Here is a 211,062-nt window from a genome sequence, read left to right as displayed (position 1 = left end):
TCAAAATTAGTCTTTAAAAAGCCACAGAAGTGATTTCACCTTAGAAATATTGCATTTCACAATATAGCGCCATAGTTATTTTTGCTTTTCTACAGTTCAGTCGGGCTTACTTCATAGAATCATAAAATTGTAAGAGTTGGGAGGAACCACGAATGTCATCTATTCCAACCCCCTGCCATAAAAGAATATTTTGCCCAATGTGGGGCTCGAACCCGCAACCCTGAGATGAAGAGTCTCATGCTCTACCAAGGTAGCTGCTGCTGCTGACGCTCAGTTTATTTATCTGTAGGCATTTATATCCAACTCTTCACCAGGCAGCACCCCCCACCCCACCCCGTGGCTTACATTCAGCATAATACAATTAAACCAGGCAATACAGAGGTTGGAAACCTGGGGGTGGGCAAATTTGCAAACTGGAGAAACAGCTGGGAACATCATGCATGCACCACACTGCACTCATCATCATTTTAATTGTATGCCGCCTTTCCACAGTTAAAACAATGCTCAAGGCGGCTTACAATATGAAAAGATCTACATAGTTACAAAAATAACAAAGCAGTCATAAAAATAAATAAAACACATCAAAACTACATAACCAAACATAACAATTTCCACATAAAGATACAAAAAATAATATCAATAACAGCAAAACTCCCAACAAAACTTTCCCCAAAATACCCCTTGCTGGGCAGCAGTAGCAGCAGCAGTTCTTATGAAGCCTGTTAGGCCCCGCCCTAAGCCAGGTAGAGAGGGGCAGGAATGGGGCCCTCAGGCTCCCAGCAGATAAGACCTCCCTCTCACACATTCATCCCCCATTCCCAGCAGTGTTGAGCCTCGAAAGCAATGTTTTCTCTTTGCCCCACAAGCCTCATTCTTGGAGAGTGCAGCTGGGGAGGCAAGAGTTAACCCCCACCTCCTACCTGTTAGCTCTAGGAATTGGAGGTCCACATTAGCCATTGAGAAAAATAGGATGATGGACTAGATGGGCCTTTGGCCTGATCCAGGAGGCTCCTCTTAAGTTCTTAGGAAGGTCATCTCTGTCCTGCAGCCATTAGGCCTGGCCGCACTGGAGCCAAGAGGAGTCTTCTTCGAAGCCCAGTTGCAATGAGGGTGTTTTCAGCAGGCAGGGTGTGGTCATCGCTGGGGAGGGGGTAATCCCTCCCAAACTCTCTCTCCTCTGTGGTAACTGTACTTGAAAGCAGCTTTCTATACAGGGGTCTTATGTGGTGTGTGTGTTAACTCTCCCCAGTTTTAAACACAACCCTGTACTGCAATTAGATAGGGAGGGGAGCTTTCTCTTTGTTAAGAAATGGGGAGAGGATCCCACAGTCACCAGGGAAGGTCTCTGTGGGTGCCATGTTGACAACCCATGATGTAAGATATAATGTGTGTTGATGAGACATCAAAATGGACTCAAGGACAAGGGAAGGCATTTCACACTGGGGGGTGGGGGCATGACACAGAAAAGACCTTCTCTTGCGCTGCCATCTCACAAGTTTCACAGAGTGGCTAGCAGCACCTTGCCTGCAGAATGTAACACCTGGGCAGGTCTACACATGAGGAAGTGCTCCTTCAGATATCTGAGGCCCACAAGGTTTGGGGGCTTGCGTGTCAACAGAAGCATCTTGAATGAATGTACAATTTTGTTTGTATAACGCAGCAATGCCTTAATGCTCCCCCTTTCATTTTTAACAAGTTTACCGTTACAGGTCCCATCAGATATGAAGTCCTATTATTATTATGATCATCCCCATTTTACAGATGTACAGCTGTGGCATGATACAGCAGTGTGCCCAGCGTTGCACAAGGATTTGGCAGCTGAGGTACGAAACCGCATCCATATTGTGCAAGTACCCAGAAAGTTTGCTCAGTATTTTTCCTCCCAGTGGAAGAGGAGTAGGCCAGCATGGCATTAAGGGGATTTAAAATGGAACAAGGCATGGCAAGATCGGGTTTCAGATATGCTTGAAAAATGTCCATCATATTTAGCCACATTTAATTAAGAGAATCTGCAGAAAGCTGGGGTTAGGTCTGTAAATATCCCAGTCCCAAACATGCATTCCTATCATTCGGCAGTCGTCTTCCTCCTCTTTCCACTTTGGGAAGCTGTTTATGTTGAAAGGGAAGGTTGGCTCCTTCCCAGCCCATCATGTGTATCCACTTGGTTCTCCTTGCAGTGAGCTCACAAGGCTGAATTTGGCACATCTCTTTAATCCTTCTGGTGGAGGCTGATGTCACCAATAAGGGCTTCTTTTTCTGATTTCACTGCAGCACCCGACCATAAGGGACGCGGAGCGCAGAGGAAGAGGAGGCCACGTATTGCCAAATACCTGGAAGGAAAGCAAACTAGCTAGCAAGAGAGATGCTGGAAACAGAGCTTCATAACACAAATCATAGGCGTTGCAAATGTTCCCCTTTATGCAGGTTTCCAAGGAAGAAAAACAACCCTCTTCAAGGATCACACTTCAGGATAAGAAGGCTGGAGTGAGCTTTGTTTTCCTTCTCTGAAACTGCTGCTCTTGTGTGCTGCTGTTGTCGTTTTTTGCTTGCTCATGGTATCGATTGGCATTTCCAGGACAGGGAAGGAAACTGGTCAGTGCACGAAATGGTATCGGCTCAGGAAGGGGTCAAAGATCTGTTAGGAACAGACCCTCTTCAGTATTTCTGACTTGGAGAAAGCAGAAAGAGTACTTCCAAAAATCCCACTTTGACCCTGAGATGCTGCAAAGGGGCACATGGACAGTGGAATTCTGTGACTCCTTGGATCCACATCCTTCTGCAAGCATTTGCTCCTCTGCAAACAGACCCTGGAATCCACAGCTGACAATGATGTGGAAAGGAGGCTCCAGCAGCATAGTTTTTGCAGGGTTCACTATATTTAGCTCTGCCTCCTGCAAAGTGCTGCCTGCACACTTTGGCCCCAAAAGCGATATCCCATACAAACCCCTTGTGGTAAAAAGCAGCTCTTGTTTTCAGACATTTTCACAGAGCACAGAACTCTGCTGGGAGCAAACCACAGCGGCTGATGCAGCTTACTGCAAGACACCCTTCTCACTCCCTCTGGTTTCACATGCAAAATTGCTGTGATAAATGTTTTTAAAACATCCACCCATCCACCCCTAAGTGAGGGAAACTGCAGAGTCCTTGTGCCTTTCCTATGCAGGAAGTTCTTCAACAAGGAGCACCGTCCCATAGCTGTCAACTTACAGATTTGAAAATAAGGGACCAGCAGCCAAAATAAGGGACCTGCAGCCTCACCTGTTCCAGGCACTCCAGTCTTCCTGTCCTCCTGCAATCTGCTCAAACTCATGCTGGTAGCTTCGAGAACACTGTCCAACCAACTTTGTAACCAGAGGTTCAACTGAATAGAATCTGAATCACATGCACCACAAGGCCTATGCAGCCTCAACTTAAGATGGCTCCCCAGCCTGGCTTTGCACTGCAAAGTTTGCAGCAGCACGTGCAACAAAATGGTGTCCAGCATTCAAAAACCTGCTCAGCTTGCATTAACTAGCCACACACAAGGCATGCAAGCTCCACCCCCCCAGTCGTTCTTAGACTTCTTATTGGGTGAGCAACACAGCCAAGCAACACAGTTGGAGCCTCCCTCCTCCCTGGCCAGCAGGGAGGGAGGGAGAGGAGCTGCTTCCTTTGAAATTTAAGGGACATCATTTAAGGGACATTTAAGGGACATCCATCAATAAGGGACAGCAGCGGGACATGGCGCTGGAATAAGGGACTGTCCCTTCAAATAAGGGACACTTGACAGCTATGCACCGTCCTCCCCCACCCTCTGTGATTTCCAATACAGTGGACACTTGGGTTGCGAACGTGATCTGTGCGGGATGCATGTTCACAACCCACAGCGGCACATCTGTGCATGCGCGGGTTGTGCTTCTGCGCATGCACAAAGCGCGATTTAGCACTTCTGCTCATGCGCAACCGCCGTAACCCGTTCCGGTACTTCTGGGTTTCGGCAGTCCGTAACCCAAAAAAACGCAACCTGAAGGGTCTGTAACCTGAGGTATGACTGTAATTGTTAACACCCTCATTGATTTCTTAGGTTCAAAGTAGAATTCTAGAGTCACAGAATTAGAAAGGACCTCAAAGATCGCCTAGCTCCAGGGTGGAGTGACCTTTTCTCAGCCAGGGGCCACATTTCCTTCTGCGCAACCTTCCAAGGGCCAGGTGACAGTGGCAGGTGGAGCCAGAGGGCGGATGTATGGATTTTACCTCTGTACAGCTTCCTCAACCTCGGCCCTCCAGAAGTTTTTGGCTTACAACTCCCATGATCCCTAGCTAGCAGGACCAGTGGTCAGGGATGATGGGAACTGTAGTCTCAAAGCATCTGGAGGGCCAAGTTTGAGGAAGCCTGTTCTACACAAACTCAAACGCCCGCTCTGTCCTCCATCTAGTCAAGGAAGAGGCATTGTCAGAATTCAAAGACACATTCCAGCAAAAGCCCCCAGGTTGTGAATCAGGACCAGTTAGTGGCCTGGGGAAAAGTGCCGAGATTCCCTACCCCTGATGTGGCCCATCTCTGTGTTCACTCCTGAATAAGGCCAGTGGTCTATCTAGTCCAGCACCCCATGGCAAAAGGAAATCCTTCTTAACGCTTACTTGAAATCTCCTTTCTTGTAATTCTAACTTGATTGGTTGTAGCCTGACCCTCTGGAGCAACAGGAAACAAATTTGCTCTGTCATCTATGTGTGAACCCTACAAATATTTGACTATGGTTATCATATTGCCTCTTCATCGTGTTTTCTCCAAGCTGTCAAACACATCCAACTCCTTTGACCTTTACTTGAGATCCTACAAGGAAAGTTACTTTAACAATGCAGGCACTGCTTTAAATCAGAGAAAATGAAACTCCTCCTCTGATTTGTGTTTGAATTTTGTCCATCTACATCATGCATCTAAAAGTTGATCACCTAAACTACCCCCATATGCTAATGATGATAAAAATAATAACATTGGAAATAAACACCAGGAAAGCAAAGGATTTATTTTGAGCAAGAAAACTGCTAGCCTTTATGGTTTTAAGGAATTTTGACCCCAACAACTGTACCAAACTAATTCAATTACTGATGGCTCACACAACTCCTAAGTGTAATGTGTTTATATATATATATATATATATATATATATATATGGAAACGCTTTTTTAAAGGGATCAAAGGGATCTGTGGCGGTGAGTATCTTTTTCCTTCTGTGAATTCCATGCCACCTACCGGGGGAAAAAAATCTTAAAACTTGCAAGTTTCCACCGCAGACAGAGTGCTCTGCAGCCTTTGAATGTTACCTTTCCCTGGAAGCCTCAGTAACCATGCATAGCACAGATTAAATCAAGGCGAGTACAAAGCTCCGGGCTGTATCGTTTCCTGGGGGCGGGGTGGGGGGGAAGAGAGAGAGGAGAAAGGAACATTACTCCGAAAACGCAGATATATTCGCTTTCTAAAGATCCATAATACAGATCACTCAGGGGCTCTGCTCACGTTAAGACGACTCTGCCCCCTTTTAAACAAATATACACCTTTGAACAATATCACCGAACTTTAATGGGCGTGTGCGCGCTTGTAGTTTATATTAACTCTGGGTTTGAGTTTTCCTTCTTCCACTGTTTTTTCCCCAGGACACTGACCTACCCTTTAATTGTTTGGTGATAGGCATGTAAGGGGGAGGGGCGTTACTTGTTTATTGGAACAGCACAGTTTAAAAAAAAAAAATCAACCCTGGCGAACAGTTTCTAGTCCCCCCTAAGGATGTATCCAAACAGGCAGCCAATCAGCGCTTACACAGCTTTTTCAGCTCGTCTTTTTTAAAGGGACAGTAGCAAACGGGTTATATCATATTTAAAGCGAAAGGCACCGACATTTGCGGGGTGGGGGGAAGCTGGAAAAAGCTCTCCCTCCCAGTTTCTCAGGAGGTTCTAACTTTAGGCTTCAGGAGAGAAACGGACCGCAAATGTGGGTCTTTAGCTGTTAACAGGGATGGGGAGATGGTGGGGAGTTATTGTTTGAAGGATACAAGGCGCCTTTTCCTGAATCATACATAGCCCCCAGGCATCTCTGAGGTTTTTCTTCGGGGGTACGGGTATCATTTTAAAACCCGTGTTTTAAAGATCTCCTAAACGGTGCCCCCTCTCCAAAACTTCCTCAAACCTCCACCCAATTCTCTGTGTCTAACCCCGCCTTAAAAAAATTAATCTGGGGAGGTGTCGCTCCCTCCGTTTTGAGGCATTTTGAATAGGTCCTTATGTTAGGGCCATCCTGGTGTAAGATAACATTTTTTAAAAAGCGGTTTTAGTTTGGTTTCTGCAAAGGTGGGCAAGACCAAGACACGACACCCCCTTCTCTGCAAAATAGCCTGGAGCGGACCAAAGGAGCTGGGCGGGATGGTGGGTGGAAGAGATGGGGAACCGGAGGAGTATGCAAAGGTGGTCCAACCACGCCGCTCCTGTTCCTTTTTACTAGGACTGGGAGTTAAGTCCCGTTGAGCTCCGTACGGCTTACTTGCTAATAAAGGTGTTTAGAAGCGGGGTATAAAAGGTGAATGAATGAATGGACCATGGCCATCAGGAGGCCCCGTTTTTAAGATTCCACTGGCGAAGCCGAGATCCCACTGCAAACCACAGATTCGCGCTTCCTTGGGAGTAAGCCCCACTGAGCAAGGTGGGAGTTACTTCTGAGTAAGTAGCACGCCTTGAGATGGAGGGTGAGATGAGCCTCTCACTTTGCGCACTTCTGCGCTGCGATCCAGTCCCAACCGAGGAACACACACACACACACACACAAATGTACTCGGGAGCTGAAGGGGCTTGAGGATCGCAGCTTCAGCCTGGGCAGCTCTAGCGGCCGCAATATGAAAGGTAATGGAGGCGGGAGGTCGGGAGGCAGAGGAAGGCGGAGAAACTGGAGCGGCCGAGAGCAAAGAGGATGGAGGGAGAAGCAAAGGGCAGGAGGAGGGCTAGGATAGGGATCGAGCGAGGCAGGTGCAGCCACGGGCGCAAAATGGGGCGCCGAGGGGGCTGCTGGCTGTGCGGCGCGGAATCGTGCTGTAGCGGGTGCAAACCGCACGCGGGGAGGCTGGGGCGAGGAGTGAGAGCAGGGCGGCGCATGTGGGAAAGGTGAATGGTGCGAGCGAGACAGCGGGAGGGCGTCTGGTGGGGAGGCTGGGATTAGGGGAGGGTACCTGGGTCGAGGAGGGAGCCGGGTAAGGAAGGCAGCTCAGCCCCTCGGCAGCGGCAGGAGGAGGAGGAGGCGGAGCCGCGGAGGCCCTCCTCCCAGCCAAGGGGACCCTTTAGGAAGCAGCCGGCGCGCGGTTCTCTCCGCCTCGTCCTGCCCGGCAGCATCTCCCCCGGTGCCACCTTAAACTCGCCGTTCGGGGGCGGAGCAACCCTTCCCCCCGCAGGCCGCCGATTGGCCGGGGAATGTATCCATTGTGGAACGTTGACGCCCGCCGCGTTCCATCCCTAGTGTAGCCACGTTCGGTTGAGCCGGGGGCAGCCGCGGTGGCGGCAGCAGCAGCAACAGCAGCAGGAGCAGCTGAGGAAGGAGCCGGAGCCGCGGAGAGGGGCAGGGCGATGGGGTCGAGGCCGGGGCTGGGGCTTTGACAGCTGAAACCGGGGCGATCGGCGCGGCGCCAGCGGCGGAGCCTGGGCGAGCCACAGCTGAGAGAAGGCGCGAGGCTTGGGAGACCGAACGGCAGCGGAGAGATCCAGGCGGCGGCGGCGGCAGCTTCGGTTTCGCCTCTTTCTTGCTGCGGACCATGTTCGCCAAAGGCAAAGGCTCGGCGGTGCCCTCGGATGGGCAGGCTCGGGAAAAGTAAGCGCCCAGGCACCGGGAGCAGCCGCGCATGGTTTCCTCCGACAGGCGTTCTCACCGTCCCTTCATTGTCTTCGGGGAGCTCGGGCATCTGGAGGGGACGGGCATGGAGGCTGCGATCCAGGGGTGGAAGCCGGGTGGTCGTGGCGGGGAAAGGATCTCTCCCTACCGCGGTCCCGCGGCTTCGTGGTGGAAGGGAGAGCGGAGGGTGGCGGATCGGAAAGCACGATGGAGGAACGCATGCACCGCGTCCTTTTGTCTGAAGTGTCTGTCCGTCTGTGCAAGTGGAAGGGGTGAAGGGCTTTGTCCAGGGGATGAGCGATGGGTAGGCTTCCCCTTGGCCCTCCCACTTCGCTTCTAGAGTTTGCAAGTTTGGGCAAATCGGGGGGTTGGGTAGAAGAGGATTTTGGGGTGCGGGACCCCTCTTAGACCCAGCTGGCCTTCCCCCAAATCTGTCCAGGCACTAGTGGAGAAAGACCTCAACCCCCCCCCCTCCCCACACCTCGCTTTGGGTTCCTGGAAGCTTTAATGAATGGCTGGGGGATGCTGCTGGCTGCCTTGCAAATGGGGCATGTGCCTTCAGAAGTTGCATTTTGTTTCCTGCCCTGAGCTAGTATCAACTTATCTCTGAGGTGGGATGGGGGCTGCGCGGGGCGGGAAGGAGAGCGCTCCTTGCTCTCTGCTCTGGAGGCAGGAAGGAAGTGATATTTCTTCACTGCCCTGCTTTAAACCTGGGTTCATCCCCACTGAAGTGAGAGGCAGCTCAGCGTGGAAGTGGGACAATCCTATAAAGTCTTGTTCGGCAGAGTGGCCGCTTGCTCCTTCTCTACCACTTTTTCTTTTCTTCCGTCCTTTTACAGGTTAGCTTTGTATGTGTATGAATACTTGCTGCATGTAGGAGCACAGAAATCAGCACAGACCTTTTTATCAGAGGTGAGTGGCTCTGTTTACTTTTGACCCTCTTCCCTCACCCCTTGTTTTAGATGGCCTTTGTTTTCAGAAGCAGGCACTGTAGCCTCCATTTTGAATTTTTTATCACCTTTTGCCATTTATTGCTAGTTGGGCCTCAGAGGCTGTTTGGGGAAAGGGGAGGTGAAGTGGGGGCTGGGGGCAGAGGAAGCATCTTTTTCTCCCAGTATCTAACCTCTTTGCACCCTTTGCTGTTTACAGATCCGATGGGAAAAAAACATCACACTAGGAGAACCTCCTGGGTTTTTACATTCGTGGTGGTGGTAAGTGGGCTGCTGCTTTCTCTTCCCCAAAATAGAAACTCCTATGCTTAACTGACTGTAAGTGGGAAAGAATGTCCCAGGCAAAAGTTTTGGAGTGTGTTCCTGCGTTGAGAAATAGACATAGTTGAACTGTGAGCTCCTCTCTTCATCCTAGTTGGGATTTAGGTCAGCAAGTGTTGGAGAAAAAGGTACTGAAGAAAGTCTTGATCAGTTGTAACTGTTTCCAAGTCATACAAAATAGATGTTGCTTGAGCTTCCCTTTATCATTAATCAAGGCATAAGGGGGGGGGTCTAGCTCTAGCCTTTACTTCCTTACGTATGGTGATTCAGAGTGCAGTCATAGGACAGTTATGTGTTGCTGTTTGTAAGAAAATATATGGAGTACTTCTGCAAGTTACACCTATTGCTCTGTTTCTTCCCCCACCCTTGTTATGATGCTAAGGTGTAAATGTGTGACAGGATAGATCAGGCGCTGAATTTTTTTATAAATGTATTTGCCTTCTCCTGAAACGTTTCCTTGGGAAGAGCTTTATTAGTCTTGCTGATAGATTTCTAGTTTTACTTTAAAAGTTTCAAAGAAACACTGGCACTTTCCCCTATGTTCTGCACAGAGTTACTGATCAATGCTACTTGCTATGAGGTTGTCTCTCCCTTGTGAATTTATGTCAGAGACGCAGATAGTCCAGTGGGCAGCTTCAACTTGACTGGAGCAGTTGTGCAATTGGTAGTTTGATGCTGGGTGATAGAAACATTTCTTACAACCCGGTTCCGAAGGGCAATTCTTGACAGTAAACCCCATTGATACCATTTGCATGTGATGAAGTTACTATGTGTCTGGGCAATTTGCTAGTAATGCAGAACAGGACGCTTTCAACATGACCGTATGTGAGACAGGCTTGACACCCAAAGATGGAGAGCTGAGGGACACATGTTGCTTAGGTAAGCGGTGCAGTTTTTGGATTAGGCTTGTGGGTTGGTTTGTAGTTTATCTGAGTAGAAGAGGTTGAGGTAGCGCATGGAGTTGAAGGCTGCTTGCTTCTGAACTTGTAGAGCAGGAGAGCTAAAAGGTTTTTTATTTCTCTTTCTAGTGTGTAGTTAGCAGAAGCATTTTTTTTTTGTCAGAACATTCTCCGTCAGCTGGCCCAGGTTAATGCTGTTTGGATTGTTTCCCAGTCTGTTACAGTGCTTGGGGTTTGTGCATAGTGTCAGGCTATGCAGTCAGTACTGGTCAGAAAAAGTTGAGAAGAAAAATATGTTAGCACCTGGAGTCTTTGATACTTGAAAAACAGCCACCGTGCAGGAGCACTTTGGATATTTTCTGACACCCCACATTATTTACCTGAATGCCTGGGGAGACTGAAATTGTTCATTTTTTTAAAGGTTTTTATTAAAATATTTTTATGGACAACAACATAACATCTGTTTTCAGTTCATAGAGTCCTTTCTACATGTTAGTTACATTCGATGTGAGACATTGTTGTCAATATGCATTGTGAGGTTATGGGGGAGAGGGGAGAGAAAGAAAAAGAAAAAGGGGTGTTTATTTTTTTATTCTATTCCACTCTTCCTCTAAAGAGCTCAAGGTAGTGTATGTGCTTGTCCCATTTCCCCCAGGTGTTTCTCACAAGGACCCAGTGAGGCAGGTTAGGCTGAGAGCCAGTGAGTGGCCCAAGGTCACCCAGTGAGCTTTATGATGGTAGTGGAGATTTTAAACCTGGGTCTCCTCATGACACTCTGCCCACTACACTACACAGCACTAGATTAGTCAGCAATTGTATAAGTGACTGCAGCTAACATGGGGAGGACAGTGAGTTTTATTATCTAAGGGGCTTCCATTATGGCGGTGCTTATATATGTGCAACATCCAAGACAGAAGATGAAATCAATGTTGTATTGACAGTATGGCATTTAATGTCAAACTGAAACAGCTCTAATGGATTGCACTCTGGTTTGGAATATGGCTTCATATGTAGAGAGAGATGTGTTCGGGTTTAATGGACCAACACAACAGCTGGAATTGGACGCATTCGGTTCTAGCGAGAGGACGATTAAAAGTGCTGTTGAATGTGCAGTAAGTGTGTAAGAGGTCCAAAAGTAAAAGTTCAGCCTGAGCATAGAGGGGAAACAGCAGGATGGGCTAGCCCCGGCAAGATGAGCAAAAGCGAATGGTTGCGGAAAGAAATCTCTTGAAACAAAAGAGCGAGTCTAAATATAGGGAGCTTGAATGCCCCAAAGTTAGGAACACAGGTAGTTGTCTTATAGTGAGTCGGACCATTGGCCCATCTCTTCCAGTGTTCCAGAGTCACTAACTGTGATCTCCAAGTTTTTGGAGGGGGCATTCCTAGTCCTAATTAGAGGTGGCAGGAATTGAATCCAGAACATTCCTCGAGCAAAGCAGATGCCACGGCCCTTCCCCAAGTTCAGCTTGTCTTTGGACACTTTCATGGGAATCTACACATTAATAACATTTGCTTCCCCAAATGCACATCTTGCCTGCCTAGTTGGATGTTGCTGGAGGTGGAAGTCTCAAGTGGAACAAAGGTGATAAAGTGAATGCTTCTCGGCAAAAGATAGATGCTCCTCGCTGCTGAACTGTTGACATGGCCAGACTTCATACCAAACACTGTATGGGGGTGTTGTATATTGTGCAGGTTCATAGTCATTGTCTCTTCTCTTTCTCTCTCTTTCCTTTGCCCTACAGTGTATTTTGGGACCTTTACTGTGCAGCTCCGGAAAGGCGAGATACTTGCGAACACTCGAGTGAAGCAAAAGCCTTTCATGATTATGTGAGTAACTTAATTTTTAATCCTTTTGACTAGAAACTCATGGGAATACGGCACACCGGAGCAAATGGGGAGAAAAGGGTGTTGCCACTGCTGCCATTCTGACTTGGTTGAATAATATTTTATAAAGTCACAGCTATGTGAATCTAGTTCAGATACTTATCTTGAGTACTTTAAGGTGGTGCATATTGATCTAGTTACATCGCCATGCATCTTCCTAGTGGCACGCAGGATAAGCAGGGTGAAGGAGAGATGCAGTGGCGATATTTATCATGTTGAAATCTCATTTGCAAACTTTCTGACATAAGTGAGTGGCTGTATTTGAATGTGGAATGCTCTTTCTCCAGGAGAAGAATGTCTCTTAAAGCTCATCGGGGCCTGTTTGTATTTATGAATCTGTCGTAAGGTTGCTGTGCAGGGCAGTCCTGTGCGTGTTTACCTGGAAGTAAGCCCCACTTACTCCCAGGTAAGTGGGCCTAGAACTGTAGCCTTTGAGAACCAATAGACTCGGTTCAAAATATCAATGCAAAGGTTTTCCCCTTAAGACTGCAATGCAGACTTCATGATTTCTTTAATTTTGAATTTTTGTATGGGCTGCAGGTACAAAATTGACTGTAAGAGGAAGGGTGAGGTATTGTATGCAGGGTTTGAATCGAGGTGGAGAATCTTGCATTTTTGTTTTCTGATGTGATATTGATTACCCCCAAATAAATAGCAGGTGTCTGCGATACGAGCATCTGGAGTTTGCTTTGTTACGGTGGAAGGGGTGGGGGGTGGGAAATGTTGTGAGAGTAACTATAGAGCTACAAGCCCCACGGAGGATAATGTTAGGAGCTGTTTCTAGTGACCCTATCCTGTTAGAGGGGACATTGCCCCAAGCTAACTGCTCTGGATAAACTTTGACTTGTCAGCTTTTACCTGTGATGGCAGAGCATGGATTCCCAGGAGGATGTAGATTTTGATAGTTCATAAAAGGAAAGGCATCTTGTCCTTTTTCTTTTGCAACACACAGACTGAAGGATTTGTAAGGAGATGAGTTTCAGTGGGGAAAAAGCAAGCTGCCGAATGTTGTCCACGTTTCCATTGAGCTGAGCCTCAAAATAATATGCAGGGTGAGAAGCTGTGGTCTGTGGGGAAAGTGAGTCGGAAGTGAGCAGCCTGGTTAAAAAGTATTTACTTGGAAAGAGACCCCATTGGTTTTAATCAAATTCTCACATGATTTGTAAGTTAAGATCATTAGGGGAGCTGCTCCCTCCATAGCCTTCTGCCTGTCAGTTAACAGCTATAGTGTTGCCTGAATTATATGGTTCCTTCTCAGACCAGCTCCCTGGGAAAAAGGGTTCACTAACACAGGGAAGAGGGGGATAATTCATCCCTTGCTTATCTCTCTGGATGTTGCTGGAGCAGGGTGAGACATGACAAAAGAAATATGGTTTCAGAGTTGTTGTTCTGGTAACATATGAACTGGGTCCCTCGTTTCTGTTCTGAGGATCACAAACTCCAGGACAATAGCTCTTCTTGATGATATCTAAAGCAGCTTTTAGTAAAAGGTTTGAGAGCTTACTTGTAGGCAGATTTCCTAGGCTAGAAGAAAACTTCGAAAATGTTCATTGCTCTGTGTTTATCATGGACATTTTTCTTCTGCAGAATCAACTTTTGAAAGGAGAGTTTCCTATTAAATCCACAACCTACATTTTTAATTTTATCTCCTCCTGATGCAGCCGTACCAGGAATATAGAACTATGTTTCCCAGAAAATTGGCAGATGGCCGGGCATTGATCTGGTTTTGTGTATTCGATTTGACCAAGTCCCCAAAGAGATCCTTTTGCCTAATGATGAACAATCTTTAGAAGATGTTTTTCTGACTTGTTGATGGAAAGCACTTGCTTTTGCGTGAAGAAGAGTAGGCTGTGACAGCATGAATTAGCAGGAAACTGTCTGTCTTGAAAGAAAAAAGCAAGGGAGAGGGCCACAAAAAACTTTAGCCCTAGTCTGTGGTTTGTTTCATTGCAGCTCTGTGCCCTGATTTGTAGCCTTCCCATAGAAAAGCAGTTGTACTTAAAGGGGAAGAAAATAATCTGACATTTTTATTTATTTATTGACCTGGTTTGTTTTCGACAAATGTTCTCTCCCCAAACAGTTTGCACCAATAAAAATTAAAAATAATGAGGAACAGGCTCTTACAAACTAAAGAGACAGGATACATAAGGGAAGGAGAGTGGAGAAGAAAAAAGATAGACGAGGAAGATCAGCTGGACCATTCCAGAGGATAGCTGTGAGCTGTGAGCAGGTGGATGCATCTACCTAGTTGTGGCCAGGCTGATCTTCCCTTGATGCTCTCACTCTTAGCCCTCTGGCTGGTAGCAGAAGCCAGATGGTTTCTCCTCAAATACTCTGGGATAGCTCAGTTGGTAGAGCAGGGTTGTGGGTTCAAGCCCCGCATTTGGCAAAAGACTCCTGCACTGCAGGGGTTGGACTGGACGACCCTCGTGGTCCCTTCCAAGTCTATGATTCTATGAACAGTCCTAGGCAGCAGAGCATTTCTGGCAGAAGAGGGCTGGGAAGCAAACTCCCTGCGCCTGCTTCTTCTCAGACCAATGGTTGAAGCCTGGCCCTGGTGTTCTTCTGGGGAGGGCGGAAGAGGGTGCAAACTCTCTGCTTTCTTGTACAGTCCGTGGGCAACTAGACTGCAATTTAGGGACATAGTTGGAGAGTAGAAACTCAGCCCCAGCAACTCAGATCCCAGTGGAAGTAATTTCCTCCTCCTTGAATCAAAGTTAAGCCCTCTTAAGAGTAGTGAGAAATAAATGCCATTCACCTGAGTGGAAAGAAGTACTCTTCTGCCATAAGGAATATGGCTCAGTTGGGGGCAAAAACCCGACTTTGCCCCTAACCCTGGGTCTGTTTTGCTTCCATCGTAACAGTGTGCCCAGAAGCAGAAGTTTAATTTGCTTTTGTAGCAGAAACTTAAGAGGCCACGTTGTGCTATGGGGAGGAGCCCCATATCCCTGCAGTTTGGTGGATGGGAAAGGAGTTTGCCCCTACTTGCTCCTCATTGGTAGCTCTCAAATAGGACTGTCACTATGAAAACTGAGGCAGAGCACACAGCATCCCAGTTAGAGGTGGCCTCGCCAAATTGCTTAGTGTGTGGCAACTTCGCCACAAGACACTGTTTAGATTTAGGACTGCAAGTGTCAAGCCTGTTTCTGATTATTCTTGAAGTGTGTCTGTATTGTTTTGAGCCTCACTTCTAAAGGAATAGAACTTCCACTGACACCAGTGGGGACTTAAGCATGCGGGTGGATACATTCAGAATTAGGATCTTCGTCGCGACACGTAGTGACTAATCCGTTGCTGGATTTGCCATTTTGGATTGCTGGCTCTTTCTTTACTTCTTCTCATGTCTCTTTTTTGGTTGGGAAGTTGCTTCTGAGTTAAGGTTGTCCCCTATGAAATGTGGCTTAACATAGTTTTCTAATGATGTTGGAATGCCCTCTGTAGGTCTTGGATGCAAAGTATAAGGTGTGGAGGGATACTGCTTGCATCCAAGATACAGTACTGCTACATTAGCAGCAGCCTTATAATAGTGTCTGAGGATTTACGGTATTTAGAGAAATTAATCTTTTTTAGCTGGGTAATAATTCTAATAATAGGCATGAGTGCATTAGATGATTCGCATAAACTTCTTTAATACATGTTGCTTTAAGCTTACAGCAAATAGACGCAATCCTGATTGTTTTGTTTTGTTTCGAAAAATCTTAGTGTAATACAGTTTCGTAACACTCCTGAGTAGTACTTTACCTTTTTAGTTTTATGTATTATGAAGACCAAAAAGATGTTCTGTTCCTCCCCCCCCCAGCTCCCCCCTTCTTTTCATTATACTCATTATTTGTAAAGGGCTGTTGGTTTTAAAGTAGTTGACTAATCTGTATTGTCATGACCATGTTGCTTTTAATCATAGATGTATCCAGCTTATAAACGTGGTCGTTCCCCCCCCCCCCCGAAATCTGTAGCTCACTTCCTATAATGAACTTAGCAAGCCATCATGGATGAGATATTGGAGCGTGTTGTGGAGACGAAAAGGACAATTTCTCATGTATGGGAGGGGCTCAAAGAGGATTCATTGGACTGAGTCTATTAAAGAACATTGAACTAGTTTCTCCCTTTTCCTAATCTTCTAAATTACTGCCCCTGCGCAGAACATCTGGCGCTGAAGTTGGACCAAGCATCAAACATGGAAGGGTCTTGCCTGAGAAATCTTGCTGATCAGTTTGCTTGTTGGTCTTGTTATATGTAGCCAGGATGTGTTCCCACTTTCTTCTTCTAAGCCTCTGCCTCCATGTAACATAGTTTAAACGACAAGCCTTCTTAACAGCTAATGAATGAACGGTGACTCATTCAGAAAGGCTCCCAACCAGACTACAGGATAGTTGGCTGCATGATTTGGATTGACACACTATGGAGGTTTTAATGGAGACTCCAAGAAGAACATGCAGGATTGTGAGAACATGTTAATAGCTACTGCTGTTTACGTTCTAAAAAAGATTTTCACTCGGGGGGCCTGTGCAAATCATGATCAGAATGGACAGATGACTAATGTGGTTGATGGAGTAAAAATAAACTGCTATTCTAGGTTGTCGGTATGATTGGTAAAAATTCTCTTACGCTCTTGATGGCTTTTATACATATATATATATAGATGTGCATGACTTGGATGCACGTATTTTGTGGATTCCTTTATTCTCTGCACCAGTAGAGACTCTGTACTGAGGTTGATCTTTCGTCTTGTGTCACAGGCCTGAAAGCAAAAATATTATCTTAAAATTTGGGAGAGTGCCTAACCTATTGTGTATAAAAGACAGTATTCTGTGCTTGGAGAAATGCATTTAAAAGCCTGGCATCATTTCCTTTGCATGCTTCTTTCCCATTGTTTATGGTTGAGGTGTGGCTACTTGGACGTATAAGAAGCAAATCTCTCCAGATCAGTAGGCTTGGCGAATACATGCTTCAGAGAATGGGAGACCATGCTTCATTAGCAGCCTGTATAACAGCACTTCCATGCTGTGTAACTTCCATTTCATTTCCCAATATAACTATATGATAATAGAAGCAGCAGGAGCAACAAGCAATTTCCCCAAAGAACATTTTTAATATTAAAAACAGCAAAAAGTGTTCGTTCTTCTTGGTTTTTCTGTGTCTTAATCGATTCATAAGAGTTCTGAGACGGTTGACCTGTACTGACTTCGAAAGGAATTCTTGAGATTGGGACACTGTGTGCTGAATTCTTGCTAGCAGCAATGTAGAATGGTACTATGTAGATCCTGTACCAAGGGGATGGGTGAATATTCCTTATGCTTTGGAGACTGCACAAATGCTCCTCTTCCACATTTCCCTGTGAGCTGAACACCAAGGTATTTATTTTTCCTGCAAATCACAAAATTTGCTCACCACAGGGGAACCTGGGACCAATTTTGGGGCAGAAAGCAATTAATGCTGTGAAGATAGGACAATGGCAAGATAGGGATGAGGAAAGGGGGCTATATCTTGTCCGCTTTGTGCCATTGTTCCACTTCTGGAAGAGAAAGTCCCAGGAAAACTTGTATTTCTCGGCTGACTTTGCAGAATTACGCTAATTTATGTTTTTGGTTGCAACATATTTTTGCAGAAGCATGCATTAAAGTCACTCGTTAAAACTTGAGCTAATTTGAAGCTGTGTAAACTGGTACAAAGTTGACTTTAAAACAGAAAACAGCTTATTAATTTTATACACTTGGTTACATTTCTCCCCAAGTCTTGGGGTAGAGTAGAAATTTGATAAAACTGTGGTGCTTTTAATGTGGTGGTTCAGTGGTTTGAAATTTGAAAAAAAAGAAAAAAGAAATGTCTAGGGGGAAGGAGAGAAGAGAAATTCAAAATGTGCTTCCAATTTCAGTGTTTCTGTGCGTTTCCAAACGAAAATGTTATACTCTCTCTAGAGGTTTACTGCTGTTGGCACGCTTGCCTTTATCTTGCTTCTAGGCAAAGCCCCTCCGTAGGCGCACTCATATTACATTGTGGCGGTGTTGCCAGACACTCTTGTTGCAGGTTTTATTGTGCATCTTCTGAGCTGGTGAGCTACAAAGGGATTGTACAGCATGACAGGGAATTTCAACCACCGCGTTATCTTGGAATTGGCCGATTGATGATTGCAGTTCAGCGTTTCAACACTGTGAAAGCCAATACAATTTGAGTTAGCTGTGATGACTGCCAGTTTAAATACCGCAGTGAATTTCTGTCAAATAGCTAATACACAGAATGGGGAATTGCAGAAAACTTGATCACTAGAACCAATTTAGTCGATTTTGGCCTCCAGCTACAGAAAATGAACTTAAATCTAGTTGACTGTCGCTACATACTTTTTGTGGCATTATTCTGTTTGCACATGCTCCTCTGAGTGTAACTTCAAGGGAGAGTGCAAAAATTCAGAAACTGTTTTCAACACAATTCCCCCCCCCCCCCAGTTTTTAAAGTTGTAAACCAGCTGCTCCCTTGGTGATATTAGTCCTTTGGAACCACTCCCTAAAAACTTTAACATAATATTTTCAAAATTAAATATTTTAAGAATTACATTTTTAAAAGTTTTATACAGGGCATATTTTGGTCCAGCAGCATATGCTGTCTATCTGTTTGCTCTAGCAGAAACAACTCCTCTCTTAAAAAAATTCTAGACTTCTTTTCTCTCTCTTCTTTAAATACCTGCTAACTGTGTGTTGTGTCAAACAGTTAATTATAATCTAAATAATTCTTTGCTTCATTTATGCAAAAGCAGTAGGTGTAACATAAATATTTTTTTCTACATGACTTAACCTTAATTGCTGGGAGAATGTGACAAGAATCCATTTCTTCAAAGAGGTCCTTCTCCCTCGTGATGTGAAGCCCATGTTCATTTTCAGATTCTCACAGCAGCCACAACTGTGGAGATCTGTTCCATTAGAAAGTGGCTTGGCAATCCTGACAACTAACAGGTATTCATTTCTTTTACCAAGAGCAGAAGGGTTTCTACATACAGTATATTCTGCTTTGCTGGAGCATAATCTTACTTCAACATACCTGTATTATTTCTCATCGTTGTCAGTCTCCTCATGGTCCACTAAATAGCTCTTACATTACTTTTTAAACTGAGATTTGCACCCTTCTCCATGGCTTGACGCATGAGCTAGTTTTTTGAAAGATAAAACATTTGGTGCATAACTGAGGATGTTGGCTTGGGACTCCAAAGCCAAAGAAGTGCCTGTGTCTTAAGCTCTTTTCTCCACCCGCCTCTGCCTTGTGATGTTGGTTACACGTTCACAACAGAGAGAGCCTTCTTGGTGGTGGCTCCTGCTTTTGGATTGCCTTCACAACAGGACCATGACAGATGCTGCTATAATCAATCTGGCGAAATGTCTGAACTTCTATGTTTGCGTTACATTAGTCTACATTACATTAGTCTACTCTGGTTAATTTGGTTGCCTTTACTTGTTTCATGATGACGGTTGATTGTTTTATTTATTTTATTGTGTTTTATGACATGTTTGGTTTTATTCATGCCTATTGTATACAGTAAGTCTGCAGATTATGTGGGGGTTACATTCCAGCAATCGTTCCTAAAGCCAAAGTCACACATACTGAAAACACATTGGGTTCAATGGCAGCTGGGATTGCCAAAATCTTTTTTCCCAGGTACCCGCCTCCTTTCTGCCTCTTTTTTTTTTTGCCAAGTGCATAAAGCTGTATGCACAAATTAAGTGTGTGTAAGTTTCAGGCTTACTGTACAGTGGTACCTCGGGTTAAGTACTTAATTCGTTCCGGAGGTCCGTACTTAACCTGAAACTGTTCTTAACCTGAAGCACCACGTTAGCTAATGGGGCCTCCTGCTGCCACCGTGCCGCCAGAGCACAATTTCTGTTCTTGTCCTGAAGCAAAGTTCTTAACCTGAAGCACTATTTCTGGGTTAGCGGAGTCTGTAACCTGAAGTGTATGTAACCTGAAGCGTATGTAACCTGAGGTACCACTGTACTGCCTTTGTATCTGCAAGGATGAAGCGCAATCTAGAAAGGCTTTACATAAAATCTAGACTCTTTTGACATCTGATTCTAAGTGCTGGTACATATGATGGTGTCTGGAACTAGTAGATGCTCCAGTTGTCACTTCTTCTTTCTAAGCAATCCAGAAGTCTTCACCCAAGGTAGCATTTTTGTCTGGGAAAACACGATTCTCTCTCCAGCTAGTGATGCCCTTGCTAGCTGTTTGCAGTGTATTGAGGCTGTGTTAATGTTTATGCACTCGGATAAAGCCTGTGGCATTGATAAACTCTCACTTCTCCTTCCTTAATTTTTTAAAAACATGGTAGCTGAACATGGGAGTGCCTTCCTTTGACATGTGTCTTAATAAAAACCAACCTAGCAACAACTCCTGCACCAAACCTCCTTGCACTGCTATGCACAATGTCTTACGTTTTATTTTTTGTGCAATATGAAAGGCTACTGTCAAATTATGCTCTTGCATTTTCCTTTAAGTTAAACAAAAGGGTTAAGGCATATGATGAGAAGACATTGTAACCTTCAGGTTTCTAGATCTCCTCAACCCTTTAGGTTTTGCAGTCGGTTGCTGTGAACGAGCTTTGCTGTGTACTATATTTTGGCTAGTGCTCGCTGTATTCACAATGGGTTCATCAAGGCAGCATAGGAAGGAAGGTTTTGAAGAATGGTGCTTGAACATATCACTAAGGAAACTTTAACAATGGAATTTTGTAAGATGAGTATTTGAATGTGGAGCTCACCACTTCTTGTGGGGCATTTCCCCTTAAAACCCATTATTGCAAGTGCAGGGCACCTTTTTGGCTCCATGGGTCAGATCTTTATTTGGATCAGCCTCACAGGCCAAATTTGACAGGTGTGGGGAGTCACCCATGTGCCATTCAACTGACATCACAACAAGATCAGGTGCCAGGTGCTTTGAAATCCCCAAGTCAGGACTTCAAAGCACCTTGCATGCTGCTGCTGAAACAAAGGTAGTTCTCCCTTCATATTAGCAGGTGATTTCATGCAAACCCTTTCTGAGTCAGGAAGGTATCTTCATGGAAACCCCTGCTTAAAAGTATTGGCACTCTTTTGGAAGTGCGCTCTTCCACCAAGCCTTCGGAAGGCCACTCCCCATATTGTTCTTCTCCAGGGAGAATAATTTCTACATCAGAAAAAGTAACCCGTGAGGCGACACTTGTGCCCATTTGAAATTACTGACAAATAATTCTAAAAAGAAAACTGAACAGTGAGCATGAAATAAATAAGTAAATGAATACAGAGCTGCTGTTTATTATTCATAACGGAAGCCATTTGGTTAAATTAACAGGTCACAGGTTTATAACAAGCCAAAATAAGTACTTACAGAGCTTTATTATGGATGCCTTTGATCTTATGTTGGCATCTTTGGAATTTAAGTAAGGGCTGGGTAAATTCAAAGAGGAATAGATCGTGTAACGTGTTCCTTCACATGGCTGGAAGAGGTGGGTTGCTCCCAAATTTATCAATATGTGAGTGAAATAAACATCTGTTTGCATGGTGGGACTTCACCTTTGTCTCCTCTTCACACTTTACAACTTTCAAAATCTCCAACAAGTTGGGAGGACCCTCTGGAGCAGATTTTGGGGTCATATGAGTGACTGCTGATGTGAGGAGGTGGAGCCCTGTTGCAGGAGCTGAAACTGGGTCCAGCAGTCTTGGATTCCACCATATGTGCAGAATATTTCCAAGGCACTGATACTGGGAACTCAGAAAAAAACAGGTAAGGAAGAGCCCACTTAACCTGAAAACAGCCCTGTGAATTCTTAGAAGCTTTGGAAGCGTCTGAGGTTGCCTACTAAGAATATATGGATCTATTTGCAATGTTTAGTTTGCCCTCATCCTATTCAGATGTTTTTCCCCCTCACTTGATGCTGGGAGTAGGCTCCAGTTTTGCATTCTGCCTCTTCCTTATGCTTCCTCTGTTCACCGGATCACTGGGAGAAGCAATTTATTAGAACCAAAAGCAAAGACTGAACACACATTTCTGTGCATGTTTTTCTCAGAGATCACCCTTCATTTCAATGGAACATGTTTACACAATAAGCCTTTTAAGGGACTGGGAACTGGTGGCTCACCAGGCGTTGTTGAACTCCAGTCCCATCAGCCCCAGCTGGCATGGCTAGTGGTCAGGGATGATGGGAGGTGGAGTGTAAGAACATCTGGAGGGCTACAGCTTCCCTATCGCTACCAGAGGATACGTGGAGATATTTTTCAAGAGAGGACTGTTTTTCAGCTTAAGGTGCCTAAGGCTGTATATACAACATACATTTTAAGCACATTACTTTCCCAAAGAATCCTAGGATCTGTAGCTAGTTAAGGGTGCTGGGAATTGTACCTGTGTGAGGGGTAAGCCATCGTTCCCAGGATTCTTTAGGGCAAGCCTTGTGGTTTTAAATGTATGCTGCGTGCACAGACTTAAGTTCTCATTGTGTTTTATTTTTTTCTTCAGAAAAACGTCCTAAACATAAAAGCAACTGCACAGTAAGACATACTACCAAAGAATGGAGCTATATACACACTGGCAGTTATTAAGCTATGACAGAAGTCTCTTCCAGGGGCAATATAGGCTGTCAACCCCACAGTAGCACTGGGTGTTGGATCTTATTAGTTAGAATACCAGCCTTTCCCCCCCCCCTTCTAGCATATTAGGTTCCTGAATTATTTGCTTTTACACTTCATTCTTATACAAATAGCGCGGGAGGTATTCATGCTCTCCATCCTTTGTATCCATTTGAAGCCCTACTCCTATGACAAGTTCAAGGGGTTTGTCCTGATGTACAAAGCCTTATGCAACTTGCATACAGGGCATAAGAAGCTGCTTATACAGACCGTTGGTCCATCCACCTCAGTATTGTCTACACTGACTGGCAGGGGCTCTCCATGGTTTCAGACATTTTATCAGGAGGTCCATTCCTCACAGTGTAGGAATTGGGCCTTCAAGTGTGACAGTATCTCCCCTGGGGAATTCCATCCCACGTCTCCATGGGGTGTCTTCTTCTCAATAATCTTTATGCATATTGAAGACCTTCCTTTTTCCAACAAGTTTTTTAAGTGAAGATTTTCATCCCAGTCCTTTTTGGTGCCACACCTGAAATTGTTTTTGTGCATGGTTGTTGTTGTTTTAATTGTTGATGAGTTTATTGTGAAATTGCTTTGGGATCTTTAATGGGAAGCCATTCATAAATGAAGTAAACAGGAAAACATCAGGGAAAATATTGAGTGTTTGTGTTGGCTGTTCTTACTGGTGGAATGCAGGAGGTACAACTTGACCTGAAAGGGTAGATAGATCCTTCTGCTGTAGAAGCTCTCTTGGGCTGCTTCAAACACTTCTTTTGGCAGGGGTAATTCTTGTGTAATAGAAAGCTATTTGGTATTTCAGTGGATTCCTCAATAGGCCCGTGAAATCTAAATGGCGTGATAGGCTTTTCCTAATCTAGAGTCATGGGAGCAGCTGCATTTGCAAATATATCTGAACTGGCTCATAGTCAGAGGCGGAATTCCCATCTTATCCCTGAGTGGGTCTATTCCACTCAAGGGATTATGGGGCTTGGACCAACTTCCTGCTACAGTTCTTCTTGCTGTGTCCCTGAAGTAAATGTATTTGAAAACAGAGGCAATGGAAGGAGGGTAGTTGAGTGACCATAGATCAATGTTAAAGCTGAAAGGGAGGAGCTGTAGCTTAGCAGCATTGAGCACTTGGTTTGCCAGCATCAAGTCTTTGGCATCTCAAGTTAGAAGGATCTCTGCTGGCATGCTTGGAGAGCCCAAGGCCTTGAAACACTGCTGCCAGTCAAAGTAGGCCAGCTTTCCTCAACCTGGAGCCCTCCCAGGTGTTGCTGAACTCTCAACTTCCATTAGCACCATCAGTATAGGCAGTGATCAGGGATGATGGGAGTTATAGTCCCAACAACACCCAGAAAGCATCGCGTTGTGAAAGGCCAACAGACATATATTGGTCTACAGAGATGTACTGTATGGGCTGAGTCAGTACAAGAGAGCTGCATATGAATTCTTGAAGTGGTGCATTGTCAGGCTTCCTGTAAATTTACCCAAGGGGGGAGGAGCTGGCTGTATGCAGTTAATCCCAAAGGGGAACATGGGTCAGTGCTTGTCCCTTGGGTTGCAGAGGGCAAGTGCATTTTTGTGCTGTACCTTAAAACCTGACAATGAGAGAAAACCAAAGCTATCTGTTTCCTAGGAAGGAATTGTAGGAAAAACCAGTACTTTTTTTTTTAGCCAGAGTGCAGAACTGGCACCTCTCAGGTGGATGCTATTGTGAGTCAGGAGTTTCCCTGCCCACTTCTTGCCTTTAGGTACTTATGAGAAGCCCAGAATTTCAAATCAAAACAAAAGCTGACCAGTGGGTGCAAGTCTACACTTTTTTTTTTTTTTTACATCTATGACTCCTCCTAGCTCCTAGCCACTACTAGCTATAATTGGTGGGGCCAATTCGTATTTCTTCAATCCGCATTGTGTGTAGTGGCAGCTGGCTTTAACCTTTCCAGCCAGGCCTCTACTATTGCATGTGTGTGCATTTGCGCAAGGGCCATTCCGAGCTGCCCTACCCACCCACCTGAATCTAAGAAAACGAGGGAGGTGGGGCACATTTATTTGACCTTCACCAGAACTACGGGCGAGACCCCTAATCAGCTAGGGAGGCAGCTTGCTGTAGTTTTTAGCACCTCGGTAGACCGGCTGGCTGTTGTCAAACCCGCATCTGTTCAGGGCTGTCCTGAGTCGCCTTGCTTCGTGGTGAGTTCCAGCACCTATTTTTCTTGAAAAAAGCACCGGGAAAAACCTTCCTCCAAAATACCCTTTCAGTTTTGCTCACTTTTGCTATTTGAAATAATAGGTTTAGCAAATGAGCATTAAGCAGTGTCCCTCCAATATCTGCTTTGGAAGGTCTCGCAGCCCCACATAGCAGATTTGAGGGTGCTCAGATACACTCAGTGGGGGGTTACAGCCCATCACAAGCTCCATTGCTCAGGAGGAAACTATGGTCTTCATTGTGGAAGTCTCACCTTTTTTTTTGGGGGGGGGAACCCTCTTGTAATCCACTTATTCCAAGACAAGCACTTAAGTGCGTTTGATTTTGTCCTTAAGAATGAACTTCTGATGACTCTATTTTCATTAATAATGATCCATGGCTGATAAACCAGTGGCAAGATAATGACTTTACTATGTAAAAATAAAAATGCATCATTAAAGCACACTCATTCATCTACATTCTTGGTATAAGGTTGGGCTGCTTTAAAATCTTTGATTGTCGCTTTAGACTAGAGGCAAGTACCTATTTGTCGTTTGAGTGAACTAATGTCCCTAAAGTAGGAGTTATTCTGGCATTCTGCAGTTGCATAGGAGCTACAAGAATGGATGGCTGTTCAAAAGCAGTTCTTCCTTTTTTTAAGTTGATATTGACAAAACCCAGGAAGCATTAAACCAGAGGTCATGGCAAAACGCTTACGCTGTAGTCTCTGTGATTGGGGAGCCTAAATATTTATCCTGGTCTGTCCCTAATGAAAACAAATTGTCAACAGTTGTTCAGTAACTGACTAAATTAAAATCTGTAATTAGTCAATTAGATTAAAGAGTTGGCACAACCTGATTGTATCATGCTGGTTAGGTTATTAAGAGAAAGGGTGTGATTTTTAATTACTGCATGCTAATTTTGACAGTTTCAAATGGAAACAGACGTTCCCCCCCCACTACCCCCACCCCACGATGTGCTGCGTTTTTGTGAAATAAGGCAACAAAATGTAGTTTACTCTCAACAAAAGACCTGAAGTTTCTTCTCTCTAAATTCAGTGAGAGCTGAATTTCAGCTGGGAAGACCCTTGGATAAGGAATGCAGAGTGGGGTTATTAAATTCTGCAATTACTATTTTTTAAAAAAGTCTATTGATAAATAGGGTATTTTTGCTGTAAGTGTGAGGGCTGATACATCTGTTTTTGCAGAGTTGGGATGTTTTTGTATTTGTCTTAAGGAAGTCTGGGCTGTAGACTTTGCAGATTGAAACCCGCAGTAACTGCTGAACTTGTTTGGGGGCAGAAGAAGCATTGTTCTGGTGGGGATAGAGAGATGTGGAAAAGTCGGGTGTCTGTGTATTGGAAGCTGTGTTTACGATAGATCCATACACAGCTTGCAATCTTGTGGGTGTTGCAAAGAGCACTTCCTGACACAATGACTAGAACTCTGGTCGACAGAGGTCTGCCTTGGCCGTTCCCTCTTTTCCCCTTTCTTTGTACTCTTTTGCTTGCTGAAATCACTTGTAATCTGCTCTTGGCATGGGCCGCTTGTTAAAGAGGGCTCCCCCCCCCCAGGCTAACGGATGTGTAGCTCTGAGATGCTAGTGACACAGAAGTGAGTCATCCCCCCTCCCAGTTCTTATTCCTCTTTACCTCCCCCCCCCCCACTCCTTATTGTGCAGGCTTTGATCACCATTAGAAAAGGGAGTGAAGGTGGTATTTATTTATTTATTTTTGGGGGGGCAGTGTTGGGAAACAGAGCCTTTTGCTGCAAGTGTAAAAGGCTCTTTATTTTTCTGCAAGATATGCTGCTCGTCTGCTTCTCTCCATGCCCCCGACATATGACTGCAAGCAAAATCTGGTGTCTGGGCTGCATGGGTTGTGGATTGGCCTCCCGGGTGCACTGAGTGTGTTGGGGGTGGGGTGGGGGTTGGTGCCTTTGTGCTGTGATCCCCCCCCCCTTCTTCCTCAGAAAGAATAAAGGAGGGGGGGGGAGAGAGAGAAGTTTTGTCTTTGAAGGGGTGTGTATGTGTCTTTAAGGGGCTGACAGATTTGTAGCTCTGAGTAAATACAAACCTTGTAAACCTTCCTTCATTTCCTTTCTGTGGTCCTTTCTGAGGAACAAAGAAACTCAAAGCAGTTCACATACAAAAGCTAGGGGAGACTTCTCCCTCCACTGAGGAGCAGTCATAACAAGGGCTCCTACCCCAACAGCAAAGAGAGGAGAGATTTTTGTTAATAGGGAGAAGAATTCAGGAGAAATGGTTCTTTGCAGAAGCAGGCAATTAATGAATTTTGCTAGGCTGGTGCAACATGTGTGACTCTGAGTAGGGCTTTCCTGTTCTGTTGATCATTTCCTTCCTTACCTTGGAAGCTTGGATTTTATCCTACCTTTTTGTAAAGTACTTTATGTGTCTCATTTAAAAGCAGTCTCTTTTGATCTCCAGATAACAACGGTTTATTCAGTTTTAGGAAAACTTGATATTTAAGTCCGCCTGCTTGCACTTCAGTAATGGCTGCTTTAGAGGGATGAAATGTAGTATTTGGGCAGATCAAACTTCAAATTATCTAAGACTGTGCTTTGTTTACAGGAGTTTTCTGGGGTGGTGGGGTCTGCAACATGCTCTGTCGGTGGCATCGTTTATCTTGGGTGGAGAGGGTGCAGCATTCAAATAGTCAGAAAATCTTGGCTTCATCCAAGGGGGTCATCTGGAAAGGAAATATTGACATTTGCAAATATTAAGGCATTGGTTGCAGAGATCTCTAGAACAATTTGGTTATACTTGGGGCCCACTGAGATGAACAAAGAAGATTAGATATTGACTAATTAAGGCCCATTGAGTCACACAACTTAGTTTGGATCCCATCCATTGACACTTAAAACTTTGAACTTTTGCAGCAGAAGTCAAGTTGTATATGTTGCAACTCACGGATGCAACAAGTAGTTGCTCATCTTCTTGGGGGACGTGGTAGTGGAGGAGGGAATATGACAACGTTAATATAATACACTAAGAAGCACCTTCTAAAACTGAGAAAAAATTGCAAAACATACAAAAGTTTAAATACTAAAATAGTTGGTTTATAAAATTAAAACTTTTAAAAAGATTATTAAAATTTTGTGGTCTACGAAGCTCCATGCCCAGCTGCCTGACCTACCATCATCATACTAAAATAGATTAAAATTACCTCAACTTTCTAAGCATTTGGGTAGGCTTATCTAAAGAATGCTTTTAGCAGACATTGAAAAGAGTAAAGGGAAAGGTGTCATCTTGATCTCAACAGGCAAGGAGTTCCAAAGTGCAGGTGCTGCCATACTAAACTATTGAGTTATTACAAACGTGGAACCGGTATTAAGTGGCACCTGTAGTAGTGGAAATACTTGGAAAAATATTATCGAGATTGAGATTGCTAGATCTTTCATCAGAAATCTTAGAGGACCCGTATGGGTCTTTAGGGCTTAAAGATCCATTTACTTAAATATGCATATGAATAAAACCAAGCATTTTGAAACGCCAACTTTTTTTTAAGATGAAGTCTGCATGTGTCACTGAAGACACCATTTTAGGAAATGCATTCCCTCTTTTTACTGTCAGAAACAAAGAAATAAAAAACAATGGTGCTTGTAACCTGTGATGTTTGTATTTGTTTTCAAACTAATTAAAAAAACACTACACACTTAGCTGAGGATACCATCTTAATTGACCAGAGATTGCGCATGTATTAATAATTAACCAATTAATTGGCTAAACATTGCAGACCTATAGATCGCATGTGAAATATCATTTTATAGAAAGAAAATGAGAGTGGAAGATAAAGAAAGACAACCTCCTCCTGGAAGTTAAGTGGAGTGGTGAGGCACTACTGTCCACACGTGAGGTTTTGTGACTGAGTTTTCTAGGTCAGATTATCACATGTTGAGGGGCCAAGGGAATGAGCTGCAACATTTAAATGCAAACTCATTAAGTTTGTTTTTTAAGGGACAGATGGTACAATAACCAGTAGCTTTAGCTGTTGCCATTTGCAGCAAATGGTCTCCAAATTCTTGTCATGTATAAGCAGATAGCTTTGGTAAACACACACAGTGGACATGGGGCAGTCTTTTGCTGTTGTTGCGTTAGCCGAATATCTGAAAGGAAACGGTATTAGAACCTGAAATTATTCACAGGAGGGTTTGGCTCCTGTCTTGGCTGCTTATGAAATAAGTTTTGGTTTGTTTACTTACTGACTCAGTATACAGTTTCTGAAAAGAGATAGCAAATTTGAAGCCAGCCATGCTCCTTTCCCATGAGTCAGCAAGTGTGTCATAGCTGCCATGGTTGGGGTAAGATTCAGATAACATCTGCTGCTGCTGGCTGGCTCCTTTTATCAGAGCTGGCTGCAAAACCTGCTCCTCAGGTTTTGAGTAAACAGACAACAAACACATGAATGTTGCAACCAGACAGCATTTTGAGGACCTGGAGCTGGCTTTCTAATTGGGTTGAAACCACCATCATGCCAGTGGCAGAATGCACCAAGAGAAACACCCAGGCCTTAATAAATATATTTTAATTGGGGGTGGGGGTGGGAAATGGTAGAGATTACAAATAGCCTTTGTCTAACAAGGCCTCTTTTCTGGAATTTGGGTGGCCAGGTGTCACAGCAGATCCAGAACCGAGGATGGGGGTGGAAAGAGAGAAATGTTGTCTGTGTGTGGCTTTCTCTCTCTCTCCCTCCTGTTTCAACCGGGAAACACAAAAGACGAATGTGCTGGCAATGTGCTGGCGAACTCGGAGATGCGCTGTCTCTTTAAGCTGAAATGGCTGTTGGTTTACTGCTAACTGTGGGGGAGGGGAGATGCGTTATACCCTGGTGACTTGATGATAGGGAGGTCCGTGGCAAGCTCTCAGCTTAAGCCCTGACACAGCAGGCTGGGAGGAGCAAGGAGGAGAAGTAGCCGCTGCCTTGACAATTCAGCACACTTTGCAGCTAGCTAGAGGCGGCCTCGGCTCTTTGTTGGCGGCGGCGGCGGCGGAAGAGCTCGGGTTTCTCCCTTGACCAAGAAAGTGAAAAGATTTGGGCTGCAGTTCACTGGGGAGGGAGAGATCAACCCTGTAGGAAACAAGCCTTTCGGGTTGCAAACAGGTCCCCGAATGCCCCTGCTGAAGGCAGCGAAAGCAGTTTTATTTCTGGGGTTTAGGGGCGAGGGTAAGCCCCCCCCCCCAATCCATTATGTCCTGTGCCTTCCTCCTCTTGCAGATGGGGCTGAGTGGGTTTTAGAGAGATCTGGGGGGGGGGGTGCTGGTCAGTGCACGCTGAGCCTGGCTCTCTTGAGGGTGCTTTTCAGCAGCCATGCAATCGTAGGTGACAAGCAGTTGACCGGAAGCGTTCTGTATCCATGGGATTGTATGCAGGCAAGTGAGCTGGATGGTGGAAGATGGATGGAGGGCTCGGTCTCCCATCTGCACCCAGGGCTGACACTGGGCAGGGTAGGGGAGTTTCATCCTCTGCTTCTTCCCAGTACAGTGGTACCTCAGGTTAAGTACTTAATTTGTTCCGGAGGTCCGTTCTTAACCTGAAACTGTTCTTAACCTGAAGCACCACTTTAGCTAATGGACTGGTAGCCTTCTGGGGAGATAGGGCAAGTTTTGAGTTTCCTTGGTGGCTTGTCAGCAAAATGGCAATAGCAAAGCTTCACGGGAGTGCTTGTGGAGTTGACTATAGATATACAGTAAGTCAGTGTAGCAATTAGAGTGTCAGACCCTGACTGCGAGACCTCGAGTTCGAAATGCCATGGAGTTCATCTGGGTGACTTTGCACTCTCAGCCTAACCTACCTCCCAGGGTTGTTACGAGGATGAGATAGGTGTGAAGGAGAAACCATGCACATTTCCTTGAGCTCATTAGAGGAAAGGCAGGATATGAATGAATGAAGATAGAAAGAAAACAAAGATATTTTTAGTTTTCCATATAGTATTACTAAATGACTTCTAGATACAGGGCAACCAAGGAATAGGAATATACGGTATATATTTGTTCAATATTTTTGTTGTCTTATATTAAGCCCCCAAGGGGGCAAATAGAATGCTTAGCAGGGGAGTTCATATGTGCTCCTGAGCATTTGCCACTAAATAGCTGCAACCAGTATTCAGGTAGCTGGGGTAAGGTACCCTTATGGTCAGAATGCTTGGTGTCCGAACAAATGCTTATTTTAGAAATTTATGGTGAGGGACAGCTTTGGCACCTGTGTCTTGGGCAGTTGCTGGGCCCTTTCACACCATAGGACCTCACTACTGATGCGTGCCCTGCTCCCCATCAATTCTCAGAGCGTTTTAATAATCCATCCCTCTTCGCGCATAACTCCTGAGGAACTGTAGCTCTGTGAGGGAGGGAGGGGTCTCCTAACTACTCTCATCAGACAGTGTTAGAAACTGAGATATGCAAGCTAGGAACTTAAACTTAGGTTATGGAGTGTCTGGGCGTGCTTTTTTATAACAAGAATACAAAGCTGCAAATGAATGAATGCAGCTAAAATCTTAGGTTCATTTTTCACATGGTCCTAGTCCTCATCTTAAGACTGCAAAAAAACAAAGCCATACTTCCCTTGCCCACCCCCCTAATATTCATATGAAGGTCACTTCTCCAGTTCTTAGAGAGAAGCTGGAAGCGGGGAGGCAGAAAAAGGCCCTCCTTTCCTTCCAGCAGTGGCAGTTTTAATCTGAAATCTTGGGTGCAGTCCTGCGCTCAGAGCTCAGAAACTGCTCACACTAATGAAATTGCCTGTCACAAAGTGCACCTAGAATAATGGGAGTTTCGAACGCTGCTCTCAGAATAATAATAATAATAATAATAATAATAATAATAATAATAATATTTATACCCCGCCCATGTGGCTGGGTTTCCCCACTCTTAACAAACTATGGTTCCCAGGATTTTTGAGGGGAGAAGCCATGACTGTTTCAAGTGGAAATGAGCACTAAACTTGTGGTAGATTTCCAGAAGTTACTTTTATGTTGTCTGAAATAGCACATAAAATATGGAAATCATCAGGTAAGGAAACACTGGAAAATGGAATAAAGTGTTGTCTGAATGCAGCCTATGTCTACAGAACCAGGCCTACAACTAGGTGGAGTGAGGCTGCCACCTCAGGCAGCAAGTCCTTGGCTTTAACCCCCAAGCCACCCCTCTATTTCCACCTCTGTTGGAGGAGAGGCCATATATAATCTGCCCTAAAGAGCAGCAGAGGGTGGATGCTGTTCCATTGCCAGTGTTGAAATTGGGTTCAGCTGCTTCTGTGGGTGGAATGGGGAGGCGCCATTTTGCCCTTTGCCTCAGGCAAGCAAACTGTCCATGCGTTTTACACCACATAACTTTTTTCACTTATCACCCTTGCTTTGAGCCTGTGATCTGTTGTCCCCCTTCTGTTCTGGTTAATGTTCTAGTTGGGGGGGGGATGAAGGTTTGGGGTTTAATCTCTGATTTGGAACGGAATAGGGAGGGTAACTGATAGGGAAAGGAAGGTTTTGTACAGAGGCACTAAGCCCTCTTTGGATCTGTAGGACTGGCTGCCTTCGTTACTCTTTGTAATTCATGGAAATTGCCATGAAAAGACAGATGGTTTTTAAAAGTTGACTTCTGTCAGTGCTTTATCTGTTGGGGCTCCGTCTCCCTTCTGGAGAGCAGCCTCAGCTGGTTATAGGCAGCGGTGATGGAAGCCGTAGCGGTACAAATTGAGGTTATTGACACTATAAGTCTTCACTCTTTTTATATCTCTAGATTTTCTTTTTGGCATATTGATGATTCAGTCCAGACACAGGTTACAGAATCTACATCCGTATACTGTTTGCTCTGAGGCAAAATGCCCAAGTGAGCAATGGGGTTTGTCAAACTGCTTGGTGTGTGTTTTTTTTTAATTTTTTCCTGAAGAGATACAATGCACAGTTGGTATGTTCAGCATGCAAATAGTTGTAATATGGTTTGGAAGGTAACTGTTTGGGGCATAAGGATTAGACTATAGAATCATAGGTCTTGTAGCTGGCAACATTTTTCTTGAACACGTTTTGAAAATCTTTGATGCATCGTTTATATAATGAAAGTTTGAAACTTTGCCATGACCATATTTTTGGAGGTACTTTGAAACCTCAGTCTCTGGTTTAGTTTAAAAATATGAATATTTAAATCTAGCTCCTCCCCCCCCCAGTGAAAAGGCTTCATTATTTGACAATGGTTTAATTCACTGATGTGTATGTGGTGTTTGGCACGTTATTTATGAACATAAATAGGGTTGTTTAGTTTACTTGAAAAAAACAAAACTAAACTAAAACTTCTGTTACACCTGCATAGGAGACTTGAGTAAGTTGTAAAAAAGCTAATTTGGCAGTCCTCGAGGAAGTAAGAGGCAAAACCATCCTGTGCGGAGGTGTTACGAATATGCTTTGTCAGTGTAAGTCTGGCTTTTAAAAAAAAATATTCAGTGTTTTAAAAGTTTATTTTTTTAAGAAAAAGACTCCAAGATTCTGAACGTAAAATCCATTTTAGTGTGTGGATGTACACGTATGAGAGTTGGTGGAATGTACTTTGTGTGCCTTATGCTTTGCTTGAACCCTTCTCTGTGTCACTGGCCACCTCTTCCATTCCAAAAGAGAGAGAGAGAGCTCCATTTTGCACATGGTTTGATGGTACTGTTGGCGGCGACCGGCCATGGAGCATTTTTAATTTTAAGTGTGAGTGTGGCAATAAATCTATGCCTGCTATGCTTGTTAAAATAACCGCCTTGGCTTTAAAAGTAGTATGAGGATGGGTATGAAGGTTGAAGGGAAGTGCTGATGAGAATAGTGCAAGTGTGTGTATGTGTGTGTGCACTCTCTCTCTCTCTCTCTCTCTCTCTCTCTCTCTCTCTCTCTGGGGTGTGTTTGCAGCAGCAGAATCAGTTTTTTTTTTTGTTTTTTTGTGGCATGGAGGGTTGCCTAGGCCTGAACAATAGAGAGGTAGCTGCAGCTTGGGGAGTGGAGGACCTAGAGCAGATGTAGAGCAGCCAGGCTAGAATGTGGAAGGAGGTGGGGGAGGGCTTATTTGCATAACTGATTGTTGCCCTGGGGATTAAGCAGGGGGAAGGGAGGCAGTGGGAGTACAAAGAAAAACACAGAAGATGAAGAATATTTCTCTCTCTTCCCTCTCTCTCTCTTTCTCGCTCTCTCTCTCTCCCGCTCCCCCATTTCCCTTTACAAGTGCTCTGTCAGTTCTCCTCTTGGGTGCTGGCTGTTGCCCACGCAGCTCACTCATGCCATCCTGCTGACATACACTTCTGCTGGGTGCATCACCAGGGTTGTATTCCATTCTTTTTCTTTCTCTCTTCCCCCCTTCTTTCCTCGCAAGAGAGGCAGGAGGGAGGTGTACGATGGAGAGGTGGAGGCCCATCATTGCCAAGGGATGGGTGTGTTTTTTTTATTAAAAAAAAACACAGCTCCTGATGCCTGCTGTAAAGGCAATGACTCGGCAGCCTGTAATGTTAAGATAAAGTCCAAAGGAAGACCTCTGGCTGTGTCATGAGCGAACTCTCTGTGCACCCTGCAATATTTGATCTTGTGCATTGAAAATTAGCTAGGCTTTTTTCTGTCGACTCTCTTTCTTGCTTTTCACTTTTCTTGCTGTGCCTCTTTTTAATTGTGCGCGTGCATGTGTTTTTGTAAAATTGTTTGCATTTTGGTTGAATGTAGACGTTTCTAATTTATAAAGAGTTACTGCTTTCTGCCCTCACGCCTTGGAGCAAAGTATATATATCTTTAAACTACCACTGTCTTGCCTGCTATGCTTGTATGTGAATCCTGCCTCACGGGGGTGCAAAAGCAAGCTCTATCATCCGGCTCCTTAAAAAAAAAAACTTAAATAAAGTCAAGCTGTCAACACAGCGCAATGTGGATGAACAGTGTTGCTTAACTTTGCTCGCACCCTGGTGTGTGACTTCTGTATTTATTCTAAAAGATGCTTCTGAACTGTAGCTTAGTTGCACAGCAATTCATGGGGAAGTTGCAACCAATTGAACTTTGATGCTGGCGTTTTCTATTTATTTGCCTATCGGGCACAGGTGTTAAAAGTAAGAAACTTCCAGGTTTTCTGCTAGCAATTGTGCAAAAGGCCTAATAGGCTTCAGGCTATATATAGATAGCATATTGTTGGATTCTTATGAAAACGCCGAGCTCCATTTGCTGTGGGGTCTGCTGGCATGCATTTTGGGAGGGGGGTGTAATTATTTTTACACAGTCCAGTATGTAAGGGACTAGCATTGTAAATAGCCTATTCTTGGTACTTTGGCAGTTGGTAGGGCTGCTGTTGGAAATCAGGCCTGTGTCTCCCCATATGTTTTCCTGCCCCATAAGCAGCAGGCACTCAAGTAGAGTGTCAGTGGAGAAACTTGAAGCAACACAGGACATGGGCACAAGGAGACTGGATTAGTGTGCTGCGTTTCCCAACTACAGCCCTGCTTCTGCTGGAACATCTTGTCCAGGGGAAGTTTTTCAGCCTGGGGGCCACAATCTTTTTGAGCAGCGTTCTGGGGTCCACATGCCTGTGGTGGCTGGGGCCAGAGCTGAAAAGCGAGCCATGTAACAGTTGTGACTTTGGTGCAGTAGGCTACGCACCTGCCATACAAAGGCCAAAGGTTTCTGCACGCTGTATCTTCTCATTCTGCATTCAGACAAGCAAAAGGCTTAGTCACAGTTCAAGAGCACATTCCATCTAGACAAAAGCAGCTGAGGAGAGAGTATGCAGCATAGCTGGTGTCACATGGAGCAGGCTCTTGATTAGCAGAAACCAGACCAGCTCAGGGGAACCAGGCCTATTGAGCACAGCAACTCTTCTCAAGAGGTCTTGCCCCTATGAGGCAGCTGCAGAAAATGAAGGTCCCCTTTGACAATTCATCGTCATCCCACCACCACTCCCTGGGCTCTGATCCTTCATCCCTTGGGGGTTCCCCAGCTGGTGCCTTCCACATTCCTTTGTGTCCAGTCAGTCCATGACATCTGGTTGTGCGTGTTGGCCAGGAGGGGACTGGAGGAGCCATATTTGGCCACTGCTCCTGAGGTTCCCCAGGAACCTCAGCCACTGCTGAAATAGCTTCACCTTAACATATATTGTGGTCCTTCCAGACCCTTCTCGAATGGTAGGATCTCCATTGGTCACACAACCCTGGAGCTCTCTTAATAAGAGTGATTGTTTCTGAGAATGGCGCCCTCTGTATTAACCTGTTCATATGCTGCTGCATTTTATCCTGACTTTGTGAAGGTCTGAAAAGCTGCTGTGAACAATTCCATATAAGTGCCCTGTTGCTCACCCCATGCACCTCTGTACGAGTTGTGCTGAACTAATGCATTGTAGACCACTTTCATCTGAATGAAAAGCAGTTCAGAAATCTTGAATGATAAGCATAGTGTCCCTTCATGATCCTAAGCTGCATGCACATGGACTATTATTTGTTCAAACTGGGTTTCTGACTTCTGGAATGTATACAAAATGACTGCAGGAGGCCACCTGCAATGACATTTAGCACCTCTTGTAATCACATGGAAATATTCTTCCAGTTAATGAGCCAGATCCTGCATCCTCCTTGCCTGGTATCTTCTCAACCTTTCCTGGTATGTTCCTCAGTTTCAACCAGTCATGACTCCCCTACTTTTTTGTTTTTGTTTTATTAGGATTACATTCAAACACATAATGCTTTTGCTTGATGTTGCTGTCTTGAGCTATGGGAGCCAAACATGGTTAGTCTTGAGTGGAACTCATGGGAATGGGCTTATATAAATTACCTGGTGAACTTTGTTGGCAGAAGAATGAAGTAAAAATATTTAAAATAAATGTGTTGTTTGCAGTGAATATACCTGAGATTTTCTCAACAAACTACACAGTAGCCAGGAATGACATATATCTCCCTGGAGGAGCCCAGTTAACTGAATGGAAAAAAGTTGTGGGGAAAGGCCGAGAAGAATAGAGGGGGTTCATCTTATGTCCTTGCAGATTTCTATTTGCATGTTTGTCATTTGCGCTATGTACCCAGTTGAGTAGAACAGGAAAAACGCTTATTTTTCATAAAAGTTTTTCAAGTGGTTTGTCTGTTTCTATTGTTTCTTTATCTAAACAACAACCCTAAGTCCTTGGTGCCACTTTATCTGTGTCCCAGGCTTGATGTTTCCTTGCTGGTGGAAGCATTAGGTGGGCATCAGCAGAAAACCAGGTTTACTAAGATAGACAGATACTGATGCTGCTTATATGTATGCAAATAAACAAACTGTCCGGTGAAAGTTTGTTTCTTGAGTTCCTTGACCATATGGTAGGTAGAATACAAACAGCTTGCTTGCAGAGTAAGTGTGTCTCTGTAAGTGGGATTTTGAATATTGGTATGTTGTAGATTTTAATCCAGGGTTTTGGAAGCCTTTTTACCCCTAGGGCCACAGGGATAGTGGCCAAAATCTGCAGGTTGCTCACCTGTCCCATTAATCCCTTTCTCAGAGTTCAGGAATGATCAGCTGATAAAACTTTCAAGATTTCTATCAGGGACCTCATTGAATGCAGTGGTTTCTTGTTACCCGATTATGCTGTGGTGGACCTGGAGGTTGTTGGTCTTGCCTTAGGGAGTTGGCCAAACTTGTGAGTCAAGACACAGGATGAGTACCTGACCTATAGCGGTTCATACCAATGCTGAGAGAGAGAGGAGGAAATGGATGGTTGACGGGTTAGATAGGAAGCAAGGATAGGTAAGAGTAAAATTGTCTTCCATTTTTCATGTTGAGGTTATGAGGTTCATGTTGTGTCCTGGACCCAGATATGTTTAGGACTGCTGTTCCAGGCCATGATCACACTGACTTTCTGTTTTAGACTAGGTAAACATTTCACATGCCATTTCTGCCATAGTCTCCTACCTCTTCTGTTGACAGCTTTCCTTGTTGACAGCTTGCATGCTAAGGCGCATGTCTGCACCACGGGCACCATGGAGGAGGTTTCTCTGATTTTCTTTTTACTGCTATGGCTTCCTTTTATTTGGCTCCAGAGAGTGTGTTATGCTCTAGGGAGAACCTCTAAGTGTTGCAGTATAGAGTTGTATAGAGGGATCCTTGCCAATGGAAGAAAGGTCCCTCTTTTCATCTTGGAATTTTAAGTAGGCCTGTTCTGAGACCACATGTGTATTTAGCAGAGCATGTGGAAAAACAAGGCCCTGGAAAAGAGGCTTCAATGCCACCCCCCAAGTTCTCCTGTTTGCAAATGCTATATGAGTAATAACCCAATTCCATGAGAATTGATGGAGGCACCGCTTGAAGCATCTGTTCAGGCTTGACCAAGATTCTTTAGCTCTTCTGCTGTTGCCAGCTTTCTGTCAAACATGCTATCTTTGGGGTCAATTCATACTTCACATCTTTGCATGTGCACATGGGATATTATAAGGTATAGCATACAGTACTTAAAATATGTTTTCGGTCTTTTTGTAGAGAGGATTCATCAGTGACATTTTAGATTTATTGGGGACCTACTTGTTTGGTTCCAAACCACATATTGAAATTGAAGCTCTCGTTGATGTTAATGCTACAGTGTCTGAATCCTGCTTTTGGTAGCTTAGTGTCCTGACTGCTGATGCCCTCAAACTTCTCTGGTTGTCTCAGTGTGCCAGTTGGGTGGCACTGCCAGATGATGGGCGCATAGCTGGTTCACAGTAGGTTAAGCTGCAATAAAGCCCCATAATCTGGTTTACTGTCATCGACACTTGCCAAACCAATCTTGTAATTACAGCAGAGTTGTTGCAAAGTACTTTCTGTAGTACAGGAAGGGCCTTACAATAGCACCATCTCTGGAAGAAAACCAAGTCTTCAATTTACAGATCTAAAAGTCTGACCACAAGAAATGACTATATTATTACCTTCCTGGGTCTTCAGAAACCTCTAACCCTGGATGGATTTGAAGTCCTTTTCTTCAGCCATAGCTGAAATCATGCCACCTTGAGGATTCCCCTTCTGAGACTTGCAGCAGGTAGTAAGTTGGTGATGTGTATCTCCTTCGCAGTATGCCGATATGGATTGTTGCTTAATTAGTGACACTGACAACAACCTCATTAGAGAGAAAGATACCCAATGCACTACCTAGGAAAGAACAAACTGCCATCCCTGTATACTTCTCCTGTATCAATTGCACATAGTGTGGGTTTTAAAACAGAGTGAACCGATGCAGATGCAATAATGCCAGACTTTGGTCACACATATATATATATAGTGCTTTTTTTTCTTTTAAAAATGTTTAGGGGTACTCTCATTTTCCTACTCCTATTGAAATACTGCCCCTCAATGAGGCCAAGCTTAGATTCACGAAATGTTTAGGGGTATGTGTACCCATCCGTTCCCTACCCCCTGAAAAAAAGCACTGCATATATGTGTAGGGATAGCAACCTCATCTTCCATGATTTAAGTTTTAGGATTTAGTATCTTTGTCCATTGCCTTTTGCAAAACATCTCAAACTGACTCTCAGGATATCTCTCTCCCTCCTTCCCTTCCCTTCCCTTCCATTCCCTTCCCTTCCATTCACTTCCCTTCCCCTCTCTCTTTGGCTTTGTCCACCATTGTGTGGTATGGTAGCCCTGGTGTCAACTATGCTTAATGTAATTTGGATTTAACTTTAATGTAGGTCTGCAAACCACCCTCAAACTCCGATTTTAATTTCAAAGCATGGTTTAGAGCTATGTCTGTGCTGGGCCAATGTGTCTATACTAGAAATACCTGTTTGTGCTGCAGTGATGTTGAGAAACTGTTCTCTATATAGCAAGAGGTAGAGCTGTCTAATGCAGAAGAGTCATATATGTGTGTGTGTGTGTGTGCATGCACGCGCTTAGGAAATTATATATTTAGAAAAGTAGAAGATGGGAAGCAGATTTGAATGCAAATGGTACTGAGTGAACAGTGGCATTAGCAACTGGGACAGCTTGAACAACTGGACACGATGATGTGAAGACATAGGATTGCTCAGCTTCTTTCTTTTAAAAATCGTTTTTATGGAAAGATTTTCATAGATAACAAAGGATTTGCCATGATATTTTATGCTGCCCTAAAATGCATCAGGTTGAAGTGTGTTTTAGAATTTTAAACAATAAATAAATACCTGTGGAGCTGAATTTTCAATACTTTACTTTTAGTATTTTCCCTTCCCATCCCCATGACTTTCTGGATTAGAATAATTTGTTCATTTGTTTATTAAATTTGTTACTAAATTTGTATATCAAAGATCACAGGGCAGTTGACAATGGAAAAATACAAAATGAGAAGACAAAATACATAATAAAACAGAAACAAGTCAATACCCCCCCAAACTCTTACTCTCTTTTAAGGGGAACCTAATGTTTTTGGAAAAAGAAGAATGGACTTCTTGCTTTCTGTTATTACTCCCTAATTTATTGCAGTCCATTTTTTTTAAAGCCAGAGTGTGCACCCAATAACATATTTTTACATAATACAGGAAATGAGTTCTATGCAGCCGCTCCCATGAACTGAAGATCCATGTGAATTTATAACTTGAAGCCATAGTCTTGTAGGGAAGGTGGCACTGTGAACCAGAAGCTGCCTTCCTTTCTGAAATTTGGTCCTATGTAGAGGTGGAACTGCAAGGAGCCATTGTGAGGAGAGGCAGCCAGGTGGTGGGAAAAGTGTCCCAACAGGAAATTAGCTAGTTAACTTATGCTAGACTCACCTGGCCTCTAGACTTGACGATCACTTAGTTTCAGTGTAATAATAGCACTTCCCAGAGGCTCAGTGTGGTTAAACAAGGCAGCAGTGCACATCTTTGTTCATTTGTACAAGGTGTAATGGAGCGGATATTGATGGTGTCGAAGGCTACTTTCACATGGCTGAGATGAGCCCAATACAGGTGTCCCTGCTATGTTAATAGATATGTGTTGGTGGCTGCTTCTGGTCCTCTCCTGTTAATTGTTTTCCCATTTTGTGCTCCTTTTAAAAAAAACTGCATGACATAAGAAACAAGGAGATTCTTACATCAACATGGAATGAATTATACCTGAAAGTAATACTACTTAAAAAAAAACCACAATTGTCTTGATTAAGAAGTTTCTACCTTGGTTCTTCCATCTGCTTTTCTCTTCCCACCTCCACCCACAAATTTTAAACAGGAGTTGAATCCGGCAACCAAGCATAAATCACACTCATAGCATTCTAGCATCCTACCCATCTGGCTTTGACGATCACAAGGTGTAGCAAAGTGTTTTTTTCATCCCAGATCCTCAACTGTGACTGAGTCACCTCTTTGAATTAGGTGAAGCCTTCCAGCACATGATAAAGCAGGCCTAAAATAGGCTTTGTTTGCCGGTTTCTTTCTGTCCCCCTGTTTCTCTGCAGTGGAAGATCCAGTTGGGACTCTTCAGAGGAAGTTGCCGGAAGTCTTGGTTCTGCTGTGTGATCCTTGAACAAGAATAGTTTATCCTCCCCACCCACCCCAAACGCTCCTTCTTTGTGACACGATCACCCTTTTAATTTTGTGTAGGAAACAAAGCACTAGACCAGGTTTTTGCCACATAATTCTAAACTCTAATAGAATACGTCTGCTCATAAGGTACATTTGGAGATAATGGGAGGAACTTCTAAAAAGAGCCTTGTGCTGCTTCCAGCATGATAATGGTTTGGAATATGTGAGCCACAGTGGAAATTTGTCCTCTAAATTGTGTCTGGTAGAAGTCTTGAGTATATGTACAATGAGACCTATTGTTATGCACTGGATGATATTGAATTATATTTGTTCTTTATTCTTGGAAGATGCAAAACAACAACAACAGCAACTTTTGTCTTTTCTCTTGGTATACTGTACAGTATATGCAAACAATTCTTTGTTACTCTGATGAAAATCATGACTTTTAATCAGTGCTTTTTTCTAAAAAAGAAGTTTAGGGCTACTCTCATTTTCCTACTCCCATTGAAATACTGCCCCTCAATGAGGCCAAACTTAGATTTACAAAATGTTTAGGGATAGGCGTCCCCCCAGAAAAAAGCACTGCTCGTAATAATTCTGTATGTGACTGTCCCTCATATGTACATGTGTTTTATTTCTTTTTAGCTAATGTTCATTTTAAAAATCTTTCAAATATTCTTTGATACCGTTTTTAAACTGGTTTTTCCCCTGGCGATTTAAATTTTATATGTATGTAAACTGCTAAGAAAAAACAGTTTACATACATATTCTTACAATAAAGCAGCATATGAATTTGTTTAAATAAATAAAACAAAAAAAAAATCGTCTGCTGAAAAGAGAGCTGGCCTTAGACATTTTTGTGTTTCACATGGGAAATAATGTGCACGCATTTATACTTGTGTACACATACTCTCTTTTAAAAATAAGACCAATGCGATGACCAGAGGTAGGAAGGTTGTGCCCTGTGGAGTCTGCCACACAGAACACCTCATCTTGTTCCAAGGTTAGGGCACCTCCAGCTATAAACCTAAATATGCTCTTGCACTGAGAAGTCACAAGCTCTGTTCTCTGCAGAAATATTTTCTTAACCACAATTGTACATGTGATCTTTCAGTCTGCAGGTGATTACCTAATCTATACTATGAAGGGGAAGTTCTCTAGGTTCCCCCTTTGGTATCTAATTAGAGGTCCCAATTACCTACCTGTCTAGCTGAAGAGTATGGCCTACTTTGAATAGTTTGCATTTTAATCTGCCTTTTCAAACAAATGTTGTGATCAGACAGGTGCTTGATTCCATTGTGAAATCAATTAATGCCACATACGTATTTGCAACATTGCTGCTCCATTTTTCTTTGCACATTGGGGCTGAATTTGCCACGGGCTTCAGAAGAATATCTCAGGTATCTCAGAATATCTCAGAATATCTACATGCTGCTTCCTAGACCCACAGTGTAGATGAGGTGTTGCTGCTGTAGTAGCTTTGCTGCATGTTGATATTTCTGAGGAGCGAAAGGCAACTAAAGCTAGTTTTTTAAATAGATGTGTTGATGCAGGTTGATATGTTCGGAAGCATTTTTTTGACCATCATTATTAAAATAAATTGCTGTACTGTAATTGATCTAGAACATTTGGTATTGGCAAACGTCTGGAGCCTGTGCTCTGTCTGTGTTCCTAGTATTGTTCATCGCTGGATGTTTTCTTCAGAGTATTTTGGGACTCGGACTTATGAGCTGCGTTGCAAAACCTTTTGCTGGAGCCAGGTTGGTGTTGTGGCATGTCCAACAGCATGTCTGTCCTTACCTGCAGCTATCAAGGAGTTTTTCAATATTACTTATATAAGGCTCCGAACTTTCGATTGCTTCACTGTACTGCACAATGGATTCTCTGTCAACGTGCCAGCTAATTAATTTTAACTTTTAATGTTGCTTCATCTCGGCATGCAGTTGGCGCTGTCCATTTTTAATATTTGTGTGTTTCTTAGCTTCCATTCTCTCTGAAGTAATGGACTGCATGTTCCTCCTCCTTCTCCCACCTCCTTTGGCAACTTGTTACACAAGCCAAATCCCTGTCCATTCTTGGAAGTTTGTTTTATTTTTCTTTCAAAAGGGAGATTCGCTAAAAGTAACTGACAACTGCGGCACAGCCTGGGTTTTTTTTCTTTTTTCTTTTCTTTACCCCAAAGCATTCAGGGTAAGCGAGTATTTTGGCTGCAATATGGAGAAAAGAGGAGGTGAAGCGTGCACTTAGCATCATCTGATGAAAATAACAGGCTATCGCTCCTCAGTTTGCTGCTTTGCGCTGTACGTGCCTTGCAGAGAATGATCAGGGAGGTGAAAACCATATTGTTTGGCTCTTCAGTGCAAACGTGCTCATTCATCATTCTTGTGAGAAACACACAATATGATGTAAATGCAATTTTAGTCTTGGTTTTTTGGTGGAAGGGCCACGGAACATTTATTAACAGTTCTGAAAATTGAAGTATTTTGTCATCTTCTCTTCTGCTGTGCAGTATTTCACATGTGTTTGGGAAGAATAAGGACCTATAGAAATATTTCTACCTAATCTTATCACCTGGTTTGTTTTTAAAGTACCATGGTTTTCATCTTGGCATAATGGAGTTTTCAAAATTTCTAGGGTCAGGGACAATGCTGAACAGCTTTTCTATTATTTGGGGTATTGCAGCTTTGTGCTAGCGGGTGTCGATATGCATTTGTAAACTTGGCAATATAACATTTGCACTTTCCCCTACACTTAATAAATCCACACTTGATTGGAGAGGGTTCATTGAAGAGGCTCTTCATGTATGTAGGAGATTAGGAATATAGGGCAAACAGAGGCGGTATGCTATGTAAAGGCACACTGACACAACGAATACACTGGCAGTAACAATCTGCTTTGCTGGATGAACTTCAGTAAGTCCAAGGCAAGTGTTAGACTCATGCACATGCAACACCCCCCACCTCACTCCCCTCCCCCCAAAAAAATTATAGCAGGAAGGAGGACAACAGCAGCTTTCCCTTTCCTAGGAAAGAGGAATATTAGTATATTACAAACTCCGGTAAATTTCAAAACAAACAATCTACAAAGCATGAATTATGAAGCAGGATTGTTCAGCTAACCAGAGTTCATGGTGTGGCAGGATTCCTGGTTTGTGCAAAACAACAACAACAACTTTTTCCCCAGACACTCTGGGCAGCTTCCAACAAAAGATTAAAAATAAATTAAAACATCAGTCATTAAAAACTTTCCTAAACAAGTCAACATTACTTGAAAATGAAACTATTTTTTTTGCAGTGGTCCTCTTTGGGCTTGCTGCAGCTCATCATACTATACAAGAGTTTTGTACTAGTGATCCTGGTTTGGTCCTTACTGATTAGCACAATTTTTCACATACTATCAGTTAGATGTTTATTTACTATCTGACTTTGCTCCTCTTTTCTCAATGAGACCTCCTCCAATGAGTTGTGTGATCATTCCGTCGTTTCATAGCCTGTCTCTTATGTACTCAGTGTAGTAGTTCTGCTTAATATCTTCATTTTATGTAATGCTACAACACTTCTGTGAGGTAAGGAATGTACTGGTGCTGTCACGCCAAAAATGTTGTATCAAAGAGCAGAGACGGCAGTAGAACTTGTATTCAAAGTTGTAAAATAAATCTGCCTCAAAGCAAGCCAAGCCAAAACATTCTGAGCCCATGGTACCTGCCTACCAAATCCATTTGGAGATGTGAAAAGTAGCAATAGAGGAACATTGAAGCATTCTTCCCAGTTTCACTGATGTATGTTTGGAAACAGAGAAAACTTCTCTTTATAACCAGGGCATCACTTAACCTTTACAGCATTAACTTACCCTATCATCCTATGTCCTTGATCACAAGCATACTCTTAAACCTATAATCTACGCGCCAAGTTTGCCCAACAAGGACATGGAGAGAGTGATTCTCTGTATTATTTTTTTTTAATAATATTTATTAAAGATTTTCAAATATAACAAAAAAAAAAGAAAAACATCCAAATTTAAGGCCTTATTTTCAATATCATCTTTCCAGGACTTGCCCCTCCCCACCCCCTCTTATATTCCAGTTCTTTCAAATAGATTCAGCAAATTCTTACCCCAAATTTTAAAATTATTATCATTAACCCAATTTAAAAAATATTTTCCCATCCCCTAAAATCGACCTGTTCCCTTCCACGAGTTCCCCTCTTTAATATAAGATACAGATTAACATAAAAATTTTTTTAAAAAAGAATAAAATATAATTTAACACCCTTTGGATTCCAAATTTCCCTCCCCCCTTTCCCGGTTGCGTTCCCAATGTCCATCAATATCTACTGTCTCCTGGAGCTCCCACAACTAAGCCATAATCCTTCACCAGTCCGCTTTGCCGTCTTTTTAATAGTCTTTACCGTCTTTTAATCATCTTTAATTTCAAATGTCCAATCTTGGAAGGGGTCTATCTTCCAACTTTGTCCAGTTCTTGTTGTTCTTGTTGTTCTCTCTTCTCCTCTTTTTTTTTTTCCCCCCTGCTCTCCTGCACAAATGTTCTAATTCCAAAAAGCTTGTAATTCCTCTACAGAGGCTTTGTTATTCAGGAACAAAACATTACGTCAAGTCCCTTCCATTCTTCAATAGATAAATCTATTGTCTCCTTTAGTGTGTAGACCTCTGTAGACAAAATAGTGTTCAATTTCTGCAGTTTCCCAGGAGATAAAAAGTCCGATTCAAATTCCATGCCAGCGATACTTGTAATAACCCACAGCTCCTCTAGAGGGATTATAATAACTCAGTTTCATTCCCGATCTCACCCACCAGTCAAAGTAACTTATTATTCCTTGTTTTAAACAGTTTACATCCAATTTATAACAAATGTAACCAGCAAAGTCCTCGTAACAAAGTTCTCTTTTTGTTCTTCAGTTTTGGCAGCTCCTTTGACAGCTGTCAAAACCTCTATTTCTCCTCTCCAGGCGCTCTCACGGATCGCTCCCGGGGTTTCCGGGGGGGGGGGGTTGTATTTTAATTCACATTCCACTCCTCCTCCAGCCCAGCTTATAATTTTCCATCGCGAAATTAATAACTTTATCAAAAAAAAAGGTTGCACTCGATCTTAGTTGTCAGGTCCTTTGCTTTAGCTCCTCTACAACAGGGGGGAGGTTGACTTCCTTTTTATACCTCCCCCGCTCGCTCCGAATTTAAGAAAAAATTTATTCCCCTTTTTAATCCAAGTTCCAATTACTCACGGGTTATTCTTTTAAGTCCAGATTTTCAATGGAAGAAGTCAGTGCTCTCCGCCAAATGGCATGCGGCTTCGCTCGGCAGGGGAAGCGGAGGACTCACAGCACCACCACCCCCGTCACCCGCTCCGCAGCCTTTAAAAAGGCTCCTTCGCGTGGTCGGGGGGGGCGCAAACGGTGCCCGCCGAGTCACCATGCCCATGGGTTTCAGCGCCCATGGTTTTTGAGGGTCCCCGCGTCGCCGGCGCGGTAGAACCCAGCCCCTGCCGAGCAGACTCCCTCCGGAGCTCGGAGGGAGCCCGCCATTCGGTGATGGCGCCAACCCGGAAGTCCGAGAGTGATTCTCTGTAGTTGCTCCTTGGATATAGAACACCCCTTGTCTCTGAATGCTGAAGCTATAATAATATTCAGGTTCAATGGTTATCACTTGATTAAAAGGTGGTTGAGTAAGAATCTCGAATTACCATATTTTTTGCTCTATAAGACTCACTTTTTCCCTCCTAAAAAGTAAGGGGAAATGTGTGTGCGTCTTGTGGAGCGAATGCAGGCTGCGCAACTATCCCAGAAGCCAGAACAGCGAGAGGGATTGCTGCTTTCACTGCGCAGCGATCCCTCTTGCTGTTCTGGCTTCTGAGATTCAGAATATTTTTTTTCTTGTTTTCCTCCTCCAAAAACTAGGTGCGTCTTGTGGTCTGGTGCATCTTATAGAGCGAAAAATACGGTACTGACAGTGTTAGTATTTGATGTTTTAGTTATATATGGTGCCATTATAGGGCTGGTTTTCAATTATAATAATTAAATAAAAAAACTAAATTGAGGGGGCTCGTCTATTTATTATTTTTATTATTCAGTAAAATAGTTTGTGCCTTTCACTAGTTTAAAATTAAGATGCATGTTCCCACTGGCAACCAAGATTCAGATCTAAACAATTTTTCATTCTTGGTGGGTTTTCTTAAGTCTTACTTCCCTCCTTTCCTTAGGACAGCCTTATTCTTAAGACAGCCAAATGCTGTATTGCTAACTGCTTTTGAAACTCATCTCTGATTCAGAAGTGGCTTGCTATGCGAGGAACCCCAGTCCCAAACTTCCTTGGTCAGTAAATTTCATGCAGAGTTCTTTGGATTCTGTCTACAATAGTTATGCCACATATCCAATCCATTTAAAAACCCTAAATCCATGCCAGCACATTAATTCATTTTTTAAACGTGGTGGAGGTAAATACCCATCTCTGAATGCTCTGCATGCTACTCTAAAACCCTCAGGAATGTATCCATTGAGAACTGGCAAATGGCTACCATTGGACTATAGACAGGCTGGGATTACTGCTTTATACCAACATTAACAGCTTTTTAAAGTCACTGCCAAGAATAAACGTAAGTTTTAAAAATTGAGAACATGTTGGTTTTTTCTGTGTAATACTGATTGGTCCAGGAACAATGACTTTTGTCAAATAATCCCTCTCATTGGTTTAGGTTGGAAGTAGCTGGCAGGTCAAAGGGATACAGAATTGATGCCTTTTGTGTTTTAATCAGGTTACAAGGGGAAGCTATTACAGATAATGAATTTTGCCTGTCCACATGGTTGTAATACAAGAACCTAAATGTCTGTCAATGTAGTGAAGGTCAGTCTTCTTTATTTCTGGTTGTAAATTTTGCCAGTTACAGATGTTTAGTGTTGATATACATAGCTAATCAAGTTCCAAAGCCAGTTGGCAGGGTTCAAAAACGAGGGTCTCTGTTTGAAGGAAGAGCGAGAATAACTATAAAACCATCTTCTAGGTAAACGATATATGTAATTACTAGCAACTAATGGAATAAGAGCGGAAGGGTCTCTTTCAGAAAGCATGTATTGGTAAAAAGGCACAACAGCATTGCATCCGCATCCAACTTTGTCTATGGTGTTGATTTTGCCAGGGAACTTTTGGCAGATTTCCCTCAAAATTTATGTGCATTGGGGATGGAGATATATTGCTGAGGGAAAGAATGGGAAATTAAGCCGTAAGTGTTTCTTTTCTTGTGTCTAAACGTCTTGCCTTTTAAAACTACCCTTGCGGAAACATGGAATATTTACCTCCCCCCAAAATTCCCTGTGCTCTCATGTGTGCTTATGAGAGAGAGAGAGAGAGAGAGAGAGAGAGAGAGAGAGAGAAATGAGTAGTTCCATTTTCAGGATCTTAGACCTTTCCAAGTGGGCCCCCTCCACTGCTGTTCCAGTTACTATGGGCAGTTCTACACGTCACAAGGTAAATGTTTGGTCTGTACAGGTGTTAACAGTGGTGTTTCCTGGAGCAAACACAGAGTGTAGATGACATAAATGCATCTGGGAATCGTTATGATCATGACATGTTCACATTTGCATGTTCACATTTGCTGGTACAGTATATGCAGAGCAAACACATTTGTCTCTTAAATATGGAGCTTATTTTGCACCACAGGCACAAGTTGTTTCTGTATCCTGAGATGTATTAAATGGTAAGAATTTTCATTCGTACCTCAGGACAATCTGTCTCCTGTGCAGTCTCTTTTTCTATAGTAATAAACTGATGGGAGCTGCTTCTTTTTCATGTCTATAATCATTTCCTATTTGCCTTGCTGATTTCTAACCTGTGTGTTTTCCGCTTATTTACAGCTAGAGGACATAATAAACTTTTCAGTGATATGAGAGAATGGTGCAGGAGAGGAGGTTGGTTGCAAAAGTTGAAGCTTGCTCTGAAGTGAAATTGTCTAGCGAACAATGGAGTAATGATGAAAGCAATTTAAAGAAAAGGGATCCTTAATTGACACAAATAATGGATTCACTGTATACCCTGGAATGTACAATCTGTTCCACTCACTCATGGTTATAGTTTGAATGGGAATCTTATTGACCACCCCTGTAAATTTACTTGTCCTTGGGGCAGAATCTGGCTAACATCTTAACACTCCTGCCTTCTAAATCCCCAGTGATGTCGAGCAATGGAACCTCTTCATCATGAACATCACTTGTTGACTAGGTACCTTTGGGTCCTTTCTGCTTTAACCTTTTGCCCCAAAGGGCCACATTTGATGATGGGGTGTGGGTAGGATAAAGGGGCATGGCAAGAGTCCGTGGTGGGTGGAAACCGGGCTGACCATTCTTTCCCTCTCATAGAAAGGAAAGGCTTAATTTTCACAGGAATGACAAGAATGTGGCGCCGTCTCTGCCCATGAGCTGTCACCCCCATCACAGTTGCATGCTTCCCCAACAGTTGTCTGGCAAGCTGAGGGAGCATGATTCATACAAAGGTGATGGTGTGCAGAGGTGCATCCTTCCCCCCTGTGCATCCTTCCCCCTTGTAAATGGATGCCTGACAATCACGCGTGCCAGGTAGACCATCAAGTAGATGCTCTGCCCAATGGACTCTGTGGGCAGGAGCAGGAAATGGTCTGTTAGATGAGTGCAAGATCAAAATTTGTCAGGCAAGAGTGGCAGAACAGATTGGTGGGGAGGGTAATCTCCCAGTGGTGGTGAAATCAATAGCAGGTGACCATTTGGCAGCAAAATACCTGCTGGGGGACATTAAAGGGGGCTGAATAGAAGATGCAGGACTGTATGTTGGCTGCAAGTCCACCTACATGTGAATTTACAACAATACTGGCATTCCTGTCTTGTGTGCTTTTTTGGCACTTTGCTCATTGACTGCTTAGTCCTTGCTGAAACAAAACAAAATACAAATTGGTGGCAAGATAGTTCAGAATCTATGGATGGAATTGCCTGATATTTACGATTCCAGAACTCTCAATTTTGTTTAGTGTAGTCTGTGGAATTTGAAGTGTATTGGAGGTTTTGTGTGTGTGCAGAATTCACAGGGGCCTACTTGGAACTGAAGAGTATGCATGTCTTGCCAAGGCACTAACATGCCTAGGAGAAAGGGTAGCTTGGCTGCCTTTTTGCTTTTTCAATGAAAGCACTGCACCGTAGGCTTGTTCACTAAAGCAACTGTGCATCCTTCATATGCTGCTGATTGCATTGGGTTTCCTTTTGGCCCCAAAACTGGCTTGTGTGTGAAAACACCAGAGCTGTACGCAAAAGAAAGATGACTGGATCTGATCGAGTGGTTTTAAAAATCACCACTTGCACGTAATGATTAGATGCTTTCAAACCTTTGATGAAAATCCTCTTAGTGACGGAGGGAGCAGGAGGAAGGCCAAAAGTGAGCCTGGTTTGCACATCAAACTAAGCCCTGCTTTGGCTTTGCACGAAAAAGCAAATATGCAGACTGTCAGACAGGAGGTTGTGGCCACTTTGCTCCTCTGGTCATACTACCACTCTACTGAGCTAAGTCATCCAAACCCAGGCATGTGGTTTAGCTCTCTCCAGACGAATCACGCTATGTAACCAAGGCATCCGAGAGAGCTAAACCCACAAGCCTCAGTTCAGATGACATACTAAGCCAAATTGTGGCTTGGCTCAGCTCAGCAGGAGAGTGACCATGGAGGAAGGAAGCAGCAGCAATCTACTTCTCCCCAGGAATTCATGTATTTGAGCTAGGCTATAGTTTGTCTGAACTTGATGTGTGAACCAGAGGAAAGTGGGGGGGGGGGACATTGTGGTGATGTGTGTGTTCTTGTTCTCAGGTGTCCTGTTTCTATTGAGAGGGATTGTGGCATAGGAAACACCAGTCTTCACAATGAAAAGCTTCCAGGGTCGCAGTCCCTAGGAAGATGGCATTGGAGCTATGAATCCTGGGTTCAAGTCCATCTCAGCCACAGAGTCATGTTGCTTTGGATAAGTCACCAGCTCAGCTCAAGCTTCTGTACAATTGGAGCAAAGATTTCAGGGGCCTACCTTTTTATGAAGCTGTTATAAAGCCCTCTAAATAAAATGTAGTAGGAGTATTAAACTCTCCAGAATATTTCTTGTAAGCAAACAACCTGCATGTTTATGAAAATATTTCACTTTGATAAGCTGGTACTTCCAGGGATGAAACAACCAGCATATGTGTCCCCTACATTTCTTTTACAGTGTGGGAGACAGCATCTATTGACCATAGCAAGGGAACTGTATATCCTGCCAGAATGGGCCAGGGCTCCGTTATTGATTGCTTTACTCATGGGAGCCTGGATGTTTGGTTACTGCTGCACAGCTTTAAGGCTTATTTAATGCATGTGCAGCCTAAGCCAAGGCAAGTTTACTTGGACATAGCCCCGTTGAACTCGGTTACTAGCAAGGAAGCATGCATAGGATTGCAGCCTTAATGTACAATTATAATTGGAACAGTCTGTCTTGTTTAAAGATTTCAGTTTTCCCCACTTTTTGGGGGAAGGAGAGAGTATAACCAGGGAACAATGTGGCATTTGAAATACTTTCTAGACAGTTGCTTAAAGTTGCAGGATAAATTTATTTGGAAATGGAACTGCCTATTCTTTCAAAATATCTCAAGTCAGGCAATTGCATGGTTAATTTTAGCAGTGTATTTTGTCTTACGTGTGGCTGCTGGTTGAAGACCCTCCCCCTCCCCACCTGCCTTGTGTATGTGGCCCCTCTCAAGCCCTTTCTAAAGAGATTTTACTCTGGGAATACAAGAGTATTAAATTGCCTTGTCTGCAGACCAAATGCTGTTCAAACACCAGTGTCAAATTAGCACATGAAGTTGGGGATAGAAGGCCGTTATCTCTCCTGTCCTGTATCCTCTCCTTTCCCCACCCCAAAAAATGTGTAACTTTATTCAATATTAAGTGGATTTTTCTTACTGAGTACTAAAGGATCTTGCAATAGGAGAGTTGCCTTGTTAAAATCTGCCGGGCAATTTCTCGAAACATTCCGTATCTGTATCCCTTACATAATACAGTTTGGCAGATGACCAAGTTCAGGTTAAGTGTGCAGTTCAGTGATAAAATTCTAGAAAACACAGGCTGCAGTCGCAGATCCCCCACACCACTTCTTTTGAAAGCTTGATTCCAGTATCTCCTCCCCGCCCCTGTTCTATCACGCATTCTTTTTATTATTTTACTTAATAATGATAGAAATCCCTTCATAATTCTCCGCGTAGTACTGCCACATTGTTTGCTAGCCAAAGAGATATTATCTAAGGAACCTCTAGTTCAAGAAGCTTTCTGCAACGTGGGAAAAGAAGACGGATGCAGATTCCATTCCAAACTTTGGAATTCTGCTGTCTGGATTTTATTCTCTCTTTCCATCTTGGAAACCTGAGGTGCTTCTGCATGGCAGCTTCTTGTGGTCTCAATGCAACACATGCATGCAGGATTTTGTTCTCATCAAAATTCTGTCCCATATCCCCTCCTCCCAAAATTTAATCTAGATTTACTGGGTTGTATTCAGTGTAGGAAAACACTCTCCCGCTCTCCTCTACACTGCACACCCCCTAAGCCTGTTATGGAAGCTTCATCAACCCTCCAGAGCAAATTTGGGAATGGTGGGAGGAAGACAGTGGGCAAGCCCCATTGTGCTAGCGCTAATCCTTTCACTAGTGCTAATACTTGGGGAATGTCGTTTGTTGCTCCTGCAGGTTTTTTAAACTTGCTGGATTTTTCATGGAAAGTACAAGTCTACGTTAAATGGGAAAATAATATGGGACAGCATTTTGATGAGGCCAACGTCTTGCGGATGCTGCACAAAAGTTGCATGTGTAAGCAGCACTAATAAACTGCAACATGGAAGCATCCCTGGTGTCAACCCAGGAGCTCCTCAGAGTGACTGGGAGAACAGATTCTCATCAATTACATATTATCACACATTGATGACTATCATTAGTTCAGACTTTTCTGAATATTGCTGCTTATTGGCTTGGCTGCACCTAGCATAAGCACCAAGATTGCAGGAGTGGTAAATGCAAGAAAAGAAGGGGGGGGGGAGAGAGAGACAAGGTATTGTGTTCAGGCAGGAAGGAATCCTGTGCAGGCATCTCAGAAAAGGTTCCACTGCACAGAGGTCAATGCGCCATCAACTGCCGCTGTTTGGTAACTGCCAGGAGTCAGCAGAATGATTTCAAGAAACGTCAAATGAGCAGTTCTGCTGTTGCACACCACCCAAACCCTACCAGAATCCATTTCTTCTGTAGGAAGAAGCAATGTTTGTTGATCTGTTTCAGCCAAAGGCATTCATCCACGTTTGTGGACACACCATACAGTTAAAGCACATAGCTTACCCTCAAGGGTATTTGGAACTGCAGTTTCTTTAGGTACTGAGAATTGCAGATCTGTGTATAGCTCTGTACAGTTCTCAGTGTTCCAGTGTGCTTTAAATGTGTGGTTCTTGCACAACCAAGTCCCCCAGTGGTATTCCAGTATTGGGTCCAACAGTACAGATGGGGTTTGTTTGTTTGTGTGTGTGTGTGTGTGTGTGTGTGTGTGTGTGTGTGTCTTAGTCTTAATATTTAGATACTGCTGATTAGAATGTCTACCTCAAACTACCTGGGGAAATATCAACCCAAGACGTTTCATGCATCCGCTTCATAGTGATGCGTATGAGATCTGCTTGCCCTTTATATTTATTGACCACTGACCTTGCGCTGAAAATCTATGCTGGAAAATGAGGTTCCAAAGCAACTTAGGAACAGCAAGAATAGGAGAGTGGGAACAAGCACAGCTTATCTGACCCCTGGTGCTAATTTTACTTTCTCCTTCTACCCACATCCTCTTCTGCTGGCATTCAGGATATAGGCCAAGGATGCCTTTCACTTGCACTGTTTCCATGTTGGCGTTTTCTTTCTTGAGGTGTGAGAAGTTGCCTCAGCATTTTAAAATTGGCTGTTGTGAAGTAGGAATTCTTATTCATCCTTGCTCCTTGCTTTTTCAGTTCTGCTTTTATTCCTGACTGTCCATTCTTCAGTGCTGCTTAAGCACAAAGAAATCTATACACTTTGAGACCAAGGTAGTTTAAGAACCCCTTCTATGAAATCCTCCTTCCCTATGTGCCTTAAAAAACATGTGATGAAGCTCTGCCTAGACTTGACCCTGCCTCTTGAGGGAAGGCAGGTGTCCACAAGAAATGGGGATGTTTCATTGGTTACGACTATTCAGGTAGGACTTTCCCAATTCCAGTATTGAAATTTCTTCTTTCTAGATAGTTGGTTTTACTTCTTTAACTTTTTGGTGGTTCAATTGTAATTTGTTGGGCAGCTGCTTGAGAGCTCTGGCACTATAATATAACATGTTAAGCTTCTGAATTGGTAATTTGAGAACAAACATCGGGGGGGGGGGCGCAGAATAATCCCACATGTAGTTGTCGTGGTTTGGTACCCGGCAGAAAGGATCCATGTCTGGGACACAAGTCACGCTGCTTCATTATTGGTCTTAGCAAGCAATTTCTCTTAAATCCTTAAGATGCACTGTTCGTGGAGGCTGTTGTGGTACCATCACCGATCCCCAACTGCTCGTTTTTGAGCATGGAAGCCGCAGGGTTTTGTGGTGGTTTTGATTTTAATAATTTGCATTGCCTGATCATGCTTTCACAAATGGTCAACCTTTTGGATGCTGAGCAGCTCTTTGCCACACATAAGAGTAACTCGCCTTGAGTTTGGAGTGTGCTGCCTTGCGTGACCCTTTATGAAGATATTTGGAGACAGAAAGAGAAGGGGGTGGGGTGGGGTGTCACTTGGCAGTGGGTCCCTTTTAGGCAACTGGAAGGTGTTAGTGTACCGCTGACCATCTGTCCCCCTCAGCATAGCTTTTCTCTGCCTTCTGTTTACCACAGAGGGGCTTACCCATGCTCTGTAATATGCAGACACGAAATTCTGACCGCAAGGAATAATAACATCCCATTTTTTGCTTTGTTCCTATTTCATATTCACAGCAGACTCTTCTCTCTCCTTACCCCCCAGCCTGTTCCCCCCCCCCAATATTGGCAGGTGCATGTAAAAGTTTGTTGGCTGTATATTTCTTTTATCCGTCAGTAATTTTCTGTTAAATTCTAGGAAAGCAGCCAGAGAGTTTTAGATCCAATGCAGAAGGATGGTCTCTCCCCCCCCCCCCCATTTTGTTAAGCAGACAATAAATCCAACTTTCTCCGAGCTGCATTATTATTAGCATTACCTTCCTGAGATAGTTAAAGGGTTAAAATTATGGGGAAGTTCAGCTAGCACTTGCAAGATATGGTTGCCTTAGCAACAGGCCTTCTAATCTGGTAGGTGACCTGAGAGACTGTGGAAGATGCAGGGGTTGGTTTGGCATTTCATTATTTCATGAGGGCTGCAGCTCTCCAGCTGGCTCATTTCTGAACATAAAGCTGCTGTTCTTGCCACTAGAATTACTGGCATTCCAAAACAAAATCTTCCAAAGAGAGGGAAAAACCTGTTTTGGATTTCACAGACCAATGTGGAGAAAGTCCAGCTAGGCTTGTGGCTCAAGCCACTATCCTTTTTTGCAAACCAGATTCCTCTCACCCCCTCCTCCCCACCTCTAGAAAGGTGTGAATTTCTCAGTTTCTGCCAAAGATTCTTCCTTATTATCACAGAGTGACAGCCTGGAGAAGGAAGGGAGGTTTTATTCCTTGTTGCCATTTTATTTATTTTTTGGTTGCTCTTAAATGAAATGTTAACAGTCAAAATGCCAAACAGTTTGCTTGATGGTGCCAGTCATTTACGCTTGTATGCATGGTTCTTCTGAGCTGATGGTCATTCCTTTGAGTTGATAGGGACAGCGCTTGGGCGGATAAGGGTATGTACATTTCGATCACGACCTTCAATGATAAGTATTTATCCCATCAGGTTGTCGGATATAAGAAATAGGTAAAAGGTAAAGGGACCATTAGGTCCAGTTGCAGACGACTCTGGGGTTGCGGCGCTCATCTCGCTTTACTGGCCGAGGGAGCCGGCATACAGCTTCCAGGTCGTGTGGCCAGCATGACTAAGCCGCTTCTGGCGAACCAGAGCAGCGCACAGAAACGCTGTTTACCTTCCCGCCCAAGTGGTACCTATTTATCTACTTGCACTTTGACGTGCTTTCAAACTGCTAGGTTGGCAGGAGCAGGGACCAAGCAACGGGAGCTCACCCCGTCACGGGGATTCGAACCACCGACCTTCTGATCTGCAAGCCCTAGGCTCTGTGGTTTAACCTACAGCACCACCCGCATCCCTATAATAGAAATAGGAGAGCCACATAAATTTCTTTGGGAGTGCAATTGAGAAAGAAGGAAAGAGGAACCTGGTTCATTTAGAGGGCGTTCACACGAAATGGCCATCCCCTCTCCATAGTGAACAATGGAGTGAGAAGGACCATGTGGATTGGCCCAGCCACTGAAATGCCACGTGCTGCTCATGCATGTCGTGGAAGCACCTGCTTGCCCATCTGTGCATCCTACCGGTGTTCAAAAGGGTTGTCCTTGCTTATAAAGGGAGAGAACTCCTTCTGGTGGGGAGGAACACTCATTGGGCTAGAGTCCCTCCTTACATGGAGGAGTTTTCCCTGCATACTGTCAGGGCTGGAGTCAGATGTTGGTCAGGACAGAGAAGCAGAGTCAGTTGTCAGTGAAGTTGTTGCATACAACTCAGCAGCACTTGCCCCTATAGAATAGTTGCCAGGGCTGAAGGTCCCTGCCTTCCACCCTTTCTAAGGCTCCTCCTGTCCTGGATGTTTCCCAAGCAGTCGCAAACTGTGTCTGCCCACCTATGACCCCTGCCTGCTCTCCTCATTATCCTGTCCGCTTCAGCCTCAGAGTTTGAACTATTCCTCCTCACAGGTTCCTCCTGCTCACTAAACCCTGTTGTCCCTTCAGTATCCAGCACCTCCTGCCAATCTTCCCGCTCTCCTCAGCATCCCACCATCAAACCCTGGGCTCTGGGATTCCCTTTGGGGGTTCCCAACTGTTGCCTTGCACTATTCTTCTTCGTCCATTCCTGGACACATACATCGGTACCCAAGGAGAACCCCTTCCCACACCATCAAAGCACATGGAAGGCATTCCTACCAAGTGTGCTGATGGTGACACACATCAACAGTGGAGGATGAGCTAAGCTGCATTTCTTGGCCACCACTGGAGGTGTGTGCTTGTGTGTGTGTGTGTGTGAGAGAGAGAGAGAGAGGGGGGGGGGTGAATCGTGTCTATTGCTTTCTCTCAAAATGGGATTTGGTGAACTCCCAAATGGTTAAGCCATTTCCACTAGAAAGGAGGAGACATTCGGTATGTGGACATTGTTGGAACTCAGTGCAGTGAAGTGTTTCAATGCAGAAACCTAGATCTCATGTTGATAGTCAGAGTATCCTTTGGGACTGGGGAAATAATTTTCTCATTGGACAGATTGGCTGGCAAACACGACGTGTCCATCTCTTTTAGTCCCCTTCCTATCCAGCTTAGAGGAGTGGCATTTATCAACTTTCAAAGGGTTATTTAATATGTTGGTGTGATCTCTTGGCAATTAAATTCCCCTGGTGCAGCCTTCCCCAAGCTGGCGCCCTCCAGATATTGTTGGGACTCTCAACTCCCATCAGCCTCGGCCAGCATGGCCAATGGTCGGGGATGATGGGAGTTGCAGTCCCAACAGTACCTGAAGGACACCAGTTTGGGAAAGGTGGTCTTATTGTATGTATTTGCTGTCAAGCTCCTTTAAACAGGATTCTACTGGGGAAGGGGCAGTTCAAAATCAGGCTGTAGAGTTGCCCCCAATATTATGTCAGATATTTTTCTTATACACATATTCCTCCTATGAACTATTCTTCCACGGACCAAAAATCTTGGAATTGGCCCTTCATGCAAGCTATAGTGATCGTGCTGCTATTCAGTTTCTCCCAAATGGTATTCAAGTAACCCTGGAATGGCTCTGGTCCCTTGATGGCTGCTTGTGTGGAGAAACGGAAAGGCACTTCTGATTTTTCAGCTGCTTCAAGTAGCTGTGAATTTCTGGTGACAGGGTTGGTCCTTAAATGAGTAAGTAGATAGAATTCGCCTTAAAGTATTCTTCCCATACATCAAGCACTTTCTCATTTTCTACATAGGTTGTGCCTTTTGGTAGTTGCTCCTAACTTCTACAAGGCTGCTGTTGAGGATTCTTATATGAAGAATATCTCCAGTGCTGCTTTGTCAAGTTTGCTTGTTGTGAGGATAAGAATCAATATTCATACTAATGTGCCTATAGGTTTATTACACCCGATCCTTAATTTAATTTCCTCCAGGCCAGCTTTGAGGGTTCCCACTTTGGGATTTACTACTACTACTACTACTACTACTACTATATTATTTATACCCCGCCCAGCTGGCTGGGTTTCCCCAGCCACTCTGGTCGGCTTCCAACTGAATATTAAAAACAATACAGCATCACACTTAAGCTGCTCGCACTTTCTTGCTTTGTGCACCTTGCAAAGGTAAGTTACATAATTCTAAAGCTTGCACTTGTAGCATTCAGAATATTGACTGACTCTGAAAGGTGTTTCCTCATTTGTTCTATGTTTTCCAAATCAGATATTTTAAGTAGAGCTGCAACATTTTGTTGTGTAGATTATTTCAGTTGACTTAAAGTTAATCCTATTGGACATGATATAGTAGTAGTAGTAGTAGTAATAATAATAATAATACTGTTTTTAAAAATAAGTATTTTAAAAATCTGCAAGTACCTTTGCAAAAGATGCAACCTTTTCCAGTGGTAGGCCATTGGGTGCCTTACATGCATTCTCATGTGGTGGAGAAGGAGACTGGGGCAGCTCATAACAGTCAGTTGGTGGAGAAGGAGACTGGGGCAGCTCAGAACAGTCTGAAGGGGTCTTGGCCCCTTAGAGTTGGTGCCTGTTATCTTCCTTCTCTTGTGCAGGAGGAACTCCTCTTCTAAGATGCTTACTAACAAACACTTGTTCACCACCTAGAAACAAAAATCATGCTTACTGATTCCAAAATGCCATATGCAGATTTATGCAAATGTAATTGTTTGGCTAATTGAGCAACTAACACTCCTACAGTTAATCAATTAACATTCTTTAGTTAATTTTTAGCTTTGCACCAGAATTGCATGTGTCTTTGCTGGTGCCCAGTTAGCCCCTGGTTGTTGTTTTTAATGACTTGGTTTTGACCTATAAATCTCTGGATGGCGGCTCCTTGGCTCCTGGAGATAGTGAGGGACAGGGTTTTCGCAGTCAGAAGAGCTTGAGCTTTTAGTCCTAAAGTTTAATTGAGAGCTGTTACTGGCAAGGGTCTGGGGCAGTAAGTTCTGGGAATCGTCTTGAGCTTGGCAGAGCCTGGCCTTGCGGCTCCTCAAAGCAGACTGAAAGCCGCCAGCCAGCTCTGGAGTCCAAGAAGTTTAATTCTGTATCTGTTTGGGTTTGAATGGAGACAATGGCTTCCTAACCCACTAAAGGGGGTTAATTAACACAACCACCCAAGCTACTGCCGTTGCGAATGGTCACTCTGTTAATTTTGCATACATTTAGGCTTCAATTGAATTTTAGCTACTCCTTGATATTTCATGACTATTTGACTCTACAATTCTCCCTCCATTACTCGTATAATATATAATATATAATATAATATAATATATATATACATATAATATATACGCACTAACAGAGGACACTTTGTGCATTGGATGAAGTGGACGAGCTCACAAAAGCTTGTGCCTCAGTAAGTCTTTAAGGTTCCACAAGACTGTTTTAATGCAACATGCTAACACGATAATCCCTCTGTATTCTGAAATGTGTAAATCTTTCAAATTAAGCATATCTGCATATTTTCTTATTGGGAGTAGTTCTCTCTTTGCATGGGTAGGCATGAGGACGAAAATCCCCCCCCCCCCCATTTGCCATTGCCCCTGCGTTTAAAGTTACACCTGCAGGTTTAAGGGACATAAATGTAACGACAGCTAAAATTTGCAGGATATTGATTTGTATCCCTAAATATTTTTTGCACAAGTGTGTTTCAGTCACTTAATGTGTGATTTATGTTGAAGTTTTAGTAATCTATACAGTGGTACCTCGGGTTACATACACTTCAGGTTACAGACTCTGCTAACCCAGAAATAGTGCTTCAGGTTAAGAACTTTGCTTCAGGATAAGAACAGAAATCGTGCTCCGGAGGTGTGGTGGCAGCAGGAGGCCCCATTAGCTAAAGTGGTGTTTCAGGTTAAGAACAGTTTCAGGTTAAGAATGGACCTCCGGAACGAATTAAGTACTTAACCCGCAGTACCACTGTAGAGTTATTCTGGATTTGAAACAAGTTGGAACTTTGAATGTGCAGAATGTTTGTGAAATTTAGAGTGTTTTTAGCAGGGTATGGCAGCTAGATGGATATCAATAAGCAATATTTTGCCTTATAGTTGTGTGCAAACCCAGGTTTGTGGTGTTTATCACTTCAAACAAACCATGAGCTGTAAGCCAAGAACAAACCTTGGTTGCAGCTTGTAGTTTGTTTGGAGTGAGCTTGTAGCGCTAAGCCCAAACATGGCTTAGCCCCTAATAGCACAGTAGTAACAGGATCAGGGGGAGGAGAGAAACAGCAACAATTTTAACTCAGTGCACCAGTACATTGGTTGGTTCATGTTTTGCGTTTTGCAGGCCTTTGATTATGAAGTTTCTGGTACATTTTTCAGATTGAAGTTAGCCTGTCCACTAAACTTCTGCTAGGCTTTTCAGTGATGTGGGTAAGGGTTTTAGAGAAGCTGCAGTAAATCTAGGCACAATTATATTGCAGCCCAGTGCCAAACAGCTTGTGATGCAAAAATCTGTAATCTTGACTCAAGAAAAAAGAATAAATCTCTATAGAGGAAAAACTTGCATCACCAAGTTTTGTTTCGTTGGAGGTCACAGCTGAAATTTACAGCTAGTCCTGAAATGTTACCCATTTCAGTACCAATGAATATGATGTCAGCAAAAGCCACTGGCTGAAATGCTGCAGTGGGACAAACTGCAGCAGTGAGACCTGTAGCCAAACTGCAGCAAGGTGGACAATTGCAGTGTGTGTGTTATTTAAAGTGCCAATGTGCCAAATCATGTTGCAGCTGTACATGCATGAAAATAAGCAGACCAATCCTTCTCTCCCTACATGTTGTAATAGTAGTAGTAGTTATTATTATTATTGTTATTATTATTATTAATTGCAGTTACCATCTCCATATCACATTGCTCACTTTTATTTTGATTCACTTAGCCCCTCCCCCAAAAGTCATATCTTCTGATTAGTAGCAATATGTCCTTAAGGGGTCTGCTTTTAAAAGTTTCTATTTGAAGGCTGAGAAGTACCAGATAGTACCTGTTGTCTATCCTAGTATGACCCTGTCTGCCCTACTAAGGCTGAAATAATAACTCAACTTACGTTAAGGTTACCTGATGTCCCTGTTTCCCGGGGACAGTCCCCAGATTTACAAATCAGTCCCCTGACAAAATCCATCTATTTAGTAGGAAGTTGAAAAGTGTCCCCAGATTCATTGAAAAAGATCTGGTAACCTTAACTTACGGTACGTGGGAGTAGGTCCTATTAAATTCAGTAGGACTGATTTCTGACTAGACGCGGTTAGAATTGTTCTCTGTGTGTAATGTCATTGGCTCAAAGGTTTCTTGCTAGTTGACCAATGCAAACAGACATTCCATATCTTTAAAAGTATCTTGCTGGAAAGTTTGGATCAGGGTTCCCCCTCACCCCAGGATATTATTAGTGTTCAACGGTTATGATGTGTTCTTCTCAGTAACAGAAGGAAACCCATCTTAGATAACCCACATGCCAATTATTTCCTGGTCGGAATGAAGTTGTTAACCCCCCCCCCCCAATTGTCTACCAGTTTCCCACATGGAGCCCAAATTTGGTTCTTCAGTCCCTTTTGAACCTTTAGCCCAGTTTTCTATGATGATGCTGCTGCTGCTGCTGCTTCTCCATAGTCCTGAATTCAGCAAGATTTTTCTTTGTCCCTGTGGACATTGGAGAGTGTTTTAGCCATAATAAAATTGTGGTTTGCCTTGTCCCATTTAACTAACCTTTTCACATGTCTCAGGAGCTTTCCCTATTTAATGTTTGCCCAGATCCAAAGCACACCCAAGTAAAGGGTTTGGTGTCCTTTGAATATTTGGAAGACTCATAAACATTCATTGGGCATACCAATGAGTTTTGAAGTCTTATTTGTATTTCTCTGGCATAAACTCTTGCAAAGAATTGAAGTCTGCCCTGGTTAAATGGCCAATAGCTGATATACGGTAACTGAAGCATCAGGGAACCATGTCCATAGAGTTTATGGTCCAGACTCTTATGAGAGCAGTCTCTTTTGGGGGGCATCTCTAGGACATCAGCCCAGACAACAGTCAGCACCAAGCACTGCTAGGTGGAAACTTAGGTTTCTACGGACACAGTCTTTTAGTTATGGTTTGAAGTACCTTCCTGCCAATTTTTAATCCTGATGGTGGAGGTTCTCCATCCCAGACCTGCCTTGTGTCTAGTTTTTTGCTTTAGTATGTAAACTTCAGTCATCAGCTCTCAGCTTCCTTGGAAGAAAGGCAGGAAACAAACAATAAATAAATTGGAGGCGGTTGTTGTTGTTTTGTTTCTGCCTCCTGGCATCCCAGAGAAGAGAATTTTTTTAAGGGTTTTGCAAAATGAGCAACAGCACTTATATTTTACAAACAACATGAATAAGCAACAAAGGAAAATAAATAGTGTTCCATCCTTCAAACATGGAAAGCCACTGCTGAAATGTCTATGTTGTTCTGAGAAGAGGATTTCTCAGTACTTTTAGGATTCTTCCTCGTTTCAGATTAGAGCAAATCTACTTTTCTCTTTAAAATCTCATGTCGGCCAAGAAATCACTCAGGTGATCTTAAGCCATTCTCTCTCAGCTTTTCACCTGCAGTATAGGGATAATAATACTGATCTACTTTGGAGGGAATGATTCAGCTGATCTACAACTGAATGCTTAAAGCACTTTACAGTGTATTCAAAGTACTATATAAATATTAAGAATTGTTACAAGAGTAGACTCATGCACAAATTTCATTTTGCGTTTTATTTCAAACAATAATAATTAAACTCTTCTTTCCCTTCAAGTGGTTTTTTAGTTTATTGGCTTGGGCACTACAGAAGCATAACAGTAAGCATACTGTAAGGGTTGGTATTACCCCACCCAAAAAATAATAATTCTCAGCCACTGCAAATGGCTTTGCTAATAAAAAGACATGTATAAACTTTAAAGAACTTGACTTGAGCTCATACTCACCACAACATTCACTAATAATGTGAAGCAGGGAAGCTGAAGTGGAAAATCCTCTTTCTGTGCCCTGCAATCCCCAGGTCAAATAGTTCATGACCTAATTATTTTTCCAAATTGCGCATATAGCATGATTTGCTTGCTTTGGGCTATGTCATTGACCTACTCATATGTGTTCATTGGTTTTGCTGTTTGCGGCATCATAAGTAATATGTGTTATTTTGAGTAATGGGTTAAATGAGGAGTTGAAACATGGAGTTGAGTGCAGCATAGTAACTCATCAACAGGGTAGGTTAGACTCAGAAATGTCTAGTTGTCCAAGAACAACGATGAAGTTTAGAAGCTGCACAGGGATTACAAACTCCCCGTTCAAACCCAATACTTTAACCTAGTAGCAATGCATATGGTAAATGTGCCATTGTTAAAGTCAACAGTGTGAAGTCGTACCATACACCTAAGTTCTATTCTGCCTTTGGTCCACTGAGTCAGGGAGCAGAGAGCTGTTACAGTGCTGGAGAGGCAATGGGAGTGCAGTCCTCAGCATCCCTGTTTCTGAAGAAGCCTCCTTTTACATCAATGGAGTCTCTAAGGCATGAGTATTCACTCTGCCTTCCATCTTATTGTATGCTATTTCCCACTAAGCAGGCAAGTGTACAATGCACAAGTCCACTGCTAGTAGGATCAGTCACCCTCAAATTCATATTCTTCCTGCTTCCTACAGGCCATTTTCGCTCCCAGTGTTATCTGTTACATAAAGCCTTGAAAGGATTAAAATTTTATGAGTAAACCCTGTTTTATCATGCGAGCACATACAGCCTAGTTAAAAACAAAATTATCGGAGCACAGAACAGAAATAAAGCACATTCCTGTTACACTGGGTTTGTTCCTGCAAAACTAATTTCTGCCCCAGTATAAAATACGTAATCAATAGTCAGTATAAATTGAGTATGCTATATAAAGCTAGGCAAAGTAAGTGAATATTGCCGAAAGCGTGCATGGCTGAGCCATAATAGTACCTATTTTTACAAGACAAGTGTCACTGGTACAACACCCTATATAAGCTATATACCATATGGTGTTGTGCAGTGAGACTTCTCTTTTGAAACTAGGGACCAATATTTTATCAGGTCCTTGTGGATGGAGTGGGGAGTGTGAATATGCTTCTGTCATTTAGATTCGCGAGTTGGTGTGCCTTTCAGTCTTAGCTTCAAAATTTGTGCTTCCTTGTTGCTAAAAAGCTCACTTGTAAAATGTCAGAAGATCTTCCTCCCAAATACTAATTTTAAGAATCTCAAGCAGTATATACTAGCAAAGGTTGTATCATGTACCAAAGGAAAATATAAGGTATTCTGCTAGCCAAAGAAGTTATTCTGAGGGGTATGTTCTAACAGCAAGCACACACAGAAGATAGGAACTCAGCTTACAAACTAGGTGCCGTTCGAGTGTTTGTGCAGATTTAAATACGTTTATTGGTGCATATCACTGACGTTCCATGCATGTTACCTTGACATCTGCTGCCATTAAAACAATTTATTTCCCACAACTCTGGAAAATTTTAACTTGATGAAAGTAGAACTTCACCCTATACACTAGCAGAAAAGCTCACGAGTTAGTTGGGGGAAATGGGAGAAAGAATACCTTTCAAATTCTGCACTAGCTGAGCCTTGTTAGTAGAAAAGATTAAAAATGAAAAGTATTGCTACTGTTCCTGGGGCCCTGTAAACATCTGCTGTGTTCTGCAAATGAACAGATTGATTGCTGACTTCACCTGGCTAGCCGAGTCTCTTGGTAAAGACTGAGTCAGACTCATTATTATGCTTTCATGCATTGACGTAAAGAACCTCTGAGTTATGAATGGGGTGGGACCAAGCCCATTGGCTAGGGCCAGGCTGCAAGACAACAATGAGGCGACCATATGCAACGCTCCAAGCCCATTTGAATTCTCAGTCACTCTGTGGGTGGGTGTTTCCCAAATATATGCAGTGCTTTTAACTCACAGTTTTATTATGCTGAGGCGAGTGACACTTGGATTTACAAAGAGCTGTATTCAGTCCTTTTGCGGAAGCATCTGTGTTGAACCCTACAGTTTCAGCTAATGTCCCATTCCTATAAAAATATTTCAGGGAGGTGAAATCAACTGTTTAGGTAGGGCTGAAGAAAACAGCAATGCCAGCAGCTGACCATTCGGAAACCCTAAGCACATGTCACAAAGAAGCTCCACTTAAAAAAATTGGTAACCACAATGGACTGGGTCAGACAATAATGGACCTCATCTCACTAAGTCATACTCCGAGTATGACTATTGCTGCATTCAAACATGGGGTGTATTAAATTTAATTCACACCACTGGGTGTGGTATGGCACAAGGACCCAACATCATTGGGGATGTTGCTACTCCCTCACCCTTTGGGGGCATGGGTGCTTCTGTTCTCCCATGATTCACTGCTTGGAATGCCAAAATGCTGCCCAAAATTTCATTATTTGAACAAAGCTCCTGCAATATTAGGGGTTCCTAGCCCCCCCCCCCCGAAGCAGTTCACATAAGTGAGTACTAAGCTTTCACTAGATTTTGCCAGATTTCCAGACCTAGTGTTTTTTTGTTGTATGAAAGACCACATAGAACAAACATTAACAGGTAAGGAAACATTGGGGAAAGGAAATAAAGTGTTGTCTGAATGCAGCCTAACATAGGTCCAGTGTTAGTGGATCTCCCCAAGAGTATGATTTACTTGGATTTCAGCATTGCTTATTAAGCTGAGAATGAGTGTCATCTTCCCATTGAGTTACAAGTTTTGGTGCTTCTATCAGAGCTTGTGGAAGCCACAATTTCCATCTGCATCTTAACAGGAAACTGATTTTATTTCCTGGTAAGTAAGCCGTATTAAACCACACTTTTCTTGTTTGGATATAAATAATATGGGTAGCAATATGATTTTGCTGTATCAGTCTGTTTCAAAACCAACAAATTTATTATGACATATGCTTCTATGGCTGAGTAATCCAGCAAATAGTGGACTACATTTTGTCATCCATGAAAACTTGTGTCCTAATAAAAATTAGTCCTCAAGGTGCCACAGTATTATTTGTCATATAAATAGTATTAGTAATATTATTAGTGTCCTCCATTCAAAAAAGATGCCTGGTTATCGGAAGGTTTTCTTGAAGAATAATGTGCATTGGCCTAAAACCCGTGGAGCTTGTTTGTATGTTTGTGCTGTGTAAGGAATATGAGTTTTGGGTAATCAGTCCTCTGTATGGTTTTTGTATGAAATACTTAACACTGCATTTGCCTGAAGTGCAGAGAGTTAATACGAGGATCATGTGTGAAAAGAGCTCAGTAGATGCATCTTTGTGAAGGGAATAGGATTTATGATGGAGATGGAGAACCTGTTGACAGACTGTCCAGATCAAATGCATGACAAACATGGTGAAGAAAGAACCCTTTGTTCTCAGCGTCCTGCATTTTTTACCGAATACAGTTCAGAACACAACCTGCTTACTGAAGCAGACATTGAAGCTATAGAGCATGTGCTTGTGTGTGTGCGCGCGCACACACACACACACACACACACACAGTGATCACTGTTCTTCCTGGTGAAAGTTACCTGGAAAAAAGAATTAACTACAGCATTTGGTGGCTGGGGGCAGGGAGAGAAGAAATTAAATCTTGTATGCCCTCCTTTTTAAATATCTCTGTTCTAAGTAATGCTTATTTACCAGGTGTCTTTTAACTGGCTGTAACAGTTCAGATGGGTCAAATAACGCTGAGCTGTCAGTGTGAGAAGTTAGGTGTTGCATATCAGGCTCAGAGTGCTACTCGGTGACATGCTTTGTCTCTGGCTATTTGCAGGAGTGGCAGTAATTCAGGACAAATGCCCTCCTGGGACTCCATCTGAGACCACCAAGCTTGTTTTCCCAGCAACCTCTGTCCCTGAAAGGGGAAAAGGTAGAGCATTGTTAAGCCACAGCAATCCATAGCCCTCTAGGTACTTGCTAATTTCAGTGTTTGTGTTCTGGCTGTCAGGACCAGAAGCACAACAGTAAGTTGATTTGTTTTATTCCCAGTTATTGGAAAAGATGAATGGTAGCATGTCACCGAAACAAGGGAGGATCGTGATGTTAGATATTATCTGCTAGGGAAGCTGAGGGAGAATTGAACAAAAATGAACTTGGCACATCTGAACGCCACAGGACGTTTTCTTGTGCTACGGAATAAGGTTCCAAAGGACTGAAATGAACCACCATAAAATCAACAGAATGCAGCAGTGTGCCAGACATCAAAGCAGCTACATACAGTTTTAGCACATCTTGCCCTAGGTTCCATTAAGTTGTTAATGTACCAGCCCTACCTACCTTGATTGACTGCAGGTAGATGTTGCTCAAGGCCCTTTTCACACACCACATTCACCTATTTTAAGGCCTGTGCAGGGATAGGAGAGTGCAGAGAAGATGGGCTAAAGATGTGCTGCTTTGGGTGGGGTCATATCTGAATCTGCGCCAAGCAGTGTTAGAAACTCAGATATATCAGCTAGGCACCAAATGACGCCCTTTTACAGTTGCCAAAATGGAATGCCTCACTGCCATTTTGGGGCCAGACTACTCGAAAGTCATATTTTTAAATACGACTTTTTGGTTCCTGAAATGCTTTTTGAATGCGGAGATAAAATATAATGGATAGAATTCTACAGGATGTGTTGCTAGTGTGTGAAAACAGTCCAGATCCAAGCATCCCCAGGCAAGTGGCTGATAAAGTAAAGGTAAAGGGACCCCTGACCATTAGGTCCAGTCGTGGCCGACTCTGGGGTTGCAGCGCTCATCTCGCTTTATTGGTTCAGCTTTCGGGTCATGTGGCCAGCATGACTAAGCTGCTTCTGGTGAACCAGAGCAGCGCACGGAAACGCCATTTACCTTCCCGCTGGAGCAGTACCTATTTATCTACTTGCGCTTTGATGTGCTTTTGAACTGCTAGGTTGGCAGGAGCAGGGACCGAGCAATGGGAGCTCACCTCCTCATGGGGATTCGAACAGCGACCTTCTGATCAGCAAGTCCTAGGTTCTGTGGTTTAACCCACAGCGCCACCCGCGTCCCTAAGTGGCTGATAGCTGGATGCATAATATTCCTGGCACCTGATGAATTTTGAATGCTGGTGGCAAGTGAACCTGAAAGAGGCATGTTTGGGAGCATTGTGCTTAGACATGTCTCAGATCCTCCTTCTGGTGTTACAAAGGGGTCTATCTGAGTTTTTGACCAGTGTTATATTTTGAAAACCACAAATCGAGAGGAGCTACCCGAAAAACATTAGTAGGGAATTGCCGCATGGGAAATGGTTTCATTACTGAATGCAGCAAACGCTTGGCAAGATGAAGCACAGTGAATGGGCAGTTGTCCTGAAGCGGACTCTTAATAAGGATCTTCAAATTACTTTTTGTAGAAGCTACGGTTCATCTTCTCTAACAGAGCGGTATTGTGGCATATGAAAAGCCTTGCTTTTTGATGACCAGACTTGGGAGGTTGCTCCAGAAGAATGCTGAAAGTCTGCTAGCTGAGGTTATGCACATTCTCTGCATGTATATTAAGTGGTGGGTTCTTACAGATATAACAGAAAGGGTCCGGAGCACCTTTGCAAGGCAATCAGCCAACTTTCCGGATGCCTGAAAGCACACTTCATGCCATTGCCACCCAGTCTACTGACAGGCGTTGTGCTGCATTCGTCTTTTCCCTATTAAAAATGGGCATATTGTGCCAAAAACAGGAACTTTTTCCATACAATTAAGTCTGGGAGTGCGGCTGTCAAAAGATTGCCTGGAAGGTTCTTCCCCTGTGAGGTTATAGTCCCCCACATTCTGTGATTTCCACCATAAAAAGCTATATTTTGTGAGATAGATGGCATGATCTCAGCCATAGAATTGTACAGTTGGAAGGGACCCCAAGGAATCCTGCGCACAGCCATCCCTGGGTGGGCTTGAACCACCAACCTTCCGGTTAACAACCAGTCACATTGACCCACTAAGCCACAGAGAGCATCCATCTCCATGTGGAATCTGAGACTCCAGTTTAGTAGGATATAGCTTTCCATTTAGAACCAGGGCCTCCACTGTAAAGAAGCCACATTATACAGAAGCTGGAAAAGAAGAAGCATTTCTTGCTGTTTTTGTCTGTAGTTCTGTGTTAATGTGTTGTGTGAATTGTGGCTCTCATGACACTGCAACATAGACAGTACAGAAAATGAAGAGGAGCAACACCCCCCCTCCTTCCCCATTTATATGTTATACACAGACATAAGTCGCATGATGGAGGACTTGGATATTGATAAACACTATTTATGTGACTGAATTCCCCCCTCACTTCAAATTAATAAACTTTCTACCAGTTGTATATGAGTACTCAATTGCCCTTAGATCTGTCCTGTATTTGAGTTTCAGTTTATTCTCCTGGAATTGAGAGGTAGGTGTTAATATGGAGACTAGCTGGCTAGATTTTTGGCAACCCAGAGAGCAACTCTGAGGCACTGAGGTTGTCTTGTCTGTATGCTACCTTTTTACAGTCTTTTTTCTATGTCCCCTTCAAAACCTGAGTTAACCTGGTGAACTACAAGCCTCTTGAGTTCCATATACTTCAATAAAAGCCTGATATCCCAAGAGTTAAAAGCAGCATGTGCAAAATTGCTTTCTGATTTATTATGAGCTGGTAGATCATACCGTTTAGCTAATCATAAGGACTAACGTGATGCTCCCTCCCATGAAGAGATTCTGATTTCTGACCCAGTGGCAGCTGACGCTTGCAGTCCTGCAGGCAGCAAACTCCACCAGGCTCTGGCCGGATACAGTTAATGGCCACTTTGCTCATGAGATGTGGTCCAGCTTTGTGCTGCAAAGTACATGTAGGCATTTTTGTATTGCCCCTTTGACACTTGAAGGAGTTCACCCGGTTTCAGTTGCAAAAGGGGAGTATTAATCCATGTGAGACATAACGCTAGCCAATCCGGTGTACCTGCTTAATAGGAACTAGCAAAATCCCAAGGAAGTTACTGCTTTAACAATTTATCCAATGGACTTATTACAGGTGCTCAACTGTACTTGATTCACCCTCCGTGTAGCTCCTCTAAAAATAAATAAATCAGAAACTATCTTCAAGCAGCTTTGTCAAATGGAATTCAATTGTATCTGGGATATAGTAGACTGTTGCTTTAGAAGAGCAAATGGCAACACTTTTGAAACATGAACAGAAAGATGAAGATCACTTTTTCAATTAGGGTGTAATTGAAAATATATAAGGAAGCTTAAGTGCAACTTGAACCGCCTTTATTGGAGTTTAGCCAAGACGGATGGAGAGCGCTGCGCGTGCACACGCACACACACACACATAGCCACAAAAGTGAAGCAATAAAAGAGTAAGAACATAGATTCTCTCTCCCAGCAGAGATTTGTCACCATACAATCTTAACATCATCACATAGCTTACTGCTTCTGAACTTGGTGCCTATTTGCATGTTTTTGTATCAATTGCAGTTTCAGATTAAGACTACCTGTCAAAACCTCAGGAAAAAGGATATAGGATTGTAATTCTATCAAGTGTCGAAGCTGAAGCAGGCGTCCAGTTTTACTCATTTACCAATGAGGATTTTGCTTGTTCATTGAAGAGGGGTGTGTGTGTGTGTGTGTGTGTGTGTGTGTGTGTGTGTGTGTGTGTCTGTGTCGAAAGCCTCTTCACAGGGCACATGCAAATATTTCAAACTACTCCAATGGGTTCAAAATGTTTCACATGCATTATCTAGTTGCAATCCTTACAACAACCTTGCAAGGTAAAAAACTAATTATTCTCCATATTGTACATGATGTAGGCGTGGGAACTCGTGCTGAGAAAGTAGCTTGCCTGGTATGTTCATGGTAGAGATGTGATTGAACCAGACACTTCTTGATTCATAGAATCGTAGAGTTGGAAGGGACCACGAGGGTCAACTAGTCCAATCCCCAGTTCAGGAATCTTTTGCCCAACGAGGGGCTTGAACCTGACCTGAAATCAAGAGTCTCATGCTCTTTTCCATTTGTCTCCTGCAGGAGGAGCAAGAGCAGCAGCAGCTCTGCACCATCCGTTTGGGTGCAACCTGCTTTTCGGTGCTATCTGGTTAGAGAGAGCATGTGTTGTGTGCAGGGCCCTGTGCACAGCAGCCTCGACTTTGTGGGTTGCCAGATTGTTCTTCTAACTGTGCTGCTCAAGATTTAAACGAGAGGGTTTGTGCAAGGACTTGTTGACAGGCATTCTCCCTGCAGCAAAGGGGCGCCGGGTGCAGTGTTTAAGCCCGTCCGTACCTTCTCAGCTCCTTTCGACAGCCGAACAGCTTCCAGACTGTAAAGCCTTCTCAATCATCATGGAGCTGGGCGATATTTCGAGCAGAGGGTGACCTGGAGGTGAAAGTCTCAGTATCCCATTACCAATCCCATGAGCCGCCCGACCACCCATTCTAATAAGGTCTAATACACTTGAGAGTCAAATTGCTGCAGACAGAGCTGGAGCAGTTTTGCTTTCTGAAAACCTCTGAATCATACCTAGAATAATTATGCATCCAAAATTGACCGTTCTTCTTCAGAGCATTTTTTTTTTTACATATAGCCTTGAGGCAGCGAACATATGTGGAATGTAAATCTGAGCTAGTCTTTAGTAGTAGTGAAAGTAGTACAGTTTTTCCACTACATGCTCTTTCATACAGATTATTTAATGGTTTCAGCGCAGGCAGCTTCTGAGCCAAAAGGATGATTTCCCTTTTTTGCAAAGGGGAAGCTGGCCTATAAAAGGCCAAATGTATCAGAACAAAGTTAACACGGAAAAGTGTCATCCCTGAGTTGGCAGACCATGGGCCTCCCTGAGGACTGAATTTGGCTGGAAGCCTGTACACATTTACCCGGGAGTAAGTCACATTGAACTCGGCCCGAATTAATTCTTAGTCAACATGTACAGGCTGTACTGTTATTCCTGCTTTGATAAAACCGCCTTTTCAGTAGCAGGTGAAGTGACTCCCCTTGTCTTTCAACTGGCCATCTTTCCCCTTTAAACACTTAATTGCTATCTACAGGGGAGGCAGAGAAATTGCACTTCTGTTGTAATGAAGGCATCCAAGAGGACAGAATTAATGTAGGGTGTTGAACCTTAAACCCCTCGCATTTGCTAACAAGCAGGCTTCCCTATAGCCTTGCCTGTGTTTATGTGTAACGTGTGTTCAGAGGTTAAAAGGAGTTTGTTCTATGGCTAATGTCAGGGGAAAGATTACCTCTCATTCCTGTAGTCTTATCTTTAAAGGGGAGCTTCTCCATGCAGTTCTAGAAGTAGGCTTATCCAGAAAACAAGGTTGAAGGCTTTCTAGGAATCTCATTAAGGCAAGAGACTTTAATTGATCCCTAAACAATATCCTAGTGTTTGAGCACGAGAACAAAAGGCCCTCTTTGCGCGTTAAAGTGAAATTAATACCACCATGTTGCAGTAGCATGAAGCTAATGACTGTATATGTATTTGCATCCATGGTTGGATCCTGGTGTGATGTTTCTTCACCCAATCACCCACACTGTAAAATGCTTAACTGGAAGGAACTTTCCTGTCAATTGAATTAATCTTCTGCTCCAGGATACTCAACACGCCTACTGTGAAAGGGCATTTGCAAGGCCCAAGGGATTGTGCTTTTTCCTCTCTCCTCAATTGAAGATGCGGAAATTAAAATGTGTTACTAGAGGCTTGGCCTTGGGTATGCCCATCAAGAGGAAGATGCAGACAAGGAGGAGGCTCTCCTGCTCACAACGTCAAATGGATTATCTCTCTGCAGGAAAATGGGGGCAGCAGTGGCAAACGATGTTGAAAGGGTGAATATGTATCTTGGTGTAAAAACACATTCAGCAAACACAGTTGCCAAAAACAGCACAGAATCTAAACAAATGCCCATTGGGGCTCTTTATAAAAAAAGATCAATTACTGTAGGCATGGATGTGGTACATGCTCATAATGTAGATAACAGGAGAAGTGGTAACTAGGATTCAGGTGAGAGGTTCTCTGGTATACGGTGTCCACAGTATCAAGCTCAAAGCAAAGGCTTGCTGTTATGTGGGGCGTACTTTGTAAGCTGTCAGTGGAAGTATGGCTATAAAACCGTCAGCTAACATAGGTAAGTTTAAACAGACTTGCATTTGCAGCTTTTTTGAGGTGAGGCGAGTAGTATGATTGACCACTTTTCTGTTGTACAGAAAGCTCACCTGGTGCCAGGTGTTGTTCTTTTACTCTCCCAATATAACCAGTCGAAGGCTAATTGTAAGCCTTCATACATTTGTGCTGAGTGGTCACAGATACTGACGGGACCCTTTTCGGAACGTTGCCTAGGAAGATGGGTAAAAGCTGTCACCTCCAATTACACAGTACTTCCCTACTAGGTGTCAGTGGTTTGAAATTCTTGTCAACTGACCACAGGTGCCATTTGGGGGGGAAATAATACTCTGCGGAACCAGGCACAGCATTTCCAGGCCTTCGGGAATGGGTCTGGGAAGGAGAAATGATGACAAGACCCAAGCATGTGATCAAAATGGCCACAATGATTACAGATGTCAGTAGGCTTTGGCGTAGCCATTGAATGTGTATTCTGAATCGGCCAGCCCATTTGCTGGGTGGTTATTCCTTCAGGGTTGATCCTGGGTTTCTTTGTCTGTCAGGAGAGAGAGAGAGAGAGCGACCACACCACCTTGCTCTGTGTCACTATACAGAAATGCTCCTGGCTCATTTTTTAAATGAACCATTCTTTTAAACGATTCCTTTGTTCATTTGCATGCTGCTATTTGTTTCTAAATTATATTTAATAATGCAAGCTCCTCCAGTGTAACTTGCTTTGACATCTTGAAGTGTGATGAAGGGATTGGAGGGGCTGGATGAAGAACTGGTAGACTAGGTTCAAATTTCTATTCTCCGCTGAAGCTCACTACGTGATCTTAGGCCAGTCACCATCTGTCAGCCTAACCAACCCCTCTCAGTGCTGTTGTGAGCATACAAGGGAGAAGAGAATCATATCTACAGTCCTAACCTTTTTGGAGGAAAAGGTGGGATTAAAATGTAATGAATAAATATAAATCTGATTTAGCACTTTATTTAAATTTGTTATTGGTGATTTAGGGCAGTATTCAACTAACATGTTCCATCAATGCAAGGATTTCTGCTTATGCAGCTTCGACCCCTCACGCCCCACACATACCCCCACCCAGTCCACATCCTAGAACAGATTTAGGGGTTGTGCAGGGGGGAGGGGGGGAGAATGTCCCGTGGTGCAAGCAGAAATCTCTTTGCTGAAGGATCATTTGTGTAGCACTACATTGTATAAAACCCATTAAGGGAAAACTGGCTTTCCTGAATAATGAAACATAACTTCTTTATTTCTATCAGGGTCTGGAACAAGGAGCCCAGTTTAGGGAACATAAATATATGATAAATCCAGGGTCAGGCACCAAGGGGTGAAAAACAGGAACCTGGTCCTTCTGTCAGGGTGCTGTGATGGGTGCACAGTTCCCATCTCTTTACAGCCACTCAATCTGAAGGGCTTTTCCACACAGCTGGCACTTTTAAGAAGTTGCACAATAAATTCATGCTTTTCTCATCAGCTGAGCACAATCTGGGCCTAAGGTTGTTCTTCTGCTCCAGAAATATTGCAGCTTGGGCAGCATTTAACCGCAGTTGTCATCTGGGAAAAGGTGATATTTATCATGCTCACTACTGTTACTAGCAATAACATTGACAGAGTATTTCTAAAGAGAACAAGCGAGGTGACTCTGTGGTGTTCTACATGTTTTGAAAAATGTGCATGTGATCAGAGAGCCCTGAGAGCCAGCCTGGATGGCCAGAGTTTGGCCATTGAGACCAAGCCTCAGGCTAATGAACTTCCTTCTGCCTCTGATATTTGCACATTCTGATTCCTTGTGAACTTTCAGGTTCCCAGCAAGCCATAGTTTTGCCTGTTTGGGATTTAACAGTAAATTGTAGTGTGTCGTGAACAAGAGAAACTTTGGGGGGGTGGGGAATTGAAGCACATGAGAGAGGGCAGAGGGAGGACATGAGTCTGAGGCTCTAGATTCAGTTACGTACGAACCAAGCTATAATCACTGAAAAACACCAGACATCTTTTAAAAAGGGAGTTCACCATTTTGCATCATCATATTTATATACTGCTTAATATGCAAAGTCCTGTAATGGTAGTAGGGGTTACTTGTGCGTAAGCTGCCTTCAGTTTGAGTTAGATTGCCTGGTTCACCATTCCTTGGCTGACAGCTCACACTCCGTGGCCGGTCAGTCGCTTGCAGAATCCGTCAGTGGGCGTTTCTTGAACCTTTTCCAGCATAAGAGCTGTTTGACGCCAAGTCTCCTCCTACTTTCCCTGCGCGGAACTCCTCTGCGCAAGTAAGGGGAAGGCAGAGACGTGTCAGCACTCTCCCCACTAGTCTCTGGTGAAGGGTCTCGGAGCCCTGTCTCCAAATCCTCCATCTCATTCTCTTCTCTACTGGTGTTATGCTGAATTCCTTCCCCCCTGCTTGTCCCCTCTCCTGCATCCCTTTGGAGCCCTGCCTCCACCTCTAGCTCTGATGTCAGTTCCCTGACAAGTCCCTAAGCAGTTTACATAAAACACGGAAAGATAAGGAAAATAAAAATGTGAATGGTATAAGAAAAATGGTCTTCTGTTGAAAGGTCGGTTTCATAATTTTAATTCTGGAAGCTGTGTGTTGCTTTGTCTTACATGGGAACACACTTCTTGACATGTGGAATAGCTCAGTTGGAAGAGCATGAGACTCTTAATCTCAGTTGTAGGTTCAAGTCCCATGTTGGGCAAGTTTCCTGCATTGGGTTGGACTAGATGACCCTTGCGGTCCCTTCCAACTCTATGATTGTATGTTTTATCTCCCCACACACACATACAGGGAAAAAGGCTCTTCTCTCCCTCAAAGACAGTACAGTGGTACCTCGGGTTAAGTACTTAATTCGTTCCGGAGGTCCGTTCTTAACCTGAAACTGTTCTTAACCTGAAGCACCACTTTAGCTAATGGGGCATCCCACTGCCACCGTGCTGCCAGAGCACGATTTCTGTTCTTATCCTGAAGCAAAGTTCTTAACCTGAAGCACTATTTCTGGGTTAGCGGAGTCTGTAACGTGAAGCGTATGTAACCTGAGGTACCACTGTATCAGTGTGTGTTAACTTTTGCTCTCTGCAACCTTGAAAGCCAGAAACTTGTTATGTCTTGGAACCATAAACAGGGGTTCTGGGGAGTCAAAGGGAGTCTATTGTAGGCTAATCTTAACAATTACAGGCAAGCAGATTGCTAGATACCAGAGGACCTCATTGGCCTTAATTTGCCCTTTTTAATGAGACTTTGGTATGTTGACCTCATTTTGTTTCTGTCATATAACTGTTCTGCCATTTGACAGCAGATTGGGCAAGATAAGAATATGTAAGCAGCCTCCCTGTTCTGATGACAGTTTTCTGAGACTTTGCACTTCCCTTTATACCGTTGTGTGCTGTGAGCTTGCTTTTCTTTAGTAGTTTTTAGAGCACTGTTTTTCTGTTTTTCTGTTTTCTGTTTTTTGGGACGCAGGTGGCGCTGTGGGTTAAAGCCTCAGCGCCTAGGACTTGCCGATCGAAAGGTCGGTGGTTCAAATCCCTGCGGCGGGGTGCGCTCCCGCTGCTCGGTCCCAGCGCCTGCCAACCTAGCAGTTCGAAAGCACCTCCGGGTGCAAGTAGATAAATAGGGACCGCTTACCAGCGGGAAGGTAAACGGCGTTTCCGTGTGCGGCTCTGGCTCTGGCTCTGGCTCTGGCCAGAGCAGCGATGTCACGCTGGCCACGTGACCCGGAAGTGTCTGCGGACAGCGCTGGCCCCTGGCCTCTTAAGTGAGATGGGCGCACAACCCCAGAGTCTGTCAAGACTGGCCCGTACGGGCAGGTGTACCTTTACCTTTACCTTTACTTTTTCTGTTTATCCTCACTCATAGTGCATTGGTGTGTTGCCTGCATGTTGCAGTTAGGACAGGTAATGAAACTAACAAAAATGTGCCAAAGTTACAAGTATAAGGTGTATTTGCATGCAGGCCACAAGGTACTGGCTTAATGCTTATATTGATAATAGTTTAGTATTTACGGTTGTTTGTGTGTGTGTGTGTGTGTGTGTGTGAGAGAGAGAGAGAGAGAGAGAGAGAGAGAGAGAGAGAGAGAGCGCACTTTGGGGTTTCTAGGAACAAACATTCATTCTGCAGTATACAGACTCCAGTTTTTCTAGCTCTTTTGAACTGCTCTCTATGTGAAGTCCTAGCTGCAACTCTTTGAGTTCTGACTCAATGCACATGCCAGAGATGTGTGCATAGAATCATAGAATTGTAGAGTTGGAAGGGACTCCAAGGGTCATCTAGTCCAGCCCCCCGCAATGCAGGAATCTAAACACAAAGACCCCCATCCAATTTAAAACAATACAGGACCCTGCTTAGCTTTGCAAATGTGCTAGCAGTTTCATTGCTGCACCACTAGGAGCGCTTCCCTGTGCCCAAGCTTCCTTCATAGTTCCCAGCATAATGTCCCACCATGGCAGACAGACTCAAGCTGTGGGAGATACGAGTGGGGTGGTTGGGGCAAGGGGTTTAAATGCATAATTAGTTTTATTTTAAAATAGCAGATTAAGAGGACTTGAGCATTTACCTATGTGCTTAAGCCTCATTGATTTCAATAGGGTTTGGGCAGGTCTGACTTCATTTTGATTGTATTCACAAATCAGACATGGCAGCGTAGAAGCAAGCAAATTGTGTCATGGGCACCATTCAGGGAAAAATCAACTTGACAGCATGCTAATATTTTCAGTTGTATCCCCTGCTTAGGCTTACTCTGAGTAGACTCGTTGGAATGAATCAACCTGAGTTAGCCATGTCCATTGAATTCAATAAGTCTACTCTGAGTAGTACTAGCATAGGTTACAACCTTTTGGGCGGAATTTCAGAGTAATGAGCACAAGCGTTACTGCTCTCTTCCCCCGTATGCTGCTCTGGGGGGGGGGGGGGTTCTCCTGACCAAGATATCCAGAGTCTCTTTTGGGGTATGTGGAGGAGCAGAAGTGATTGCGCAGGGCTTCCGCTCAGGGTTCGAAATCCCCCAGGTGCCAAGCGCATCTCGCTACTGGCACAGGTCCAATTGCGACTACATGGAGGTTCTGGGCCTCAAGTTGGTGACTGATATCTCCATCGAGATAACTGACTCACTCTCAGCCCTCCATCATCTCATCGAGGGAAGTTAGTGCAGGGCTGAATATATTTGACTGTGTTTCAGCCTCTCCATAGGCCACCCAAATGGAACTGAAAAATCAGTTTGAAAAGCTCTGTTATAGTTAATTAGTTAATACCTATAATTAACTATAGTCCATAGTTAATACCTTTTCCATTTCCACTGTGTGTGTGTGTTTCTCCTCCTTGCATACTGGGACAAGTGACTTGTTGTAAGAGTAAGCTACAGTGAAGCAGTGTAGTTGGAAGTCATAGAATCGTAGAATTGGCATGTTGGAACGGGACCCCTATGGTCATCTAGTCCAACCCCCTGGCAAATAGACATCCTGTTGTGGCAACCATAGCCCAGGGCTCCTTGGCTGAATCCGACCATACGTTTTCTACTTATTGATTCAATTTCTATCACACACACTCCTCCCAAAAGAGCCCAGGCACAGCACCATGGAGATGGCAGAGGTGAGATTTGAACTAGGGCTTCCTGAGTCATAGCTAGTCTCAAAGCCGTCACACTGCAACAGTTCTTAGTAAGTCCAAAGCGGAAGTTCAAAGTATCCAGAGTGGGGTGCGCAGGCCTTCAAGGTGGCTTAGTTGTGGCTGACTGTCAGGATGAAATAGCTGTCAATCCTGCTCAAACCTGTCACCTCTTTCCCTGGGGACAGACTCAGCACAGGATTACTGGTACTTAAAAATTCATGGAAAAACGGTTCTTATCACAACGTCATAATTGTTATGACTCAGAGGAGCAGAATTGCCATTCTGTCCTGCCTATTTTTCTTACTTTTTATTGCATACAGAGTTCTTAGCAGCAGCTGCAGAATCATTTTTTTTTGGGGGGGGGGGGGGAAAGCGCGCGTGCGCGCGCGCGCGCACACACACACACACACACACAGACACGGCAGTTCTTTATTTATGCTAACTGCTGCATTTGACTTGGAAAATGGTGTCCCACCGGGTCCTGTGGTCAGCATATTATTGCTTGATTGATGGCTGTCGAACTGGCAGTTCTGGGCAGATTGCAGTGGGTGGAGGAGAACAGATGCTCATTGACTTTAGGGGCTTAGTGTCACCCAAGTCTCAAGACCACATCTGGGGGAGGGGGGAGCAGATGGGAGTACTCTGTTGACACCAGCTATTCTTCTCTGCCTTTTTTGCCCAAAAAGAACCCCAGCACCCCCCCTCCAAGATGCATAATGTCGCCTTTTGTGATGCTTTAAAAGTGGAATGCTGTAGCCCAGAGAAAATGAAGGTGACGCCCACCCACACCCCACTTGACACAAGCTTAGCTTGAACATCATTGTGTTCAGCAGTCGTTAAGGCAGTCACTTTATGAAAAACCATTAGTACAGATCTCTAAGGGATATCGGTCTCCAAAAAGCATGACTGCATTGGTTTCAGTGATTATGACTGGGGTTCCAGAATTCGAGGTGGGAAAATATACAATACCAGGTTCAGCTGTTACAGAGAACCAAATGTTGTCATTGGAATGCTCATTCAAATTAGATAAATACCCAGAATCTGTTTTGCGTTGAGGTGGGTTTCTTCCCCTGCCATTTTGTTGTCGTCACCATGATAAAGGGCAGGATCAGAGAGCATTTTCAATTAATGGAACCTGGATGGCGAAAGGTGTTGGCACTGATTTGTTACACATAGCACCTAAGGCCCTGATCTTCCAACAGGTTGGGTCGGGACCATGGGATGGGTTGTGGCTGAATCACAGCTGGTTGAGGCAAACGCTGCCACCGCCATTTTGTTTTATGAGGCAGAACTTCCTTTGCTCTTTTGTAAGATAAAAACAGAGCATGCACTGCTTTGCCACCTCCATTTGGCATGGAGGGGAAAGGGAGGGTGAGGTAGAGCAGCACACACTTGGAAGGAGTGGAGAGCATGAAGTAGTGACTGCTTTTTAGCTAAAAAGGAGCTCTTGCCATAAGTGATCCTCTAATGCACATGGTTGCTTTCACTTTTCCTTTGCCCTTCACCCAACATAAGCTTTGGCTGTAGGCTAGCGCATGGCACTCTGTACTTGCCCAGAGATCCCCGGATCCCTGTCCTTGGTTCCGAGTCACGAGGGGAGAGAGGTGGAGGCACTTGTGCCATGGCCCTTCCACTGTTTCTCCTTGATAAGCATGATGTTATAGGGAAAGATGGGAAGAGATACATATCAGGGAGTGGGAAGAGGGAAGTCAAGCTATTGTGGGAGCTTTGGAATCCCCTTCCTCACTGGTTACTGAAGGCCAGCTGTGTGTCCCGATCGTGTCTCTTGCCTGATGCCAAGAGCCTTCCTTTGTATCGGTCCCCCGAAACAAGGTGAGTGAGAAAGCCTCTGTGGTGCAGGAGGCCCAAGGCCAAACCTGTCCCATCTTTTGACAGGTTGAAATCTACTGAACAAAGTGGTGTGCTTAGTGTCCAAGTTCCTTTCTCTGACAATTTCTGTTCTCATCCTGAAGCAAAGTTCTTAACCCAAGGTACTATTTCTGGGTATGTAACCTGACACGTCTGTAACCCAAGGCATCTCTAACCTGAGGTACCACTGTACTCATATGGGGATATGGTTCACTGGTAACAAGAAACCATGATTGTCACTGAGTTGTGACAGTACTCAGACTCACAGTCTCCCTGTTCTTCTCTTTCACATACCAAAGGAGGTGATTGGACATACCGGCTTCCTGCTCTTAAACTATAGTTCCCCATGGCATCTAAACATACTGTGGTTAGTTTAAACCAGGTGTTGTCAACCTGGTCCCTACCACCCACTAGTGGCCGTTTCAGGATTCTAGGTGGGCGGTAGGGGGTTCTATGGCACAAGCTGAATCCTCCTTCCATCAAGAACTGGTGGGTGGTAAGGAAATTTTGCCATCAAGAAAGAAGCATTAGGGGCGGTAGGTATAAAAAGGTTGACTACCCCTGGTTTAAACTATAGCTAGTGAGAACCAGGATAAAACTGGTTTCAGGTGTTCATTCATTCTGAAATGGTCATAGTTTCTAAGTTTGGAAGTCATGGGAAACCGATTAGTTTTAAAACATGAAGCAGATTCTTCTGATCTTGTGCTCTGTTGAGAGGAAGTTTGAGGTTGGTTGTAACTCAATTTACATAGCAGGAAGCCATCATTTCCCATTAGGCCTGGACTAAGCTATTCTCATCTATAATAAGCAAGCGTTCAACGGCTGAGACTTTCCCTGCATATTCTTCAATCCAAGCATTTTCCTTCTTGTATAGTGCTGCTGGGAAAGATTGTGTGTTCTGGGTTCTGTACATGCAAATTCAAAGATTGATCTTCTGTGTCACAGTTTTGATTGCCATGCAAAGGTTCTTGTTATTCTCATTTTACAGCATTGAGGTAATACCTTCTAAAATGACCACAGCACCCCTTCCCAAATTCTTGCATTTATAGCATAAATCATACGTCCTTCATATATATGAGTTTTTGATAGCACAGGGATTGCCAATTGTATTCAGCATGCTCACATGTTTGTTCTGGCTATTGTGGGCCACTGTAGTTTCTTGGCTGCCTGCACCTGTATACTCACTGGTTGTATTTTGTAAACAAGTTGATAGTTTCATGCTTGCCTCTGTGTTCCGTGCTAGGATGTTGATGTACACTTCTGCGATATAGTTAGTAAATAGCTTGGTAGTTATGGCACTTTGAATTTATATATCGTCTTCCGGGGAACGATGTTACTGTCTTTCTCATATAGAGCCAGTGCAGATGTAATACCACATTGTTCCATCTTTAAGACGCCCCCATGTATGAGACGCCCCCTATTTTTGTGGACTCCAATTTAAGAAAAAATTGTGTATTTTACTATCTGTGTATAAGACGGCCCCCAGATTTTTGACATTTTTTTAAAGGGAAAAAACCTAGTCTTATACACGGAAAAATACGGTACTCCTGATCTCTTAATTGTGCTTAAATCATCCGGAGCAGATGGAAGGATAGTTGGTGATCAGCAGCTCCTGATTTCCCTGTTCTTCCCTTTTTTAGACTCTGCATCCAGGCAGAGTATAGCATTCTAGTAAATAGCCAAAAATGCTGCAAGCCAGGCTTTTGTTTGCTTTGTATTAAATCATCTATTCACCAGCTAGTATTTGATTTAGTACAACAGTGCAGGAAGTATTCATTTCTATATTATTCAATGAACAGCAATTTTCTACTAGTACATTCCCTTGGTACTTTTTACCCAGCCATGCATACATCTGTTGCTTCAGTCTTCCCCTTCTCAACTTTTCTTTTCTTTTCCTGTAATAGACCAATGAAAGTTGTTCTCGCTCTGCGTGTGTGTTTGTGTGTGTTCTTTTTCCCCCTTAGTCAACATTTTTGTTATATAATATTTTCCACTATGTACTAGGGGCTTGACTTTCAATCCCAGTTATATCCTGGGTTTACAAGTAAGGCCCTAATTAATCATGGAAGACTCCTGCACACAAGAGACCTTTTTAGCATCCTGTCCGATATCCCATTTTGTTAGTTTGGGGAACTGAATTTTCACTGCTATTCTTAGGGATGTGAATCATTATTGTCTATAGTTTGAAACAGTGCAGTCATCATATGAGTCAGCATTTTCTGCAAGCTGACTCCTTCAGTTATCACAAACGCCTCTATTGCATGTACATCAGTGGCCATGAAACTTGTGCTACTTTAGGATAGGTGAACAGCAACATTTTTATCTCATGGGCCTTTTTGCTGGCACGAAAATGTCAGTTGATAAAGGTGACCTCGAGCTAAGTCGCTGATGCTTTTAATACTTGGGGCAATTGCAGCCATCACCCACGCCTGTTATAATAGCCTGGGCAAAAATGTTTAGCACTAAGCAGCCCAAATACTGCTTTTACTGTACACAGATTCAGTTTTAGGAGTTTCTTCCATAAGTGGTCATCAAGTGCCAGGGCTTGCCCCTCTAATGCTGACCCAGAGAGAGAGAGGTGGGGAAGCACTTCTCTTTTCTCCTTAGGACTGAATTATAGTTGTTTACCAGTCTAGGAGAAAGCAAAGGCACGGTCTAAGGCAGGGATGGAGTGAGAACCTGTGTTCTGTTAGATGTTGTTGGACTTCAGCTCCCATTAGTCCCAGCCAATATGGCCAGTTGTCAGGAATTATGGGAGTTGGAGTCCAGCAACCAAGGATAGCTCAGATTCTTTTTCTCAGGATTGTGGTCTTGAGCCCCACATTGGGCAAAATATCCCCTGCATTGGTGGGGGTTGGATTATATGACCCTTGTTGTCCCTTCCAACTCTACAGTTCTTTGATTCTATGAAGATATGGAGAGCCGTAGGTTCTTCACCACTGCTCTAAGGGACACTGTTGGAGTGTGGGCTAAATTTGTGTACTACTCCTGGAAATCCCAGAATTTCCCTCCCCCCAGATTGCAGCCCATTGATTTTGTCACCCGCAAGACACATAAGAAGATACTGAGAACCAAGCCACTCATGTGTAGCTGCCCCCTCTTATGTTTCCAGGTCAGTGTGTGGCAGACTGTTAGAGAGAGGAGCACAAGGTCTTCAGAACTGGATCTTAGAGAGATGTGGAGTGTGCTTTTGTAGAAGTTTCAAAATCAAAACCCCCCTCCCCACCTTGTCTGTCTAGCCTTTTCATATTTGGGGCTAAGTGATAAAATTTGGCACAGTTTCAGATCATCCATCATAGAAATCGCCATCAAGAAACTGCCTCATTTAGTAGATTTACTGACATATTGGAGACATTAGTTCTTAGGAGCTGGAGGTGCTAAATCACAGCAAATCCATGGACTTCATCATCTGCTCAATGCAGAACTTTTCAAACTATGAAGCAGGATATATGACTGCTACATTAACGTTGTATCATTAATCAGTCCTTAAAAACTGGAGTTTCCCCAAAGGACTGGGAGAGAGAGCTCAGGTGCTTTCACTCTATAAATCTGACGTGCCCAGCAGCTGTGGACCTGAACCCTTCCATCCCTATAGTATGCAAAATTATGGGACCATGGCATGATGAATAGTCTGGTTCTGAAGCTATTAGTTTCACTGGGGCTGTCTATGTATAAACAGGAGTTATAGAAACTTGTGCATTACAGTTGTTCTGCATTATCTTATATTCTCATATAGACTGTTTTTGGAATTTTGGGGAGTGGGTGAAACTACGTTTCTAGTCCTCATGGGTTGCAAAGAAAAGGGTTTTTTTTAAAATCCAGTTTATTTCTTCTCATGTTCCTCTGCCTCTTCCTGTTTTCTCTTTTCCACTGACACTCCATCCTGTGCATGTTGTGACATTAGAAGTACATAGATTAGCTTTATAAGGGGTCACCAATATGGTGCCTGTGGACACAGTGGCATCCTTTGAGGTCTCTCCCTGGTGCCCATGAAGCCTCTGAACTCCTACTCAGCCCGCTCATGGGGTAGTGATGGCTACCTTTTTCTAAGAGTGGTGCTCTTTCTCACTTCCTTTAGTAGCTCTAGGTCCCTTTCAGGGCTTGGATTAACTTCAGTGGAAATGACCGGAGGGAGACGTACCCATTTCACTCGTTCAAAAATCCGAATGTTATATTTAAATATCAAGATCAGCTTCAAACACAGAACCTTTCCTCCTAAAGATCATGTATGTCGTTGACTTAAAAGTTGACTTTCTACTCTTCCTCCCTGCCCCACACCCACTGGTGGACTTTCCTGGTCCTCTAAACCAGTTTTTCCCAACCTTTGGCCTCTAGCTGTTTTTGGACTACAACTCCCATCATCCCTAGCTAGCAAGACCCAGTGGTCAGGGATGATGGGAATTGTAGTCCATAAACAGCTGGAGACCAAAGGTTGGGAAACACTGCTCTAAACAGTAGTTCATTGTTAATACAGTAAGAGCTTGGGTCCGATTTTGCTCACAGCTTAGAGTGGAGATTGTGATGAAGGAGGGGTGTTGATTGCTGCCTGCTTGAGCCTGCAAACATAAGATTTCATATATTGCTTACATATGTCAACACTGCATTTATGTACAAACCATCATGTTTGTTGCATATATGTACATGGGAAACCACAGTCCCTCCATAGTCCCCATGAGTAATGCCTCATGGGGTAGGAAGCAAGAACAGCCTCCTCTGTCACCATTACTCTCTACAAGACCCCCATGGGTGCACTTGAGCCCTTGCTGTTTTTGCTTGTAGTCTGTATAACATTTCTGAGCTCCCCACTCGCTGCCCTCCTTACTTGAAAATCTAAATGTGTCCACGAACCCGAACCTTGAGTTGGGAGCAATTGCTGCAGGAGCCCCATGCTCTTTAGGTGGACTCCCCATGCACCTAAGAACCCTGGTTTTCCAGGCTTCTAAAACACATGGGAATCTTACACTAATATAGCAGGTTGACTGCTGCAGACAGCCGGCCTCAACTCACAGGCAGTGGCATGGGGTGAGTGTGCCCACCCCTGCTTCTTCCTCTTCTGTGCAATGTTAATCATGCAGAGAGGGCTCATGTGCACATGTTAATAGACATTTTAACACGTATCACAGTCTGCTGTTTTTTTCTACATGGAAATAACCACACGTGAAATGGTCTTTTCAGGAATTGACTGGTGAACCTGCCACCTGCTCTTTGCAGATGCTAATTAGTTGTATCATATTCTGTACAGAACCTGCTGGTGGCTTTTGCCCAAGCAAGATAAACTTTTACATGTACTCTGTGATAGAATCTCTCTGTGTCTCTCTGCTCCAAAGACTCCAGTCCTGCGGAGGGCATCTGGATAGTGTTCTGTCATATCGCCATCGGTGCACTTCAAGGCAAAATATCAAGGCTGTTCAACGAAGGAAAGCATATTAGACACGTCTAGCGAGAATATTCTGCTCTTAGCATTGAACTCTGCTTCACCCAAATTTTAATGTCGCAAATGTTGAGCCCCCCAAGTCGTCATGGGTATGATGTTGCTTTCACTATTACAATTCTTAATAGCTGATTTTTAAATGTGCCTTTCCATTGAAACCTGTTCTCTGAAATCGACAAAAGTGCTGTCACCCCCACCCACTGTTTCCACTGATGCACCACAAAACAGTAGCTGCAGTGCATCCAGAAATGTATTACTGCAGCACATCTGAAATACATGAACTGATCTGTTAAAGATAATGTAATCTCAGACTCTGTGATAGTCTTAACCTTATGCTTGACCTCTGCACTTGGTTTGTTTTCAGCTGAACTGTTCACTTCTCACTAAAGGGCTATCTGACCTGTCATCTGCTGCATGGAAATAATAAATAGAAGAAAATATTTTTGGGGGAAGCAGCTAGGAGTTGGGTCTTAAGAAAATTCCTCGCAGATCCAAATGCTACTCTGCATTTTTTAGGACAGAAACTTGGTTTTAGGCAATGAAGTTTTAAAAGTTACGCAGAACTTTAGCATTCATTTTGTACTTTCCAGGTGTCTTGGTAGAAACACATAATATATTGCATATTGTTCTCCCAGGCCAGCGAGGTAATAAAAAAAATGATTCATATACAGGCAATCTCTCTAATACAGATATGTAAAAAAACCTCTCCTCCTTCCCTACTGCTTACCCAGTAAATTAATTTGGTTGTCCATTCCCCTTGCTGTGCAGCTAACTATAATGCGTGGCTCCTCCAAACCTTCTGACCTCAGTAGCAATTCAAAGTGCACAAATATTTACATACAGCAGAGAAGACCACTGTTGTGTGGTTAAACTCATTTTACCATGAAAGCTTGCTTGCGCTCTCTAGATCTATAGTATATCATGATGAATACAGCATACTGTGACAGTTTTGACTGAAGAAGAACCTAAAAGCTGAATAGCCGGGATATTTTTTGCTGCTCCCTTTTGGTGTCTGGCAACTTTCTATTTCTAAAGTTGTTCATTTCATCTCTTGCTCATTATTTCTGCACCTCAACAGCTGATCACAGACCTGTTCAGCATTATATCCCAGGGAGAACACTCAACCAGCTATGAGTCTTGGACATGAGTTTGTTCTTTCTACTCATCTGGCAGGGGGAGTTGAGCTGCAAACTGGGCTGAATTACACTTGAATGTGCCATCTCATGGGATGCCCAGTCAAAAACCTGAAACTACTTTCTTCTCCTGTTAATGGAGACGATTGTTCATGTATCCAAGATACATACTGGGCTGAGAGTCTTCCGTGAACTTGCTTCCCTACTGGTTTGTGTATTTCTTCTTAATATTATGAGAATGTGCACCGGTCTTGTTCAAGGCAGTAGTCCTAGAAGCACAACCTGATTTAGCATCTGGGGTGTAGTACAGTGGTACCTCGGGTTACAGACAATTCAGGTTACAGACTCCGCTAACCCAGAAATATTACCTCGGGTTAAGAACTTTGCTTCAGGATAAGAACAGAAATCGTGCTTGGGCTGCGCAGCAGCAGCAGGAGGCCCCATTAGCTAAAGTGGTGCTTCAGGTTAAGAACAGTTTCAGGTTAAGAACAGACCTCCAGAACGAATTATCAGTAGCATTGATTTATGCAAAAATGTCCTTTTGCTGTATACTCACAGGGTAGATTGACACAATCAAATTCTGGCTTAAGAAGCAATATCTGCATATCCTGCTTTATTAAGTCAAGAACTGATCCTACGAGCCTTGTTTTCTCCGTGCTGTGTGTGCTTTTGCACCTGGAAGTGGCAGTTATTCCTGGTGCAATGGTGCTGACCCTCAGAAGATTTCTCTTAATTAGTGATTTGGTGTGTGTGTGTGTGTGTGGCGATAATTGCATCTTCTTTCCTTAACTATGGTTTATAGGGTTGCAATGTTACGCTGTGATCTTAAAGTTCACTTAAAATCCCTTCTGCGAGTATCTAAGACTTCCTTCCAAATAAAAAAAGTATAAACGGTTGCAGTATTATAATTAAAGATGGCTTTGCATTTACTTTCCTGCATAGAAGTATAAATGTTAAGACAGTGGTAGGTTTTCCACCAGCCCTTTGCAGTTCAAAGAGGTCAGCTCGGATTAATTAATAGCAAAAAATTGATAAAGGAAAACAAACACATGCTAAAGTAAAGTTGTCCTGATAGCATGACTGGTATGGTGCAGAAAAGGCTAAGAGAGTGAACCAAGGAATGTCTATTCATATTTCCCCTTGGCCCTACTCTGCCAACACTGTTTGCCAATGAATCACCCACAGAGGTCTTATCTGGTACCTACAGGATTCCTCCCTCCCTCTGAAATTAATCTTAAAAGAAGCATCTTGTTGTATCCAGTAGTGTAAGTTTTGCTCTCTCTGTGTGTGGTGCCCATGACTGTTCCTCCAATATGCATATGTGCCCATGGCTTGGCCACTCTTGTACTACAACGTGGGTATTATAATACTGATTCACTTTGCAGGGTTGTTGCAAGGATCACTTATATGCATTTGATGCGCTAAATAAATACCTATTATTACTGCTATTGTAGATAGGTAGATGGTTTATGAGATGTATATTTACGTTATGGCAAGTCCATCAAAGAAATGCAGTTCCATTTAAGACCTAGATCAGATTAGGTAAAGCTAGCTGTAGCATGGTGCTGATAACACCAAGGTTGCAGGTTCGATCCCTCTACGGAACAGCTGCATTGTGGTGGGTTGGGCTAGATGATCTTCAGAGTGCTTTCCATCTCTATGATTTTATGATTCTGTGATATTTCTTGAATGAGGGTGTTGGTGGACTGGGAACTGAAACTATTAGATTAGATGAGGCATGGCCAAACTTGGCCCTCCAGATGTTTTGGGACTACAATTCCCATCATCCCTGACCACTGGTCCTGTTAGCTAGGGATGATGGAAGTTGTATTCCCAAAACAGCTGGAGGGCCAAGTGTGGCCATGCCTGGACTAGATAGTGGCATCAGGGTGGAAAGGCCCTGGGATCCTATCACAACTAGGGATGCTTCTTGTGTCCTGGTGCCGAAAATTGTTTTGGCTACTGTTAGGAGTTTATTGATGATCCACCATTGCAGCCAAATCTGCAAAGGAAGAGAAAACGTTTGAAAAAGCAGCATCAATGTTGTAACTGATTGTTCACTAGCCGTAAGAATGTGAAGGCAACTTGTGTGTTTTTTTAAATAAACTTTTACTTTTTAATAAATTAGTTTTCAAGAGAAGCACCCAAAGTGAGGGTGTGATTGATTTCAAAATGAACAAGTTTCCTAAGTACTAAAACTCAGACCAGTTTTCCACGTACTAGCACGCCCTCCTATACTGAATGGCTTGGAGACATCCATGTCATACTTAAATCCAAAAGTGATAAATTTATGATAGGGAAACCTCCACCTCTATACAGAAAGTAAATCCAATAATAATTTCATGTGCTTAAATTATTTGCTCAGATCATAGCTCTCTACTTAGTAGTGACACACTGCAGACTTGTTTATCCTGCGGAAAAACTTTGAAGCTGGGTAGACTCACGCTTGATCCCTTGCCAACTTATGCTTTGCAGAACAGTTTTGTTGAAGCTAGTAGTTTAGTTCATGCAAAGCTTATCTTGATCTCCAGGAATATTGTTTAGGAAGAAACAATGAACCAACTAAATCAGCCATATAATTTGAAAGGAAATTTGCCAGCTTGTTTTCTGCTCTTAACTTCTTCACCACCTTTTTTCCTTGCTAGTAACTCATTTACTGATTCTTGAATGTAAGATGAGAGATTTCTACATAAATGCCTGCACATGCTTTTGCTTACACTCTCTTTTTCTAGCATTAAAGGGCCAATAGGCCTTTTATCCTCTCTCCAAAAGAGGACTTGTGCAGCTTCTTATCGTGGCATTGTATGCCAAATATAACAGTACCATTGTGCCATTAGACTCTTCGGCTGGGACATTGGTTGGGGTTTTTTGTTGCTGTTGTTGATATTAATTTGTTGTATCTTTATAATTACGATTATAAAGATAAAGACATTATTATTGATGTGGAAATTGTTTAATTTGGTTGTGTACTTTTTGATGTGTTTTATTTATTGCTTATGACTACTTTCGTTATATTTGTAATTATGCAAGTCTTTTCATGTCATAGGCCAACTTGAGCATGGTTTTAACCATGGAAATGTGTCATACAAATATTATTAGTTAATAAATTAATTTATTAAATTTGTATACCACCCTTCATCCAGAGATCTCAGGGCGGTCCACAACATAAAATTACAATATAAAAACCACAAAATACATAGTAAAAGATAAGAGCAACAACAAACCAATAATACACTCTCCCACGACGCATTTAGAAGGGCATCAGATGTCAGTCAACCAAAGGCTTGAGTGAAGAGGAACATTTTTTTTGCCTGGCATCTAAAGGTGTATAATAAAGGTGCCAGCCAAAGCTCCCTGGGGAGAACATTCCACAAATGGTGGAGCCATTGCAGAAAAGGCCTGTTCCCATGTCACCCTCTGGCCTCTCATGGAGGCACATGAAGAAGGGCCCCAGGGTCCAGGTAGGTTCATATGGAGAGTGATGGTCCTTAGGTATTGTTGACCTAAGCAGTTTAAGGCTTTATGAAATGATGGCGATTATGATCATGACAGGTACAGGTTGTCGCTTGAGAGTTTGCACAGTGACAGTAGTCACATGCCACAGCAAGTGTCAGATCGGGCAAAAATCACAGTAGCCCTTCAGTTGCATGTAACCTGAATATAAGCAAGTTAGGAGGTGATGGCAGGTAAGATTTTAGTTGCCTATAGTCCAAATAGCTACCATATTGGTAGCCTGTTACTCAAAAGTGGCTCTGATTGATTGAATTATTTGTATTCATAGAAGTTTTGACAAAAGAGGCGACCTGATTACTGAAAGGTTGCTAACGTAGGGCTGACTACATTTTTCAAATAATAAAAGATTCAAAACTGGGTGTTTTGGAAACACGATTTCTGCTTTTTTTTCTTTTTTGGAGTAATATAATAATTTATTATTTATACCCCGCCCATCTGGCTGGGTTTCCCCAGCCACTCTGGGCGGCTTCCAACTGAATATTAAAAACAGTACAGCATATACGAGTACAAACAAGTACAATGGTACCTCGGGTTACATACACTTTAGGTTACATACACTTCAGGTTACAGACTCCGCTAACCCAGAAATATTACCTCGGGTTAAGAACTTTGCTTCAGGATGAGAACAGAAATTGTGCAGCGGTGGCACGGTGGCAGCAGGAGGCCCCATTAGCTAAAGTGGTGCTTCAGGTTAAGAACAGTTTCAGGTTAAGAACAGACCTCCAGAACGAATTATGTACTTAACCCGAGGTACCACTGTAGTTGTCAAAAATTTTCCCAAACATATTTTAAGATGAAGAAACTCATAGCAAGTGTTATTTCTTTACATTTTTTGTAAATTGCTTCCAAAGAAGTGAGTGATATACATGGTTTGTGGGATTTTCTAGTTTCTATTTTGTGGTGGCAGTGGGGCTTGGTTTGTTCGGTGGTTGTCTTAAAGTACAATCTGCAGCAATTCCTTTTGGGGGGCTTAAATGATCATTAACAAATCCAGACAAGGCTGTTGTGGTAAAGGCAATACAAAAGCTGCAGCCTGAGGGAAGATTGAAGGGCTCTTCTCTGCAATAAGAGAGTCTTTAGAATTCACACTGCCCCTTTTGTAAAGCTTAGCAGGGTGCTGTACTAATAAAAAGCCCCTGGCTTCTGATGTCACTTCCTTTTGCTGTGTGAAAAACTTTTTCCCATGATGGGAGATGCTGGCTTTGCAGTTGCATGTAGGCTTTCTGCTGAAATTTCCTTCTGCTCAGGTTCGTACCATCCCCCCCCCCCCTCTAAAGACTTACTTTGATTTGAATTAAAAACCAAACATACATAAAAGGACTTTTCTCAGAACACATTCAGGTCCAGTTTTTTGAGCAATCTATACAAATGGTGTTGAAACACGTGAAAGGGGGGTGTTTTATTGGGGATCCAGTTGCCCCTTTCCTTTGGCTTCACATCTTCTGAAGAAGCAAGGTTGATGAAGGGATGTATATACTCCTTTTCTTTTCTAGGTAGTAGTTGCTGTTGCGGTAAAGGTAAAGGGACCCCTGACCATAGGTCCAGTCGTGACCGACTCTGGGGTTGCAGTGCTCATCTTGCTCTATAGGCCGAGGGAGCCGGCGCTTGTCCGCAGACAGCTTCCGGGTCATGTGGCCAGCATGACTAAGCCGCTTCTGGCAAACCAGAGCAGCACACGGAAACACCGTTTACCTTCCCGCCGGAGTGGTACTTATTTATCTACTTGCACTTTGACGTGCTTTCGAACTGCGAGGTTGGCAGGAGCAGGGACCGAACAACGGGAGCTCACCCCATCACGGGGATTCGAACTGCCGACCTTCTGATCGGCAAGCCCTAGGCTCTGTGGTTTAATCCACAGCGCCACCCGCATCCCTTGCTGTTGCGGTACTTGTCTTATTTGGGGGGAATATGTGTTTTGATAATTTACATCCTTGAAAGATGTGGCCTCTTCTCCTGTGGCCTCTGTATGATTGCCAGATGTTGTAGGACAATTCTGCCCTATTTTAATCCGAGTTTCTGAGAGCTATCCCGATACCATTTACATTCTTCCTTGGTTCATTTCCTTAATTAAGAAGGCCCCAGACCTTGGTGAAGTGCGAGGCGCTGTCAGTGGAAAGTGCTTGAGTTGTATTATTTATCCCCGCCCCCCACAATTTGTATACTGCTTCATCACGGTCATAGCTAAGCACTGTACAAAAGACCCAATATGATAAGACTGAAAATGACTAAAAACAATAAAATCAGAATTCAGTGAAAAAGCCTCCTGGAATATTTTTTAAAAAGTCTTCTTATCCAACAAATTGGGCCAACAATTAAAAATGCATTGCTCCTTATACATCTGAGCAGCGAGGAACCATTAACATTGACTTCCCCAAAGACCTCTGTGATCGAGCAGGGGATCAGTCGGTCCCTGACTTTGGTAACTTACCCATTTACCTGTCACACTCGTTTGATTTCTCTTCATCACAAATCAGGACTGATAATCCTGAGAATTGGTCTTTTTGGGATTTCAGAGATGCCGTCGTCCTCTTGCGTTGCTTGTTGCTTGCCATCATCTTTGGGCCATAAATGGAACATTCCCACTGAACATACAGCTTCATATTCAGGGTCTCTCTGTCCTTCTTAAGGTCATCCAGAATGCTAGGCTAGGGGTATCTCATATTCCTTGTGTGGTGAACTTTCCTGATTCTCTGACATGGTGGGCAGAAGACATTATAGTGGGCAGAAGGGGCAGAGGTACCTCTTAACGTTCCACAAACACTGGCTTCCAAAAAGGTACTTCTAGCATAACCAGATAAATATAATACAAAACCACCTTTTTAGATGAACATATCTGGGTATACTAGTTATCCTTCCCACCTAGATTTAGGTATTGGATGCTGACTGCAGATCACCATATCTACTAGGCAACATATCTTTGTAGTTTAGCTTTATGACCAACATCAGAAGCTGGTAATAGGAACATGGAATTAAAAATTAGCAGTTGAATGTTTCCTGCCCAGGCAAGCCTTATACCAAACTCTCCTCCTAGCTGAAAGTATTTTGTTTATGACACCCCTAAATTGAAAATGAGGAAAATCTATTAATGCTAACCAATCCCTCTCCTCTTCCCTCAGTTGTTGTTGTTGCTATTTCAGTTTGCTGCTGCTGTGTTTGTTTTGGTATAAACTAAAACCAGATCTCAATGAAATATTAAAAAAAAAAATCTCATTCAGTCTCGTTCAGTCAGCTTCTGAGGCGACCACTAATGACCTGAGGTGACTCTGCTTTTGTTTTTCAAGTATTTAAAATTGTAAACAGCCTTAGGTGCCTTGGCAGAAAGGTGGCATATAAATGCAATTAAACAGCAAAAATAATTTTGACTTGATCTGTTTGGCAGCTTTTGGAAGGCAACGACCAGTTTTGTATGTGTGTGATTCTTCAGGCGGCATCTAAATATGATTGTTTGTGGGAGCTTACAGGATTTGGAAGAGTTTTGTTCCCTGTTTGTTTAATTCATCCTATTTCATCCACCTCTAAATGTGCTATACTGTGTGGAATTGTGATAACATCACTTAGACTTTTGCTTGCTTGAAATATCCAGGTGTCACTTTCTACAACAAACAACAAAATTGTAGTCCTTGTGGTCATGATAAAAAGTTCTGAAAAGGTTCGCGCCGCTGGTTGCAATGATCTTTAAAAGAAATAATTTGGACATGATTAATTGCACATACATCAAGGAAAAAGGGGAGTAAATACTGCTGACAGAAGAGATCTCTGATAACAAGACAACAATAAAATACGAGAAGAACGTCAAGATACGGTAATGACTGAGGGGGGAGGGGGGAAAAAACCTGCCTCTACCTTTTTATGTGATTTAACAAGAATCCCCCTCCCCTAATGAGTCAGAAATTAAGGACTTAAGCTGTGGATTTAAGGCTGTGTGGAGATAAACTTTCGATCCAAAGCAATGTTTCAAGATGAAGCTGGAAAGCTAAGAGTTTTGGAGTGACGCAGTCAGGAAAAAATGCCGTTCGCCATTTTGTGAGGCATTGTGGGAGCTCTTGGGTCTGGGAGGAGAAAGAGAGAAATAGAGTTGTTTACATATCGTGAATCAACTCCTCGGTGGGACTTAAGAGCAACAAATGCCAAAATTTACGATGGATAAAGTGATGTTATCTACGAAGGAGATATATGGAAACCATCTGGACTTAGTGAAGGAACGGGAAATCCACACAGGATTATTACACTTGCTATCGGCTTAAGGAGACTAACAGAAGAGATCGTAAAGGAAAAAGAGAAACTATACGAACAAGATATGATGTGGCAACACCAAGATAAGACTGGATAGAATTATGAACTTTGTTTGGACTGATTGGGACTGATTTGGACATTAACGCAGTAATAAGAAGATGATCTGAATTCCCCTTTGGATCTTGAAGTATGGGTTCCCCCAACAAAATTTAAAAATTTGGCTTTGTAATTCGGAATTTATATGATGTGATTTAATTTGATGTGATTGGCCAGTTAATAAAAATTATTAAAAAAAAAAAAAGTTCTGAAAAGGTACGCTTAAGAAGTTATGTCACTTTAAAAGTTCAGAACGTGGGGGAGGGGAAGCAAGACTGGGCATTGATGGGAAGTGATATTGTGCAGCTTTCTTGGTCATGGCTCCTTGCGCTTGTCTCTCATAAGAAAAGTCTTCCCTTTGCCTTTGACCTCTTACATCCAGCCAGCCACCCTGCACCTTAGCGAAACCAACCTTAGCACTGCAAATCCTCCCTGGCAATGTAAAGTAAATGTACAGTGGTACCTCGGGTTAAGAACTTCATTCGTTCTGGAGGTCTGTTCTTAATCTGAAACTGTTCTTAACCTGAAGCACCACTTTAGCTAATGGGGCCTCCTGCTGCTGCTACACCGCCGCTGTACGATTTCTGTTCTCATCCTGAAACAAAGTTCTTAACCTGAGGTACTATTTCTGGGTTAGCGGAGTCTGTAACCTGAAGCATTTGTAACCTGAAGTGTCTGTAACCCGAGGTACCACTGTACTCATGTGTTAGAATTTTTGCCAGTTCATGCTATTTCTTTCATCACACAGGTAAATCGTTGGTTGCATGTGTGATGCTTATTGAGTTTGATATTGAAATCTCCCCTTGAATGACTGCCACACACCCTTGTAGTACTACAGATTGCTTGCTAGGGTGAGAACTTAGCAGAAACAGTAGTGGAAGCCTTGAGTTACAAGATGCCTTTTGAAAAAGGAAACAAGATGTCCTTGGCTAGTACAAGCTGGAGGGGAAAATGTAATTGTTTGTCCTTGGAAGCCTTATATTGCGTGTGTGTTGCATAGATGAATCTGTACAGACTTCCCCTCTCCATTGTAACCATAAATTTGACATAATTCATCCTATTTTTCTTCCAAGTGTGCAGACTCCCTATCCTCCTTGAGTCCGCTGAAGAGTTAATCCAGCTTGTGAATTGTACTGCTCTATTTCATCTGTCTTATTGTGAAAGCACCTATATCCTCCTACCAGTTGTCTGAAATCTGCCCATCCTCCATGCCAAATTAGTTTCTTGCTTTCACCAGGCATGAAGAAAGCATCCAGTTTATTGCAGATAGCACTGAATTACATGGTAGCTTACATCAGATTTACCCCCGTGGCCCTTTGCTCTGGTTGACCTACTTCAAAAGGTCTTGAGCTCTTGGAGACTGGCACTTCAGTTTCTGCCTAGAAATCAAGCTGGGCTGCTGAAGCAGGAATGTTTTTTTCTTAGGAGAATGAGTCAAATTGTGCCTGTTCTCTTTCCCCATGTGGTGGTTTAAGACTGCACATTTTATGTAGGAAGTGTGCAGAGGTGATGTTACAACTATGCCTAATCTGAAGTGCCCTCTGTTTTTGTTTTCTCTGATCTGGATAACAAACAACTTTATATAAACAACTAAACCTGGACAAGATGTTATGATTCATAGCGCTCTTTCCTGTGGCCCCAGGGCATCCTGGGAAACCTGTGGCCCTCCAAATGTTGTTGGACTCCAACCCCCATCAACCTGTGGCCACGCTGGCTGGAACTGATGGAGTCCAACATCTGGAGGAGTACTGGTTTCCAATCTCAGCCCTAGTGGGTTTCCATGTTACAGCATTTGTAGTTGTGCATCAGGTCCTTCATCTGAAATATTATGATGCTTGGCAGGCTGTGTAGTGAAACGTGAGGCTATGGCAGATGTGCCGAAACCGAACCACTCCCTAGATCAGTGGCAGGCAGACTTCAGGCTTATGGGATGTACTTTGGTTGGGTTTTGTTTGTTTGTTTGTTTGTTTACCAGAATCCCAAAATCACCAGCTCGAGTCAGGTGCTTTAGTGGCTTGTGGTGAGATAGGAACATATTCCTATAATTAAGGAACAGGATGTCTTTGAGCAGAAATTTGTTTTCATAGGTTAAATGAGCTCACAGTCCTGTCACCCAAAAACCCACTCCTGGTATTACTCCTAAACTTTCTTCAGCAGCCTAAATTAGCAGGAGAGGGGTGGCTTTTGTTGTTGCCGCTTAAACAGTTGAGAGAGTTCTTGCTGACCTACTGCAGATCACTCCAGATCTACCAGTAGATCCTGAGCTACCTACTGCCCACCCCTGCCCTAGAGCAATCCTCAAATATTTTGAAGTGGGACCCACCCATACACTTACTGAACCTTATGGGACTCACTTGTAAACTAACTTGACCTTTGGGTCTTCCCTTCCCCTTCTACCACAGAAAAGTCAAGATTATCATACGAGTAGTTAACACAATATTCTTGTTTTCCATGTTTAATGTTAATCTAGCTGTGTGCACGTGCAGATGTACAAATAGATATACAGCTGGAGGAGGCATAAATGACGTGGACTTCTCATCCCCAAGTGTATGTCTGCTCCCCACCATATTGCAGTGGTCACTCTGAATTGTACATACACACAGCTCTTTCTGGGAATTAAGGACAAGATAAACTTTTGTTCCAAAATACACCCATGTATTTGATTCCACCTCAGTCTTTCCATATAGTTGTTGTTGTTTAGTCGTGTCTGACTCTTTGTGGCCTCATGGACCAAAGCGCGCCAGGCACTCCTGTCTTTCCATATAGTACATAAGAGTCTGCTGGATCAGGCCAGTGGCCCATCTAGTCCAGCATCCTGTTCTCACAGGTGCCTGTGGGAAACTTGTAAGCAGGATTCGAGCCTGAAAACACTCTCTCATCCGGTGAGTTTTCAGTAACTGGTGTTCAGAAGCATGGCAGCCTCTGACCATTGGAGACGGACTACAATCATCATGGCTAGTAGCCATTGATAAAGTTAACCAGAAGACTTTACATATAGGAGCAGCCCAGTCCTTTGACACTTTGTGCTGTTCTGACTGGTGCTCTTCTAGACTATTTCGCCTTTGGCAAAGAGCACCCCGCTCCCGTCATACCTGTTCGGAGCAGCTTTCCGTTCTCCTCTTGGAACTGCCAGGTTCGAATGCTGCATTCTGGAGTGCTTTGTGCCAGCTGCTGCTGCAGCGCTTATAAGGTACTGCCTAAGGCAGAGCTAAATATTCTGGGGGCATAGTTGAGATCTCAGTGGTTCAAGCTCCATATGGCTCAAAGGGATTAGTCAAGACTGGTCTCAGGGATTAACTGGGAGGGGGGAGGGGAGCGGGCATGTGGAAGGAGGGGAAAGTTGCTGAGACATTAGAGAGATTTAGAAATCTTGCTTTAGGAGCCACATTGAAGCAAATCTGGTAGAAGAGCCATACATGGCAGGAAAGGAAATCTCTGGAGGTGAAAGGGAAGCAAACTACAGCACAGCGCCTTGTGCTAAGCTGTGTCCCAAGTGAACATTTCTGCCAGGAAATACTTGCACAATTGTTTCTTACTTAATTACAGAATATGAAAAAAAAAGAGTTAGGCACACTGATAGGAATGATATCCAGCACTAGTGTAGCCCATTGCAAATGCTTCTCTTCTAATGCCTTTCTAAACATTGTCATTTTTTTGCCTGGTGTACTGTTTTCCAAATTCCTGATACATGGGGCACAATGTTATTTTCTGGATTAAAATTGGAGGCATGCTACTCGATTTGACTAAAAATGAATGTGTGCATGTGTGGGTGCATACATGCACGTGTACACACACACACACACACACACACACCCCACCACCACCACCACCACCACCAACAACAACAACAACAATAGACAGGCATTATCCTTTCAACTAAGGGATAGCCAATTCATTTTACCTTCTGGGGTCATCCAGTTCCTTTCACCAGTTAGTCGGGACTCTGGATGGGACCATACTTCATGGGCAGCAGTGATGCTTAAGGGATTTTCCCCATACCTCTGACCTCTAGGCCAAATTGCTTGCAAAAATAAAAATCCTGATGCATGTTACTCCCTCCCACAGAATATTATCATTGCTCCATATGTTGTGAGTGGGAAGGAAATGGTTGGTGGACAGGCCCTACCTGCTCTGAGGGATATAGAGTGTTGAGAACATCTAAGACCCCTGACTTATATAAACCCCTGTTTATATTTCCATGGCACACCTTGGGAAAATAACTGTGCCAGTGACTTTGTGAGGGGTTCCTGTTCCACTATTTCCCACCTATCCTTTCCTTGTATTTTGAGGGGCTTCTCAATTTTCAACCAAACATAAACCCATTTCATAATCTTGCTCAGTTTTTGTTCTTATTTCTGTAAGATTTCTTTCTTCATTCTCTCTTTTACTGAAAAGAGAGTCACTGAAATAGTAGAGTCACTGAGAGCTTTCTAGGAATGAAACCGATAATAAAAGTGCACTCCCTTGGTGATTATGAAACTCGCAAATTCTTTCACTCTTAATTTGTGAAGATTACAATATTTGTGAAGAACCAAGATGATCTTGGTTTCAAGAAGCTTTCCTTCCTCTTTTAGGAAGCTATTCAAACTCACCTCTTAAATGAATGTAAATCCCCCTTTGCTCTTTAAATTAAAGAAGAAGAAGAGAAAGTTTCATAATATCTCATTGTCTCCAAAGATCCTCTCAGATCTCTGCACAGCAGTGGGCCTTTTCTGAAACGTACAACCACAAAACCCCATGCACCACTTCTAAGGCAGTAGGACCTTTTAAAGTGTGTGGTGTGAAGAACTAAGGCACAGGACCACCAAAGAAAGAGCTCAATCTGCCATTCTGAAAGAGATTCCTTTACCCTTAGTTCACTTGCAGCACTTCTAAAACAAGTTCTTTTGTTGTTTGCCCTTTCTTGCCCGGTCCTGACTAGTCCCACAAATGACCATCTGGTACACCTCATGACTTAACCTTAGCACTGACTCAAAGGATTTGTACCACGTCCTGGATAGAAATAGAAAATACTGGCCTTTGGTGGGTGAAGGATTTGATCGTACTGCAGTCATGCTGCCCTTATAGGACAGTTCTGCTGTGTGTCACAGCCAGTCCTGCTTATAACTCTTCCTCCTCAGTCATGTTCTCCTTACAGATATAAAGCAAGGATGCAGCATCAAGTTGTGTCAAAGCTTTCTACTCATTTTGTAGTCTGAAAGCAAGTGAAGTCAGGAGTTCATGAAGTCATTCAGTTAAGCACTCAGCACCCCAGTTAACTGTCAAGAACCACATTGCCACAGCCATAGAAGCTGACTTTGCAGTGAGGTATGGATTTACATCCCTTGGTCTTTTTGTGCACATAGTGCTGTATCCTAGTGGACTTTGAAAAATGTGGAGTATTGCTGGTCTAAGAAAGAAACGAGCAAATATAGAGATGTTCTTTCCTTTCCAAAAGAGCAGAATATGGAATGCATAGGTGAGTTTTTGAAGGAGGTTCATTCCTTGGATTCAGAATATCATGCCCTGTAAAGCTCTTTCTTGGTGCCTAAGTAGTTGCAAGAAGAACTGAATGTTGTTGCAATGTGATGGAGCACTAACAAAAGATTTTCATAAGTTTCTGCTGTTTTGCATGGTTTGTTTGTAAACACTGCTGACATACATACAAGGATCCTGGGAAGTTCTTCTAAATATTTTTTTGTCTCCACCTCTAATATGAGGTGGGCAACCCCAGATCTCAGCCTGTGACTTCCGAGTTAAAATGTGACGGACCCCATGTGGAGGCTGCCAGAAAACACATCTGTGTAAGAGAACTTGGTGTGTTGCTTGTGACATTTGTGTGGTGCTCCGTGAATGTTAGATGGACAAGTACTGAAACTTGTCACTGTAATATCTATCTACGCAATAAACAGTTTGCAATATGGTGGCCACTTGTACATCATCAAAAAAGGACAAAATACTATACAGTACATATTTGCATAAAATTTGCTTATGCTGATTCATGTGTATAGATGCAGATTTAGAAATAATTACTATAAATACAATGCATCTTGCCATATTGGGAAAGACTTATGACCAGGTGACCTGTGCAACTTCAAGGTGTCTCCTTCCCCTTCTTACAATTTTGATCCTTAAAACAGACTTGGAATGGACAGCCTTTCATATAGAGGGCTATCCCCTGTAAAGTGGGATATTTATGATGACCTTAGCTTACCAATATTTATGGGTACTACAGAGGGGAGAAGAATTGCCACAAAATGGCCTCCTATCGTACTGACGGATTATATTCAGTCAGCTTACACTCACTATCTGGTATTACCTTTGACTTCTGCGTGCTGCCAGCTACTACCATATTTTAGTGGCCTTGATGTGGGAACTTTAAAAGTTTGAATTGGCCCTTAGACTGTCAAGAGAGGTTTTCAGCCAATGAGAGAGCTTTATCATTCATTTGGCTTTTCTGTAAGCTTCATCTAGAACTTGCATTGATAGACACAGTCTTCCGAATACTCTTCATTTATTTTAAGTGTTGCCACACCAGATGAGGAGGAGAAAAAGACACACGTTGTGACCACCATTTTTCGGGGGGCTGAGAGAACTTTTAAAGAAAGGAAGAATAATAGGAAACAGCTGAGAGCTGCCAGCAGTTAATGCAGTGGCCATGTTGACCCTTTTCACCTCAATTTAAGGCCTTTCCCTCTTGTTGGTGTATTTAATACTTATCAGCTGTGTTTTGTAGACTATATTACAAAACCACTTGCTAAAAATGGTAATTTTGCGTTAGCTTGACACACGTTTTTGTTCGAGGACAGGGAGATCCCCCCTCCTCTTAAAGAAGGGGTAGCGGGGAGAGAGCTTTTGTAGAAAATGTACTCTTCACAGATCAGTAGGCAAGCCAATTATGGGTCTTTCTGAAAGCATGCTCACCAGTGTGCCTGAGAGGGGATTTATTTAAACATGGAGAGGCTGGAGGGGGAAGGGGGCGGATTGGGGGAGACGTGTTACTGCTTCTCTAGGTATACAATGCCTATTTGAATATCTGTGAAAGGTTACAGCAGCGTTTGAGAAAAGGGTTTTTATATTATTGCGTGAAGATGGTGGCCATGTAGCTGTCAGCTTTTTGTCTAAATGAAATGGGCATCTTGTCAGGGGCAGGCAGATGGTGCTCACCTGCTCTTGGGCGAGCTCTCCAGCAGTCACCATATAACAGACAGCTGCTAGCAGTAAAATAGGCTTAAGCAAATGTGATATTTTGGCATTCAAGTGCAATAAGAATGAGTGAAAGTCTTTAGTATATGTATTCCCCTTCATCCCCCCCCTTTTTTTTTTAATTCGGGAAACAGTATATAAAGTACTCACCCCTTGGCAGAATATTTCATGTTTTCTATTTTTTTGGTATACTTACAGAATAGGGACCCCCCAATTATATATTTTTCTCTTCATTTTTATGTACCCCACCCTTCCAGAACCTAGCTGACCAAGATTTCCTCCCCTCATCCAGCCACCAAGGAATCACACCTAACTGAAAAGTCAGAGGAAATAGCTGGCTAAATACAAAGACAGCAAAAGATATCACTGAAGCTTACTTTTCTAAACCTAATTCATATTTTTCATCTCCCGCCCTTCTCAGCTTTTCCCAAAAGAATTCCCCTTTCAGGATGATAGGGTTTATTTTTAATGCTGACAATTCCTCATGCTGCAGCTTCTGTAGTGCCTTTCCTAGTTTCCACTCAGCATGTCTCTCACACCCCTTCTTCTACCCTGAGGACATAGAACACAGCATAATTTATCAAAGCAACTTGGGGCATTCCATTATGTGACAATTTTAGAAGTTTAGGTGAGCAAATAGGACATTTTTCTATTGAGCTCCCCTTATGTGATATGGGTCATACTGGAGTGAGCTCATCCAAAGTTTTGGATAATCAAGAGTTCATAGGAAGGGGTGTGTGAGAGAGGCATCTATCTGCCTGAAAGACACCAAATGTCAGCCCCCTGCCTAATTTCAAAGAAGTGAATGGAGGATACAACCAGCCCAGCCCTTGCCAAGCAATAAGCAAAAACAACAGACACTCCATAATACTTCTCTCACAAAGGACAGTGGAACAGCAGCAGAAGTTACTGAGTACTGGTCACTACAATCAGAAATTGTTTGTCTCTCTCTCTCTCTCTCTCTCTCTGTGTGTGTGTGTGTGTGAGAGAGAGAGAGAGAGAGAGAGAGAGAGAGATGCACACTTATATATGTATATATGTACGGGTATTGAGAGGGGATATTGTAAACAAAAGGGGCAAATGACCATAAAATGCAAGAGGTACAGTCTTTGGCAAAGCTTAAATATGTACAAGGTAAGTATAGTAACCATTAACAGCAGCAGCAGCAGCAACAACAACAATTTATTATTTATACCCCGCCCATCTGGCTGGGTTTCCCAGTGCCAATTATTGGTGAATGGCTATACTGTGTTTATTTTGTATATATTTAAACAAGACATAAGAATTGTCATCTGCTGCATTTCACAACCATTTAGCCCAAATATTTACATTTTTCTTTCTATATACATGTGTGCGTACAATATGCACTTATCAACTGAAGAAAACACGCCATTCATCCAGTCAAGTGAATATTATATTGCTAGTTTGCTCCTGCAAAACTGCAAATGCTTTTATGCCTTTTAATGACTAGCATGGTCAACCTTTAATAGCTGAATTGTGACTGAAGGATATGCTGAGACAGTAATGCTTGGCTCGGGGTTTGGGACGGGTACAGATTCTTCACAGCCTCTGTGCAGTCCTGCAAATGCAAATTCAAGCTGCGAATTGGAATCTTTTGGGGGGCGGGTGAAGGCATATTCAATGCATCCTTCTTGATTTTAAGACCTTCAGTTGGGGCCACTTTGCGTTGCTTTTAAAGCCTTGTATTGTATGTATTCTCCATAAGGGAATCAGCCTCCCTTATTCTATGGTTGCTTCCCAAAGCCCAGTTGAGTGTATTGCCCATTTGTGTTTAACTTGGTGTTTTGTTGGCTGTTTTGTTGTTTTCTTTTCTTCAGAGGAGTGGTATTTTTACACACCCACCCCTTATTTATATTGTTTCGAATTTCGGGGGGGGGGGAGTGATTTGAAGAGCTTCATCATCTAGTTTCCTCTTATGATGCCTTTTATCTTTAAACATAAAGAGAGATGAAATGCATGTGTGTGTCCAGACGGGAGGTATACTGATCAGCCATGTGGCAGAGTGACCCTTGGTAATTGCAACATGGTGGTTATAGCACATGAAGTGAGAAGTGTTGCAGCGAGTAAACACCCATCTGCTTTAATACTCACAACTTTGCAGAAACTCTGGCAATTTACCTCTCCCAACAGCTTTGTTGCCTCGCTTTTTTCTTTTGTTTTAAAAACTCTGAAGATTGAGCTGTAAGCTTTTTCTTTAAAGCGTGTGTAAGTAACAGAAGATACAGGCCCAGAGGGAGCCAGTACAGCAGTAAAATGAGGCATAATTTCTCTCTTGGAGTAGCATGGGAGTGAAGCTATAGAGTAGGGTGTGAAGAAATATTGATGGTGTCAATTGTCATGCCAATAAAACCAAACAATATCGCCTGATACATTAATGGTAGATTAATTGTTCTAAAGCCATTGCAGAATCTAATGAAAGTTTTATATATTTATTTTATATAACTTTTTTGGCAGGTGGAGCCTTTAAATGGCTAGTATTGATTGTTGGATCAGAGCCTAGTGTTTGCTGCTGGTGGAATTACTAGACGAAAATTTATAGTTAATTAATACCTGTGTATGTACATCATTTTTAAGCCTGCTAATTGCATGTGCCTCTGGTGAAAACCTTTTTGAGTCCTTCTGGCAGTGTTGGGAGCTCATAAACTTTTTTAAATTGTTTAGATTGGAGATGGATGTTGTACTGGTGGGTTGGCATGGCTGAAAACTGTAACCCATGCCTTGCAAGCTAGATCGGCAGAGTGATGTTTCTGCTCATTTGCAATTGTCCAAGGTTTGGAAGCAAAAGTAAGCCTCCTAGATGGTTCTGGTACCGGGTGGGTGCGGTTTCCTTGGGAATGTAGCCTTTGGGTGCTTCTAGATGGGTGGTGCAGGCCTTGGGCCCTTTTTGCCTCAGCCAGAGAAAGAGGGCAGAGTGCATCTCGCTCCTTCACCTGTGCCTACAAAGAGTTCCCTTTCCCCTGATCTCCCTGTTCTTCTGTCTTTTTACCTTTCAAGCCGCACCAACTTCCTGCCTCTGTTGCTTTGCTTGTGAGTAGGCCCTTACTCCCAAGCAGGCAATAATTTATGAGGAGGCCTCTCTCTGGTTGAATGGGATTGGCCCTGTGGAATAGCAGACTTCCCAAAGGGCTGTCTTCCGCCACTCAGCCTTGTACCTTCCCATGCCACCCCTATATCTCGGGGATTTGAGCAAGGAGTGGGTGCTCCTGGAAGCCCAAGTGGGATGGCTTTGTGAAAAAATAAATTTGTACTTGCCGCTCTTGCCCTATAGCACTGCCTTGTGCTTCCTTTCTACAGAGATTCTGTTGTCTCTGCTTCTGGACAACTTCATCATCTCCAAGTATAGTTCTTTAATAGTTATTATTCCACCAACACTGCTGGAGAATTTGAAAATATACCTGTTTGGCTTGCGTAGTACTGATGGCCCTGGAAAGTGGATGGTTGCTGGCATATACTGTACTGAAATTTGAAGTCTTTAAAACTGCAGTGTTTGGCCTTAGAGGCATCGTGACATGGCAGAAATGCTCAAATACAAGGCACTAAATGCTGAGTATACTCTTTCTGTGCTTTAGGAAAAAGATGCTTTGAAGCTGACATGCTGTCGTATGTCATGCCACCCATCTCCCAAGTAGTTTATGTGGCTTGATTACTGACATACTATTAAATCCCTTTGTTGACATAACACAAAATGAGCGCACTTGTTTTCCTCTGCCAAATGTATACATCTTGCGTTCTTACGCTTGGGAGCATTATCCATCCATGGAGGGTAGGGGTGGAGGGGGAAGGAAACAATCAGCTGCTGAATAGCTTGAATGATCTCTAAAAACACTTCTCTACCACCAGTTTTTATGACAAATAGATAAAGATGCTAAAAGTTGTAAGGGGAGCTAAGCAGCTTAACTGAGTTGAATTTTCTAGTCAGCTGGCTAGCATTATGAATGACTGAAGATGGCAATATGAAGCTGTTGCTCATACTCCCTTTTTAGCATACTACTAGTTTGAAAGAACACCCTGGTCAGTATGAAAGCAAACTTTAGAAAGTTAGAAAAACTATCTTTGGCGAGAGTATTCTGTCTTGCCATGTTTTTGGGGTGCATGCCTGCATGACCTGGTTTTTGGTATGATATGTCGTGAACGTACAGGCGGTACAGTCAGCATCTAATTCTTTGTCATGATCCTGAATAATATTCCACTTTCAGCTTTCATGCGGGTGAGGGAGAGGACAGCTGAAGACAAACGCCACAGGGGATGCTGCTAAAGACCTGTTATGTTTCTTATTCCAGAACACGACAGCTCTGTTGAATAGAGCACATCAAAATTTAAATTCCATAGAATGCAAGTTGCAGCAAATTTCTTTGTAATGTTTTCGATTTTGATGTGCTAACATGACTTAACAAGCAAGTGGTTTCCTCAAAGCTTTCAAACACTGCAGGGCTACAATGCCTTAAATTTCTCTCCCGTGTGTGTGTGTGTGTGTGTGTGTGTGTGTGTGTGTGTGTGTGTACACATGCGTGCAGGCTTCCTTTTTTCTTTTCCTGTTGTTTTACACTTGTTCATGTTCATTCCCCCTTTTAATTTGGTTGCTGTGAAGTTTTACAACCCTGCCAAGCTATTTCCTTGGGATATATTTAGACAAAGCAAGATCAGCAGAGAGTCTCAGTATGTTTGTACAAGGATGTTTGTAAATGTTAGCAAGTAACCACTGCCAGGCTTTTGAACGTGTATGTCCATGAGATACCACCAAGAGCCATTGACAAAACTGTGAATGACTGGAGAGGTTTCCTAATGGTGAAGAGGGAAGCCTGTGTGTGTGTTTTTGTGTGTGAGTGTGTGAAAACTGAAGCTGTCCTGGTGTAGCTGCCTTGTCAGATTACTCTTTACAAGAGAAACAGGAAAATAGGCCTTGTATTAGCATGAAGTACTATGAAATTGTTAGCTTTTTAAAAATGTATTGGTTAGTGTATTTGTAACAGAATAAAATCAGAGCTCTAACTGACCTGAGGGACAAGCCTTTGACTTGTCTCTGGAATGGCTGCTTAGGTCTGTGACTGTCAGGGAAGGAAACTTGTAAATCTGATAAATCATTAGAAAATTCAAGATGGAATTTATATTCGTCAGTAATCTTCCCCCTCAGTAAAACCTTCTTAACCCTTCCCTCATAAGCCCCTGCAGGAAAGTTCCAGATCAGGAAGACACACACACACACACACAAATTTACAGTGTTGGTACTGAAAAATCCACACTGCTTTTATTATTTATTCATTTATTAAATTTATCAGTCGCTTTTCTGCCACGGCAACTCAAAGCCCCTACAATGTTTTCATAGACTCATCTACTCCAACCCCCTGCAGTTCAGGAATCTTTCTCCCAACATGGGGCTCAAATTTAGGAACATGAGATTAAGAGTCTCATGCTCTACCAACTGAGCTATTTTATACCGGTAAACCACATCAACTACAGGCATATTACAGTATCTTTAAGCAAAAAAGAGTGGGGCTGTAGCAACAGTCTCCCACCCACAATAATGGACACACACACACACACACACACACACACACACCCCCCTGAGGTACTAGAAAATAAACACACATCTCTTTTTTCTAAGCATTAGATCAGTGTTTCTAAAAGTTACTGTGTGCTCAAAAGAACCACTAAGATAAATATTTTGCTGGTAACAAAGGCACCGTTGTTTATAATCATGTTCAACATTTAACAATGTTTTGACCTGGAACATAGGGGTGGGTGGGTGGGTGGGTGAGTGAGTGAGTAAATGAATGAATGTTATATATAAAATTTATCTGTGTAGATGGTTCAGGTACCCCTGCCCACCCATACTTGAATTGTACAGAAGGCATAACATGAAAGAAACTGTTCCAACTGTAACTATGAAACTTTTAACTTTTATCAGAGCACTCATTTTGTTGTATGATGTGGTGGCGGCACCAGGAGACCTACCATCATCCAAGACGCAAAATTGATCACTTGCAATTGCCTTGTGTTACCTTGACTGCTAACATGTGATGCTTGTTTTGGAGATGCCTGTTTTGGGTACCAAATCTGTCCCATGCATGTAATGCTGGACCTTATAGCTCAGCATAGAGAGACTTTGCCATAATTCTATAAACTTCCCAATGTATAATTCTATACACTTCTATACATATCATTATACTGGTGCTGTGGGTGGAACTTTTGTGACAAAAAGTTGTATTTTTTTCTTGGAGTTTTATGTCTGGAGAGGCCTGTAGTTCTGGCTGAGCAGATGTCTCTCACTGCTGAAATTTGGTCCAAACCCCTGTCCTTTCAAGTGCTGTTCATATCTGATGCCTTGATTTGGGAACAATTCTTCTAACCTGGAATAGTCTTTCCGAAGGTATAATTTTGAACAAATGAAGGTGCCTTATACTGAGTGAGATAACCAGCTCATGTAGCCTAATAATGTCAGCTCTAAGCAGTAATATCTATTGCGAGTGGCAAACTGCTTTCCAAGCCCTGCTACCTGAGATTCATTTAAATAGGGACAACAGGAATCGAACCTGGAACCACTCTAAATGCTGCGCACGTATGCTACCCCTGAATTATGGCTTCTTATACAAGTGCGTCGTTCGTATTTGTAAATTTAGATGCAGTTTTGAATGAAAACACCCTTCATGCGCTTGGCTTCTTAAAGGCTTTGGCAAAACCAATTTTGGTCATCTAGTTCCTCCTACAAGAGTAAATTTCAGCAAGTAGTAGATAGAGCAGTATGATTAATTAGACTGCTAGAACATTTAGGACTTGCATTTCAAATAGCTGTTCTTCATGTTTCCAGTGTGTTTCAGAAAGAGAGGATTAAGCTGTGTGTGTCAACAGTTGGCAGGGGAAGGGAGACTTACGTGTAACTTATGTGCGCACTATTCATAATTTATTGTAACACATGCTTTTAGATGTTAGTTGGAAAGAGTGTAGCAGTCTATTTTAATTATTATAGTTACAGGCTATTAGCACCACATCTAAGAGTAAAGCAGTATTGCCGTTAATGTGGAAATTATTCCAAAGTACCTGATATTTCATTCACAGTGTATCCCAGTCTGTCTTAAAGGAGTTCTGAATACTCTGTGCAATTTTTGTCTGGGGGGGGGGGGACCCAACCATTTATTTATATACAAGATCCTTCAACTGCGTGCTCATGAATGCCCTTGAAGTTTGGCCACAAAGGCCTGTTGGAGACATAATGGCTCGGGTTTAGACATTGTGGCCCGTGGTTGGGAACTTGCTTTGTGTTTGCACATTTCTTCCTTCCTGTCTTTTTTCACTTCTGAATCCATACAATATGATTCCATGGTTTTCATTTCTTGTTTGGAGCCCAATCATGGTTTGTGGGTAACTAGAGTTTGCCTTGCAAACTATGGTTACAGCAAAGCAGGAAGTACAGAAAAAGAGGAGGAGGGACTGGGAACAGAGCACATTCCTGACAGCAAAACTGGACCAATGTTTCTGGACTTCTAACCACAGTTTAAGCAATTGGGAACTTGTTGTGAGGCTCTCCTGAACTCTCTTCATGTTCTCTCAACTCTTTCATGACACCCATATTTTCAGCATTAACCACGGTGAAGCATGACATCTGTAATAAGGTGATCATTAACAAGCATTGCCTTTTTATCCCAGAATTTACAAACCAGCTTCAAACCGAACTTCTAAATTCTAGTTAAAGCTAACCATGGTTGACATTAATGTTTGTGCAGATACAATGTAATGCTCTGGTTAATGCTGAAAATGGGAGAGTGGAACATCCCTAACTTGAACCATGGTTAGAAGATCAGGAGATATAAAAGTTTACCAGGCATTAAGAGTGTAGTGATAGGGCAACTTTTCAGATCATCTTTGGGCCTGGTGCCTGAGATCATTAGCAACAGGTCTATGACTTCTACAACTAACCTACGTATTTGACCCTTAGAAATAAAATTGTATTTTAAAAATTAGATTAAAACCTCCATTTGTGGGTACAGCAAGCAGTTGGCAACAGCTTTTACTCAATTGCTGTCCTTACTGGGAGCCACAAAAGACCTAGAAATTGAAAAGTAGCAGGGATGTACTCTTGCTTTTGACTGTTTAAACGATGGTTATGCATAACTGCTGCTATATTGCAGATACATACATACATACATACATACATACATATATATATAGAGAGAGAGAGAGAGAGAATTGTTTATATGCAACAGCATAAGTACTCATTAGGCTTTTCAAGGAGTGAATGTTGCAAAAAAAGTGTTGGCAATTTCACAAACGCAGCCCAGGCAGAAGTACGCTGGAACTATTAACCCAACAGGGCAGTGAGATGAATTTTGAAATAAAAACAAACAAACCCATCTCCTGCTTAGATCTGTATGAAATGGCCAAGATAGTGCTTTACTCTAAAGTTAATCGGGTTAGCATGAGGTGTGGTAGTGTTCTATTATTAAATTTAAAACCTCACTATATAAGATGAAGGCAGCTTTAATGAGATGAAAAGGCTTAACAGGAGTCCACTTAAATTCAGTCTTACCTGTTTGTGCAGTCTGTTTAAACCCTGACCCGTAGTGTTGTCGTTTCTTTTACGCTTTTGTAGTCTAGACTCTGGGGAAGAAAACTGGGCAGAGATATTTTATCAATCTGACCCAGCCATCTCTGCTGGGGATGGGCAGTAGTAGTGGGTACCCCCAGGATATGTTTATTGGACAAAAGTACCCTTTGGTATTTTTGAAGAGCCAATTAGATATTAGTCATTGCTGAGACAAATTTATGCTGATGAATCAAAACACCCTTATCAGATATTTTGGACACTGTTGTCCTTCTCCGTGCTTACCTCTACTGTACTATTGTAGGTTACTTTTAAATGTTCCATTTGACTTTTTTAACTATTATACCACACTGGCTCTTTGCAGTAGCATCTAGTTTTTGCCTGGCATGTTATTTAATAGACTGCTCTTCTTCCGTATTATTTGACAATAAGGTCAGTGCTGAGCTTCCTTTGGAACATTAAAATCTGTCCCGGACATGAGGCACATGGCGGTGGGGTGGGGTGAGACAAAAGCCTACCAAACTTTGCTTGTCCAACCGGTCTGTGAGGTTGAGCAGAGAGACCCCAAGGGCCAAGAATTATGCTTGTGATTCAACTGGGAATATATACCCATACTTTATGAGGTTAACTTCAATTTTCAGCACAGTGACCCATTAAGCTGCTTTGCTTTGTGCCACTTGTAACGGGGGAAAGAAGCAGTGGGGATGGCAGTTTGTGATTATCCTGACAGGGGAATTGAATGAAAGGGACGTGAGTGCTGAAATAAGCACTATTTGCCCCTTACTGTTCAAATAGGAGATTGAACGAAAGACCCTTGAGCGGAGCATTTTGAGCTAAAGGTGCAAATTCACAGACTGTCTTATCTAAACTGCTAAGGTACTTACTCTGGAAGCTTGTCAGCATGTACAAAATAGTAGGAGGTTAAACAGTCAAGAGGCATGCTACCGCTTACACCTTCCTAGTTGTGTCAAGTCTTCTCTGGTGCGCATCAGCGAGTTGCGTTCCCTTTCGGCCAACATTTCATTCATAAAATGCATTGCTGTTGTCATTGCTATTTGTCTCTTAGTTTGGGACCAAAGTGCCCATAATACTGCGGGCCAAGGTAAAGGTAAAGGGACCCCTGACCATTAGGTCCAGTCGTGACTGACTCTGGGTTTGCGGTGCTCATCTCGCTTTACTGGCCGAGGGAGCCGGCGTACAGCTTCCAGGTCATGTGGCCAGCATGACTAAGCTGCTTCTGGCGAACCAGAGCAGCGCACGGAAACACCGTTTACCTTCCCACCTATTTATCTACTTGCACTTTGACGTGCTTTCGAACTGCTAGGTTGGCAGGAGCAGGGACTGAGCAACGGGAGCTTACCCCGTTGCAGGGATTTGAGCTGCCGACATTTTGATTGGCAAGTCTTAGGCTCTGTGGTTTAACCTACAGCTCCACCCCCCAATAAAACATACTACCAAAAATGATCTTAAGGTAACCGAGCCCTGGCCCCCACATCCCACCCATGCAGCAATCTCCTGCAGATACAAATTCTGATATCCAGACTGCTGTGTACCACAGAGAGATGGCAGAACTGGCACATGCAGAGGAGTATGTTTGCAGATGTATAAGCCACTTCACAACCAACAGCTACTGAAACGGTGTACAATAAAGGTGCACTTGCTACAGCTTTCATCAGGAGTGTTGCTTGTTTTTCTCCTGGTCTTGCCTCTTTCTGTACCTGTGGGTACTAAAAGAAAGACTGCAAAGCGCTATTGTTTTTAAGAAGGCAAGAAGAACATACCTTTAAAGAAGAGTGGAAAACATTTATTGAATATACGGAAAATAATTGTATGCAGCTGAAAATGCTGGCAGCACTAAGATAAATTCAACAGAGTAAACTTTTTTTGATGGATGTAAAAATGGAAAACTGATTTGAATGTTTATAGTAAAATATGCAGGGATGTATGATATGTAAAACGAACCATGGAAGGAGAAGAATGGAAGTCATTGGATATTTTAAAGTTTGTAAAATGTTTATTTGGAAATGGAAAATGGAAAATTTAATTTAAAAATTCATTTTTAAAAAAGAGAGAAAGTACTATTGTTTTATTTAAGGGCTACTTAGCAGGTCCTGCCAAATGCACACAGATTTATTGCATGACAGGGTTTGCCTTAAATGGGTGGACCAAGCCCAGATGCCTCCTCATTTCCATCGCAGCCTGTTTCTCAAAGAGACTTGGATCTGATGCTTGAAAGAGATGCAGAATCGTTTTTCACACTGTGAGATGAGAAGAAATGCCAGTCGATGTTGAGGGCGAAGAGAGGAGGTACAGGGAAATTTCCTTTGGCCAGGTTAAGGATTTGAGCTATAGGGTATCCATTATCAATTGCGTGCTTTCCCCTCAAACCGATTTAAATGGGCTGCCTTAAGGGTTGATACCTAATGTAGCTGTCTGCATTTCTTCACTCACAAATATTGTGACTGACAGCAGACAACCCCAGCTGCAGGGCGGAGGTCAAGGGTTAAATGAGCGTAGAGACTGAGCTGCTCTCCCCTGCCCCAACCAAGAAAATATTCCAGAACAGAACCGAAGCTGAAGAAAGCTCTCACATTGCTGCTTCGAATACATTGACTAATCTACAGCTTTTGTTTTCAGTCACATTCTCTTGGAAGCATGTTTGGGGAGGGGGGTGTTTGCATGAGTAAAACAAGTTCTTAGTATCACATTTGTGGTTCTAGACTTGAATTCAGACCTGTTGGTAATAAGAGGCTTCATAGGTAAGGAGAACCTTGTGTGCCCTCTGTTAATACCTGATTCAGTTAATGTGGTTCAGGTTGCTTTTAAGACACAGCAGAAACCGTTCAGGTTGTGCTAGGTACAGGTCTGTAAATGCTTACCTTTCAATAAACAGATCACTGACCTGGGGAGCTGGCCTAAAAGGTCACAATTGGCAAATGTAGAGTTACATGTCTGGTACCTTAAAAAAAATATCAAGCAGTTTCAGGTATCTTAAAACTGTTAGGCCTAGGTAGCCTCTGTTTAGTCTTCTCAGACTGCTTTACTGATGGCTTAGAGTTACCACTATTACCTAGAAGTATTATGTAGCTCAATAAAAAGATGCATGTAGTGAATTTACTAAACAACTTGTTTCATTAAGTGGCTTATTGCCTGGCAAAATACTGCTGTTGCTTGTTTCAGACTGGACAAGAGGTAATGAAACTGAAGACTCCAGTAAATTATCAAAATAACAAGCAGGCATCTTTCAGTGACTCTTTTTTAAATAGAGGGACAGTTAATCAATCTGCTACTAGAAGCCTTTAATCCTGTAAATATATCTGGGATAGTTTTTGCCAAACAGACCAATTATTTACTTATTAATGCTGCTCAGAAATGTAAGACAGCTGAAGCCATTATTTGTGGGTTGATTAAATGTGACTTGGTACCATAGGATTACAACTAGCATTGCCAGGTACTGTAGACCCAAACCTTGACTGGATTTTCTGCCTTTTACATTTCATAGTAACAAAGATGGCATGAAATTTAAACTGCACAGATTAACCCTGAGCATGTGAAAGTTTAATTACAGTGCTTCAGTAAATTGAATCAATCCTTGTACCTTTTGGGAAAGTAGCACAATAATGAACTCCACTTTACAGGTGGATAGAGGTGAAGTGATATGACAAAGGTTTTGTCACATGCTGCAGAACCAGAAATGAAATTTTCTGTATTTCTACCAGTACCAGTGATAGGCTTTGCATTGTGCAAGTATTCTCTTCTGCTTTATTAATGGATGCTGTATTCGTTGTTGGATGGCATGAAAAGCCTTCCTTTAAAAAAACTTCCTTATTGACTGCCAATTTTTTCTTTTAACCATTATGTTGTAGGTTGAGGCACATTTCCCAAACAGTAATATTGTTGTTATAAGGGCTATATTTTTGTCTTTAGCCTCTGTAGCCTGGGACCACGGATGTAAAATTATTGGGCCATGGATTTAACCCTGCTGTACACTTTTTGGTGGTTAGTTGTCGGGTGGGCTATCCTACTTTGTCTAAAGTAATTGTTACTGTCCATAAGCGCTCTGACCATGCTCCTGTACACTGCATTTCCTTTTTGAAAAGCAAGTGTAGAAACCATGTCACTGCAGTGCATAACTCTGTTTGCCTGGTCCTATTTGTTACTTTCAGTCATATAATCCAAATGCTGAATATATTTTTCTTAACTCAAGCTAACCCAGAAGAGTAAACACAGTTCAGATAACTGTCGGGTTTCTTCCTGCTTTCCTGCGTATCACTGACTCCAATCATTGCACCTAGGCTAAGTTTATTGAAGGCACCAGGGAGGTTCCACATGTGTAGCCAAGAGCAGAATGTGGCTTGAACAACCTTTCTTCCTGGAGGTGATACATAAGGAGGCACAGGAATTGGATCTGATCTCAGGTTGAGCAAAGCAGCTGGTTAGGAGATAAAACTCTCCCCGCCCCCCAAACCGTAAGCTGAGCACATTTTCTTAAAGAAAGCACTGGCATTCCAACACAAGCTCTTCCGTGCTATAGTTTTAAAAAGTCTGTGTTCACAGTATGACTGTATAATTCTTGCTTGGTCCCTAAGAACTTATAAAATATGGTTAGGCTGACATATGAAAAGGATGATATTTAAATACCGATCATTTTCACAGATGGAGCTTAAAGCTTTATGCATCGGATTAGACCTCTTTTTTGACCTTTTGGTGGCTTTTGATACCATTGACCACTGTTTCCTTCTGGTGTGGCTCAGGGAGGTGGGGGTTGGGGACACTGTATTGCAGTGGGTCTGCTCCTGCCCCCAGAGTAATATCCAGAAAGTAGTTATGGGAGGGGGCACTGTTCAATGCAAAGGGCGCTTTCCTATGGTGTCATGCAGAGTTCCATCTTGTACCCCATGCTATTGACATCTATATGTTGAGAGCTGCCATCAGGAGTCTTTGAGTGCAGGGTCACAAATATGTGGATGACACCCATCTCAATCAGAAGAGGTGGTTGAGGTGCTAGACAGGTGTTTGGAGGCAGAGATAGGCTTGATGTCAGCCAACAAATTGAAACTGAATCCTGGAAAGACTGAAGTTTTATATGTTAAGGTCCAGGAGGTGGGAAGACAGCCTGTTCTGAATGTAGTTAGGGGGTACTCCTGGATCTAACATTGTTACTTGAGGCACCTCTTATTCCAGCCAGATTGGAATAATAACAACAACAACAACAACAACAACAACAACAACAACAACAACAACAATGGTGATGATCATGTAGGGCCCCAAACTGCTTCAGGCAAAAATGTCTAAGTTGATTCTGCTCACAGCATGTATAAAAATATTGCTTTCTCATGGACTGGTACACATTATAGTTAGATTAGGAAGTTACTTTCTGCTCATATTTTTATAAATTATACAATGGATGAAGGAAATTTGGGGTTTTTTTACCTGCTTCTCAGCATAATTAAGGATACAAGTTCGTGGTAATCCTGTGGATACCCACCTCTTATTTGTTACATTTTCAGTTCTTTCTGCAGCAGTATTGTTCTTTGTAGGGCTAACACAGCCACAAGGCCATCTTACTGCTTTCTTGTTACGCTGCTGAGAGGCTTGAAGAAAAGCTCTTTTTATTTTGCCTGCTGGCTTAATATATTGTATTGTGCTTAGGTTGTAAGATCTTTGCAGTCCCATTTTGTTTGTCTGTATAACACCTAGCACAACACTGCAGTTTAATTATTCGGTCTATGTATTAGCACTCTTCACTAAAAAAGGTTGGTGTCCAATTTAAAAACAAATGCAATTAAACAATGAAAAAAAATCACTGAGACCTCATCAAAACCCAGGAAAGCTATAAAAAATATGCTTGAAGTCCCCTCCAAATAAAATCGTCTTTAGCACCAAAAATACATAAACGTTGCTCCAGGCAACGTTTCTGGTGCCATGGCCAAGATGACACACCCACTTAAGTAACCACTCACCTAAATTTCGGGTGGTTGTGTGTGGAGATTGGGGGGGTCTTACCTGAAGAAAAAAATTGAGTTAAACCAAGTCATCTGAAAGCAATTGGAACTAATTATGGCTGCCAGAATCTGTATCCCAGGAACTCTCTAAAACAGTGATGGCCAAACTTGGCCCTCCAGCTGTTTTGGGACTACAATTCCCATCATCCCTGACCACTGGTCCTGTTAGCTAGGGATGATGGGAGTTGTAGTCCCAAAACTGTTGGAGGCTGAGTATGGCCATCACATCTCTAAAAGAAGGTGCCTCTATAAACAACCATGGATAGGAAGTCTCTGCCAAGACTTGGAGCGTCCAGTCAGTGTAGGGTCCCAGCCAGCTCTGCAGAAAGCAAAGGAGAGCAAATGGACCACAGCAACAAAATGCCAGAAGGAAAGGGCCAGAGACTTGTAAACTTGGTGTATCATTTTCTCCTTCCACAAACGTGTTTAGTTGTGCCTTTTGATAGTAGTGGGATCTTCTGATAGTAGAATTGCTAGCAAAATATGAGCCAGCGGTGCAGCAGGCTAATATTAGTGTGATTTTTCTACACACTATTAATTGAGGGGGGAAAACTATATTAAGAAAATTTCAGGGTGAGGTGGGGGGGAGGCAGCTCGCTATCTGGCCTCTGACGAGTCACTATTCCTAACATACCTTACAAAGTTGTTACAAGGATTAAATTAAACGTGCCATTGTAAAGCAACCCAAACTCTAGAAATGATAGATAAGCTGCAGGTGAACAATTTCTAGAGAACTGAGCTTTCAGTTTTCATATGAGCCATCCAAATCCTCCCTTCTATTCAAGTGAGGCAGGGACAGAGCTTATATTCAGTCAGTGGTTCTGTATGTCAGAGCTCCTCCTCCTCTTCCTTGGATTAAAATCACAGAACTATTAGCTTGCAGCTGAAATGCAGGGCACCGAAATCCTCCCATTTCATAATAGTTTAAAGGCTAGATGGGCCTTGTTTAATTCCCTCCCCTGCCCTCCCCCAAGCCTGGCTGGTTTCCAGAGAGTAGGGCTTCTGTGTAAGCACAGGCAAATTGTTTTCATAGCTAATCTGGAGTTGGAGAGTGAACTGCTGTTTGTCTTCCATGGAGCAGGCCCCAGTCTGCCTATGTGTAAATCACACCAGGAGTGAGGTGCAAGATAAAAGAACAGAATAACCATTCCTGTGGAGATTACATCACTGCCTTCTGGTGGAATGACACACTCCAGATACTCTACCAAAACATTGTCAGGACTGGGTGAGGATGGTTGTGTTGTACCTCCGGAAGTTTTTAAGAGAATGTTTAGCAGTGAGGGCACCTCCGTCTCTGCACCACACACACACACACACACACAGCCTTTTAAGCAGCCAACATTTAATTCAAACCAGAGAGCCATAGAAATTCCTGGTTTGTGGAGGTTATTACAAATGGCAGGCTGGGGGAAGTATAATTTGTGTTTCACTTGTATGGCTCTTGACTAATTATTTCTGAGGCCTGCGGAAGAATCAAGTGGTAGAGTCCTAAGCTGGTACGAGTGGACTGTACCACTTCAGACTGCAGGTGCCGAAAGCTGCTCTGAGTGCATATTAGAAAAACAAACAAACAAACAAATCCCAGCAAGTCGACAAAGGCAGGGCTAGACTAAATCCCTTCTGTATGATGTGCTAGGTTTTTTTCTTTTTGCTTGTAGGAAAGCGTGTTTTTAATGCAGTGGAGTGTTCAAAAGTAGTATTGCCCCACCTGCAGCCTGAAGTGGTACTGTCCATAGCACCGCCTCAAAGTAACACCTTGTTTTGCCACGTGTAAACTACGCCTGAGTGTAAGCAGTATGTGGTTTGAGAAATCCAATGGTGGTTGTTTGAACTGGAGTCTAGCGTCAGTGTTGCAGCCTCACATGGAAACCTCTGAAAAGCCCCCCCCCCTTGCAGGAGCACCCTGTGCAATAAATTTAATGTTGAAAACTTTTAAGTTGTGGGTTGACATAGCAGACGACACAGCGATTTCTCCAAGTAGCTCTTTATTTTGTAAGCTGGAATAGAACTGACTGCAAACAGCTCAGCCGGCCTGCTTTTATAGGCAGCCGGCTGTCAACATGGTAGCAACAACAGCCCAGCGTTTCCCGCCTAAAATAACTGACGTGGACCTGAGTGAAAACTATCTACAGACCTGAGTGAAAACTATATACAGTATCCCCCTGCTGGCCCAGGGTGAAACTTCACTACATAACAAAAACCTTGCTGTGTTTCTTCCATTCTAATTACATGCAGTGTCTTAAGCCACTGCTGTCATAGACCTGGGCTGACATGCAAGTGCTCTGTTTTGTGCTTTGACTCTCTGATCTTACTTTATTTAAATGGATTTTACTGTTGTTTTGAAACTTACTCATAACCCCACCTGTCTATAGCTGGTGTGTAGTAGTTTAGGAGGCTGAACTATGAACTGGGGAATTCCTCATTTTAAATCTTGCTTCATTAAAGGCCTTTAGGCAAGTGACTTCCTCTCAGCCCCTTCTCCATGCCCACCCCCCTCCAAAATCTGCAGTGTGGGGATTATAATACTGACCAACCTTACAGGCTTGTTACAAAGATTAATGAAAAGCACTTTCAATGCTCTTTAAAACAGTCGTCTTCAACCTTTTCATACCCAGCACCCACCTTTAACCCAAACATGCATTTGGGGACCCATTTCGTCATCTTTTACCAGATATTTGCATGGCAGCAGTGCTCCTGTTGTGACCCACCTCAGATCAATCCATGACCCCACTTGTGGGTCCCGACCCACCAGTTGAAGACCAATGCTCTAAAATGTTATGCAAATTGCTGTTGCTTTTAGTCTTTAATGAACAAAAATAAATAAAAAGAGGCTGCAGTGCAGCCCTTGGGGTAGAATGAATTGTCCATTTGTGTAAAGCTGTATATGAATCTCCTAAATTAAAAGGTTGGATGAGACCTCAGCCCTCATCTAGTCCAACCTCTTGCCAATGCAGGAAACCTACTACTACAAAATCCCTGGCTGGTGGCAACACTCAACCTCTGCTTGAAAACCTTTAACTTTCCAAGACGGTTTTTTCCACTGTTGTACAACTCATGCCATCACAAAGTTCTTCCTAATGTTCAGTCTAAATTCCTTTTCTTGTAATTTGAACCCTTTGGCTCTGGTCCTACCCTGCAGAGCAACATACAATTAATTTGGTCCATCTATCTGACAGCCCTTCAGATATCTGACGATGACTGTTACATCTCTTCTCCAAGTTAAACATACCCATCCACTTTTCCTCAAATGACATGATCTTCCTTGTCACCATCTTTATCACTTTCTTCTGTCTGCGGTCCATTTTGTCCATACCCATCTTAAACTTTGCAGCCCAGAACTGGAAGTATGACCAAAGCAGAATAGAGTCCAATGTCCAATACTTTGGACATTACTCTAGACATTCTACTTCTGGTGACACAACCTAGAATTATATTCTAATCTTTCTACTCAGATGAAAAACTTTATATTAATCCCTGTTTAAGAATCATTTTGTTAATTTTGGGCCAGTTTTTCATCTTGCTGTGATCATCTTGGATCCAGATTCTGTTTCTGAAAGTATTAGTTGCTAAATTGGGTGTTGTCTGCAGAGCTTCATGAGCATCTCCTCCACTTCTTTGTCCAAGTTGATTATAAATACCTTCACTAGATCAAAATCAGCACAAGATTCCTACTATAACTATCTTATAGGTTGAGGGCACACACAAAAAAGCTGTGTAATGGGTTCATAGTCTGGACTCTGCATCTAATTACAAAGGCTTCAGATTTACTAGTGTCAGAATGCAGATGGAGTTGTGTTTTGTGTTTCTCAGCCAGAGAATGCCCAGGTTGCCCTGACTGGGTCTTGAATTAAGAGGAGCCCTGCTCTTAATAAATGAGGCTCTTTAGTCTGCTGCATGTAACCACTGTCTGCAGTCTTCATGATGAATTGGTCAGCTGTGAAAGCACCACAGAAATGGAATCATTTTTTTCTTTTCTTTTTTAGTATGCATGTCTGAAACCTGGTTTTGTGGTCCTTTCACATCAAACCATCTTCAGCTGTTGTGGAATCCTTTTGACTTTGTTTCCAGCTTTGGATCGTTTAACAGAAGAAAATGATCACTTGTTTGGAGGGCTGCGGGCTCTCGTGACAGCTCACAATGCCTTTTGCATGCAGCTGAAGGTTAGAGTTGGGTAGTTGAGTAGATTCCATCATGTTGGAGTCAAACAGTGGCTCATCTTTCCTCTCCCCTACTTAACTCCCTTTGCCCCCATAACTTTTTAAAAAATCTCTGTGTGGGATTCCTACAGATTATTTAAGCATCCAGTTCCTCGCTGTGTTGTTTTGTTCAATTTCTTTTGCATTCTGACCTACATCATTCTTTATTTGCAAAGCTATACTTGCAGGCAGCAGTAATAAATCAATTAATGACTCTGATGAATCATTTAATGGCTGACAAAATAACACTAAAGCCAACAGCTTGGATCTCTGTAGCAGTACCAGAAGACGCTGGTTGACTCAGGGCTGGGAGACGAAACAGCGACTGTTAGCTCAATTAGCACAATTAGTGTGCGATTTAAAGGCTTAGACGGCATCTGCTGGAGTGTACCGAGCCGGTGTGTTGACTGCATGTCTAAGTTTGGAAGCAGAACTCATCCATCCAGATTTTCATCATTTTCTGTGCTGGTTCATTTTAAAAATATAATTAATGAATGTCAGAAACTGCCCCATAATTTACTTTGCATTTACAGCTGAGTAGAAATTCTGAACCTTGTCTCCCATCCTGCAGAAATCTGTCAGACCTCCCACAAATGCAGATGTTAAGTTCTGCCCCAAAGTAATGATGTTTCCCAGAAGTCTTGTAACTCCACCAGGTGCACCAAATGGCTCAAGCAGTTGCAATCGCTGCTGAACATTTTTCGGGGCACAGTGTTTTTAATAATGAGATCATTTATTGGGCACAGTTAACCCTCTTTACAGGAGCTTTGCCTCTCCCCCACCCCCCATTTTAAAAATCATATTCTGTTACAAAAATATTCATATTATATCACAGTTGTATGAATTTTGGGGCCTGACATTTGGCAGACCATGTGGCATGGTAGTACTCAGCCTGTTTAGGCCTTTACTCTAGAGAGAAGTATCCTCAAGGGTCTTGCACTGTCTTCTTATGAGCCAAATTGTTAGAATAATGCCTGGATATCCCTGCTACAGGCATGTTGAGCATTTAGGGTGCAAAGAGAGAAGTCATCAACACAAATTCTCTCCAGCCTGTGAAGTGCAGGATGGCTTGGTGGTGCAAGTTCATTGAGAGAATTGGCAAACAACTTTCAAAGTAACAAGTTCAGTAACATCTCATGCAATCTCATAATGATGAAGCAGCTCAAAAGACTTGCTAAGCTTACTGCAACTGTTTACCTGCTGGTCCCCATCACAACCTGTGATTTGCATACAGTAATACTATAGCCAGACCTGATGTCTACTCCCAGTTAAGAAATTGTTTTATATAAGGAGAGAAAAATGTGTGGAAAGGATACAAGTTGGCTGCTAGTTTACTACCGTTATAAAATATAACATGTATACGGTATAACTCTTCCAACCCATTATTGTGTCACTCTGTTCTTGGCATCACTTCTCTTACATGTGACCCAACTCCCTTCCTTCCAAGCTTTAAACAAGGACTCCACTAGATTGGCAAAGAAAAAGTAATTTATACGTGTTGTACATTGTGCCACCAGGTGCTGCTGTGGAGTCCTGTTTTTCTCTACCTGTTTTCCCTGCTTAAATTTGCAACTCATTTGACTGAAACGTTTCTTTTATGTGTCTAGATCCAGCTCAAAACTTACTGGCTTGAACTTTTTTTCATCCCGTTGCTCTCATCCCTCCGCCTTTGTTCACTACATTCTGCATAATTTATTTAATAAAATACTTACATTGCTATTTCACTTTTCTGACCTCAGATCACTTAACTAGTTAACTTTTTGTTACCTGTTCTCTGTTTCTAGGATTTTCTCTTCCTTGGCCATTTATCACCATTCTCCACCTTTGCAGCCTCTAGTATGAAGGGTGTCAGACAAAAGTCAAGAATTGCCTAATCAGGTTCTTTTTTTATTCTGGCCCTATTTCTAAGGAGTCTTTTCAATCCTGTCCCTCCCATACAGCATCCTGGTTGCTGTGTGAACCTTACGAAGGGAAATTGTCCAGGTGACCAGTGTAATGGAGCATGACTTCCTTCCCTCAAGTTATCTTATGACATTAGTGATAAATAGTTTTTTTCAGAAACATGCCACAATCCCAAATCTTAGTGCAGCACCTACATAGGAATCATCCTCCCAGGATCTATTGCTGGTGTGTTTTAATTTATTTATTAAATTTATATACTGCCTTTTGTCAGAAAACCACAGGGCGGTTTGCAACAGGCAATATATGTCAGTGGATATTATCTGTCCAATACAAAAATTAACACAGTTACATAAATGTGGTTATAATACGTGTGTGTGTGTGTGTGTGTGTGTGTGAGAGAGAGAGAGAGAGAGAGAGAGAGAGAGAGAGAGAGAGAGAGAGATTCTCACAACATAAATTAAAAAGGTAAAGGTACCCCTGCCCGTACGGGCCAGTCTTGACAGATCTGGGGTTGTGCGCCCATCTCACTTAAGAGGCCAGGGGCCAGCGCTGTCCGGAGACACTTCCGGGTCACGTGGCCAGCGTGACATCGCTGCTCTGGCCAGAGCCAGAGCCAGAGCCGCACACGGAAACGCCGTTTACCTTCCCGCTGGTAAGCGGTCCCTATTTATCTACTTGCACCCGGAGGTGCTTTCGAACTGCTAGGTTGGCAGGCGCTGGGACCGAGCAGCGGGAGCGCACCCCGCCGCAGGGATTCGAACCGCCAACCTTTCGATCGGCAAGCCCTAGGCGCTGAGGCTTTAACCCACAGCGCCACCTGCGTCCCTATACAACATAAATTACTACCTACTTATCTCTGGTACAACTGTGAAACAGTGTACATATCTAGCAGCAAAAGCCTGGAAATAAGGGAGGGGAAAATAAGCAGCAAGGTGTCTAAAATACAAAAGCAGCGCACAAGAGCGCTATACAAAAGTAGCTCTTACTCCCCTCCCCCACAGAATATGACAGACACTTCCAGCTTTCACCTGGGAACTTTCAATTTCTCTCCCAGTGGGAGATCCTTCACTTACGCCCTCTGTTGGCCACTTTCAAGTGAGTGTAGTCTTGGCCCTCGGCTACATGCAGGAGTGATAATCCCTTGTGGTGTCTTCCCTTCAAAGTGACTCTCACCGGCATTGGTTGCCTGCAGCATGCCTGGCTTCTCTCTCCTTATCCAGAAAAGCACTCTCAGGGTGGGTAGGATCCAGTTTGTCTGCTTCGATGCAGCCACCGCCGCCAATTAACACTGTCCTGTGCACCCAGTTGCTGGTGAGTTTTATGCAGGAGAGAAGCCTAATCCAGGGTAAATGGATGATTTCTTCAAGTAACACGGAACGGGAAAGTTCAGTGATCTTGTGAAGACCCATCCTTGCCATGTTAGATGTAACACCACCTAATGTGGTTGGTACCCAGTGATACGAGTTTCTCCCTCACTTGCTGCCTTGGCCTTCCTGACACCTTCCATCCAGAGCCCATAGATTTGGAGGTTTGCTCTTGCTCTTGTAGATGAATTGCCATTTGGAGGGTGGGGGTACGGGGGGGGGGCAGAGGGAGGGAGAGAGAATGCCATACTCCAGCCTTCTGAATAATGCATCGGGTTGATGCGATTCTTGCTTTTGCATTCTGTTCAGGACACTGTGGGCCCTTTAATTATTAAGTCCCAACCAAGTGTCCTCACACTGCGTATTGAATTGACATGCGTGTATCTTGGAAAAATAACTCCCACGATTTGATGGGAGGTATGCCTGTGCTAGCAGAAGAGGTTTTCATTGTACCCTGCATTCCAACTGGCAGCTGTGCAGGGCATTCCAGGCCAGCCAGGAAATGTAACAGATGCCTTGCTGCGTCTGCAATATGTCCAAGCCGAGAGGTTGTGCACACCACACAAAGGGACCATGATACCTGCCGGTTCGTTTTCCGTGGCTTGGCTGCATATCCGGGGTGCTTTTCATGCCATTGTAGATGAAGAACATTAACTGTAGATCTATACATTTGACTTCTTCTTCTTTTTCTTTGCCCAGCAGCACGTTGAATACTATATTCTTTGCTAGTTTACACTGGCAAACTTTGCATTATAAATAGCAGTGCTAAATACAGTGTGCAGGATTCTGTCCCCCACCCCCAATGTTTAGATGGTTTGTAGAACTCTAGAGTCTCTGAACTGCATTATTCTAAGCTGTTTTGGGGATCTATTTAACTCTGGGAGGCTCACCAGCAAGGGATTATAGTATGCTGGAAATCTCCTGAAACAATAAAATATTGGCTGGCAGCTTTATTGCGATGCCTGCTGTCTTTGGAAGAGCAGCACTTTGTGTGATAGAGAGCTTTTATTAAAAAAATGTAATTGAGTATACTGCAGTTTGGAGCTGGATCCTGGACATACTTTCATTAAGACCATTCATTCACTTTACAGAGAAGTTACACTATGTTTAGTGGCCTTAGAATAAAATTTCTGCTTGCTCTTTTAAAATGGCCTACAAAGGAATGAGAGATTATGCTTGTTTCCCTGTCTTTCCAACTTTATGATGTAAAAAGAGTGCCTGCTTTATTATTTTACTGTCCCCCTATTGGTTTACAACCTTTTTTCCCTACCCTCCCCTTTTCTTAAAACACATACAAATGTACACACTTGGGATGATAATTTTTCTTGGCCATTAATTTAGTCTAGGAGTTTTTACATGCATCCCTACCCCACCAGAAGATTAGTTCTGCCAGGTGTTTCTGAAATCACCATTGATTTTTAAAACCCTTTCCCTTCTTGATCAGTATTCCTGTACTTTGTGCTTCTGATATTCCACTAGATTATTCACTATCCATTAGCATTCCAAAGCCAGTAATACTTGAATTTATAATAAAGCTTTAAAAAACATATTTTTTCCTCTACTCCATCTCCCATCCCCAGCTGAAAGAACCTCCTCTATACCTGGTAAGGAAGAAGGAAAAAGGTGTACAGGAAATATATAGAAAGTCTTGCAGATTTCCTTTAAATCAAGCTTACAGTTAATGGTTCAAAAGTGTCTTGTGTACAACTTGTCAGCAGATTTGATCAGTGCTTTGGGAGGAAAAATACTTTTGGGGACAGCAGAGATGGTTGTATTGGATTAGTATAGAAAGTGTATATGGACTCAGCTACACAGCTGCAAATAAAACGTTTTAAGTGTGTTGTAAAGTGCAGTATACAAATGTGGCACTAGATGGCGACAGTGAGTTATGACAAATTCAATGTGTTTTTAAAAACTTTTTTTAAAAAGCATTTTCACAACATTTTTAATGTGTATGTAGATTCCTCCTATCTTAGTATGGTGATTAGAATTTTACTATTTGTAATACAAGGGCACCTATTCGGATCCCATTGTGCCACAATAAAGGCATTCCTTCTTTTCCTAGTAGCTTTTGGTGTGGAACTGAAAATGGAAAGGACAAACTTTTCTGACACTTTGCTGCTACTCCATCCTGGCAGGATGAGGCAAAGGAGCTGCAAATGACCCTATTGAAAGGTTTTTTTGTTTTAAGATTTTAAATAATGGATTTTTAAAAACAAATTTAAAAACACAAGAAAAAATGAATAACGACACAGTTGGAGAGATGAACCTGGACAAGCAAAAACGAGGATTCAATATTTCAAATAGTGCATAATTATTTGGTAAATATTAGTCAAGCTAAATTCAGGAGTGACCTCCATGCATTTGTTATACATGGATACCAGGGGTCAATACTACTGATTTAAACCATTCTTGGAAAATCTTACTTGGTGTGCCAGTTTGCCCAAGATGAGATGTTCCCATATCTTTCTGTACCAAAATTTAACAGTGAGTAGTTTTTGACTTTTGCAGTATATAGCTATTTCTACTTTGGCAACTGTCAAAAGGTGATGCGTAGTTGATTGCGTACTGCTTCTGCTTGGGTCCCTGGGAGGATATCCTATAATGTTTCTCCAGGGTCCTATGATTTTCCAGCAAAGGTGTCTGCAACACCAAACACGTTTTATCCAAAAATCTAAACAGCCAAACATGACCACCATGTATTTGTGGTTTGTCATAGCTCAGCCAGCATTAGTTAGATATTAAACTGAAATGTTTGCACTACCTGGACAGGACTTTCAGTATACAAACACATAAATGGTAAATGTGTGCACTTTAATGAATGTCAAATGTTATTTTTATTGACAAAAATACTGCACCTGTTGGACCTGGAATAACCTATACCAATACACCTTGAATCCCAGAATTTTGGGCATAAGTTGTTGAAGAGAAAGAAAATGGCTATGCTTAATTATGTCTATAAAGCAGAATATGTCTCTTTCTAAGGAATAAAGACCTTCTGTCAATTACTTAGGGTGGTCAACAAATGCTGTAAGGAGAGGCTTTCTTCCAGACAAATGTGTCGAGTGTGTAAGAATTACTGATGTGGTACACATGTATAAGGACCATAGTAAAAAATGGAATCCCATACATTTTAATGCTTTTTGCATTCAGCCTTTCCATTTCTCCTACCCAGTGGAAGTCTGAACCATGTGATATATTGGAACTTTGGATCTCCTCCTGAGCTAAATTATTTTTCCTCTTGTGTGTATGTAAAAATCTCCCCCCACCCTAGTACAGAGACAGACAGACAGACAGACAGACACAGACAGATACAGATATGGCCGATTAATTTCTGCCTGAAAGTCAGTAATGGTGCATTTTGAGGGAAGGATTCTTTATCCTCCTTTAGAGCAAAAAACTGGCAAACACCCAAGTTTGCACAATCATGGTTTAGCATATGAAGCTGAGCTGCAGCTGCCTGAGGAGGACGGGGAGTGCACAAGCCTGTGGCTCACTGTTGCTTTTCCTCATAATGCTAAACCATTGTTTAATGCTTTGTGCAAGCACAAGAGTCGTGAGCTAGTTAAGGGTGCACAAATATGTGGTGTTTTTAACTCCATAGATTAAAAGCTGAAGCTGATTGGTGGCTTAGAAATGGCAAATAGGTTCTTATTTCCATAGTTATGCTGCTGTTGATTATGTAAAAACTACATTCTGTGCCTTCAACTACACTAGCTTTCGTTTCATGCCTTTTCCTTTATGCCTCAAATATCGTCTTGCTACTTGGCATCCTTTTCACTTTCAAAAATAGAAAGCGAAAGAGTCAGTGCTAACAGTTGTGCTGACCATATACACAATACGGGCGATGGGTGATGATTCATCTTTGGTATAGACTTCGCTTTGTTTAGTAAAAGTGTGGGGGGGGGACAAGCAAAACCAAACTTTTGCCATTGCATTTGCTTCAACTAGGAAGCTGCTAGGTTTGTTCTGTACAAAATTACTTGGTTCGGTTAGTATAATTCCAGATATGATTAAGAAATTATATTGGGGTCTATTAATGGGCAAGCCTTTCCCCCCAAATCCCATATAAACCTCATAAAATAGTGCCAAAGATCAAATGAGGACAATCTGGGGAATTGAAGTAAAGGTCAGAATTTGTGGGAGGAGAAGGAAACTTGAGTGCCAGAGTGTGGTGAAGTGGCTAGAATGTTGGCTTTGGATGTGGGAAACTCGGATTCATATTCCCTGCTCAGCTATGAAGCTTTCTGGGTGGCCTTGGGCATACCTCAGAACCTACCTTGTAGGTTCAGCCTGCTCTGTGCTGCTTTGGGAGGAAGGAAGAGGTACGAAGTTAACAATTAGATGGCACCCATAGCTTGACACTGGAGAGACCACCATAAAGTACTGGTCCCACATAATATGGGATATAGTTTTACTGGAAAAATGGACTTGCAAACTAAGTGTTTTGAAAGGCCAGAATAAGATAGATAAATTTATTTCTGTTTGGTATGATTTTGTGGTTTATACAAATATTAAATAACATGGGCAGTGCCCATTGCCAGCGTACAAATGGATCTGGTTGATTTAAACCTTATTTATTCTCTCCCCCCAATATTATTATCATTGCGAATATTTATTAACAGTTTGATTTTATATATTGATCACCTGCCAATATACATATCTGGAAAACAATTTATGTTATTTTGATTTGTATTTATTCTAAATCTGGTTTGTTTATTTTTAAAATTGTGCTTCTGAATGGGAATACTTGCTGTTTGCATTGTTAAACTGTACAATGAAAGCATATCTTAAATCTCCAATAAAAATTAATTAATAAAAACCCAACACATAACACTTTTTTTTTTTTTTTGCTTTGCTTGAAATATTCACTACAAAATCTCATGTTTTATGAAGCAGAAATGAACATTTCCAGCTTCTGATACATTTAGATGAGATTGCGAATTGTGGTGGTTAGTATATTTTTCCAGAGCAGGAAATGTCTGCAGGGGCTTTTACTCACATTTGCTTGAACATGAGCACATGAGAACATCAGCACAGGAGAGGCTAGGAACTGAGTAGACAGGACCGCCCACACTGGGACAGTGCGGATGGGACTTTCATATGTGCCCCAGTCCACAGATACACGTTCACATGTTCAAGCAGACGTCTAGACACTTCTCATGATGTTGGCAACTGGCATTTATATTCATGAAGTTATTTAATTATAACAAGAACGAGTGGGGTGGCTGATAACTCATTATTTATTGGATGAATAACCATGTCTTACACTGAATAAGACCCCAGATGTTGTAACAGAGGCATCAGATTGTGCTTGTGCACACCCATAGCTGGGCCTTCGCTCAAAACATAGGAGTTTGCCATCTCCTTTGACTGTGGGGTATGCCTTGGGAATTTCAGTATGGTGGCTTAGCTTTGAAACCTGCTGCAGTTACTGCCATTAACAGTGCCTTAAAAGTGTTTTTTTGCACAAGTTTGCTTGATGACGGAACCAGACTCCCAATTGCACATTAATCTGAATGGCAGCCATTGGCATTCTATTAGTCTTAATGGCACATTCTTACAATGCGAAGTGTTTGATTTCCTTTGGGTAAGCTTGATGATGATGGTATTGGTTATTGGTTATGTGCTAATTGATGGAGCCGTGAGATGTGTGTTGACTTCCTTTTCAGCTGACCTGAAATCAGGGCTATTTATCTATACGTATTTTTTTTGTTTTGTTTTGTACAGAGTGCAGCTGCAGCACCAAGTCCAGTACTTGGAAACATTCCTCCAAATGATGGAATGCCAGGGGGACCCATTCCTCCAGGTTTCTTTCAGGTAAGAATTGGCTCTCCTGACTTTTGTTGCTGTTTGCTGCATGCATGAGCATGAGTGGATTCTTAAGTAGTTTACAGATGCATCATAGTCTCAGAGACACTTTTTAAACAAAACTGCCAGAAGTACCCAATTAGCTGTAATATTCTGCTTGGTTTCCCTTAACCTTTGTTTTTGCAGTTTGTATGTGTTAGCTTTCTCTGGTCTGGAAAGCAAGATTCATTTTGTGTTTTGTTTTTTTACAATTCAGTATTTTCCAAATCTTCTTTAAAAAAAATTATTTATTTGTTGGTCATGGTCATGACAAGCTTGTGTGTAATTCAAAACATTCAGGATTTGGATTCTTCTTCTTTTCCTTCTGGTTAACCACTTGATTTTTTCCAACTGCCATCACTGAAATCTTTTAACAAAACCAGCTTAAGCTCTCGCCACAGGCAGAAACCCATCCAGCCTGTCATGGCAATGAGAGAGAAAGCCAGTATCTCAATATCTGCCTGTTGGAGTTGAGTTCATTTCCCCTTGAAATTTCCCTTCTTTTAGCAAAGTTTACCTTTAGCCTTATGTGATTTCCAAGTAATAGTTTTGTGAGCAACACGTAAGGTGAAGGACATTTATGGTTGAAACAAGGGAACTGGGTTTAACGGTGGTTTTCAAGCAATCAGGGTTTTTAACAGGTTTTTAATTCTTCAAAATGCCTCCTCTCTGTGTTATGTTATGGCTGGGCTAATTGTGCTTCCTTCAAGGGCCATGTTGGATACATTGGGAGCTGCAGGATGCAGTTAATATAAGCCACACATTGATGGTGGTGGTGGTGGTTTTGTGTTGTTTTGTTGTTACACATAGGCACAGGATTTCCAGCACTTACATGATCTAAGTTTGCAACTGCTAATCCCCAATATTTGTAAACTTCTGGCAACTCATTAAAAATATTTTTAAAGCAATAGAATTCATAAGATCTAATAAGTAGCAAGTTTAGTTTGTTGCCATTTTATTTCTTGTAACCTGGTATATTGTGACTAGTATGTATTACATTTTAATCTCTGTAACCATCAAGGATAGCTACTTTCTTAAATTCATGAACACTGGGATACCTCATCCTAATGAGTGGCAATGGTCAATTAAAAAGGGACACGTGAATATTAAGCCATAGGTTTAATTGATTACCAGTGTCATTGGTAGTTATGTTCATTTTAGTATTTCAGAGCTATATATCAGCAAGAATCTTTTCTAAAAAGTTATGAATATTGGTTGTAGTCTGGAAGTATGTTTTACCTTATTTGAGTTACTGGCTGTGTGCAAGAAAAAAAGTATTGAGCGATGAATATTTTTATCAAAGTTATATGGTCTGGATTACGATGCTAAAACTACTAATTCTGTGGATGGGGCTTGTTAGCCTGCTGTATTAATTTTTTTAAAAAATGAATAATATATTTGTAGGACATGTGTGTACTTGGAAAAAGAGAATCTCTTGGTTCTGAGATACTAAAAGAGGCTTAAGCGAGTTTTTTATATTGGTGGAAATAAGTGAAAGAAGATGTGAGAAGGGAACATCTGCCAGCAATTCAAGTTTCGTATGCCTTGGGTACAACATACGTAGATTTTTATTTCAGTCTGTTTGATAGAAAGAATCCTCTTTTGTCAATGTTTTTCAGAGGATTTTTGTTTGTTTGGGGGCAAGTATTCCAAACTTAACAGTTCAACAAGCTGACACTGTGCTGAACCTTTAAGCAGTAAATCAATTAGATGGTACAGTACTGGCCATTTTGATTTGGGATATATATAAATTCACTAAAGGTATTTATAATCTGCCCCTTTGTCTGAATGTGCTGGGGCAGAGATACATAGTACAAATAAAAAAAATCAGCAATAAGATTTAGAAAGTATAAAATGAAATTCAGAGTTCAACCAGACACACTTTTGAGCCTGCTTTCATCTGTGCAGAGATGATGACATGATTTCAGCACCGTGGAAGTCCTCTGCAGACACACAGAAGCCCATGGGCACCACGTTGGGGACCCTGTATTAACCTATAGTTAAAGTAAACTATAGTTTAATGTAAATGAGCAGTGTGCTGGTACATGCTGCTGAGATCACAGGTGCTTAATTCCTCCTTCTCCTCCTCTGCTGCTGCTGCTGTGCTGACCCAAAATGTGACTCATTGTGAACCCAGACTTGTGAATTGTTTCTCTCCAAACAAACATACAGGAAGTGATAAGCCAAGAGCAAACCTTGGTTTAACATGACATGCACACCAGCCAATGTGGTCCTTTCCAGGTTACTAAGGATATTGCTTGAACTTCTGTATTTGTAACTAAGGCAGGACAAAAGAGCAACTGCTCAGCTGACAATGCCTGCTCTTGTGTCTGGCCTGAGGTCAAGCGGGTCTGCAGACCAGTGACGGAGAATACAGCTAGAACCATCTATGTTTCCCTTTGCAGTTTCTTTGCGGGGGGGGTGGGGATCACAAAGAAAACCCATTTTTTAAATAAAAGGAAGTCAGAAGCTGCACCCTTTGGCTTCAAAACATTTGCAAATCAAAATGCCCAAGAGACAGAAATATAACAAACAATTCAACTTTTTATCAGCTTTTGTTTAGTTTTCCAAATTCACAAACGGAGGGTTTCAGTATATGACGGAGCCTCCCCAGCCCTGGAGTGTTGGTAGTGAAGGCTGCTTCTCTCCTTTCTTTTTGACCCCAGCTAGAAAAGGCAGGTGAACGCAGTGGGACGCAGGTGGCGCTGTGGGTTAAAGCCTCAGCGCCTAGGGCTTGCCGATCGAAAGGTCAGCGGTTCGAATCCCTGCGGCGGGGTGCGCTCCCGCTGCTCGGTCCCAGCGCCTGCCAACCTAGCAGTTCGAAAGCACCTCCGGGTGCAAGTAGATAAATAGGGACCGCTTACCAGCGGGAAGGTAAACGGCGTTTCCGTGTGCGGCTCTGGCTCGCCAGAGCAGCGATGTCACGCTAGCCACGTGACCCGGAAGTGTCTCCGGACAGCGCTGGCCCCTGGCCTCTTAAGTGAGATGGGCGCACAACCCCAGAGTCTGTCAAGACTGGCCCGTACGGGCAGGGGTACCTTTACCTTTACCTTTAGAAAAGGCAGGTGAACGGGCTGGTAGTGAAGGAGAAGGGAGTGTAACAGCCACCAAGTACTGGCCACTTTCTTGCCCCCCTCCCCATTTCCCCAGAAGAACAGGGCAGGCTGCTAGATGGCCAACTGCTCCGCTTCCTCCCTGCAATAGCGGTCACTTCAGGGTTTTGTCAGCCATCAGCCGTGGACTGCTTGCCAGCCCATAGGCGCTAGCAAATGCCCCACAGTGCCAGCTGCTGGTACTGGGCCTTCCTTAGCAACCAGTCCGCACCTCCTCCAGAAATAAGGCAGGCTTTGCAGCAGTTAAAAGATGGGCATGTGTTGTCTTTTACATTATGGTGTAAGATGCACTGAAGGGTCCAGACTCTTATCTAGTTGCCTAACCCTGCTCTGGAGAGAGTGGCGAGGATTGGAAAATGAGAGTCTATATGTGCTTTGAGTTTTCTAGCAGTGCTCAGTTACCTTATGTGTTCTTTCAGGCTCTTTGTGTACGGTTACTGCTGTACACTTGGTGGCCGTGTATTTTCCTGCTGATTTTTGAACTCTGTGTGTAGCATTTTGAAAAATCTCTCTGATGAAATGGAAAGTTGAACATAAATCAATGTCTGTTGCTGTTTTAGCTATGCATCAGCAGTTAGTGAGGGATGCACCATAACAAAGCACTATCAAGTTTGTGTTCCTACACTGCCCCCTAATGCATTGAGACCTTGGGAGCCAGCCGATGATGGTGTTCCTCAGCACTTTTGCATTTTATTGAGCTTTGACTTTCTGCATTTTCCCATGCTATCTAGCTACATTTGTTTACTAGTTTATAATCCTGTTGGTAAAGCAGAAACGAAATTAATGTGGGGGGAAAGGTAAGATTAAGAGCTGAATTGCATAAGCCTGATCCCCTACATGAATACAGATCACGCCCCTGCCGGAAATGACATTCAGGGAGGTACATGCAGTTACACATGATGTGGGCACAGTTGTTAGTCACCCTGGGAACCTGCCAGAAATTGGTGCTTCCTGCCACGTGTATACACACTGAAATGGAACAAGTGTGTATCATACCTGAATGAAATTCACATGATTTCTTCTATGGAAATGATATTCAGCTTGGACATTAATTCTAAGTGTGTGTTCTTGCTTGTAACTTTCAAGCGGCCCGTCTTTAGAAATCAAGTTTCACATAGGTTGTTTTCTGGTGACTGGCTTGATCTAGTTTAAGGAACTGATGTGCAGAGAATAATTTTGTTTGGGGGCTGTAAACACTGTATGATTATTTCAATTTTGTTTCTGCTACTTTAGCCTTTTGGGGTCTGATGGACTCACCTCACCATAGAATGAAATGCCAGTCCTTGCTATTTAACACTTGAAAATTTGTTGCAGTATCTTAACAGGAGAGAAACAAGAAAACGCAGCTGAAATTGAAAATATTGTTGGGCTATACGCTTCCAGCCTCTCCTATGTAAACACTCTTGGAAGTGCTGTTGACAAACACATCTTCACCATTTTCATTTGGCAGGATTTCCTTTCTTACCACAGTGGCTGTAGATAATTCCCTGCTTAACAATTCTGACTTGAAGGAGGGATGGGCTGGCTGTTTTCCCAAACTTACAATGGAACACAAAAGCCTTCCATTCTAGGCTTTGGGGTCTTTCAGACCCAGTGGGGGGGGGGAGTCCTCTTTATTTACCAAGATGTCACACATTCGCACCAGTTTTTAAATCTTTCCTTGGGAGTTGCCACAAAGGGTGTTCAGCAGCCTTGCAAATAAATTCTCAGGTGATATCCCAGAATGTAGCAGGGTCACAAAAGGGGGGGGGGACAGGACTGTTGTAGTACTTTGGTTCACTTATTCATGGCTGCTTAGAATACTGAAAATGGTGGGGAGCAGGGACAGCCCTTTGGTATTATGAGGGGTGTCGCCGTTGCCTTTACTTGCATGTTTTCATGAGCTACTACTATGGAGATTCTCCATGCATTTAGGAGTGAACCTCAGAAGGTTGTGGCTGCCTGCATGAAGTGTCGCCATACAGATGCAGTTTTTTAATTAGCCCTGGCTTACTTGGATTGCTGCTGACAACAAATGTTGAATTAGAGCCCAATCGGAGACATCTGCACAGCATTGGGAGTTAGGAAAACCACCCCTCTGGCCTGAAAGCAGGTTGCTCTGGGAAGGCAGTGTGGCTTGAAATATGAGCCTTTTTGATTATTGGCTTTGGAAGCATCGCTTTCTGAGGTTTCAGAACACTTCTAATGGGTGTTTTGTGAGGAGGCGATGGATGTGAACACTACTTTGGAGTCATTAAACCATTTCTTATGAAATAAGCTGTATGTTTAGCAGTACCTGAATAAAACCAGTCAGCTAATGTGAATCAGTAGACATCATGACATTGTTTATTCATAATAGTAGTTACCATGTTTTTTCTCAATCTGCCACATAAAATAATAATAATAATGCTTATCATCAATGGCATGTGCTTCACATGCAGAAAGTCCCAAGTTGAAACCTCAGCATCTTCAGGTACGGCCGGGAATGTTGACCACCTGAAATTCAGGTGCACTGCTGCCACTCAGTGTAGTAGGCAGTAGTGACCAAATGCACCAATGGCCTGACAGTGTAAAACAGGTTTCTTTGTTTGAATGCTGGGCCCTTACAATAACATATCAGGATATTGTATAAACTTGTACTATTTAAGTAAAATTAATACAGTTGAGATAGACAGACAGACAGACAGACAGACAGATATGGATACACACACACACACACACACACACACACACACTCACTCACACTCCATAACTTTAGATGCTTATTATTGCAAGACTCCTTTAAACATGTGTATTGACTTTCAAGTGGCTTCTAAAAAAATAAATAAACAATTTACCTAGATTAAAATGTTTTCCCATCGTTAATCAGCTGCAGAAGTATTTTCCACCTTCAACCTAATTCCTGTTTATAGGGAAATGTGAAATTATAAATCTTTCCGGTGTCCTCTTGACAATGCACTTGCTTCTGAATAGAATAGCTTCTAAAGTCAAGTCCCAGTTGTGCTTAAGAAATCCAGCAGAAGGGATCTGCTTGGGGCTCACACATACCACTTTCAGCAGGTGATCTGCTAGTAAAATAGTTTCATACAAGCACCTGTTCTAACCCAGCTTCTTGCTACCTTTGAAGTACCCTTCTCAATCTATCTGTTCTTGGGTTTTTTCAAAGTGCCCTTTCTGTGCCTTTTTCTATAATAACACTTAGGAATACTGTGCATTTCAAAATACTGCTCATTTCATTTCCTTAGCTTAATCATCTTTACAGCACCCTGTAAAAAAAGGTAAAGGTAAAGGACCCCTGACAGTTAAGTCCAGTCACAGACGACTCTGGGGTTGTGGTGCTCATCTCTCTTTACAGGCTGAGGGAGCCGGCGTTTGTCCGCAGACAGTTTTTCCGGGTCATGTGACTAGCATGACTAAGCCGCTTCTGGCGCAACAGAACACCGAAACCAAAGCAGCACACCAAAATGCTATTTACCTTCCCGCTGGGGTGGTTCCTATTTATCTACTTGCACTTTGACGTGCTTTCGAACTGCTAGGTTGGCAGGAGCTGGGACCAAACAACGGGAGCTCACCCCATCGTGGGGATTTGAACCGCCGACCTTCTGATCGGCAAGCCCAAGAGGCTCAGTGTAAACCACAGCGCCACCCATGTCCTCAGCAGCCTGTATGGAAGGGCAATAAATACTATGAATGAAAAGGTTGGTGGTTATGCTTTGTGTTCATTCATCTTCTAGGACAGCGTGCTGTAGCAAGACCCCTGATTTCCTATCCTGTCATGTGACTGTTATTTTGAAAGTTAGCTTTATTAAATAAAAGTTTGTCTGCCACCTTGAAAGATGTTTGTGACAAGGTGCCTGAGACTTGCAAAGCTTCTCATTATCTCCTAGATTCTTAAAGTGAGCAGATGGAGGCAAAATAACTCCCGACGCCATTACTTTGTATCACCTTCTTTCCTCCAAAATTAGGAATCTTCACTAGACAGCCTGAGGTGGAAAAACAACTTTGCTCCGAGAAGGAGAACAAAGTCATGAGGTCCCAACAAGAAATTGTAATGATTCAGTCCTGTCATTTGTTGGCTTGCCTGTTGAAGATTTAGATGCAACTCATCAATTGGTTTCCCAAACTTTTAAAGCGGAATGTTGATTTTGTTAAGAGCTTTTCTTCTTGATCTAGAGCAGACTTCCCCAACCTCGTGCCCGTCAGGGATTTTGGACTACCAACTCCCATCAGTTGCAGTCAGCATGGCAAATGGTTAGAGATTATAGGAGTTGTAGTGAAAAATATCTTGAGGGCACCGGGTTGAGAAGGCTGGTCTAGTTCCATGGCACAAAGTCTGGTGTCATTCCGAATATCTACTGTGGACACCCCACACTCAGCCAACAGATAGTCCTGTCCCATCATTTTGGTATCACTGTGTTGGTCTGAGCTAAAGGAAACACCATGCAGGTAGAATATCTTGAGTTCTTAAGAATAAGGTTGTAATTGATTCAAGTAAGCAAAATTTATGCTTTTTAGCAGCAGAGCAACCTTATTTTATAGAATCCCTCTCCCAGCATGGACAACCTTGTAGCTTTGATCAACATGTTGGGATTTCCCTTATTCTTATGGGTATCTATTATTAGCTGAGTGGTAATTAAGGTATGATCAGCTGAATTCCATTAATGCCTTCTGTTTGCTGCTGGTTCCTCTTTAAGATCTAAACCTGGAGGCAGAGGCACGACAAACCACAGACTTCTATATTTTCCTTCTTAGTTGCCTGTCATTTTAGGACTCTAAAATGTGTTTGCATTCCTGGTGTCGTGTATGTGGTTTGAGAGCAAAACATTAATCCTTGGGAAAGCAAGGGCCTGGTGCTTTTTAATATTCATCTCACCTACTGCTAATGTTGTCATGATTAACTGTGGAGTTCTTAAGTAGGGGGGAGATGATGCTATCTTCTGGTATAGAAAATACCTCTTTAATCTTAGTTGTGTTTCCTACTAAAGTACAGAAGTCTCTTGAATGCAACCCTGTATGCTTTTATGAAGGATTCTAGAATTTCTCCAATAAAGTATTAGTAGTATAATTTTCCATTAGCATCTGAAAATTACATCAGATTAAAATTTGAATGCATTTTCTCCTTCTGGAATGTGTAGCACACAACAACAACAACAACAAATAATAATGGAGCATATTCCTCTTGCAAAGTTTATGTTGTTAATTCCTCATTGGGCCCATGCAACGGGGTGAGGATTGCTGCATGTTGGTGTTCTCACAATCTTCTTCGGCTGTGCTTGAAAAATTATGGAAAGCCCACCATTTCCCCCTAAAACATGATCTATTGTGGCAAAATTGCACCTGAAATATATAAATGTAGCCACATGTGTGATTGTGACCTGTATATTCACTTTCCCGATAATGGCAACTATTTTTAATAGCTTTGTGTTGAGCTGCATAATAGGGGGGAAACTTTAATTTAGTTAAGTGACAATAACAAATAATACACAGATCTATGGTATTTGTTAAAGGGATGCTCATGTGTTTTTCTTTATATCCCCTCTAATTAAGGTTACTAAAACCATCCAGGTTGAAAGAAAAAAAATCTAGAAAAAATATTAGTAGCTAAATGATATATGACCAAATAACACTTGGGTGTGGGGGGGTGTTAAAAAATAAATGTAATCCAAACTCCTCCCTTTGGTGGCTATGCCACTACTGAGTATCTTAGCACTAATGGTATTAGACATATGCATTGCCAGATCCTCATTAGATTAACCATTTCCTATCAGTATTATTCCTTGAAGAAAATAAAATGCTATTGTTTCCCTGTTTAGCTATTTGGCTACACTATGGTCACACACACCAGAGCAGCTGAGAAGAAGGTACATATGGCAGGGCTGGAATTCAGTTATTTTTCAGAAAGATGCAGCCATTTTGCCATGAGCACCAAACATTTGAAATCAAAAGAATATGAAATGTGGAGCTATTTAAAATATGGCGAATTGGTCACTTGCGTTCAGAGTGCAAACCGCTTTCCCTTTTATTTGGAGATAACCTCCAATAACACATTGTTAACACATTGTTGACCTAAGAATATCATTGGGTTGTACAGTTGGACGCCATTGTGATCAGTGTTACCCAGTGGATTCTGTCACAAATCTCTGTGGCTCCTGCTTTCCGCACAATTATTATGGTAGTGTGGCTGGATTTCACACTTTGTGAAATGATAGAATCATACAATAGAATTGTAGAGTTGGAAGTTGACCCAGAGGGTCATCTAGTCCAGCCCCCTGCAATACAAGTATCTCAACTTGCTAAGCTTGATAAATTATTTGAAAATAGAAAGCAACAAAAGAAATAATGAAGTCAAAGCTATTTTCATAGCGAGGTAAACATAAAGCTTGGCTTAAAGCAATATATACTCCGGATTGTATTCAAAACTTTGGGTGGTGCTGGGATATTCCTCTTATTTTATTTTAAATTTTAGGATTACCTCCTCACCCACTTGCTTCTCAGCACAGCTCCTATAGTGGCTTTCAAAAGAAATAAAACATGAATTAAAAGCACATAAAATTCATAAAAACACTGCAACAGTAAAAACTTAATGAAAATAAGCAGCAGAGAGTAATAAAACCATTTCTGGTTCAAGAACAACCTAATCAGGAGGGAAAGGCCTGCTTTTGGTTTCTCCAGTTAACAAAAAAGTGCAACAATCTACTCTTGATTCTTCCTTGTTGGCCTAAATATAATCCAGTTTCTTCTAAATTGCCTGATTGTAGTGTTGTTTTGCTGTGTTACAATTTTATTTTGTGTAATTTTACTAGTCAACAAATTATTTTACTTTCTTTAACTAATTAAACTAATTTTCCTTCATCTGTTATTCTTCTTGATCTTCCTCCTCCGTTGCTATTCTTCATTGAACGGTATGTTCTTCATTGAACGGTATCCTTGTTTTTGCAGTCCTTATCTTCTCTTGTTTTCATCTTTGTGTACTAATTCCACTAGAACCTGTGGCTCTCCAGATGTTGCACTCCAACTCTAATGCCAGCCTAGGCAACAACCATGAATGGTGGGAGTTATAATGATATAGGTTCTCCATCTCTGAGTTAATAGTTCTTTTTCTTCACCTCCCACCTCACCAACCAATATATGAGGATACCTCAAATTTCTGGTTTTTTAGGCCGGGAGGCTGGGATTCACCTAGGAATTGTAGTCCCAAAACATCTGGAGGGCCGAGTTTGGGGGTGCCTGAAACCAGTCCCATCAGTAGAAGCCCTGTGTACAGACTTCTGCTTGCACAACAGGGCTTTCTCCTTCTCCTTCCTCCTTCATGCCCCCTAAATTGGCTCAGGCAGGGGTCAGGAGAACCCCAGAACAGAGCAAAGGGGAAATATTTAGTCTTTTTGCCTTAATTATCAGGTCTGTCGTGACAGTATCCCAAATAATAATAACAGAGTCGAAGAGGTGTCACCTGTTGCACAAGACAGTAGTATCAGCAAGGTCAGGGAAACAGAAATAGGTTTTTTTATTTTAAAAAAGCCTACTAATTATTATTTTATTATTTATTAAATTTATATACTACCCTTCATCTGAAAATCTCAGGGGTGGTTCACAGTATAAAGGAAGGGAAGCCCCAGAATAGCCCATTGAGAATTCTGTCTGCCCAGTGGCCACAGAATGCTGACTGGTGGTGGTAGTGGAATGGAGTGCCCTGAGAAAGGGTATGGCTGGCTGGCTAAAACACTGCAACATTTATGCTGCACATTCCACTCATTCTTTTCTATCTCTGATCTGTTGTCATTTCTTATTAATCTTTTGCTGCTTCCTCATAGCCGTCTGCTCATTGTTTGAAGTCAGACTCTTCTCTTGTTCCTTTGTTTGGTGTTAGCACCTCTTGTTTTGCCACAAGGTGCAGAACTTGCCATTTAATTTTGTCCTTTAATTCCCCTTTTCCTTGTTTGCTTATTTATCATTAAAAATATTTGTGTTTCACGAACTCATATAGAAAACATCTAAGCAGTGTACAGCAAATATAATAAGAAATAAAGGAGAGCAGAAACTTTCATAAAGAACTGGCCAGTCACATAACAAACATTCATCCAACTGAAAAGGCCTTCGAAATGTAACTCAGAATAACAAGCATGGATTTCCACCAGCAGCACAGTCCACATTGCTGGCCCAGCCACACTCAGTGCCCCTTTTCCTCTAGATGCCAAGTGGGCCTTGTTCACACAGGGGACAGATAACAGGATTCCTCCGGCAATGCTGCCACCGAAGGGCTCAGGCATGATTGTTTGGCCTCCGTCTGTCTCAGGCAGTCTTTAAGGTATCCTGGTCCATCCTTTTGTTGATTTTACTTGTACCTCGGTGGGTTCTCTAATTTGGTCCTGGTTGGATTATCTATCATTTTACTCTTTTTGGCTGTGATACTGTACAGCTTGCATTGAATAAAAGTGGCATTGACTTCTGAATAAATATACAGAGGGTTAGACAAAGGGATGCGAGTGGCACTGTGGGTTAAACCACAGAGCTTAGGACTTGCCGATTGGAAGGTCGGCGGTTCGAATCCCCACGACGGGGTGAGCTCCCGTTGCTCAGTCCCTGCTCCTGCCAACCTAGCAGTTCAAAAGCACGTCAAAGTGCAAGTAGATAAATAGGTACTGCTCTGGCAAGAAGGTAAATGGCGTTTCCGTGCGCTGCTCTGGTTTGCCAGAAGCGGCTTAGTCATGCTGGTCACATGACCCGGAATCTGTATGCTGGCTCCCTCGGCCAGTAAAGCGAGATGAGGACCGCAGCCCCAGAGTCGGCCACAACTGGACCTAATGGTCAGGGGTCCCTTTACCTTTATGCTACAAATATACATAGATATATTAAACTTCTTGTTTGCACTCTGTCACCCCTTTTATTTTTATGCATGTAAATATGATCATAATTCTTTGCTTTTCTCTCTTCTTCACACGGAGTTCCTGTTCACAAGAATCTGTTGCTTCATATGAATTCATTCTATCTCCTGCTTATCTTTGATATCTCTATATACTCCGCTTTAGTCTTTGCATTCTTCCGTTTTTGTTGTTGTTGCTTGTTAAACCCTGTATCTGTTTCTAAGTTTCGTATCTTTATGCTCTGTACTTTTATTGCTTCTTATCAATGGAACTCTTTACCTAGCTGATATTCATTTAATTGGACCTCTTCCTCCTTCTTTAAAAGAGCTTCATTTATTTTAGGTAGCCTATGGTTGCAACTATACTTAAAACGATAGACTAATGATTATGATTTTAGGTCTTTTTAAAACATATTAATATTAGACATGGTGTTGGGTGGGGAAGGGGACAGGTTGTGTACGCAGCATTGAGTTTAAACTCTGCTCCTCCTGTATCATTTTCCAGATTCAAATTGCACTCCCTGAAGCTGTTACTTGCTCTACAGGGGACTTTGTGGTACCTACATGGTTCATCTCTTTGGGGGGGAAGGCTTCAGGGAAGCATGGTGGCTTCATTGGGGGAATATCATGAGGAAGCACAGTTAACACTCCCACCCTCTCAACACAGTCCTAATCAAATCTGGAGGGTCCCACAATTGCTAGGTCCTTTTTAAACAAACAAACAAACAAACAAACAAACAAACAAACAAACAAACAAACAAGGACATCCTTGTTTATCTTGATCACAGATCTCCATGTTGAGCTGCACCCTGCATTTAATTGTGTTTGGCTTCCTTCCCTGTGTTTCCTTGTTCTGTTGTTGTCTAATTTAGATTATGAACCCATTGAGTAGGACTGTTGCTTTATGGGTTTTGTGCAGCACCCCATTTTTAGGCACTTCACAACTAATAATACTTACTATAAGAAGAGTCATCTTCTTCTTTCTTCTGAAAGGTGACCAAGAAGAGAAAGATTCCCTAGGCAGGGCCTGCCTAAATGCTGGAAGCCTTACCCAGAAGTCTCTGCTCCTAGATGACATCTCTTTTATCTGCCGGATGGCAGAACCTCCATGGAAGTGCCAGGGTCATGGGGTTGGATATATAGGAACCCTAAGTTTCTGAAGTTCCCAAGTGGCCAAGCTGTTGCTTTTTGGAGTGTTGCTTTTAAGAACATGCGATTTTTTAGAAAAACTAAAACTTTCAATAATTACAAGAGAGGCTGCATAACTGAGCTGTCTTTGTGTACAGTATTTGTAAAGTAACTTTTAAAAAAATATCTGAGGTCTACATTTCAGTGTTCTAACCCCAAGTAAAAGCAGAACAGAAAGTGCTTGCTAACCATTTAAAATCAGTATTGAACAGTTTGGTATCTTGTGCTCTCCGCATCTAATCATCTGGGACTGGCAGGATTTATAACTCCACTAATGCATAACAGTGGCTTGGTGGGGGGAAAGTTAAGTTTCTTTTCTTTCTTTTTTTAATACCCCTCTGCTTTTTTCAAAGTTTAGTGAATGGTGGTTTTTACAAGGAAGCACAAAATGCATTGAAATTATCTCGAAGTGCTCTGTTAAGATTTGTTCATTCTCTCAGCTTCATGAAAGCCGAAACCCAGTATTTAAACAACCACATTGCATATAAATACACCATCATTTTTGAGAAAGTAAAAAGTTCTATAGAAATGCGTATTTTAAAATTTCTGTTTGGTCCCATCCCATGTAGTACAGTAAGTTCTGAGCTAGTTAATGAGGGTGACTCAATCCAAGGCCACCTCCTACATTACTGAAAGTTTACGATCACTTATTACACCTTGTGAGCCCAGCAGCCTATCTTCTTATGAGCTTAGGATTGCTGCTGAACTGTGGAGATAATTTCTTTGGTTAGCGCCAATGAAGTCAATGCATGACAAGAACAATTTCTGCGAATAGAACAAAACTTCTCATTCTCCCCCACAACCGATGTGCCCCCCTCATCTCCCCCCAATCTGCTCTGGAGAGTTGGGGAAACCACAGAGCAGATTGGAGGGTGATGGGGGAGGTGGCGGGACAAAGCTCTACTCACACAGCGGCTTTGTGGAATACAACCCCTCTCCCCATCCCTGTGGAAAATTGCGAATACGGGGGGGGGGGGTATTACTATTACTCCCAGTATGAACAGGCTATTTCCTTTCCTATGATACCCCTTTACTCCTCCCATCACAACACGACCAGACAAACCAGGAAGACTTCAGTTACAGATAGGTAGCCGTGTTGGTCTGCCATAGTCAAAACAAAATAAAAAAATTCCTTCCAGTAGCACCTTAAAGACCAACTAAGTTAGTTCTTGGTATGAGCTTTCGTGTGCATGCACACTTCTTCAGATACACTGAAACAGAAGTCACCAGACCCTTCTATATAGTGAGAAGGTGGGGAGGGGTATAACTCAGAAGGGTGGTGGGATTGGGTGATTGGCAGATAGCTGTGATGAGCCTGTTGACGACTCTTAACGACTGCAATAGGTCTTACAGGAAAAAGCAAGGGGTGAGAAGGTGAAAAATGGCTTTGTCATGTATAATGAGATAAGAATCCAATGTCTTTGTTCAGACCAGGTCTCTCCATGGTTTTAAGTTTGGTAATAAGTTGCAATTCAGCAGCTTCTCTTTCCAGTCTATTTCTGAAATTCCTTTGTAATAGAACAGCTACTTTGAGATCTTGTATAGAAGACTTCAGCTGAACATAGTTTCTTCTTTTTGTACCAACTGAGAAACTATGCTTACTAGCTTGGGAGCAAGCCAGGATATTAAGACCGCTTTAAATCATGGTTTAACATCCTGTCTTGTATTAAAGCTTGTAACCATAGTTTCCAAGTTTGTTGGTTTTTTTTAACATAATATTTATTGAGGTTTCAAGTAAGACATATAAACAAAAAAACAGAAAACCCCCACAAAACAAGTATACTTTCAGTCCTTATTTTCTTATACCTTATTTTCCATGACTTCCCCTCGCCTCCCCGTCTTGTATTCCAATTCCAAATGTTAATTCAACAAGTTCTTACCATAGTTTCCAAGTTTGAATGGAATGGGAAACTCTGGTTAATAATAGACTTCCTGGTTTAATCAGATCTCACATAAAGGGAGGGCCTATTTGGCTGCATGTGAGGCAGGGGGAGCTTCTTCGTTAACTGATTGCGCCATGATAAAACCATCCAAAGTAGCTCATTGCATGACAGTGCACAGTTGCTTGTTCTTCTCTCACCATTCCTTTAGTGGTTAGGGGATTGGACCAGGACCTGAGAGACCACGGCTCAAATCCTCACTCATGAATCTCACTGGGTGACCCCGAACCGGGGATGGCCTCTCAGCCTAACCTACCTCACAGAGTTGTTGTGAGAATTAAATGGGAAGGTGGAGAACCATGTATGCTACCTTGAGGTCCTTAGGGTGGGAAATAAATGCAGTGAGTGAGTGAGTGAGTGAGTGAGTGAGTGAGTGAGTGAGTGAATATTCCAGTGTCTTTAAGTGTGCATTTTATGTCAGGACAAATTAAGTGCACCAAATAAAACATAGTGGGGGGGGGGGGAAGCGGGCCAGAAATGTGTATATGCATGTTGTATCTGTCATGAAGAATGGCTAGAAAGTGTTTGTAGCAATTGTGCAACTATATTCCCCACAGAAATCACAACTGCAAGAAACTGTGCTTGAAGAATTGCATTTTGCCAGGTACATAATATTGTGGCTGAAACGCTTGGAATATATAATATCTCTTCAAGCAAAGTGCATTTGTGAAGGATCACATACACCTTGTGCAGAACAAACATGAAACTAATTCATAGTTTGCTGTGCCTCCAACATTTCTCTGATGAAAATAGGGACGTTCCATTCCATTAATTTTACTAGTTCTACCCCACACATCTTACTGGGTTGCCCCAGCTACTCTGGACAGCTTCCAACATGTATAAAAACATAATAAAACATTAAACATTTTTTTTAAAAAAAGCTTCCCTATACATGATTGCCTTCAGGTGGCTCAGGGGTCAGATAATTCCATACCCTCCGACATTTCTCCAATAAAAATAGGGAGATCCTAAGGAAAAGGGGGATATACTGGAATCAAATCAGAAACTGGGGTGGCTTCTCTAAATCAGGGATGTCCCTGGAAAATAGGGACACTTGGAGGGTGTGCAATGATCTGATTATATGCAAAGGACCTGGGATACTTTGGCTGCATGTGTCTCCTTCCCAAAGATTCCAGTTTGGCTTCCCTTGGCTCTTTGTATTCTGTATCTTTAAAACCAGCATTAGCAGGCAGTTCATTTCAGTCCTTGATTTATAACTGAGTGTATGTAAGGGGGGAGGGGAAAGAGAGAGCACTCCAGCATTCACTCTCTGCTGAATTGCAGTTCTCCATGGTCCTACAACATCTGCAAATATTTACAGAGATAACAATATCCAGAGGTCTGGCTTTTTTTGCTTAAGAAAAGGTAGAAGGTGGGGGTCGTTTGGTGATGGGGCACCAGAAGAGAGGGGGTTGTAAGACCGCAGTTTTTTATATCCAAGCAAGGCAGTTTTAGTGGCCCCAGGGTAGCAGACAGGAAGTAGCAAATGTTTTCAGATCCTTGTTGTTGCCGTTTCTCGGCCAGCCCCAAGCCACCAGCTCCTCCCACTGCTGCATAACAAGTTGAAAGAAAGAGCATGCAGCACTTTTGCAGAGATGCTTGCCTTCACTGTAGATCTGCAGTTATATTATCCAGAGATACCTGTCATGAGCATTACTCTTGCAAGCTAATGTGGCCATGAGGATTCAATTTACTGCTGTGTGTCATTTGCCAACAAAATGCTTCGCAAAGTCTTGAATTTCCTGGGAGTGTCATACAATTTCTCGCATTTCCCCCCCTAAATTGCAGCATGCACTCAGCTGTTGTTCCAGCACACCCCTGTCTTCCAGTACACACACACACACACACACACACACACACACACACAAAATGCATCTTGGAAGTGGATTAAATTAACCACTGGGATTCCCTGCCCAAACCATTATTTTTTGATCTCCTGTGGGGAAAAGTGTGTGTTTAAAGTGGGCGTTATCATATAAAGGACCATGGGTGTCTTGATGCTTAGATGAATGCCCTTCCAACGCCAGTCGCTTTCGTTTAAAGAATTAGGGAAAGCTCTGCTGCTGTGAATTGCAATAACCTACTTGCTAATCAGTTTTGTTTAAAAGCAGAAATTGATTTTCGACCCCTTTTTAATTAAAACTGGTAATTTGAGTGGAATCACTCTAATGTCTCTCCAGGAGGCACAGGAGAACATTTTCTGAGTCTAAAGAAAGGGTCTTCATGCTTGAGATGATACACTTGAGTGTGGGCATGCTTGAATCTCTTTGCAACTTCCTGGATATGGGCAGAGGGACATTCTGGAAATGAGGTGTCCCTTACCTGGGATCTTGGAGGCAAGAAGTAGAAAATGACTTACTTGGAGGAGGGGACCCACTGCTCTTAGCCTCTTCCTGCCTAGAGCTACTAGGCAATTCTTGGCAGCAATTTTTACTTAGCTCTGCATCGGCATACATCTTACCTTAGCTAATTTTCTTCATTTTGTTTTTAGCTTCTTGGTTCTTCCTCTGTCTCTTAGCTACTCTCCCTTGGTTTTTTCGTCAAGTAGCAGGAAGTAGTTGTCTCAATGTGGCTTCTGGGCCTGAGATGTTGGCTTAGGGAGAGGGGCACTTTCTCCTGGAACTGCAGAAATTGCTCAGTGTAGGTCCAACTCCTCTCTCCTGGAAGAAACATGATGTGAAGGTCCATCTCATCCATAGGTGCCATGGGAACTGCATGGTTAGCCATTGCTTCACCATCACATGGCAGCAGGAATGGAGGAGCCTCACTGCCATTTTGCTTCCATCTTCCCAACAGAATGCAGATTCTGAAGCTGCAATGGAATTCCCACATGGGGACCAAAACCACTAGCAATTTCTCACACTGTATTCTCTCCTAAAAATACATTGCTGATGACGACGGAGGTATACCTAAATTTGACACCCTTGTGGCTGCCTTCTCTTCTGTGGAAAAACTAATAACTGAAGAAAGGAATTGGCTCTAAGAGCTTTGAAGCTAAAGTTATAACCCTCTAGGTTTCAAAAGTTGTTTTCGTCTTTTGCTCAAACAGCATTGCTGGGTGCCAGCCTTTTCCTCCAGAGGTTTTCAGCTACAGCTCCCATTGGCCCCAAGCAGCATGGCCAAAAGCCAAGGATGATGGTCCAACAACATCAGGGGAGCACCAAGGTGGTAGAGTCCTTTCCGACTCTACAATTCTCTGATTGTATTATTCATAGGTGGTTAGGAGAGGGCATGGCCCAAGATAGATGTGAGAACATGTTTGAAAGCTTATATGCAGAAAACCAAGGCGTCAAGGTCTGGAACTCTTTTTGTTTCCTATAAGTTGGGATCCTTTGAGGTCAGAGTTTTGAAGGCTTTCTTAATACATTAATACTTAATGTATTAAGTATTCCTTAATACTTCCTCTTATGTATTAGGGAACGTACACATTAGTGGCTTAAAATGCAGCAAGGTCATTTCCCCCCTGCTGTGTTTCAAGTCGCATTTGCTGCTACTCTACACACTTGTGAGGGGGTGGAGATATCTTCATCCAGTAGGCATTATAAGATTTTGTTCCCTGCGACTGCAAACCCCTGTCATCTACACATGTGCAACAGCTGCCTGAACTGTGCATACTTCAGTGTAACTTCAGCCTGCGTTTTCAAATTGGATAGAAGCTGGTTCGAGGGGAAACGCATCAAACAACAGTCTTTCTCAACAAACTACAGAATTGTGGCCACCATCATGTGAACTCTGCTTCAGACACCAGTGGAGCGCACAGAGTAAATGACAATGTGTGCTTAGCCTTTGTTTGGCCTGTGGGTCAACAGGGTCATAGAATCGTGGAGTTGGAAGGGACCCTGAGGGTCACCTAGTCCAAGCCCCTGCAATGCAGGAATATCAGCTAGATCATACATGACAGGTGATCATCCAACCTCTGCTTAAAAGCCTCCAAAGGTAGAGGATCCACCACCTCCCAAGGGAGACCGTTCCATGGTCATCTATAAAATGTTGCTTCCTGGACCCCAGCTTTTGTATACCACTTCCGAGATGTGCCTCTATCCTTACCCAGATGATAATATTATGCATGAATCTTGTTTCTGGATAAGAGCAGACGGACATTACATCCCCCCGCCTTTTCTGGTTTCCAACTGGTTTGGGTTTCTAAGAAATATCGCTTATTCTTTAACTAATTGATTGCCTGTTTTTATGTTCTTTGTATACTGTCTTAGTTTCATGAGGGTGGGGTACAAATAATAAATTGTTGTTGTTGTTGTTGTTGTTGTTGTTGTTGTTGTTGTTATGTTTGGCTCTGTTTTGTTGGTTCCCTAGTTTCAAATTCCAGTTCTAAGCTTTCGTTGTATCAGTCCTGAGAAGGAGGGAGCTCCGTTCTGTGTTTCCAGTTCCCAGGCTTCTTAGAAAGACAATGTACCTCTTTCAGAATGCCACTGTTCTCAGATTGTAAGGTCTGTGGGAACAGAGGCTGCCTCCTCATTCTTCTTATGCAACTCTCTAAAGTGCTATGTATAATGATGGTGCTCCAGAAAGGAGATACACCACGAAAGGCAAAATCTCCTTTTTGCTTTGACTCAAGGGGTTGTGGGGTTTTTCGGGGAGGGTGGTGTGCTGCTGATAATGCCAAGATTGCAGGTTCAGTCCCCGTATGGGACAATTGCATATTCCTCCATTGCAGGACTGGATGATCCTTAGCTTCCCTTCCAACTCTGCAATTCTATGATTCTGTAAGGGTAAGTATATGGGTGTGCTAGTTGTTCCTATGTTAATCAACCCATGTTTTTAAAAGCAGCACAAGAATCCATCTAATCCTGCATCCTCTTCTCAGTAGTGCCAGAGATGGAGAATATGTAGCCTTCTACAAGTTGTGTTCCAGTCTGAGCCAGTAGTCCAACAACATAATGGGCCACAGGTTCCCCATCCTTGCAGTTGTGGTTAGGCAGGTGCCTTTGAAAATGCACAGGCAGAGCTTGATGGTGAGCTTTTTTGTCCCCAGCCCCTAAAACCTGTTCATGAGGAAGCCTAGTCTATCTAGGGCTAGTAAAACTGACCTCTGTGAGGAACACTTTAAAAAGCATTTTTGCTACTGGTCTTCCTTGCACCCTGTGGAAAAACAGTTCTAAGTTTAGATAAAGATCAGTAGTTTTATATTGTGCCGTTGGTGCACAAAGGGGGTTCATAACTGAGGCAGGGATGTTTGGGTTCTGTTTTGGATCTTTTCACTTGACAATTTTAAGAAACTGGGCATAACGTGGACTTCTTGACCGACCTGTTAAGGTGCTCTGCCATTCACTACTCCTATGCATGTGATAATTGGCAGAGGCTTGCCACTGTCCTTGAGGCTAATGCCAAATAGTGTGAAATAGTGAGTCGCTGTGTGGGAAAAGTCCCTAGCTACATTAGACTCCTTTCCCTTGTCTCTAATGAATGAGATTATCCTCCTCCCCACTGCCCTCCAGAAAAAGTCACATAATACTTGCCAACTTTGACGTTCAACTACCGTTCCATTGCCTGTTCCCAGTATTATGGGATCCTCCCTAATATGCTTCACCATCTGCTATGAGATTCAATATTTTGAATATTTAAAAAAGTATTCTGCAGATTTCATCCATTGGTTATTTGTACCATTTCCAAGTAATTGATGGGACGCAGGTGGCGCTGTGGGTTAAAGCCTCAGCGCCTAGGACTTGCCGATCGAAAGGTCGGCGGTTCGAATCCCTGCAGCGGGGTGCGCTCCCGCTGCTCGGTCCCAGCGCCTGCCAACCTAGCAGTTCGAAAGCACCCCCGGGTGCAAGTAGATAAATAGGGACCGCTTACCAGCGGGAAGGTAAACGGCGTTTCCGTGTGAGGCTCTGGCTTGCCAGAGCAGCGATGTCACGCTGGCCACGTGACCCGGAAGTGTCTCCGGACAGCGCTGGCCCCTGGCCTCTTAAGTGAGATGGGCGCACAACCCCAGAGTCTGTCAAGACTGGCCCGTACGGGCAGGGGTACCTTTACCTTTTAAAAACCACACATCTTATCCAAGCTCCAGATCTCCTGCAATTTTTCAACCAGCTGATCTTACAGTGGTGTCTGGTTGCTTTTTTCTTTTTAAGACATGTGGGTCTGCCTTAACCGTTCTGTAGCTTACTGACATAAAGAAAGACAGTGGTTTTGCCAGGGTTTTTTCCTCTTTTGCAGAATTTTTATTAGGCTTGCTCTGTTTATCCGTGGTATTCTTCTGGGGTCCTCATGTGGCACTTGTGGACATGGTTGTTATTCTCAAATCCCCTCCAAGGCCACCAAACACCCCCAAAATTTAAAGAAATTGCATTTGGTTTGGTTAGTTAGCAGCTTTTAAAGAAGGGTCTGGGGCTTGGGGTTTTTTTGTGGGGAGGTTATAGGGTTTCTCTGCATGTTGCTTGTGGACGGAGTTCTGAGCAGCACCAGTGTCTTCTGTAAAATGGATGTTTTTATTAGATTTCCAATTGTGCCTCCAAGCCCAAAATGTTTGCGATTTCTGTTATAATCGTCCTTTTCTTTAGCTAATTTGGAAATACCGGTGCATAAAAATGTACAGTGGCCAAACTGGCAAAGTGCAACTTCTCAACCATTTTCTAAATTACATTTTGCTACAAATGGAGTTTGGTTGCCATACATACTTCTGCAATTGCAAAAGAAACCTCTCAATGTGGATGCTTATTAGTAGCATAGACATCAAGTAATGGGACACCTAGGGGTGGTTCAGCTATAAATGGCTCTCTTAAACTGTGGTAAAGAAATAGAGAACAGGCCATGAAATCACTTTGTCCCTTGCCTTACCTTCCCTCCTGTCTAAAACAAATTTGTCCTACCCACCTTGATCATAGTTTTAAGCATTACTTTGGTATCAATATTACATGGTGATTGGGGCTGTCCTCTTAACAAGGATTTAAAAAGTGCATAATCCTGTGACTTACTCCTGGTCAAGAAAGGTTTTTCATTATGTCTGCAGGCATTAATGCAGAAATAACACATCTGTGTTACTACTCTATAGAATCAATATGTCATTCCATGATGGAAGAAAGGCAGGATAAATATAAGGAAATAAATACTTCATTTTGTATTGGCCATGTTCATTAACGGAGACTATTGGGCACTTCAGCAATGGTAAATCTGTGATGTCTACTTAATTGATGAAGGTTGGCACTGGCTTCTTAAAATCCTGAGGTTCATCTCTCAACATTTATTATGTGGAGAGGCAGGATTCCTGATTTAGGCAAGGTTATTTTAGATTTATGTTTTAGCCTTTAATTATTTCAATATAGGAGAACCACAAAATAATTTGCTCATAAGTTCAAGTAAGGAGAGGTTGATAACTGAAGGCTAAGAAGCTTCTACATTATAGCAGTATGGCAAGTGCTGGCTCTGTAAGATCAGAGGTGAAGGTTTTGAAAGGGATTATTGGCGTAAGTTTCCTATGGAACTTTTATTCTTGTGTTTGGTGAATACCTATGAGAATGTAAATCCTGTAGGTCACTACTTGCTGTTCTGTAGTTGCAATGAAGTAGTGGGAACAGCATTAAGTATTCTTAACTTCCTTGAGATGTTTCCCTGCCCCCCAGTCCTATGAACATTTTATCTTAAAAACCAATTTACTTGATTGTTGCCATTAATGAATGTATGTGAAGTAGTTGAATAGTTGGGTAGTCGCTCTGAGGTTTCCAAAAACGGTTCTTATTTGGAACTGCTGGATTTCCTTTAGTACTTGGCTAATGATACAGTTGGGAAAGATAATGGTTTTGTAGTTTTCTTTTCACTACCCTTTTCAATTAACAGCAGATTATTTCTGCTTGCAAACTACAGTGTGTCAGAAAAAGAAGTTATCTCTTTAGGTGACATGGGTGAAGCAAAGGACTACAATCTTTTAGGTTATGTCTTTAGTAGAAAATATTCCATGTTCTCACACTTCTTATAGGGGAAACTAGCATGGGGTAATGGATAGCATTGGACTTCAACCAAAGAGATTCATTTTGCAGTGAGCCTTGCACCAGACTCCTCTCCTCTGAATGTACTTTGCCCTGAGCTCAGTGTAAGAAAGGTGGGATTAAGACAGGGGTAGGCAACCTAAGTCCCATGGGCCGGATGCGGCCCAATCGCCTTCTCAATCGCCTTCAAATATGATGTTAAGAGACCTAAAATAAGAGTTTCTTTTTGAGGTTACCATTGACATGTTTGATAGAAATGTGGGAGTCATGAAGCAAGGCATTTCAGAGGTACATGTTAATATATCTGGGACAAGGAGCAATTGTTATGCATTTGAATGAATCCAACCCAGGTTCTAGGCTACGTTCTGTTATGTTGCTGTTGCGTATAAGCCCAGTGCTGACTTTTCCTCTTCTAAAAGATGCTTCCCATCCTCCTCTACCATGAAAGTCATACCCAAGCTTCATAAGGATTCTGCAGACATGAAGACCTTGACATTGTTCTTCCAGAGAGAGTGGAAATGTTAAGCTCTAGGACTCATATGCAGCTACTGCTTTGAGGCGATCAGAGAGGGCTTAGGCAATCTCAACGGCTGAAAGCAAGCTACCATTGATAGCAGCAACAGTTGCCTACCCATTGCCATTTCGTTGGGTTGGGTTGGGCTTCACCTCACACAGAGAATTACTCAGTAGAAGTTTTATTTAAAGTGGGAGTTTCTTTGGTCTAGAGAAGATAAAGTGTTTACATGAAGGTAGCACATTTGCAGACAGAGGTTACAGAGTGCTCTGATCAAAGCATCTCAAAGGCATCCACATAGCAGCCGACTTTTTCTGTTCCAATTTAAATTGTGCAATCTTTATGTGTTTACCATCCCAGAGACCATTTTCAGTTGACTTTAAAATAATTGTATTACTTGCAGTATGCTCCTGACAACTCCTTCCTTTAATTGTGTGTAATTGATAAAGTTGTTTTTGATTTTCTGGAACCTAAAAGAGGCACAAGGACTTTATGTGGTTTTGTGAAGGGGTCAAAGCACATGATAAGCTAGTGCTGAGAACAAATTCTCCTTCCTGCACAGTGATTGCGTCTTAAAAGTTGATTTTGTTAGGTACAAACGCTTCCCATGCATTTCAAAATATGTACCTCGGGTTACATACGCTTCAGGTTACTCCACTACCCCAGAAATAGTACCTCGAGTTAAGAACTTTGCTTCAGGATGAGAACAGAAATTGTGCTCCGGCGGCGCAGCAGCAGCAGGAGGCCCCCATTAGCTAAAGTGGTGCTTCAGGTTAAGAACAGTTTCAGGTTAAGTACAGACCTCCGGAACAAATTAAGTACTTAACCCAAGGTACCACTGTACTTGACAGCGGGGGTCTAATTTTGTGCTTTTAAGTATTTGAAATGGGGGAAAGCTACATTTGAAACATCATACCGAACACTATATTCATGTATTTTGTTTATAGATATCAGCACTAGAGAAAAAAATAACCTGTGAGAAGCAACCCTTAATTCTCAGTTAAAGGAGTTAATGAGCAAATATTAGCACCCTATGTACAATGGATCTTATTAATGCAAAGGAAAATCAGTTTCTACGATCCCGTAAACATAACCTGGAGGATCAGCAGAGTGTCTGCTTCTGTTTAGAGCTCTGTTTGCATCTTTCCGTGTTAACTCTTTAACAATTTCTCCCCCTCTTTTATTTACATTGCACTCAAGTTTCCCTGGTACAAAAGATTTGCAGGTGCAAATATGTCCTGCCTTCATTAACTTCCCCTCCCCTTTTAAATTTATGTGATTTCAATTTTCCTTCCCTGTACTGTTAATTAGGGGATCCTCTAATCAGTACCATTATCACAGTGGTATTCATGTTTAGGAAAGCTGCTAAACAAATGCTTGCAAAATTGCTAAATGGCTAATTAATGTCTGTTAATTAAGAAAATTGCTCATGGTAACAAACCGTGCCATTGCTGGCAGCAGCTAGAAGGCGAACACTTGTTGAAATTACTAACATGGCAGGTATAGAACATCTGTTCCTCTGCTTTTCCTGAAGTGTGTAGCTGATTCTCATAATGTACTTACAAGTCTTGTTTGCTTTCCAGACCAATTACAATTTTGTGTTTGTTTGAGAGAGAAAAAATTACACAGGGAACATGTGTACATCATAGTGCGAATTTGGTTATTCATGTTCAAGAACACACTTTTTTTGAAATAAACTTCTTGTTTTCCGGGATTCCAGGAATGGAGGGAATTAAAATGATGTTTAATCCTACAGCCCTGCATTGCAGGGTTGAAACTATACAAATGAATCTTTTTCTTCTCAGGCGCATATAAGGCCCCCCCCCCCAGGTAAAATCATATCTGCATGCAAGATTAATCATTGCCTCAATAGATAGTTAATCTTGGTGAAGGACCACAGTTCTGGTCTCAAAAATGTGACACTATAGTCTTGTGTGTAGAAATGATAAGTTATTGCTTCTGCTACAAACTTCCTAGAACTGGAAGTCTAGGTAAAGCATGGAAACGTGTTATTAAGCATTTTTATTTTTATTATTATCATCATCATAAACCTTCTTGTTAACTTTCTCTTGTTCTAAATTCTTAACCCAAGTGGAAAATGAAAACACAGAAAAGTACTATTGCTAATCTAATAGGAATATATTGTGGGTGAGCTAGTTTTGTATGTGTTCTTCAAGCACGTTCTCCAGATGCATTTAATAGTGCAGGCTTGTGGAAGACTGAAACAGTACAGTGCAGTACACCTGGGGGGGGGGGCTTTTTGTTCAGCTTGCATAAGTTGTATTGCCCAGACCCATATCATGATCCATACAGCCAACGCAGATTTGCATTTTGTTGTTGTTGTTTGTTTACCCAAATCTGCTGAATTACATAATTTGAATAAAGCGTGCCTGAACGCGGGCAGATGCCAGGGCACAGTTGGCGGACATGTTGCATTTCTGCGGTGCCATGTGTGCAATTTCCAGTGTGAGACTAGACGAGGCAGGTTTCCCCCCACCCCCACTCCCACTCCAGATATTTTGGAGACTTTTTTTGTGTTAATTGAGATCACAGTTTGCATTTATTAAGGTTCGGCAATGAAAATGTTTGCTCGCAGGTTATGTGCCGCCACACATTGCACCTATTTTAGTCTGTCCGCACAGCAATAAAATTCCAGCACCGAGCAGCAATTCCTGTGTTGGACTCACTAGCGATCCCATCACAAATGGCAGAGGGCACAAGCTGTGTCGCTCACTCAGAATTAACAGCTCATTTGATGTGCTTTGACAGTTATTGGTTCTTTGCCCGCATTCTCCCCCCCCCCACCCCCCCAATTTCTATTTCTTTTTCTTTTGGAAGTTTGCGATGTTCAGAAACAAAATATTCATTCCCTGTGAAGATTCGCCAGCTTCTCCTGTTAAGCCAGCTCTTTTCCTGCACATTCATGTGCCTGACCTATAACCACCTTCTGCTATCTAACCTCACAGGGACCGCCTGGCTCTCAGCCCTCGCCACACGCACAGCCTCCACCTCACAACCCCAACAGCATGATGGGACCCCACAGTCAGGTAAAGACATCGCAGGGCACTGCTGTGATATGTGTGTTCTGTGTGAACTCTCAAAGCATGTGGGAGCCACACCCTTCCGCTAACTTAACCAGCGAGCAGCTCCAGGGTAGTTTGCGGAGCGTTGTGAATTTACATCCACTCAAGATCCCGGGACCCCAAAATCGTTTTCATTCCACCTCATCTCACCTCTGCTAGGAAGTCTGTTCCTCTTGGCTGCATTTGTTCCATTGACATCAGTTTACAAAGTAGCTTTCAATTTTCAGACATGCTAATTTACATACAAATATCATTTTTTTTAATCCTCCACCCCCCCAACCCTGAACAGCATTAAGACAATCATTGTACGGTTTAAGTGCTTGTTTTCACTACTTGTCATTGAAATGTTTTAAACTCTTCTCTTCCGCAAACCGCACTTTCATTTACCAATCTGTTTAAAAAGTATCTTAATATTCACTTGGTACTTTCATTTGTGCTAATTTTAATTCTTGTCAAAAATTATTAAACCATCCTAACCTTAAACAAATAAATACAGTAAAGCACTTGAGATTCTAAATATTTGAGACTTGAGATTCTAAATATTTCTTATCAGCAGGGTTTTGGGGGTTTTGTTTTGTTTTTTAAAAAAATGCTTCTGTGTGTATATGTGTCAAGTTTAATTACAAGTTGAATAGAATGCAGTATATTAAATCTTTCATTCATTTGGCCTGGAATTCACCTCAGAAATGTTCTGCTAATCAAATGCTTGGTTTGGGGAGTTTGTGTGTACGTGTGTAGAATAAGGGAAATATAATCAATTTTGGTATTTTAAAGAGCAGTTGTGAAGGAAGTGGTTATAATGTTTACTTCCACTTTTGAGCGTTCATTGCCACTGAACTAATTTTATATGCTTACAGCCTTTTATGTCACCAAGATACGCAGGAGGCCCCCGGCCCCCAATCAGAATGGGAAATCAGGTATTGTATTTCTTCAGTATTTGCAGCTAAAACACGATTGAGGCTTAAGAGGTTTATTCTTTCATTCATGTACTTTTAAACACTGGGGTTGCAATGAGTTACCACACACAGACACACACACACCATTTCTTAAAGGGGTAATTGTAAAGCTCTCAGGTGATCTTTTGCCCACAAGATAATAAATGCATATATGTAGTAAATAGTGGGAGCTTGAGGGCAGAAGGATGTCCTGTCTGTAGCCAGCTTGTCGTTTGTAAGTGGAGTTCATGCAAACCAGATTGTAAGATGTGCACAGAAGATTTACCGACTCTAAAAAAAAATTTTTTTTTAAATCTGCCATCCTATTGAGTGTCATTCTTTCCCGGGCTTTCTTGACCAATGATCACATTAAATTCCTTTTTGAAATTGCTGCAGGAGGCTAGAACATAACAAGAACTCTGTTGGATTAGACCAAAGGCTTATCTAGTTTCAGCATCCTGTTTCCCACAGCAGCCAACTAGAGATGCCTCTTGGGGAAACCCACAAGGAGGACATGAGGGCAGAAACTCTCCCTCCTGCTGCGGTTTCCCAGCAACTAGAATTCAGAGGCATTGTGCCTCCGTTCCTGGAGGTAGCATAAAGCCATCATGACTAGGTAGCCCTTGAAAGCTTTGTCCTCCATATACACTAACCACCTGCACATTTCCAAAACAATAACAACAACAATATTAAGGAATCTTGTATGCAATTTAAATTCCTTTTTATAACTCTGTGCAGGATTTTTAAAAATTATATACCGTATTTTTCGCTCTATAAGACGCACCAGACCACAAGACGCACTTAGTTTTTGGAGGAGAAAAACAAGGAAAAAAATAATCTGAATCCCAGAAGCCAGAACAGCAAGAGAGATCGCTGCACAGCGAAAGCAGCAATCCTTCTTGCTGTTCTGGCTCCTGGGATAGCTGTGCAGCCTGCGTTCGCTCCGTAACACACACACACATTTTCCCTTACTTTTTAGGAGGGAAAAAGTGAGTCTTATAGAGCAAAAAATACGGTATATAATTGTGGTTTACGTGTTGTTGTTTTTTAAAAAATGTACATCCAGTGCCATCACACTCACTTACAGCTTTGTAAGTGGACTTGCCAAAACTGGATCAGAGAGTTACCATGTTCTTGGCTATGTTGGATCTCACCTATCTTCAGTTGCAGAGGTTCTCTGTCCATTTTGTTTGAACTGTGCATAGCTCCTTAAGGGACCCATAAAGCTATGCAGGAGTTTCACGGCACCTTTTATGCATCACATATTTCTAAGTTTTGTATCAATATATCCATTTTGGAATACCAGTTCTCTGTCTAAGTTACAGCCAACAACTTCTATTAAGTAGAGATGTTAAGAGGGATCTGGACTATTTTTTTAAAAAAATATTTTTTAAAGAAAATGTCCAAATCGCAAACTTGCTTATAGCTAGAGAGAGAGAGACGATATCTGTATTTTCTCTCCAGTTTTATCAAAATATGGAAGGCACATTATGAAGTTGAAAGGATTTGTTGCCCAAGAAAAAAGGAATCTTACCATTTCTACAAAACGCGTTGACGTATTTTAAATACAAATGGCATCATCACAATCTGTTCACTTCTGTTAAGTAAGGAAGGAAGGGGAAACGCTATCACCCTTGTTGATGAAATGTCATCTGTGTTGGCAAACAGATAACTTTCTTTAACGCAGTGCATTTCCCAAATGTATACCTTAAAATTGCACTGGCATCAGTAGCATTTCATTCAAGGACCTTCACTGTGAGACTCAGGCTGCATATGGATGACAGCTTTTTAAAAAATGAAGATATATGATAGATTCATGAGGGATATGCACACGTGGGCATCTGCAGGGAGGATAAGGAGAGTATCAACCCCCCAACCCACCCACCTGATAAGCCATCTTCCCTGGATTCCAAGTTTTCATTACAAAAAGAAGTGGAGGGGAAGCAAGTCTTCAGCCCTTGTTGAACCTGAAATATGAGGCAAAATATGCAGGTGCTACTCTGCTCATTTGTTTTTTGTTTTTTTTTAAATAGCCTGTTCCTCTTTCTGTATCTTTAGCCAATGAATGAAGGCTTAGCAATGACTGATGTTTAGGAAAGCAGATCTAGCCAATTTGGGAAGAGAGAAATGGTATATTTAAGAAACTTTCTGGCTCATTTTAAAGCTTTTAGGTTTTTCTCCAATGAGGAAGTCATTGTTGTCGAATGCGGGGGGGGGGGGAGAGAGTCAGGTACCTAGGCGTTTAGTGTAGCTGAGACTGGAGTAAAGGTACCCCAAACCAAAAGGTAGCAGCAAAGAAGTTCATGATCTTTCTAACTTGGGTCTTATTTCGCGCCCCCCCCCCCAAAAAAGTGACACACCCTGAATTTGTAAACCGTGGACCCAGCTATTCAGCTGCAAATGTGTTGTGAAGTACAATACACTAGACACTAGATGGCAACTGTGAGCTATAGCAAATTCAATGTATTTTTCAAAAGGATTAAAAAAAAAAGCAACATTTTCAGAACATTTTAAAAATGCATGCAGATACTACCCTGATCACAACTTACCCCGCCAGTGCAGGTAAACTCCATCACTTTTATAGCTATATATGTTTATTTATAAAAATTTAAATACAACTTTTCACTTCCAAAGTGGTCCCATAGCAGTTTACAGTGAAAATAAATATAAATCTAGTGATAAAACAAAGCAGTTCACACATTAAAACCTGCAGCAGTGCAGGCTATACTGTACTAAAATTCCAGAGCAGATTCAACCAAGCTCTCCAAAAACCTGGGAGGGCAGTTGTTTATGTCAAAGAAGGCCCTGAATGGCATGGCTTCTAAGTGATGGTGCCATTACTGATAAGGCCCTACCCTGTATCCCCACACTGTGAACAAGAAGGAGCCCCCTGAGACAATCCAAGAGCTCAGGCTGGGTGGTGTGGGTAGAAGTGCTCCATAAGATATCTACGTCCCCATCCATTCAGGGGCTTTTTAAGTTAGCTAGTCTCCAGTGTATGCATTTTCAATATGCTTGTGGAATATATAGGTGCTTGTGAAGGATGGTTATATTTAGCAGGTAACTGGAGGGGGGTATTTGCAAAACACCCACGAACTAGATAAACACAGATGAACTTAAGGACCAAAAGAGTTGCCACAGTCAGTTAGCCCACCCAAACACCTGGAGCTATTTTGGGTTAGCCACCCAAACACCTGGAGCTATTTTACTCTGGCTTTATGGCATGAGAAGCATGATTTTTGAAAGCGCCCATGAACTATAGAAAAGGAGGCTTGTTTTCTGAAGAAGGCCAGGAGTGGACAAAATTACAAATTGTGTCAGTAAACCCATTTGGCCAAGGTAACGCGAAGGTGAAAGGCATTTCTAGAAGACTGTCAACAACTGGGAGGAAAGGACTACTTAATCCTTCCTTCTGATTCTCCCCTAGAAATCCCCTTTTTTTCAATGGGCTGGTAGACAAGCGGGTTATAGCATTCAACTATGCACACTTGAGACTCTAGGAACTGATGATAGATGAACTGGGATAAATGAGAGATATCACTTACCCATTCAGGGAATGAAGCCGAGGCCATTCTCCACCTACATGTGTATTGTGAAAATGATGTCCCATATGTTACATTTTTCTCATACAAATAAATGGTACTTTTAAAAATGCTGCTTTTTTTCATCCCACTCCCTCTGCCATACCTACCTTTCACTGTTGGCTTAGGGGAAAGTTGGCCAAGAATAACTGGAATGGGGGGAAAGTTTTCCTGTTTGCTTTTGAAGGAGGATTTCTAGGGAAGATCAAGCCTATCCTCGAATCAACCAGGTTTCCTCTGCAGACATCCACACAATGGCAATATGAGACAAACACAGGGCTTACAGCATAAGGGGGCTGTTCTGCCCTCACCCTCGTCGGTAAATTGACCCATTTCCTTGAAGTCTAATGCTTTTGGGTATAGATATAAAAGCAGCTGAGCCAAAAGGGCCTTCAGCCTATGACTGGTTTTTCTAATTGCAGCAGCAAATGTAGCAAAGCAATATTGATAATTGTACTGTGTATCTCCCAAGTATTTGATTTCCTCAAATCTGTTTCCTTTCCCCCATAGCCTCCAGGGGGTGTTCCTGGTACACAGCCCTTGCTGCCCAACTCAATGGACCCCACACGACAACAAGGTAAATGTGATTCGGCTTGTCTGCAAGTGTTCTTTCCCCTTGGCCTATCCTTTCACCAAGTGCATTACTCTCCAGTAATAAAGTAACATCTTCCTGTCTCTCTTCCCTCGCTAGGGCATCCCAACATGGGAGGGCCGATGCAAAGGATGAATCCTCCACGAGGAATGGGGCCCATGGGTCCAGGTCCACAGGTAAAACCTGGGCAGAGCATTTCCTACCCTGTCCAGTGCCAAACAATAGCTTTGCTACTTTATGAAGTTAGCGAGCAAAACATCATAAAAGCAGCCTCTGGGAGCTTGAAGAGCTAGGAGCACTTCCATTCCTCCCAAACCTTTTCTTCCTCACCATTAGCGATAATGCATTTTACATTAGTGTGTTTACATGTGTCTAGATGGGGGGTGGGGTGGGGGGAATCCCACCTTCCAACATCTAGTTATGGCTTCAGAAGTGAACATCCTCATATCACGTACTTCATGTGCTCACCTGCTCCCACCTTCCATCTTTGCTCTTTTCATCCAAATGGGCAAACTCCGGTTTAATTGGACTCTGGTCAGGAAAGAATCTTACAACTTGAGATGCTAACCCTTATGTGGGGTTGGGGTTTTGTGGGTACAATGCTGAATTTATTTCACTTAATTGTTTTTTTGAATAATAAAATTTGCTGCAGTCTATTCTGCGCTTTATAGCACCGGCAGACACCCTATCGGTTATGCAGGTTGACCCAAAAGGTGCTTGCTTTTTCTTTTCTTTTCTTTTTTGCTGCACAGCAAAGTGTACTTGATGTCCATACTTCGCATTTACTACATACTGCAGGAGGAATGATGGAGGGAAGAGGAGGGCTGACAAGTTACTTCTCAGATGCATGCCATGGGCCAATCATGGCCCGTATCTGCTTTTATACAGTTCTGGTTCAGTCTTGGATCCCAGCATTGCTACCTCCAGTGGTAGCATCTCCTCAGCAGAACTCCACTCGGGGAAAGCTCCCGCCAGTGGACGTTGTGGGAGGTGGCATTCGCCTACTCACCCCTTCCTTCTGCAGCCCCTTGCATCTCCCTAAAATTGACTCTGGAGGGTTGAAGGCTCTCTGGAACAGGGGGAAAGGGTTGTGGGGAGGGAGAGAACACAGCAAAAAGCTCCTTCCCCACTTCCTCTTCTGGATCAAGCACCTTGTGAGGACGGAAGGAACAATTTGGGAAGGCTACTTTTGAATCCAAACCTCAATGTTTGACCCTTAAGGATCTGGACAACTTCATAGGCTGCCTAGATACCTAATTCTGTTGTAATACGTCTGTTTTGTGGGTTCTGTTGGGACTCTCTGAGCCAACGGATCAGTGTAAGAAACTTCCAAGGGGACAGATGGAGTCAGATGGTAAAGAGAGAGAGATCCAAGGTCCTCTCTCCAGTCTCTCGGCTGGTCCACTTTTTGTGCCTTGGTTGGATCAGGTTATTGAGGTGCATGATGTATATTTATTTGTTATAAATAAGTGTTGACAGATGGTACTGAGGAATGTGCATCTCTTCTTTCACAGGCTTGCCGCTTCCCTGTGGACCTTCCTTTGCAATCCTGCTCTCTCCTTGCTCTCTTAGCATGCTTCTTCCTGAAACCTGACAAGCTCAGATACCTCTCTTTGCTTTCTCATATTAAACTTTAGGGACATTCAGGCCAGATTTTCCTTGACTTGGAGTAGTTACAGATGATCATTTAACTCGTGGTCTCTTAAAGCATTGTTCATGTAACCATATGGTCATTAGTAATACTCAGCTGCACAATGAGGCTTTTCTGTAGTGTCCAATCCAATAGATTGAGGCACCTGTATCACATGGTTTGATACTAGAGATGACCAGCTTGCCACATGTGCACTTCAGAAAACAGTTGCAGGGGAACCATAACCAGTAGCCACATTTTAGTGAGGTCCCTTGCACTTTCTGAAACTTCTTTTGGGATTAGCTATCTGTGCAGTGGCTCAGTTCAGACAGCCTTCCAAGCCATGATTATGGTTCAGTGTTTGAAGGATCAGCATAGAAAACCGACTACAGATTCGATACCAGCACACCATGAGTCCCTCACTAAAACTGATACTAAGAAAATGTCAGCATACCAAGGGATGTATTAACAGGGCCTAGTACACGTCAGAAAAGCGGCTTGCTTCCTTCCCTTCCATCTCCCCTGTCATTTTTACTAATACTATCAGGTTTGTCAATTTCAGCAACTGTGAAATCGTAATCATTTAAAGTGTTGAACCTCCACTTTAAAAGGGGAGGACATGCATAAAATGTTTCCTTGGGTTTCCTTGCAAATCGCTTTCATCCAGTAATACCCTGTGAAGTTCTTTGGATCTGCAGCTGCAGCAAAAGTGTTGACCCTTACAAACACCATTCCTAGGTAGCCACCTGTGATAAGTCAGCCCAGCACTTAAGGTTCTGCTGCTATTACCAGATTAACCTCAGGGTCAGCAAGTGTAAGGAGAAGGCTTTAAGTCAGACCATCTGTTTTCAGGCTAGGACTGGCAATAGCTGAGCAGGAGGCATAGGCAAGTGCAGAAGGAGGGCTTAGACTTGGAGAAAGTGGGCAGAATAATAGTTGCCTGCTATTAGGAACAACTTTACTCGAAGGGTCTTGATAACTCTGTGACAGCATCGTTGCAAAGAAAACAATTGGAATAGGTGCAGTATGAGCCCACGTTTCAATCTTCTGCATCTAATTTACACAAATTAATCCTGTTTATCATAACACATCAGCCTTCATCTACCCAGGAACTTCAAGTTGTTGTCCATTCGCCCCAGCCAGCATGACCAATGATCAGGAATGGGTGAAGTTGTAGCCTGGAAACCCCCAGGTTTCGAAAGGCTGTGCAGCATAGCATCTGAAGGAGAGTGCAAAAGAGGAAGATAAATACCGTATTTTTCGCTCTATAAGACACACTTTTTCCCTCCTAAAAAGTAAGGGTGTGTGTGTGTGCGTCTTATGGAGCGAATGCAGGCTGCGCAACTATCCCTGAAGCCTTATCTAAAAACTAGACGCATCTTATGGTCGGATGCGTCTTGTAGAGCGAAAAATACGGTAACTGAACTTCTTGATTCTGATGCAAAGTATGAACTTGTTCATTAGAATGCCAGTTGAAGCCACACACCTCCAGGAAAGCAAGAGAAAAAAGAAAGTTGCTTGCCTCATAATCATTCCGGCAAGCTTAGATTCCAATAGCTTTGTTATCTATTTTAATGGTCTGGCACTGTTAGTGATGGGTACAAAGCTCTTAATAGTCCCTGATGTGTTATTATAACAGCTTGCATCTGTTATAGTTGTGTCAGCCAACAAAGACTGCTTCAAAACTTTTGGATGTGCTGTACAACTTGGACAAGCCATGTGCTTGCCATCCCCACCAAGTGGCGTACTTAAGAGTGATTTCATTCCATTGGCGTTGTAGTTACGTAGGCATCTGCCGTGGTTGAATTTGCAGCTGCTGTTAAGTGTAGGTGCATGGAGTCTTTCTAAAGCCATGCATGAAATGTGTGTAGATGAGCATTCCCTGTGTCTAGCTCTTGTTTACCTTGCTATGGGTGCGGAGTTGTTGGGGGGGGGGGAGAGTCATTTTTTGTCCCTTTGGTGCTTGCTTCTCATTCCAAAATAGCATTGGTCCCTGTTCCTAGCCAATAAGAGTTTAAACATGTTATTAATAAAAGTGTGAGGAAGGAGCTGTCCCACTTGTCCTGTGTAGTTCCCTGAAGTTAGCGATGCAGGTGAAGCTCTTTGATTTGCTTTTTTCAAAAAATGGAGATTGTGACTACCCAGGTTGCCTAGCATTCAGCCAAGCAGGCTGTTTGCTTGCCAGGAGTATGGACTGTACTGATCGGCTAATGATCAGCAGATCTGTTGCCAGCTGTGGCTGCCCTCTGTCAGGAGAAATGGAAGGCCAAAGTGTTCCGTTCAAGAGTTGAGGGTTCCTGAGAAACCCTTGCAACAAAATCACAGCAGAGCTCTGCCTGGTGTGCAGCGAGCAGCTCTTATGAGAGGGTAAAAGCATCGCTTATAAACAGTATGTAAGCCAGTTGCAATTTTGCTTTAAACTCTTTTCAAAGAGGAACCTGCTTTGAACCACCTCTTTGCTTTGTGCAGTCTACATCAGGCCCTGCAGGGCAGCCATGTTTGGAGGGGAGCCAATCAGCCAGCCAAGTGTCAGCTGTCTTTCAGGAACCAAGAAAATCAGAATCCATAGCCGCCGACTTTAGATCTAGATTTATGACTTCAGAGAGGTGGGGAGGAAGCGGCTTCTTCAGGTGTTTCAGCAAGTGCTCACATGTAGACTTCCACAATAAGCTGCCTTTTCATCCCCAGCCCTTAATCGTTAGCTTTCCGTGGGCTTCGCAGCTGTGACAGATTGGCGCCCTTTCTGTCAGATTTCATCTTTTAGATCTCCTTTGCGAAACAAGTGGGACCCAGTACAGTTCTGTAGTATCTCTCTGGTGCACAGAAGTGAATTTGTGCTCTAACTTTGGTCTGTGTTGGGGGAACCGAAAGTGTTTGCCAGCTGTGTTTAATGGGAGAGAAATGACATTTTCTAGCCTAAGAATTGTCTTCTCTTTCTTGTGCATGAACACCAGTAAAGATTTGCGCAGTTTTGTGACTGGCCAGCTTTGCTGTTTTGTAACCGAATGCTCTTTACTTAGAAGCTGTTGCAAACCTTTGTGCTGTCACTATTCCCCTTTCTGAACACCCCATCACGTGCTCATTGCCTTGTCTTCCTTAAAGCAGAATCTTTCTCTCTTCTGCCCACCCCACCCCACATTTTCTCCAGCTTCTTTCCATGCAATTCTCCCACCACAACACTAAGCAAGGAATCTTAATTCTTTCATGTCTACCTCCCCCGTTTGGCTTCCTGTGACAAGCCTCTCTTTTTCGGTTTTGTTTGTTTGTGTTTATTACCTTTCAAGATAACCATCTTACATACCCTTTAGGTGCAGCTACAGCTTCCTTGATGACCTGCATTGACCAGTGCTAGAAGCCTTAGCCCACTGGGCATTCCTGGTACACTCCTACCATGAAATGGGAATTCGGGTGGCTTCTAAGATTTTCTTCCCCACTCCCCCTTTAAAAAAAATCATTTGCCTGGTCAAAGAGCAAATTGAGAGATGCCGCCGTCCAGTTTTACTTTTTCAAAGTAGCTAATTTTGCCTATATGTTCATTATCATCATCTTTTTTTTTTAATTAAAGTTCATTTTCACAAACTAACCCTCTCGTTTTTGTTTGTTTTTTTCCTTTCTCTTTTCTTCTCCGGTTTCCCTTCTCGTTATGGTAGACTGATCCTTGGTTATCATTGCAGAACTATGGCGGCGGAATGAGACCTCCACCCAACTCTCTAGGGCCCGGCATGCCTGGGATTAACATGTAAGGCACCTGCCATGCTGCTGGCTTTCCGTTGACGTTCTTACAATTCTAGATGTGGAAATCATTTTTGGTTTCACATTGTCACTCTGTACATGCTGAAGGCTTGTTTTCTCTCAAACTCCAGGGGTCCAGGAGCTGGTAGACCATGGCCCAATCCCAACAGCGCTAATTCAGTAAGTGTCCATTTATTAGAATGCCTTTGTTCTTGTAAACTTGGCCCTCATAATTTAGTTTTCCTGTAGTACTTGAATTCCTCTCATTTGCCGTCTTCTGGCATTCTACTGTAGGGGTGAGATGGGACAACCAAGCTAACTAGGCCCACACTGCAGCCACCATTCCAGTCTCCTTTCATGAGTTGGAGGGAGTCTCCTGTACATGGGTCCCACTTTCCAACCATAATGTGTTGCTGAGAAATAGCTTGTTAGGCGAGCATTCGCATAACGAGCCAATCATTTCCTTTGTTTTCTATTGGGAAATCCCACTGCATTCCCTAATAAAACAAGGCAACAGAAACACCACATTTTCCTACTGTATATCTACACCTGCATGGTCTCTCCACCCCATCACCCTCCCCCAGTTCTTCCTCCATCTCTGATAAGTGCTACCGGCCTGCCCCTTTTCTGCCCATTTTTGAACCAGTTCCACTCCACTTGTCTGAATCTAACCAGTGAGTTAGTTGGTCAACAATGTCACTGCATGAGCCCGTGAGGACAGCCAAGGGAAAGCCTGTGGGGCTTTGCTGAGGAGCTTCCTTCACTGGTGCAGCCGCCACCTCTTTCTCCTCCTTTTTTCGCCCTCCTCTGGCACTGAGGCCTAGGCAAAGAGTGAAGCCTATGATGAGGCTGAAGCCGGCATCAGCACCAACTCCTCTTCTTCCTCCACCAGCTACTGCAGTGACAAAATTCAGCCTGGAGGAAGCCAAGGTCCTCCTCTTTTTCTTCATCCTTGGTGTCTCCCTCATTGTCCCAGCCGCCAACCTGGCTGGCACTCTGTGGGCTTGGCTCTGACATGTTCTTTGCCGCTCAGGGACAGCGACTTTGCCCCCATTTCAACGACTGAGGAAGAGGCTTTGCTTGTGGGCTTGGATACACAGTAGGAAAATGTCAGGCTCACAATTGAAAATAAAGCTCACGATTAAGCAACACCATTCTCACAAGTCCAGCTGTTCAGATATCTGAATCAGTCGTTTGTATAGCAAAGTTTGGGCACAACTAAGCGAATGTTTGCATAACAAGCGTTCAGTTAGCGGGACCTGTGTGTGCCGGTAGAGACTCTCCTGCGTGTTTTCCAACCCCAGAATATCAGGCTTCTAAAATGGTTGGGGAACTGCCGCAAGTACAGGAATCTCCCTGCTTCAGATGTTTGCCATCCAATGGCGGCCAGGGGACAGAGCGAGTGTGCTCATTCCCACTGCCCTCCCTTGTGTGCAATCTTTTAAGAGGGTTCCTGAATCTCTGTTGAAATGTGTCGATTCCCCTTCCCAGCATAGCTGTCAACGTTTCCCTTTTTTTAAGGGAAATTCCTTTATTCCAAATAGGACTCCTCGCAAGAAAAAGGATAAGTTGACCGCTATGCCTTCTCAGTGGGATGGTGGGATGTGCTCCAGTGTCCCTCTGCTCCTATCTTGGGTTCTCTGAACATTTAAAAAAAACCAATAAGACTGAAATTATGTTATCTGGGTTGTATGTATTGCGTCCGTTTCCTGGACACAGGTAACAGTTGTTGAGACCTCCAGGTATAGGGCGGTATATAAATTCAATAATAATAATAAATTTATTTGTATGGACTCTTGGCCTACAGTCATCACCTGTAGGATTTATTTCCCTGTACAGTTGGTATATTTCATCAAGTAATGCCTCTGCTCTGATCTTCTTGCAGATTCCATACTCTTCTTCATCGCCTGGTACATACGTGGTAGGTTTATATTTCTTTATGGGTCATGACGTGTCGGTCCACCATACGATTCAATATTTTGGTGTTCGTGTGCATACCAATAGGAATCCTGGCTTAGGATACAAGTGCCTGCAGGGACTTGGTTCTGTGTCTTGTGTATTCGCTTCTGCGTTGAGGCCAAGAATTCTAAAAAGTCTGAGCTACATGGTTTCTGAGGAAGCCCCTTTCTGTTCCTCAGAACAGCCCCACCCCCCAGTCTTGAACATGCCTCAAAAGTAGGGAAAGAAATCCCTTAGCGACCCCAGCTGTGCGATTGATGCAGTGGTGGCGTAACTGTGTTTAAGGAGTCTCGAGAACGCATTTCTGAAGTTTCACACGGTGATTACAATTCGCGTGTCGGTGGAGAACTTTGAATGCACACTCCTAGTTGTTCTGGAATGAGATCATCCCATTGGCACATCCAAGAAGTACTTTGCAGCGTTCTAAGTTTCCCGTTTCTGTTTGCACCTTCTGCAGATGTGAAGGTTATAGAAAGAATGCCCCCTGTTAACTACCCTGGCAGATAGACTTGGTATGTGGTCCTTGCACAGATGTGCCCCCCCCCCACTCCTCAGTAAAACCTTCATTTTTCCCCGAGGCTTAAACAAAGAAATTGCACTTTGGCTACAAGAGTGCATCAAAGGTTTTAGCAGGAGATTAATGCTTGGCTGAATACCAAGGTGAGACATTGTTGCTGACAGCAGCAGGATCTGGCTGACCTATTGCAGGCTGTGTTATCACAGTGGTTCCTGATGTGTATTTAATCTTGTCAACAGGGGCCCCCTGGTGGCGGAGGTCCTCCTGGAACACCTATCATGCCTAGCCCCGCAGGTAAGGGTGAAAGAAAGCAGCACTAATTCCCCCCCATTTTTTATTTTTTTTAAAAGAGAATTGAGAGCCCGGTAATGGTTGGGTTAGCTTAGCAGGTTTCCTTTGCTGCTGGATTTTATTTAAGGTCGCAACAGCAGCAATCTGCATGCCACCGATGCACGGTTTGGCTATGGATTGGGCGCAGCTGCTGTAAAGCATCCCGACTCTTTTCAAAGGGAGAGGTTTTGTCTTCCGTTCCTCTTTCCCTGCCCTCGCTGCCAGCCATGTGCTGATGGCTTTTATTATGCCAGGGCTTAAAACATGAGGGAGCCCCGCAAGAGGGGTATGAGAAATGGGGTTAGTGGGAGATTTGGCTGCACCAAAAGCCTTTCCCGAGGGGTGGGAGGCAGCATGCACCGTACTTCGGCCTTGAGCTCCCAGTAAGCCATGTGAAAAGGGGTCGCTGCGTCCCTTGATGAATTATCCACGTGAAATTTGACACGTTGGGAGAGGTGTCGGTAATTTTTTAAAAACCTATTTTTATGTTGGTAAATAAGGAAAAATCATTTGTGGGAGGGGTGGATTTGTAGAAGTTAACTAGGAACATTCTCCAGATATCCAAACAAGTTTAAAGAGGGTTATTGTTGTTGTTTTTAAGCCAGTCCCACCCACCTTTAAAAAAAAACCCAACTTCTTTAGGGCTGTTCTGTTCTTGGGTTGCCCAATATTAGCACCAGGAAGGCCTACACAAATCTCTTTTTGTTGTCAGGGTCAATGTTGTTGTGTTGCCATATTTGTACTGGGAGTGAATTCCACTTTGTAAAACGGTGCTCACTCCCCAGGAGGCTGAGTAAAATTCCCATCCCCCCTTCGTGTATTTCCCTCGTAGTAAAGTGGGAGGGGAGAAAGAGTGAGTGTGTGTCAGTGTTGGGGCTGGTGAATATTGCTGATAGGCCTGCAAGGGTGATTTACTATACATTGCATTTGTCGGTGGCAAGAATAAAAGCGGGGGGAGTGGTGGCTCTGGGGAGGTAAGCCATGCCGCATGTAACTCTCGTGTACCACAGCTGCAGGGGTGGAGCTTCAGTGTAGTATTACCACTGCCTTCCTGCTCTTGCATTTATATGAGAACTCTGACCTACATTTCAGACTAGGTCATAATAAAACAATCCATATGTTAATGTAGGCACCACTCCTCCCTCTCTCTCTCTCTCTCTCTCTCTCCTGTCACCATGGCCTGCTTGTAATTTGTGTATTTTTGTTTGTATTCTGCCCCTCAATTAAACATTTGTCTCGTAGTGCTTTCATTATTAAGAAAAATATTGGGTTTTCTGTTTTTTTTTTTTTTAAAAAAATTGTGACTAAATGTCATCCATGTATTTTGTTATTTTTTTAAAGATGAAATATGATGTTGTAGTAACATAATTGCATCAGCTAATTTTGAGGTGTTATGCGACACATGGCAGCAAATTATCTTTCTACACCTCTCCTGGCAAGAAGCCCCAATATTCTTGGTTAGTAGCAGAATTCTTTTCACAGTTGAATTTCTGTGATTAAAAACTTTGTGAATCTTCATTAAATACAAATTAGCCAGAAAATGGTGGTACTTAGAGAGAATTTTAGGTGATAAAATACAAAAGAATGAGTTCAAGTGGCATGAGTTTGTTTTAATTAAGAAATGAATTAATCACCCTGACTTAGTGGGTTTCACTGTTCTACAGATTCGACAAATTCAAGTGACAACATCTACACAATGATTAATCCCGTACCGCCTGGAGGCAGTCGGTCGAATGTAAGTCTGCTTTCTAATAATTTACATATCAGATACCATAACAAATCATAATTAACTTCATCAGTTGAGGGTAAAGCAGTTTAATTGATTTCAGCCATTTGTTACAAAACAGAAATAAAACAAACCATCAAAAAGTGATTAACTCTTCAGCGACTTTGTTAATTTTTTACGCTTATTAAAACAGCGGCGTTCACACAGCTCTGGTCAAGATTGTCACGCACATTGCTGGTTAGCGGGGTTGCATTTAAAGGAGACACAGCTGACGCCGGGGCCTTTCTTCACCTTTTACTCAAGCTGATCTCAAAGAGATTCTGTTAAGATTACCTGCCAGATTTTTGTCTTCAGGACAATGCCAGCCCAATATTTCAGATAGGAAGCTCTTATTGGGGAAGGGCAGCTCTTTCCTGAATACTACGATGTTCAGACCTAGTTTTTCATTCTGAACTAGTCTAAACTCCAGTAGCTGGATGATTGCTTAAAGTGTGTCCTGTCCGTTTCTCAGAAAACGTTGTCCAAAGAGGATGGAATACAGAATAGAGAGGAGGCAGAGGAGGAGCAAACACTTAAATCTCAGGGTTTTAATTCATGGGATGTTAGGAGAAGCAAACTGATGATTGCAAGAATAAAAAACAACTGGGGTCTAAATACAGGTGTTGTGGCTTAATCCATTAAAGCTAAAGAAATCTGGTCCTAGCCAGTATTTGGATAGAAAACTGTCAAGGAATCCAGTGTGTGCTTCCCTGTGTAACTTGGATGAAAGGCAGGGGTACAATTAGATGACATGGAGCCTAAAGAAATCTTGACTGGCGACTGAAACATTTTGGCAGATGAGATTTCAGAGACCTGGATTAGTCATGTTATTAGAACCTCCACCTCTTGCACTACTTCTGTCATTTAAGGGCAGGATCAGCAAATGGGCCCCACCAGCAGAAGCCCATGTATGGACTTCCGCTAGCTTTCCTCCCTCTCCTCCTCCTGTGCCCACAAAACTGGCTCTGTGGGGATCAGGAAAACACCCAGAAGCACCTGCAGGGGGAAGAGAAGGCAGAGCATTCATTATATCACACAAGCTAACGGAACAAATTGCTTAATGCTATGTTGAATTCCTCCTTCAGTTTGCACATGGCAAGTTGGATATGGCTTTTATATGGACCCTTCATATAGTAGTAGTTTGTGGTCGAAGGGTTCCAGACTGCCCACACATGGTGCTGAAGTAGAGGGGGGCAGCAAAATTTCTGCACAGCTGAAAAGCACAGTAGTTGTGGTATGGCCGGCCATAGACCATCCAACAGTATCAGATGCCCAGACAACCATGTGTTAAGCTGGACAGCAGCTGCTCAATTTGGCTATCCACTTTAATCCAAAAGAGAAGAGCAGAGTTCCCCGCAAGTTCCTTGTCAGGATTGAGGCTGCCCACAGGAGTGGTACAAGATGCAATAGATCAATGGCTTCTTTGAAGAGAGAGGGTGTGTATCAAACCTCCTCAATTTGGAAGACACATACCCAGTGGGCGATGGTGGGTTTTCAGTGCAAACTGTTGTTTCCTAAAGAACTTTTCATTATTTTGTGTTTTAAGCAGAATTCAGAAAACTGGGTTTGCAGAGCATTGCTGCCATTGGTGTTCTGCCAATAGACATACAAGCTAATATTATTGTATGTTGGATATTTTATAACATGAGTGATGTGTCGTAACTGACAGCTCTTTCTTTCTTTCTTTCTTTCTTTCTTTCTTTCTTTCTTTCTTTCTTTCTTTCTCAGTTCCCCATGGGACCTGGCTCAGATGGCCCAATGGGGGGCATGGGTGGGATGGAGCCGCATCACATGAATGGCTCATTAGGTAAGACTTCAGCAATATTCAGCGTTTTTGGACTATCTTCTCACGGAACATCCCAGAACCAGCAGTGATAAAATGAGTTCTAGTTGTGCACTTTGTCATTTTAACTGTATAGGATGTGCAATCACAAACACGTTTTAACATTCTTCATGTACTTGTTCCTGGCTGAAAACATTGCTTTATGTTAATGTGGGAATGCAGAATTTTTGACTGGGGGATCAACACCAGGCAGTGGAATAGTTATTTAAGATATGTTATAATCTGTTTGGGTCCAGAATTAGAGTGCCCTTGGTACAGAACCCTGGGAGGACATGCAGCGAACCACAAATTGCTTTGATTGTTGCTTTTTGCAGTGACCCTGGTGTAGGGTTACTTTGGGTGTATGGTTGAAATTAAAAGAGCAGTCACCCAGCACTGCACTCAAGGGGGGAAATGTTTGAATCAGGGATTAGTACAGGTATCGGTTCTTGCAAGGACCCCTTGCAAAGGTGGTGGGGTGACCCTAGTCCTAGCTAGACTCGACACCCGGGGCCTTTGTCCTGATACTCTGCAAAATTCTGTAGCAGATGCTTCCTGACCTCAGAGCTCCTAGGGCTCTGCCTGTTGGCTGATGTGTGCTTTCGGCATTTGTTTTTGTGGTGCGGATCCTGTTTGTTTCCAGAGCTTTGGGGACTTGCTCAGTGCTGGTAATCTGCAAAGCCCAGTCTTGTGAGGGCTTGGCCATTCCTAACACACTCAGTGTAGGAAAGTAGCCAGGGAGCAGGGACTGCTGGTCACAGGCTTTGCCAGGCTTCTGTTGATGGATAAAGGCGAAGCGGCAGCATCAACCTAACCGTGGCACGAGTGTTTTAATTAAAGCAGCAGAAAGACCCATTAACCTCCTATGTTTGCCTTATACATCTTGCTGAAGTAGAGGTGCTATACTCCATCTTGATCAGTGTCACGAAGCTCGCGGGAGGGAGCCGAGGCCGTAGCAACTCGATTAGGCCATTACTCTAGTGCCGTGCAGGAAGGTGAGCCGGGGCTCTGCTCCCGGGAGTTCTGCATGCAAAGGAATGGCAGCTGAGGCAACCCCAGCATGTCCCTTTCTGGAGGCAAATGTTAAGAGGTTTGCATTAGCCCAGCTGTGACCTGCAGCTCACTAATGTACTGCCAGCTGCTTCCGGGAAGGCCAAGGCGGAGCTTTTTGCAGCCGCGTCTTATTTCTGGATGATGGTTCAGGAACCGGACACTTTGGTGCAGAATGGGGGTGGGAGAGTGGGGAGAGCTGATTGGGGGGGGGGGACAACGACAAGGAAATCAGCTATCCCCCACTAACAGCCTACCTTTCTTTCCTTTCTTTTGTTCTTCTTTCGCAAGGGTCAGGAGACATAGATGGACTTCCAAAAGTAAGTCTGCATTCTTAGACTGGGCCATGTTCTTTTCTTGCTTTCATGGACAAAATAACAACTATGTTGGGGGGTTAATATGGGACCCTGGGGGCAGGGGCAGGGAGGGAGTACTGAAGATCTACCCTTCTTTTCTGCCCTCTGCTCACCAGCGCAAGGACATTTTCTCCCTCTCCTGCCCCCCTTTTGCTCTTAGCCCTGTGAGGGAGTCATCAAACACAAGTCATTTTCTCATATATATTTAGCTATCCGTGTGATCTTTTTTTCCATTGTAGAACAATATGTTTTTGTTGCAGTTGCTAGTACGCAGCATACTTGAAAAGGCACACACTCACTTCTTGCATGTGTATCTGTGTGGTCTGTTGTTTCTTTTTAAAACAAAAAAAAACCTGCAGAATTCTCCAAACAACATAAGTGGCATTAGCAATCCTCCCGGCACTCCACGAGATGATGGTGAACTGGGAGGCAACTTCCTCCATTCCTTCCAGAATGACAATGTGAGTCATCCTTACACCAACTCTTCATGCTAACCGGGGTTTGAATCACAGAGCCTGTTAGGCTCTTTCAAGCTATTTCTGGGAAGGAATCATTGATATGTGCAGAGAGGGGAGAGGGAGGGGGTGCTATGTGATCATAAAAGGGTGGGGGGAGGGAACCAGACATAGAGAAAAGGCAGCTTTGGAGCTGACAAAACTTGGAAAAGGTACACAGTATGGCATATTGAGATGTGACATACCTTTCAAAGACAAAAGGTATAAATGGTTCCAAACCGAGGCGATTAAAATAGAGAAAAGAAACCATGGTTTGCTTGTCTTGCTAAGCTATGATTTGCTTAGCTTAACTGTGCTTTGCTTGCATCTCTGAACCACCCACTCCAGCCAACTAATTATGGTTTGCCCATGGCCAACAAACCAGAATGTGAAACCATGGCTTTCAGCTGGCTTATGAAGCTATGCCTACAAAACAAGAGGCAGGAGCAGTCAGAAAATGAAGCCAACATTGGACAGCACAAGCCATGGTTACTTGACTCATTTGTGAGGGTCATCCTGGTTTGATCAGCAAGCCATGGGTTATTAAGTTGGACTACCCAGCAATGTAGTTACCACTTCAAAACATGATTACAATCAGCAGGCAAGCAGCAAATTAATATGTATGGCTTCCAAGCACTGTATATGTGAGTGAGTGAGATCACATCTGGCAGTCTACATGTCCATTTCATGCTGTTTCCATAACAGTGATTTCAGTGAATGTGAAGCATCTAAATAGAAGGATTCCTCCTGCTCACTAGAGGAAGGCCTCATCCTGCCCTCCTCCTTGTTCTGGAGTGTCATCTGGCGCTTTGGAGAAACTTTCCAGGGTGGGAGGGGGAGAGGAAGAATCTGCAATGGCTTCCCTCCTTTCCTCCTGTGAGGGGTCCTGTGGGGACAGAGTTCTACCCAGGAGTAGTCTCAGTTGATGGCTATTGCACCAGCCATGTACTGTATATCCATGTTTTGCATAGTAGCATATGCCAAAGACTGAGCCCTGCCCTGCCCTTCAGAATTCCCAGTCAAAATTTAGATGAGCAAAGGGGAAGGGCTAGGAAAGCTGCCTGCCTCCTTTAGTTGAATACGTCCATACAAGAGGTCCTAATGCTCCTGCGTTTCACTCCAGATGAGTTAGTTCTACCAGTGGTACTTCATTACATGCAGTGGCGCCTTGAAATGAAACACAGTATGTTTCCTATAAAAGACTGTAAACTGGCACTGTATTTATCATTATATACATTTGGGGGGGGGGATTTTTTTTTTAAATTGTGTTCTGCCACATACTGTTTAGGCTTTTTTTATTATTATTATACTCTCCTTTACCCCCCAGTTTGGCAAACTGTGGTTTGGGGAAATGGGAGCGATTATGTCCTGATAAATTAGTCTTTAGCATATTCTAGCCCTCCTGATTTATTGAAGCCAATTACGTTGCTTTATAGTTTTCATAAGCCCACATCTCTTTCATATCTCATTTCCTCAGCTTCCGCAACATTTAGCATTTTGGTCTTGTTCTTGCCTCACTCTAACACTGTGATTTCTCTCTTTCTCCGCCCCCTCCCTGTTTCCCTCCCAACCGCCCAGTATTCTCCCAGCATGACGATGAGTGTGTGATTTCCCTCCTCCCTCACCCCGCATCCTCTTCTCCAGGATAAAGAAAAAGTCGGCTGCCATTTGGAGGATCTCAAGAAATTATGCAAGAAGAGAATCTAGGTGTGTTTGGCAGGGAGACATGCAGAGAGCCGGGGGGAGACCCACCCCTGATTTTTAGTTTCATGCAATAAAAAGGCTGAACTTTTTATTCCATAAAACAATGAAGGACAAATCTTTAAAATATTTCAAGACATGACCAGATCCTTCTGCAGAAGAAGGGTTTATTCTATGTACATGACACTTTTTTGTTGATTTTTTTTTTTTTTTGGAAACAAAACAAAAGCCTCTAGCACCCGATTTCCAACCTCCTTTGCTTGATTATTCTTTTAAACCTGTTGTATGTTTGTGCTGTGCTACGCAAGGAAGCTAGTCTAGATATGAAATCTCATGTTGTCTCTGTAGCCATTTTAAAATAATTAATAAAACTGGAGAGTTTGGTTTTTATATATATAAATTGGTGGGTTTTGTTCGGAAGACCACTTCCTCCCTCTCCCCCCCCCCTCACCCCAACTTCTTTTTGTTTTGGTTGGTTTTTGTTCCCCCCCGCATTTGATGTTTTGCAGCACAAAACATTCTCCAGCAAGGAAGATCCAAGTGGAACAGATTTCTTCTGCCTCATTCTCAGTTGCGTAATGCAGCTTGGCCCCCTTGTAGGATCACATCCTCCAAAACTTTTAATTGTGATCTTGGTATCTGTGACTGTGGCATGCACTGTATTAGCCCCCTCCCTCCCTTGTCCTTCTCCCCAAATTACAAAGAAATGTTATTAACTCCCCTTTTGCAAAACTTTTAAAGTGTCAAAAATTCCTGGGGGGGTGGGTGGGTAGGTGGGGTTAGGGTACGTGGCATTTATTTTTTATGTTGGGGAGGTGTCGGTCCACCAGAATTGAAAGGGAAAGGGGTTAAAACTTGACCTGGGACACGAAAACTGTGAGCGCAAACTTCTTAACATTTGTTTTTTGTTTTAATGAAATGATGTGATCTTATTAGGGTTTCACTGTATATGCTCTGAAACTGGATGGAGATATTTTTAAGTAATTATTGTTGTTAAAATGTATACTTGCTATTCTGTAGGCTCTCTCTCTCTTACTCTGTAATTAAAAGCAAAATTAAAAAAAAAAAACCCTTACCTTCTCATGGTAGAGGTGACTACAGAAAAGCATACAATGTATAGTGAAACTCGCAAGTCTTGGGATCTCTGTACATTACTCCCTTGTAGCTGGTCTTTGTTTTATATAAAAAGAAGAAAAAACTTCACTTCTGATCTATGTATTTCATATTATGTAAAATATTATCTTCCCCTGGATTTACCTACCTTTGTGCGGATTCTTGAGAACATTGTATCTTGTTTCAGTGTTTTTTCTTACCTTGTAGTCTGGTTCTAAAATTAAGCGAGGGAAAAGAAAAGTAATTATTATACATTGTAGTTTGTGTACGATATTTGTTGATAATGTTTTATTAAAGGGATGTCTTTTTTCCGCACCCCTTAACGAAATGTTTTTTTTTGGTTTGTTTTTTTGGGGGGAAACATTGGCTTTTTATTATTCTGACTGAAAACAAAAACTATGTGAATTGACAAACTTTTTTAGTAGTACGATGACTTTTTTTAATGTTTGCCTTTTTCTTAGGCATTTTAATTGTGTTTTCTCTGTAGAAATATGATGGGGGGTGGGGTTGACAAATGGTTGGTCTCTCAGTCAAGAAAATATTTAAAAGCGGGGTGGCGGGGGGGATAAACCGGCAAACCAATTTGTCCCATTGCTAATGCAGCACCCTTTCTATTTTTTTTAAAGGATAACTGACAGGTTTCATTGTATTAAAGTGATAGCTAAATTATTGTCTTCATTGGTTCGGGGTGGTTTTTAAAAGATGAATCAAGACCCTCTCCTCTCCCTTTCCCCCCATGCTGTAATAAATATAAACATTTGATTTCAGTCGCTTGCTGTTTGTTACTGTCGTAGCAGCTGTCTTCTGACTCTCGTGCCTGCAGTGGTTCCAGAAGAGATGGCTTGGGGTGTAGTCTATGGTCATCGGCTGCGTCCGTTATTCTGAAGACACAGCTAACTGCTTGTCACAAAGGTTATAGGTGTGTTGGATTCAGCTCCTGCCGCCACATTCGTTTTTAAGACATTATTATCCTGTTCAGTCAATATTGAAAATACATAGGAAAAGTAGCTTGAGAACAGTACAATATCAGACAATGGAGGAACAGCAAATCCAGCTCTGCTATTAGACAGAGTGAGACAGCTGCCTCAGGTGGCAGATCTTTGGGGGCAGCAGCTCTCCAAGCTGTTTCCTTCTGTTGGAAGTAACCCAAACTCCTGCCCTTGAAAGAAGGACACTGTCCCATTGGCAGTGTTGAGATAATGAGATAATGAGCTGTTTGTGAACGTGGAGTAGAGTGCTTGTTTGTGTGTGCCATCTTGTCCTTTGCTTTAGGCAGAAAAACAGGCCATTCAAGATGGTGGCAGCAGTTCTAAAGCTCCTAGAAATAAGGGTTATAAGCAGAAAAACTACTGTGTGTTTTTAAAACAGCAAAAGTCCTCAGTGGTCCTTCCTGCTAGCTGCTCACAAGAAGCAGAAAATGAACCCGCAGTGGTGTTGAGTTTGACATCGTTCGCCCGAAAAGGCTTGCGCTGTTGTGATCTGTGAGGTATTGCTGTACCCATGTGATTGTCAGTGGAGGAAGCCTGGATTACTGCCTTCAGGGTGACATCGTCATACTTGTGGAAGAAGTTGCTATCTAAGGGTGTTGTGACCTACTTTTGCTCACCTCTGGGAGCTTTGGACTTCTCCAACAACACAGCTCCTTTCTCCACGGCAAGCCATTCCTGAAAAAGAGTTTCATTAAGCTGCTTTTGAAACGAAGGAAAATATACCAGCTCTTTGGGATTGCCTGTGGTATAGTTCTGCGAATCCTGGCCCAGGAATCTCTGTGCGGGATATTGTTTCAGCTATGCAAGTTGCAAATATATGCAGAAGGAAGGTTCCAGTCCTGCCTAGCCATACCTAATTATGTTGGTAGTTATTTTGTAGTACAGTGGTACCTTGGGTTACATACGCTTCAGGTTACATACGCATAAAGCCAGTGTGGTGTAGTGGTTAAGAGCGGTGGACTCGTAATCTGGTGAACCGGGTTCGCGTCTCCGCTCCTCCACATGCAGCTGCTGGGTGACCTTGGGCCAGTCACACTTCTTTGAAGTCTCTCAGCCCCACTCACCTCACAGAGTGTTTGTTGTGGGGGAGGAAGGGAAAGGAGAATGTTAGTCGCTTTGAGACTCCTTCGGGCAGTGATAAAGCGGGATATCAAATCCAAACTCTTCTTCTTCTACATACGCTTCAGGTTACAGACTCCGCTAACCCAGAAATAGTGTTTCAGGTTAAGAACTTTGCTTCAGGACAAGAACAGAAATTGTGCTCTGGCGGCACGGTGGCAGCAGGAGGCCCCATTAGCTAAAGTGGTGCTTCAGGTTAAGAACAGTTTCAGGTTAATAACAGACCTCCAGAATGAATTAAGTACTTAACCCGAGGTACCACTGTACATGGGAAAGCTGACAGAAGAAGAAAAATCCTTCCAGTTCACAAGAGTTCCACTACCTGGTCAGTTGAAGCTATTTTTTGCATAGGTGACTGGCTGTTTAGTCGCCCCCAGGCCTTTGCAGGGGAGATTGGGAAGAGGTCCCTCTAGCCATATGTGGTGCAGCAGGGGTGGGGGTGGGGACCCCAAGGGCTGCATCCTCTTCTGGGTCGCCTTCCAAAGAGCCACGTGGTAATGGTGGGTGAAGCCAGAGGAAAAAGTAGGTGGAGCAATGGGTGTGAACCTTTTTATACTGGGCTAGTTTCTACACACGCTCACACACAATTCTCTGTCGTCCATCAAAGCGAGCAGGAGATCAGAGTTCAAGGACACCTTCCAGCCAGGCATAACCACTCAAAAGGTTGTGAAGAAAGGCCAGAGGCTGCTGTGCCTACAGGTTGATGCTGGGGAGCAGATCCACCTCTATAGTGGGCTGCTCCCACAGCAGTTACTTCTCAGCTCACTTCTCTCGGGTGTGGAGAAACATTACGGAGATGAAGAGTAATTTTTGCAGCAGTGGTCTTTGCTATTCGTCTCATCGTGTGAGGAGGAAGTCCTTGTGCCGTTATAGTATGAGCACATCCAACAGCTGCTGGCCATCTGAGAACTATGGATGGTCCACATCAGGATTAGTTGGATAAGTAACACAGCACCCACCGTTCAAGCAACATAGTGGTGTGGTTGTACAAAACTCCATGCACTTTTGCAATCTTGTTTTGAAAGCAGTGTTGATCTTTCCACTTGCAGTTCAGAGCTCAGTCATGCAACCAGCAATGTGGAAAACTGCCCAGTGCATGTAACAAAAACCTGGGCAATGTCTTGCAGCACTAGAATTCATCTTAAGCAGCAGCTGCTAGTCATAGAATCTTAAAAGTTGGAAGGGACCCCAAGGGTCATCAAGCATCCATGACAAATGGCCATCCAACCTCTGCTTAAAAACCTGCAAGGAAGGACAGTCCACCACCTCTCGTGCGAGTCTTTTCCACTGCCAAACAGCTCTTACGTCAGAAAGTTTTTCTGGATGTTTAGTCTGAATCTCCTTGCTTGTAACTTGAAGCCATTGGTTCGAGTCGTACCCTCCAGAGCAGGAGAAAACAAGCTTGCTCCCCCTTCCATGTGACAGCCCTTAAAATATTTGAAAATGGCTTTATATCTACTCTCTTGTCTCCTCTTTTCCAGAAAAAACATACCTAGCTCCTTCAAGCTGTCCTCGTAAGGCTTGGTTTTCAGGTCCTTTATCATCTTGGTTGCCCTCCTCTGCACATGTTGCAGCTTGTCAACATCCTTCTTAAATTGTGGTGCCCAGAATTGGACACAGTATTCCAGGTGGGGGTCTGACCAAGGCAGAATAGAGTAGGACTATTACTTCCCTTGATGTGGACACTATACTTCTGTTGATGCAGCCTAGAATAGAATTCGCTTTTTTGCTGCTGCATCACACTGTTGACTCATGTTAAGCTTGTGGTCTACCAAGACCCCTAGATCATTTTCACATGTACTTCTAGTAAGTGAGGTGTCCCCCATCCTATATTTGTCTGGTTCTTCCAGCCTAAGTGCAGCCATCTGATTAAAAGCAGAAAAGGCCCGCAACACTCTGCTTCCTCCCTCCTGGTTCTCTAGCATAAGGACTCCCAGAATGGTCTGACTTCTCCCAAGTATTTTTTTTTTACACAGAGAGCAATACTGGGAGGAATTCAAAATGGTGCTAATTGCTCTTGTCAGCTCAGCTCAAAGCATTTTTGCTTGCCTGGTAGAAGAATCTCCTGCATGCTGTTCTGGTGATTCTCTCAGAAAAAACCTCCAGGGAATTTGGGGGGCATATGGTCCTGGCGTGCTCTGGTCCATGGGGTCACGAAGAGTAGGCACGACTAAATGACTAAACAACAACATGGGGGAGCAGCCCCATTGTACTAGCAGTAGACCTTGCATGGGCTTCCGCTAGCGAGACTCGCTGAATCCCGCCCTCCATGTATTACCTTTTCACATCTAAACAACACGGCACTTGGACTCAGCAAAACTTAAATCCTGATTCATCCCAGGGACAGGGAGCAAGGCAGTTGATGAATACTCGTGCAGTAGAGTTACAGCTTCTCTTGGGGCCAGCATTTCAAGTATTTTGCTCACAAGCTGTATGGAGGGCCTTCTTTTAAAATGTACCAAAATATTGCACTAAGCTGTGTTTCGCAAAATTTATTCATACATAATTTATTCTGATCCTATTAGGGATCAGAGAGGGACAAAGCATTTCAAGCTCTGGGCAGTATCTGACTACCTTGCTGGCTTGCTTGCGCAACAGAAGTCCCCACTCTCCCCACATCCTCCCTATATCTGTTCTGAGGCACGTGGAGAAAGGGATGGGGGAAGTTCTACTGCGCAAGCGAATACCACATTGCGATGGCAGCCTGCTGCACTTCTCTGCTTGTAAGATTTAAACAGGCATTGCCTGAGGACTATCAAGCCTATCTTTTTAACTACATGAGCGAAAAGTACCAAAAGACTGACATTTTCTGAGTGCTAAATACAATGCCCACTTCTGCATCCTATGCTTTGTAGTGATAAAACTGACGTGTGTTATCTAGGCATGCCACATGCATGAAGCCACTTTGTACATCTGTGGCATAATCCAGGGGTTCTCAAACTTCCTTCCCCCACAGCCCACCTGAGGTGTTTGAAAATGACCACGGCTCCCCACTCTCAAAATGGTGGTGCAAGGGCAGTGCCAGTCATGAAATGGAGACAGGTGGCTTTTTATATAATCAGCCAGCAATTACTGACATCATTTTCAGCTAAGAGCTAATCTAGCATTGGATACTCTGCCACTGCATTCTTTACCACTGTTTTCCTTGTGGCAAGGAGTTCCATAGCTCTGTCTTGCTCTGGAGCTATTAACAGCCTCTCCATTTTAGTCCGACTCTGCTTATTCAAAGGTTCTAAAAGGCATGTGTCCATCTCATCCCCACATGCATTTCAATGAATTTTTACCCATCTCTCATCCCATACCCCCCACCTTCCCTTCATGCTCGGCTTTGTACCTTATCCATCCCCCTCAGCTGCCAGGGTTTTTTTCATCCCTCCTCCCTGTTAATTAGACATTCACTACTTTCTACCTATGACATTTTTTCCAATAACATATCTTCAGTTTATTTTGATTAAATATTAATCTTTTGTTCCACTTTCTTATTTCTTTTAAGAACCCCTTCTGGCCCTTTCTCCTCACAGAAGGGAGACGTCTTCTCCTGCTCCAGCCCAATGCCTGTCTCAGCTGCCCCTTGTTATTGATGCTGGCATTGGTCAAACCAAAAGCCCATTGCATGGCTGATAAAAGTGGAGCCCAGCAGAATCTTGAGGGGCAGGTATGTTCTGTCTTCACCTCCCAGGTAAAGGCTATGGGAGTAAAGGGAGAATTGCCTGAGACCTTAGATTTGGTAGCTAATGCCTTTCTCCCTATTTCTCTCTAGATTTGGCCTCCACCAAACCATCAGCTTGCCTAAGGCTATCCCTGGGGCATGTTTGCCTATTTAGCACTTTGTGGAAGCCATAGAACTAGGATCCATTTAAACATGGTAGGCCATGGTTTTATATAGACACATACACATCCATCACAGCAAATTCCACTGACGGCTACAGATATTAACCATTTGCTTGTTATACTCCTGTCTTCCTCCAAATAACATAATAGCAGCTTGTCTAAATTTAAGATTAAATAGCAGGATTTGGACTTCGTATTTGTTCTGGTAACTGGAAGTGGTATTCGTATTTGTTCTGGTAACTGGAACTGTTACAGAAGACAGGCTTCCAATTATCTCATTACTGAAGATATGTCGTCCCCCCACAGCAGAAATGAAATGAAATGTATTAATCCAGCTGTTTCTTCAAAGTCCCCAGTTAAGAAAGCCAGATGACTTTAAATGGTTGGGTCTTCTGGCTTTTGTAGTAGTAGTAGTAGTAGTAGTAGTAGTAGTAGTAATATTATAATAATTTATTATTTATACCATCTGGCTGGGTAGCCACAAATGTTCTTCTCCCCTACAGTGGAAGCATTGTGGGGAGTTACAACTTAATATTCATTAGGATTATTAACCATAGGATCACATGCTTTGCTGACTTGCACTTTGACACTGTTTGTCCAGCCTTAAGCAATGGTTTGCTTAAGACTGGGCACCCGCAGAGACTATAGAAACGGCCCAAGAGATGTGATGTGCTGCTCCCCACAGCTGCTTTTTATTCTTCAAGCTGCTGACAGGCCCTAAGCCCTGCCTCAACCCTTGGACTACTTGCGAAGGCTAAATGCACTTGCAGGTGTTTTCAGTGAACCCCCAAGGCAGCTCTCCGATTCCTTTCTCTTAATCTCTTAATCCAGGACCACCGGTTCAGTGGTCCTAGGGGAGCCACTCATTGGTTCTGCTGCTCTCTTGCACTTTCATTTGTACGCAGCATCTCCTTTGTACCAGCCAGCGTGCAGCTGTTGGAATTGCCACCGGCCAGCTGTTCAGCAGGGTCCCTATGGCCAATCCTGCATCTTGCCAGCGCTCTTGTAGCTGTTGCTCTCCTTGCTTCCTTCTGTAATAGTTTGGGATGAGGTTGTTTAAGTCATTAACAAACAAAGAGAATGGATTTAAAGTTATCCCAATTCTCCACCTCTACCCCACCGTAGTAAAAGCTATACACTTCAAACTTTTTTTTTAAAAAAAAGTGTCATCAGAAATCTGACTTTACATTCCTTCCTACGATATAAATTGCAGAATTTTTTAATGTAATGTTTTGCTGTGAAACTGGGAATTTTGTTTAGATCCATTTTTGCAGTGAAGGTGTTTGCTGGGTTTTAGAATACTTTAGCTAAAGCATTAGAAGTTTATAGTATGCAAACCTGCTGGTTTATGGTTCTAGAGCATACGGAATAACAAATATTGCTTGGTCATAACACTGGCTGCAAATTAAGGTAGCTATTCTGATGTGTGGGTGGTGGTGGTGGGAATTATACATCATGAATGTCTATTATTTGGTTATGCTAATTCTATTTCAGATCACCCAGGGGGATCATTGTCCTCAGTCTAGCGCTGGACTACAAATGGTAGGTGGCAAGAGCCTGTCCCAAGCTGGCCTTAGATGAGATAAAAACGAAACGCCAATTGTGCAATGCGTTCATTTCCCATTTTCCTTTTTCCCTGTTAGGGAGTACAGGAAGAATGTGTGCAACTGAAGTCTAAGATTGAGTTGTTTGTGGGCACATGCAAACCCCTGGTAGAGCTATTAGCACAGCCTGCAGAGTTTGATTTCATACTAGCTTCACATCAAGGGAACATGCTGTTTTAAGAAACAATTCTCCCCTTGAACAGCATACAGGCTTCATCATGCACTGTGTTTTATCTGAGCCATGCATACCTGTTGAAACAGTTCAGACAAAGAGATCAACGAGTGGGAGCAACTTCAAAAGCCTATCACAAACACTCTGGCAGGTCCCTGGGGCCTAGCCTTAGAATTGTCACCGTAGTATAGAAACTGTAGGAGGAGAGAGCATTTGTCTGTGCTCATAACAGAGGGAAACAAGAGGGTGGAAAGGCGTGTTGAGAATACAGATTGTTCCTGGTGGTTTTGTTGATGCGTTTTCTTTTCATATCTAAGAGACACAAACCGCTCAGCCAGGTCTCCCTGTATAGCACTAGGTCTTGTGTAGCCATTGTCTGATGGCTTGCTCGCTGTGGCTGAGGAGCTGCCGAGTGCTACCATCGTGGTAGCTGAAAATCTCTGGTATCGGATAGCTCCCCTGCATCACAAGTCAGTTCTACATCTGTCAAAATCCATCCAGTCCTGAAGTGGCAAAGAGATGCCAGTTTTGAGGGCCTGTGGCGTGTTAAGATGATGTATCCAGCATCACAAAGGCAATTGCTGTTGACATCCCTAGCAAGACCTGACAGTAACATGTTGGAAAGCCTCCTGCAGCTAGTATATTATTAGCTACATAAAGATGAGGTTGTAAAATAGATTTTCTCCTCAGTTCTATGCAAATAATAAAATTCAACCAAGCCGAAAAGAATTTTCTGTTTCTTGGACAAGCACAATTAATTAAGAAGCTCACAATGTTTCAGTTGGAAATATTTTTTTCTACAACTAGCTTTCCTGTAAGCAGAATTGCTTTGTCAAAGTTTTGCTGCTTCTTGCTTGATCAGAAGCAAACTGCAGCTATGCAGTAGGGTGGTGCAACCTCTCTTGCTTAGAGAGCTCTGTCCCTTTTGGATGCATGCCATTATCTTTTCAAAAGATTTACATTCTTCTACAGAAAAGATGGGGAATGTGCCAGCAGATGCAGCACAGTAACATGGCAAGCCTCTACATCCTGTTGTTTCCTCTTACCCCCATAAGAACTTCTCAGGAGCTGACTGGTCCCCTCTTTCCCAGTGACCAACCAAAAGCCTCTGGCTAGACCTTAAGCATATGAAAGCAGTCCTCTCTACTGCTGTTACTCACTAGCAACTTGTCCTTGGAGGCATTTGAACCTAGAGCAGAGCTTTTCAAACTCTGTCTCACAACACGTTAGTGTGTCAGCTGCAATGTGTAGGTGTGTCGTGTGAATGCTCCCTGCGTTCCCCAAGGGGCTGGAAAGGGGTTAGTTTAACCTCCAGTTTGCCAGCAAAACTGAATTACCGTAGTCGCAAAATGATGCATGTCTAAAATGTTTGTCACCAAGAATAAAAGTTTGGGAAGCTCTGACCTAGAGATTGCCTATAGCCACCATCATCATCACCACTAGTAATTGTTCACAGAGTTATTCTACAGTGGTCTGTCTAATCTTTTAAAGCCATCTAAGTTAGCGCTTTTTGCATCTTGTCAACGAATTCCAAAAGTTATTCTTTATGAGAAGAATGTTCTTTTGTCTGTCCTGGACCAACTGCTAATGGGTCTCTTTGCTGAATCCCGATAAGCAGGAAACTATCCACTTTCTCCCCACCAAGCACAAATCTTACATATTTTTTTTCATGAAAGGACCCCAAATGCTAGATCCAATCATTTGTTGGGAACATGTTTCATCTTTAGCAGCACTGTGGTTGTACTTTGTTAAGCTCAAAAATATAATTCAGCTGGTAACTGCATATCAATGCAGATATGGAGAGCTCTACTTTTTTCTTCCCTCCAACAAGAGGACCATTCACTTATTCTCGCTCTCAGTGTCCTGGGGAAACCCAGCCCGATGGGAGGGGTATAAATAGTAATAATGTTGTTGTTGTTACCAACCAGTTACCCATCCATGAGGACTTGTCATTTTATCCCATAGCAGTGAAGTTTGCTCAGGAATCTACTGAAGAACTATCTGTGGCAGAAACCATGTTGATTCTTAAATGATCTTTTAATAATGCTCTCTACCAGTTGACCTGGCCCTGATGATAAGCTAACTAACTTCCAATTTGCATGATCCTGCTCCCTTTTTAAAAGTGCTACATTAGACTATAGTAGCAAATAGCTAATGCCATCTAACTTTACAAGAACATTGAGAGTCAACATGGCGCTCTCCAGATGTTGCAGACTACTATTTCTATCAGCCCTAGCCAGAGTGACTAATGGTTAGGGAAGGTGGGAAGTACAGTGCACAACAACTACCCTTTCCCAAGCACTTCATTTCTTGGCCACTCTTGAGTTCTTTACACTCCCTCCCTGGAAGTTCAGGCACAAGTCTCTGTCCTACATCTTCCACTGTTGACTATATGCAGTGAAGTTATTCAATTTTGCTGCTTTAATCACTCTTCACCCATTTGTTTTCTAGCAACCCAAATAGCTTTGTTCAGTTTCCTGCTTCTGATGAATTTTAGAGATTTTTTTAAAAAAACTTTGTCTCACTTAATTTATTGTCAAGTTAGATTTGAGAAAGTTAGATTCCTTTTCTAAAGGAAGCTTGCTTTTTTAAAAAAAACAACTTCCTGAATGTATCAATGACACAGACCTCTTTATAGACATCATAATATACATCACACTACTATTGGTATACATCCTTGGTGTGTGTATCATTATGGTCTAAAAATGAACCTTCAAAACATTTGAGAGATTTGATATTCTTAAATCTCAACTAGTTCTCTCATTGTTTAGAATTCTTCCTCTGCAACTAAGACACTATATACTGTACTTGTTTGGAATAACAACTTTCAGCTTGGCTGTTTGAAGCCCTAGAATGTCACCTACTGCCTAATGACTGAACAAATGCAACTGAAGATGTTTCGTAAAAATGCATTACTTGATGGCTGCCATCCCAGAACTTGTATTAATATTGTCACTCAACCTAAGTTGGGGTGTTTTTGGCGAGGGGGTGGGGATGAGCTGCTATGAGGATGAAAGACAGGATTATGGCCCAAGTATAGTTAGCCTTAAGTGCAGAACTAGATTTTGCTTTCCATTCTTTCTTGTAAAAGTAGAACACTGGCACTTAATTATTCAAAATGAACGCCAATATTAAGGTGTTAAATGTTCTGACAGCAGATTGAAACAATATTATTTACATGTGACTTTTATATATAAAGAAACTTTATTTTTTAAAAATAACCCTTAACTGCACAGTAAGCATATGCATTACAGGAGGAAACAAAGGCAGAGCTCTGCTCACACGACACCATGCAAGTACAATGCCAGGAACTTCTTGAATGTGTCTGGTTGATAGCCATGTATTCCAGCTGGAATCTGTAGGGGGAAAATTTTGGATTTTCAATGTCTGTAATACACATTAATACAGTGATACATTTCACTGTGCTCAAATACCAAGTTTATTCTCATCCTGTCCCTTCCCTGAAACAAAGGAAAGGAAGCAATTTCTTGAAGAGGATATAAAAAGGATTCAAACAACTTAAGGTTTTGTGTTTTGTTTTGTTTTACTTTTGGATATCCTGAAGAGATGTTGTCAGAACCAGGCTCTAATCAGCCAACATGCCCTTGAGTATGGCATTATCGTTAAGGCATCTGTGCATGCCTGTTACGATGTTACGTGTACTTTTACAATGATACACACTGGTCATTTCTGCTTGTAATGCACTCTAAGTAATCACATGGGTGCTGGGCATGAAGCACCTCAGTGCTACTGAGAGTCTAACTTAATGATGTTCAGGATGCCCCCTATTCTAGTTTCAGAGAATTAATATGTTGCCTTTTAGTCTCCAAGCTTTTCTGTCTAAACTATAAAGCTAGACCAAGTTCCTGCGGCAGCAAGTCATTCTACCTTCATCAACATACCCGGACAACTTTCTTCTTGATTACTGGACGACTCCTGAAATCCTCATACAGAAGATGATCTGCATCCATCCAGGCCAGGTTTTTAACACCATTGCTAGAGTCTAGATCTGTTGTATTCAACTGGAACACCAGGAAATGGAAGTGTTGGCCATCTGTAGCCACAGTCTGCACAACAATGGGGTTCTCCAGGACCCTGGGCTCATCCTGGAAATCGGCATGAGAGGGAAGTGTGAAATAAGAAGCCATAGGATAAGCTCCGTTGGTCAAGAGAAATGCTGTACAGTATTAAAAAGAAGAATACTGCCTATTTTATAACTAGGTGAAACCGTGAATGGGTTCAATTCTTAATTTGTTAATGAAATAAAGATAAAAAGGCACACAGTGTGGCTGTATCAGAGGTGGTTAACTTGTGGCCCTCCAGGTGCAGTTGCACTGCAATTCCCATCATCCTTACCAGCGGAGTCCAACCACCCTTAATGAGCTACAGATTCCCCCATCCCTGATTTACTCTTAAGCTTTGCCACCCGAATGTACTTGAAAACATGTAAAGTTGTCTGTCCACATGTGGATAACTGGGGATAGAAGGTAGCGCAGGAAAGGGTCACAATGGATGGTAGACAGCAGCGCAAACATCTGGCCAGGAAAACATTTTGAGTTGATAAGACAGGCTAGCAAGACAGAGAACTACAATTATGTCTGATTTTAGTTTGGGGGAAGAAGTGGCACCTACTTGGAGGGTTTGCCAGAGGCCAAGCCAAACCTCAACAAAAGCTGCAGGACTTGAGGACAATCTGACAGCTCTCCATGCTCATAAGTTCAAATACCAACTATCAACTAAAAAAAGCTGCTTCAATCCCATTGGGCTTTTTCCCTCTTCTGTTCAGGTACCAGACATTTACCAGACTATTATTTATTCAGTATTTTATATGAGAAACTCATGTTGAATAGAGTACCATGACGCCCACAACTGACCTAGAATTCAACCAAGGCTTTTCAGCTAGACTCCTGGATGACAAGGACCATACAATTTAGCAACAAGAATTTGTTTTCCTACATCATAGTCAGTCCCCAACAATCCCCCACTCCCTGTGCACAGCAGAAATGGAAAGTGCCAGCTTTTTTTTGGGGGGGGGGGTTTAATGCAACTTATGGATCACAATACCACAGTGTCCTAGCACTGCCAAAACACCAACTCAGAAATACACCAAGCTTCCATGTGGATTTGCCCATGGAAAGTTAGAGAGCAAAGCACAGAAAGAGGAGCTTCAGAAAACTTTTGCCTCTAAGTTAGGAACAGCAGCTAGCGTGGTGACCATTAATGGAATGATTGGACAAATAGAAGCAACTAACTGCCATCTCCTAATTTCGACAGCATATGCCATAGTTTTTCTACAAAAATCTTAATACTCACCCCATATAGCTCCTTTGCTTTGGCCAGAGCATTCCCAAAAGCAAACACTATCATTTTTGCCTGAAGCTGTGGTGGCCTCATTTTACGTACTCTGTCATACTGAGCAATGTACACAGTGTGAGGATAAGGATATGGGTACCCTTCTCGGAAACCTAAAGCACAAATCAGGTGATAGTTAGAACTATTTCACAACTCATTGCTCAAGAAGAAGACAATTTCTAAAGTGCAATTAAGAAACCTGACATTTTAGTGTATTGACTTCAACCCCCTATTCTCACATATGCCATCTGATACAATCTCATCCATAACAAATTAACTTCTGTGAAAATGATTTTTTTTCTTAATCCTCCAAGCTCTAGGAAATTCACCTGTATCATTTTTTATGTCATATGCATGAACTTCTTGAAGGTCAATTGTAGGCAAAACAGGGTAGAAGGTTTCTAAAGTGTGGTTTTCAGTGGCTAATATCTCATCTTTGGAGGCTATAGGCCGTAGAAGGTTCGTTGCATTCAAAATCTTCCCGTGGGGACCACGAACCTGAAGTAGAACAGATTCTGTAAAGGAAACAGTGGACTGTAAATAGATCCTTCCTCACTAGAACTATGCTGAAGCTATCGGCTGACCCATATAAATACCATTCCGAAAATGCTCTTGTAATCCACTAGCACAGGGGGCAATCTCCTTTTCTGTTTGGACAGCAGGTACTAGCACTCTCCTATTCATGCTTCCTCCCATGTTGAACAAAAGAAGACCTTCACCACTTCCCATGAATATGCATAGCTAAATCTACAAGTCATCATTGAGTGATTGTGGATACTTCCCATATACTTACTTAGGGGAGCTTACTGTTGTATTCTTGGAACCATCAGTTTCCAGAAAATGTAATGGCACGCCCTTGGCTAGGAAGGGAACCTAGGCTAGTGTGGATGTCAATGAAACATGGTATATTTTCTATAAAGGGTTTCTGCCCTCCAAGACTGAGAGCAAGTGGAATCAGTCACTACAGGGACCGGGTAGATGGTCAGCAGATCAAGCTAAGGAAATCAATTGGTTCATGGCCAAAATTAAGATATTTTTCGATCAAGCGCTATTATTTTCAGGAACACAAGTCCCAAATGCTTTGAGAACATAAACTACCAATACATATTTTACAGAAATGTCCTGTTAAAGATTCAGCATTTATATCAAATGTGCACATTTTTCAAGTTTACAGTAAAGAACAGTCCCCTCTAATTTCAGGAGAGCTATAAAAGCCGTTTTGTTACAGCAGCACAGCTCTAACAAATAATGTTACTTGTACAACACTGGCTCTATAGTAGGGGTAGGAAACTTGTGACCTGCCAGATGTTGTCAGGACTCCCATCAGTTCCCAACCAGGCTGGCCAACAGTGGGGGATAATGGGAATTAGCTCTATGGGATTTTCTCTATCCTTCTACTTATTCCCTTTTTGTTAACCTACAGAAAAAGGCTCATGACATAGAAGATCTTGTGATTTTACCTCAAGGGCACTCTTTCTGATGCTAAGCTATGGACCTTATAATCTTTCTACAGAACCTTCCTTATAAACAAAATACTTATTTTGACTTGTTTCTTAGAATCCCACACATTTCCTCCAATCTGGATCCCAAGATGGCTTACAAAAAAAGATAGATATATAAAAACTACAAACAGAATCCAAATAATAAATAAATAAATATCACCAATAAAATTCCATAAGCTTCAGAGCAAACAGATCATATGCCTTTATTTCTTAATGGTGAGGGCTGACCATATTTCCCCAAGGAGGAGCCACCACTGCCCTGTCCCACCACCCTCCACAGGGGTGTGGCCATAAGCAGGGCTTCTCCAGCTGACCTTAAGGCAATATGGTGGACAGTACAGGGAGAGGTGTTCTTTTAGACAATTCTACTGGGATAAAGAGACATACCTCGTTCCCATGCAGCTGCCACTCTGGAGTCTTGAGCAAACATTCTTTTACCCAATAAGGGGAATTTGGCTGTCATCGTCCTGCATAAGTGAAGCAAGTCTTCTAAAAGTACAGGGCTTCAGAACAAAAATAAATAAATAACTGGACATTAATTTGTAAGTATTATAACATTTGCAATTGGCTAAAGGCATGCACGTTCAGGCTCAAATGTGTGTTACACTTCACACTATGTTTCCAACCAGTGTTCAGAATTTGCTATGTGTATTTTGCACCTGACTATTGGCCACTTGTGACTAAGTGAAGATGTTAGGTGCCATCCTGGTGCCCAGACATCGCCCTCATCAGGCGGTGGATGCCTGGGGATCCTCGGATCTGGACTGTTTCCACACACTAGCAACATATCCTGTAGAATTCTACCCATTATATTTTATCTGCACAATCAGAATGAATTTCAGAAACCAAAAAGTTTTATTAAAAAATACAACTTTTGAGTCGTCTGCCCCCCAAATGGCAACTAGACATTCCGTTTTGGCAAACGGAACGCTGGTTTAAGGAGTCATTTGGTGCCTAGCTTATGTATCTGAGTTTCTAACACTGTTCCCAACCACCCACGTTGAGCTGGAAGGTCTGCAGCAGGCTCCTACTCACCCTCACTTGCATGTGAGTGGAAATTCCCTGTACTTGAACACGTTAATGGTCAGGGACTAGGGGGAGTGCTATGCACGCAAATACACTGAAGACCATTCATGTGTTCAGCCAAATGCCTTAACACAACTTCAAATTATAGTTACAGTTAATTATACATAGGATAGTACACCAGGTATTCATTATTAAGAATGCCAGGAATCAATAATTAAGCCAATCAGTGTTACCGGCAATCATCTGGAAACAATATTGTGCAAAGGCATAAGCAGAGCTACATTAAAATAGTTCTGTGCAAAAGGTAACTCAAATTCTATGGCAAGCCTCCTTTTGCATAATTTATTCTACTTCTAGTCATGGGCGATGACTGGAGGTGCGAATGCAGGTGGAGAGAGTTAATTTTTATTATTAGATATTAGATATTTATCAGCAGTAGGTTCAAAACAGTAATTTCTTCTTACAAGGTGTAATTAATTTATGGAATCCATTGCCATTAAGACCACTAGCCAAATTAATGAAGGCTAGGTTAGGTCTATCAGCAGCTATTGGCAAGGCAAGGGAAGCAGGCTAGATCCCTATCTCCCCCACCCCTCCAATCACCAAATTTGACAGGCAGGAGCAGTGGCAGCACTTTGAAGCCCCAATGATCCACCATGCTCTCTGCATGCACTGGTGATCAGATGTGCTTGCACAGAACCAGTGGTCTTTAAAGGGGTCTCTGCAAGCACCTAAGATCAGCTGCTTGTTGAAACTTGAAAAGAGCCACGCAGGCTTTGCAGGAGCTGCCAATGATGAAAATCAGTAGAGCCTGCAACCCCCTTTTTTGGCACAGTCACATCTTTACTGACCAATAGGACAAGTAGACATAGCTTGGCTAAAAGTCTTGCAGGGCAAATGGAGAGGCTAAACTCAGTCTTAAGCCAACTGGCTTAAGAAAACCTCCCGATTCATAGCCAATGTACCTCCAAAGCTAGTTGCTGGGGGAGTGGCATTCCCTTTATGCTGAGTTTGTGAGCTTCCCAGAGGCATCTGATTGGCCAGAGTAAATAGCAGGACATTGGACTAGTTGGATTTTGGGTGTGATCTTCTTATGTCCTTAAGTATGGTTAATAACCTACACTACTGCCCTATAGGTTCTGAATGTTTTAGCAGTCATTCCTCAATCTTTCTTAGCCAGTCACTAGAAACTCATTTTAAACACATGTTAAGATTCTAAAGTGAATTCTGCACTTATACAGAATCAAAGAACATACACAACCTTATCCATAAGCTGTTCTCATTCAGAGCAAAGGTGCAGAAGTAATTATTCTTCAAATCCCTCCTTAATACACAGATTTTCTATGAAGCCTTTGGCACAACCCCCTCAATGCTTAACTGTAACAAACCCAACTGCATGCAACCAAAATCATCATCCATTCCTCTCTCCCCTTCCTCTGTTGCTTCCCCATGTCAGATTTTTGACTGTATGCTAAATAGGGCAGAAACCTGTCCTTATGTACTCTGTAGAACACCTCACACACATCTGAGGTGCAGTAATAAAGTAAACTTCCTAGTTTTTAATTTAAACACATACAAAGGCCAAGAGTACAGAATCAGTCTGCATGGAACATCTCATGACAGTTCCCCAAACACTTGATAGTGAAAGCATGCTTTTTCTGAATTAAAACTGGACAGCACATTTGATTCTTACAGCCCCAAAAGTTGACTTTTTAGGGTGTATGGAAAACTAACTGCCTGTATCTCTGCATGAATCACTGCTCTGCAAGGAGGCATAAACTGATCCAGGCTATTACTTCTGCTGTATTTGTCACCACAGTTTGCTAACTGCCTTATTAAAAGAATAAAATATATAAGCTGTTATGACAATTTCAGAAATGGTCCCAAACAATGGAACAACAAAAAAGGAAACTTGAGCCAAAGACTTACCAATAGGTTTCTTTAGGTACATCCTCCTCACTGCTACCCCAGAGGCGTGCATGATAAATGGCATTCTGGACTCTCTCATCCTGGTTTTCACATTGATTAGCTGGGTCATTGATTATGCTAAGTATTCGCGGAGGTAAACCTTGTGTCAGCTTTGTCTTGGTTAGCCACAATGCTTGCTTTACACCTTCAAGTAAAATAATATATTACCAGTGAGCATCTTTAGTACTGCACCTTGCACTTCAATCACTCTTACACAAGAACAAGGACTTTTCCACCATTCTTTTTAAGATTTGGAGCGGGGCGGGGGAGCTATTCTAGAGACAAAATGGAGCAGAAAACCAAGACCACCTTATAAATGCTGCATGCATTGCAGTTAATTACTTAACAAAACCTGGACAAGTATAGATAAGTTGGCACAATGTGGCCCAACAAGTTTGTGTCCATTAATTTGCAGTTCCTGCCTTCTTATAACTACCACCTTTAACAGTATTTATGCTTTCCAAATACTGGGCTTTTCTTTGCAAATAACGATTACGATGCTGGGCAAGATAAAGCAAGTAACAAATTTATTAAATAATTTTACATTGGGGCAGCTGCCAGAGAGAAGAACCATGTGACTGTGCTAGCCTCCTAGGCTGGCCCCTGTCACCTGCTCTGCTCCAATGTGGAGTGCTTCTGGGAAAGGCCTGCTCTTTAGCAAGAACAAGACAGCCAGCAGTGCCACATCAGCGAGGAGACAGCTTGCCACCTAGGAAGCCAAAATCTCCATAAAGGCAGAGCTATAGAACTGTGCCATTAAAAACTTGTACATAAGCTCCCTTTCCCCTCACGTGCTGTTGCTGTATGCCTTTTTTTAAACTGAGACTGTCCACTCTGAGAGCCTTTTCTAAGCTGCAGGACTGGGTGTCCATGCCATTAATTGAGTGCTCCTCGAATGCCTGATCTGCATAACCCAAGCTGAGCTTGTCACTTCGCAGGCACCAACCTCTGGCCGGTCTCTTCCTTTCACCGCCCCCTGCATCGCCTGCACTCGAGGACTCCCTCAGAGCCCAAGCCATCCTGACACCAAACACCCCGAAGCTGGCCAGTCGTCCTCGCCCACCGCCCACCAGCCTCGGCCAGCGCGGGCCCCGCAGGCAGCCCTCACCTTCCAGCATGCGAGTGCGCTGGTGGAAAACGTAGCAGGGCCGCTGCTTGTAAGTGGGCATCTCCTCCAGGCGGGGGCCGCCGTCGTGCCAGGGGTCGTGCCACCCGCGCTCCCACCTGGGGTGACGGGGCTTGGCCAGCCAAGGCACGCGGTGCAGCTTCCCCTCGTACGTCACCACGTCGAGCTCGGGAAGCTGCTCCCGCACCGGAGGCACTTTGCGTAAGTACCAAGGCAACGGCGCGCCCGGCGGCGGCCCGCGCACCGTCCACGGGGTGCGGGGCAGCGGCTCCCGAGGATACTTCGGCCCGTAGGTGAATTTGGCGCGGCGCTGCCCGCAGAGCGCCCAGCACTGCGCCCGCTGGGCGGGCAGCCGTACGGCCAGCATCGCTGCCTCCACTCCACGTCGCCGAGTCCCCTCACAGACACCTCACCGCCCGCTGGCGGCGGCAGCCATTTTCTTTCCGCCTCCGAAGCGCATGCCGGGTAGAGGGGCGGGGCTATGTTGTGATGGACAGCGGGCCGCTTCCCCACCGCGCAAACTCGGCGCTCGTCTGGGCCCGGCGTGGGAAGGAAGCGGGTCGGGGCTTCGCGGTTGAGGGGACCGGCGGTGGCTCTCCCTGCCGATGACGCAGCCGGTGTAAGCGCCTCCAGTTCCCTCAAGGGCAGAAGAACAGCGTCACGCCTCGCAACGTGGCGACTAATCCTGCCCTTTTCTCCAGGGGACACGCCGCTTTCGCAGCGGAGGGGCATTGCCATTGCACGGCGCTTGTTGTACTTGGAGCCCCCCAGCTCCGGGCGGTGTGCATGGTTCTCCCGCGTCCTCGTTTAACCCCCATAAGAACTACAACCACCACCACTACCACCTGCGATTAAAGCACCTTTGACTGTCCCCGCCGCAGTTCTCACGTTTTGCATGCGAAAGGTCTTGGTTTCACTCCTTCCCGTTTCCAGGTAGGGCATCGCTGCTGGAAGCGCTGGAGGGTGGCATCACGGGCTGAGCTTGGTGGCCCCCCATGGCCCGGCTTGGTGTAGAGCAGCTTCCGTATGGGGGAGATCGAGGGGCGCTGAGCCTGCAGAGAGAGAGAGGCTCCTTGTTCACGGGTTGCCAATGATTTTGGTCACAAGCCAAAGTCCAAATAATTCGATTAGTTTCTTCTGCCCCTCATGTCATTATTTATTGCGTTTATATCCCTCCCCCCAAAGTATCTCAAGGCGGCATACACAGTTCTACTCATTTAATCCCCACAACAACCCTCTAGGTAATTTTTTTTTAAAAAAAGTCCTTCCAGTAGCACCTTAGAGACTAACTAAGTTCTTCAGAAGTGTGCATGCACACGAAAGCTCATACCAATAACAAACAGTTGGTCTCTAAGGTGCTACTGGAAGGATATATATATATATATATTTTTACTACGGCAGACCAACACGGCTACCTACCTGTAACTAGAACCTCTAAGGTAAATTAGGCTGAGAGGCAATGACAGGCCTACAGACATGTACACTACAGGGCATCATATCTTTCTCATTATTTATTTCATTTATACCCTATCCCTCTTCTAGGGCAGCATATATGATATGCTCACAACAGCCACTGTCTCCTCACAACAGCCCTGTAAGTTAGGTGGCAGGGAGGGTGATGGGGCCAAGATCACCCAGTGAGCTTTGTGAATAAGCAGGGATTTGAACCTGGGTGTCCCTTCCTGGTCACATTACCTTATACAAGGCCAGCCCACGCCACACACCTTTAGGTAGTTTTGCCTCTGACCTACCAAGCATGGTCAGAGGCAGCAGCACAACACAGGAAAGCAGGCAGGACTGTGGACCCGAATTTAAGCTATAGTCAGAACCACACAACTTCCTTTTCTTGATGTGCCACCGCCATCAATGTTTGCAACATTAATGGGACTGGTCAAATAACAACCCTCCCAGCATTGCTTAGTGAAAAACGGGACATAGAAAACTGCCTTACAAGTCAGAGCCATTGGTCCATCTAGCTCAATATTTTTTGCACTGAGCATCTCTCCAGTGTTCCAAACAAGGGACTTTCTCAGCTTACCTGTAAATACCAATGGCTGAACTTGGGATCATTTGCAAACAGCTCTTGTCCCTCCCTCACATTAACATTCTGACTAGAAATCTCAAGAACGACTTACCTTGTGTATATGTGCTAATGAAAATATTAATTGATTCTATCCATTTCCTGCCTTTTTGTTTAAAAAGCTGATAATGTTAATATGGAGTGTAACTGATCAAGGATGTAATTTATCAAGACTGTCCCTGGAAAATATGAGAAGTTGGCATATATTGTTAATGGTGCTTAATACGACTCCCAGAAACCTCCTGGCCTGTACATTTTGATCTTAAGAACTGGATGAAATGAAGGTCAGCATCCTGTTCCCACAGTGGCCAGCCAAATGTCTTTGGAAAGGACATGAGTGCCACAATACTCCTTGCTCATGTTTCCCAGCAAGTGCTATTTAGAAATATGCAGCCGATGATACTGGAGGTAGAACACAGCCATCATGATTAGTGGCAATCGATAGTCTTATCTTGCATGAGTTTGTCTAAACCTGTTTGTAAAGTTGGTGGCCATTACTGTACTCATTTTGATGTAAGGCAAGGTGCATAGACATCTGTAGGCACAACCCCCATATGGCTCTTAGCTAGTTTGTTAATGCATCCAGATTGGATTTTTTAATGTAAATGTGTACATGTAAAACTGTTAGCCTCCCCTGATTATGTAACTTCAGAAGGGTCCAGCAAGATGGTTTTTCCTAAAACAACTACATTATACAAAAGGATGACATACTGAACTCTGATCAGGTTTACAGAGGTTTAGCTCCTAAAACATACTGGGGACAGGATCCATAGCCTCGACATTTTCGCTGTTGGGACAACGGATTTTACATTCTCTTTGACGCCTTTGCTTCTGTAGAGAGTTGGAAGGAGGAAAAATGACCTGTTTAACCTGTTCCTGCACCATCAATCCAAAGCAAAGTATGATGCTGTAGAAGGTTACAGTTGATTACCTGTGTATATCATTTCCCATTAAAAAATCCTGAAGCAAAATAACAAATACTGTAGTAACATACCAAAACTTAAAAATAACAATATTCCAAAAATAGATTAAAAATAGATATAAGTGTTAAATTTAGCAATATTTATGTACTACTTGGTCATAACAAAATTTCTTAAGAGGTTTACAAGTAATAACATTATCAATAAAATATGAAGTGCTTCCAAGCAAGGAATTCAGCTATAATGTGCTAAAATACATGTTGGTTGTGGTAGGGACAGATCATCTCCATCCAGCAGTTTGAAACTGAGTGTTATATTTTCTAGATAATGGATGATAGTGAAGATGACTGGCTGTCTCTCAAGCCCAAAGAGCCATTGCCATCCCAGTGCTGTGGTAGTGGCTGCAAACCTTGTGTCTATGACACGTATCAGGACGAGCTGGAGCAGTGGGAAAAGGCCAAGGCAAAAAAAGACAGAAGCCTCCTGACAAGGAAGAAACAGCAAGTAGAAATCTTAAAATTATGTTAATATTTCATCTGGGTCCTATCCCCCCCCCTTGTAAATAGATCCCATTGATTTCAGATTGATCTACTGTACGTTCAGGTATATCTGTTTAGGCTGCAACCCTAACCCCACACACCTGGGAGTAAGCCCCACTGAATTAAGTAGGCCTTATTTCTGAGGAGACATGGTTAAGACATGGTTACTTTGCAGTTACTTTCCAAAACAGTATTTTGTCCTTTTTAGATCTAATTAGAAGTTTAATATGAGTATGTTTCAAAAAGTTTATGTCTTTGACGTGTTTCTCTCTTGCCAGTCTCTTGAATGCAGAATTATTAGAAAAAGTGTTTTATAACACTCATCAAATTTCCCACTTTTTAATATTTGTAATTATAGTTTGCTACCATATTGTCTTCCCAATAAATCTTGCAAGTATTTTTGCTCCTATAAAAAGCAGTAAAATATGTAAGCTTAATTATCATTACATTTTAAATGCAAGAAAATATATAGTAATTCATGCAGGAGAATACATTCCTTTCTAGCATCTCTCATATTGATGAACATCACAACTTACTCATAATTCAGTTTTATCCCATTGTGCCATCTGGGCTTTCTCCAATTCTGTTAACGCACCTCAAGCACCCAACAACTGAGGGCAAGCACAAATCTCTTTAAAATATGATGTTGCTTATTGGAGTAATACCTGAGAAAGGATGCTAGGAACTGAGGTGCCGATCCCATTGAGACTAAGCCCCATTGAACGCAATGGGTCCTACTTCAGCCTAAAAACGCATAGGGTTGTGAAATGCATGCTGGGAAAATGAGAACAAGGAAATGAAGAAACAAAGAGAAATGCTTTTTTTTATTTGAAATGATAGATATTAGGGTTCAAGCCTGCTTGGAAGCCCTTTCCATTGGCCTGGAAGCCATTTTGATGTGCCAGGGCTAAGGCTGAGGCACATGCTCAGAGGTGCTTTTCTTTATTATTACTTGTTCCAAATCTGAAGTCTTGAGACTTCAATCAAATTCAGGGGCCACAGAATGAATGGCTCACGTGCCCTGAAAAAGATAAACGTGTCTTGGAACAAATTGGTAATGCAAAATTTGCTTCTAAAGATTGCCTGGAGGCCCGAATAAGCTATTCTCTTCACTGGATCTTTGTACTGTGAGAAGCTTTGCTCATGTAATTCTTGCAGACATGGAGCTGTTAAAAGCGCTGGAGTTTTGCAGAGGAAGAAAGACGGCAGCCCTAGTGGGAGGTCTAGAGAAAAATAAGAAATTGCTTTTGAGAGAGACTGCAAACTAAGGAGGAATGCCCATCCGTTCCTTGAGATAGGTAGAAAATTACCTCCTAGATGGCCTTCCATCATCTTTTGGGAGTGCTATTACTATTTCTGTGTGGACATACCTTTAGTTTCTCACCTTCGAAAATCATTATCAGCGTATTGTTATGGTCATAATTGTAAAAAAGACAAGCAGATTAAAATGGGGCTTCACAAATAATTACTTACTGAATTAACACTTTATTGAGACCAGATGTATTCAGTCTTTAAAATTTGTGTGTGTGGCAGGGTGTGTGTGTGTGTTTTGCAGTAACATGTTTCACCATGGCAGAATTCACTCACATTTTTTTAAGAAAAGAAAAGAGGGTGGCATTGCTTAACCTTGTAATTATTTATTGTTGCTTTTGCAGTGTAGTAATTCAGAACTAACTCCAGAAACGTTTACAGCTTTCATCATAAGCTCTGTGGATCAGCTGACAGAGGACACCTACCAGTATAAATTTGAATTGCCTGGAAATAGAAGCCTAGGGTTGAGTTTGGGACAACATATTGTGCTAAGGTACTGTACCAAGTCTCTAGTTAAACAGGCCTCAGTATGTGATTTAACTTGCTTTTTGTTGTTGTTGAGCTACAAAGATTTCATGCCAAGTAAATCATAATTTCTGTGCTCCCAGATTGGCTCTGTTGAAAGAACTTGTGAGCTCACTGAGCTTATTAACCTTGTTAATTTTATGGTATATGCCACCCTACACTTGCTTTTCCTTCCATTTTAGTTGTATTGGAGGCAGAAAAATTAAGTGTGGGTAAGAAAGCCAATTTGCAGAAACGGAAAAGGTGAAAAGCAAATGTGTATTGGAATGATCGTCACGTACCAACACATAGGGACAGTATATTAACTTTTCCCCCTGAGGAAGTTATGCCCATTGCAGTACAGAGCCACCTTTCATATTATTTATGTTATGAGTTACCTTTGTATCCCACCCTTCCTCTAAGATAGGCATGGCCAAACTCGGCTCCCCAGATGTTTTGGGACTACAATTCCCATCATCCCTGACCACTGGTCCTGGTAGCTAGGGATGATGGGAGTTGTAGTCCCAAAAACATTTGGAGGGCCAAGTTTGGCTATGCCTGCTCTAAGGTATGTGGGAACATTTTGCCCTCCCAGTAACTCTGTGAAATAAGTTAGAGTGACTGATCAAAGTTGCCCAAGTGAACCTTATAACTGAGTGATGGTGTAGTCTCTAGATTCTGTGGTCCAACACCAACACCCTGACCATAATATCTTTCTTTTTAAAAAATTGTTTATTTGGCTTTTCAGATTAAAATTATACAATCACGTATCCAACCTGCAACATAAAAACAAGATTCCAAAGAATCTCCTGGACTTCCCCCCTCCCTTTTGTTGGAGGACCATAATATCACACTGAGCATCTATCCAAAATGCCTGATTCCCACTGAAAACAGATTAATAAAGCTGCTGTTGGCAACTGTTCACTATATATCCTCCCCATCCCTGTAACAGCTAGATGCCTCACAAAACTTCATTAAGGATAAAAGAATTGACTATTCTGAGTTGAAAAGTTGTCTGTTGTTGATGTGCAATTGATTGGCAGTGGAAGCCAGGAGGTACATTGCTTCCCAAGTCTTTTTTGGACTTTTAAGTTGACTGTGATTCAGTTTCTATAAACTGGGTGAGGTTGCCAGCACCACGACAGGAGCATGGTTCATTCTGGGCTCCTTCCAACACATGTAGGAATACAAATGGATTAAGCCTAGGAGTAGTATCATTGACCTTTGTGCAACATTTGTGAGATAGGTCTGATTTTGCATGACTGTTTCAGTTATTCTTTCTGCACATTTAGTTGGGAGCATTCCCAAATTCAAAATTTTATGAGTGTGGGGTGTTGTTTGTTAATATTATTTCCATGTATTCACTATCTGTCCAAGACCATTTATAATCCCTCCCTTAGTATAGTTCTATAATTCCCTTACTTTGTGAGCAACATAGCTATATTGCACAAAATAGCTAGGCTGGCCATGTAGCTCATCTGGCCCCAGGAAAGGGAAAGATTGTTAAGGGAGGTGTGTGACACAGAAATCTGAGGTTATTTCAATGCCTTGAATCTCTGTGATTTCACTGCAAAATGGGAGGGAATGATCTATTGTCTGGCTTGGCAAAGGACAGCCCATGGGGAAGGAGGAAGGATACCTGCAGTGCTTTTCAGGCAGCAGCCTTTGCTGAGAGAGCAGTACTTTGCTGACAGGAATTGTAAGGGATTCAGATCAGGGTTCCCTTCCTCTATCTTTCTCTCTCTCTCTCTTTTTTTTTCCTTCCTCAGAGGACTAGTGAATGGTTTGGAGGTTCAGAGAGCCTATACTCCAATTACTCCTGTGAATGCTGAAGGGTACTTTGAAGTTTTAATAAAGGTAAATAGCGGCCTTTGTTCTATAGATTAACAGCTTGACGTAGGAATCATGTCATCTTCTAGGCCAGCTGAGTGCTTAGCTTTGTACTTTAATAACTAGAGGCCTGCAGTCAAAGATTTGGCTTGTTAGTCCTAATCAATATGTGGAATGCTGCCCCCCCTCCCCTCACTCTGAAGTAAAGACGGGGCTACTCATGCAGCGAGATGAGGTGGTAGACTGGGGTGACGGGATTCTGGGTAGTACCATTTCAGAAACTTCCTGCAAGTAAAAAAATGACATGTACTACATGTAGCACTGCCTTTTGAGGCACATTCAAGAGGGCTTTCCCTGTGGCAGCCTGCCACATATGGAACTCCCTGCCGCAAGAGATTAGGTTATCTTCCTCTCTGTTTGTGTTCTGCTGGCATTTTATGCCTATTTTTAGAGAAACAACCACACCACGAGGCTTTGGTTCTGCTGTTGCTTAATTTTGTTTATTTATTGTTAGCTCTGGCTCTCCGTGCCTCCCTGTTTCATGACGCTGTGTTTAGACCTAGTTGGTTTTGGTATTTGTTTTAATAACATGTTATTTTACTGTTGTTGTTATTTTTGTGGCTGTTTACACCTTGTTAACATCTTGGAGCAACTCCATTTCCAAAGGGGAAAGCAGAATGCAAGGGTCCCCGGTCCCCCCCCATAAATAAGTACAACTTTCCCTAATCCATAGTTTTCTACATGCAGTGAGCTTTCAACGCAAGGGAGAATCTTAAAATGCGTTCCCACCCTACCTCCCATCTGAATAGTTTCTGTCCATTTTACCCCGTCATTCTGCCGTATGTATAGACTGCACCCAAGTCAATCAAGTTGACAGCTCAACAGGCTTTACTTGTTCTTAGAGAAGGGCATCTACTTGGTGCATGTTGGGCTGCCGCATTTTGTCCTTGTGAAGGGTTTTGTGATGATGAGGTGGGGGAGTAAAAGGGTTGAGGATGGCTCATCTGTCTTTTTGGACAATATGGAGCCATCTATACAGGATCCATATTAGTAGTCATCTCTTACATTGCTATGGTATGTTACAGGCAGTGTAGCCAGAATGACCACAGCAGGAAACTGTAGTAAGTACAGAACCTGCCATTTCATGCTGTGATACAGCTGTAATGTTTTTAGGATCAGTGTCAATCACTGCATAAGGCAATTCTCCTGAGTAAATTCAATGATTTCTCTATGGGATTAAGAGATTTATTGATTGCAGCCTTTGAGTCCTTATGTTCAGAAGGAATGTTGGCAGAGCCTAACAAGGATCAGTGCAAACATAAATAATTATGAGCCTAGGAATATCAAAATCATGTCTATCTTTTTAATCTGTCTTTACACCTTCTCAGGGGAAGATAGATTTCACTGTAAATCTCAAACCTCAAGCACTAGATCTTCCAGGCAGGTCACAGGGACCCATCATTTTGCCCTCTGCTCACCCTCCAGGAATGTGTGCTTTTCAGGGTTTTATCATTGATTGCGTGATAGTTTGAGCATGAATTATACTCCTTTTGAGGTGTGTATAGCTTTTATAAGACACTTGTGGGTGGATCATTTCACCATTATTGTGGCAATTGGAGGGGGAAATGCTACATTTGAGCTGCATTAATAGGTTACCTTTATAGGCTGACTGTGAAATTTTATATATACTTGCTTATTACACACAAGTTTTGCATTTCAATAATAGTAGTAATGATTGTAATAACACCTTCCCTTTATATAGAACCTTTCATCCCAAAAGGAACCATAGTTATTCTCTGGCGGTAACAAAAGAGATGGAACACCCATCGTAAAGCACCCATTTGTATAACTTGGCTTTGTAGATTGTAGTGTATTTCTCACTATTCAGGCAATTTTTGGAAGTACTATATTATTATTATTACTATGCAATCCAAGTGCTGTTCAGACACCCCTGTGTCCCATGATTATGGCGCTGCATTTGTGATACTACAGTTAAGTGCAAGTGAGTGGCGATTTTCTGCGCTTAACCCTCCCTTTGAGTGATTCTATAATGTTATGGTGTTTTTTGGTGTAAAACCTGGCATAGAGGTTTTCTCTTCAGGAGTTTCTATTTACAAGAATTCATTACAAACCAGTTTGGTCATTTCCCCATTAGAACGAGGAAGGAACCTATTCGATTCTAAATACATTCTGTCTCCTGCAACCAATCTCTCGCCAAATGGGAAACGTAACTGAAGTCTTCTCTCTCTTCACACCTTGAATTTAACATCCTCTTCTGCCTTCTTCTCACTATGGCTAGAGGTATACCAGCAACTCCACCCTGCCACGGCTCCTAAAGTTTTAACAGCAGCCTGGCATGCAGACATTTATCAGCAGTGTCTCCTGAGATGAAGATACGTGATAAGAAAAGTTCCATCTGCTAAATGGCAATTGTAAAACCAGCAAAGACCACCTGTAGCAGCTTGAAGCGTAGCTGTCAACTTTTCCCTTTTCTTGTGAGGAATCCTATTCGGAATAAGGGAATTTCCCTTTAAAAAAGGGACACGTTGGCAGCTATGCCTTGAAGGCTAACGCATATATTGTGGCATAAGCTTTCATGGACTAGAGCCCACTGCAGTGGGTGAAGTTGACTTTAGTCCATGAAATCTTATGCCATAATAAATTCTTAAGTCTTTAAGGTGCTGCAACACACTGTGTTGCTTTTGCTGCAATAGACTCTCCCTCTGGGAATTTTTTTTCTATGCCAGAGGCATGGGAGCAGAGACTGTGTAAAGCTGGCCACCTTAAGCATAGCTATCTCTCTTCTTAGAATCATAGAATTGTAGAGCTGGAAGGGACAACAAGGGTCATCTAGTCCAACCCCCTTCAACGCAAGAATCTTTTGTCCAGTGTGGGGCTTGAACCCCTGACCCTGAGATTAAGAGTCTCATGCTCTACTGACTGAGCCAACTCTGTTCTTTCCTAGATGCAGATGCTTTTTACATTCATTATTGTAGATGCAGATGCTTTTTACATTCATTATTGTAGAGAAAGTATGGTGCTGTGATCAGATTTTTGTGTGATACGTTGTGTTAGCTTGAACTACTTTCACTCCAAACTGATAGATGAAGGAAGCATTAAAAAGGCAGAATATACAAGTCCTGGAACAAATGACCGAAGAAATTGTGCACTTGAATTTCACTACTCAGAAAGTTCCCTTCTCCCTATAAATGCACAGAGTTCCACAATGAATAAATGATTGCATGTGTTAGGTGCTATTTTGTGTATCTGTTAGTATCGGGTGCAAAGGCTATTTGCAGTCAGAGCAGGTTTTAAAATACCTGAGTGGTTTTATCCGCCACCCAGCTTAGTCAGCACAATCACAATACAAGCAATAGACAATCTTTATTTTGCATACACTTGAGCGAATTAACAAATAATAATGCTAGATTCGTAACTCATGTCCCAGATTAATTTAAATCTCTTTGTGCTAGACCTTTAATATATATTTTAAGAGATTTTAAAAATATTTTTTCTGTTCTAGTTTATGAAATTTTATTTGTAGAATATAAACGTGAGGTTTTCCTCTCAAAAATGTTTTTATTTGTTTGTTTGTTTTGTGTTTTCTTTACAAGTGCTATGAAGATGGACTCATGTCACAATATGTAAAATCCTGGAAAGAAGGAGATTCGGTTTGTTGGAGAGGACCATTTGGAGGTTTTCCTTATTCAGCCAATCAAGTAAAGCCATATATATACTTACACACACACAACCCCCCTCTCAACCCCTTCACTACATAGCAATCACAGGGGAGTTAACAGCATAATATCTAAAAATGTAATATAAAATAAAATGGACAATACAATACCAATGAGATACAATCACATGTAGGGCCACTATTACAAGTAGTCAAATACCAAATAGTTGGGTTCCTATTTTTGGTTTCAGGAAATGAGGGGAAAACCATTAGGGTTTAAGGATCAGGGTAGGGTTCTTCAGATTTTCACCACAGTGCTTCAGAGCTTTGACATGGATCTGTGTAGGATGCAATTTCTTTTAAAAAGAACAAGAGGAGAAAATATAGCAGATGATCAAGAATAGAAGTCGAGTCAGATTTAGATAAATTTTATTTTATATTTGATAATTAAGGCTGTAATCCTAAATAGGACGCACTCCCCATTGAACGAAATAGAATTCCATCCCAAGTCAACATACTTAGAATTGTCCTGTTAATATTGCAAACCACAAGAGACAGAAAAGATAAACGGTGAAGTCTGAGTCCTTTCTGAGCACTGTCCTCCTACCATGTTTGTTTCATTCCCTCTTGAAGCTTCCTTGTCATCTGAATTTCAATACTGACCATGATTTAGCATGACATGCACTTTCTGGAACAAGCTCATGTCTATTCAAAAAGTTCATTGGGACTTATTGCCAAGTAAAGCTTTCTCAGTTGATCACAGTGGACACGATTGCCAAAGGAGAAAAAATAATCCCCGAGTTATGCAGTGTTCACACTTTTTTTATAGGATGAAATGATGAATTGGCGTTGAAATTCAGTTTCTGTTGTAGTGTTTTTCCATTTCCAGTGACTCAGATGTATTTGGCATCTTCTGCTTCATTTTCAGTATGGAGAACTGCTCATGCTTGCTTCTGGTACTGGTCTAGCACCAATGCTTCCTATTCTTCAGTACATAACAGAGAATGAGGATGATGAAACATTTGTAACTTTAGTGGGCTGCTTCAGGAACTTTGAAAATATCTACATGAAGCCTCTTCTTCAAGAGCAATCTCGATTCTGGAACATAAGGGCATTTTATGTATTAAGCCAGGTAATATCCTAATAGGCAATTTTTCCTTCCCATGGGACAGTGTGACAACCTTCCCCTCGGTTGATGCATGAACCTTCATGCTATATGTATTGCAAGTGGTTCAGTCCTGCACTGAAAACCTTGTCATGTCTAGCCTTCCTAGCTGGGAAAAGGACCATAGCTAGGTAGTAAAGCCCATGTTTGTATGTAGAGCCTTTTGCAGCCCAAGAGCCGCACCCCCTCATATACAGTGTTCCAGGGGCCACATGCCAGGGCTGAGTGGATCCGGAAGCGAAAGCAGCCAGAACAATGGATGTGACTCTTATCTTTGTACAGAAGGCTACATCCCGGCCAGACAAAAGCCAGTGGTCTCTACATCCCACCTCTTCTCCTTCCATCCAGGAGAGAAAAACAGGATTAATATAGCTCAAGGCTAATTTAGTATTGGCCGTATGTTTCTGTGAGATGATTTTAAAGTGTCTTATACTTTTGCCTCTTCAGGAACATTCACTCAAAAATCTGCCTTGGAGCTTTCAAAAAAACACGCACCTTGGTCGAATAAACGAGGACGTGATTAAGAGTATGGTGAACACATGCAGAAGACAACCTTACATATTGATATGTGGCTCTGTGACATTTAGTGAAGAGATGGAGAGATCTTTGAAAGCCATTGGTCTTAAAGAAGATTCTTATTTTATATTTTAACGGACTTTAAACAAACAAGGTATCTTTGCTACGAATAATCTTAATCTGCCTTTGGTCAGATTGGATTTTTAAAAAATGTTTAGCTGTGCCAATCCATCCAAATGTATGCCTTCTGTGTCCTAAGAGTTGGCTAAACAATCCCATGAATGAGCAGATACCACAGCTAGTGATAAAAGCCTGGTTCCACTTGCAGCCAGTTATTCTTGACTGTTTCCAGAAAGTAATTATGGGGAAGCTATTGCTCAGCACCATGGGAATTGTCCTGTAGCATCCCACAGAGCTCCATCTTGTCCCCCATGGCATTTAACATCAGTTTGAAGCTGCTGAGAGCTGTCATCAGGAGACTTGGAGAGAGATGTTATCAGTATGCAGGTGATGCCCAGCTCTATCTTTGTTCCATCTGAATCAGGAGAGCACCTCAGGACTCACACTTAGAAGCAGTGATGGGCTGGATATGAACCAATACACTGAAGCTGAATCCCGATTGCCCCTCCCTAGGTGCCCTAGGCACAGTCCAGCAAGAGACTCGTCATATTTAAGCCCCATTGAGAGCAATAACATGGAATTTAGTCATGACTAAGTTTTGCTGAACTGTGGCCAGACTCCACTGCCCACCATTCAAGTCCAGAGGGCAGAATCTTCAGTGCAATAAGGAACCAAAAAAAGAGAGCTTCAACTTCACTTTATAACAAAAGGCCTAAATTTGATCTATTTCAGAGCTGGGAGGATATTGATCTGTAGACCGAGGAAACCGGAAACCTTAGCCTGATCTAATTAATACACATAATGGAAAATTGCATTGGGTTTCTGTTGTTAGTCATAGAAGCCTCTTTGAGGGGGAAATACCCCATGATGTTCTACTTTTCTCAGCACAGAACTGAAAAATGAATACATCTACAAAGCTTTGCTTCCAGCGTAGGGAGGGGTCATAGCTTGGTGGTAGCTACATGCTCTGCATACACAAGTTCCCATCACCAGTCTCTGGCATCTTCTCTTAAAAGGAGGAACAATGGTCTGCTTCAGTACCT

At 42.8% G+C, this 211,062-nt stretch overlaps 3 protein-coding genes and 1 long non-coding RNA gene across 10 annotated transcripts; 2 read left to right on the top strand and 2 right to left on the bottom strand.

Annotated features, from left to right (window-relative positions):
• Positions 1 to 520: 520 nt before the first annotated feature.
• Positions 521 to 7,330, bottom strand: LOC307218507. 2 transcript variants are annotated; one of them, XR_013839995.1, is made up of 3 exons: positions 7,193 to 7,330; positions 5,304 to 5,382; positions 521 to 2,330 (listed from the first exon to the last, which is right to left on the bottom strand). It is a non-coding gene; the product is annotated as an uncharacterized lncRNA (long non-coding RNA). The 2 variants fall into 2 exon arrangements; XR_013839996.1 differs by lacking the exon at positions 521 to 2,330 and having other exon boundaries at positions 5,177 to 5,382.
• A 286-nt stretch (positions 7,331 to 7,616) lies between these two features.
• SSBP3 (single stranded DNA binding protein 3) lies at positions 7,617 to 179,436 on the top strand. Of its 5 annotated transcripts, none has more exons than XM_079980759.1 (18): positions 7,617 to 7,824; positions 8,685 to 8,757; positions 8,995 to 9,056; positions 11,758 to 11,842; positions 130,356 to 130,445; positions 156,976 to 157,056; positions 157,950 to 158,009; positions 162,119 to 162,185; positions 162,300 to 162,376; positions 167,481 to 167,569; positions 167,694 to 167,742; positions 169,448 to 169,483; positions 170,278 to 170,332; positions 172,033 to 172,103; positions 173,862 to 173,940; positions 175,303 to 175,325; positions 175,721 to 175,822; positions 177,434 to 179,436. In XM_079980759.1, the coding sequence occupies exons 1-18, from the start codon at positions 7,769 to 7,771 to the stop codon at positions 177,461 to 177,463; spliced, it is 1,185 nt and encodes a 394-aa protein (XP_079836885.1). In that variant the 5' UTR covers positions 7,617 to 7,768; the 3' UTR covers positions 177,464 to 179,436. The 5 variants fall into 5 exon arrangements, with proteins under 5 accessions (XP_079836885.1, XP_079836887.1, XP_079836886.1 ...); XM_079980760.1 differs by having other exon boundaries at positions 7,623 to 7,824; positions 167,505 to 167,569; positions 175,297 to 175,325; XM_079980758.1 differs by having other exon boundaries at positions 7,623 to 7,824; positions 175,297 to 175,325.
• CYB5RL (cytochrome b5 reductase like) lies at positions 117,338 to 210,831 on the top strand. 2 transcript variants are annotated; one of them, XM_079980784.1, is made up of 7 exons: positions 197,908 to 198,291; positions 200,683 to 200,862; positions 202,553 to 202,701; positions 204,482 to 204,569; positions 208,157 to 208,261; positions 209,147 to 209,350; positions 209,831 to 210,831. In XM_079980784.1, the coding sequence occupies exons 2-7, from the start codon at positions 200,686 to 200,688 to the stop codon at positions 210,032 to 210,034; spliced, it is 927 nt and encodes a 308-aa protein (XP_079836910.1). In that variant the 5' UTR covers positions 197,908 to 198,291; positions 200,683 to 200,685; the 3' UTR covers positions 210,035 to 210,831. The 2 variants fall into 2 exon arrangements, with proteins under 2 accessions (XP_079836911.1, XP_079836910.1); XM_079980785.1 differs by lacking the exons at positions 197,908 to 198,291; positions 200,683 to 200,862; positions 202,553 to 202,701 and adding an exon at positions 117,338 to 117,353 and having other exon boundaries at positions 203,235 to 204,569.
• MRPL37 (mitochondrial ribosomal protein L37) lies at positions 189,370 to 197,803 on the bottom strand. The gene is made up of 7 exons (XM_079980753.1): positions 197,341 to 197,803; positions 196,194 to 196,377; positions 193,626 to 193,741; positions 192,066 to 192,251; positions 191,698 to 191,849; positions 190,287 to 190,490; positions 189,370 to 189,740 (listed from the first exon to the last, which is right to left on the bottom strand). Exons 1-7 carry the CDS (start codon positions 197,723 to 197,725, stop codon positions 189,663 to 189,665), a joined length of 1,305 nt encoding a protein of 434 aa, XP_079836879.1. The 5' UTR covers positions 197,726 to 197,803; the 3' UTR covers positions 189,370 to 189,662.
• Positions 210,832 to 211,062: the final 231 nt, after the last annotated feature.

Source organism: Podarcis cretensis, assembly GCF_951804945.1.
Source record: "Podarcis cretensis genome assembly, chromosome: 6".
Taxonomy (NCBI): Eukaryota; Metazoa; Chordata; class Lepidosauria; order Squamata; family Lacertidae; genus Podarcis; species Podarcis cretensis.
The sequence above is the reverse complement of the archived record's forward strand: the minus strand, read 5'-3'. Positions and strand labels throughout refer to the sequence as shown.

Coding starts and splice junctions, on each gene's coding strand:
- SSBP3 (XM_079980758.1), top strand. CDS start 7,769: ATGTTCGCCAAAGGCAAAGGCTCGGCGGTGCCCTCGGATGGGCAGGCT. Junction 157,057..157,949: donor TGATGGGACCCCACAGTCAG/GTAAAGACATCG, acceptor ATATGCTTACAG/CCTTTTATGTCACCAAGATA. Junction 167,570..167,693: donor GGCATGCCTGGGATTAACAT/GTAAGGCACCTG, acceptor CTCAAACTCCAG/GGGTCCAGGAGCTGGTAGAC.
- MRPL37 (XM_079980753.1), bottom strand. CDS start 197,725: ATGCTGGCCGTACGGCTGCCCGCCCAGCGGGCGCAGTGCTGGGCGCTC. Junction 192,252..193,625: donor GGCAGCTGCATGGGAACGAG/GTATGTCTCTTT, acceptor TTTCCTTTACAG/AATCTGTTCTACTTCAGGTT. Junction 191,850..192,065: donor TGACATAAAAAATGATACAG/GTGAATTTCCTA, acceptor TTTGTGCTTTAG/GTTTCCGAGAAGGGTACCCA.
- CYB5RL (XM_079980784.1), top strand. CDS start 200,686: ATGGATGATAGTGAAGATGACTGGCTGTCTCTCAAGCCCAAAGAGCCA. Junction 200,863..202,552: donor TGACAAGGAAGAAACAGCAA/GTAGAAATCTTA, acceptor TTGCTTTTGCAG/TGTAGTAATTCAGAACTAAC. Junction 209,351..209,830: donor CATTTTATGTATTAAGCCAG/GTAATATCCTAA, acceptor TTGCCTCTTCAG/GAACATTCACTCAAAAATCT.